This window comes from Phoca vitulina, unplaced genomic scaffold (genome assembly GCF_004348235.1).
Source record: "Phoca vitulina isolate PV1807 unplaced genomic scaffold, GSC_HSeal_1.0 scaffold1, whole genome shotgun sequence".
NCBI lineage: Eukaryota > Metazoa > Chordata > Mammalia > Carnivora > Phocidae > Phoca > Phoca vitulina.
The window spans coordinates 18,310,421-18,575,030 of record NW_022589704.1 but is presented as its reverse complement, the minus strand read 5'-3'; the positions used below and the strand labels follow the sequence as shown (position 1 = coordinate 18,575,030).

At 50.1% G+C, this 264,610-nt stretch overlaps 16 protein-coding genes and 1 pseudogene across 52 annotated transcripts; 6 read left to right on the top strand and 11 right to left on the bottom strand.

Moving 5' to 3' along the window:
* Positions 1-2,949: 2,949 nt before the first annotated feature.
* IHH (Indian hedgehog signaling molecule) lies at positions 2,950-8,411 on the bottom strand. Its single transcript, XM_032411669.1, has 3 exons — positions 8,007-8,411; positions 5,335-5,596; positions 2,950-3,608 (listed from the first exon to the last, which is right to left on the bottom strand). The coding sequence occupies exons 1-3, from the start codon at positions 8,316-8,318 to the stop codon at positions 2,950-2,952; spliced, it is 1,233 nt and encodes a 410-aa protein (XP_032267560.1). The 5' UTR covers positions 8,319-8,411.
* A 13,321-nt stretch (positions 8,412-21,732) lies between these two features.
* Positions 21,733-98,916, bottom strand: NHEJ1 (non-homologous end joining factor 1). Of its 3 annotated transcripts, none has more exons than XM_032401983.1 (8): positions 98,728-98,916; positions 96,155-96,331; positions 95,312-95,524; positions 88,744-88,882; positions 88,119-88,177; positions 23,539-23,599; positions 22,872-22,981; positions 21,733-22,466 (listed from the first exon to the last, which is right to left on the bottom strand). In XM_032401983.1, exons 2-8 carry the CDS (start codon positions 96,329-96,331, stop codon positions 22,392-22,394), a joined length of 834 nt encoding a protein of 277 aa, XP_032257874.1. In that variant the 5' UTR covers positions 98,728-98,916; the 3' UTR covers positions 21,733-22,391. The 3 variants fall into 3 exon arrangements, with proteins under 3 accessions (XP_032257874.1, XP_032257864.1, XP_032257856.1); XM_032401973.1 differs by lacking the exon at positions 98,728-98,916 and adding an exon at positions 98,025-98,075 and having other exon boundaries at positions 23,539-23,656; XM_032401965.1 differs by having other exon boundaries at positions 21,734-22,466; positions 23,539-23,656.
* Positions 98,917-100,098: 1,182 nt separating this feature from the next.
* On the bottom strand, positions 100,099-107,118 carry SLC23A3 (solute carrier family 23 member 3). Its single transcript, XM_032413372.1, has 12 exons — positions 106,939-107,118; positions 106,645-106,802; positions 106,375-106,472; positions 106,090-106,163; positions 105,271-105,452; positions 104,826-104,949; positions 104,556-104,670; positions 103,343-103,596; positions 102,476-102,581; positions 102,002-102,169; positions 100,483-100,578; positions 100,099-100,388 (listed from the first exon to the last, which is right to left on the bottom strand). Exons 1-12 carry the CDS (start codon positions 107,116-107,118, stop codon positions 100,099-100,101), a joined length of 1,845 nt encoding a protein of 614 aa, XP_032269263.1.
* Positions 107,119-108,856: 1,738 nt separating this feature from the next.
* CNPPD1 (cyclin Pas1/PHO80 domain containing 1) lies at positions 108,857-114,504 on the bottom strand. Of its 4 annotated transcripts, none has more exons than XM_032411353.1 (9): positions 114,453-114,504; positions 113,072-113,159; positions 112,506-112,614; positions 111,887-111,968; positions 111,602-111,722; positions 111,389-111,517; positions 110,757-110,818; positions 110,288-110,405; positions 108,857-110,076 (listed from the first exon to the last, which is right to left on the bottom strand). In XM_032411353.1, exons 2-9 carry the CDS (start codon positions 113,138-113,140, stop codon positions 109,531-109,533), a joined length of 1,236 nt encoding a protein of 411 aa, XP_032267244.1. In that variant the 5' UTR covers positions 113,141-113,159; positions 114,453-114,504; the 3' UTR covers positions 108,857-109,530. The 4 variants fall into 4 exon arrangements, with proteins under 4 accessions (XP_032267244.1, XP_032267157.1, XP_032267328.1 ...); XM_032411266.1 differs by having other exon boundaries at positions 114,145-114,481; XM_032411437.1 differs by lacking the exon at positions 114,453-114,504 and adding an exon at positions 114,049-114,138.
* Positions 114,505-114,638: 134 nt separating this feature from the next.
* RETREG2 (reticulophagy regulator family member 2) lies at positions 114,639-120,843 on the top strand. Its single transcript, XM_032401953.1, has 9 exons — positions 114,639-115,001; positions 115,285-115,391; positions 116,641-116,671; positions 117,016-117,151; positions 117,562-117,646; positions 117,964-118,107; positions 118,263-118,357; positions 118,520-118,655; positions 118,916-120,843. Exons 1-9 carry the CDS (start codon positions 114,727-114,729, stop codon positions 119,539-119,541), a joined length of 1,635 nt encoding a protein of 544 aa, XP_032257844.1. The 5' UTR covers positions 114,639-114,726; the 3' UTR covers positions 119,542-120,843.
* An 18,577-nt stretch (positions 120,844-139,420) lies between these two features.
* Positions 139,421-142,406, top strand: ZFAND2B (zinc finger AN1-type containing 2B). Of its 7 annotated transcripts, none has more exons than XM_032401901.1 (10): positions 139,421-139,495; positions 139,619-139,691; positions 139,986-140,080; positions 140,319-140,450; positions 140,582-140,733; positions 140,987-141,082; positions 141,162-141,222; positions 141,331-141,398; positions 141,686-141,798; positions 142,107-142,406. In XM_032401901.1, exons 2-10 carry the CDS (start codon positions 139,637-139,639, stop codon positions 142,310-142,312), a joined length of 978 nt encoding a protein of 325 aa, XP_032257792.1. In that variant the 5' UTR covers positions 139,421-139,495; positions 139,619-139,636; the 3' UTR covers positions 142,313-142,406. The 7 variants fall into 7 exon arrangements, with proteins under 7 accessions (XP_032257792.1, XP_032257823.1, XP_032257798.1 ...); XM_032401932.1 differs by having other exon boundaries at positions 141,726-141,798; positions 142,004-142,366; XM_032401907.1 differs by having other exon boundaries at positions 139,435-139,495; positions 139,616-139,691.
* Positions 142,407-142,484: 78 nt separating this feature from the next.
* On the bottom strand, positions 142,485-149,895 carry ABCB6 (ATP binding cassette subfamily B member 6 (Langereis blood group)). The gene is made up of 19 exons (XM_032401883.1): positions 149,024-149,895; positions 148,570-148,707; positions 148,135-148,321; positions 147,835-147,936; positions 147,481-147,664; positions 146,782-146,903; positions 146,148-146,257; positions 145,746-145,811; positions 145,436-145,561; positions 145,204-145,280; positions 145,051-145,114; positions 144,862-144,947; positions 144,585-144,642; positions 144,266-144,370; positions 143,707-143,881; positions 143,448-143,560; positions 143,112-143,206; positions 142,968-143,036; positions 142,485-142,782 (listed from the first exon to the last, which is right to left on the bottom strand). Exons 1-19 carry the CDS (start codon positions 149,570-149,572, stop codon positions 142,680-142,682), a joined length of 2,529 nt encoding a protein of 842 aa, XP_032257774.1. The 5' UTR covers positions 149,573-149,895; the 3' UTR covers positions 142,485-142,679.
* A 399-nt stretch (positions 149,896-150,294) lies between these two features.
* Positions 150,295-159,650, bottom strand: ATG9A (autophagy related 9A). 9 transcript variants are annotated; one of them, XM_032401837.1, is made up of 17 exons: positions 159,499-159,650; positions 159,163-159,223; positions 158,446-158,503; positions 157,909-158,040; positions 157,741-157,784; positions 157,137-157,201; positions 155,952-156,113; positions 155,618-155,759; positions 154,632-155,380; positions 154,395-154,548; positions 154,105-154,284; positions 153,575-153,823; positions 153,183-153,361; positions 152,961-153,078; positions 151,991-152,213; positions 151,649-151,794; positions 150,295-151,360 (listed from the first exon to the last, which is right to left on the bottom strand). In XM_032401837.1, exons 4-17 carry the CDS (start codon positions 158,009-158,011, stop codon positions 151,355-151,357), a joined length of 2,520 nt encoding a protein of 839 aa, XP_032257728.1. In that variant the 5' UTR covers positions 158,012-158,040; positions 158,446-158,503; positions 159,163-159,223; positions 159,499-159,650; the 3' UTR covers positions 150,295-151,354. The 9 variants fall into 9 exon arrangements, with proteins under 9 accessions (XP_032257728.1, XP_032257739.1, XP_032257710.1 ...); XM_032401848.1 differs by having other exon boundaries at positions 158,446-158,500; XM_032401819.1 differs by lacking the exon at positions 159,163-159,223.
* A 180-nt stretch (positions 159,651-159,830) lies between these two features.
* Positions 159,831-165,884, top strand: ANKZF1 (ankyrin repeat and zinc finger peptidyl tRNA hydrolase 1). The gene is made up of 14 exons (XM_032401771.1): positions 159,831-159,900; positions 160,274-160,451; positions 161,212-161,324; positions 161,550-161,652; positions 161,775-161,968; positions 162,356-162,468; positions 162,564-162,711; positions 163,000-163,228; positions 163,391-163,537; positions 164,233-164,722; positions 164,890-165,001; positions 165,136-165,303; positions 165,438-165,523; positions 165,738-165,884. Exons 2-14 carry the CDS (start codon positions 160,304-160,306, stop codon positions 165,859-165,861), a joined length of 2,175 nt encoding a protein of 724 aa, XP_032257662.1. The 5' UTR covers positions 159,831-159,900; positions 160,274-160,303; the 3' UTR covers positions 165,862-165,884.
* A 167-nt stretch (positions 165,885-166,051) lies between these two features.
* On the bottom strand, positions 166,052-176,486 carry GLB1L (galactosidase beta 1 like). 4 transcript variants are annotated; one of them, XM_032401780.1, is made up of 18 exons: positions 176,298-176,486; positions 175,396-175,453; positions 174,985-175,108; positions 174,634-174,800; positions 174,240-174,390; positions 174,009-174,069; positions 169,683-169,777; positions 169,419-169,593; positions 169,274-169,332; positions 169,052-169,173; positions 168,905-168,945; positions 168,588-168,706; positions 168,181-168,255; positions 167,972-168,061; positions 167,717-167,830; positions 167,283-167,414; positions 166,834-167,049; positions 166,052-166,446 (listed from the first exon to the last, which is right to left on the bottom strand). In XM_032401780.1, the coding sequence occupies exons 3-18, from the start codon at positions 175,048-175,050 to the stop codon at positions 166,177-166,179; spliced, it is 1,953 nt and encodes a 650-aa protein (XP_032257671.1). In that variant the 5' UTR covers positions 175,051-175,108; positions 175,396-175,453; positions 176,298-176,486; the 3' UTR covers positions 166,052-166,176. The 4 variants fall into 4 exon arrangements, with proteins under 4 accessions (XP_032257671.1, XP_032257680.1, XP_032257690.1 ...); XM_032401789.1 differs by having other exon boundaries at positions 174,985-175,453; XM_032401799.1 differs by lacking the exon at positions 175,396-175,453.
* A 46-nt stretch (positions 176,487-176,532) lies between these two features.
* On the top strand, positions 176,533-179,969 carry STK16 (serine/threonine kinase 16). 3 transcript variants are annotated; one of them, XM_032401745.1, is made up of 8 exons: positions 176,533-176,587; positions 176,968-177,157; positions 177,745-177,964; positions 178,218-178,351; positions 178,522-178,642; positions 178,757-178,852; positions 179,236-179,357; positions 179,473-179,969. In XM_032401745.1, exons 2-8 carry the CDS (start codon positions 177,072-177,074, stop codon positions 179,609-179,611), a joined length of 918 nt encoding a protein of 305 aa, XP_032257636.1. In that variant the 5' UTR covers positions 176,533-176,587; positions 176,968-177,071; the 3' UTR covers positions 179,612-179,969. The 3 variants fall into 3 exon arrangements, with proteins under 3 accessions (XP_032257636.1, XP_032257651.1, XP_032257643.1); XM_032401752.1 differs by lacking the exon at positions 176,533-176,587 and adding an exon at positions 176,631-176,771; XM_032401760.1 differs by lacking the exons at positions 177,745-177,964; positions 178,218-178,351.
* Positions 179,970-181,102: 1,133 nt separating this feature from the next.
* LOC116630843 (tubulin alpha-4A chain) lies at positions 181,103-185,290 on the bottom strand. The gene is made up of 4 exons (XM_032401733.1): positions 185,173-185,290; positions 183,170-183,392; positions 182,725-182,873; positions 181,103-182,474 (listed from the first exon to the last, which is right to left on the bottom strand). The coding sequence occupies exons 1-4, from the start codon at positions 185,173-185,175 to the stop codon at positions 181,503-181,505; spliced, it is 1,347 nt and encodes a 448-aa protein (XP_032257624.1). The 5' UTR covers positions 185,176-185,290; the 3' UTR covers positions 181,103-181,502.
* A 12,404-nt stretch (positions 185,291-197,694) lies between these two features.
* Positions 197,695-200,059, top strand: LOC116630837 (annotated as a pseudogene). Its single transcript, XR_004299025.1, has 3 exons — positions 197,695-197,830; positions 198,162-198,310; positions 199,078-200,059. The product of XR_004299025.1 is annotated as a tubulin alpha-1B chain-like (transcript).
* A 6,547-nt stretch (positions 200,060-206,606) lies between these two features.
* Positions 206,607-214,255, top strand: DNAJB2 (DnaJ heat shock protein family (Hsp40) member B2). 7 transcript variants are annotated; one of them, XR_004299022.1, is made up of 11 exons: positions 206,607-206,806; positions 207,088-207,187; positions 207,865-207,974; positions 209,312-209,365; positions 209,540-209,662; positions 210,390-210,482; positions 210,705-210,807; positions 210,999-211,069; positions 211,909-212,115; positions 212,591-213,041; positions 213,251-214,249. XR_004299022.1 is itself a non-coding variant. In XM_032401700.1 (11 exons), the coding sequence occupies exons 2-10, from the start codon at positions 207,123-207,125 to the stop codon at positions 213,033-213,035; spliced, it is 849 nt and encodes a 282-aa protein (XP_032257591.1). In that variant the 5' UTR covers positions 206,607-206,806; positions 207,088-207,122; the 3' UTR covers positions 213,036-213,041; positions 213,251-214,246. The 7 variants fall into 7 exon arrangements, 4 of the variants coding, with proteins under 4 accessions (XP_032257591.1, XP_032257599.1, XP_032257577.1 ...); XM_032401700.1 differs by having other exon boundaries at positions 213,013-213,041; positions 213,251-214,246; XR_004299023.1 differs by lacking the exon at positions 210,390-210,482 and having other exon boundaries at positions 213,251-214,250.
* Positions 214,256-215,854: 1,599 nt separating this feature from the next.
* On the bottom strand, positions 215,855-234,839 carry PTPRN (protein tyrosine phosphatase receptor type N). Of its 3 annotated transcripts, XM_032401658.1 has the most exons (24): positions 234,600-234,839; positions 233,090-233,140; positions 232,736-232,849; positions 229,289-229,385; positions 228,105-228,366; positions 227,972-228,019; positions 227,665-227,836; positions 227,096-227,230; positions 226,474-226,508; positions 225,485-225,759; positions 225,178-225,264; positions 224,761-224,840; positions 224,521-224,585; positions 223,574-223,792; positions 222,942-223,142; positions 222,694-222,841; positions 222,459-222,532; positions 222,143-222,220; positions 221,940-222,059; positions 220,660-220,826; positions 217,654-217,707; positions 216,977-217,041; positions 216,696-216,769; positions 215,855-216,507 (listed from the first exon to the last, which is right to left on the bottom strand). In XM_032401658.1, exons 1-24 carry the CDS (start codon positions 234,712-234,714, stop codon positions 216,436-216,438), a joined length of 2,808 nt encoding a protein of 935 aa, XP_032257549.1. In that variant the 5' UTR covers positions 234,715-234,839; the 3' UTR covers positions 215,855-216,435. The 3 variants fall into 3 exon arrangements, with proteins under 3 accessions (XP_032257549.1, XP_032257532.1, XP_032257542.1); XM_032401641.1 differs by having other exon boundaries at positions 227,665-228,019; XM_032401651.1 differs by having other exon boundaries at positions 227,096-227,227; positions 227,665-228,019.
* A 10,563-nt stretch (positions 234,840-245,402) lies between these two features.
* Positions 245,403-260,122, bottom strand: LOC116630786. The gene is made up of 6 exons (XM_032401600.1): positions 259,465-260,122; positions 247,818-247,944; positions 247,350-247,389; positions 247,139-247,227; positions 246,162-246,258; positions 245,403-245,505 (listed from the first exon to the last, which is right to left on the bottom strand). The coding sequence occupies exons 1-5, from the start codon at positions 259,844-259,846 to the stop codon at positions 246,213-246,215; spliced, it is 684 nt and encodes a 227-aa protein (XP_032257491.1). The 5' UTR covers positions 259,847-260,122; the 3' UTR covers positions 245,403-245,505; positions 246,162-246,212.
* A 4-nt stretch (positions 260,123-260,126) lies between these two features.
* Positions 260,127-264,179, bottom strand: LOC116630791 (receptor-type tyrosine-protein phosphatase-like N). Of its 4 annotated transcripts, XR_004299015.1 has the most exons (6): positions 264,074-264,179; positions 263,115-263,165; positions 262,838-262,942; positions 261,689-261,821; positions 261,409-261,448; positions 260,900-261,297 (listed from the first exon to the last, which is right to left on the bottom strand). XR_004299015.1 is itself a non-coding variant. In XM_032401625.1 (5 exons), the coding sequence occupies exons 1-4, from the start codon at positions 264,141-264,143 to the stop codon at positions 261,721-261,723; spliced, it is 327 nt and encodes a 108-aa protein (XP_032257516.1). In that variant the 5' UTR covers positions 264,144-264,179; the 3' UTR covers positions 260,127-260,209; positions 261,689-261,720. The 4 variants fall into 4 exon arrangements, 2 of the variants coding, with proteins under 2 accessions (XP_032257516.1, XP_032257506.1); XM_032401625.1 differs by lacking the exons at positions 260,900-261,297; positions 261,409-261,448 and adding an exon at positions 260,127-260,209; XM_032401615.1 differs by having other exon boundaries at positions 260,896-261,448.
* Positions 264,180-264,610: the final 431 nt, after the last annotated feature.

The window sequence follows — 264,610 nt, the reverse complement described above, 5'->3', positions numbered from 1 at the left end:
TCCCCATGCTGCTTCCTCCCACCCAGGGGTTCCCCGAGGCAGGGACTACCGCTTTCCTTCATGCACAGGACCTAACACAAGAGTATCCAGTGGATAACGACCAACCAGGTGAATGCAGCTCACAATTGTAGACGCCACAGCCTTGGGGGCTGCACTTGACCCTGAGAGGAGAGGTAGGTATTGGGTCAGTAGCTGCCTGGGCAGCACTTTGACCCTCCTCTGGGCCTTGGCTTTACAGACACTGGGGCGAGGTGGGTTTAGGTGGGAGGGATTGGGGCCACCATCATACTGTAATGGTGGAAGATGGCAGGCTGTCTCCCCGTGTCTCCCCACTCACAGTCTGCTCAGATCTGCTCCCAGGATTCTTGGAAAAACCTCAGGGCCGCACATCCATACCAAGGTTGGTTTTTGAGGGTCTGAATTCAGATAAGTTTTTTTCTGAATCTTTGCAGACTTCTCTGTCTGAAGAATGAATGTGTTTCCTGAGGAAGCCCATCTAGAACAGAAAGGTCTGGGGACACCAAATGGCCCTGTGTCTGCAGGACAGAGTGTGCTCAGGCCCAGTAGGAGAGGCAGCTGGACCCCATGGAGGAAAGCCTCTCTCTTCCTCCCCCTCCCCTTCCCTCCCTCCCTTTCTCTCTCTCTCTCTCTCTCTCTCTCTGTCTCTCCCCCACCATTAAAGAATGTCTATAAGGGAGAGAATGTACAAACAAATGGACAAGAGTATCTTGATCTTGATCTTCTGTTTTTCACTGTAAATGAGTTCATGGACATTCTGGACCCTGGGAGCCTGGTCCATGAGCGTCCGCCATGAGTCCATTCTAGATGTGCTGACAAAGCTGACAATGCTGAGAGTACCTTCCAGAGAGAACCCAAGTTCACCAAGGGAAAAACCTTGTGGTCAAACCATGGCCCAAAGGCCAGATGCATGGGTTCGAATCCTGCTTCTGTCCCTTGCTATGTCATCTCGGGCAAGTTATTTAACCCCCCTGTGCTTCTGTGCTCACCTGGAACATGGTGATATGAAAACATACACCACCTAAGGTTGTTACCAGAATGAATGGCTTCATATAAAGCACTTAGTGGTGAGGGTTAGTCTTCACTGAACAACAGCAGTTGTCATTATGGCCTGTGGGGGTCTATTTCCTCCCAGATGACACAGTATCCAGGGCAATGACGTTTTCTCCAGAGTTTTCCTCCACGGAGGTGGGGAAAGGGTGAGGTAAGAGTCTGAGCAGTCATCTCTGACAGTGATCTTTGTAAGAGGGGAGAACCTGGGCAGTGGTGTGTTTTAGCAACTGGCTCTCCATGGTCGGGGAAACTCTACTTCGGAGCATACACCAGTTTCCATGGTGTGAATACTCCCGCCATGGCCTATTTCAACTATTTCAATTGGCTTGCGGAACGTCTGACAATTTCACAAGTGTGCCGCTGGACCTGGGAATCTCAGCTGACCTGTAGTGAGATCAGCTCAGAAAAACCTGCCTTGAGCTAGAGAGATCAAGAGAAAATGAAGAAGGGGGTCACCTTGTCTGGACAACCAACTGGGCCTTCTCTAGACTAAGCAATGTTTCTCCAGGTGCGGTCCATGGACCATCTGCCATGTTTGGTGTGTTTGTAAAAATAAGTTCCTGCGCCTCACTCAGCGTCTGTTAAAGCAGAATTGTTTGAGTGGAGCCAGGAATCATTTTTAAACACGCTGCCCAGGTGATTCTGAGGTTTGAGGGCTGCTAGATTAGGGACCCCTGAGTTATCCCAGAAATCAGAAGGGGCCACGAGGCAGATGCGAATTCTACAGAATCTTTTCATACCGTGGTCCATTATTCTCACTGAAGGAAGAGAACCCCAGGCCCTGAGAAAGTCTGGAATAAGCAGGAAAAGCGCCTCAACTAGGCACAGTGAGGTGGTTCTAGATGAGTAAAGTGACCCTGGGCTATTTACCTCAGTTCTCTCTCTGGTCCAGTAGTGTTTAGGGCAAACTTGGAGGTCAGCGTGTGAAAGGCCTTGCCTGGCGCAGAGCCCAGCTCTCTGTGGGGACTTTGCTGGGCTGCTGGGTGAGGAGGGCCTGCAGAGATGGTGGGAGCATGGGAGGTTTTGTCCCTGGAGGAAGGTGAGCACAGCCCCGGACGGACCCACCCATGGCTCCAGGCTGTCTGTGTATTGGCCCCACTCAGCATCCTAGACTCTATGGCTCTAACAACTTAAATAATTTTTATTACAAAAGGAAGAAAAGACCAAAACATCCCCCAAATTCTCCCATGGGCTTCCCCCTCCGCGCCAATAAATAAGGTGGGGGAGACTGACCGGAGGGGGTGTGGGGGTCATGGTTCAGCAGAAGAGGGAGCTTAGCCTGGGCAGGGGCGGAAGGACATCCAGCCCCCTCCCCTGGTCCCGGGCACTATGATCACATTGGCTGGAACCCAGAACTCTGGCCACGACAGCAACAGTCTCTGGATGTGTCCCGGGGAGTGTGGCCAGGGACGAAGGTCATGCCTCAGGGTGGCCAGGCTGGCTGCCCTACCCCGCAGCCTTGGCAGTTCTGGGCAGCAGGTGATGAGTCCGGCCAGCTCCCTGCTGGCTCCCAGGGAATCTAGCAGCATCAACTGAGGTGCGAGCCCAACTAAGAGGGGCCTGAGACAAATGGAATGGGCCCTCCCCTGTGGGGAAGGCGGGTGTGAAAAGCCGAAGGGAGGGCTGGCTGGGTTGGCCCCACTGTGCCAGCCTCGAGGTCTCTAGAATAGAAGGCTAGAGCAGCCCCACCCCGCCCCAACCGGCTCGGCAGCGAGGTGGGGTGGTCCACACTGGCACTGCCCAGTCAAGTCGCGATGGTGTGTCTCTGTCGAAGAGGAGATGGTGGGAACCAGCGCCCCCCAACTCAGGCCCCAGCCAGCGCCGGTGCCCTGCCAGCAAGCAGTTAGGCAGTTGCGGGAGGGCAGCGAAGGGGCCTTTTCAGCTCCCTGGGCCGGCCATGCCCAGCGAGTGGAAGCTACCCTCTTCCAACAGGAGCCGTCCCAGACGGTAGAGCACCTGGGGGTACCAGTGCACCCCCTCTCCCGGGCTCCAGCTGCCCCACGCCAAGCTGTGAAACAGTCGCAGGGGCCAGAAGGCCAACTGAGCCAGACGGTGGTCCGCCACGGCCGCGAAGCAGGAAGCCACCACATCCTCCACCACCAGCGTCCCGTGCCGTGTTAGCGGGGCGTAGGCCCCAAGGGCCACGTGTGTGGAGACAGCCGCCACTCGGGCAGGCTGCAGGCCTGGCACCCCGGCCACCAGCACATACTGGCCGGGCTGCACTTGGCTGGCGAACGTGGCCCGGAAGTGGGCGGCTGGCTCCGTGTGATTGTTGGAGGTGAAGAGCAGGTGGGCGGGTGTGAGTGCCAGGCGGCGCGGGGGGTCCTGGGTCTCGATGACCCGGAAGGCCCTCAGCCTGTCTGGCTCGCGATCCAGGAAAATGAGCACGTCGCTGAAGGTGGGGTTCCCATCCTCCCCCATGGCCAGCACCCGGTCTCCAGGCCTCACGGCTGACAGCGCCACGCGTGCCCCACTCTCCAGGCGCACCTGGGCTCCGGCAGGAAAGCAGCCACCTGTCTTGGCCGCAGCCGAGTGCTCTGTGGGAAGAAGGGACATGAAGGTGTTACTGCTGGTCACAGCACCCCTCCCCAGAGCTCTTCTCGCTCTCACTCCCGGAGAGCCCCCCCATCACCATTTCCTGGCTCTGCTCCGCACTCCCTCCCCCAGTCCCATGCAGCCGTGAACCCACCCCAACCCACCATGTGATCTTCCTCCCTCCCACCCCCAGTCGAATCCTTTGCCAGTGAGAGGAGCATATTGCGGCGCCAAGACGGCGAGGGAGGAGGAAAGGGCCCTGCCGAAGCCCAGGTAAAGCCCCCGCCGGCCCTCAAGCCTGACAGTGCCGGGGAGCAGGCGGAGAGGCCAGGGGCCGGCTGAGCTGTGCAGCGGTCCGCTGTGGCTCGACCCTCGGAAAGCTGCAGTCTCATGGAGAAGGCACTTAGCTCCTCTGGGGTCTGGATGTCCCATTATTTCTCACTCCTTGCTCAGACACTCCCCAAAAACTGCCCTCTCAGACGGACTCCCCAAGTTCTGTGCCAGAGCTGGCCCTTGGAGTCCACAGAGAAGTGAGAGGGGGGACCCGCCATGCACAAACACAGACTTCCGGGGGGGCCTCGGAGCGAAGGGTCAGGCCAGGGTCTGGCTCAGTGGCAAGGGTAAAATCACCGTCTTCAGTTCATGTGCTGGGTCCTTGTGCGGGGACAGGACACAGTGGCACTGGTGAGTGGGATGGAGAGCAGTGTTGGGGGTCAGGAATAATGATGCAGGTGGCCGCTTGGGGGGCTGGCCCCAGGCCAGTGGCTCGCAGGTGAAGGGTGGAGGTGACTTGAAGTAGATACAATTGGCGGGCAAGTGCTGGAGGGGAGGGTGGGGGTGGGGGCCCCCACTGTGTGCCCCGGTGGGTTTGGGAATAGGAAGCAGTGGGCGTGGCCTCAGTGTGCCAGGTCTTCAAGCGTGACTACTGCCTGGTGCCCGCGCGGAGGGCTGTGCCTGCAGCCAGGTGGGGCCAGACTGGCAGTCACGCAGGAACCATTTGAAGCATCCATGACTGGGTTCAGTGTAGGTGACAGGGACGCTGACAAGATCTGAGGGAGGGGCGAGGCCCCCATGCCTGCCCATTCGGATCAACAAGGCGGCCAATCTGGGAAAATCCATTTTATTGAGTCCACTCTGTTTATTCTGGCCCTCGTGGCTGCCTTTGCCCCAAAACGTCCAGCTTCAGGGCCCTGGGGGGCGAGAGGTTGGGGACGCCTGCACCCCCTGGAGGAGCATACAAAGTGCCCCAAAGGGCCTGACCTGCAGCAGGGTTGTGGGTTCTGAATCTCTGGGCTCCTGGCTCCTGGTCAGGTGTGCTGGTGTCTGGGCACGCCCTGGCCCCTGGCCCTTGGTCCCACCACCCGCCTCCATTCTGAGTCAGCTGAGTGGGGAGGCCATCTCTGTCACAGCCTGGCTTCCATCTGTCCAGCTTGCTCTGTCTTGCACCTCCTGTGGAAGGCTCTGGACTGTGGACCGCAAGGCCGGCCCCCAGCAGCGCTGGGACGGGGCCCTGTCTCCCTAGGCTCCTGCCATGACACTACCAGGCACGGGATGAGCAGGTGGTCACAAGCAGCAGCGGGGAGCACCGCGGACGTCCTCTTCCCTGGGGTCCCCTCCTCCATCCCCTGGCGGGCCTCTTCACCTTCCGGGCCGCAGTGAGCCCTGTGCCTGCCCACGCCCTGCGGCCCCGGCCCCGGCCCCGGGCCCAGCCCCCAGGCAGCGGCTCACCAGACTTGACGGAGCAATGCACGTGGGCCTTGGACTCGTAATACACCCAGTCGAAGCCGGCCTCCACTGCCAAGCGTGCCAGCAGTCCGTACTTATTGCGGTCACGGTCCGAAGTGGTAATGTCCACCGCGCGGCCCTCATAGTGCAGCGACTCCTCCGAGTGGTGACCGTCCTCGTCCCAGCCTTCGGTCACTCGCAGCTTCACGCCGGGCCACTGGTTCATCACCGAGATGGCCAGCGAGTTCAGGCGGTCCTTGCAGCGCTGCGGGAGGAAAGCGCATGGAGTTAGGGGGAGATGCTGCCCTGCGGGCAGGTGGAGGTGCGCCTCTAGCCTCTCCCAGAGCATCCGCTGGATTTGGGAAACCAGGGAGGGTGCTCTGTCCCTGTCTCTTAGGAACAAAGAGCCCTAACTTGCTGCCTTGCATTCTAGCATCTGGCGGCTCCAGGGACCTGGACCGCACGGTGGCGCCACAAATCTGGAGGGCCCGGAGGGCGGTGCACCCTTGGGCGACCTTCTCTGATAAGTGGCCCCTCCCTCCTGCACTCTCTCTCTCCCCTCAGATCGGGGTACTGATCGCTCCACAGGCGGGGCTACACTTTTCCAGTGCCCAATCCCTCTGTCCCACCAAGGCACCGGAGACCAGAAACCGCCCTCTGCCCGCAGGGTGGGGGTGCCGACTGCCTGCGGCAGGCCCGCTAGGCGTGCAAGGCCGGACATGCCCAGTAGGTGTCACCATAGCCTCAGGGCTGAAGCCCCCCAACTCGGGTCCCCTGGACGCGGCAGGTGCAGAGTGCCCCAGCAGCGTGGGGGTGTGTTGGAGGGGAATCCCAGGCCTCCCAGATCTCTCGGTTGCCACAGAGTATTCCTGCTGGGACTTAAGATCCAAAAGCGTCCAGCAACCAATCCGAGGATGCGGAAGCGGGGGAACCAGAAGCTGGTGGAAATGCTAGCGCCCAGCCTGGCCAGTTGGAGGGCGAGGCAGAGCGACTCCCGCTGCACGGGGAGCCCGCAGGGTTGATAACCCCAGGCAACGTTCTCCCTGAGTCCAGAGCCTTCGGCACCTCTGCGCTGCCCTTATCAGGGAAGGGACCCGAGAAACCGAGCCTCTGATCTCAGCGAGCCGGCTCCACGCTCTGTCTCACATGGGGGTGGGAGTAGAACCGCGCCCTGCGGGAAGGACTGGAGAGCTCACCCGTCTGTGGTGACTCCCCGCGCGCCTGCAGCCCAAAGGGCCCTGCAATCGACTGGGGGGAGGGGCCTGTGGGAAGAGGGGGCCCTTTCACAGTACTTGACTCAGGTGCGAGGGGCCGCCAAGTGTGGGCAGACGGTGTCTCAACCTACCCCCACCTCGCAGAGCCCAGGCCCCACAGACCCTTGGACTCGGGTCTCCCAGGAGCCAACCGCGGCTACAGCCCAAGGCCTGGCCGTCCTCCGGGCGAGCAGCCTAGCTGGGGGCTGCTCACTGCCCAGGGAGGGAGCTCTGCGTGCTCCTTGCCTCCAGGCTTCTAGCCCCCCACCTACGTCGGCCCCGCGGGCCCCTGCTCCCCGCCCCTCTCCCCCTCCCCCGGGTCCAGAGCCGGGGCGCGCGCTGTCAATGATTGCCCAGCCCGTGGCCCGGATCCTTATCTGCATTCCTCGGCGCCCGGCCCGGCCCGGCCACCAGCCAACCTTCGGCCCCGACACCGGCCGGCCAGCCCCGGCGCCAGGGCGCAGGCTGAGGGTTGTGGTGGAGCTGCTCTTCCCAAAGCACCTAGGGAGCAGGCTGCCTGCCTGCGGGGGAAGCCCCGGGAGACCACTGAGGAAGGGCACGTAGGTTTCTGATCCCTTGGGACCCCGGCTGCAGGGAAGAAAGTTTGCTCCCCAGTGCGTGGGCTGAACGGGTCCTCTTCGGAGCTTGCAGAAACTAGCTAGCGGTAGCTCTGCTCCCTGCCTCCCCGGGCATCCTGGTTCTTCTCTTTCAACCCTCCCCGGCCCGCCACCAAGCCCAGGGATCCCCCAAGTTCGGTCCCAGAGCCCCAAGTTCCCGGCACCCCACCCTTAACCGCAGCTGCGCCGCTCCGCTCTGGGGACAGACACGTGGGCTCGCCAGGCAAGTTCCCTTTCCCACCTCCGCCTCCCAGCCCAACTCTTCCCGCCGTCCCTAACCCCAGACGCGGGGGGGGGGGGGAGGGGGACGCTGCTCCAAGAGGGGGCCTCGCAGCGGACCACGAGCGCGCGGAAGAAAGGCCCCCTGCGCCCGCAGCTTCTTCGCCTCAGGGGTGCCGAATGGCTTCGAAAGGAGAGGGGCGCAGCCGTGCGGAAGGTTAGGCCCGGAGGGACTGCGCGGGTCCCGGCGGCGCGGGAGGCGGCCGGGTCCAGGTACCTCCGGGTGCCGCGTCTGGCCTCAGCTGCCTGCACTCCGGGGCAGAGGGGCTGCCGCCACCCGGCTCGGCCGTGGCGCTTGGCAGCGGGGAGCTCTTCTCACGGCCTCCGGCGGGTTCGCGGATGTCCGCGCTGCCACCGGGGACCCCCTGGCCGGCCCATCTCGGGCAGCAGGCGGCCGGGCTTGGCGAGAGGGGCAGGTGCCAGGGGGCGTGCCAGCCAGTCGAGAAAAGGTGCCAGGGGGGCGGGGAGGGCCGGGCAGGTGGCGGTGCTTCGGCGGCGGCGCCCTGCGAGGGCGGGTCGCGCTCACCTGGGTCATGAGGCGGTCGGCGCCCGTGTTCTCCTCGTCCTTGAAGATGATGTCGGGATTGTAGTTGGGGGTGAGCTCTTTGAAGCGCTCCGAGCTGCGCGCGATCTTGCCTTCATAGCGCCCGCTGGCGCCCAGGGTCTTCTCGGGCACGTTGGGGCTGAACTGCTTGTAGGCGAGCGGCACGAGCTTGCGCGGCGGCCGCCGCCGGCTGCCCACCACCCGGCCCGGCCCGCAGCCCCGCGCCGCCGGCACCAGCAGCAGCAGCAGCAGCAGGCAGAACCGCAGTCGGGGCCGGAGCCGGGCGGGAGACATGGCCGGGCAGCCCGGGCGAGCGGCGGGCGAGGGCGCCTGGTGGGCCGGTGGGCGGGCGAGTCGACGGGAGCGCTGCGGGGGCTCAGGCGTCCGGCTGGCTCCGGGGGGCTCCGGGTGGGGGCGCCATGGGCTGCGCGGCGAGGCGCAGGGCCGGCGGGACTCAGGTGCGGGGCGGGGGCCCGGGGCCCTGGCTGGTGGCGGCGCGCTGTCCCCCTCGGCGCCTCGACTCTGAGCTGCCCGGCTCGCCGGCCGCCAATAAATAGGCCGGCCCGTTTGTTTTGGCAACGCGGCGGCGGCGGGGGGCGGCGGGCGGCGGGGCTGCGGGCCGCCGGGCTGGGCTGGGCTGGCCGGGCCGGCGGGCTGGCGGGCCCCGCGGTTAGCACCCCGGCCCGGCGGTCAGGCGGCTCGGGCGGAGCGGGAGCTGCTGCCGTCTGCGGCGCAGCTCGGGGCCGAGTGAGAGGGGAAATGGAAGAGATCCGGGCTCGGGCCCCGCGCAGACCGCACCCTACCCATGTCCCTGCCTCCTGTGCGCTCGACAGCGAACCTGCAGCAAGGGCGGCACAGCCTCCTCCCCCTCGGGCGGGCGGCCCCGGCACCAGCCAGCCCTCGTCCCCGCTCGCTCCTCTGCCGCGTCCGCCCGCCCGCTGCCCTCGGCGCCCCCTGCGCTGCCCGAGTTCGCCCTCCCCGCCCGGACGCGCCCCACCCCGCCACGGGCCTCGCCTCTGGGCTCCCCGCGGCTCCGGGGTGCCCCGCCAGACGCAAACCTCCCGGACAGGAGCTGCCACCCCCACAGAGACCGCAACCCACGGCGCGGCCGGACGCGAGGGGCGGGGGGCAGTGGCCGGACCGCACAGCCGCCTACGGTGTCCCCTGCGGGGAAGTAAAGCCAAAAGGCAGGAGGCCGCTCCTAACCTGGTGCCCCACCCTGGCCCAGGAGCCGCGCCCTCTCAGCTTGGTGGACTGAATTCTGTATCAGCCCGGTGCACATCCCATGGCCGCCGGGTGTGAAGCTGGGAATGGGGCATCCTGCCTCACGAAGAGTCAGATAGGGGTTTTTGAGTTGGAAACACTATTAAAAAGAGCAAACCGAAGTTGCAGAGGGAGGGGCCACGGTGCAGAGAAGAGCAGCTAAATGGCGACATCGACAGAATCCTGGAGGAACTGACCACGGCGGAGAGGGGCAGCGCGGGGCTTGGGGACCCGGGCTTGCTAAGGACCGCGCCAACGATTCAGAGCTGCGGGCATGCCGGACAATTACTCTGTTAATTCTACTTTACAAATTAAAAAGGACAGAATAGGTAGAGGCAGCCAGAGAAGCATGGATTGTGTATGTATTTTAATATGCCATTCAGGACAGCTGAATGAACTCGGATTTATTCTGCTAAAACAAGAAAAGGCAAGTATGTTAAGAACAAATGCCACCATCGCAACAAATTATATGATTTGGTTGCAATATATCCTACAAATTCAGTAGAGATAGAAATAAAAAGGTTTAAAAATGCTCATTCCAAGAATACTAACACAATAAGTACCGTTTTATTGATACGCGTCTGATATATAGAAGCTATTAGATATTATTATACTAAGTATTCTACTTGCATTATCTAATTTAAACTCACAACCCCCAATGAGCTATTATTACTCCCAGTTTACAAATGAAGATTTTGAAGTTCAAAGAAGATGAACAACTAGCTTCTGGCTGAGGAGCAGAGAGGAATTCAAATCCTCTACCCTCTACCCAGGTCTGACCCCAGAGCCCCAGCCCTCACCGGCGCAGGTGCATTGGCCCTCTGTCTTGTGCGTCCAGTACAGCCCGGGTTTTGGACGGTGGTGGCTTTTCACAGATGTACTCACGTTTTCTCTGGATCGACTTTGTGAACAGAAGTTCAGAATTGAAGAGGACACAAGATACTGCTTAATCCAAGCACTTCATTCACAGAAAAGGAAACTGAGGCCCACAGAAGGGAAGTTAGGATGACGCCACCAGGAGTAGCGTGGCATGTCACTTGGATACAGAATGGACTGTTTCTTTTCCTCCCCTTTCCCCATGTTCCCCATACTGGGTTTCTTCCTTCTTTGGTATTTGGATTCTGTCTCCCAGTCTCAGATCACTCTGATGTTGTTTCTTTTCCTTGAAAGCTCTCAAAGAGCTTTAAGGCATGTTTTCCGGGGTTCAAAAACTATCCCTGCAATATTCCCCACCCACCTGCCTCTCTCCCACTGATTTCCAGGGCAGACTACTCAGCCAGGTCAGAACCTCTCTCAGTCCAGACCAACTGGGGTCCTCTTCTTATGGAGCTCTAAAGAAGACCACCCCATAGGTTTCCAGGGTCACCTGTCCCAATGTGTTATGTAATAATCTTCTAGGGAAGTTTTGCCTTAAGTCCAGTCTTTCTTTCTTCCTCCCTCTCTAATGCAAATTCAACTCCTTTCCTTTTTTTCTGGCCTTAGAGATCAGGGCCATTATCCCACTTTGATCTCTGTTAAATTCACTTTCAACCTTCTTTTCTCCAAGTAAAAGACAATTTTAAGATTCTCTTAGAGGCTTGAACTTATAACCATGTATTAACTTTGCCATTCCTCCTCTCACTTCTGTTCTTAAACTGTGATCCTGTTGAATACAAATCTCTGGTAAAGATCTGATCTGTGTCAAATAAGCACTATGGGGTGCTGAGGCAGCTTGGCATCAGGGGTGCTCCTTGGCATCAGGGGTGCCCCTCCAGTAGTGTAACCTCGATGGTTGAGATTGTGCCCCACCAAGTCTAGCCCCACCTTGGCCTGGCTAACTTAGGAGCAGCGATCAGGGTGTGCACTGGGAGAAGCGGATGTGGGGGGGGGGGGCTAATATTTTCCAAGTCTTTTCTCTGTGACACTCACTTTAAGCACTTAGCCAAATCTTCCCAATAACCCTCTGCACATGGCAATTCTTATTCTCATATTACGGATCTAGAGTGGCTCTAAGGCTCTAAGAGTAAAGTAACTTGTCTGGGGTCCCACAGTCAAGATTTGAACCCCGGAGCTTCTTCACTCCGAACTTACACTTTTTTTTCAGGACACAGTGGTGGTTCAAGGTCTGAATCTCAAGTTCAGATCTGCATCAGTCCAGTCGCATTCAGTGGAGGGAGGGGGAGAAGAGGACTGAGAGTGGAAGCATCATCATTTCCATGGCAGTGATCCTGGAGCACTTTTTATCTGAATTGGGGCCCAAGAACCTTGGGGCATTTCTTGGCTGCCTATGTTCTTAGCTGTTGGGTAGATGTACGGTAGTTTTTGAATTGGGCTAATCCATGAGACCTAGCAAATGAAGCCTGGTCGCTGGCAGGTTCCACCTAGAGAACCAAGGTGTGCCATTCCGGGGCCACCCATGGCCTGGAGTAGCAACACAGCCTGAACAGGGCACCTCACATCTGAGTCCTGGGCCTATTGGTAAAAGCACTTTTCTTCTCCCTCCTTTAGACCCTTCTCCCCCTCAATCATCTGGATTTGGGATAGAACAAAGTAAAATCTATTTCTTTGGATACTATGATTCATTTTTTGCTTACTAGAATGAACGTTGGAAAAATAGATTGGAAAGAAAGGCGGCGGCGGGGGGGGGGATGGAAAATACACCATAGAACCTGATAATTTAAATATCTGTTGGGGCGCCTGGCTGGCTCAAGGGGTAGAGCATGGGACTCTTGATCTCGGGATCATGAGTTCCAGCCCCATGCTGGGTGTAGAGATTACTTCAATAAATAAAACTTTAAAAATTTTAATATCTGTTTATTAGACTACTATGTTAGTATATTTACTCAATCTTGAATTTAACACTGTAGTACAAATATCATGTGCTTATCGTCATCTATTCATATAGGTGTGCATATGTATGTGTGTGTATATAGATGTGTGTGTATCTACAGATACACACACACACACATACCGTGCTGGTCCGTACTTCTATAATCAACTAGTCTTTTTCCTTCTAATCCTGCCACTTGACCAGATCAATCCTGCTCTAAATCCATGGGTGCTGAGCCACAACCAGACAAGTTTCAGGAATGCAGTTAGTCAAATATCTTCCAATGACTCAGAGCACAGCAGCCCTGGCTCATAGAAAGAGCACTAGGCCTGGAGTTGGCAGATCTGCACCTGAACATGGTCTCCGATACCTGCTACCTATGTGGCCTTGGGTAAGTCACTTGACTTCTCTAAATTTTCGTTTTCTCGTCTATCAAGTGAAAATCTTATCACTTACCTTGTAGGATTGTTGAGAGGGTTAGAAGTATAAGCTGTAAACTACAAAGCTTATGTGTCATTTTCCTCTGCTGGGTTCGCTAGCAACAGCGGTTCTGAGTCCTATCACCCGTCTGGAGGGAATAATATCCATCAGGCTGCTCATACATGTGTGCCCTGAGACAGTAGTGGGACTAAGAGGATTCTTTCTATTAGGGAGCATCTACCTTGTGCACACTAGCGTGATGGGTGCATAAAGACAGAGAATGCAAACAGAAAGTAAAAGACACAGTTTTTGTCCTCAAGAAATTTACTATTTAACCTAAAAAATAAATCATGAAAATAAAAGACAGTTACGAAGCCATGAATGCCACTCACAAATGAGTACAGAATAATGCATGATAAACTAGATAAGTTAGTAGATAAGGGCCTAGAAGCGTATGGAATTAAGAAGCCATTAGCCTGGGGATCTTTCTTCCCATTGAATTCTTCCCACTAGTTGTCCCAGTTACTTAACTGTTGGAAATGTTTTTCATCATCTTTAGATCATTTTGACATCCGTTTCATAGCTGCTTCAATTCCATCTGATCATAGGGTTAGACCTCTTGAAAGAGATCGGTTTTGAAGGAGGGAAAGGAATACCTGAAAAGAATGAAGAGGATACTCAGTGACAGGCTGTGGCCCAAGCCCAGATGATGGCACCAGTGATAATGAAAACCCAAGCTGGGTGATCTAGTAAAGGGGGAAACCCCAGTGCAATCTGTTGTAACCTTCACAAAAGCCTTATGAAATTGACACCATTATCTTCATTTTACGAATGAGGAACTAAGGTTCAGAGCTTGTGAGGGAGTTGGAGTTGGAATCCAGACCGGTTTGACTCCATAATAATCCCATTTCTTCGTGATTCCTGGGGCAAGCACGCTGGGTTGTTGACCTCTGTTCAAGACACTCATTTTCTCTCTAAATCTAAGGGACTCTATTGTTACTTTCATCTTGGATTTTTAAGACCTCATATTCTTTGACCATTTCCCCAACTGGTTGGGATCACTCTGACTTCTGTTGATTTTTTTTTTTTAAAGTAGGCTCTACACCCAACATGGGGGTCAAACTCAAAACCCCGAGATCCAGGGTCCCATGCTCCTCAGACTGAGCCAGCCAGGCGCCCCTCTACTGTTGATTTTTTAAAGAGGTTAGCAACTCCACTAAATTTGGCCCATATACAGAAATGGAAGCAGGCTTGTCTTTCAAGCCTCAGGTCAGTCCAGAACACATTTTGGAGATCCAATTAGAGCCACTCAAATGTTTTGAAAGCCAACTATTGATTAGAAATGGGAATGTCAAGTTACCTTCACCCTAACAATAAGCTCATTACAAGGCACTTCAGAGGGATTCAAGCATTAAAGACCTTGCTTTGATGACTTTGAAAAGGTAGGAAAAAGTAGCAAGATTAGTTAGGAAGAGAGTTTTCCCCCTCAGATCAGAAACTAAAGATTGTTGGAAACTCTTATAGACTGAAAGACATACATCCAAATATATTTTTGTATGTGGATAATAACATGTTTATTAACTAATAAGCTTTATTTCAACCCCAGCGTCCCTATTTGGGAAAAAATTAGTTGCTTAAAGGGAGTCTTGGAAACTACTAGTTCAGTGAATGTTCGGTACAGGAGAGGGTACTACTCTTTAAGTACTCAAGCGATGCTCTTGACATGCTTTCTGTAACTGGGTTTGGACTGGCTCACCTCCACTCTCCCACCAGTCTCTCTTGGTGCAGACGGCACCCTAAGGATGCTGGGGATGTACAGCCGAAGAAAGCAAGAAGGTATTCTGTCACTTGTTTTTTAGAACTTGTATTCTTAGTTTCTGCAAAATGACAACTCCATTCCGTTGTGGTTCTAGCTAACATGGCATTCAGCCCCCACTCTTGCCTTCTGACTGGTTGCTCCAGACCAAAAAGATTACATTCATTTATGTCTACAAGTTTCTAAAACCCCTTCAAGATACTGCCCATGTGGAGGGCTGTGTTGTGTGTGTGTGATCATCTATCTTCAGATACTCACTCAGCAAGTATTTTTGAGCACCTATGAAGCGCCAACACTGCACGAGTTGCTTGGGATGTGAGAGAACCAGAAAAACAAAAAAAGATTCCTGCTCTTGTGGAGCTGTAGTCTAGTGGGGAAGCATTAGGGATACTGACAATTAAAAATAACGAAGTTGCATAATGTGTTACAAGGGAACCTGAAGGACCATCAGCACAAACCGTAAAAGGGAGGAAAAGGATTGGGTGGGCAGCCCGCTCGTGGGGAGGGTGTGAGGTTGGGAGGCGGGTCACTCTGGTAAGTAGGGTGGTCAGTGGAGGTCTCCCTGAGTGTGGCTTGAGCCAAGACCTGAAAGAGGTGAGGTCTTCAACCAAGCAGATGTCTAGGGAAGAGCATTCTAGCGGAGAGAACTGCATAGAGCAAAGGCCTTACGTGCTTGCATATCAAAGAAATAGCAAGGAGACCAGTGTGATTGAGGTTGAAGCTGGGGGGAAAATGGAGTAAGCTTGGCTTTCTGCTTGCTGATCATGAGTATGATTTTTAAGCTTTTTATAACGCTCATACTGACGATAATTAACCCTTTAAAGAGATTTATGTTTGACATGTCAATATGGGCACAACTTAGTCAAGTAAAAATAAAAGCAGGTAATAAAACAGTATGTGTAGAAATGATTCTTTTAAATTTTTTTAAAAAACAGACATAGGCATGGCTCTCACTTTCTACTTTATACAGTTGAAAAAATCTATCCCTTCACTATCATCTTTTGGATTGCAGGCTTCTTGAAAACAGGAGATACGTCTTTGTGGCCAGACAGCAAGTAGCATAATGCCCCTGGTTGGTGGGGATGCTGGTGAGTAAGCACTCAATATATACAGGATTTGAATTAATATGTTTAATTGTGCCTGTTTCTTGTTGAATATGGGTTTTTCTATTTCATTCCTGACATATTTCCTACAAACCTGTGCCTTTCTTTGAATTCCTTTGTGATGATTTGGAACTGCCGTTAGACTTTCCCATTCACAGACCTAGTCTACGTACGTACAACACAAGGTTTAACCAACCAGCCTGGCTTCTTACATTCCCCTTCCAGGTCAGAAATACGGCACATCCTCTGGAGCTTCCACTGGGGAATCTTTCTTCCCACTGAATTCTTTCCACTAGTTCTCCAACTTACTTAACTGTTGAAATGTTTTCCATCATCTTTAGATCCTCTTGATACCAGTTTCGTACCTGCTTCAATTCCATCTGATGATGGCCATTAGGGTGGTTTCAAGATTCCTATCCAGGAGCATACTTACGTCGTAGATTCTCACTCCCAAGAACTACTTTCCAGATGTCTTTCTGCCAGTTTTAAACCAGTCCCTGCTTTAAAATGGCTTTGGTGAATGACCCACAGGAGCCATGCCGGTCCCTGAATTACCACATAGCTCCCTAGTTGAGAAACATCAAATGCTCCCTCCTGGTGTTCCATTCGCACCCTATATGAACTGATCAAATATAGTTTCATTTGGCACAGTTCTGCTATTTTCATTCTCCAAATCCTAAAAATGCACCTACACTTTGACCGTTCAATAGTCCAAGGTGCTGGCACCGGGCCTCACTGTATTTCAGCTCACCGGCTGGTGACACCTCCAAAAGCAGGGTGGCTGCAACTTGTGCCCAGTGTCTCCTGGATGCGTGACAGCTGAGTACAAACTCAAAATTGGCCACATCTCAAGCCAGGTGCCCTAGTGTCTGCAGGAGGAATGTCCTCTGCCTTTGGCTGAACATATCGCTGTGTTAATTTTCCCTTTAGCACAATCTAGACCCTCCATCTCCTTTTGATTCCAAGTGGCACTGTACGGTCCTTCTAGTCCCTCTGTCCTCCTCTTCTAATCATGTAAATTATCTGCCACATTGAATTGGTATTTACTAAAGAGAGCAACATAATGGACATTACCACCAGCAGAAAACCACTCCAGTTGGGGCATCAGGGTCACCTCCGTGCATCATCAGAGTATGACTCTTTACATTTTTGTCCTATCAGGTTACTAATGAAAGAGAAATCCTTGTTGGCAATTCCTCTCCCCCCAGCCAGGGCCTTCCTGTTCCTCCCATATGTGACATAGGACCCACTGGTACGGCGGTGTGCCCCGGGGGCAGGGCCAGGCAGTGGTCATAAATGAAACTGGAAGGCTTTCCTCCTCATGTGGTAGCAGGTTTTTTTGTCTTGAATAAAGGATCTCTTTACCACCCAGGACCCCCGGAAGTACTGTTCTTGACCCCTGACCACAGACCCAGACCCTACAGGGTTTCCCCCACCTCCCCACCCCCAGCTCCAACTCAGTGCACCACCCTGCTTACCCTTCAAGGCCTAGGGTGGGAGGGGGAAAGCAGGATGGAGTGCTAGTCAAGAGGATTACCCTTCCCCTACTCCATTCTCCCTTCTCCTGTCACCGATTTCTGACCGGCTGTCGATCCTATCAGGGGTCCATAAAGCGAGGAGGACTCTGGCCTGGGAGAGGGGGGTAGGGGTTAGGCAAACAGGCCAGGGAGGCAGTTGGTTGAAGTTTAACCACAATATTCTTGGTCTCTATTGTTTTGAGTGAGGCCCAATATTTCCACAGCAGGATTATAGGATCTGATTAACCGTGTTAGACAACAATGCCGAGCTGGGATGGGCTTCCCCTTCCAGCTGCCAATATGAAAAAGTAAATATAACACCCAGATTTCAGAAGGGACTCCCAGCAGCCCCCAAGCCCTGCTCCCCAATTCTAGCCCTGCTTCTGTTTTGGGCCCCAAAGTGAGGGGAGGAGGAGTGTGGCACCGCATGCTCCTTTAACTCCTGGCCCTTGGCCCAGCAGGACAGGTAATCCTGGCACAATCTTCCCAGGTGAGTCAATGGCTGTGTGCTCCCCACACCCTGGAGTCCTTCCAAGGCCTCTTCCGGGTTCCCCTAAGCTGGCCCAGACTCTCAGGAACCCATGAGAGTTAGGTGTCAAGAGGCTAGCACTCATTCAAAGGGTCCAGGAGTGTAGAGGGCACAGCAGAACCTGCTGGGCTCCAGAAGAGAGAGACCGAGCACAGGTAGGACTTAACAGCTTGGAAGAGCAAAGAAGCCATTGCTGGAATGCTTTGGTGCCACCTAATGACTTCATGCGAGCCAGGGTAAAGAAATAAGACCCCAGAGTTGAGGGACCACCATAAAGCAAAGTCTTGGGAGATGGAAAAGTATTCCTCCAAGGGTCTGGGACGAAAGACAGAGGATAGCCGGGCTTCCAGCTCCAGGAGCAAGGGATCCCCTAGGTCCCTCTGCATCACACACATGCACACACACACAGAAGCTAACTCAGACTCTCCCTGTCTGGATGTTTCCCCTCAGGGTGGGATCTTCTGACACTCTGTCCGACAGAACATGGTGGGGGGGAGGGTAGGAATAGAGCAATAAAGAGCCCACAAGAATAACCAGTAGCTGTTTCCAGAAGGTCATGGCAGTTCGGGAAAAGTCTCCCTCCAAAGTGGGGCTCTCTTCCCTTCCGACATTCTTCTGTGTAACTGAGTGCCCAGCATAACCCATTGCAATTCGGTGAGCCCTCGTATTTACTGATGCCAGGAACAGAGACTAGGAACCCAGAGCTGTAGGCTCCGAGGCCAGAGGTTTCCTGTAGTAGGTCACTACTCCTTTTGAACAGTTTCTTCTTCAGGAAAACTAGAATTAGAAAATACTTCAGGGCAGCGCTTAGGAAAGCATACATCCTGGGGCACTTGGCTAGCTCAGTTGGTAGAACATGCAACTCTTGATCTTGGGGTTGTGAGTTTGAGCCCCATGTTTGGGGTAGAGATTACAAGAAAAGAAGAGAAGAGAAAAGAGAAAAGAACACATCCTGATCTTATAAAAACCCATTTGGTAGTATAATACCACCATGGTGATATTTTCTGAGTTAGGGTTAAAACGGACTCTATTCTCAAAGAGTATTTTACTCCTTGAGAGTATGAAAGGATGAAAACAAAAGGCACACAGGAAATAGGTATACAACACAGGTGACATTAATAGCCCAAATAATGAGGGGGTAGGCAGAACAGATAAAGAGCTGATTACATCATGAGGATGGGTTATTAAAAGGATTTTAGGTTTCCCCTATACTCTTGGGAGCAAGTCTTTCTAGTTTTGTAAATAGGAGAACATGAGGGACAGAATAATTGTCTAGAGAAGGAGATGACCCTGGTGACAACATCCAGAACAAGACTAAGTTGTGGCCTTTTCCATCGCCCCTCCTCCTGCCGTCGCCAGTCAGGGATGACACGTGAGGCTCCTGCTCATCTCCCAGCAGACCAGGGCGAGGAGCGGGGTAAGGGCTGGGGAAAAATGGGAGGTTTCAATGAATAGGAAGGCAAGAAACGGGAGTTCAAATGTACCACCAGATAAAATTAAGAAGCAGTAAGGGCTGAGTATTCAGGAGACTTGACCATCTCTCCTTCTCCCAAGTGCTCCCTGTAGGTGAAGTGCATCAGACCCAGGGAAGGACGTTGGTCTGACACGGACAGATTCTTTCCTGGCCCGGAGCATAGGAGCACTGGTCTCTCTCTTTGTTACCTTACACTCTAGAAATTCCAGGGTGAGCTCCTCCGGGTTCAGTGGGAAGATGGAGACCAGAAGCTCCTTTTTCCCTTCTCAATAACTTTTCTAGCCTTTGGAAACACTCCTTGATCTGGGAGACCGGCTGACCCGTGACAGAGTGGAGAATGACCCTGGTGGGATTTTTTCCAAGGGGGCAGCTGGGGCGCTGCCCTCAAGGCTCCTGGTAAAGCCCTCAGTCAGGCCTGACTGAAGGAGGTGCTGCCCAGCTGGAGTGCTAAGGGATGAAGATTTCTCTTCCAGCCGAGAGCTTGCCTGTCCCAGCTGACTGTGGGGGCAGGGGAGCCCCGCAGCAAGGCCAAGTAGGCCTTGCAGCCTAGGTGGCGCTATTTCCCTATTTTTAAGTCAAGCAGCTGCACGAACTTCCTCGAGGTCCCTAGTCCTGCTCCTGGTTTGCTGGCTTGCTCGTGTAAACCACCTTATATTATTTTTTTTTCTAAAAATACTCCAAAGCAATTGAAAGAGTCCCTTCTCCCACCAGCCAGCCCTGGCCCCAGCCCCGGCCCCGGGGAGCGGGCGGGTAGGCGGGGAGGTGGGCCACTGCTTTATTAAACACAGGGAAAACTAATATTTACGGAATAAAATTTATGGAGCAGCCACGAGAATTCGACCCTTTTATGTGCATGTGGGGTGGGGGTTGGGCCAGGCTGGGGGCCTCGGGGAGGGGCCCAAGCCAGGGGGCAGGGCTGGAATACAGCCTGGCTAGGCCAATTTGTCGAGGCAGGGATTTCCCTGGAGTTGCCCCAGGATTCTCAACCACCACCCGTAGCTCTGAGGGGCAAGAATACCCACCCAAGGCAGAGCCTCCGGGAGCAATGTTTCTCTAAGGATGTGTTTAGGCAAATCCCCACGGAGGTAGTAACCTTTGGGGTAATGGGGGCGGTGGCAGGGAGATCACTAGGCATGTTCTTACTTAACCTAATTTTTAAAAAAGTCACGCATTCTTTTGAGAACACGAAAATGTTATGCTCTTAGAATTTTACTCACAATTTTAGGGGATTCACAAACCCGAGCCCCCTCTGATTAAAAATGCATACTCTTGGGGCACTTGGGTGGCTCGGTCAGTTGAGCATCCGACTCTTGATCTCGGGGTTGTTGAGTACAAGCCCCTCATTGGGCTCCACGCTGGGTGTGGAGCCCACTTAAAAAAAAATTAAAAATTAGGAAAAAAATGCATGCTCTTGAAACCGTGGTTTTAGCACAGAGGGATTATCCAGGGTGAAGAACGCTTATTTCCTCCCTCAGCTGGCTGGGGAAGTCTTCCCATTTTTTATGTGGTCTCATACCTCATCCATGCAGAAATCTGGCTGTCTAAATTATGCCAAAAAGAAACTAGGGAAGAAAGTGAGCCACCTGATAGATTGTTTTTACATAGTCCTCAGTTCACTTCAACGACAGTCCGGACGGTGGGGCTCATCTTGGGGTGCTGCGGTCTGGAGGTAGAGTTATTGGTGGTGACTTGGAATGAGCCCTGGGGGAACTCTCAGACTCTGCTGGTCGGTGAAAGCACGGGGGTCCTGGAGTCCTGAGAGGCTCTGCCGTGAGGAGCCAGTGGGAACCAGAAGATCCTGCTGAAAGGAGGCAGGTGCATAGGAGAAGGATGGTTCCAGCGCAAGACAGGAAAGAAGGCCTAACACCCTTCCCGGAGAATGTTTGTCAGTCATATATATACCAATGCAGTTAAGAACTCAGAAGTCTGGGTTTAAATGCTGGCTGTTACTTATTAGCTGTGTGACCTTTGATAAGTCACTTAATCACTTCAAGACTCTATTTCCAAGCGGGTGAACAGTATTTCCCTCCTCTGATGCTGAGAGGATTCAATGTCAGGCACTTATCAGAGCACCTGGTGTATATTAACTGCTCAGTAACTGTTAGCTGCTTATTATTAGTGCTGTTCTTCTTATAACCATTATTATTTTATTATCGCTTGGGTTGTCCTCTTCCCCATGACCTGACCTAAGGACAGAAACACCTGTTCCAGACAGAGAAGGCGTGGGGATGAGGAGGCATTTGACCATCGTAAGTAAATAAACCAGGAGAGGCCTCCGTGGGTTCTGCCCCGACTCCTTCCTCCACCTGACAGCTCCCAGGAACATCTGAGTTCAACTTTCCTTCCTGTCTCTCCAAAGTAATGTTTCAGATGGTCTTACCTGTCAAGGACAACCTAGCAGGAAAGGCCAAGGGACTTTGCCAATCCTGGTCTGCTAAATCTTGCCTGATCTGCCTGAAGAGTTGACTTTCTAACGAAGATGCCGCCTATCTCATACAAACTTTGTCTTTTTTCCTGCTAAGGCCAATTCTGTTGTCTCAGAGAACTCTGTGGCCGTTCCTGCTCCCTGCTGGCCTGCCTTTTCAAGTTCTTCTAGTTGCCATGTTATTTGAAGTGGCATGAAGGATGGGAGAATAAAATCCCTTTCTCTCCCACTCCAGTGGGAAACTACCTCAGCCCTTGTGCTCGGAGCTCTTTATAATTTCAATCCCAGATTGTGGTTTAGTCTGTTGTCTATGCCTTGGAAACAGACAAAAAAACAAAAAACAAAAAAACACCCTACATGACATTGGGCAGAGGACAGCAGCAGTGATCTGTGCTGTGTTGTGCCCGCCACGGAGAGAGTTCTCGAGACCAACGTTCCCAAATGGAGGCTTAGCACAGGCCACAACGAGAGAAGCATGAGAAGAATCTGAAGGAGCAGATCGAGGGCCTAAACTTCATCTAGAGACAACAATGGGTGGGGCCCAGTAAAGTGAAAGAGGTTGGTTATATGTTCCACAGAATAAGCAATCTCGAAAGCAGGGGAGTGTGAGTGCTTTTTATTCTGGGCTTAAGAGAGAAGTGGGTCTCTGAGGAGCTAGGGACTCTTGAGAAAGGTGGACAAGGCTTCCTGAGCACGTTGTGCCTTTTTTGCTGACTTGTCCTCTGCACCTAAAGTCCATGGTAGGATCCTGGGTCTGGGGAACCTCCGACAAAAGAGAGGAAGGTATGGGATTCTCAGAAGCTGGCTTCCACTCGGTTAGGGAAGGCCAACGCCCAGCGGGTGGGAGCCCAGACTCCCTGGGTTAACAGTACCCACGCCTGTCCGCGGGAATTTGTTACTTCAGCCTTGCTGTGGGGCCTCTGACTGTGTAACCACTACAGGAGCTCCTCTCAAGGTGACATGAGGAAACTATTCTCCAAGCCCATCCTCCGCAGTCGGGACAGGGACAGGTTAACTGAAGAGCCCCCTTAGCTTCTTCCTCTTGACCTTTGACAGCTGAGGTCTGTGCATAGGGCCTGAAGTACCCTAGAATGAAAAGGAACCCGGGTTAATAGAGGTGTTGGAACAGATCCACTTAGGTCAGGAGAGGAACTTCCTTGCTCCCATGGCCCTGGTGGGGATGAGGGGTTGACACAGGTGTTTTGAAGTCTCTGCCAGGCAGTGAATGTGACACAAGACTTCATGCCATGCGTACATCCCTTCTCCCCTAAGGAACAACCTCACAGACCATCACTGGAAGTGGGATAAGGAAGAAAAGGAGTCAAGGTCCTTCACTTAGTACAGGGAAGATGCAAAAGACCATGACTCCCCTATCTAGAAATCCGTCATCCGGTGGCCTGGTCACAAATATCCTCCAATATTAAGGCAGCACCTCCACTAAGTGACAACTCCAAGGACCTCTGGTTCGGGGGCTGCAGGTGTGTGACTCACTGGGGGCTCTTTCTCGGGCACTGGGAGGGATGGTGCTAGTTCTTCCGGCTGGTTCAGAAGTTGGTTTTCGGTCCCTTGTGGGGAGGCACTGCTTGAGGGCTGAGGATCTCCTGAAATCAGAAAGATCAAGGGAAGACAGTGATAAATGCCTTCTTACCAGGGAGGCATTAGCATTTAGCAAGCATTCTGATCAAGGCCAGGGTTTAGTACTAATATATAAACAGACAGAAGTAGCTATAAATCCAACTTCCAGCTGACTCTCGGAAAGCCCCGCTTCTACTCTGAAGATTCCCCACTTTCACCAGGTAGGAGAGGAGTTTCTTTGACTCAAAACAGCCAACTGCTCCTCAACAGACAGGCAGAGAGATGAGTCTTTCTTCTGGTCCTCTCACTAATTCTCCTAAGCACCTAGACCAGTTCCAGTGGAAGTTTCTGCAATGACGGAAATGTTCCGCATCTGCACTGTCCGACTTGGTAGCCGCCGGCCATGTGTGGCTACCGAGCAATTCAAGTGTGGCTACAGCAAATGAGGAGAGGTATTTTCCATTTTGTTTCATTCGTATTTAATTTAAATAGTCACAAGAGGCGAGAGCTACTATATTGGCCGGCACAACCCGACACCGTAACTCTAACCCCAGGGAGACCAAGTACCTTTGGAGCTACTCACCAGTGCCCTGATGGTTCTGTCTCCCTTGGATCTCTTGTCTGGTGACTGCCATATACAGATTCTGTAAATTCATGACAAAGGGCCTTCCATCACCTACACTGCATGCCTCTGGTAGTTTCTATAGGGGAGCGGAGATGTGGTCATTGGTTATACTCTATCACCAGAGAAAAGGAGTTTGATATCCCACTGGCAGAAGTGGGATCAACCCCAAAAGAATTTATATAGAGAAGTTCGATTCAACATAGGACGTCCCTATCCACACCTTGTTGGGAACAGTATAAAGACCTCTCGTGAGGTCTTCTCTAATAGGCAACTCCAAATGTCTATCTTTAATTCCCCCGATACCTATTATGTTTTCCCATGAATACCCCTGGGGTATTCACCCAAGAGTCTCTAGGCTCTTTCTTCCAAAGGGATGACCTCTGAGAGGGCTGTTTTAGGAAATCATCTTTCCTAAATTGTCCCTGAGCTGTACAGATCACTGTTTTACTTACATTCACTCCTAAAGTTCCACACTAGAGAGAGAAAAAGGATGAAATGCAGGAAAGGGGAGAATAGGCAAAATGGGAATGACAGACTGAGAGACAAGGCTAAATTATGGAGCTATGGTGTTCAGTCGGAGGAGGTGGGGGGACTAAAGTGTGCAAAGCTTTGGAGGCTTCCCTGCCATTTTACATTGCTTTACTGCAATCCATGAACCCACAAATGGGGGTGACCATTCCCCCAAGAGGGGAGAAAACTGGTTCTTGAGGGGTGAAAAAAATCTTATTCTTTTAAAGTATGAAACATCTACATATAGTACACAAACAGAATTTTGCTCTATCTGTGGTATTAAAATTTCCTGAGGGGGAGTGATTAGGAAAAAGTGTCTTAGAAAGGCTCCTGAGCAAGGCGATGATGGGGAGAAAGTTGAGAAATACAGCTATCATCACACTCTATGTACCTGTTTCCTTCGCTGTGAATGAACTGTGGATTTATATCCACAGGAAAATGCTCTGCCTAGTTCAAGTTTCAGGCACTTGGCTTAACGGCTGACGGCGGAAGCAAGTGCAGTAAAAACGAGATGAAGGCGTATGATATCCCGGGGTCCCGAACCTGGCTGCACTTCACAATCTTGGAAAGGACCCAGAGTTCCTTCACCTATGCAGGCAAATCGTCATGGTTCCCAGGCAAGCTAACAGGTCTCTGAGGGAAGTCATGCCACCAGCTCACAGGGCACCCACCCAAGGATCCTGGATGGACCCACAGCTCGCATCAAGGGCACTTGCTCTGTGCTCTAGAAGGCATTCATTTCTGAAAACCCACCGCGGGAGAAGGATGGAAGAGAGAACGCAGGAGAGGTTCTGCTCCTTCCAGAGAAGGATGGAAGAGAGAACGCTGAACCACAGTCAGGACTCTCTCTCCCCGAGGATGGTGGGATCTGAAACACGTGTTGATCCCCAGGAAATGCAGCATCCATTCGTACTGCAACCCTACCTCCGTAAGGTCTCTATCAGGCTTGCACTTTCCCGGGAGACCACCGATAAAGTCAGAACTTGGCTTCTGGCTAGCAATCACCGCAGGAGTGAAAGGGCCCTGAGGAGCAAACTGAAAAGGGAAGGCAAACTCTCAGGCCATACACCTTGACCTCCCCTCACTCTCCTTAATTTCAGCTTCCCCAAGCCACGTGCTCCGAAAACACGTCCTCTGCTCTCCAGCCAGACAGCTCTGACAGCAGAGAGGCCAACAGCTGTTCTCCTTCCTCACCTCTCCTGTCTCCGGGGCAGCCCTTCAGATTGCTCACGAAACGTGGCCTCTTTCAGGCTCCGGCACACAGGGCTTCCTAGGCCCTGCGCTGTCTGTACAAACGGGTGGGGCAGAGTCTCAGTGGTCCCAGCTCCCCCCCCCCCCCCCCCCCCCGGCCCCGCCTGCCCCTTCTATGGAACCAGACAGACTCTTACGTTTTTTAGGGCAATCTTTAGCCAACTCCTGTACTGAGTCTCACAGTGAAGGGGCAGAAATGAAAGGCCATAAAGCCAGTGCTGTCCTGAGCCTAAGTCCAAATACAGAACCGGTATCTTGGACCTTCCTCCATCCTTCCCTGTCTCCGAGAGATCTGGTCCTGCAGTTGTTGCCAAAAGTTATCCCACCTGAGTACTCTCAGAAAAGTACCACAAAGAGAATATCGGAGGCTGCCTGAGCGGCTCAGTCGGTTAAGCCTGGTTCAGGTCAGGATCTCAGGATCCTGGGATCGAGCCCCACGTCCTGACTCCCCGTTCATCAGAGAGTCTGCTTCTCCCCCTCTCTCTAGTAAATAAATAAAATTTTTAAAAAACAAAAGAAAGAATATTGGTATATTTGCTGCATATTTCCTATATGCTAGACACGGTTCTAAGAATTTAAATGTATTGATGCATTTTGTCTTATTCCCTGCTGTCTCCCTGGCACTTGGGACTGAAGTAGGGCTCTATAACCACCTGTGAATGAATAAACATGGTCGGCACTAGTATGACCCCATTTTACTGAGGTGGTTCCAACTAGTAAACAGAGCAGGATTAGAATCCAGACAGGCTGACCTCAGGGCCGACGAATATAATGACCACCCTATTTACTTCTCTAAACAGCAGAATTTTAGTCCCAAGGGCCATACACCCTTTCCCAGGATCACAACCATCTGTGCCTCCCATCACAGATCACTTGCCTCAATTCCCATCCAGCTCAAGAACAAACTCCCTCAGGTGACAAGAGAGAAGTGAGCAGAGAATCTGGAGGTTTGACCTGAAAAGCTGGCCCCACCTGGAACCCTCAGGGGCTGAGGCCATCCCTCAATCCTAGTCCAGCCATTCCCATCATCACTGATTCCATGCGCATTATCCTCACAATATGTAAGGAAAAGGAGGTGGAGAGGCCCGGGCTTGGGAAGGAGAAACATTAGCTCCCTGTGCAGGACAATGGCAGGGGCGAGCTGGGGCAGGCCGCCGAGATCAAAGGGAGAACAGCGGGGTCAGGACTAAGAAAAGCAAACAGCAGTGCCCCCTGCCATAAGTACGAAGGAGCCAGGAGCAAGGTGTACCAGCCACAAAGCGGGTCACTGCCCAGAGTGGGGAGGGGAAGAAGAGACAGGTCGGTCTACTGTGGAATGCGTTCATCTGATTAACCCAGAATCAATTCTATGCAGCAAAAAGCTACTGAGATTCTACCATTTGTTAGGTACTAGAGGACTGGGGCGAGGGAAGGAGATGCACCCTTCCCTCCTCAGAACGGGGCTGAGTCAGCCAAAGATAAATAAGTTAGAGTCCCTGCCTCAAGGAGTTGATATTCAGGTGGGAGGAGCAGGCAGATTTCAGGTTTTTTCCAAGTGTTACGCTATCACAGAGTTAGAAACAAAGGGTAATAAGAACTGGAGAAGAAAGGAAGGAATTCTGACCATCCAGCAAAAAGCCTGGGGCAGGATTGGGGGTGGTGAGGGGATGGGGGTGACATAGGCCAGCCTTGCGAATGTGGGGAAGTATTTGAATCACAAAAGTGTGAAAAGACAGGATATGTTGATGTATCTCATGGGAAATAAGACCAGAAGACTAAGTTCATACCCGCCAGATTGCTAAGGGCTTGGTGTTCTAAACTAAGGATATGCCCCTGGAAGTTTCCTTTTGTTTCACAAAGTGGCTTTCTCTACTACACCCGTGCTTGCCAAGGCTTGCTTGGCTCTGAATGACTATTGAATCAAGGGTGAGGGGTCAGAAGCATCCTCTGGGTTTGCCTTCATAGGCTTTCTGCTCCATTTCGTACCTCTTCACTAACTGAACTGCTAGACTGTGACTCTTCAGTAGGCAAAGCAGAGCCACATTTCTCTCCTATCTCCAGTTCACTGGGACTTTGGCCCCTGCCATCTGGCCGTATCAGGAGCTTTAGGAAAACCAAAGCTACAGAAATCCTATAGGGCAGGGACGCCTGGGTGGCTGTGGGTTAAGCGTCTGCCTTCGGCTCAGGTCATGATCCCAGGGTCCTGGGATCGAGTCCCTCAGTGGGGAGCCTGCTTCTCCCTCTCTCTCTGCCTGCCACTCTCCCTGCTTGTGCTCTCTCCCTCTCTCTCTCTCTGACAAATAAATAAATAAAATCTTAAAAAAAAAAAAAAAAGAAATCCTATAGGGCATTTTATTTCCCCTTCTTTTCCTACTGCAGCCCATTTCTGTTCCTAGTGCCCAAACTCCCCCTCTTTAGTGGAGATGTGTCTGTAGCTTCCATCACCACCATGAGGTCTCAAACTCACTCCCAGTGGTCCAGAAATTCCAAGGCTCCCTCCTGCTCACTGACCCCAGCAGGATCTGCTGGAGAGATCCCAATTGTTGCTTTCCATTAGAAATAAGAGGTTGATGGAGCGCATGGGTGGCTCAGTCGGTTAAGCGGCTGCCTTCAGCCCAGGTCATGATCCGAGGGTCCTGGGAATGCATCCTGCATCGGCCTCCCTGCTCATCTGGGAAACTACTTCTCCCTCTGCTTCTGCCCCTGCTTGTGCGCTCTCTCTCTCTCGCTCTCTCACTCTCTCTCAAATAAATAAATAAATAATCTTTAAAAAAAAAAAAAAAAGAAGAGGTCAGATGTCCAGCCCTACTCTCCCACCCCCCCCCCCAATTCCATCCCTCCTTTCCCTGAGGCTGTTTCAGAAGAGAAACCTTTAGAATTCTGAGTAAGGAAAGGCTGGACCCTGACGTACTGCTCGCCCTACTCAATATGAGCCCATGGCCCAGGAGACAGGTGTAGGGGACAAAAGAGAGATAGGAACCATGCAAACCGGAACTCCCCAGCATCAGCCTTGAGCAGGTCTTTGGGGCGGCCCCCAGCTGTCTTGGTAGCACACCCAGCCGGGCAGGGCCCCCAACACACAGCTTCCAGAGGGTAGGAGTTCCTCTCCTCCCTCCTGCAACCTGGTAAACTCTGTGGGTAGCACTCACCAACTCCCTGCCATGGAGAGCTCAAGCCTCCCTTTAGGAAATCATGGACATTTTCATCATTAGCTCCACGTAGGGTTAAGGGCACATTGGAAAATTCTTCTAAGGTCTCACGTTACCAAAGGGTTACCAAAATAAATAGAGAAGAACAAGAAAAATGGTTTAGGATGAGGATTCTAAAGGGAAAGACTCTAACAAACAGAACTCCTCCCCAGTGCTCCTCTCCACCCTCCATCCATTCACCCAACAAATATTTACTGACCCTCTACGGTGTTCAGGATGACTGAGATGCTGGGGATATAACAGATTGAACAAGAGATAAAGAAAAAAAATCCCCTACCCTCTTGAAGTCTACAATCTAGAGAGGAAGACCAACAATAAACACATAGCTGATTAAAACATACACTCTATCAGATGGTGACAGCACCATGGAGAAAAATAAATCAGTGCAGGCATTATGGGAGAGGGGCGGGGATGTGTTACAATTCTGAATAGAGGCCAAAGAAGGCCTTGCTAAGACGGTAATGTTTTTAAAAGACCCAAACCGAAGTGAGAGAATGATCCATGTGGCTAGCTGGGTCAAGGGACCAAAATTCCCAGTTTGCCTGGGTCTAGCCCTGGCTCACGCTTGTTGCTGTTTATTAAAAGACGTCCTTTTCTCTCCTATTAGGTCCCAGTTTGCACGATCAATTAGATGGTCACCCTGTATCAGAGGACGAGCATGGCAGGTTGGTGCAAATTGTCTGTTTATTTGAAATCATGAGTTAATGTAGTATGTTAGCTTCTGTTCTGTAAGATGGGGACCATTAGAGCTTATTGAGGAGTGAAATGATCTGATTTACATTGTAAAAGCATCACTTTGAGTGTTGAAGGACAGGAGAAGTGGGCAGATCTTTTAGAAGGCTGCTAAGATTTTGAGTGTTGAAGGACAGGAGAAGTGGGCAGATCTTCTAGAAGGCTGCTAGGATGATCAGGTGGAAGGTGGTGGGAGCCTGGGCCTGGGGGGCAGCAGGGGAGGTGGCGCGAAGTGACCAGATTCTGGGTGTATCTGAAGGTATGGCCAGCAGGATTTGCTGATAGAGTGGGTGTAGTATTCGAGAGGAGTCAAAGATCACTCCGCTCCAGGGCCGAAGGTAGATGTCACAGGGGGATGACCCAGAAACCTAAAATAAATCCCTAGACCAAAGAAAACCTGAAATGACCCCTACGGCCACAACACAGACCCAGCTTTAGTAGCAAAAGAGTGAGAGTAGAAGGAAAGATGAATCTAATGCCCAGGGGAAGTATCACAGTTTAAAAAGAGAAAGCCGGAAGTGGCTTCTCACTCAAAGAGGAAGCAGCAAGATTATCCAGGGATTAGAAAAAGAATTCTTAGAAGAAAAAAGAGAAGTAGAAATAAGCTTTAAAGTTCTGGCTTGAGAGCCCAAAGACTTGGATTTGTACCTTAGGTCTATTTGCTAGTGGGAACATTTTGGGCAAGTTATTATACTCAATCAAGGTCTGATTCTTGAGAGAGAGAGAGAGAGAGATGGAGGGATGGATAGATGGACAGGGGAGGGGGTGCTGAGACTAATAATCTCTATGTCAGGGTTCATGAAAGGATTAAACGAGAGAGTAGAGTAAGTACCCAAGAAATGTCCGTCCCTTTCCTCTGCGAGGCACACTGACACTTTTCTTACCTGGCCCTGGTCCAGTGCCAAGGAGGCTCAAGAAAAGACTTAATGCTATAGTGCATGCAAAGAAACCAGGTCCGACCCAGTTATTAACCCTTACCCGCTCAAAGCATATGCTCTTCCAACAACTCAGTGACTAATCAAAGTTCAGAGCAGGGCCCCATGGTCATGGAAACCCTGGCTGGTAACCTGTGGGTCCTTCACTGTCCACCATCTCCACACGAGCCCCCTCCTCAGACCCTGGTGAGGACCATGGCTGAGTGGCTTCTGTACCAGCAGGTTCTAGCTTTAAATCCTCACTTTGCCAGTCAGTGGCTATGTTCCTCCCCAGAAAAATGAGGATAGCTATCCATACCTATTTTCAAGAGATTGCTAGAAGGGTCACACGCAATAATACAAAGGTTGTTGTCTGCTCGGTATAGATGATGTCTCCTTATCTCCCCCCAAACTGCTCTGTTGCTTCTCAAAGATCTTCTTTGTTCTCCCAAAGTTCAGGACCTGCCCGCGAGGTCCAGGTCTCACTTCCATCCCTCTCACCCTCTTTCTGGCGGGGTGGGTGCCATAGTGGAGAGCAAAGCTAACCTCTCCAGAGGCACACGGAGCACAAGCACCTTGCTCCCCAAAACACTCCAGCAGAAGTATTCCACCTAGCCCCACCTGTCCGAGGACGCTTCAGCTGGGGGCCCTTTCTCACCGCCCCTTCCTGGCCCCACATGAGCCTCGTGCAAGAGGCTCCGCCAGGCCATTTCCAAACCAATACACATTCAACAAAGGCTATTGGGAAAGCAGAAAAACACGAGCTGCAGATCCATCATCCACACAGTGAACAGACAAATGTATTTTGAAGGGATTAATCTCTGCATTTCTTCAGAATCTGAGAGGAAAAAAAAAAAAACACGTTACCAGGATACAGAAAAGAGACAGGGTGGTGATGTCCAGGTTTTTCAGAGACAACCAGCTCCCTCTCCCTCCTCCCTCCCTTCGATTTCCACAGCAGCTGGCTCGGATGAGCTGTCTCAGAGTTTCAGGCAAGATCCAGCCTCTGTCTGCTCCCTCAGAGAATACCCCTCGGATTCTCTCAGCCCGCTGATTGCAAATCTCGCTGATTTGGGAGAGCACACGGTACCCTAAGTGCACAAGGCACGCTGCCCTTGAAGATGGCATGTGAAGACCAGACAGCTGAGGTTGCTCCCGTGTTTGGTCTGGCTTAGCTTTGTTTGGGTCTGTGTCATGCCAGGCCTACCCTGACCATTCTGGCCGCCGCTGCTGACCTGGCGCTGGTCTCCCTGCAGCCCCTAGCTCCCGAGCCGGGCTCTGCGAAGGAGAAGCCACAGACAGGCCTGACCTTAATCTTGTGTTTGGGAGCCTGCAAATCCATTGCAGTCCACCTTGCCCCTCCCCACGCTAAAACAAGGCGGGGGAACGGCGGCACACATACATGCATACATTCAGGCATGTGGGTCTGCAGTCTAGTCAAACCGCTAAATGACTCTCTTTGCAGCCTGCCCTTCTAATGGGGTAGTTTTGCTGCCTCTCTCTCTCTCTCATGGTGCCGGAAATACAATGGAGATAAGATATGTGCACAGTTCAAAACATTTTGAGATAAAGTCCAGTCCTACTTATATTATTCAGATTTTTCTGGTTCCTCTTGAGGCCCAGCTAGCTCCCTGAGCTGTAGTCAGAAGAGATGAGAGACGGGAGAGAGACTATGAAAGAGATGTCCAAATGGACAGCCTGGGGGCACCTGGGTGGCTCAGTTGGTGAAGTGTCTGCCTTTGGCTCAGGTCATGATTCCAGGGTCCTGGGATCGAGGCCCGCATAGGGCTCCCTGCTCGGTGGGGAGCCTGCTTCTCCCTCTCCCCACTGCTCATGCTCTCTCTCTTTCTCTAATTAAAAAAAAAAATCTTCAAAGAGACAGCCTGAATAATATCAGTAAGATTAACATTTTGGGATGCTTTCAGTGTATTAGGTACTAAGCTAAGCATTTTAATGCATTATCTCAATTAATCTCCACAGTAGCCCTATCAGCCAGGCACTAAGATCATTCTCAACTTATATATGAGAAACAAAGGCTCAGAGAGGTTAAGTAACTGAACCAAGGCCACAGCTAGAGAGTGGCAGAACACTGAAGGAGAAGACCCAGGAGCCCAAACTCCAGAACATACCCTTGATCCGCTGTTACACTACCTCTCAGAGTCACCCAGGGAGACAGGCATTCCTCCCTTCTGCTCCCGCCTCCCACTTCCCCAGAAGAAGGCTGCTGGTCCCCATTCTGAGGCCTAGTACTAGAAGCTAGCCCTCACCTGCTTCTTAAATCCCCAAAGAGCCCAAGAGGCTGAGAGAGGGAAAAGACGTAAGGCCCTCCAGAGAAGGAAAGCCTTACTCAAGCCCTGGAGGGTCCTCCAATGGGACTAGAAAATCAGCAAAAGGAGTCTCTGGTACAGGGAGGCTCTAGACTCAAAATCTCCTTTTAAAATAAGTACAGCCCCTCAAAGTCATAGCAGGAAGGCCCCTCAGCTCTGCCCCAAAAGAAAAATAATGGTAAAGGGAGTGGGAGTGGAGGTGGGGGGAAGGGGCCGCTGCGCTCATAAGAGCCCTTTGTGGTGGCTGCCCCTGAAAGGGGGTTTTGCTAGACAAGGTGGAACTTCTCAAGGTGACAAGCAAATGGTACAGCCTAAGCTGTGACCCTTTGCTCGCTCCATAACCACCCCTCCCCTTTGCAGGGCCGAGCCTACACTGTCCCCGAAGCCCCACCCAGCCCCAGCACAAACCGGGGCTTTCTAGTCTGGAGAGCGCCTAACAAGCAGCAAAGGGGCTGGGGGACCAGAGTGGTTTCCTGGGGGGGAGGAATCCTCGGAGCCCCTCAGAAACTGCGGCAGCGGCTCTCACTCCTGCTCCAAGAACAAGCAGCTCCTGTCAGCTCTGGCTCAGGGAGGGGCTCCGGCCAGCCTGTTTGGGAGACAAGCAGTCTGAACGATGGTCAAGCACCTCTCTGGAGTTCAGCCACCTCACCATCCTCTTCCCAAATGGAGATGAAACCGTGTGGTAGAGATCAGAAAGAAAAAGCGTAAGGTTTAATAACAACAAAAATCACAACTTCAGGGCAGGCACCTGGCTCCGAAAGTTCTGGATCCCTGCCCTGTGCCACGAGCACATTCAGGAGTGCAAATTTCATTTTTTTTTTCCTGTTCGAGGGAAGAGAGGACAGTCAGCTGGGTCTGCAGGGCACAGAGGTGATTTAGAGGATCTGCTAGTATTCTCTGTAGGACCTCCACCACTAAAGGGATTCTCTTTCACTCCAGATTACACGCTTGACAGCTGGGAACACAGCCCATGGTGGCCGTCATTCATGGGCTCCCTGCTCCCCATCCCCCGCCTGCTCCCTACTCCCTGTAGGGTGACACAGTGTCCCGTCTACCCTACGAAATCTTACTCTGTAGGGTGATACACCGCCTCCCCATACACATCCATGTACACACACACACACACACACACACACTCGTGATAAGGGCCTGATCTTCATGACCTTACGTAGGTAAAGACTGAACAGGACACAATCACAGGGGAAAAGCCTGATAAATTGGACTCCACTAGAATTAGGAACCTCTCTGCTCATCAACAGACACCACTAAGAGCAAAACAGCAAGCTACAGAATGGGGAGAAAATGCCTGTAACGCACATAACCAACAAAGGACTCGTTTCCAGAACAGATGGAGAATATATGAAAAATTCTTAAAAATCAGTATGAAAAAGACAAATCACCCAAGAGAAAATGGACAAAAGGCCTGGTCAAATCTAAATGACCTACAATTACATGAAGAAGTACAGAACCTCATTAGTCACTAGGGAAGTTAAAACCACAACAGGGCACTGCTGCATATTTACTATGATGGCCAAAAGGGAAGGGGCAGATGGTGCAAGTGTTGCCAAGGATGTGGTGCAACCAGAACTCTTGGATGATTCTTGGATGAGTCCAAACTGACACAGTCCCTTTGGAAAACTGTTTGGCAGTATCGTATCTACTAAATCTAAACATGTGTATAACTATGAAGCAACCCTTCCAATTCTATGCATATATCCAATGCAAATGGATAAATAAATTGTGCTATGATCTTACAATGAACTATTATCCGGAAATGAAAATTAACAGAGTGCTGGGCACCACAACAAGGATAAACTTCGTGAACATTTTTTTGAGGGAAAGAAGTCACACACAAAGGAGGATGTACCATAGAATTCCATTTATATGAAGCTCAAAACAGGTCAAAATAATCACATGAGAAGTCAGGATAGTGGCTACCCTTTAGAGGTGGTATGTACGGAGTCCTGGAAACTTTCTAGTTCCTGATTGGGTACTGATTATATGGCCATGTGCACTTTGTAATAATTCTTCGAGCTATACGCTTATGATATGGGTACTTTTCTGTATATATCTTACACTTCAAGTTGAGACATTTATTAATAAAAGATAAACCACCATGAAAAGCAATTTGGCAGTTCCTCAAAAAGTTAAGTGTAAAGTTACTATATGACCTAGCAATTACACTGCTAAGTTTACACCAAAGAGAACTGAAAACATATGTTCATACAAACACTTGTGCACACATGATCATAGCAGCATTATTCATAATAACCCCAAAGTGGAAATAACACAAGTGTCCGTCAGCTGATGGATGGATAAACAAAATGCGCTAGACCCATATAATGGCATAGTATTCTGCCGTAAAAAGGAATGAAGGACAGATACTTGCTTCAGAGGACGAGTCTTGAAAACATAATGTTAAGTGAAAGAAGCCAGACACAAAAGACCACATCTTGTATAATTCCATTTGTATATAATATTCAGAATAGGCCAATCCACACAGAGACAAAGTAGATTAGTGAGTTCCAAGAGCTGGGGGGGGGGGGGTTGAGGAAATAAGGAATGACTGCAGATCAGTACAGGGATTCTTTTTTTCAGGGTGATGAAAAGGTTCTGGAATTAAAATAGTAGCTATGGCTGCATAACCTTGTGAATGTTGTAAAACCAGTGAATTGCACACTTCTGGTAAATGTTATGGTAGAAGAATTGGAACTCCACTTTCTAAAAGGATTTTTTTAAAAGATAAAGTCTCTGCTCTCCCCTTATCTGCTTCCCATTCTATACTCAGTTTCCTCTTTGAGGAATAGACTCTCAGGCTCCCAACAGGCCCGGACAACATTTAAAGGATGTTAACACAGTGCGGCAGATCCCTGCCCAGGGACCGAGTGACTGGACTTAGCACAGAACGGGGACAGAGCATGGGATCTAGAGTCACACAGCCTTGGCTCTGAAAATAAGGCCGCCATTTACATATTTGTTTTATTATCTTAGCTAAGTGACTTAATTTTTTTTTTAATTTATTCTTTAAAAAAGATTTTATTTAGGGCGCCTGGGTGGCTCAGTCGGTTAAGCGTCTGCCTTCAGCTCGGGTCATGATCCCGGGGTCCCAGGATCGAGTCCCGCATCAGGCTCCCTGCTCAGCTGGGAGTCTGCTTCTCCCTCTGCCCTTCACCCTGCTAGTGCTCTCTCTCTCACTCACTCTCTCTCTCTCAAATAAATAAATAAAATCTTTTTTATTACAGAGAGAGTGAGCAGGAGAGAGAATCTGAAGCAGATTTACGCTGAGCACAGAGCTCAACTCGGGGCTCAATCCCACGACCAAGAGATTGTGATTTGAGCCGAAACCAAGACTCAGATACTCAACTGACTGAGCCACCCAGGCGCCCCGTGACTTAATCTTTTTGAGCCTCAATTTTCTCTCTCTAAAACAAGTAAAATAACTCCTATCAATGAGGGTTGTTGGGAGAAGTGTTAAATGAGATCATGTGTGTGATGTGTTAATCCCATTCCCTTGAGTGTTCCAAGAATCTCTGCTCCTTGAAGGCAACCAGAAGCCCTTTAATTAGGCTGAATGGTATGGGCTCTGGAGTCAAAATGCTTCTGCTCAAATCCCAAATCCACCACTTTCTCTTGCTAGGCCCTTGTTTCTCCAGTGGCACATTGGCAATGATAACACTACCTGCATTACAGAGTTACCATGAGGATTAGATGGTACATGGGAGGTGCTTGCCATGCTCCCCGGCACACAGAAAGCGCTCAATAAATATTAACTGCTACGATTCACTCAATCAGTCAACAAAATTGTTGACACCGCCATATAGCGTGCCATGTCCTGAGGATAAGATGGGGTTCACTGCCTTCAAGAAGCTCATAGTCTGGTGGAGGAGTCAGACGCATAAACAAATAATTGTTCTCCCTGGCCAGCACACACTGGAGCCTTTGATTCTGGAACAGTCAATAGCACTAGGTCTAAGGTATTACAAAACAAAGCTCGGTATGTGAGGAACGGTGTGTGTGGGGGGCCCGTGGTGAACACACTGACCATGAATCAACAGTAGACCCTCCTTTTTTTCTATAAATAGCCTCCAAGACTCTAGATACATAGGCATGCAGACTTCCTCCTCGGCATGACTTCTAGCCGGCCAGTTTAAGGGCATCTCCTAGATATCTGTCCCCAACCACCCCCCCCCCCCCCCCCCCCCCCTAGATATCCCCCCCCCCCCCCCCCCCCCCCGGCATCTCCTAGATATCTGTGCCCCCCAGGCATCTCCTAGATATCTGTCCCCCACTGGCTTCAAAGCTGGCCCCTTCTCATCTTTCAGATCTCAGTTTAAATGCCACTTCTTCAGCTCCCGCGCCCCGACCGTATCATCTAAAGTGTTTGCCCTTAGAGAGTCTATTCTTTTCCCTCAAAACAATTACAATAATTTCCAACTGTTTATTTGTTTATTCATTTTCTATCTCCTTGACCAGGCTGTGAGTTCCTAGAGTTCAGGTTCATTCTGCAGATATTCACCGAGTGTCTACTATGTGCCAGGCTCTGAGGTATGTGCTGGGCACTCAGTTTGGGGGCACAGACGTGGCCTTGTAGAGCCTACAGTCTATATTCGCTGCAGAGCTTTGGGATGGAAGTTGATCCCAATCCTGGCTGAGGACCTTCTTTTGGCTAGCCCAGTTAGGTATGGGCCCTGGATTGCCAATTTCTCACTGAGTCCAAAAAGCAAGAGGCTGGAACTCTGGGGACTTCTGAGTTCTTCTTCCTTTTACAGTCCTAGATCCCCACAACCCAGTAGAGTTTAAGTTAGGGCACAGAGCACAAACTCAGAGCCATTTCTGGCTCTTTTTGTTTTTTTTTTTATAAAGCTATCCATATCAGCTCATAAGAGCAAAAACTACGGGTACCGGGCAAAGGATGTACTGACTGGGGGAGGGGGTGCGATTGGAGGTGGGGGTAGGGAGATGAGAGTCTCCCTAAGTCCTGCAGAGAAGGAATAAGTAGACTTGGAGATTCTGAGCCCTGAGCACCTTTCAAATTCAATGCCCTGAGATTTTCCGATGGCAGCTTCCCACAGTCGGAGCTTCTCTATCATTGAGCCTGACTTCATCCCAAAGGCCGTTTGCTACTAAACCCAGCCTGAGGTTCTAGGGGATGCTGAATTAGACTCCAGTAAATATATTCTGCTCCAAGTTCTCTGGGAATAGGTAAAGGGAACACTGTTTTCCAGGACTGGGACTGGGAGATAATAAGATTCAAAGGATTATTGAAAAAGCTGCTTTAAATTCTTTATTAAATAAACAAGGGAGTACACACACACACACACACACGGAATAAATCCTTGCTTAATAGCAGGAGATAATTCCCGAAAGCAGGATCAAGGAAAAACATCTCAAGCCACAGAAACAAATATATTTATTCACTTGGCACCTTCTCTGAGCCAGATAATTCTAGGTCCAAAGAAATAAATGGATGATTGTGGGTTCAGCGAAATGTGTTCAGTTCTGGGATACAGGTCTAAGCCCAGTCTGCCCTGAGAGGGAACAGCAGAAAAGCAGGCAGGACTTTTCGTCCTTGTCAGGGATGTCCCAACCCCACTCCCAAACTCTCTGCTCTTAACCTGTGCTGGAGGCAAACCAAAGCAGTACCATGGGGTGGGTCTGGAGGGTGGGGCCGGGGGAAAGACAGGTCCGTTAATTCAGATATTGAGTTGAAAACAGGAGGGAGATCTATAGGAAGCAGCCAACTTACAGCCCCCAGCCGAAATCACTGCTACCAGATCCATCAGAATTAGTGGCGGGAGTGCAGAAAAGCTAGCGAGGAGAAACACTGTCAGGTAGGGAATGAGATTTTGCAGCTAAATCTGTGTGATATTGCCCCAGGAAAAGGAGATTCTCTGGAAATCTCTGCACTCAAATTCCTAACTCAGCCCCAGGTTAGAATGCATGTCCTCAGCATTAACCTCCCTTGCCCCTCTTTGAGCAGATAGTAAGTATCGTGTTGTTTCCCTGGCACAAAGACTGCATATCCTGGAAGAATACGCAGAGCCCATCTATGACAGATTGAACATGGAACCTATAAGTTGGAGAAAATGCATGTGGAAAGAGTGGCTCTCCCAGGATCCATGATCCTGGTGGGGGGAAGAGGAGAATTCTTTTTTTCACTCAGCATTAAAATTTTACTATTATTCCAATTACAAACTGTGGTTCCTTGCCATACTAACATGATGCCACTTAAACCATCAGTAGATCTCTTTCTGGATTCATAATGATCTATCCACATTCTACTGGTTTCTTTGATGATCAACAGCACATTTTTTTAAAGACTTTATTTTTAAGTAATGTCTATACCCGACATGGGCTTGAACTCACAGCCCAGAGATCAAGAGTTGCACGCTCCACCAACTGAGCCAGACAGGTGCCCCCCCAGCACGTATTTCCTAGCTAGATGGTACAATATGACTATGGGAGAAAACTATTCTCTGTATCAGATACAAATGACTTCAAAGTAAATTAAGGTGGCTAGCTTAGTTAAGCTCCCTTCTTTGGAAGTGTGTCTTGTCCACCCACAATGCCCCATAAAAGGGCAAGATGAGAGGGTCAAATCTGAACCACATCCCCTGGACTCAGCTAATTAGACCAAGAGCGGACACCTGACCCAAGAGAACTCAATCCCTAGACCAACCAGGTTCTCGCCATCAGGTATGTGACACAAAAGCCACGCAGCATGGATTCTTAGCCTTTTTTGTGTGCCGTGGAGTGCTACACAGCCAAGTGAAGGCTGAGGACTCTTTTCAAATACATACAATAAAACACAGAAGATTACAAAGAAAACCAATTAATTAAAATGCTGTTATTCCAATATTTTTTTACATGAGTGATATAATAATATATATGCTTCTTCATTAATACATTAAACTACAAGATCTAATAGTGGGTCTGATCACTCATAATTTCAAACAGCGATGAACATAAACTATATTTCATGATATCTGCAGCCACTATAAAATGATCTAAAAATATCTGTGATTTCTATTGGTGACAAAAATCATAGATGCCACTAATGCAGTAGTGGGTTTTGCTTATATTTATAATAGAAGGACAGGCCAAATGTCAGTTACAGGTTACTGAAGATAAGGTTGCAATCCGCTCCCCCCATCCAATTAATGAAACCCTGAATTCTTTTTTTTTTTTTTTAAGATTTAGTTATTTAGTTGAGAGAGAGAACATGAGCAGGGGCAGAGGCAGAGGGAGAGGGAGAGGGAGAACCAGGCTCCCCACTGAGCCATGAGCCCGATGTGGGATTTTATTTATTGGAGAGAGAGAGAGAGCAAGCGCAAGCAGGCAGAGGGGCAGAGGGGCAGAGGGAGAGGAAGAAACGGACTCTGCTGAGCAGGGAGCCCCATGTGGGGCTTGATCCAGGACCCTGAGATCATGACCTGAGCTGAAGGCAGACACCTGACCAACTGAGCCACGCAGGTGCCCTGAAACCCTGAATTCTAAGCGTGGATGCTCAAGGGAACAACGGACCCCAGGGTAAAAAACTGATTTAGAGACTTTACTGGATAACAGGGGATACTTAGAAAGGCCACACAGAGCTAGTCAGAGTGAACAACAAGACAAGCCAAAGCTGGGTGCCAGTCAATAATTTGTAGGAGCAGAAGCCAACTGGCCAGCAGGTCAGCGTGAGGGCCAAAAAGGAGCAATCTTGAGATCCCAGAGAAAGAAGCTGTCTTTCCAGCCCCTGTGAGGCATGGTTAAGTGTCCTAAAATTAGGTATCGAGAGATCTCCCTGTGCTTCCTCAGTAAATTTCCCTTTCACTTAAGCTAATGGAGGAAATTTTTTTCCTTACAATTAATTGCCAAGATAATATTTATTTTATTTTATTTAACTTCAATTAATTAGCATATAGTGTATTATTAGTTTTAGAGGTAGAGTTCAGTGATTCATCAGTTGCATATGCCGAGATAATAGTTAAACAAGGAAGCTTACTGACAGTTTATAATACGCCACATATATTTGTGTATATTAATATTCCACTGGATTATAAATTCCTTAACAGTGGAGACTACGTATAGCCTGAATTCTGTGAAGCCTGTAATGGCTGGCTTCTGTGGGCCTGCTGCAGAAGACACTAATCACGTCCAGTGGCTCCCGGGAAGAGGGAAAGTAGACCGGGGCAGTCCATCTCTAGATATTTAGCCGGCAGGAGCCAGACGAAATGGAGCAGGATGAAAACTCAATGAAGAATCCCTGGTACTACCTGAGTCATTGTGGATCTTTAGGTTTGGGGAGGGCAAGGGCAAGAAGGAGATATAAATGGCCAGAAGAAGAAACCAAAGCTGTCAGAGGTCCTCTTGGGAAATGCATCTTAAATAGACATCCCATTTGATGGGGGGCAGGGAGAGACTGTGTCCTGAACAGCTTTCCTGTTACAAAAGTAACACTCATGGTCAATGCCTCAACTCCACCAGACGGATGTAGGCCTGGGGCCGCTTCTGTGGAGAAGGGAATAGAATGACCCTCGAGACTTCTCCAGCTGCTCTTCCCAACGTTCTTAACCCACTGAGGGTAAACAGGAAAGGACACGCGAGGGCAAAGGAACTGAATATTACCGTTAATTGCTTAAAAACCCAGTGGCTGGTGGGTACACGGTGTTTGTTTTCTTACCCTTTATACCTTAGATACGTCATATATTTTCTCTCATGGGTCCCAAATATTTTATAGTGAAAATATCTTAAAAGACACAGTGAAAACCAGATCAAATCAAACATCCCAGTGAAAACGTGAAAACTATTTCACACAACATCTGCAGTGACTACCAGATTCCAAGAACAGAAGTCCGTTGAGCGACATGCTCTCCAGCTTTGAACGAGTGCCTGGCCCCTCTGGACTCCGAGTTTAAGGAAGGGCAAGGATTCCAAGGAGCCTGAGGTTCTAGGAAAAAAAAAAAAAATTCTGGATACAAAGTCACTTTCCAGAAAGATAAGAAGCCCACAGGTTGCAGGTTAGAAAGCTGAAGTGCTAGGCCCCAGTCACCTGCCCCCAGTTTAACTCAAAATATTCATTCATAACAGGGCATCTGCTAAAACCACGGCTGGGGTGGCCATGGAGGGACATGGCCTCAAAGTGTCCAGTGAGGACTCTAAAATCCAGTGCCTAGGAAAAATTGAGCAGGGCCTAACAAGGCACCAGAGGAAGGTGGAGTACAGGGAGACAAAAGGGGAGGTTGAAAGATATGCTTCAAGTCAGAGCTTGACTCAGAACAGGAGTGTGGTCGCACTACGGGGGAGCGGAGGGTGGGTGGCGGGAGACGGGGTCTGGAGAAGGAGAGAAGCGGGAATCTGCAGAGGAGTCAAGACAGGTCTGATGAGGAGGAATTTGTCCTAAATGGATGTGATCAGGCCTGAGGCTAAAAGCTGCTTCCTGAGACTTCAGTCCTTCAGCCCAGGACTTCTCCCCACTCCTTGTCCTCTCTCCTGGCTACCGTCCATGTACTCTAAGATCATTTCTAGGTATAGTACATCTCATGCTCTTTTGGATCTAGGTTTCACTGAGGAGGACAGGATGCCCTGGTTACCTAATATAGCGCTTCCTACTGATACAATCCCCACTTCCTTGCAGGAAGCCATAACCTTGTGGGTTTAAGATTCCCCCTGAGTTTGCTAAACCCCTATCCTCAGGATCAGTTAGGAGGCGAGGCAGGCAGCTCTGACACCAGGCTGACCCTAGGGAACAGAAGAGCTACTCCAGGGTTCATCTCCAGGTGAGGGGATGAAGGAAGGACCAAACTTAGGCTCTGGTTACAGGGCATCTTGAACACCTGCTGATAATAAAACATTATCTGTCAAGGCTTTGGCCCTCCAACCCACCAAAACAGAGGAAGAGGGTGGGAGAGGAATTTTATTCCCTCTGATTCCCACCCCAGGGAGTAACAGCCCCCACCCCAACTCCACCCCAAAGGCCACTAGCCAGAGCAGAAGGGACCTGAGGGAGACTCTAAAGGAAGGACTGACCAAGGGACAAGGGACTGTATCGGCCCCTTTCTACAAAGCAAAGGCAGGTAGTGGACACGGGAGAAAGGCTAAGGAGACACTTGGCCCAGTCCACTATCCTCCGTTTCCACTTCTATTGTCTCTAACTACCGAGGTGGCTTCTGTAAGATCTATGGGAGAATAAAGCAGAGAAGGGCAAGGAAATAAAAGCCAACCATGATAAAAAGAGACCGGGTAGCACATAGAAGGCTAGCCCAAGAAGCCAGGTCTCCAGGTTTCGAGGAGCGCATCTTTCACCGAGAACCCTGAGAGCTAAAGGAGCTCACTGCAGTTCTTAGCATGTGGGTACAATGCTTTATACCTAATGGTCACTTTATAGCTGGCCCCTGCCCCCCTCATTCCCCACACAATCGAAACCGTAGTTTATGCAGACCCCTTAGCCTCTGCCCGCTTCCTGGGCCTGGGCCTGATATGGTTCAGGAAGAGCCTCAGACCACAGCAGTAAGAGTCAAGAGCGAATAGGGGTAGCACCATCCATAGCAGGAATTAGCTTCTCAATCAAACTGTTAATAACCTGGGACCTAGTTCAGAGAGGAGGGGTATGGGCAACATTATAAATGCAGTCAGAGGAACGCCTGGTGGCGCAGTTAATTAAACACCTGACTCGTGGTTTCCGCTCAGGTTGTGATCTCAGGGTCATGAGATCAAGCCCCGCATCAGGCTCCTTACACAGAGGGGAGTCTGCTTGAGAAATTCTCTCCCTCTCCTTCTTCCCCTCCGCACCCCCCCAAATAAATAAATAATCTTTCGAAAAGATAAAAAAATTAAAAATTAAATGCAATCAGAAAAGTGTGAAAGGAGCTAAGGGGCAGGCTTCAAAGAAGTAAGACAGGAAGTGAGAAATATGTTCACTGAGGTCATAAGGAACACTGAAGGCAGAAAATCAGAGAAATCCTGGGAGAAGCAATAAATGTATCAGTTAGACCACATCTGGGTTGGGCCCAAGAAGAGAAGCTTTGAGAAGCTGACAAAAAGTAAGAGGCTTAGTAAATCAAAATTTAGATTGGAGGAGAGAAGTGGAGACTCACTTACTCAGGGGCTGCTGGGTGCAAAGCATTCTGTCCCATCCAGAAACACTTCCTAAAACAGGATCCCAAAGCCCAGAAATCAAGGAATCAAACTGAGAGAGGGATACTTGGGAAAGAAAACATGGAGCTCTAAGATGTCTTTCTTTCTAAATCATTCAGGGCGGGACGAAAGTGAGAGGACCAATGTCTTGCTATTTTTTTTTTTTAACCTCTTTAAACTCTTTATTGTATAAAGTTGGTAGAATTTTGCAAGACTAGTCCCCTCGGCGGGGGGGGGCACCTGACGAGGTAGAAGAGTTGAGCCGAGAAAGATTCTGTAAATATAAGGTGCTGGAGAGATGAAACTACTGCTCATTGGACCCAACCTGTCAGTCATCTGTGCTCTGTGATCACACCTAAAACTAGATGGGCATTAATTCAACAGATATGCACTGGGGCCCACTGTGTTCCAGGTACTGTTCTTGGCTACAAAAATGAACAAAACATAAAACAATTCCTGCCCTATGGCACTTATATTTTAGTGGTAGAAGATCACTAATATAAAATAGTATGTTAAAGAATGCTGATGCTACAGGGGGGAAAAAGAAGAGCAGGATAAGGAATTGGGAGTGTAGGGATGGAGGAGTGGATTGCCATTCTAAATAGGGGGGCCAGGGGTGGGCTATGACGAGATGACATCTGAGCACAAATTTGAAGGACCTGAGAGATTTAGCTCACGGGTATCTGAGGGACAAGTGTTGGAAACAGAAGGAACAGCTTGTGCAAAGGCTTAAGGCAGGAGTGTGCACAGTGTACTGAAAGAATAATAAGATGGTCAATGTATCTAGAGTGAATTCAAGGAGTAAGAGATTGTAGGAGAGGTCGGAGAAGTTCCAGGGCTCAGATAATACAGGACCTTATCAGCCATTATGAGGACTGCTTTTACTTGAAGTGACATGGGAACCCTTTGCAGGGTTTGGAACAAAGTGGCTGACTTAGAACCTTAAAGGATCCGTCCAGCTTCCAAGTTGAGAACAGACTGTAGGAGAACTGGGGTGGAAGCACAGAGACCAGTTAGGAGTCTAACAGTCATCTGAGCAAAAATGGAAGGTGGCTCAGGTCAAGGTGGAAGAAGCAATAGAAGAGTCTATATCTATTTTGAAAGAAGAACCAACAGGATTTCTCAATGGACTAGATACGAGAAAGATAAGAGTTAATTAAACATGACTCAAAGATTAATTTTTAATTCAAACAAGTGGAAGGACAGAGTTGCCATCAACTGAGAAGGGAAGGTTAAAGGAGGAACATGCTTGGTGTAGGTGTGCTGGGGAGAGAGGGGGAAATCAGGAGTTCGATTTGAATGTGTTGAGTTTGAGCTATCAGACTTTCCATTGGAAATGTTGAACAAGCAGCTGGAGACACAAGTCCAGGGTTTGGGAAGATCTGGGCTGGAGATACAGGCATAAAAATGGTATTTAAAGCCATGAGATTAAATGTAATCACCAACAGAGGGAAGGCAGGTAGAGAACAGACGAGGACCAAGGACGGAGCCTTGGATGTAGTACAGAAAAAAGAAAAACATCAAAGGAGATTATGAAGAAGAAATAGGGAATAGAAATAGAAAAATAAGGCCAGTAAAGTATACATCTCTGGAAGCCAAATGAAGAAAGTATGTCAAGAAGGACTGGCTGGCCAACTGTATGAAAGGCTGGTTGTAGACCAAATAAGACGAGAACCAAGAACTATTGGATTTTGCAATGAGGAAGTCAGCCTTGACCTTTTCAAGAACAACTTCAGTAGAGTGATAAGGAGTCAAAACCCCACTGGAATGGTTTCAAGAGAGAACAGGAAGGGAGGGTTTGAACACAATGAAAATAGACAACTCTTGTAAAGAGTTTTGCATCAAAGCAGGCAAAGAAGCAGGCTAGGAACTGGTGGGCAAAGTCAGGTATCAAGAGGAGGTTTTTTGAGATGGGAAAAATAATAGCACATTTGTGTGCTAATATGATGAGCCTATAGAAAGCAAAAAGTTAGAGAGAGGAGAACTACTGGAGCGATTTCCTTAATAGGAGACATGGAATCTAATGTACAAATGGAAGAAGTGCCTTCAGATGGGCAGATGGCGAATTTTTCTATACAAACAGGTAGAAAGGCAGTGTATGAGGGTATATGTGGTAGCAGTGAGTAGAAGCGCTGCTGTAAATCTGTTAAAGTTCACTTCTGATGACTCTTCTTTTGTTCCCCGGCAAAACAGGAAGCAAGGTCAAGGTGGCTTGAGGAAAGAGAAGAAGGTGTGAAATGATGGGAGGGTGAATGGGTCAGGGAAATACAATATGAATGCCTGGCAGTATTAAGGGTACATTTGAGGTTCATGGTCAAGAATTTATTTATTTATTCTTTTTTTTTTTTTTTCTTTTTTTGAGAGAGACAGAGAGACAGAGAAAGGGGCGGGGGGCAGAGGGAGAGGGAGAGAGAGAGAACCTTAAGCAGGCTCCATGACCAGCATGGAGTCTGATGTGGGGCCGGATCTCACGACCCTGAGATCATGACCTGAGCCAAAATCAAGAGTCAGACGTCAAGAATTTAAATTGAAACTAGTCAGCATGGTTGTTATAGTTTTGTTTTCTTCTGAGCTGACCATGTTTTGCTATATATGCAGGTATGGAAGAGGCCAAAAAGTTGGGTTTGACTATACACAAGAGATGGGCAATAGGGTCAAGAACACATGCAAGGAAGTGATTCTAATGACTGACCACAGGAGCTGAGTAAAGAAGGGAAGCAGGCTATCAAAGGAGCCAGGACAATGAAAAGGAGAGTAAGATCCATGGACTGGAGGTCCCTGTGGGATTAAAGGAAGGTTGAGTTGAGGTAGAGAAAGAGAACTGGAACAGTAAGAGGAAGAAGTGGTTGGAAAGGAAGATGTGCAAAATTGAGATGATGGAGCGGTTGTGATAAGCAGCCATGACAAGGTCAGGAGTAGACTCGAGGCCAGAGTCTCTAAACAGCAGTCACTCTGGGCTGGACAACGCTTCGCCACGGTGGGCGGGGGCAGGGGAGCATCCTGCCTACTACAGGGTGTTGAGCAGTGTCCCCGGACGCTTACCCACTGCCGATAGATGCCAGCAGTGTCTCTCAAGTTACGACAACCAAACATGTCTCCAGACCCTGCCAAATGTTCCCTGTGGGCAAAACCTCCCTTTGTGGAGAAGCATTGCTCTGGAGTAGGACCACAGAAATCAGTGAATGAGATAGAGCAGAAGTCAAGATAATTAGGGAAGACTGGAGAAAGTGGCAGTGAGTCAGGAGCTAAAGTCCTCAAGAAACAAATGCGAATGACTCAGAGTCACTGCACTACAACAATAAAGACTACTGGAGGATATAACCTGACAAGAGAGCCCAAACCGGGCTTTTTAGGGAAGAGGAAGGAGAATGGTCAGAAAGCAGCAATTAGAAGCACAGAGGACACATAGCCCACCACCAAACTCGGTGGTGAGAGGACTCTCCGAGAAGAAATAGCCACCATGTGAGTGGGCTGCAGATCAAGAAGTGTCCTCCACGAAAGTCAGGTTTGTGAGCAAGGAGAACGGAGTGCTCAGAGAAGAGACTAAAGATAAAGGAAATTTTGCTGATGATACACTATTAATTCCAGAAGGCACAGTGGAAAGGTTCAGGAACTGGGGAGGGCTGGGAAAAGAGGACAGAGGGAAGTGCAAGGCGTGTCCCTCAAACTGGAAGGTGGAACCCGGTGGGAGGTCCACTAAGGGGAGTGGTGGCTTAGTGGACACAGATCTTCAAAACAAGAGAAGAAGGAAGCTTCCTATTATTTTAGCAAGAAAGTGGCCAAAAGGTAAGAATCTGCCGGGAATATGGCACATGCCACTAGCAGTCACACTGTAATTACCAACCCCAGGCTACACCTGGTCTAGAACAAGAGGATCATTTTCTAGGCTTCCCTACAGAACAGCACCAGCTTTAATATGAGGAAGTCAACCAAATGGACACACATCTATCAAGAGATGAGAACAGGGTTTTTAAAAACCCAAGAGCTAAGGAAATCTTCAAGAAGGGGGAAGCTTGAGTAAGGTTCGTGTAGACAGGCCTAAAGTCCTAAGTGAGATTCTTTGGGTCAATTAGGCAAGTGCCTTCTTTATTGGAGGATTCGAAATTAGGGTGATCTAAGAGGGGCAGAGGGTCTCTAAAGAAGCAACGGAATATGGCCAAGAATCCAGAGGACCTGATCTAGTGCTTACACTCTGGAAGAGAATCAGATGGACTGAGAATCCACCCCCCCCCCCCAAACCAGTCAGGGTTAAGAAAAGAACCTGGACGAGTAAGCCAGGGAAGCCAAATCAATCAAATTAAGAAATAGCAAAGAGTTCTGTCAGGATAAGGAATTGGTGTTGGGTAAACTCATCTACTACTTTTTCTTCCTTTTAAAAAAAATTACAAAATGACATTCCGACTTAACACTTAGATACACACTTAACACTTCAGTTTAAACACTACGGAAGTATAGAAGTAGAAGTAAAAGACGCCCTTCACTTAGCCTCCAACCCATTCCTCAGAGGTAACCACTGTGAACAATATGGTGTGTATCTCCCCAGACTTTTTTCTATTCTTATACAAATATACATGCACAGAGGTGTTTTTTCCCCCCAAATGGGACCACACTGCATATATTCTTAATGCATTCTGCTTTTTTTCACTTACTAGTATATGATGGCTATCTTTTCAAGGTAGATGTAGGTCAACCTCATTTTTTAAATTAATTTTATTTTATTACGTTATGTTAGTCACCATACATTACATCATTAGTTTCAACCTCATTTTTTTTAATGGCTTCATTGTATTACATTGTATGGATAAACCACAATTTTTTTTTCATATTTACATAACAACGGGCATTTAAACTGTTTCCAATTTTCCCCATTATAAACAACACTGCTTTGAACATACTTGTGTACAAGTGTTCACATGTTAATAATTCTACAGATCACATTCCTACCTGCTGGATTAAGGGATATATTTGATACTTCCAAAAAACCCTGGCCTCCAAAAATAATGTATCAATCTGTATTCCCACTAAAATTGTATGAAGAATGCCCAATTCCCCATAATCTTGCCAAAGATATAACAAATGATTTCAATTTCTGCCGACTGGCAGAAGAGGATCTCATCCTTGTTTTAATGTGAACTCTATTTTGTTCTGTTTGCTCAGTTTGGTGGGGGATGATATGTCAGTTTGAGAACAATGAGAACTGTTTTCAAATTCGTTTATATGCAGACATATTGAGCCCAAAAGATAGCATCTTCGTTAAATATACCGACTGCTAAATGGAAAGAAATATGAGAATAATAATAATTAGACACACAACCAATACTTCGGAATGTTTACTGTGAGCCACACCATGTAAAGTACTCAAGTATGCTATCTTCCTTAGCTCTTACAACTCCGTGGAGGGCACGAATATACCCATTTTCTACCAAAAGAAACTGAAGCCAGATAGCTGAAGTACCTTTCTCAAAGTCACACATCTAGTAACTGAACGTTTTTAACCCAGACCACCTTACTCTGGAGCCTCCATTTAGACAAGTAACGTAACTTGCTCAACCAATGTCCCATAGGCAGTGGATGGTGCAGTCAGGATTCAAAGCCAGGTCTGCCCAACTACAGAGTACCCATGTGTAAGGTGTTTGTTTGTTTAACAGAACTTGCATCACCTATATGAATAATGTAATGATAGTGTGGGGAAGAATTTGTTCCTATCTAAACTTTTTTTTTCTTTTTTTCATTTTCTTTCTTTTCTTTTTTTTTTTTTTGGTTCTGGTTTTGGTATTTTTGGTTCTGTTTTGCCTAAGGTTAAAAAAAAAATCCTGACATTGCCTTGGTTGAACTAAAGGCAGGGCCACTGCATTGCATGACTCAGGGGCATCATACTTTACATGAATGGAGCTCACTGGAGTTGCTCAGTATACAACCTGCAGGGCTGAATGTGGTGGCGCTGGACCAGATACAGACTGACTAAAGGAAATGGCAGATTTCTCCCCACAATTGGGCCAACAGAGCTAAGGGAAAGAGAGTGCCCCCTAGTGGTTGAGGATCGTATTGACAACGGCAGAAGTCTAGAGATCTCCAGAACTGACAGAACGAGGGTGGTTGCTGAAGTGAAATCAGGAGACATGAAAACGAATAGCTGCTCTACCTAGAGTGTGCCCTTACAAAAGAACGCAAGATATCTCCAAATTACTCTTTGGAGAATCAACAGCGCCCCCAGGAAACAAAGGGGACAGAGGATAAGTATCGCCCAGAATTCGGGTCTCAAGAATAAGATGCCTACACAGTCAATGAAGACAGGAAAGGAAAATGATTTTACTAAACTAGAGGAGGTGGCAGAGAAGGTAGGAACATACATAAATAGTCTCAAGACTAGATAATCAGTCCTTGGAAACTTCTGAGTAATCTTCCAAAAGGCACCCCCCCCAAAAAAAACACTAGAAAATTAGGAGAACCTTGAAAATGTTCTCAAGGGGAAAAATGATGCTAAAAGAAACCCAGATGTGGTGAATGTAAAATGAATGGAATTTTGGATTCATTCCTACTGTCAGCCTCTCTTAGAATTGAGGCAAAGGCAATTGCAGACTTGGGAAGAAAGGCTTAACTTGACCAAATTAAAATGGCTTAAAGCCATGAGGAGACCATGGGTAAAACAGAAACACACATCAGCTGGGCAGAAGATGGGCCCTGAGAATCAGCACAGTAACTGCAAGAAATGGGGCAGATGCAGCCAAGGTAAACATGATTACAGTGAGTGCCCATCTCTTGCTTGATGGAGAAGGAGATATTCTGGGTAATCGCATTTTCTAGTTTAATGTTTACCATTTGTTACTCACATAGATTATCAGTTTTCAAAGAATTCACTAGTACGTTGTAAAATAAAAATAACACTAAAACAGAAGATGCCTCATAATCTTCTGGTGACATCGGGTGTTTATCAAAAGTATCAGCTGTCACGACTGCCTAAGGTTTGTACAGAATCTGGTCTCAGTTACTGACCTGGCTAAGAAGAAACAATCTAGAAAGATGTAGATGGCACCAAATAAGGAGATGACAATGCCCAGAGGTAAGAGCCATCATTTTTTTTTTTTTTGGTTCAAAGGACTCAATACAGTTAGAAGTATGGTGAATGATAACAGCAATGGGACAGAAGAAAACAATGCCACATTCATCTTGACAACTCATGAGACTGGGAGTTCCACGAGAGCAAGGATTTTGTTTTGGTCACTGCTCTATCCCTGCATCTAGAACAGTGAGACTAGCACATAGTAGGCACTCAAAAAACTCAAAGGAGGAAAAATGCTGTTCTGTCTAACGCCCTTTTCCCATTCTCCCCCCCCCCCCCCCCCCCCGCAAGAAAACATTTCCAGAAAGAAGAAATGCTGTTCACTCGGTCTAATAACCTTCTTCACCTTCTCTACTTAGGGAAATTCTCATCCTTCAAGGTCCAGCACAAATGTCTTCTCTTTCTTAGTCTTCCCTGAGATCACTTCCTGCTGCCCCCAACCTCACCTCCTTCAAAACGCCAGAATTAAACCTTTTTTCATTCTTGGCTTCCAAAGCCCATCACTCAGATCTATATTTGCTCTCATTTCGTTCTGCATTGTGTTGTAATTCAGTATTCACGTGTCTGACCCTTCCACTGGTTATAAGCTCCTTGAGGCCCAAGTTCTTGAGGGACTTGGTGATTCTGGAAATCCCATCTTTTAACATAATGCCTTATAAACAGTCATTACTTAAATGTCTGCTGAGTTTAATAAAACAGAATGACATTCTTGGGGTCTAATAAAAAGCCAGCATCTAATAGGTGCTTAATAAATGTTTATTATATGAATGAGCTGAAAGCTCATTCCATACCAACAAAACAAAGTTCTTTGCCTCAAATCCCAGGGCTGGAGGGCATGTCTTGAAGATAGAGCAATGGTCTGAGAGACTCGCCTGGTTCACGCGCCCGGTATCAGGCACTCCGGCCCCAGAGTTGCCGAGATAAGTCTGAGGGAGTGCCAGGAAATCGAACAAAACTGGCATGGGGAGGGGGACGGCGGGATGAAAACGGAGCGAGCAATGAGGGGCACGCGAGGCAGATGGCCTAAGTGACGTCTGGGACCACATGCAATAATCTTCTAAAAACGCTGGGAGAGTGTAAACACCCAAGAGGGGAGGAATTGTTTAGCCTGGGCCGAGGAGCTGGAAGTAGGAGAAAGGACGAAACAAGGCATGGAAGGTCAAAGCCCTTGACAGGAAAGCCAACCAGAAGAGACGCTGCTCTCCTTGGACTCAGACAACAACGTCACTGTCACGTATGTTTTCACGGATATCAACAAGTGTGATTATCCTCACCGCCAGGCCGAAAGGAGGTCTACAAACAGACGGATTCTTGCAATGAGAAGAACTAAACCTAAAACAAAGAGCCTACGCCTGCAACACAAAGTCCTTTTACCGTTATGCAAAATGCAGCCCTGTGCTCAGTGTTATTAAAGTGTCCAAAAAAAACCCCATGGATTCGGACTGCACCTGTAAAGAAAAGCATCTTCAAGCGAAAAGGAGAAAAGGGGGAGGAGGGAATCAGTGCAGCCGCAGGCCTGGAACCCTCCCCCCCGCCCCAATTCTATAAAACACATGAAATCTCCCTTCTGGGTCCTCATTCGCTGCTTTCCATTTAACTCTAACAAAGCCACCTCTCAAAGTGGTGTTTGCTGAAAACATATGCATTTCTTCCCATTTCCCATTCCCCTGCACGTCTGCCTGCCCGCTCTCAGGAAGTCTCAGTGGGCACCAACGGTGCCTAGGACATTAATAGTAAGTGCTGAGTGGTAGGGACAGAGAAGATATGGCTGCCCGCTTCAAAGAACTCGTAATCTACTTGAAGAGACAAAATATAAATATGTGCAAATCGCAAGAAAATCATTGCAAAGCAACACGTGATATACACGAGAAAAAAAATAGGCTAAACTATTTATATAACTGCAAATGGTCTGTGAAGTCAGAGCTTGAAGATAAGACAAGACTGATAATTCAGGGAAGGCTTCCCGGCAGAGGCGCATTTTTTTTCCTGAAGAAGAAACACTGAAATGGATAGACTGAAATCAATGTATGGGTTGGTAAAAGCTAGAAGGAACCTTGAGGTATATCCCATCAAAACTGCTCATTGACAGATGAAGTAAACAGAAGCCCAGGGAGCTTAAATAATATGTCCAGGGACACAGAGATAAGCAGAAGAACTAGACCTCAAATCAAAGTATTCTGTCTTCACATCCAGGGCAGATAGCAGGAACAACTGCAGAGAAGCAAGAACTGGCAAATGCCCGTGAGGAAGAAGGTGAGCGGCCAGGCTTGGCTGTGACAGGCGGACTGGTCCATAGGGTCCTGAGAGTTAAGTCCTAGGCTATCCCCAAACCAGCTGCTCCACGTGAGACTGCGCTTCTTTCCCTGTCCAGGAACACCCAGCATACCTTAGTGACAGAGGCCCTGCAGGACTTCTGCATTTCCCACCCCACACGCCCTGCTCTGACAGCTCCTCACAGCCACCATTCCTATATTCCCAGGGCCTTCCCAGTCCGCAGGACCCCAGAAGCTCCAAGACACACACATGGCAAAACTAACCAAGAAGCAACTCCACATATGAACCTCTGGTTCTGCTCACAACCCCACCCTCCTCCTTTGCCCCCACCAACACTGAGGAAACCAGATGTACAAATGGTTAACAGAGAGAAAAAAAAAAAAAAAATCCCACCCAGACCACTTGAAACGCGGCTAGTCTGGCTGGGCTTCGAATCGGCTCAGCGACTGCTCCGTGTCTGCTATTTATAGCCTCTGGGTGCCCAGCCCAGCTTCCAGGTCACTAATTGTGGCCCAGCCCCGAGCCAATCCCCCCATCTCCTCCCCCGCCCTTGCAACACAGGGAAAAAGAAGCAAATCCGGCTTTGTCCGGCCCAGGAAGAACAGCCAGGAGTGAGATCTGAATCCAAGACCCTATATTATAAGTCCTGTAGAAGGTACCAGAACTGTCCAGAGGGTCTGCCCTTGGAGAGCTGTGCTATCCCTTCCTTCTATAGCAGGCATCCTTTCCTGAATTCTTCCAGTTCATCCAAAGTTGAATCCTAATTTCAGGCTCACCCATTCAAATACTAGAGAGGGGAGGCATGGGTTTGGGCCAACCAAGGACACCCGTGAACAGTCCAGTAAAGAGCATATCTCTTTGAGTAGGTGTCTAAGCATCCATAGATTGGTATGCTTGCCCCTTCTTGGGGTCTATTTGCTGGATGACTTAACCATTTATTTGTTTTACCACTCTACAGCAAAGAAAGTACCCAGGGAAGAGGCTTGCTCATCATTACACCTCTAAAAATTCTTTTCTAGCCCCCACCAAATATATTTGAAATCCTCCAGGTTCTTAGTTTCAGACAGAGGCCCTAAATATGATGGGTTTATTAGGGCTCTATAAATAATCCCTTCAGATTCCAAGATGCTATTATCTGCATATTATTCTATAACATTATTTTCCCCTAAGAATGCAGATGACTCTGAGATGAGCGATGACCATTTTCTGACAAATGAGACTTTGTGAAGTTATCCTGAGTGGAGAAAAGTTGGTTTTGTTTTGTTTTGTTTTTAATAAAGGCATGAGGGACCAAAAAAACTTGGCAAAAAGACTCAGTAAGGTTTTCTCTGTCAGTTCCGTGTCTGTGGTATGCTGGGGCAACCCCCAGCGGGCCTCATCCTTGACTCTTAATTCTATATCTGAAGCCTTGTGTCCATCCCAGTGAAACCCATCCACTGTCAACAACGTTCATCTTCCGAGCAAAGGACTGGGACCGGAAGTGAGGGGAGAGTTACAGGTTAGAGTAAGAGTGAGAGGTGCCCTTCCTTTCCCAGAGCCCCAGGGCCCAAGCGAGGCTTACTTCTCATCTCAGACAGCCCAACAGACTCACAGCCCCCTATAACCTTGACCACGACTGCCCAAGACTATGCATCTCGGTGTCAGTCCTCCCCTTCTCGTTTTGGGGTTCATTTGGGCCGCTGGGTAACATGCCAAGGATTCTGGTTATTGGAGCCAGAATCAGAATGCTGCTGTGCTATCTCATCATCACCCACAAATACCAATTCCCAGCCCCAAATGGCCCCAAATCTTTCCTCCCAAGACCACAAGGGGAAAAAAAGTTTCCAAATTAAAAAATCTAAAACTGGCAACAAAGGTGCCCCATGGCAGTAACCTTTAAAACTGGCCATTAAAGTTTATAAGTCAGACGGGCACCAACGTGAACGATCAAGAAGAGAAAAACAGCCCCCTCCCTTGGGGACCTGGAGCCACAGCCTTCCCCCTAAAGCCACAGAGTTGATGTCACAAGAAGCGCTTGCTGCCGTCAAGGGCTCTCTGTGTCCCAACTACAGCCACGCAGCCTCTGTGCACTGGAGGCGGGTGGGTGTCTGGCCGAGACGAAAGGAAAGGGGAGGGGCAGGGAGGGTAGAGGGTGGGGGTATAGAGGGGGTAGGGGAAGGTGGCCAGGAGAGCTGTCCGCGAGTCACAGGCCAGGAGGGGACAGGCCCATTGGGCTGCCGAGGACAGTGGTTCTCAACTTTTTTCTACCCAACACACACGAGGCATCCCACATATTTTCATCAGTAACTACAGGTCGTTATGCAGTGATTCTTAACCATCCTGGGGCAGAGGGAGCACATATCAGAAATTTTTTGGTAAGGGTATGAATAGTCTGAAAAGGCCTCCAAAGCATCCTGACCACCTCCCCTAGGGGTTATGTACCCCCTATGAAGAATCATCAGTTTAGGGAGCCTACTTCTCCTTCCCTCCCTTCCTTCCTTCCATGTATTCAACAAATACATTTCGAGAGCTTACATGTGCCAGACATTGTTCTAGGGGCACTGGGGAGACAGCAATGAACACACAGACAAAATTCTCTGCCCTCATTGAGAATCCATGCCTTCACAGAGGAGAAAAACAACATAATAAAAAAGTAAAATCTGTGGCATGTTGGGTGGTGATAAATGCTAAGGAGAAAAACAGAGCAGGGGGTAGGGGACAGAAAGTGCTTGCTCATGGGGGCAGGGCTGGAGGTGGGGATGAAATTTTAGATAGGGTGGCCAGGAAGTCCTCAGCTTCCTGAAGGAAGAGAAGGGAAGAGCCATTCTTAGCAGAGGGACCAGCAAGTGTGAAGGTCCTAGGGCGAGGCTCACGCCTAGTATGTTCAAGGAAGAGCCGGGAGGTGGCCACCGTGGTGCTCACAGGCCCTCTTTCTCTGATTCAGAGTCGGGCTGATCACCTGCTGGACTAAGCTGTCCAAGCCGGGGACAGGCTCACAAGCAGAAGAAACTGATACAGCTTGATGAAAGGGGACATGGGTGGGTAAGGTGAGCTGAGTCATAAAGTATTTCTCTTTCTTTAAACAGTGCACATATCTTTTTAAATAAAATCTCATCTATTCGCACAAAATCCTTGTAAGGAGCAAAGGCCCTATCCCCTTAACTAAGGACCAGAGGGGACAAATGACTAGCTCAAGAACCAGTTGTTTTTTGTTTTTTGTTTTTTTAAGATTTTATTTATTTGTCAGAGAGAGAGAGAGAGCACAAGCAGGGGGAGCGGCAGAGGGAGAAGCAGATTCCCCGCTGAGCAGGGAGCCCGATGCTCTATCCCAGGACCCTGGGATCATGACCTGAGTCAAAGGCGGACGCTTCACCGACTGAGCCACCCAGGCGTCCCAAAAAACAGTTTTTAAATGATTTTAAAGCTAGAAACTGGAATCAAATTTACTCTCGATATGCAGTCCAATGCTTTATGATTCTTCATAAAGTCACAGGATAGAAAAAGTTGGAAGAGGCATTACGAGATTATCTTGCATATTCCCTTCATCTGACTCAAGAAGCAGCTGCCGACATCAGAGCCCAGGATACGGGTTTCACACTCCTTAGAAAGCAAAGTAGGGGGATAGTGCAGATTTTACAAGAGGGGACCATTTCTCTCAAATCCTACATTCTAGAATTTCTCCTGCAAAGAGATACGGTGATAACCTTAGGATTCCCGAAGACTAAACAGTGTTCTCTGTCCCCAGACCCCTGCAAAAGTCCATCTCCCCATGCTAGGCCCACCGCCCTTTATCTAGCTCCCTTCAGCCCAAATGCCCTCCATGAGACAGAGCCTGGCCAGGCCCGGGGGCTGCAGGTTCTGAAGACCAGAACTGAGCCTCCAGTGAGAATACAGATACACACACACAGACGCATACAGTCAGTGAAGGAGGGGAAGGAGAGCACACGCAACACAACACACCAGGGCAGCTGCAGAAAACAACTGCTTGTTAAGTTAAAATTAAACTCTGCACAAATATTGACCTTTGGAGGGGACAGAAACCGGTCCCATATTTACCAGTTTTATAAATGGGACTGACCACAGCTGCCCCACGCGCTTGGCCAGCATGATGGCAGGATGGGGCGAGGCCGTGCTTTGGGGGTGGGGGATGAATGAGAGGGGCAGGAGACATTTTCAACCCTCTCTGAAACGCAGGGACTACAGGTAGGTCAAAGTTCCCGAAAGCCTGACAAGAGGAATTTCTAAGAAAGCAAATAAGGCAGTCTCTGAAGCGGGGCAGGGGGTGGGGGGGGTGGGGGGATGGGGGGGGCGCATCAGAGAAGTAGGGAGGGAGAGGAAAAAGAAAGTGTCAGAAAGAAAAAGAATTGCTAAACATAGTGAGAAATATGACAGAGATTGAAACAGAATGGAGGGAACACTGAGGAGCTTACCCTTTTGAACCCTGGCCCTTGGTCAAACCAAGAGTCATAAGCTAGAAGACCAGGTGACCAACTTAACCTAATGGAACAATCTAAACTGACCCAGTCTGAGTCTTGGCTCTGCTGCTTACTCGCTACGTGACCTTGGCAAACTCCGGACCCCAGGTTTCTCATCGATAAAATAGGGGCAACGATACAGAAACATTGCTTTGATTCACAAAGACAGAACCCAAAGAACACAACGTAAGTGAAAGCACTTTGCCAACCGTAAACACGACCCAGGTATAAATCATTACTTTTATTAATTCTCTCCCAGCTAACCGTGCACCTTTCCACTCCACACTGGCCAATAAACTGCAGTCTCTCTAAGAAAAAGCCAGGGGTCAGAAGGGGAACTTGAGCTTCCCCTGAACTTGCTAAAAGCCTCCTACAGGCATATGACTAAGTCCTTCCCTGGCTGATAGATAACAGGGAGGCCAGCTTGCTGAAATTGGCCCCAAAAGCCATACCGCCACTTTCAAAGGTCCAGATACAAAGCAGGGGAGAAAGGACTCATCAATACTATTTGCCTAAAAGCAGATCTCCGGCAACCCACGTTGTTTTCTTTTGTTTTGTTTTGTTTTAGGAACAAACATCATAGATGCTGGGTCACTTCGTTTTGTTCCAAACCTCTGATGCCTTCACTCTCTTTTATATTTTCTTTATACTCATGGCTTCCACGATTACTAATAATAAGCACAAAAACTCTGGACCCAGTCTCTATATAGTAGGGCACGAAAACACCCCCCGACCCATCCTTGCATCTGTGCCACCAGGAATCACAATCTATAAGTATTCCAGATAAAAATACTTTGAAAAACGTCTGAAAAGATTTTGCCAAAATCTTATTTATCGCCCGGGTTCCCGAAGAGCTCCTGTACCTTTTATGTGGTGTGCTGCTTACACCCTACACCTTAAAAGCAGAGACAAGCGTCTGTCCCAGAGACAAGCATCTGTCCCTCATGGCTTGAGCAGCAGTGATGACGTGAAAGCCCTTTGCCTCCTCGCTGCTAACCAAACACATGTCGCTCGCATCTTCTGACTCTGTTTCACTTGTTCAATGTTTTACCTTAATATATTACAGTTTATATGGTTAAACGTGCGCCATAAAATATAAGCAATGTACAGCACAGCCATGTCAGCAATTCAAGAAGAATTTCCAACGCTGCAGTCTCTGTGGTCACAAGGCAGGGAGATGTTTTGCATTTGGTGCACCAAATATGTGCTGAAGCACAGACTCCAAACAAATTGGGGAGGGGGAGACAGACAGGAAAGGAAACGGGAAGAAAATGGGGAAATGAGACTCCATGCGGGGAACCAGCTTCGTTGAATTCCAATCCAAGAACTTTTTAAAAAATATAATCACTGAATTTCCATAACTCTCTTCCTATGGCTTTGTTCTCCTGCAGGGACTCCGGGTCCTGCCACTCCGGGTTTCCAAGGCTCTTGTTTTTGGAACGTGAATGAAAATCCTCTCCTCACTCCACCCCCATCTTTCCAGGGAGCAAGTGACTCCCCTCCATAGGTCTTAGCTCCATCTTCTATAAACAACAGAGAAACTGAGCTCGCTGACCTTCCCTGGATGAGCCTAAGATTCCCTGCCAAACCTATTAAGCTATAGCCAGAACGGACAGTATCTTCAAGTATTCCAGACTTCTGGAAAAAGGGAAATGAGAGGTACCATAATTAAGACTGTCACCCATTTAATACTCCAAGAAAGTTCATCCTCTCCCTCCAAGCGCCCGAGCTTAAAGGAGGAGCCCTACAGAACCAGTAGGTGTATGACTCCTCAAGATCCTCCTCCTGCCATGTTCTCAACCAAAGAAAATCAATGCCTCAGACAGGGAGGTTTCTAGGCAAAGAAAATAGTTCAGGAACTGAGCACAAGCACCTTCAAAAGCGAAATATTCTTGGGGCACCCGGCTGGCTCAGTCAGTAGAGTGTGACTCTTGATCTCGGGGTTGTGAGTTCGGGCCCCACATTGGGTGTAGAGATTACTTAAAAATAGAATCTTTTTTAAAAAAAAAGGCAAAATACGGGGCGCCTGGGTGACTCAGTCGGTTAAGTGTCTGCCTTCGGCTCAGGTCATAGTCCCAGGGTCTTGGGATCGAGTCCCGCATCAGGCTCCCTGCTCATCAGGGAGCCTGCTTCTCTCTCTCCCTCTGCCCCTCTCCCCTGCTCATGCTTTCTCTCTCTTTCAAATAAATAAATAAAATTTTTTAAAAAATTAATAAAGGCAAAATATTCTTAAGGAGAAACACACAGGGCTCAGTAGATCTCTGAAAAAAACAAAAAAACAAACAATAAAGCCCACAACGGGACAAGTGATTATCATCCAGCAATTAGAAGTCATGTGTCCAAGGACACTTTACCTATGAGGGTTCTCTTGACCTCCTACCCACAGCTCCATCTGTGAGACCCTGCTGATCCTCTCCCAGACTAAATTCAAGCAGCCTAAATTCAACACAATGCAGCCCCACATAGGATTTCTAGTCAAATACTGTTTGTTCCAGTGAGCTCCTGCTCTCTCCTCGCCTCACTGGTAGACTGGTCTCTCAGAGAAATCCCTAAGCAGATCACGTGCCAGGGCTGATTTCTGCTTAGAATGCCTTGGCTCAAGCCAAGCAGGTGACATGTCATTCCTGGGGCGGGGGGAGGAGGGGGCGTCGAGACAGAAGGGCACCTTAATATTAAGACGACAGCAGCATAAGCGCTCCAAAGGCCTACATAAGCGGTAATGCTTATAAGGCCTGGGAAACAGAGAATGGAAGCCAGGGTCCCCAGAAATGCTCTGATATAACCCAACAAGGACAGCAAGGACACGAAGGGGACTCTTACACAGGGACTCGATAAGGCAGGGAGCAGAGTGCAAGCAGAGACCCAAGGAACTTCTCCACACACAAGTGCACACCTATTTTAGACCCTCGGCCCGGACACTGCAGAAGTTTTTGATGGGGTAGGAACTCGGTCCATAATCCCAAAACAACTACATTTCAAGCACGCTAGGAATCATCCCTCCACCGTGATCTCTGAAGCCCCGAGAGAAGCCAGTAAGGAAACATTGCTACCGGGTCCCAGGGAGTGCTGCCGACTCACCAGCCCTAGGAAATGTCTGAACAGAGTCTTATTCAAGCCAAGGGAAAACGCTGTTAAAACACACAAAACTCCTTTGACTAATGTGAGAGGGGGAAAGAGCCTCTATAATTAACAGAAACTGTCACAGGCATTGGGGGCCTCCAACGTGTTCAACGCAAACCACTTGAAAAGACCCGGTCTTCTGGGGGAAGGCTGGGGTTTGTGAGTGGGGCTCCAACAGGCTGGGGACAGCTTTTCCAAAAGAATCCCACCATATTAAAAAAAGAAGAAGAAGAAGAAGGAGAAGAAGAAAAAGAAAAAAAAGAAAAAAAAATGGGGGGGGGGCAAAGGAAAACCCAAACCTCAGCTGAATGTTTTTCCACCACTGGAACTAAAAAGCAGAACAGAAGAAGAAAAGTCCAAATGCAACCAGTTTTCAATTAGGGCCTAATTAGAAAGGAAAGTGGCAGCGCTATTATTACAGATCTGGGGAGGAAGAAATGCAGTCAATGACTTTAGTTTGGGCTGAGCTATCCACTTGAAAGCTGTGATGATTAGGGGGACAGTTTATGGTGAGAGATGTTGGAGGGCAAGAAAGGAACGAGAGAAGAGGGCCCAGGGCTGGTGCATCGTACCAAAGCAGAGCGTCCCAAACATCCACTGATCACCCACAATCTGCAAAGCATTGCACGAAGGGCTGTAAGGAGAAACAGAGAACATGATAACAGACAGAACTCTGATCTGAAGAAGAGTATAAACCCTGTCCCTGCGCTAAGTACCCACCTTGTAACAACTCAGCCACTAGATATGCATGCATGCATGCATCGTCAGAGAAAATCTAACCTTGGCTTCTTTTTAGACACCAAGTCTAGTCTGACCACTCATGTGGCATCTCCCCCAGCGCCCCGTGCATGTCTATACGTTAACACAGAGAGAAAAAGAAGCCATCGTGAAGTATAATTCCCAAATGAAGCCTCGGCCGTCAAAAGAAGCCCATCCACGTCTGCACCCTGACTCGGGTAGACCGAGACCCTACTTCAAGATGGGGAATCTCAGAATAGCTGGAAGGGCCTTTTCTGCTTTCCTCATCATGCCAGAGGATTCCAGTCCATTTTCTAGGTCAAGGCCATACTCTCTGGGAATAAGCACAAAGGCACTAGGGATGGGCAGGCTTATCCATGGCTATAGGAAGGAAGGGGACAGCTAGATCTATTCCCTATTTGCAATGAAACAAAGCAGTCTGATTGGTAGAAGCATGAAGGACTTTCTTCCCTTGCTCTGGGGTACCTTCTCCCTTGTTGATTTAGTTCAGGCAACTTGGAGGAGGGACAGGAAGGGCTAGGGCAAACATGTCACAGCCTGCAGTGAATAGGGCCAACAGAAAGGAGAGGCAAAGAAGAGAGCTGAGAGGAGAGGAAAAGAGGGGAGGCCTCCCTTCCCATCCCACAACCTGGGCTCCATCCAACACAAAGTTAATTCCTAACCTCGGCTCACCACCCTGCCCACTGCTCGCATGATTTATCCCCCTATCTGCCTGCATCGCCTTTACAAGCCTCCTCGCCCTGCACACCATTATAAAAGCTGTCTGTGCTGCTGGCTCGACCTGGCCTGGCCCGGGCTCCTGCCACAGTAACCCTTCCCCACCCCTGCATTTTACAAGCCTTCCGCCATCATGGAAATCTGAAATCCCACGAAAGAACAGTAAACATCACAGGGAAGAGAAAATACCTAGCCAGGCCACTCTGGACAGCAGAGTCACAAATGGACTGAGGTCTCTGAGCCAGGGATGAAGGCGTCTAGGCTTGCCTTCTCCCCCGAGCTCAGCTGGGTAATAACAAAGAGATGCACGCACAGATGTGCCAATCCTTTATGGGGCACAGCCAAGTATCCTGGTGCCCTGGGAATTCCCAGGCTCAAAGAAGCAGCCAGAATGTCAGGAAAACTCACAAGTAAACACAGGTGTCAGGTTTAGAGACCACGTGGAAACGTGAAAGTTTTAAATAACGGAAAGAGACTAAACATTATTCAGACCACAAATGAAGTCAGAATCAGCTTTGTCACCTTCTTATGGGCTCCTCAGGGAGGCAGTATGGTGTGGTGGAAAGAGCACGGGCTTGGGGTTTAGCTGAATGGCTTTAAAGGCTGGCTGTATCACGTATCGATTAGCTATGGGACTCGGGCCAACTCATTCTCCGAATCTCAGTTTTGCTCTCCATCCCACGGGAAAATAGCAACTCCTAAGAAGGCTGTGAAGAGTAACAACAAGATTTACAGCCAGAGGGCCTGGGCCTGGTACTCAACAGGTATTAAAACATTGCTATTATGATGATTTGGGGTATTAGACATCCTAAAATGGGGGGCGGGGGCTATTGCTTCCCTATGCAAATTTTAGCCCCCTTAACAGGTTTCTCCTCTATTCTACGCAAACCTTCCCTTTCTAGACCGGTTTTCACCTTTTCATCTCCTGGCCGGAGAATGAGCCAAAAGGAGTCCCCTGGGGGAGTACTCTTTCCTACCCACTGTCTTAAGGACCCTTGACCCTTCGCCTCTTTGAACTCATATGACCCAGTTCTGCTCCTGACCCTCCTCATCAGGCCCCGATGGCTCCTCCAGCCTCAGTCTATAAAAGCTCTTCTTTCTCTTCATTTGCCTCAGGAGAACCTGCCAGCACCCACGGGGTTCCATTCTTTTCGAGAAATGCCTGAATGCCCTATCATATACCTTCCCTGACTAACTCAGGGAAGAAACGGACACTAAAGAAATCTCCACGAGTCTCTGGAGTTCCAAAATGCCCTGCCAATGAGACCGAGTGCTCCCCAGAGCTCTGTTATTCACTTGGGGGTAGGTAGTGGGAGATGGAGGGGGGAGGGAAGGGGGAGGGCAGGAAGAGAAGAGAGCCTTGATTCAGGGGCCAGACTGAGTCCGCCACAGGCCAGGCTCCGCTGAGGTTTCTCGGGTGAAACACGCCTCTGTGATGGCTGTGCTTGTGAAGCGGATGGAAATGCCCATAAAGCCGTATCAAACCCTGTGCAGAGAAGGACAGGGATATATATAGAACCAGGAACCAAAGGGGCCACAGGGGATTTGGGCGGACAGCTCCGCCCAGCCCTTAAACCCGCCCCAGGGAAGGGGGGAGGCCCAAGGAACAAGCTCAAGGAATGAAGGTTGGAGACAGCCCGGCGGGTTTACGAAGGGAGTGGGGAAATTGGGGGCGTCAGGGACAATGCGGGGAGAGAGCTAATGGCTCAGCGGTGGGAATCAGTCGGGGTTGGGGGAGCCGTGGCCACTCAAGCCCGGCTGCCACAGAGCCTCTGAGTTCCAGTCCATCCTGACATGACTTTTAACCCTGCTCCCTACCGTCTGGACAATGCTCTGCTTCCATCTCAGGACCGGGGAGCCTCTGCGGGATGGGCTCGCGCTGCCCTCCTCCGCTCTCCCCGTCAGCACCTCCAGTTTAAATCTGTCCAGGGGCCAGTGTTCTCCATTCCCTACCCCCCACCCCCACGTCCAGCAACCCCCCCGCCGAAACTGGGGAGGAGGACAGGTGAGAAAAAGAAATCTATCCATAAGGAGAGTGTCCTGAGGCACAAAAAATGTCCTCAGATGGGCATCTGTCATCACTGAGAAACGAACTGACAGAAAGGCAAAAGGGGCTGACAGGATGAGGCGAGAGCCTCAGAACCCATGCTGTCTGGTAGCAGCAGGCCCCAAAGGAGACACAGGGGTGCCAGGGACAGAAACGGAACGGACTCCTCTTCCATTCTTTGACTGGCCGGGATCCCTCTCTCCCCGCCGATCCTCTTATCAAAGTAGGACGCTGGAGGGACAGATCCCGGGTGATGGGGAACTGGCAGATGCTGAACCCTCAGAGACTCCTTACCTGAGCAATGGCTAAGGTAGCCAGTCTCCCTCTCCCTGTCCCCTGTTCAGAAGAGAATCCTTCTTACTATCCATCTGGAGTCTTTTCCTAAGCCAGGGCAAGTATGACAATGTTTTGGCGCCACCTGCTGTCCCTTCCTGACAGATGAGCAGTATAGATCCTAAAACTGGATGAACCTCAAATTTACCTTGAACTCATCATAAGCCCTAAAGGAATAGAACCCAAGAGAAGAGAAACCGTAACTTCCACCAAAGGGACTAATCTGATGTAGCACAATGGACCATTACAGTGGTCTGCCCCTCCCCTGCTTCCTGGGACTGGTATCTTAGGAATCCAACTGGCCAGACCCCTGTCACTGGTTTGTAGATCCAGTCTTAATAGCCATTAGTCTGCGAAGTTCCTTCTCCCAGCATCTTGCTGACTTGAGAACAGTGAATACTCAACAAGCCTTTTCTCTATTTAATAAATTCCCTATATTTTAAAATTATTTCTCTATCACCCTGTTTGGGTTTTCTGGGTTTTAGGTAGAAGTTCTAATTTTGCACCAAGCTGACATGGTCCCTTGTCATCAAACAGCAGAATGAAAACGCTGTCACCCAGGAGCAATGACTTAGGTAGCTTGCCCAGCTCTCTCATTCCTGTGGCCCTCACTATGGTCTGGGCAAACATGCTCATAAGCAATAAGCTCATTGAGAAGTCGGTTCATCTCACAAATATAAACATTTGTTCATCCATTTAACAAATATTTCTATAGCGCCTACTATGAACCAGGCGCAAATTGGAGGCAGAGGGTGAGTAAGACAAGGTCCCTGTTCTCACAGAGCCTCTACCCACAGCACCATCTGCCTGATTCATGAAGGTCGTCTGGTGATCTCTCACTCATCTTACAGAATACCTGTATGAGCAGCAAAGATCAAGACCAAAAGTATGAGCAGACTTCGTAAAGAAACAAAATGAAGAAACGTAAGTGGACAGAAGAGGACGGATGTAGAGGGGATGAGGGCTGTGTGCAGAAGAACTGTTAATATGCTACACCTGTTGGGAGGGAAAGACACCTGAAGAATTCTAGGAAGGGAGTTTCCAAGCTTCCCCGGTCACATTCCAGGCAGGTAAAAAAGAAGAAAAAAAAAGTCTTCTCTCTACTTCAACTATATCCTTATTGTTATAATCCAAGCTCATTCTTTCTTACAGTCCCTTGAAGGAAATGTGGAAAAGTTCCTTATCATCCTACATGTACCAGTTTTTCATATTTAAAAGAATGAGCTACCAATTGACTCTCTGAATTAAATAATACCATTTTCCTTGGATACTTTTTTTTAAAAATTCTGTTTCCATCCCTTTTACTATTGTCCTGATGTTCCCATGGGCACGAAAACCCCATGCATCTTTCAAACATGCCACCAAAATCCTAAGGGGCCAACTAGTGCTAAATTACAATGGGAGGGCGATCTTGGGCTCTCGTGATCTTCTTTCAATTACATAACCCAGGATTATATTCATCTTTTTGAGTACCCAAACTTGCCGAAGACTATATCATAGTTGGGAGCTTTTACTAGTTAAGTTTTTCAGAAAAAAAAAAAAGAAAGAAAGAAAAGAAAAGAGTCCATCTAGGAAGTAGAAGGATACTCTATAGGAAAGAAGTTCTAGTAAATAAGATATCGGAATAGCTAATGCATCTGACAAAAGGCAAGGCACAGTTGGTAAGCAGGGAGCCCAGCAGGGTCATGCAGAGTGCTTTATGCCTCGTTGAGTGTTATTGAGAGAGTAACAGAAAATTCTCCTTCACTTTCCTTAGGTTCACCCTCCTCTCAAGAGCTCCCCACAGAGAAGGACTTCCTCATGCGTCTGCACCTCCGCACTGGGTGTACAGCCTTATTTAGCATGGTGCCCTCACCCTGAACTACAGGTACGTACACACCTGTGTCCCCTGCGCTTCCATAGGCTGCATGGGGCTGGAATCATGTCCGTTATCACCAAAGACCTCACAGTGCTAGTCTCCTACTCCCCACAGTGCCTTGTACGAGAACCTAAGCCCAGTGGTATTCAATAAACACTGGATAAGGATGATAACATGAACAGCCATCCAGCCCAACTCCACTAAGCTGTCAGACCAGTTTAGGATATTGGCATGAAAACTCTTTTTTCTCTTGGCCCAGACATTTACTCTTAAGGTCTGCCTCCTTCTTAAGAGACTCCAGGAAATAGGGTTAGTTTTAAGTTCTAGAAACTCTAATCATTCCTGTTTTCTCTGAGCTAAGCGCTTAAAGGAAGACTGCAGATACCTCATGAATATTAATGAGCATCTGCGGTCACATGAATATTAACAACACCCTGTGGCTTTCGGGAACAGCAGCCCAGCTAGAAGGCCTAATATTAACCTTGGCTAGGCCCAAAACGTGGGAAGAGCATATGCCCATAGGTCTCCATGGGGAGTAAAGAGTGCACAGCAGAGCCTAGTTTGGGGGTTGGCCCCTAGGCAAACACTGGGCACAGAGGCAGTTAAGAAAGGACTAAACATTGTGCCCCGCGTCCCTGGCACCGAGGGCTCTGTTAGCTGCTACCTGGGCAGAAACCCCCAATCCTCAAGCTTCACAGAAGTAAGGATGCAAAAACGTCCCGTGCAACGCAGGGAGGATCTGGTGGGGACCCACGGGTACAATAGCTACAACAGAGGGGTACAGGCAAGGTTCAAAGTCAGTTCTCATTGGACAAAAACCAGAATCAAATAATAAGGCTCAATTAGACGACAAAATACACCGGTAGCAGATCCCATGGTAACCGTAAGGGAAGAACCACAGACTGTGGTGTTTCCTGCTCCACACCTCCCATGAGACTAGTGGACATAGAGGCTGATGACTCCGGTTTAAGAAGGAAGGTGTTCTAGGGTTGAAGCCGCAAGAGATGGGAGGGATCGGGTTCTTTCAGCACCTCCAGATTCTGAACCCAGGAGACACCAGAGAGAATGATGACCGCTCTTAAAAGTCAATAAATAAAAAGTACCGTGAACCAGAGTCAACTAAAGAAACCCACGCACCCCTGGTCCTGGGTCTCAAGTCAACACCTCCTATGGCACACGACAACGTTATTAAAAGGAAAGGCAGGTTGACTGGCCTCACAACTGACTGGAATAATGCTAGTAATAAGACCCCTGCTGTACTCACACACCAGGACAGACGGCTTAAAACTCGAAAAGCGCCTCTTCACGCCTCTGGCCTGATCTTACTCAAAGGCCTTGACCCCTCAGCTCTGTCTGAAAAGCTGCCCCAGCCCCCTTCGCACACACTCCAGAGGAACAGAGAGGCCTGTGGGCCCAGCCCAAGCCGAGGAGGTGAGAGGCCACACCTAGGAAGCGGGTGGGGGCCGCTCACGGGAGCTGTGTTCTGTCACACAATTACCATATTATGTAGCTCTAATAAAAAGAAATACTTGAAGTTTTACTAGTGCCATATAATAAAGTATTTATAGAATCCGGGGGGGTGGGGGTGGGCAGAGGTAGAGACCGAGAGGGAAAAAGGAGGAATCGGAATTGTTAGCAGGAGCCCTGGCGAGGACAACTCCCAGGATTCAATGCACAGGTCGACTTCAAAGCTGGCAGCCTAGGACGTCAGGCCCGCTCTCGCCAACCGAGACCAAGGTGGCCTGCTGTTCACCCCCTCTCCCTAACAGTCTGTCTCTGCCTTCTCACCGGTTAACAGAGAAAGAGACGAGGAACTGGGGGGAGGAGAAGGAAGGACAGGACAGCAGAAGTGTGCGCTGGGGACCAGAGGAAAGGGGACACAGCTGAAGGAATGAATGGAATGTTCCATCCTGAGGCCACACTCCCAGGTCTCGCCATCCTCCATACCTGACAGTGTTGAAATTTGCCAAAACAGGGGTTTCCATCACTGCACGGGCCCCTGCCGCACACCTCGCATCCCCCTTTCAGCCATGCTCTCCACTCACCACCAGCACGAGGGCCGCGCACTCCACACCTCCCGTGACCACATGGCATGCACCCGCGGCTTCTCCCACACCTCCCCTCTGCACACATGGGCCCTATGGCCACAGTGTCTTTCTCTCTCTCACACACACACACACACACACACACACACACCACGCTCACCACCACACGCTCCTCCCCAAGCGTGCTCACTGGCTGCCCGGACTTCCCCGGCATCTTCCCAACCTGAGACACATCCTAGATAAAAAACATTTTCTGAGTCTATAACCCTCTTTAACATTTCAAAATTTTCTATTACCCAGAAAATCTCCCCAAAGAGGGAGAGCAGTGAGGGCTGTGGCATTATTACAGAGGAGACTATAAACAGAACAAATATAGAGCTGCTTTATTACAAGGCAGTGTGGGGCTGGTGGCTGGCTGATTACAGGGACACTCCCCAGAGCTCTCTGCAGTCCCAGACCTCAACAAAGGCCAGACTAGAGCTGCTTTCAACTGAGGGGCAATTGGATCCAGGGGCCCCCTCGAATCCCTTCAGATTCCAGTCCAGGATATGATACCTGCCTTGGTTAAAGATAAGAAGGAAAGCAAACACAATCTAAGAACAACCACGCTTGGCAAAGAGCCACCCGACTATCTTCTCAAAGGGAAATACAATTAGTAGTATGGTTGGGGTTTCTTGAAATCAGTAAAGACCAAACTTCAGAGTTTAAAAAAAAAAAACAAAACAACTATAGAAATCAAGAACAAATTGACAGATTAAAATCCAGGTACGGGGGCGCCTGGGTGGCTCAGTCATTAAGCGTCTGCCTTCGGCTCAGGTCATGATCCCAGGGTCCCGGGATCGAGCCCCACATCGGGCTCCCTGCTCGGCGGGAAGCCTGCTTCTCCCTCTCCCACTACCCCTGCTTGTGTTCCCTCTCTCGCTGTGTCTCTCTCTGTCAAATAAATAAATAAAATCTTTAAAAAAAAAAATAAATAAAACCCAGGTATGGTTGGGGTTTCTTGAAATCAGTAGAGATCAAACTTCAGAGTTAAAAAAAAAAAAACCCAACTACAGAAATCAAGAACAAATTGACAGATCAAAACCCAGGCACGTCAGGGACAGTGCGGAGCGAGAAAGACTGGGCTAGAAGGCAGACAGGAAAGCAGCATAGCCTGAGCGGCGAAAGCAACTGTATTACGCCTAAAATCATAGAAGAGTGGGAAATCCACAAGTCTTCTCTTCTGGGCTCTGGGCACACGGCGTCCCTTCCTGGGTGACTCACTGTGGGATCACCTTCACCCCCTGCTTCATGTGGTAAGGGCCTCTTTATAAGGAGACACACCGCGAGCCTTCTCCTCCTCCATCCCTACAAGCCAGGGGAGTTGCGTCACTGACCTCCACACACACTCACTCCCTCCTCTTTCCAGCCGGCCACCACACAAGGGATCTTGTCTTGTGGTCCCTGTGATCCTTTCATCTGGGCTCCAAACCCACTGTCACCTTGGCCCTGAATCACTCCCCAGGAGACACTAGGAAAACATTGCTGGACAAAGAGCGTCTGGGTCCCCTTATGGCTAGAATGTACTGATCCCTGCTGGTGAGAGAACCCAGGCCATGCTCTTCCCTGCCCCAAGGCCAGGGCGCAGGAGTAATTTTGAACCTGGCCTTGTGGCCAGCTCTGCCTACAGACTAGGTTTCCGCTGATCTGGGCGATACCCATTCTTTCCAGCTCCCAAGAGCTGAAGAACAGAAAGGGCTGAGAGGCAGCCTTGAAGGTTCTAGCTCATCCACCTTACTTGCTCAGTGGCTGAGAAACTGCTAGAGTTGGAAGAGGGTCAGCAAGTCCTCCAGGTCCCCCAGTTCTGTCCTCACCCCACTTGGCTGTCCTGTTCTCAGGGCAGCCCCCGGGGAAAACATTTTGGCAGCTGAAAATGTCAGTGTTTCTCAGATCCTTCTCCAAGACTGAGGATTCCCCTCCAACTGTGTCTCAGAGACATTTCCATGTCTCACGGTCCTGACACTTTTCCTTGACCTTCTATGTGATGGGTAATCCAGTTTGGTGCTTGGCCATTTTTCTACAATTTCAGACCTGTGTTTCAGTGGGCAGATTTAAGAAGAGTTACAGGAATGCTTTTTTCCTCTCTGAATAGCCTCCCTTCTCAAATATATTTCATTAGAACAGAACCTCTGCGACAGGGGGAGATAGTAGGAAAAAAAGCTCTTTACTAGAAAGTCGAAGGATGAGGTTCTGGTTTCAACTGCAATTACTTGTGGGACACAGTGCTACTTAATTTCTCTGAACTAAGCCATCATACCTCTTCATCCTGAAGCGGCCCTAATGGAGTTAAAAAAAAAAAAAAGTAGATTTATTTCTTCTTTTTATCTGAGTAGGTGATTGATGTATTTGTGTTGAATTTTATTCAATGAAACCTGCTCACTTCACCTGCTAGTTAAAAGAGAATCAAATTAAATAATAAAGGCAAAATGTCTCTGCAGAATATATAACACCACAAAATGTACTGCGTACCTACAATGGATCAGACAAGTTAAATAAAACCGATAATATCCCTGCCCTTGGGGAACCTACCACTGGGGGAGGCGGGGGTGGGCAGGGATCCAGATAAACAGCAATTACAACGCAGTGTGACAGGGCCTATGATACAGCCAATAAAGTGGCACACAAGAAAGGCGACTAAATTGAACTCAGAGGGCCAGGGAAAATTCCCCAGAGGAAGTGACATCCCCGCTGAAATCCAGACAAGGAGCAGGAGTTATCCAGGTGAAAAGGTCTGCTGGTGGTGGCAGGGACTTCCCAGAGGGAACACTGTGTGCCAAGGACTAGAGATAAGACAGAGAATAATGGGCTCTGGGAACAGAGCAGTGCTCTGTGCCTCGAGTGTAGATTCGGGACGGAGGGTAGAAGTGTGGATGGGGAGTGAGTGTGGCCTAGCAGAAGAGTGGGAGATGAAGCGGGGGAGGTAAATAAAGACCAGATCATAAAGGGCCTTAATGGTTTTATTAAAGAGTTTGGACTTTATCCTAAGGTCAAGAGGGAGCCACCAATGAGTTTTAAGCAGGGACACGTGACCAGATTTAATCAGAGCTTCCACCTGGCTTCTTTTCCTGATTGCAGATCCCTGGGGTGAGTGGGGTGTTAAAAAGAGAAAAGGCACAGAGGTGAGTCTGGGCTTACTTCTCTTCCTTCTGTCCTTTAGCAAGGGTGGAACCTAGCAGGTTCCCAGTCCCTCCCTCCCGGAACTCTCCAGTCCTTTAAATTCCTGGCTTACTTTCCAAATAGTCTTCCCTCTCAGTGCCCTATTGCTCTCTCTCTCTGGCAAAGACAAACCTTTCACTGCATGGCCAATCCTCTCCACCCCGCTGTCCTCCGGACCTGGGCTGTGAGCCCCCACTCTCCAACTAGGCCTGCCAATAACCCACAGTTCTAATCCAAGGCCCAGCTCTTATCTCTTACTTGAATTCCACCAACTCTGCCAATATTTACTTTTCTTCTCAATCCTAGATCTCTCAACCTCTGGAAACAATTTGGTGGCCTCTTAACAGAAGACTAAGATAATGCTGACCAAACATATGATCGATCTGTATAAGAAAGACCTCATATCTAGATGAAAATGACAGACTGGTAAATGAACCCTATGAAAAACATCCCCTCCTTTTCTTTCTTTACCTTGGTAAGTCATCTAGAGCCACAGTTGAAGACTTAGAATCACTAACCTGCAGGAAAATCATCAAGGCCATTAATTTCACCTCTTGGCTTTACCATTTGGCATGAGAATCACCGAACCCTGGCACCAGGAAAGAAACCTTTAATCAGCCAGTTCAAACTTCCACCTCAGTACCAGAGCTCTTTGGCACGACTTGGCAATTGAGATCAGATTATTTCTTACTGCCTGAAATTTACTTAAGAATTCCTTTTTCTAGGGGCGCCTGGGTGGCTCCGTTGGTTGGGCGTTTGACTCTCGGTTTCGGCTCAGGTTGTGATCGCACAGTTGTGGGATGGGACCCCCCGCTGCGCTCCGCACGCAGCATGCAGTCTGCTTGAGATTCTCTCTCCCTCTGCCTCTGCCCTTCTTCCTGCTCATGCACATGTGCTCTCTCTCTCTTACTCAAAATAAATAAATAAAATCTTTTTAAAAAAAATTCCTTTTTCTATTCATCCCCCACTAAACAGGTTAAGGGTAGGACCTCTATATCCAATAGGAAATAGCTCAAACTCACTAGGTCTTACAGTTCTAGAACAATGCTATTCAAAGTGTGATCAGCAAACTGGTGCTGGTGCATGAACCCTCTGCAACTAGCCCATGATGACGGAAGTATGGAGATTGAGTATAATAAGCCTGTAAAAACTTTCATAGCAATCTGACATTGCCATAACATCCAAACACTTGGTCAAGAGGTCCTCTCAATGAACAGGGTACAAAATGGTTTGCGTATCACATGGGGCACATGCTGCATATCAGTCATGCACAGTAAGAACATGTACCAGATTACTCTGAAAAGCACTGTTCTAGAAGGTTCCATGGGAAGAGCAGAGGGTAGGTCTGGGGACAGGAGGGCTACCTCTTCCTTTTTCCCCCCCTTTCTGGGTACAATAGGGAGTGAATCTGCTGCCTCGGAGGAGGAACAGGAAGCTGCTCCCACTAAGCCACTGGCCGCATGGGGTGAAGAGGAGGGCAGGAGTTGGTGGCCAGGTTATCAGGCAATAACAAACTCAGCATCCAAGCACGCGACTTCCAGCAATGCAAGGAGTTTCCTTTGTTTTGGGAAAACAAGAACTGCAAGAAGCCTCTCCTTGACACGTTCTTGCCTGGCTTCGGGAGGAGCCCAACCGCCCCTGACACACAAACAGGACAGTCCTGGCCAGCGACAGACAAGCCAGTACCCTGACCACAAGCCCTGTTTGCTTTTCCTTTTCCACCACTTCCTCAGTTGGAGGGCCACTGTGGGGCCATAAGGAACTGCCAGCCTAGGTCACCATTCAAGAACTTCACCCCCAATGACCCAATACCTACTCCATGCAACACTTCTGATGCCCTCTCTACAGCTTACTTTCTCTCCCCTGTATGGTACTTCGGGCCTGAGACCACGGGCTCCTGGCCCCTTCCCCAGTTACAGATAAAGCAAAGAAGCCTCAGAGTACCATTATGACAAAAGCCATGGTATGCTCTAGCGAACCACACTATTTTAACTCTAAAACCGAGAAGATCGGCGTCAAGTGTCCCCAAAGAACAATACTTGAGGTTTCCACAGACTATCCTAAACAAGTATTTTTATGTTACTTGAACAGAGTTGATTATATTAGATCCTCAGCTTCAAGAACCCAGTTATCACCAAGACCAAGATATATAAAACACAATGTTTCTCTTTATGATGCATGATGTTGTCAAAACTGAAATTCTAAGTAGCTAGCAAGGGAGCTTCGGACCAAAGAGGAAAAAAATCCAACAACACTTGGGAGCCTCGCTCTTGGGGTTTTATAAACAGAGTAAGGGTGTCAAGCTCTCAGATTCACATGGAAGGGCCTTCTAAGACCAGCGACTTCAGGATAGTTTCTCCGAGAGCTCTGAGAAGCGGGGCTAGCAAGTTCCACTTATGACTTTAAATCATAATCTAAAATCAAGAGCCTCGGGGACCAGAAACCTTTCTCCCTTTCTGGTTAATCAAGGGACGTTACTCTTTACCCTGATGGCCTGAGAGCCCAAGTTTCTATGAAGACTCATTTGTCCAGGAAGGGGAGGGGTGTGGGGGCGGGACTCCCCCCACTCCAGGCCCCCTTCATGCCAAAGAAGGAGGAAACAGAATAAGCAAAATAAAATTCATAAAGCGAGGCAGTAATTATGGTGTGGTCAACAAGAGGCTGTCCTCAGGCCCATCATTATGTGGCTAAATTTAACGCCCTGAGCGGCCAGGGGAGCCGTGCGCCCCGGGCACCATGTGTCCACACAGACGCCGGTTCTGCCACCTTCACCCGCTCGACAGCCGCCAGGGCTGCCAGAAAGCAGGTCACAATTTTTTTTATAGTCTGTTTACCAAGATGCTGTTTTTACTGCCGAGGTTTCTCTCATTTTATCTCTTTTTCCCTTTTCCCCAAACAGACTGGCCTGTATTTTCTGTCCTGGTTTTTTTTTTTTTTTTTCTTTCTCCCTCTCTCAGTACTATTTTCAGAACTCTAATTTTTTATGGTATGTCCCTTTTTTTTTTTTTTTTTTGGTAAATATTTGCCATGACTAAGCCAGGCACATCCAGTTTAAAAGGCTCCGTCCCACAAAACATCGGGTCTTTAATGATATGCATCTCATTAGCTTGCCCCATGAAAGGGGGTATAGAAAAAAAAAAAACGCGACTTACAGACTCTCTCACTCTTTATATCTAGAGAGACCTATATTTATATACGAGGACACGCTGAAAACTGACATTCTGAGCCCCGATACGAGGCTGGTACAACGGTCGCTTGATTCAGGCTTTGAGGCCTGAGAGAGAAGCAGTTTCAGGAGAGATGGGTTACTGGTCTGAATCTCACCGCTGGTTGATCCAGGTGGGTCTGACCAGGTCAGTGAAGCTAGAACCGATCCTTGGACTGTGAGCAATGAGGGCTCTCTAGACCCGGGAAGCAAAACTCTGGGAAGTCTTCTGACACTAAATTTCCTAAAATGGGTGTGAGAAAACAAAGAGCGTAAAAGAGCCAATCTGTCCCTCCTCTGCTGGTGGATGGAGTCAAAGAATGGGAAACTCTAAATTACAAGAGTGCTGAGAGAGACCCCTTCTAGGTCAGAACTTCCACACCTCCACTCACCACCCAAAGGGCTTCTCCAGCTGGGCAAAGCTCCAACACTGATGGCAAGTTTTCTTAGGATACGTGTTAGGTTCGATGAAAGGGGTTGTAGGGTCGGGCCCACCGAGGGCACTGAACAAAAGCCAGAGCCTCCAGTAAGCACTACCCAAGTACTTACCTGGCTGCTTCAAAACCCAGCTTGATCCTCTAAGGTGGTTGGACGAGCCCCCACTATCCGGTGTTTGCAGGAAGAGATGTCGGGGGCATTATACAGACAGACAGATGCGGATTGAGAGACCCCCAAGTAGCTGTTCAAGCAGCATCTCAGGGGAAGTCTGTACTTTGTAAGGGTCACCAAAGGTCCAGAGTCCCCAGCAGGGTTTCCATTAGTTCATTTAGGGATAATCAGACTCCAGAGAGCTGACAAATGCAAACTAAAATCACCCAGGACACCGCTTTAGAAATTAAAATGCCAGTGTATTAGGTTATAAGGTGGGGGCTCTATCATATCAGTGACCAAACTATCTTCAGCTGATTTTTCCTGAGGAGCCAAATAAACACTGAGTGCTATTTATTAAATGCGGGGAAAAAAAGGCAAGAGAAAGTAGCAAGTGACTTTATGGGAGAGTTCCTATACACTGTGGAAAAACACTAGACATTCATCCCCCTTACTATATCACTGTTTTGGCACTCTGCTAGATACATCGATAAACTGTTACTCTTTAGTTTTTGGGTTTTGGTTTTTAAGTCTATACAACTCTGCCCCTCTGCTAGTACATCTCCTCCTCAGACCTCATGAATTAATTATGTAACAGTTTTTCTCGGATCGCTTCCAAGAGCCTAGAGGTGTGCAAGACCAAGGGTTGGAAGAAAGGGATGTGGAGGAAGAGAGGAGGCCATACGTGGGGCAGAGCTCTCCAGCCACGGACCACTTTGCCATCTCTCACCTAAGTGAGGTCTCCGTAATGCTCACAAACAGGTCTCAGTCTTGCCTGCCGCCCACCTGAAGTTCCAAGTACAGCTGTGTAGCTTGGGCGAGTCAATGGGATATGACGGAGTCATACTGGACCAGAAGTTCAGAGCCCTGGGTCCTGGTGCCAAGATCTACCACTGTTGGTCTACATGAGAGTTCTTTCATCTTTGCCGGCCCTAATTTCCTCAAAAGTCAAACGAAGAGGTTTGAGATATATTCTTAGATTGATAAAGTCCCTTCCAGCTCCCCAAATTCCATGGCTCTAATCTTCTCTATGTATATATATCTGAGACGCCATGATTTCCTTCATTAAGGGCCCACCTAGGCCCTGGTGGAGACTTGTAACCTAGCCTCATAAGCACTATACTTACAAACAGTAGGGTAGGTCACTTCCACAGATAGCTAATCTCATCCCATTTCCTATTGAGTCTTATTTACCTCGATATCAGAGCTTACCCCAAATTGGGAGGGGAGGGGGGAGAACACTCTACTTCAGATGTGCCCCTCCTTTGGTAGCCACTAAATTCGGCAACTTCCCTCTGCTCTTCCCCCAGCTGCTGGGGCTGCAGCAAACTGAATGCTGAGACAATCATCAACTATTCCTTCTTTAGACCAAAGGGTATTGTCATCTTGTCTCAAAGCTCCCCACCTCCCCCATTCCTAGCTTCACTCATACCAAACTAGAAGGGGTTCTGTGGAGTAAAAGATTCTAAGAGGACAATTTACGGCCTCAGAGCTGCTCAGGCTTCCAGCGTAAGAGTAACAGAAGGCAAGGAGCTCTTGAAGGATTCCCTCAAACCACCACACGTAGGGAGGGCCTCTCAGATTGTGTAACTGAATAAAATACCTAGTTCGGCAGCCACTCACCACACAAAATCCCTCCGCACTCTTAGCTCAAGATTCACCTCTTCCAGAAATACCTCGTCCAAACTAGTCTGCTACAAAACCCAGAGCCCATCCAAATCAATCTATTTCTTCTCCCTCTGTGGTAACATATATTTTGTGTATTTAGAATATCCTTTGTATATATGTAAATTTCAGTGGTCTAATCTCCCTCAAAAGTCCATCTTTCCAGGGCAGAAACCATGTTTTCACTTTTCAGCATGATTCCACAATGTTTAGTATTTTCAGTGGTGCTTAAAATGTCCCATCCACATAGAATTTAAACTTCTAAGTATGAAAACAAATAGACTAAGGATCTCCCGTACAGAATGAAAAAAATAAAATGCTTCCTGAGACTTTCTGGCAATTCTTCCCTTGACGATTGCCTTATGGGAGATAGTAAGGATGCCCGTGGGTCCTGACGTCTTGTTCTGCACACCCCGGACAGCTAAGCTGCTAACCTATGGGACTCAGCCTCTCACTTTCCAATGTGGCTCACTAGCCAAAAGAAATATCACCCATAAGTGAAGGCCATAATAAGAGAACACTTCAGGGATAAGGCTAAAGTTATGAAGCCAACACATCAGGAAAACTTAAAGGTAAGTCATTTGATACTTTTGTTTTCCCTCTTTGTTTCTATAACCAGAGACAACGTTTATCGGTGTGAGAGAATCTTCCAAGCCGAGACCTTTAAGCTACAACCACTGGTTACTCTGTGCCTCCTACCTACGGGGCACTGCAGTGATAAGTGACATAGGAAAGACACAAAGGGACATGAGAGCTCAGAAGAGGGGAAGAACACAGCTGATACTTTGACTTCTGTCGGTTTCGCTACTTTGGTCATTAACAGAAGAGTCATGGACAGAACCATCTGATTCTCTGTTTAAGTAAGTAGAATTAAATGCCCTTGGGAAGGACTTTAAAATTCTTAAAGGAAAAGGCTATGTCTTCTGGGGAAAGAGGATGGAAATAGGTGGAAATCAAGTCACCTGCTTCAAAACATAGCCTGTGCCTTCATGCCATCTGCAAATCTCAGAGGAAGGACTAATTCTCCCACTGTGCTCAACTCTGCAGCTCCTTGCTTTCACACGGTCGTCCCCCCTTCACCAGCTTAAGTCTGTCCCTTTCCAGTGGCTTCTCCTTTGCTTTCAAACACAGTGTGTCTTTCCATCTTGAGAAGAGGTTTTGCTTAAGCCACTGCTAGCTCCGCAGCTCGCTCTCACTTCCTTTTCATTGTGAAACTTCTCTGGGCGAGAGTTCTATGCTCATGGTCTTCATTGCCTTATCAATCGATCCTCCTCCAGCGGCCTGCAATCTGTGGATACTGCCCAAGATCACAAATTGCTATGGTCTTTCTTCGGGCCGGCAGGCACCCATCCTCTTTGGTCTCTCTCCCACATGTGGCGCTGTGGATCGCCCTCCGGGGTGACAGGAAGAGCACCGGATTTCAGTAAAGACAAATATGGGCAAATCGGGTGAGCTGACCTGAAACAAACTACTTAGCCTTTGAGCCTCTGCTTCTTTATCTTTCAAATGAGAATAATATCACCAAACTCATAGGTTTGCTGTAAGGATTAGAAGTTATACGTTAGATAAAGCACCTGGTTACTGTGTCTGGCACATGCACAGATGCACTTGACAACTGTCTGTTCCCTTTTCCTGGCTAATTTCTACTCTGTTCAGATTCTTCTATCTGCTCGCACTTCCTTCACTGGCTCCTACTACTCCTTCCAATGATGATTGTTCCCCAAATCTCAACCATTGGATTTTTGTTCTTTTTCCTGTGCTCTTCCCAGAAAAAAAAAAAAAAAAGCATCCATTCTCATGACTTCAAATATCTCTCCTCTGCAGCAGAGTCCCAGATCTCTCTATTTCTACAGATTTTCTCAACCAAAGCTTCAACGCTCCTTCGTCAGTGTTTCCCTGAGCATTCCCACTTGTAGGTCCTACAGTCAATTTAAATCCAACATGTATGGGAAAAAGACTTTCATCTTATATTTTTAAACTAACTCTGATTATATAGAAGCCATCATTTTTTTTTATAGACTAAAGCACTGTTTAATGGTCATAATGTAATGAATGGACTTTTATGAAACCCTTCCTCTACCAGGGGAAGAGGAGAGAGACTCAGCTATGTGAATCACCACAAAATGCTTCAGAGGTACGAGAAGCTTATAGGTTAGGCCTAAGGAGGCTAGATGTTTGCCAGAAATAAGATCTCAATCATCACTGCCTCACAACTCAATTCTGAACTAAGTGGATTTCTCAGACTGGAAATGAGAATGAAACCAAATGAGAGACTAATAGTGGATTCAGTGGAGCTAAGAAAACAAATAAAAAACAGTTTTCAAGGGCGCCTGGGTGGCTCAGTTGTTAAGCGTCTGCCTTCGGCTCAGGTCATGATCCCAGGGTCCTAGGATCGAGCCCCACATAGGGCTCCCTGCTCCGCGGGAAGCCTGCTTTTCCCTCTCCCACTCCCCCTGCTTGTGTTCCCTCTCTCACTGTCTCTCTCTCTCTGTCAAATAAGTAAATAAAATCTTTAAAAAAAAAAAAAACAATTTTCATTTTAGGAGTTGGTAACTTCCTTTCAATGAAGTAAGCTACACAGCCCCCCAGAACAGCAACCGGTAAGCTGTGCTAGCCTATCTGGATCTAGATACGGTGGCATGCATGATCCAGTTTTCCACAGACCCCTACAAATCTCTGTTGTCTTATATCCAGCCTGATACACATATTTATGTTGTATGCCTGTCCCCTGTAGGCATCTGAGTTAATGACACTTGATTTTGAGGCTTTTAGAATATGAGAATTTGGAAACTGATAAAGTCCTTCACTATCAGGACTCCCAGAATCAGAAATCCATCTCTTGGATATGAGTAATTTTATCCCATTTGTATCCTTTTTGTTTGCTCAGATTTTTGATAAATTTTCTTTTCAAAGTATAAGCCCCTATAATGCTTTATAAAAGGAAAATAAGGAAAGAAGCCTTTTAATATTCTGGGGCCAAAAAGAAAAGAGGTGGTGGCCACTGGTAGCGGGACTCAATGGTGACTACAGGAACCACACTGAGAAAACCCCAAAGAGGAGGCAAAATTCCCAAGAAATGTAGCTAAAAAATATATGCAGCCATCCCTTCCTCCCTGGAGATTTTCATTCCAGAGCTCAAATACTGGTGGATTTGTGTTTTAAATAAGGAAAACCATTCCTTTGTAGGCCCAAGATTAGATTTAATTGAGCCCCACCCATGATTTTCCTAGTCTGGCAATAGTACCACTATTCTTCAGCTCACATAGGCATACCACTGACAGCCTAATCTTCCCAAAGATCACTTTCATATGTCAGTTCTCCAGCCAAAACGTTCCACGGCTTCCCACTATCTACAACGGTAATTAATAACTGCGAGAAGGAATTAATAACTCCTTCCTAGGAGATGAGCCTGTTTGAGAATCACAGCATGTAATGACAGATGTTCATAACTGGACTGAAAATGGCAAATAAATGGATTCCCAGCAGGAAAAAAGGCTGAAATACATTTACCTTCAGAATCAAGTACCAATCTTCCAGCCCAGCATTTAAGGCCCCCCAACAACCTAGCCTCGAGTTCTTATCTTGCTAACCTTATTTTCTGCTAATCCTCACCTACTCATTACGACTTTATATCCTTCGCCCATGTGCTTCCCAGCTAAAATGCTTCCACCTAGTTCCCTAGCAAAACCCCAAACAAACACGAAAGTCCAGATTGAGTCCTGCCTTTTGCAGGAAGCTTTTTCCAATCACAGCACGACTGTGGCCCCTATTATCATTCATTAAGCACAGTGAGCTCTCTGATGATCACATTATCATCCCCTGTATGCACATGCACCATGCTGAATCCTGGAAGAATGAATTCACCGCAAGTTTCTCTAGACCAGAGAACGGACACACGTGATGGGAGGACAGTCTCATGCCCCTAGACTTATCCTGCTTTACGATGCCCATGAAGGATACTGAAAAAACATAGTCCTGTGTCTTCCTCTTCATACTGAATACCAGCATATGGTAGCTGGGCAGCCCTTCTAACTGTGGAGGCAGAACCCAGGGAGAGGAAAGACTGAGGAAAGAGGAAACTTATTAACTTGCTTTTGGCTGTATAACTAATGTTCTTTACAGGATTTTGGTAGGCTCTTCTTCTTTTGGTTTTTGGGATATTTCATTTCTTAACTGGGTCTAAAAGAGAGGCTCTGGGGGATCTTGGTAATAAAAGATTCAAGGTTTATAGTTCATCCCGAAGTTGGGACTATCTCCCAGTAAACAGGCAGGTAGGAGAATGGTAATCTGACAGCAATCCTCTCCTTAGGCTACTCGTCTATTTGCAGGAGGGCTATCTGGGTCTCAGGCTACCAATAGGTGATAAATTCATAGCCTATTCGTAAGATAGGGAAAATAAAGAGGAGTGGGAAGATGCTTTCATCCCTCAACAAATATTTATTGAATCCTACTGTGTGTAGGGGCACTGTTCTATGCACTGTGGATAAACCAGTGCACAAAACATTCATCCTTGTCCTTGCTCAGCTCCACATTCTAATAGGGGGAAGATACCATGAACAATGAGCATAGGGAAATAAGGAAATTTTATTGTATGTTGGAAGATGAGTGCTACGGAAAAAATGAAAAGTAGAGCCATGTGCAGAGGGGCAAGGATGTGGCTTACAATTTTAAATAGGATACTCACAGTAAACTCCATTGTGAAGGTGACATTTGAACAAAACCATGTACTGTATTTTTCACACAGCTCCCCTTAAGAGGTGGAGCTTAGTTACCCTCCCCTCGAGTGTGGCCTGGACTTAGCGGTTCACTTCTAACGAAGAGATTACAGCAAGAGAGTGAGGCACTGTCACTCCTGAGATTAGGTTATAAAAAGGCTGCAGCTTCCGTTTCGGTCTTAGGCCATCTCTGGGATCACTTGCTCTGCAGGAAGCCAGGACCGTGTCATGCGAGCAGCCATATGACAGGTCAATGGCACCTCCTGCCAACAGCCACATGAGAGAGCTTGGCAGTGATTTGTCCAGCCCCTCCCAGCCAACATCTTGACTACAACTTCACGAGAGACCCTGAACCAGAATCACCCCGCTAAGCTGCTTCCAAATTCCTGGCCCTCCACAACTATTTGTTGTTTTAAACCATGACATTTTGGAGTAATGTGTTACAAAGCAGTAGAGAACTAATCCAGACATAAAGGATGTGAGGAAGTTGGCCACACAAGTATCTGAAGAAAGAACATTCCAGGCAGAGGAAATAGGCAGCAGAAAGGACTAAAGGCAGGTGGTGCTTAGACAGCTAGAAAACCAGCAAGTGGCCAGTGTGGGTGCAGTGGAGTAAAGGAAGAAGAAAGTGGTAGATGAGAGCAGAAAGGTAATGAGGTCCAGATCATGTAGGGCTTTGTAGGCCACTGTAAGGCCTTTGGGTTTTACTCTAGAAGTATAATGTGAAGCTAATGATGGACTTTGAGCAGGGAGTATCATGATGTGATCTGTGTTTTAGTAAGATCACTCTATCGGGAATGGGCCAGACGGGGGCATAGGTAGCAGCAGGGATACCAGTAAAGAGGCTATTGCAATGATGCAAGAAAGAGACAACTGTGGCTCAGACCAGACTGGCAGCAGCAGAGGTGAAATTATGGGTGTACGTTGAAGGCAGAGCCGACAGGATTTCCTGATGGACTAGATGTGGGATGTGAGAGAAAGACAGAAGTCAAGGATGACTCCAAGGTTTGTGGCCCTAGCAAGTGAAAGGGTGATATTTCCATCAGCTAAAATGGGAGGAGGTTGTTCAAAAAGCAAATCTGGGGGGTAAGTTAGGAGTTCAGTTTTGGACATGTTGAGTTTGAGATTCTGTTGGACTTCCATGTGGAAATGTTGAGCAGGCAGTCCAGAGTTTGGGGGCAAGGTCTAAGAATAGAGATTAAATTCAGGATTCGTCAACAAGGAGGTGGTTAAAGCCATGGGACTCCATGAGATCACTAAGGTGAAAAAAGATAAGATCACCAAGGACTGAATCCTGGGACACTCCAACTTTAAGAGGTAAGGGAGGGGGCACCTGGCTGGCTCAGTCGGAGGAGCATGTGATTCTTGATCTTCGGGTGTTGGGGTTGCGAGTTCAGCCCTGCACTGGGTATAGAGATTACTTAAATTAAAAAAAAAAAAAAGGTAAGGGAGAAGAAGAACCAGCAAGAGATTCTCAGAAGGAACAAACAATGAAGTACGAAGAAAAGCAGGACAGTATCGTAGTATGAAGCCATGTTAAGAAAACATTGAGAAGAAGGAATTAACAAGCTTTATAAAGGAAAAACTTAAATGAGAAAAGGTCAGCCAACTCAATTTTCCCTGCCTCCCTATCCTTCCTTTTCATTTCCATATCCACCCTTATGCCAAACGCTATGGCAGAGGTCTGTACCGGGGGCTGTGGGAATAGCAGGAGAGTGCACCTGTGCCTGAAAGAAGAGGACTGAGGAAAGGAAAAACACTCACGGAAAACTCACGAAAGGGATGATGTCTGTGCACTCGGGAAAGCTGAGTAGGAGTCTGTCGTGAGCACAAGAAGGAAGAGAATACCAGGCAAACTGGTCAAGGGGTGTATGGGCATCAAGACTTCAGTGTGGGAGACTGGCAGAGGATCAGGCTGCAGAGGTCAAGAGGACCAAAGCATGAACGACCTTGTGTGCCATGCCAGGAGTTGGAACCACTAAATGACTTCAAGCAATCGGGTTTCTGTTTCTGTTTCAAAGAGATCACTCTGCCATAATGCAAATTCAACTGGCGGGGAATAAGGACTGACCGGGTGACAAGTTAGGAGCTGCTGGAAGGTCAGACCAGAAAACACGGGGGGTGGGGTGGCAGAATAGAGAAGAGCAGATTCAAAAGACAGTTGACAAGTTAGGCTCTGAAAGTAAGGACAAAGAGAAAAGTGGGTAAGTCCCAAGTTTCTAGCTTCGAAAGCTGAACGGATACACGTATGATTCCCCAAGATAAGGCATACGGAAGAGAATTAGATTTGCGGGGAGTAGGTGGTTTATTTTGGACATGGGTAGAGTGTTGCAATGTGGGACATCCATGTAGAGACGTCAAATATGCAGAAAGAAATGTGGGCCGCATAATGGAAATACAAAATTGGCCCTTGGTGGTATACTGGTGACAGTTCCAATGGGGGTCTGGAGGAGATGACCCAGAGAGAGAAGGGCAAGGGGATAAGGACACAATCTCGAGTAACACTAACATTTACGGCGCAGGTAAAGAACGGGACACCAGCCGAGGAAACCGAGCAGAAGCTGTCCGTGAAGGAACTCAACCGGACGGCAATCTCCAGGTTAAAGGACTCCTCCTCCTCCCCGGGCAGCTCTGATGTAACCTCTAGCTTTCTAAGAGCAGCAGGGAATAGCTTCATAACTTGAAGTCTTTGCTCTAGCATCAGGCTGCAACCGGACAGGGAATGAAGACAGTAACTAAAACTAGACAGGGCACAAAGGCCGTGGCTACATTTAGGATGCTGAGTCAAATCAGTGTCAACTATAGTTCTGTAACTGTAACTATATGATACAAATTGGTGACGGTATTACACTGAACAGATTGAATCGTACAAGGCCTGCAGCATGCAGCAATGGGAATGATCGCTGTGCTGAATACTCTCCTCTGAAGACAGGGAAGGAGAGAATCTCGCTGTTAAGGCCCCCCTCCTTAAGGAAGCCAACTTCACGCAACTGCTCAGGTTTTGGTGTCAAGGGCTGATTCCTGGCCAGGGGTTGCCAGCTGCAGAGGGCGGGGCTCTATTTTGGGCTGCTTGCTGTCCCTGAGCCTGGCCGCGTCTGGTTTGAGCAGCATGCAGCCCCAGTGACTCACACACCCATGCAAACCGCCTGTGGCTCAGTGGCATGGCCTCGGAATGCCAGCCTCAGGCCAGCTCCCTCCTCACCCCATTACACCGGGATAAATAAATAAAGAGCCCGCCAGCAGCCGCACAGCCTGATGGCAACCAGATGGAGAGGGGGAAGGCATGGACGCGGCCAGGGGAAGGAACTCCCTCCAGTGGACCAGAGTGAGAGAGGGCCATGCCAGCCCCATCCTCCTAAACTTCTCTCACACAGTTCCTGGGCCATGCAGTAATAGTCCCCGATTCCCTGACTCATCTCCCACTACGAATGGTGCCTCCCAGCCCTCAGTCCTAGGAGATGCTCTCTATGGGGAATCTTCCCTCTATGAAGATCATGCCAGAAGCCACTCTGCCCAGCCAACTCGAAGAACACTTCCAGGACGCCCCCTCCAGTCAGGCCACCATCAACTGGCCCCCTTGGGCTCCCTGGAAATGCGAAATCCAAGGCTCTAAGAGGGGGGGATGAAAAAACAAAAGAAGTAAATATGAAGACGTAACCCCTGTTCAACCCTTAAATATTTTTCCTGGCCTTAGTATCCTAGAAACCTCCCTGTCCTACTGCCCTCCATGCCCTATCTCTGTGGCCTCTCGCCTAGAACCAGGAAAAACAGACCCCAGCACTGACCGCATGGCCCCTCTGACATCAGCCCTGGCCCCCCTGCACCTTCATCCTGGGCTCTCTGTCCCTGGTTTGTTTATCTTCCTATGTTGCTTATTTTGATGGCACATCCTTTCAGCTGTCTTGGGTGACCCCATGACCCTTCTGTGTCCTGTTTGTAGGACCCCAGACAAGCAGAGTAACTGAAAAGGTGCAGTGGCCAAGAAATTCTGTAGTCCCACAAGGAAGCAGGTTCTAGCAGCTATGCAGGACAGTCCATGATCCCAGAGGACGGTGCAGCAATCCCGGAGATCGCAAGAATTCCACACTACCCTAGCCCTTAACCCTCCTCTAATTGGTGTGTATAACCCGTTAGAGCGGCAGAACAAAACAGGGATGATCCCAGACAAGAAACGGAGGAGGGCCCTAAATGTCCGCCTACAGCAACATGACCTTAGGCAAGTCACTGACCCTGCCTGAAGCCCAATTTCTTAGTCTATGAAATGGAAAACTACAGCTACCTGTCTCTCAGATCCTTTGCAGATATATAAAATTCTGTAAGTCTCTGTGGTTTAGGTGTGATCCGCCCAGACCTCTGAAGACCAGTATTCCTGAAGTAATTGGTTCCAAAGCACCACTACGCCTCCTGGGTTGGCACCAGGATTCTATACGCTTTCTCTTCGATTCTGCGGGGTTGCCCCCTGCCCCAAAAGCATGGAAGAGATGAACCACCAATTTTACAAATGAGAAAACAGAGGCTCTGGGAACACTGATTCATCCAAAGCTGCAAAATAAACCAGAAGAATAACCAAAGACCCCAAATATAGGCGTCACAAGCAGCACCGTATCCACAGGTCACACCGCTCCAACTTTTGTGAAACTTCCCCCAGCACAGGTCTATCAACATCTTCGTCGACAAACTTACAGAGAACCTACTACTCCTAGGCACTGTGCTCGGTGCTGGGGACACAGAAATGCATTTGAGCAGTCCTTGTCCTCAAATCGTTCATAGATCAGTGGAGGAGAAAGGCATAGTCTCGCAGACCTATAAACAGCAATATCTATCACAGAGTTATAAGCGGTAAAACGGAGGTAGGAACCAAGGTACTACAGCAGCAGAGAAGAAGGATTATCTTTACAAGGAGAGTCTGGAAAGGCCTCCCAAAGAAGCCAAAGCTGACACTTAAAAGATTAATAGAAGTTTACGAGGTAGATAGGGCCAGGGCATTGGCGTTATAGATAAAGTGAACAATGTGTGGCAGGACATAAAGGCTAGAGGAAGGCAATTCAAAGTCATTCTCTGTGACTTGGAGCATAAAGTTCATAATGAAAAATGTCAAGAAACCAAGCTAGAGAGGTCTGTGGGCACCAGATCAGGAAGGGACCTCTCTGCTGGGCTAAGAATAAGTCTTGCATTGTTTCACTAAGGGGCTGAGGCAGGGAATCAGCATGTCATCCCCAGCCTACGTTAACCTCCTTAATACCTACACTTACAGGCAGAGGAAGCTAACTGACAGAAAATGGCTGAGGAAATCTCTCTGTGGCGAGTCTAGGTTTAATAGTCTCTCTTTCCCCATAAAGACTTGAAATCTATACTTCAAGACATAACAGTGCACCTTTTCCTTCTTCTCCGGAGTTAGATTGCTTCAGTAGATGGACTGAGCACTCAACTTGCATTTTTTGTTCTTTGTGTTAAGACCCCAAGCATGATGGCGTCTTTGCTCAGCCAATGCACAGAGGCAGAAGAGAAGGTTCCAAGTCAAGAACACCTGTTTTCTGCCGAGCCCTGGGAAAAATATTAATTTCATGTTCAAAAGGAATATGAGTCACAGTCCCTGTCCACAAGGGGTTTACAAAGTAGCCTAGATGACAAGACAGAAATATGAATGATCTATACAGAACATGATATTATAATAGCATTATTTGCTTACATAGTAAAGTACCAACTTGGGTCACATGTATAATTAGAATAAAGGGCACTAATACTAAAGTACTAACTGTACAAGCAACAAGTCCTAAAAGAGTTAGAGAAGAAGAAGATCAATATTGACTGGTATTATCAAAGGTCATTATTATTAATACTCCCCCTGTTTGGCATTTAATAGATGTTTCTTTTGGCCAAGCTCAATCCTTAGAAGGGAAACCTAGGCAGGAGCTTCTGACAGGCCACAATTATCTACTCCCCATTCATTCCTTTGCCAGGCCCCTTGTACAAACACTGTGATTTTCCACAGCCTACTGTGCCCACAAGACAGTTCCCAAATGGTAACCCTGTGCTTTTCACCTTCCTCTGCTGCGGGATGTTGGAGGGGCCCAGACAAGTAATAATGACTAGCCCCCCTGCTCCACAATCCAGACCTGTGATCAGATCTCAACAAGCAAAAATTGATCAACTGGTCAACCAAACTTTCCAAGGTCAGGGAATTCTAAATGAAATTCCTAGGTACATGAACAGAGATGTTTTTACAAATGCTCGCCAGCTCACTTTCGCCTTTTATATTCTTCCCCCTATTTCACCCCATCTCCCCCATGGGCATCTCAAGTTTTATCAGATTTTCTATAGGCAACTTTTTCAGAGAAAGGACTTTCCAACCACACAAGCCAGCTAACACCCAAAACGCAAGTCACTACTCAGGCACCTGGAAAGAGAAAATAAAGCAAAGCTGCACAAGGAGAAAGGAAATCCTTATCGTGATATACTCTACCTCTACCATAAATTGTTCCAAGAAGGAATTTTCTTCAAATGGCTCCGTCTTCAACCGATCTGTAATAAGAAGGGATACAGAAAAGAAATATTAGTCTTAGGATGAGTTTCCTGCCTGTGAGAAGGAAAAGAAACAGAGCCCGAGATTTCTTGGGAGGGAGCATACACATGCAACACCCAGAGTCCAGTGGGAGAAGGGATGAGAGTGTGTGACAAACAGCAGGAGGAGGAGAGGGTGATCAGCAATACAGGACATGTTCTTCCTGCCACAAAAATGAAGGTAGAACTGAATTTTTATTCTGAAGCAGGAACTATGCTTCGGAAGGTCCCAAGTGTGTGTTGTCCTCCCACAGTTTTATACAGCTGTTGGCCCTTTTCCAAAGTCTTTCCTTGCCATTGCCTAGGGCACGGCTGGACTCGGTTATAGCTTCTACTGGTCACTTGGGTGCCAGCCGGGTCCTCAAGGCAGAGAGAAGTGTCACCCGGCATCAAGTCTCCAGTTATGGTCAGTACCCAGCATCTCCTCAGGGAAGCACACCTCTAATGCAGATGACTCTCCCCTTTTCTGAGGCCCTTTGACCATCTGTACCACTCCCCACCCAACACCCCAAAGAATGCCCTCTCACCTCGGCTCAGCACAGCCCCACTCTCCTGGTAGTCCTGGATCTCTAGATCTTTCATACGAAGCACGGTTGCTAGCTCCCTCACTTGGCACTGCAAGGCCAGGCTCATGCCCATGAGAGGACGAATCAAATGCTGGGAGACCTTTCATGGAAGAGATATCAATCAGCCAACAGACATAGAGTACTCCCCACTGTATTAGGAACTAGAAAAATACTGAAAAATAAATGTTTTCACAGGGACTTACGGTTTCATAAGCAAGCAACCCATTTGCATGACTCTAATAATACAATAATCAAATAGGCAGGAGAAATGAGTTCAAGGGTTTTCTCCGTAGCATAGATAAAAGGGTGGGAAGAATAGAGGAGAACACGTGGATAGGCAGCCCGGAGTGGTGATTTAAAGAGAAGGACATGACAGAATTGATAAGAGAAAAGTGTTGCTTCAACTCTCTGCAGAGACTGAGAGACAAAAGCAGAAGATCCAAGTAGCCTTCAGGAAAGTAGCCGTGGCTAAAACAGAGTGTGCTAGCTGGAGCATAACAGAAGACAAAAATCAACAGAGTAGAGAGCCTGGGAATCAGCCTCAAATTAGACCCAGACACTGATTACGAGCCATTTCAGGGCTGATGATAGCCCAGAATCTGCTCCCAGGAAAGCAGCAAAGTTTGAGGTCATTGTGACAGAAGCCAGCCAGTCACCGAGAGGCCAGCCTAGGAAGGAATAAACCGCACCAGCACACCTTGCTCTTAATAAGGTAAGAAGGACGCAAGCATCGCAACGCTGCTGAGCAGCTAGGATGGTGTCCTCATATAATAACGTATAGCTATAGAGGATAATCACTTAATTCACCCGCACAAGGTGTCCAGTAGCCGAAGAAAGCAAAAAGCCTTAGCCAAAGAAAATAACTAGAATCAATAATCTCTTTGTGACTAGTGGATGCTATCGGGGTTCCTTTCCCTTGCCCCAAGCAGATGAGCTCAAGGAGGCACTAAGAAGAAATGCCCTAGATCAGAGGTCAGCAACATTCTGCATGGGGCCAAGGAGTCAATATTTTCAGCTCTGTGGCCCATACAGGCCCTGTCAAAATACTCAACTCTGCTGCTATAGCATGAAAGCGCCCATAGACAACATATAATAAATGAGCGTGGTGGGTTTCCAATAGAACTTTAGAAAAATTGGCAGCAAGCCAGAGTTGGCCCACTGGCCACAGTCTACCCAGCCCCATGCTTCTCTAAGGACAGATCAGAAGAGAAGAGATTGGGGGGGGGGGGGGTTGATGGTAAAGGTTAGAGCCCGCAGCTTCTGTACCACCACCAGGACCCGACACACGCAGGGTTACTGACGCAGAGTAGGCCGAAAATCAAACATAGCTGTAAACACCCATCACTTCTTTCCATCATGAAGCACATCCCAAGCTGGTCCTGGTACCCAGTTCAGGTCCTTAGGATAAACTTAAGCCTCCAGGAAGTACTGCTCAAAATGCGGCCAAAGTTCTGCTTTGGGAAAATTTATCTGCTCCAGACCCAACCCTCTTTCCTAGGAATTGTTTGGTTAGGTTTGGTCCTGTTCGAGAGAGATCAGGAGGGAAAACAGGGAAATCCTCAGATGAAAGCAAGTCAGTGTTTGGAGGGGTGAGCTGAAAGTAATCGCAGTTGGTAACCAAGCAGCATCACCATCCCTCTGATGACAGCCCTCAAATACAGAAATTCCTAGAGGTGACAACCAGCCTCTCTCTGGGAATCCACCTACCAGCGATCTCTTTGAGTGGTGGTAAATCTAACCACATGAAACATAATGAGCAAGTTTTTAATCAATGCCACGTCTAATTAAATATGGTAATGCCACGCCAGGCACCGGCAGTTATCTATCAGACTCCAGTGTCTATATAGCAAAAAAAAAAAAAAAAATTATCTGTAAATATTTCAACTTCTCAAATAATTTCATAGAATTGGGTTACACTACTCTAAATCATTGGGGTATAACTCATTTCAAAGTTAGATGCACACTAACACACTAACTTAGATCAGTTAATTAGGACAAGGCATGTGGATGAAGTAATGAGTTTCAAAGCAAATCCACAAACACTACAAGGAAAAAGCTTGAAGCACTTCAGGAGGTCAGGAAGACCCCCACCCCTTCATTTAAAGACAACGATACACGAAGAGTTGCAGTTTCCCAAGTCAATTCAACAAATACCTACTGTGTACCTAACACATACTGTGACCCTGTGAGGCGTCTGCCCCCAAAGAGCTCACAACAGTTAAGGAGGTCAGGAAGTGTGATGGATATAGAGGCAGGAGTTTCCAATCTTTTCCAGAGGAAATCTATTTATAACATCCCCCAATGTCTGCAGATTTCCCATTGAAATGTTGACAAGTCAGAGGAAGGAGAGCTGAATGGCAGTTACCAATCCCAAGATGAATTCTATCAGGTTTGGATATAGTGATAAGGGCAACCAGCCTGGGAATTAGATCTAGATTCTAGCCCCAGCTATGAGAGCACCCAGATGTGAAAATGGCTTAATCCCAAGCGCTCTTGTGGTCCTTATCTTTCTCAAGGAAAAATTAGGGAGTCGGAGTATTTGCTCTCAAAGGTTCACAATAATGCTGAAGTTAAGTAATACTATGTATGGTCTTGTCTTTAATTCCCAGGATTCCACAGTAAGGTTGGGACTGGTGCCTCCACTTCACAGATGATGACACCAAGCCTCATAAACACTCAATGACTTATCCCAGGTAATACAAATAGTCAAAGTTGGAGAGCTAAGTTACAAATCAGTCCTGCCGGCTCCAAAGCCTGTGGGCTCTTCCTGCCACAAAAAAACCTTTGGCTGTGACTCCTAGAAATTATAAAATGGCCAAATTTGAAAGTCAAAATTTGGAATATCAAGAATTACATTAGGAAAAGAAAGATAACAGCAATAACACCAAAGAATTACATCAGATCCTGGGAAGAACAGTGAGGAGGACGAAGGGATGAGGAAGCTGGCTGGAAGTGGAAATGGGCTAGAAAGCAGAGACCCGAGGCTTTAGCTATCCCATGCTATCCCGCACAGCCTTGAGAACTTAGCGTGAACCCTCCACATGCTGAACTCTCCTACTCTCCTGTATGACTGGTAGGAGTTTAGATGTGCAATCTCTCTGGAAGACAATCTGGCATCATGTGAGCAAGATTAAACATACAAATAGTCCTTTAAAAAAAAAAAAAGGTTTATTTATTTATTTCGGCAATCTCTACACCCAATGTGGGGCTCAAACTCACAACCCTGAGATCAAGAGTCGCATGTTCTTCCGACTGGGCCAGCCAGGCGCCCCCAAATATTCCTTGATTCAGCTATTCTGTTGCTAGGAATTTACTTATACATTTATACTTAGGAAAAATAAATGCAAGGATAGTCACTACATGTACTAACAAAAGAGTGGAAACAACTTAGGTGTCTACTAGTAGTTTGTCAATTAAATACATGTTGATATATGCATCAAATAAGGCTCTAAGTTACCGGTAATGAATATTAAGGCAGATCTTCTAAATATATTGCCATGAATGGTTTCTAAGTTCTATAATTAAGTGAAAAGAGCAAGCTACTGAACAGTGTGGATAGCATGCTGCCATTTGTGAAAAGACATACATACGCCCAGATAGGTACTTGACTGTGTAAGTACATACATACTCACATACATACAAACCTACGTACAGCTTTCTTTAAGAATGCACAAGAAGATGGTATCAGTTGCTTTAAAGAAGGAAAATGAGGGACTAGAGAGAGGAGTAGAAGGACCTATTTTTTCCACTCTAGACCCTTCTTCAATGCTATTTGAAATGTTTGTTTTTTGCATGAATTACTCATTGAAAAAAAATGAAATAAAAACTATCACAAGAATGAGTAACAAACAAAAATTATGACTGTGTGACCTCACAGACGCACACACCAGCCTAAAATAGTATCCGCCTACATCCTTGACAATGTCCGCTGGCTCGAACTTTCTCCCCTGTAAAGCCTCCTCAGGCTCAGGGGCTTCCCTGGGCTGGCTTTCTTCTTTTTTTAATAATAAGTATTTTATTTTACCTTAAAGCCTAATTGTTCACCAGCTGTTCAATGTTCACTTCTCCCCGTGGCCAACCAGGACTCATTCCACTCCAAACACTGATGCTTCTTTTCTTATTGTGGCTGCCCAATTACAGGAATTTGCCTAGAAATGGCTAGTTTTCCCTTTATATATTATTTTCAATTATAACCTCATTATACAAGTGTTCTTTACTTTATCATCTTGGAAAAAACAAAAAAAAACTATTAGAGCCCATCAGCCTCCTAGGAGAACTACCTCCTCAGTCTCACTATTCTGAATTTCTAGGGCTGTATGATGTAAAGGGAGACCAGCTATTGCTAGGACTTCCCTAGGGCGGCCCAAAGGTTTTGGTCCTAGAACAAGCATTATTGAGGGAACAGTGCCCCCTGGTGTTACCTAGAAAAAGTTACAGGGTTTTGAACAAAAGAGGTAGACTAAAGAAGGATGGAAATTTTCACAAAAAAACTCAATTAAAATCAACAGATTTTAAAACTATTATCTGCTAAACACTGTTGATGGACCTTAGAAATTCAGAGATGATGAGAAGTAGTTCTCCAGCTTTACTGGGTTCCAGATCAAAAATCCACCAGAAGGGCACCTCGGTGGGAGGGTTTGTATCTCTGACCCCTGGTTTCAGCTCAGGTTCATGATCTCAGGGTCCTGGCATCAAGCCCCCCGTCGTCGGGCTCTGCGCTCAGCAGGGAGTCTGCTTGAGACTCTCTCTCCCTCTCCCTCTGCCTCTCCCCACCACTCTCTCTCACTCTCTAAAAGAAATAAATAAATCTTAAAAAAAAAAAAATCCACCAGAGAACAGTTTCTCAAAAAACACTTTTCCCATCCACCCTGTTGATTCCAAAACATCACATCACCTCTGGAAAACTAGAGAAGGGATATAGGAAATGATGCCCCCTTGTCTTCAAGCAGCCCTTCTGCTGATAAACCTACACCCTTAGGCCTCCCAAAGAAGACCCCGGCCTCTAACGCTACTGACTGAAACAAGCTCTGTTTGTATAAAAGGGTGGAAGGGACCAGTGGCAGTAATTCCTGCAAACAAGTTCGTACTGTTTATTCTCAAATTAATTTCTTTTTTTTAAGATTTTATTTATTTATTTATTTATTTATTTATTTATTTATTTATTTATCAGAGAGGGAGAGAGCGTGAGCAGGGGGTGGGGGGAAGAGCAGAGGGAGAAGCAGGGAGCTGAGCAGGGAGCCTGATGCAGGGCTCGATCCCAGGACCCTGGGATCATGACCTGAGCCGAAGGCAGATGCGACACCGACTAAGCCACCCAGGCGTCCCTCAAACTAATTTCTAATAAAAGCTGCGGGGGCCTAGAAAGCTACTAGTGAGCAGAAAACGTTATCCTCCTAGTCCCTGAAAATGGGCTCTCAAATCAGACCTATCTGGGAGTAAAATTCCAGCTCATTCATTTATAAGTTGCAGGACTTTGGACAAATTGCCTTCAGTCTCAGCTTCCTACTCTGAAAACAGGGAACAATACTACTTATCTTGCAGGACAGTTGTGAGGATTCAGTGACAAGAAATGTTCAGAAAGGTACGTACCTAATGCTGGTACATGCTCTACCCTGTTGCCAGACTGCGCTTGATAAACTACGAATTAGATCATGCTAAACGCCTGCTTAAAGTTTTTCAGTGAATCCCTGTTGCCTTTAGGATAAAATCCGAACTCATTAGAATCCCTCAAAATCTGGCCACTGCCTACCTCATTTCCCACAAATCCCTGCAGTCATGAAATTCCCCCACTGGCCCCACACCTATATATCTCCCCGCCTCTCAAAATGCACTCTAGCCTAGAATGACCTCTTGATCTTCTCCCAATGAGTTCCTACTCATCTACAGAACTCAGCTCAGAAACTATCTCTTCAATGGGGCGCCTGGGAGGCTCAGTTGGTTAAGCATCCAACTCTCAATTTCAGCTCAGGTTATGATCTCAGGGTTGTGAGATCCAGCCCCACGTTGGGCTCCCTGTTGGGTGTGGAGTCTGCTTAAGATTCTCTCTGTCCCTCTGCCCCTCCCACCACCTCTCTCCCCCTCTCTAAAAAAAAAAACAAAAACAAAAAACCTCTCTCTTCAAAAAGGTTTTTCAGACCTTCAGTCATCCTGAGCTTACCTCAATCAAAGAATTTACCATACTTTATCCTGTTCTCTGTCCGTCTTCTCACTCGATTATGGACTCCAGGAATAGGCTATATTGCTTTAGATCTGGACACCCAACAATTAGCCCACAGTAGATGCTTAATAAATATTAAATAATGAAGAAAAACACCCAAGAAAGCAGGTAAACCAAAACTTCACCTTTGCTCCCTTTGCAAAGAAAGGATGTACCAGCCAAGAATCTGTTCTGCCTTCTGTCCAGTCAAGGAAAGTTTTCCAACTGAAGAAGAGTTTCAAACGGAGTCCACAAAAAAATAAGAGCACCTAAGGATTCATCTCAAAGCAGCCGGCATTCCCCAGCCCCACTCCACATTTGAATTACACTCACCAGGGAAGGGCTGGCTAGGGTGCAGTGGAAATTCCAATAAAAGGGGAGACCAGAGAGCTCACTCCGCACGCGCAGGATCAGTGCCTCGGCCACACGATCACAGACAAAGGTAGCTTTGCTGGGGCAAGCTGTGTCCTTCAACAACGGGCGAAGCAGATCATCCAAATGACAGAGGAAAGCCGCAGGGGGGGCAGTCAAGCGCTTGTTCAGCTCCTAAAAAGACAGCGGGAGTTGTACGGAGTAAGGGTGCGAAAAGGAAACGGACTCCCCAAGTTACAGCAAAGGAGAACTCTGGCTAACATGAAGACAGTGGGCTTGAGAGGAAGGGAAGACAAAAACAGGGGAACAAGAAAGAAGAAAACAAAACGAGAGAGCGACTGGCCTACTTTACAGTCCTACCTTGTACTAAATACAGTGCAAAAACTAACATCAGACAACGATATGGAAAGATCCTGGGGGGCGGGGGGGGGCGCCTGAGTGGCTCAGATGGTTGCGCATCTGCCTTGGGCTCAGGTCATGATCCCAGGGACCTGGGATGGATTCCCTTGTCAGGTTCCCTGCGCAGCGGGGTCTGCTTCTCCCTCTGCCCCTCCCCCCACTAGTTCTCTCTCTCACTCTCTCTCTCTAATAAATAAATAAAATCTTTAAAAAAAAAAAAAAGAGAACGATCCCAGGGCTTTAGGTAGAAGGGCAGGACATTCGTTAGAATTGTCTGCACCTGATTCCACCTCCCTTGGCAACCTACAGGCCAGCAAGCTGGCTGATGTGAATGTACCCCGACCCGCACTAAGACAGAAATTATACCCACTAGCGCCCCGCAGCAGAACTGCTCTTCACGCTTACCTTGGCTCGCTGGCTGACCACACAAGCATCCACCTGTTCATGCCACACCTGTTGAAGATCTGAAACCAGCAAGGCGTACCCCTGCTTGGTGATATACGCCTTGGCCAAGAGAGAGTTCTCAGCAAGTTGTAGCCAGGCCCATGGCTGCATCAACAGGCCTTGCTCCAGCTTCTCCATCTGCAGAAGAGTCTGGATTTAGGCAAGTGCCCCAAGGTACTGTAGGCCTGGGGACAGGGGCACCACACAAACAGTCCCATAGCAAATAAGTCTTACGAAGGACCCCTCCCTAATAAGACAGAAGGCATGGATTTACATTTTACCCCCTCCCCCCCAACACACACAACCCCCCCCCACCCCCTGTCTCCCATATAATCAGCTGGGCACCGACCTTACTACCTCCTGGCCACTAAAAATCTATTTAGAATTTTAATTTATTTTTTCAAATTAGTTCCTAAAGGGCATAAAATAGCTCTCTTCTATAGTGTTTAAGCCTCGGCATATTAGTCTCAGTATTTCTGCTTTCTAACAATATAACTTATTGTGGAAACCTAAACCATTCTTGTTGTATCTTTATCACATTCCTAATAAATATGCCAATGTTACCCTTTCCCAGAACTTCTAGAAGAGAAGGAATAGTTCTTGTCTTATAAAACATCGTAAGTCGTAAGTGTCATGAGCAGGAAATTCAAATTATTTGATCAATATCTAGAAATAAAACTCTAGAAGATCTCAGATTTTCATATATAAATATTTATATGAACATAGATACATACATTCCCAAAGACAGGGATTCTTAATCTAGAGTCTATGCAGGTGAATCCTCTGGAATTATAGACAAAATCTGTGCACACGTGCAGATAGCCATTCGGGAGGAAGAGGTCCACAGCTGTGTCAAACTCTCAAAGGGATCAATGACACACAAATAAAGAGCCAACAAATTCTATGTCCAGAAGCAAACAAAAAAGTCCCAAATCCCATTTCAAGAACCTAGGTGACTAAGACGTCATAAACACAAGGCACAGCATTTCACAGAGATAGAAACAATTAATTAACTTCCGCTTCAGTCATGCCCTATATATCCCTAACCCAAGGTACAACCATCAATGACATCATGCCCTGCTATACCTCCTGGGTCTCCTGGGAACCAACTTCTCTAGTTCAACAACGAAATTTGTAGTCTTAACCTAGTAGATGTTCAGTAACTAAAGCTACTTTACGGGAAGTTTGATCATTTTTCCTGTGGGGGGGAGGGAGTGATACTATTTCCTTCATTATTTCAGTCTATAAATACAAAGTGAGGTGAGGGAAGCGCTTAGAATATAAAGAAGATAATGAAATTCCTTGGATTTCCTTCACATGATTAACATGGTTCTGTTCCTCCAGTCATTTCCATCATGGTCTAAGCCGTCATTCTTCCAACCATAACCTAGCTTTTGAAGTGTGGTCTTGTAACAAAATTGTGCAGTCAATAGTTGGGTAAAACGTAAATATATATTGCGATTTTTATTTGCAGCAGCCTCAAAGCCTTGCGTTTGGGGGACGGGATGTCAGTCGCTTCCCACGAGCTGCTCCCACGGGGAGGAGATCTTGGAATGATTAAGCTAGCCCTCACTCGAGTTCCACATTGCCAAAGGTCACAAATGCAAGGGAACAAGAGAAGTCGCCCGTGTAGGCACTCCGCAGTGCGTCCTGTAAGAGTGCCCTAAATTGGGTTGATTATCTTGGCCCGTCACTTTCGGAAAGCCTGGGAGCTCAAAACCCTCAAACTGTATGGTTGTTTTTTGTCCTGTCTGGGGGGCGGGAGAGGGATTTAAAATGTGCTCAGGATCAACGGGCCCCATAGGAAGATCTGAAACATTCAGCACCAGACCTGGTGTTGGCTGCTCCCACCAAGCGCGTCCTGTTGAGTCCAAGGCCTCTGTATCTCATTCCCCCCCCCCTTCAAGGCCGCCTTTAACCGTCACATTAACTAGATTCACCCGTTTATTATTCTTGAATGAAGCGGGGAAGCGCCGAGGGCCAACAGGAGGTCGCCCGAGAACCCGGGTCAGCACCGAGTCCCGCCCCTCGGCCGAGGCCCTCTCTCGGCGCAGTTCCCCCCGTAGTCCTGCAGAGGGCAGCAAGGCCCCAGCGACCGTCCGGGCTGGGCCACGCCCCGTCCCTCTGGTGGGGACCAACCCTCGCTCGCCTAACCGCAGCCCCACCCCAGGAGCCCCGCCTGGCGTAGTTTCCACCCGCCCTCACTGCGAGGGCCTCCGCCGTCAGCCTTCGACAGCACTGGCAGCACCGAGACGCGGCTCCGGACCCCTCGGGGGTAGCAAAGCCGACCACCTGCCGCTTTGTAGCACCAAGGAGCCCGCCAAGGAGTAGCCTCACAAGGCCCTCCTCGCCGTCGGAAAGCGGGCTGCGCACGCGCGGCGCACGGCCGGCGCACGCGCCCCGCCCACCCCCGGAGGCCTGCCGGAGCTCCGGGGCCGAGCGCCCGTGCCCGCTCGCGCGCAGGGTCCCCGAGGCCCCTCGCCGCCCGGCCCCGGCCCGGGCCCCGGCCCCGATTCGAACCCCACGCCACCTACCGTGAGCGGCCGCCAGAGCTCCCGCCCCTCCCCGCAGCGGGGCGGCCCGCGCAAACCGAAAGGCCTAGAGTAGAGGCCTTTCGGGACAGAGGGGCGGAGCGCAGGCCCGACGTGGGCGGGGCATCTGGGCCCTCAGAGCTGTTGGAAGGAGCATTCAGAGCTGGGGGGCCCCCCGCGCCCAGGGGAGCGGGAAGAGGGCTGGGCGATCCGCTGCTAGGGAGATGGGGTGGTGGTGGCGCCCCTCGGAGTCACGCTGGCGGAGTAGAAAGAATGCCAGAGGAGGTGCGGGAGAGGGGGTCTCTGGATTTGGACTTGTCAGTAAACTTGGATCACTTCCGTCCCCTACCTGCCCAACCGCTTGTTTTGTTTTGTTTTAAATAAAATGAGGGGCGCCTGCCTACTTCGGTCGGCTAAGCGGCTGCCTTCAGCTCACGTCATGATCTCAGGGTCCTGGGATGCAGCCCCGTGGTGGGGCTCCTTGCTCAGCAGGGAGTCTGCTTCTCCCTCTCGCTCTGCCCCTCCTCCCCCAATAAATAGGTAAAATCTTTAAAAATAAATAAATAAAATGAGGAGGTTGAACTTCACTAACTCTCTCTCGTCCTCCCCAGCACTCAAAAATTGTTTCAGAGAGGATCCTTCCATGCATAAATCCCATGGTCTCACCTCATCCTTTCTCCTGTCTCATTTCTCCTTCCATTTAGCCCCATACTTATGGTCCATCACCACGGAGAAACTTGAAATCCCTCAGCTCATTTTCTGCTTTGCACAATTTATGGTTTTGCTCCAGCTGGATACCTGAGCTTGAAATATTCTCCCCATCTGCTTTCCACTTGTCAAGGCCAGCCTTGGTGCTGCTGCTTTCATAAAGCCTTTGTTTGCCACTATCCACAATCAGAATTAATTGTTTCTTCCTTTTTGCTCCCATAGCATTGTTTTAATCTTTATTATAGACTGCCTTTTGTCTTAGATTTTAGTTAGTAATTACATAGGTCTTTTTAAATGGTAGGTGCCTTAAGAGGGTAGGGACCCTGTCTTATCCATAACTGTAGTTCCGGAACCTTGCACATGGGAGGCCTTCAATAAATATTTGTTAAGTAAATGCAAGGGTTTGACCATAGATAGTTCACATGCAGAATCTCATTCATTCAATCATTGCCCACTAAACGATGGCCCCTGCCTGGAACAGTTAGGCCTAATTAAGAGAAGGAAAGGCAACACACCCATCAGGAAATGAGACCGTTAGGTGGGCCCATTTCACACACACACACACACACACCTTCTTCCTAGGAGAAATTAGAACCCGGGAGCTCACCCTCCAGCAAGCTGGGAGATAGGGTAAACTAACCAGGGCAGGAGTAGGAGTACTGGTAATCACTGGGACCCAAGTTCTCTTCTAGACTCAGGACACTGCTCCCCAAAGCCAGGCAACAAGTCGGCTGTCTCTCCTGGCTCAGAGGGCCCTCCTTCCTGATTCCCAGGGTCTTCAGGCAGTGGGCAGAGGCAACGGAGGGGCTGAGGGATGTAGGGACGCAAGTTTTGGATGGGGAAAGGAAGCTCATACTCTTTGGCAGCCTTCTCCCTGAACTTCTGAGGCAGCTGAGCCTCTTGGGCAGCGAAAGGAGATGGCAGCCCTTGACCTAGGCCTCGCTCAAGCCTTGTGCCTGCAAAAGAAAGGTTGGTCAGGTCATTGCCCCACCCGGGGAGTGAGTAGCACCTGGCTACTCCCCACTGTGCTGGGGCCTGGCCTCAACTTACCAGGAATGGTGTTCTCTAAGAGGAAGCCCAAGAGTCCTGCCAGGAAGATGGGCTCTGTGAGCAGCGAGCGCAGTAACACATCTAAGGGGCTCCAGCCTACAGAGAGTTGGGGCCAGGCAGGAGGGGAACTCTGATCCTGTGCAGGGTCAATGAGTCTTATATTTCTATGCCTAAATCTAAGTCTTGGGCTAAGAACAGATCTTTCTGAACTGTTATCCCATCTTCCCCCACCTTTGTCCCCCTACTCTCTATTTCCCCCACCCAGGCCCTTCCCACAAGATCCCAGCCCATCATCCTGTCTTCTGAGTATCCATATGCCCTCCAGATATGTTTTGGTAGTTGCAGGCCCTGTAAAGTTTGGTATTAAAAGCCCCAACCATGGGGTGACTGGGTGGCTCAGTTGGTTAAGCGGCTGACTCTTGGTTTCGGCTCAGGTCATGATCTCAGGGTCCGGGGATCAAGCCCGCGTCAGGCTCCCTGCTCAGTGGGGAGTCTGCTTGAGGAATCCCTCTCTCTCTCTCCCTCTCTCTCTGCCCCTCCCCCCACTAGCACCCTCTCTCTCTAAAATAAAAATAAATTAATCTTTAAAATAAATAAAAGCAAACCCCAACCTTACTTCCCACTTTTTTTTAAAGATTTTATTTATTGGAGAGAGAAAGCGTGCACAAGCACGCAGAGGGGCAGAGGGAGAGGAAGAAACAAACTCTGCTGAGCAGGGAGCCCGATATGGGGCTCAATCCCAAAGGCATGACCTGAGCCAAAGGCAGACACTTAACCGACTGTGTCACGCAGGCGCCCCTTACTTCCCAACCTCTTACCTTCTATGCTCTAGCCTGGTTTTCTCAACCTCAGTACTACTGACATTTTCGACCAGATAATTCTTTGTTTGAGGGGGCCTGACCTGTGCATTGTGGGATATTTAGCAGCATTCCCTCTACCCACTAAATGCCACTAACAATCCCCTCTTCTGTTTGTAACAACCAAAAATGTCTCTGGATATTCCCTGTGGGGCAAAATCCTCCTCAGTTGAGTGCCATTGCTATTAGCTAGGCTGCACTAACAAACTAAGGTCTTTGCTGCTCCCCAGAAATACCCTATGACTTCCTACATCTAGGTCGTGGTTTCTGATGGTTCCCCCACCGGAAATGAGCTTCCTCTCACTAAATATGTTCAAATCTTACCATCCTTCGAATTAGCTCAATGTTACTTTCTCCATAAAACTTAACTTGGATAATCTCAAACAGAAACTCTCTCACCACCAGCACTCCTTATCTGAACCTTTCCTACTATGTTTGTACATATCTTATTTCTTTTACTGGACTGTAACATCTGGAGGCACCTTTGTATCCCAAGGGGCTAGACTGGTGCTCAATAAATATTTGCTAAACAAATAGCTGAACTATTTACACCAAAGCCCAGAAAAGGGTGTGGGACCTGGAGTCTAGAGAGCCCCAAGCCTCCAGTCCTTGTTTTTCCAGGTCTGTCCAATTCCTCCTTCCATCCCTCCTCCTCCTCCCACCTGTGGTCAGCAGGACTGGGGCTTCCCGAAGCCATCTTGGCAACAGCAGAGCCATGAAGATGGAGAAGCCAACAATGAAGACATTCCGCCCAGAGTCAATGTCAGCCAGGTGGAAGCTGGAGAATCCAGTAGACAGAACCACGGCCTGGGTCACCCCAAGCATCCCACCTGTCTCGTAGGGAAGTAATCAAGGGGGTTGGGAAGGGCTGGCGTAGCAGGGAGGATTGCAGGGTGGGGCAGGTTGTGATGAAGACAGACAACCAAAAGGCTCATTCTCCAATTATGACAGAAGCCCAGTCAAGAGGTCAAGATGTTGGGCTGGGGAAAATGAGCGCAGCTGACACACACAGCTCTCCATATGTCAGGGGTCTGTTCAGAAAGAGAGGGTGCCAGCCACAAGCAACCAGTTGGGCCATCCTGGGGGGCAGGGGGGAGTGCTGGTTCAATACCAGCCCTGCTGATACGTCCACTCACCAAGCACAGGCAGCGGGATGGCGGTGAGGAGCTGGGCCAGCCTCGGGGAGAGCCCAAGCCCCATGCAGAGCAGCCCCACCAGGTGCACCACTCTCCGAGAGCCAGCCTGGGTGGAGAAGAGATGCTAGAAAACACAGCCACCTCTTCGACGCTCCAAGGGTTTTGCCTCTCATCATTTGGATCCCAACTCAAATGTGACCCTTCCAAGAAGCACGCTACCTGAAGGGGCCTCCTTTTCTCAACCACTATCCCACTGCTACCCTACTTTGTTTTCTTTTTCTTTTTTAAAGATTTTATTTTTAAATAAATAATTTAATATTTTAAATTTTTACCCGCTTTGTTTTCTCAATAGCACTTATCACTCTGAAATTATCTTACCTTTTTCCTTAAAAAAAAAAAAAAGATGTTATTTATTTATTTGTCAGAGAGAGAGAGAGCACAGGCAGAGAGAGAAGCAGACTCCCTGCTGAGCAGGGAGCCCGATGCTGGACTCGATAACAAGACCCTGGGTCCATGACGTGAGCTGAAGACAGACGCTTAACCAACTGAGCCACCCAGGTGTCCCTATCTTACTTTGTTCCTTAAATTGTCTGCCTCTCCCTCTCTGAAGTGCCCAAGAGAGCAGGGACTTTATATGACGTGATCTCACTGGATCCCCAGCCCAGGTACAGTGCTTGAGTCATAGAAGGAATTTAGTGGTGACTTAGTGTCTTCTTCCCGCTCCTAGCCCCTTACCACTTCTAGGCACCTCCCTAAATGAGATCGTTGATGTGGAGTGCCTGACAGAATGCTGGACACAGACGGCCACCAGTCAGTGTGAGTTTCCTCCCTTCTCCCAGCTCCCCCGCCCCACCCTCATCCACATACCTGGATAAGACTCACTGTGCCCACGTTGGGGAAGCTGGATGCAGTGCCCATAGGGCTCCCCAACAGCCCGGCCAGCATGCTGCCCAGACCCTCCAGGCTCAGCCCTCGACTGCAGGCGTGTGGAGGTGGGGACGGCAATTGCAGCAGCTGTCCACACAGGGCATAGCAGCCCAGGGAGCTGGTGGAGGCTGCCAAAGCCATGGAGATGCCTGCAGCCAGAGCCCTGGGTGTCAGCAAGGGCCAGTCCCACTCAGCTGGGGAGGGAGAAAGAGCCACCTTGGGGCCAGACTCCAGTCTGGAGCATCCCCCTGTCTCCAAAGTTCTGTGCCACAAGAATCCTGGAGAGCCCATTGTCTTTGAAGATAACGTCTTGGGATAAAACCAACAAACTCAGGATAAAGATTCATCCCTTTACCATGGTCTACAAGGCTTCATCTCTCACCACACTCTGCTTCACTCCCTTCACTCCAGATACCCTGGCCTTATTTCAGGCCCTTGTACTTGCTGTGTGGCTGGCTACCACAGGGCCTTTGCATGTGCTGTTCTCCCTACCTAGAATGCTCTTCTCCCTTGCCTTTACCCTGTTAGCTCCTACTCATCTCTCACATCTCAGCTCAAAGATCACTTCCTCAAGAATACTTTTCTGGATCTCTCTGATAAAGTCAGATTCTCCATTTTAAGCTGTCATTACACAATGTACCTCCCCATTGTTACACTTACCACATGCAATTTCACATTTACTTGGGTGACTATTTAATTAGTATCTGCATTCCCCAGCAGATATAGCTTCATGAGTATAGGTACTGTGTCTGTCATATTTATCACCATGTCCCCTATCACGTGCCCAGCACAAAATCTGCACTCAACAGACCTTTATTAAACTGACGAATGAACAACTTTTGTACACAGTGCCTCAAAAGCAATTTTTATACCTAGGTCACCAACTCAAATGCCTGTGGGAGGAGGGGGCACAAATGCGGAAATTGGGTAAGGAGTATCAACGGGGAGTGGTGGGCTTGCAGAGGTCTCTTAACACTCAATAAAACACCTGTGACGAGGGGCCGGCACTGCCCCTCAGACTGGTAACTTCTCTCCCCTGTGTGTTTTGAGAAAACACAGGACTTAACTCAGAAATAAAATTCACTCAATCTTGAATCCAAAGAAATAGACCCTTTATTTGAGTCAGAGAATGGAGGACGAAGAGCAAACCTACCTGGGTGAGGCAGCCAGACCCACGGCGCCTCAGGGGAGGTAGACAGCTCCGGGGGGATGATGCGCAGACCCAGAAGGGCAGAGATGATCCACACACAGGCCACTGGCGTCAGCACCTGAGGGGCAAGACTGAGACAGGAAAGAACCCCTCCCCCAGAACCTTCCAAGCCAGGCTTTGAGGGGGTAGACAGAAGCCAAAAGGTAGCAGGCTGAGCAAGCATTCTATGCCAGGCCTCCTCCCCTCAACTGCCCTGCCCAGACCCCAACATACCGAGAGGAGCCGGAAGACAGGAATGGGAGTGTGAGGAGAAGAGTTTGAAGCTGGCCTCCAGGGGCAGGGAGGTAACTGGCAGGAGCCCAGGTGCTGAGAACAGACCACCATGAGCAAGATAAGCCTAGGAGAGAGAAGGAGCTTTAGGAGCAAGAGGAAGCAGGCATCCTGTGGGGGTTAATGGAGGTAGGAGTGGCAGAATTCCCTAAAAGGGGTCCCAGAGAAGAGAGGAAAGAGGATACCTTGGGGGGGGGGGGGCGGTCAGCGAGAGACAGTGCAAAGCCAGGGAAACCAAATGAATCCAGCAAAAATCCGGGATTCCAAATCCATAAAGGATCGGCCCTGCTCAGATGGCTGCTGAGTTGGGTAGGGCCAGCTGCTCTGCCCTCCCCCAGGCCCCCACAACCCACTGGTCACCACCCCACGCCTCTCAGGACTTACGTACAGCAAGGCCAGGCCCCAGTGAGTAGAGCAGAAGAGGGCCACCTCCCTGTGGGCAGAGAACCCTGCCACCACCAGGCTGGGGGCCAGCACCAGGGGCCCACAGTGGGAGAACAAGTGGCCAGGAACCCCCAACAGCCCCAGGGTGCCCTGCAGCAGCCCGGATACCACCACAGCCCCGGACACCTGGAGGAGCCAAGAAAAGGACAAAGAGGAAGCGTTCTGCTCAATGGAGTTGACCTTAGCCTGGACTTCTTCTTCTTCTTTCTTTTAAATTTAAATTCAATTAGCCAACATATAGTACATCATTAGTTTTTGATATACTGTTCATTGATTCATAGTTGTGAATAACACCCAGTGCTGATCACATCACGTGCCCTCCTTAATGCCCATCACCCAGTTCCTCCATTCCCCCACCCACCACCCCTCCTCCAACCCTCAGTTTGTTTCCCAGAGTCAAGAGTCCCTCACAGTTTGTCTCCCTCTCTGATTTCCTCCCATCGGTTTTCCTTCCCTTCCCCCATGGTCCTCTGCACTATTTCTTATATTCCACATATGAGTGAAATCTTATAATTGTCTTTCTCTACTTGACTTATTTCACTTAGCATAATCCCCTCGAGTTCCATCCCTGTTGATGTAAATGGTAGGTATTCATCCTTTCTGGTGTCAGCCTGGATGTCTTAATGAATTCTGAATTCCAGGGGTGGGTCCCTGCCCCAGCTCCTTCCCCCAGACCATCCCAGTCCCCAGCGACTGGAAACAGGAACCTCCTCCATCCTGGCGCCACCTGCAGCCCTCCTGCTCCCCACCCCCAGGCACTCACCTCTCTGAGAGAAGTGTTCCAGAGCCCCAGGCCCTGGCAGCCAGGCCCCCCACACAGGCGCAGCACAAGGGAGGCTGGGAAAAGTTGGGGGCGTGGAGAGGAGAGAGGTAAGTGGGACAGAACCCCAGTGTTCTACAGTCCTACCTCGTGATCTGCACAGCTCCAAGACCCCAGAGCCTAGCAGTTCCCATCACTGCCCGTTCTCCATCCTGCACCCACCTACGCCTGGAGGCTCAGATTGGCACCCCCCCCCACCCTCACCCCTTGCCCTTGCTCTGTGCTCACAGTTTCCAGGGGTCTGGGTGGCCAGAGGTGGCTTCTGGCTGGTCAGCACCAGAGCAGGGTCAAGGAACTGTAGGGATGGAGCCTGGACAAGAGGGAGCCTGTAGGAACAGCAGCCCTAGCAGGTCTGGAAACGTGTGGCAGCCAAAAGGAGTCCTCAGGCCTCTCCTACACTCACACGAGTACACGCACACCTACACACACACACACACACACACACACACACACACACACACAGGACCCGCCCCCTTCTCTCCAGGGAGTTCCCCTCACCTGCTGCCTATCCAGATTTGCAGGGTGGTAGACACACCACACGAAAAGAGGCTGGAGGCCAAGAGCTGCGCAGGGGAGTACGAAAGCTCTCCCGGGGGGAGACTTTGAAGCAGGAGCAGGTGGGAGGCACAGAGCAGAGAAGCCAGGACCAAGATGTGCTGCAGGGGGAGGAGTGGGAAGGGCGGTCTTCAGAAAAGGGGTGGAAATAGCTATTTCCAGAGGGTTTCTCATGCCACGCCTATTCCCCCCAGCGATCCCTTCAGCCAGCACCAACTCCTGCACCTCTGCTCCTACCTGCAGAGCCAGAAGACAGCTGAGGCTCCAGGGAGGAGGCCCACACTGGGAGGCCCAAGGGTTAGAGGAGGGATTTTGGATAGCAGGCGGCGGTGACAGTGGTGGCGGCGACAGGGGAACCAGGGCATCCTGGGGGCCCATGGATTGGAGTTGGATGGGATGGGGGGATGATCGGCTCATGCTGCCCTGCTTTCTTCTTCGTCTTGGCTGCCCTGGGCCGGAGTTAAGTAGAGAGTGTAAGAGGTCAGAGTTTGGATGAAGTTAGCTGCCTGGAGCGGGGAGGGGGTGGAGGGGTCAGTGAAGCGGAGCAAAGGGATGAGGGATTTGGGGCAGGACAGGCCCTTTCACCTTTGCCCAGCTCTTGTGCAAATTCCATCACCCATTAACTGGGGAGCCACGTTCTGGACCCCTCCCCCCAAGAATCTCCATCTAGATCCCCTGTTCCACGCTCTGCAAAGCAGGGTAAGTGGGCTGGGAAGAAGACTTATAAAATACCCCGGGGAGGTCTTACAGTGTTCCCTCCTCCCCACCAGCATTTGGAAAGATGGCTGTTACCCCAGTTTTCAACCTTTTCAGGATCCAGCCCCCATGGGGGCTGCCTAGGAAGGAAATGCATGGGTAATGTCCGTCCACGGTGCATGGCAACAGTGAGCACAACTCCATACAATTTCCTCACTGTAACAGAAAGGAGAAATGAAGGTGATTGGTGATAACAAGTATTTCACATGTGAAAGCTTGGGCCCAGCTAAACAAGAAGGCGATGTAATCCACGGCCCACCCCCTACATAGAATCACCGTGGATGCGGCAGCTACGATGGCAACTGATACCGCTGCTTTCTTGGCGATTCATGTACCAAGCAGCGCGGCCATTGGTGACCTGATGTTCCAAAATAATGAGCCGCTTCTTGGCAAAGCGCTGAGCAAAGCAAAGTCCGGTTTTAATTTACACGTAGGTACATTCCTGGCAAACGGCATCTTTTTCAAAACGTGCAAAAACGATTTCGTGTTTACGTGTTAAAAAGTTCTAGGTTCAGATAAACAGGCTTTTCATATACGTGATGTCCTGTGGGTCATTCAAAAGTTGTCTTGAGAATTCTTCATCATAAGGGAGGGGCCTGAAGCATTTCAGGTTGCCCAGCTAAATGCCAGTAGCATCCCTTCAAATGTTTGCCTCTAGCAAAAAAATGCCCCATGTTTCCAGAGTGCCCCCTAGGGGGCAGTACTACTGGTCCCAAATACCCTCAGTCCAGGTGCCAGAAAAGTTTTCCTTCTTCCGATGATAACCCGCCTTGGACTTGTCTTAACACCACCAACTATCACCGGGTGTCAGACCAGACTGATAGGATAGAGAGGCATCCTTGGGGCTTGCCAAGGACACTTAACTTGGCCTCTCAGAATCCACAAGGATAGGGCCCCCCCAGAACTTGTGACGGACAGGGCCCACTCAGGCATGGTAGAGTCACCCATCTGTGCCTCACAGCACCCAAGTCAAGCAGCACTAGGGGCCCCCGGATGCTGAGAGCAGGGATGAGTAAGTTTGAAATGGGAGTCTGTAATCATCAAAAACAGGGAAGTTTGTTTTTTTTTTAAGACTTATTTTAGAAAGAGAGAGCGCACACTTGTGTAGGGGAGGGCAGAGGGAGAGGAAAACTCAAGCAGATTCCCCACTGAGTGCGGAGCCCGATGTGGGGCTTGATCTCGTGAGCCTGAGATCATGACCTGAGCCGAAACCAAGAGTCAAACGCCCAACCCACTGAGCCACCCAGGTGCCCCTCAAACAGGGAAGTCCTAAAATGGGGCTCCGGGAGAATGGTTGCAAGATGACGGGCTGAGGAAGTAGAAAGGCTTAGAATCCAGATATGGGGCAGGGGGTGGGGAGATTCTTCCAGGGCTGCTGCAGAAGAAAGAATCCAGGCCATGCAACTTAAACTGTTTATTGAAACCTCAGTTCTACAAAAGCGTGAAAAACCCAGATACAAAGCGGTGGCCAGAGTGGCCTGTGAAGAGAACACCCAGGAGAAAACCGGAAGAGAGGGAAGCCCAGGAGCAAGCTATTAAGAAGAGGTTGGAAGACAAAAGGGAAAGGCTGAAGGTCCCAGCAGTCCCTGGCTCCTTTAGGCTATATCCGGGGGGATGGGTGTGGAGAGGGTTCCCCCCGCCCCCAGCCTTCCCTTGGCAGATCCCACCTTAGCCTTATCCGTCCCTGGCTCTCCTGCTTCAGGGACATCACACAGGCCCCCAGTCAACGTCCCCCCTCTCCCTCACCCCACTTTTACCCTTCCATCCTAGGGAACTCAAATGCAAAAGTCTAGAAGCCAGGAAGGTAGAGAGACAGGGGCTTCTCCTCTGGCCGGCTGGGGTCACCAAGCTTCCCCTGGTACCATCACTGCCCTGGCCAAGCAACCAGCCACTGCGGTCTAGGAGAGTGAGTGACCTTCAGTCTTTCTGCCCCACAACCCCTTAAGCTCCATCACCTAGGAGGACAGGGACCAGCCAAGGACCCAGAGAGGTAGAGAGGATCTAAATCAAGCTTTGCCCCTCCAGGTTCTCAGGGACTCCCAGATCCTCTTACTGTACTCCTTGGAGGCCTGCCTAGCCTGGGAAAATGAAAGACTTGAGACGGGCTAACTCCATGACACTGAAAAGGGAACATTGCTGGGGCTGGGAGAGCAGGGGGGGCGTTGGGCTCCAGGGCCAGGGTGGAGCCAGGCCATGGGAGTGGTACCCAGGTTTGGGGGGCCCAGTGGGGACTGTACGGTTAGAGTGGTGGCAGGCGTGGCAGCTTGGGGAGTCTCTCTGGAGCTTCTGACAAAGGGGACAGTTCTGGAGAAGAGTGGGAGGGGCAGGAGGGTCTGGGGGAGGCAACGGTGGAGGAGTCAGTGAGGCCAGGAGACTGCCCCAGAGTGAACGCAGCCCTGGGTCACCTTCTAGGCCACTGGAGACATTAACAGGACATGGCAGGCACTGTGGCACAGAAGAAGGTATGCAGGGTTCCAAGAGGCACCTGGAGGCCAGTCCAAGGTCTGGGGGGCCTGGTGAGGGGCTGCACGACAGCCCCAAGGACTGGTGAATTACAGCAACCGAGGCCACCGCCAGGGCCATACTGCTCACGTATGCCATAGCTAATAGGCAGGACAGCTGTGGGAGAGAAGATAAGAAAAGTCAGTGCCCAAACACCCTTCCCCCAAGACCCGCTTCTGCCTTTAACACACCCACCCTTGTCTGCTCAAGTTAGAGCTCTCTGTCACCATCTACTCTCAAAGCCCATCTCCTGAGGCCTTCGGCATTTGCTCATCCCGCCCTACACACCAGCCCACTCCCGGCCCCTCTCCTTCCCAACCCTCCTCACCTTTGCCAGGCGCTGGCAGAGGGAGCCCAGGGCCAACTGCCAGGCCGGCTGCTCCAGCAGCACACACAGGTCTGTGTAGGTGTACCAGCCCCGCCGCCGCCCCTGCTGCTCAGCCACACTGTTGGCGGGGGAGAAAGACAGATGGCATCTACACTTCTCCCGCAGCTGGCCCAGCGGCAGCCTCATTCCCCTAGGGACCCCCCAGGACACACTGGGTAACTTGTTACACGCATAGACTCCTAGGCTACCTGTTGATCCAGGAATTGAGGATGAGACTGAGGTCTGTATTTTAAATAAGCTCCTTCCACCCTTCCAAAGGTGATTACAATGGTTTAGGAACCACTGCCTTGGGCGATTCTCTCTCCTGCCTCCTCCCTCCCCCCAGTTACACAGACCCTCCTCTCTGTCGACCTCTTATATGTCTAAGCCCCCAAATCCCTTGAGCTCTCTCTCCAACTCTAGAACCTACCAGCTCTCCAGCCAGCTCAGCACCTCAAAGATCTCCCGAGGGTCAGTGTAGAGACGCCAATCCTATGGGCAGGAAGACAAGGGCACCAAGCAAGCTCAGATATGAGCCACAGTCACTTAATAACCAGGACCACCGCACCACCTACAAGCGCCGCTCCCGCAGACTTCCCTGTGCCAGATACCGTCCCAAGACCTTTTACATATTAACTCATTTAACACCACATTATCTGGTTTCACGGTACACCCTCCGTTAAGGGCAAAGAGAGAAAATAATCCTAAGACTGGTCCATGCCCATAGGGAGCTCAGAGTCATGAGGCAGAGAAAGTCTGGATGCAAATAATCAGAACCCAGAGAGATAAGCTGTGACTCAGAGTGTAACATGTAGGGCCTGAGGGAATGGGGGGGCGCGGCGGGGGGGCTGAGGGAGGCGGCAGCAGCTGCTCCATTTCTGGCCTCACCATGCCAGGAACCTCCAGAAGGTGGGGAAGGAAGCCACTAATAAGGAAAAACACAAGGAGAAGAGGAAAAAGAGAAACAAAGAAACTACAGAACGCTGACAGAGAAGAGCAGAGGATGAAAGGAACACAATGAGAGCTCAGAGGAACTGAGCGAGAGACAGAACAGCTACTCACCATGGCACTCAGGAAGCCCCGCTCCAGGGCGTTGAGAGTGGGCACGGCCACGCCCCCTGCGGCTCCCCATTCATCGTTGAAGACCTCCTCCTCCTCCCCTTCGTCATAGAGGTACTTACTGGCCACCATCTGCAGAGGGGCCAGAAGCAGCGTCAGAAGAGCTGGCACCCAGCTCCTGGCTCACGAGGGAGATGAAGGGGAGGGGCGTCCTACCATGGAGATCAGGAACAAGTCAGAGGATGACACGTGCTGTAGGTAGTCTGGGTTTCGATGCCGGAGCCGCTCGATGTACACGAGAGCAAGCATCATGGCACACGGGGAGATGCACGCCTCCCTGCGTGGTGGAAAGGGTCACTAATTAACCCCAGGGATCTTTCCACTCTTAGAACTCTTATGATGCTCACCCCTGTGTCTTTACATCTTCTCTTTAGAGATAACTATTTCTCTTTCCCTAGGGCCCAAACATTCTCATCCCGTCCCCCTCAATTCCAGGCTCACCGGGACACATGAGCTACGTATTTCTTCTGGAGTCGGCGAATAGGGCTGGGGGCTGCCTTCTGGAGCAGTTCCACAGCAATGTCTGCAGTAGGCAAAAGAAGGCAGAGTAGGCAAACAACTCCTCCCTTACCACCCTGCCCCCACGCACACCTAGTTCCCGCTGCTATCAGCAGAAAACTCAGATCTCCACGATCTGAGGCCTTAGGGACAGGACCACAGTAACAAAATAGATCAAATTCTCCCATGTTGAGACAAAGGCCCATTCCACATTTGAATTTCAGCTCCTTCCAGCAGAAAGGCTTATTTCCAGGTCACCTGAAATTACCTAGATTTGTCTTTCGCCCTGCTCATCTGAGAAAATAAACAGGCCTTGTGAATTCGGGATACCTATATGTGTCTCATTTACAAATCAAGAGTGATACGAATTCATAAGACAGCAATGTGTTCTACTCATCTGGACTGAAAAAAACGTGAAACGGGAAGCGGGTCCTTGTACTAGGTAGCAATAAGTTAGCTATGACCAGACAGTGTAGCTCATGGGGTATGCACCTACTCATTTCGGTGACGGCTGACAACCCCATCTTCATGCTTCTCACTTGTCCAATCACGCAACACTAACCTGCCACGGGGCTGGAGAGTTCCTCCAAGCTGCAGTCAGCTTCCCAGTCCCAGCCATAGTAGAGTCTCCTTCGGATCCGAGCACTCAGTTTCTGGTGTCCGGGGAGGAACTGAAAAACGGCAGGTGGCGGAGGGTGAAGGGCAGAGAAGGCTACGGTGGAGATCCTGGCTCCAGCGTGGAAGTGGGGTGTGGGGCAGCAGGCTCACCTCACTGCTAGTGGAGCCCATGCCCCACCCCACCCCGTTCTCCGGATTATTTGCCAATTGCAGCCTATCTACAGTGGGGGGTCCGGGGGGCGGGAATCCTCCGCCACTGACTGCTCCCCAGGAGAGGTCCTCCGAGAACCTCCCGGGCTGGCTAACCCTACCTCCATTCCTCTACCCCGCGGCTCTCCCTCGGGGCCCAAGGAGCCGGGGCCTCGAGTAAGCAAGGCTTGAGCGGTTGCCGCCTGGCTTCCGGACCGAGCCGTCAGGGGAGCTGACGGCCCCGCTCGGGTGCCCAGGGGAGCGCCCGGGGTCCGGGCTCAAGCACCGGGAGGCCGCGGAGGGGGCGGGCCGCGCTCTCACCGTAAAGTCCTGGAAGCCGGTGAGGGAGAAGGTGCCTTCTTCGTCCAGCAGGAGCCCGGCCAGGTCCATCGCGCCGCCACTCGCCGCCCTGCGAACGTGGAAGGGAACGCGTGGTAAGGGAGCCGCGGAGCCCTCGCCTGCGCGCTGTCCTCCCCAGCGCAGACCGCCGCCTTGGCCAGCGCAGCCCCCTGTCCTCGCGCCGGCGGCGGCAGGCGGGGCCGGGCTGGCGGGCGCCTCTTCCTGTTCCGCCCCGGGCGGGGCTCCGGGCCCCGAGATCCGTCTCCCGGTGCGGGCCTCGGGGGCCCGGGGCGCTCACCTCACCCAGTGGAGAGAAGACCCGGCTGCCAAGCGCGTGCAGCGAGTATGCCCCGCCGCGCGTCTGCCCGGCGTTTACTAGCCGCGGGGGTGTCGCCGGCGAGTCAGCGCCCGGCACTTCCTGCCACCCGCTGGGCCCAGCCGCCAGAACCGACCGCCACGGAGGAGCCGTGCTCGCCTTCCTCCTGGTCTCCCCGAGCCCGGGCGAGTCCCAGATCTAAGCCCCAGCGTGTCCTCGTCTGGGTAATGGGGACAATTCCCAGGGGACCATGCCACACTGAGGATGAACGAGCCCGGCTGACCTTTTCATACCAATGTAGATAATTAATGTAAGCAAAACCAAGATGCAGGACGAGTGGCTGCCAAATGTTTTGAAAAACATAACACAGAGCAATGTACATACAAAACATCGGAAAGAATACGGAAAAAACTTAACAGTGGGTGCACTGTGGTCAAGGTGGCAAGGAAACTTTTTGCTGTATACCTTCCTGCCAGTAGTTTGAATTCTAAATTAAATTACGTTCTTTGTGGGGTTACTGCAGAAATTAAATGATCACAAGGGACCACAAAGCGCCTGGTACGTTGTAAGCCTCAATAAATGGTATTAGCATGCCTCCCCAAAATAAACAAACATCTAATCAGGATTCTATTTTTAAACTCACCCCGCAACCCCAATCTCCTGTTTGAGCAAGGGATCGGAAAGAGTTCCGATATGTGCAGGCAGTAAAGTTTACGGAAGGGGATGAGGAGAAAACAACCTTTCTGACTAGATGAAGCTGTTTTTGAGTCGGTCGAGTCACGCGCTGGTGTTTGTTTATCCGCTGAGGGGAGGGAACTGGAAGGACCAGTAAGTCAAGGGCTGAGTAATGGGACGGCCGCCGCCCTTCCCGAGCAGAAGCATTTGGGACACTGGGCATTTGGAAGCCCACTCCCTGCCCTTTCGGTCCGCATCGCACCGGGAATACCAACTCCCTAGCCGCCCTGCCTACACAGGGAGAAGAAAACGGGCTGGCGTGCAGAAACGCGGAGATACAGTCCTTAGGCCCCGCAGAGCACAACAACGCACCAACCGGGCGGGGAATCACGACTCCAGCAGCCACAACACGAACCTGCGCAGAAGCAGGGTCGCTGGTAGCCGCCTGCGCGCAGGCGCGGGCCGCCCTATCCCGGCGGTTAGTGTGCGTCACGTGACGGGCTCGTTGTTCCGCCGTCACGTGACGGGCCTCGGCGGCCTCGGCTGCGCTCTCCGCGGCGTGCGCCCCCTTCCGCCTGACGCGCCCCCGGCGGCGGCCGCGCAGCCCTGGCTCCTCGCGGGCTCGGGCCGCGGCTGCGACGGGGCTATGGCGAGCGGCGGTGGCGGTGGTAACAACGGCGCAGGTGGGGGCCCGGGGCTGGGCCTGAGCCTCGGCCTGGGCCTGGGTCTGAGCCTAGGCATGGGGGAGGCCACCGGCGAGGAGGAGGCGGCCACGGCCGAGGCGGTGGGACGCCTGGCCACGACGCTGTGGCTGCGGCTTCGCGGCTGGGAGGCGGTGCTGGCGGCAGCGCAGCGGCTGCTAGTGTGGGAGAAACCGCTGCACAGCCTGGTCACGGCGGCCGCGCTCAACGGCCTCTTCTGGTAACGGCCGCGGAGGAGGAGGGGGCGGGGCCGGGCAGCGCGGGCGAGCGGGGGCGGGAGGGGCCGCGAGCACCATTCCCGTTCCCGGGGTTGACACTTGCCCCGGGGGAATGACCCCCTTCCCCCGGCTGTTGTCCGTCGGGGTTGCCCCATTCCTCTATCTCGGGTCTCGAGTTAGGCCTGGAGGTTCCCGTTCCCCCATCAGTGGGCGCTTTTCAGCCTTTCGCCATGGATGCAGGAGCCTCTCACCCACTCACCGCCGAGGTGCCTGTTTCTCCCTAAGGTTGCTGTCTTCGTCGTCCCTCCGGCCCTTCTTCCTACTCAGCGTCTCACTTCTGGCCTATTTTCTGCTGGATCTCTGGCAGCCTCGCTTCTTCCCTGACATCTCAGGTGAGTGTTAACTTCATTCACCAAGCCCCGTTGTGCACTTGCTTTGTGCCTGACCCCGCTGGGTGGGTTGAAAGGGGAGGGAAAATGTGCGGCAGGCAACCAGCTGCCAGGCACCAGCACTTCCCTAGTTGGGAAATGGAGAATTGCCCTCTTCTCAGAATCAGCGTTACGTGAGTGTAGTAGTTAAAAGAGTGTGGACTCTACAGCCACTTTGCCTGGGTTCCGTTGCTTGCTCTGCCATTTGCCGTGCATGTGACCTTGTAAGAGGCGCTCAATTTCTGCTGGCCTCAGTTTTCTTTTTTATGAAACAGGGATGATAAAATTTATTTAGTAAGGACGTGAAGACTGAATGAGTAAATACATGTTAGGTTTATGGTAGAGTTTCACATACCACAGGAATCATAGGAGTGTTAGGTTCTGTTTTGTTGTTGTTATCCGTGTATCTACTAAATAGGTGTTTCGGAGCAATTAGAGGTCAGGCTGTGTGAGTTGCTTGGGATGTAAACATGAATAAGATGTGTTTGAAGGGCACTCAGTAGGTTAAGCATCTGCCTTCGGCTCAGGTCATGATGCCAGGGTCCTGGGATCGAGTCCCGCATCGGGCTCCCTGCTCGGCAGAGAATCTGCTTCTCCCTCTGCCTGCCGCTCCCCCTGCTTGTGCTCTCTCTCTTTGTCAGATAAATCTTAAAAAAAAAAAAAAAAAAAAGATGTGTTTGAAAAGAGTGAAGTTTGGGACGCCTGGGTGGCTCAGGCGTTGGGCGTCTGTCTTCAGCTCAGGTCATGATCCCAGGGTCCTGGGCTGGGGTCCCACATCGGGCTTCTTGCTCAGTGAGGTGCCTGCTTCCCCCTCTGCCTGCCACTCGCCCTGCTTGTGCGCTTGATCTCTCTCTCTCTCTCTCTCTCTCTCGCAAATCAATAAAAAATCTTTGAAAATAGTGAAGTTTGGAGCGCTTGCCTGGCTCAGTTGGTAGAGCGTGTGACTCTTGATCTTGAGGTTGTAAGTTTGGGCCCCATGTTGAGTGTAGAGATTACTTAAAAATAATAAAATCTTTTAAAAAGAGAAGAAAAGAGGGAAGTTTAAAGGAGGAGACAGACATACAAATACAAACAGCAATAACAATGTAATTTTTTCTGCAATTGGCATCTGAAGAAAGTGCTCTGGGAATGCAGAGGAGGGGCAACCATTCCTGCCCCAGGGAGTGTCTCCCAGAGCCCTACCACTCAACTTGTTCCCCTTCTCTCTTTATAGCATCATCTCCAGAGGAGACGCACTCTGACAGGTGAGTACAGGCCACCTCTTGAAGACAAATACCCAAACCCTGTCTTTGGTGCCAATGTCAACACAGTACACAGCAGCTTCTGCACGCACAGACCCCAGCATAGCAAATGGACTGGCAACAAGTTTGGTCCTGGGTTCCTATTTAGGTGTTTGGGTGCCTGCTCCTTTGGGGGCAGAGGTTTGGAAACTCTGGGCTTTGCTTCCCCAAGTTCAGAACAGCCTCCCTTTGGGAGGTGGGGTTGTCCGCTTGCTTAGAGTGAAGATCTCATTGGCATTCTCAGAGGGATTTGAGTGCCTAGGAAGCTGGTGTCTGAGGCCTCCAGGGGTCATGTCATGTCTCCCCAGTGAGGGTGCGGGGTCAGGCGCCCGGCCGCACCTGCTGAGTGTGCCCGAGTTGTGCAGATACCTGGCTGAGAGCTGGCTCACCTTCCAGATTCACCTGCAAGAGCTGCTGCAGTACAAGAGGCAGAATCCAGCTCAGGTAACCTCCACGTCATAAAACGGTTTCCTGCACTGTGGGGAAATAGAGGGGGGTGGGAGGCGGGGAGGAGTAATGTGAAATCCCTGGCTGGCTGGCCACTGAAGAAAGACGGCTGGTGCCTGTTTGAGGCAACATTCGCCGGTAGTAGCTTGGTACAGGAGTAGTCTCGTTTCCGGGGATACGCGTTTGATGTTTTTATACTGCTTCTTGTCAAGGCAGATCAGTTTGAGTTATAGGTGTTTGGTGATGTCTGGTGTAAACTTCTTGAATTGGTGGTCTTGGGCATCCTCTTGACTAGATCGGATCACCACATCCCTAGAAGGCATACCCCTCCTCTGTCAGCTGAGTAGCAGTTTCTTGCCCAGATGAATGGGGCATATACTTTCTAGACCCTCTGCTCTTCTCTGCAGTTCTGTGCTCGAGTTTGTTCTGGCTGTGCTGTGCTGGCCGTGCTGGGACACTATGTTCCGGGGATTATGATTTCCTACATTGTCTGTGAGTAGGCTTTAACCCCTGCCTTTTCTGAAGCCCTTTCCTTCTCTTTTACTGGACTGAATCAAAGGGATTGACTGACTCTAAGGGAGGATGGTGCTCTCTCTCTGTTTGGTTATCCATTTACGGAGGTCTCCAGGGGGTGCTGGAGTATTAGTAATAGTGCAAGAGTCAGCTGGGGAGGAGAGTAGTAGATGTGGAGTGAGGCGGTTGGTATAGCCTCCAGAAAGCCTTCGGCCTTTTCTGTTTAGGGACCGGTTAAATGGGGGCCCTTAGGAAATAGGCATAGGGAGTTCTGAGTGAACTGTCTAACCCCCTAGTGCTCAGTATCCTGTTGTGGCCCCTGGTGGTTTATCATGAGCTGATCCAGAGGATGTATACTCGCCTGGAACCCCTGCTCATGCAGTTGGACTACAGCATGAAGGCAGAAGCTGACGCCTTGCATCACAAACACGACAAGAAGAGTAAGGGGCTCCCATACCCAAGAGGGGTTCTGCGAGAAGGGCATTGGTTTATGGCTCATGAAGTGCCCTGGAACTTACTTTCCAGTTCCTTGGCTGTGTTTGTCCCCCACCACTGTCTCTGCTTGGTCGCTGACCTGCTGTTCTTATTTTTCTAGAGCGGCAGGGGAAGAACGCACCCCCCGGAGGTGATGAGCCACTGGCGGAGACAGAGAGTGAAAGCGAAGCAGAACTGGCCGGCTTCTCCCCGGTGGTGAGGTCCAGGGGAGATGGGATGTCAAGTAGAAGCCTGGAGGAGAATCTGCTTCATAGTAGCTGCCTCTCAGGGGGGTGGGAGTCACTGGGTGGGGGGGTGCTTTTGAAAAAATGGTTCTCTCGTTTTCTCACCTGTTGTGTTTTCCGGGTTGTCCTGCAGGTGGATGTGAAGAAAACAGCATTGGCTTTGGCCATTACAGACTCAGAGCTGTCAGACGAGGAGGCTTCTATCTTGGAGAGTGGTGGCTTCTCTGTATCCCGGGCCACAACTCCACAGCTAACTGATGTCTCGGAGGGTATGAGAAGCCCTTTGCCCTTCCAATCTTCCTGGTCCTTGTTGTGGATGTTGGCTGTGCTCTCTGGCTGTCGCTCCCATAAATGTTTCTTCTGGGACCCGATGCTCTAATTCGACTTCAAGCTCCTGAAAGACCTTACCATCTAAGGCCTGGTCCAGTATTCCGTGTCCTGAGTTCTCATCCTTGAACCGATTGCCTGTTGTGATGGTTTAGAACAGCAGGTCCACCCACCCATGCCTCACCCTTTGTTTCCTGCACAGATTTGGACCAGCAGAGCCTGCCAAGCGAGCCAGAGGAAGCCCTGAGCCGAGAGCTGGGGGAGGGAGAGGAGACAGAGCCGGCCCCTCCTGAAGACCTGCTGGGGCCCCCTCAGGCCCTCTCAAGGCAAGACCTGGACTCGGAGGAGGAGGAGGAAGATGTGGTAGCCAAGGAAACCTTGCTTCGGCTCTCGTCCCCCCTTCACTTTGTGAACACGCACTTCAATGGGGCGGGCTCTCCCGCAGATGGAGCGAAGCTGTCCCCTGGAGGACCAGTGGAGACACTGAGCCTGGAGGCAGGGAGTGGTGATCTCACCACTCCACCGATCACCCTGTCACCCCTACTTTGCCTTGCTGAAAGTGACCCAGTCCCCTCCCCCTCCGTGCTCCCACCTCTTCCCCAGGACTTGCCCCGGCCCCTGCCTGCTCCTGAGGAAGAAGAGGCACTCACCACGGAGGACTTCGAATTGCTGGATCAGGGGGAGCTGGAACAGCTGAATGCTGAGCTGGAGCTGGGGCCAGAGACATTCTCAGAGCCCCCCGATGCTCCGCCCCCTCCCTCCCTAGAGCCCGACACCCTGTCTCTGGTACAGTCAGGCCAAGAGGCTCAGGCTGTGGCAGAGCCATGAGCCGTGGGGGAAGGGGTTGCAGGCACAGTAGGGTTTCCTGGCTAGGGGCGCCTCTCGTTCTTCTTCCCTGCTCTAGGGAGAGCTCATGCGTGGGGACACTGGCTGTCAGACAGCAGCGAGCCCGCCCCCTGCCTGCCTGCCTGCCTGCCTGCCGTCCCAGGCCTGGTACAGTGCCCGTGCCTGGGATTGGTTTTAAGTTTGTAAATAATTCTACACTTGGGTTAGTGGATGTGAACAGGGCCAGGGAAGTCCTTCCCACAGCCTGCACTCGCCTCCCTGCCTCATCTCCCTTGTCGTTCCACTATGCCTCAAGCCCTGGTGGTGTGTCCCTTTCTCTTTTCCTCCTATCCTCAGGGACCTGTGCTGCTTTGTCCTCGTGTCCCACTGGTGGCTTGGTTTGGGCACTTTATCATTCTTCTCTCCTGTCCCATGTCTCCCTCTGCTTTGTTTCTTGGCTGTGTCCTGGCCTTAGCAGCTCAATCCCCACTCTTGGCCAGCAGGCCGTGGCTAAGCTTTCAGGAGGCTCCTGTCTGCGTGGTACAGACTAAACCTGGGGTGGTGGGTCAGGCCAGTGGTGATGCACTTAGGTCACTGAAGGCCACGTGAGCTCCACGGCACCATTGCCCTCGTTCCTCCCAGGCTTTCCTGCTAAGGGAGGAGAGCAGGAGTCCCACAGCGTGTGCTCCAGCACCGTGTCAGTGAGCAGGAGCTCTGTCCTGATGAGATGAAGGGCTTTCTTACTATCCTAGGAAGGAATAAAGAGACTGCTCTCTGGGGGCCTTGGATGGTCCCAGTGTGGTGGGACCCCCTGGTAGGTCAGGAGGTGGACAGTAACATCTGTGCAGGTGTTGACTGGAAAAATAAAGTGTTGATTGCCTAGAACTGCTGCCTTTCTGCCTGCCTCACTGCGAGCTGCCTCCCACACTGCTCTGTCCCTCTTCACCCTCCTGTTCCCCAGTCTCTCTCGCTCCTGGCTCTTTATTTACCTGGGTGCGAAACAAGGCCAGAAGCAAGCGTGACCCTAACAGCCCTAACTTGCCCTTAGTCATCTTCCCTGACAGTGTGATTTGTTTAGTGAGATTTAGCATGTGTGAATAAAGTATATGCAGGAGGAAATTGCTTCGTCTTCCCAATCAGTAGAAATTGAGGACTGAAACAATTGTTTACTATGCTGCCTAGAACCTTAATGTCCTCAGAAGTCCTTGCTCATCCACATGTTACCAATTAGCTCACTCAGCTGTGATTTATCTATCCTGGGGACCCAAACAAGTAGGGCTTAATGCCCATGTCAAAACTGATTTGTGGCCAAGGTACACTAAAAAATAGTGTCTTACACTAATTGAAGGCTAATATGTGCTCAGCACTCTTCTGATTTATGGTTGGTTGGTTGGTTGAAGATTTTATTTAAGAGTGTGCTGGGGTGGGGGAGCAGAGGGAGGGGCGGGGGAAAGAGTCTCAGGCCGACCTGTGCTGAGTGTGGAGCCTGGCTCGGGGCTCCATCTCACAACCCTGAGATCACGACCTGAGTCGAAACCAAGAGTTGGATGCTTAACCGACTGAGCCACCTGGGTGCCCCAGTGATTTATATTAGCTCGTATTTTTTCCTCATAATCCTGAGATACATACTGTTAGTAACTCCGTTTTACAGATGGGTTAACTTTCCTGAAAGCCACAGTCCTAGTAAAAATGGAAGTCAGGATCCAAACCTAAGCAGTTTGGCTCCAGAGATCGTGCCGGAACAGGAAGCCCCTGTCCATCAAAAGGGCACAAATGGGAAGATGTTCAAGGACATGGGAACCACAGAGAACCAATCTAATATCTCAGCTTCATAGAGTGGACTCGTAGCAGTCCTTGCTCTTTGGGGAACAACAGTAGAGAAAGCCCTAACCTTAGCAGAGGGCCTCTTCATGAGTTCACACCCTCTGCCTTCAGCTGGGAGGGACTACCTTGCAATGCTACCTGACTGGGGGTTGACTCATATGCCATGTCTCTCCTAAGTGTGTGGGAATATTTTCCTTCCCATTTACTTCACCTTTGCCTGAGAGACCATCTATGAGAGCTGATTGACACCCTGTCCTCTGCCTCTAAGGAACATGAACTTTTAAGCATCCAGAGGTCTCAGAAGGGAATAGGAAAACAGTTCTAGTCAACAAACAGGAAATGCAAGAAAAATAGAACCAACTAATCAGAAAGACAATGGCTGCCATATGTCTCATCTTTAATCCATTTCCTTCTTAAACTTATAGTCTGGAGCTGAAGACAGAAGCCTCAGTTGGATCAAAACATTCACCATAGATTGGAAGTTCCATGAGGGTCAATTCTTGACATTGACCTTAGTCTGATGGTTGCTACATGTTTGTCTACAGTTCTTTTCATTAACAGGTGTCCTGGCTCTTTTCTGCCCCATGATGAAAGGGACAAGAAAGCTTTTCCTATGAGTGAAAGAAAAATGAGCAGAAATGTGAAACCTACAATTTAAGCCAAACAAAAATCACCTGTAGAGTACAGGCTGGGGCAAGAAGAGTCGGTTACATTTACACTGGAGGGAAGGGCCGTGCGCTCCAGTTACCTAGACATTCCAACAGCTAATAGTGTAAGGTGGCTGGTCATAAACTAAATTTTAGGCTGCATTACTGGAAATACCGTTTCCGAAGCAAGGGAGATAATAACCTGTATGTAGTGTGCCCTGCACAAGTTAGAATACTGCCAGGGGATGGCTTGCTTTGCTCATGGACAAGTTGACAAATTACAGTGCGCCCAGGAAAGGATCACCAGAGATGAAGGCTGAACATGGTCATATGGGGAACTGTGGAGGGAACAGAGAAGGTTCCAAGAAGGGGGAGCTGCGTTGAGTCACATTAGCTGTCTTCAGACTTTGAAGGGTGATCTGTAGGACTTCAGAGGGTAGAAATGAAGTCTTCGAGAAGAATCTGATTAGTAGTAGTGCTGGGCAGAATTTGTTTTTCTGGTCAAGGGATATTGCAAAACAGAGTACACGTAAATGATCTTTAAAAGTACAATGATCAAGGATTAACAGGTCAAGAACTGTTAATTTCATCGTGGAAGGACAATATATCACTAAATGGCTTTGCTTTCAATGGCTGACTTAAGTTTCCTTGGACTTCCTCGACCTGCTCCCTTAAATGTTGGTCGTCACTGAGTGTCACTGGCTCATTTTGCTTCTCGCTGCCTCGGCAATTTCAGGTGTCCACTCCCATGCTGATGACTTCTACATCTTAGCTCAATTCCTTGCCTGAAACTTCCAACTAGGCATCTCCCCTTGAACATCCCATGGGTACTTTCTGCTCAGCATACAGAAAACTCTTTCCACTCTGCCGCCTCCCACCCTAAACAGATAGGCTTCTTCTTTATTTTCCATCTTGCTTGCTGGCACCACTGACCATGAAGGCCTACTTCTCTCCCTCATCCCACACCCAATTACCAGTTGCCGCTAATTGAATGTCCTAATTATTTCTTGATTCTGTCACTTGTACCACAGCCCTGATTCACACCCTCCTCATCGCTTACCTGATGCGCTATGACAGTTTCCCTGTCCACACTCTTGTCCCCCACAGAAATTCATGCCCCCAAATGTGGCTAGATTATTTTAAAATACAAATTTGATGACCTTTCTGCTATTTAATATTGATCAAAGGCTCTCCTTCTACAAACTTTCATTCAAGCTCCCTGATATGGTTAAAAAACCTCTGAGATTTGCCCCTTCCCTGTCTTGCCTTTTTTTTTTTTTTTGGTGGTGGTGGTGGTGGTAAAACAAGAAGGGAATTTATTTCAGAACACCTGGGTGGCTCAGCCAGTTAAGCGTCTGCCTTCAGCTCAGGTCATGATCCCAGAGTCCTGGGATCGAGCCCTTGCTTTTTACACTACAGCATCAAACCCCAAATAGCTCTGCTCGGCTGCACTGCCCTCCCCCACCCCTGCTCTACACACAGACACACACCGTATCCCTCTGTTTGGCAAACGGTTCACTCATCTCTTAACATGTACTTTAGGCCACACTCCATCTACAAAGACTCCCCTGATGTCTCAGGTCACCTGCCCCCCATATCAGACCTGCTCTCCTAGTGTTCCCTCAGTGTAATTCTATTTTTCCATGCATCCCATAGAATCTTCATGTTCTCTATACAAGTGTGGTATAGGGGATATATAGGTATACGTGTATATGTATAACTTCCACTATAATGCTTAGTCTTGAAGGCAGGGACTATATTTTAGTCACCTGAATATTCCCAGAGCCTAGCACAGGGCCTGGCACATAGTAGATACTCAATAAACGTCTGTTAAACTAAACTAAACCAGTGTTTGAACTTTGGAAGCAGCCAAAGTAACTCGATTGTGGTAATTGGTACATACCTATTGCCAGTAGGTATCTTACCTCTGTCTGTTACTGTTCTAGAGTGGATGATAGCTAAGTTAAAGGAACCTGCACATAGACTTGTGAGCTCTTTGTTCCTGGACTAGGCCAAAGGCAATGGAAATGATCTAGATTTGGAGCTAAAGGATTTTCTGACTTTAAAGTAAGATTGCCCAACCCGCTTAATCTTCTGTGATTGTATCAAGGTATCATGTTATTTCAAAAACAATTTTGACCAAACTATTTAGACTCAACTAAATAGTTTGATCAAAAATCCAATTATATGTATTAATGCTTGCTTGAAAAAAATGTGACTCTGCAGAAATGGGATAAAGTTAATAAGAAATCTCAGGGTTTGTTTTTTTTCTTTTTAAGTATGAAAAGTGAGTTGATTCCCCTTCAAAAATGTCCATTTCATAAAAGATAATGAAAAACAGAGGAACTATTCAAGATTAAAAAGGAGACCAAAGAGAAATGACAACAAATGCAAGGGATGATCTTGATTGGAATCCTAGGTGGGAGAAAAAAGTTACTATAAAGTTACTATAAACACTATTGGGACAACTGGTAAAATTTGAATATGGATTGTACATTAGATAAAAGATTGCGTCAAGATGAAACTTCTTGAAATTCACTTTGTTTATATAAGAGAATATCCTTATTTTTAGGTTAGACATTCTAAAGATTTTAGAGGTGAAGGGTTATTTTCTCTGCAAATTATATCAAATGATTTAGAAATGTAAATAAATGAGTATGTGAATGTATGGTGTGTGTGTGTGTGAAGAGAGAGAGAGGGAATGATAAAGCAAATGTGGCACAATGTCAGAAGAAATACATATGATAAATATAACACATAGAAGTTTGTTATTCAGTGGATAAATGTATATTCAGACAACTAGATAGAATGAACAAACTATAACTAGGCACAAAAATATGTATGGATCTCATAAATAAAATATTGAGTAAAAGAAACTAGACACAAAAAGTATATGATATATGGGGCCCCTGGGTGGCACAGTTGGTTGAATGTCTGACCCTTGGTTTTGACTCAGGTCCTGATCTCAGGGTTGTGGGATCAAGCCCCGTGCTGGGGTCCACACTCAGTGAGGAGTCTGCTTGAGATTCTCTCTCCCTCTCCCTCTGCCCCTCCCACTCGTGCTCTCTCTCTCTCTCTCAAATAAATAAATGTCTTGAAAAAAAATATATGATGTATGATTCTATTTATATTGTTAGAAGTCAAGATAGTGGCGGGGCGCCTGGGTGGCTCAGTGGGTTAAGCGTCTGCCTTCGGCTCAGGTCATGATCCCAGGGTCCTGGGATCGAGCCCCACATAGGGATCCCTGCTCAGAGGGGAGTCTGTTTCTCCTTCTGCCTGCTGCTCGCCCTGCTTGTGCTCTCTCTCTCTCTGTCAAATAAATAAATAAAATCTTAAAAAAAAAAAAAGAAGTCAAGATAGTGGCTACCCCTGAGGGTGGGGGAGCAGCAATTGGAGGGGCCTTCTTGAGGGTGGTACTATCTTATTTCCTGATCATGGGAGTGTTGCACTGGTGAAAATTCAATCACCTACTTACATTTCTGTATGTATCTCATAGATCAATAAAAAGTATCAACACCAAGTGTATTGATTTTCTATTTCTGCATAACAAAGTGCTCCAAAACTTAGCAGCCTAAAACAACGTGATCTCACACTATTTCTGAGGATCAGGATCTGGGAGTATCTGGGTGGTTCTGGTTCAAAGTCTCCCACAAGGTTGCAACGAAGATGTGAGCTAGTGCTGGCTGCAGTCATCTGAAGGCTTCACTGGGGTTAGGGGACCTGCTTCCCTTACATGGCTGTTGGCTAGAAACCTCAATTACTCAGTTTCTCATCACACTAACCTCTTCCTATGGCCCTTTGAGTGTCATCACAAGACAGCTACCTTCCCTAGAGCAAGTGATCCAAGAGATAGCAAGAAGGAAGCCACAATGCTTTTTTGTATGACCTAGTGTCAAAAGTCCCACTCTGTCACCTCCGCCATCTTCAATTTGTTAGAAGCAAGTCACTGAGTCCAGCTCCCACTTGTGAACGGAGAAGTAGCAAAGAATTTGTGGATGTATTTTAAAACCACCACAACAAGCTTATCTGGAAATTATATTAAGAGCTTTGGACTGACAATCTACACACTAAAAATAAATAAATAAATAAAGACCATGTATTAATGCATGAGAAATGGACAATTTAGTAATAACTGATTATATACATTTGCTAAATTATATAGTATAGATGTCAGTCATAGATCTAAGTGCTTTACCTGTATCCTTTTATGTGATCTTCATTGCCACATTTTGATGTAGGACTCTGCGCACCCCCCCCGCCCCCGCTTTACAGATGGTGAAATTAAGGCTGAGTGAGGTAGGTACTGGGCTTGCCCAAGGTTACATAGCTAGTTGTGGTCACAGCACTATTTTTCAGTATTCTTGTTTTCCCATACATCCTCATATTTTAAAGTACCAACATAGAATTTTAGTTGAGGTAAAATCATTCTTTCAACATTAGAAAAAGAAATCTGAATTCTGAATCATTTATAAATGAGGTACAGCTGAATGAAAAATTTGAACACAAAGTTTTATTTTATTTATTTTTATTTATTTTTTAGTGGGTATTTTTTTAAGTTTATTTTTTTTAAGATTTTATTTATCTGAGGGAGAGAGAGAGAGAGCACAAGCAGGAGGAGAAGCAGAGGCAGAGGCTGAGGGAGAAGCAGACTCCCCGCCGAGCAGGGAGCCCGATGCAGGGCTCCATCCCAGGACCCTGAGATCATGACTTGAGCCGAAGGCAGACGCTTAACTGGCTGAGCCTCCCAGGCGCCCCAAAAACACACAAAGTTTTATTTGTTTAGAAAGCATTGTTGCACTCCACAGACTTCAGGAGGAGAGACAATGTCAATGGATAAAACAAGCTTCTCTTACAAGAATAATTTTACTAGTTCAGAGACACTTTAAACAAGTAGAATTAGGAACAGGAAAATATTAAAATTAATATCGATTCTCTGCATCAGAATCTCAGTCTGTATTCAATGAAATTAAAGAAGATGGATACAAATCACATTTGAAACAAAAACTAGAGCTTGCCAGAAATCAAAAGAAAAACATCTCATCTACCTCAAGAAACAGAAATATTGGCTCAAAAATATCTCCTTGTTATACTTGTGGTGAGCAGAGCATAACGTATAGACCTGTAGAATCACTATGTTGTCTACCTGCAAGTAATGTAACATTGTGTGTCAACTGCACTTTAAAAAAGTTATCAAACAAGAGATGAAATTATTTGAATAAGGAAGAGTCAGAGAATTGTATTTGAAGTTAGATTTATAACTTCATCTCCTCACGTTCTCTTGAGTAGTGTCATACCAGAAAGTGCTTTTCCAGCAGCTTGAAAATTTGCACACAAAATACACTTAAAACTTACCAGTGACACCTTGCTATATTTTCTTTAAGAGATCACTATTTTTAAAAAAGAACAAATAATTTTATTTTCAATGATTTATGATTACATTTTAATTTGGACTGCTGTTTAGTGTTTACTTTAAAATTTATTAGTTTTATATTCTAATAATTTATATTAAAATAATAATATATATTTAATATGCATACTTTTTAAACTTACATTTTTATATTTAGTTATGTGTGTATGTATAGGTCTTTCTTTTTTTTAAGATTATTTATTTATTTGAGAGAGAGAGAGAGCGTCAGCGGGGGCTGGGGGGAAGAGCAGAGGGAGAAGCAGGGAGCTGAGCAGGGAGCCTGATGCAGGGCTCGATCCCAGGATCCTGGGACCATGACCCAAGCCGAAGGCAGACGCTTAACGACTGAGCCACCCAGGCACCCTGTGTGTATGTCTTTCAAAGGTATTCAGAAACTACTTTTTAAAATGTTGAGCATTTTGCTGTAAAAATAAATGTTTTATGTAAAATAAATACTGAAGGGGTGCCTGGGTGGCTCAGTCGGTTGAGCGTCTGCTTTCAGCTCGGGTCATGATCCCAGGGTCCTGGGATGGAGCCCCGCATCAGGCTCCTTGCTCAGCAGGGAGTCCGCTTCTCCCTCTCCCTCGGCCCCTCCCCTCTGCTTGTGCTCTCTCTGTCAAATAAATAAAGTCTTTAAAAAGAAAGAAAGAAATACTGAAATATCAGTGAAGTCATTTTGCCCTGATCTATTAACCTCTGACAGTGAATAATTATTGACGCTGTGATTTGAACTCACTCAGAATAGTTCCAATTTTACATTTCATCTAAATCAGGGTTTCTCAGCTATTGGCTAAATGTACTATTGATCTTCTGAGCCAGATAATTCTTTGTCGGTGGTGATAGGGACTGCCCTGTTTAACTAGAATGGATAACAGCATCCTTAACCTCTCCGTTAAATGCCAATAGCACCCTCCCCCGGCTCCCGTCCACCCTCACAGACAGTCCCTGGCTGCAAAATTGCCCCCCATTGAGAACTGTTGGTCTAAATGATACTGCCCTTGACTGTATGGAAAGAACACTAAACTTGGAATCAAGGTGTGAGTTTGAAGGTTAGTTTTACCTCTGTCTATAAATGTTTATAAGCACACATTTCAAAAGAATACAAAAGCTACCTGGCTATTCAGTCTCATGTCTCTGCCCGTTTCCCCCTTCTAATTTGATATTCCAACCACAGCACAAGTATTTGTAATCCCTCATTCTCATTAGTCATTCCTTTGCATTTGTGTCTCTCAGTCAGGAATATGGTTCCCTACTTTCCCCCTGACCAACTCTTACTCCTTCTTTAAGACTGAGATTTTCTTATCTTTGCTTTCCTAGTTGTCCATTTCTTTTTCTTTTTTGTTCTACTTTCTAAAATATCTTCTTGATCTTACATTACAACCATCCTTCTGAATTTTTTATTCTGTGATTATATTTTTTATTTCTTTTTTTTAATTTATTTATGAGAGAGAGAGGGGTGGGGGAGAAGCAGACTTCCTGCTGAGCAGAGACCCCGATGTGGGGCTCGATCCCAGAACCCTGAGATCATGACCTGAGCTGAAGGCAGATGCTCAACTGACTGAGCCACCCAGGTGCCCCTATATTTTTTTTTATTTCTAAGCACGTTCTTTGTTTTCCGAATATCTTTTTTTATAGTTTCTTCCTCTTGTGTGGTAGATGAAAAATCTGCTCTCTGAAGATAATCTGCTCTCTGAAAATCTGCTCTCTGAAGATACTACTACATTAATCATTAGTAGTATGTCTTATAACTATACATAATATATAATTACACATAATAAAATATTATTATATATAATAATTAATTATTATAGTTATATTAATTATATTTTTTATGTTCCCTGCATTGTCCCTACTGCCTCCCACCCCCACATTTTTTTCTCTATTTTGGTCTTCGTCTTTCATGGAAGAGATAGCCCCCGAATCCTAGTTTGTTTCTTCCTATTTGAGCAGAGGCAGTTATTTTTTTTTTTAAAGATTTTATTTATTCATTTATTTGAGAGAGAGAGAGAGAGAGAGCACATGAGAGGGGGGAAGGTCAGAGGGAGAAGCAGACTCCCTGCCGAGCAGGGAGCCCGATGCGGAACTCGATCCCAGGACTCCAGGATCATGACCCGAGCCAAAGGCAGTCGCTTAACCAACTGAGCCACCCAGGCGCCCTGAGCAGAGGCACTTAAAGGCCAACTGAATACTCTGCAGACACAGGCAGGACTCAGTGCTTGGCATCTTCCCTATAGGGTGATTTGGCGGGGACAACCATTTTGTTGGGAACCCCCAAATGCCAGTATCTGTGGATCTTTTCTTTTAGGTCGGCCGGTTCCCCTACAGAAGAAGGCTGCAATTTCCAGCCTCGGGAATGTAACTTGGTGGCCTATGCTCTGGCAGCGAGGTATAACCAGGGTGCGGTTTCTCCTCCCGCCTCAGCTGCATCTGATGACCCTAATCCCAGAGTCCCTCTGGTCTATTCTCAGGGGAGTATACCTCCTGCCTTCTGTTGGGGTAAGAGGGCCCATCATCTGGCTGCCCAGGTCAGAGGAGGGAATCAGGGAATCTAATTGCTCTTTATGTAGATCTTCAACTCCTCCTTCTGTTTTCAGCCCCAGCCTTCCATCCTACCTTCAGTTACCTGTTGCTTCCCATCCCAAACCTTTCTAAGGCCCTGCAGCCCAAACTGGCTTGTTCCCCAATCATCCCTCTTTTGTAACCTTTCCATTTTCCAAGGTGTTTGCTTTTTTTTTTTTTTTTTTTTTTTTTAAGTAGGCTCCACGCCCAATGTGTGGCTTGAATTCACCACTCTGAGAGCAAGGGTCGCACACTCTGCTGATTGAGCCAGTCAGGTGCACCCCCGCCACGATTTTTTTTTTTTAAGATTTATCTATTTATTTTTAGAGAGAGAGAGAAAGGTGTGGAGAGGGGCAGAGGGAGAGAGAGTCTTAAGCAGACTCCATGCTGAGCACAGAGCCTGATGTGGGGCTCGATCTAACCACCCTGAGATCACAAACTGAGCCAAAACTAAGAGTTGGACGGTCCAGATGGTTTTTAAAAATCATATCTCCATGTACTGTTTCTTCTGCTCTCTTTATTCCTTTATTGTTATTTCACTGGAGTTTGAGAAGGGAACAAACGTAAAATGTGTGTGCTCAATCTACCATATTTAATAGAAAGTCTTTTTTCCACCTTCCTAGCCTCTTGTGTACTCAGTCTCCTCCCTGCCCTACCTGTGAGGTGTCTGTAACATTTGTGATCCCCTTCCTGTGGCTGGAATACCTTTGGCTTCTTGTCTGCCTGGAGAATTCTCCCTGTCCTTCCCCAACCCTGCTCCTGAGTATTCCTGGCTCCCTTTTCTGTGTTCTATAGCCTATGCACATCTATTAGAGCATGGTTTTCAAACTAGGAGTCATGAATTAGTGGAGCATGAAATCAGTTTAGGGAACCTTAAATAGCATTTATTTTATATTTCTATATATTGGGATGAGGTGTAAAATATATTTCTTGGTGTGGGTCAAGACTGAATAAGTTTGAAAGCCACTGTATTGGGGCACTTTTCACTTTGAATTAGTTGTTTATGTGTCTTTACTACTAGACATTGAACAGCTAGGGGGTAGAGACAATGAGTTAGTTACTCACCTTCTTTATGCCCAGGGTATTATTAAGATCCGACCAATAATGCTGGTCAATATTTAGTGGGTTGAATCAAATATATATGAGATCACTGTGAAACACATAAAGTCACATGAATTTGAACTAGGAGTCTCATTAGCTCGCACAAGAGCTAGGGCACTTGAAGAAGACAAGTGACAGTATTGTCACAAAGATTGTATGTATATCACATACCCGAGGCAGGGAGGCTGACCTCAGCGAAGGTAGAGCCCTCCTGCTCTATGGATCTCCTGGGATCTGAAACCCATTCCAAAGAGCTTCCCCATCCTGGTTATCTCACTTAGATATTTAAATACCTTGCTATGATAAGGTGTTTGATTATTGAGTTATCATGAAGAGATTTGGGATTTCCCACAAACACTCTGAGAAAACCACCGCTTAAGATTCCTCTTTTCAGTTGTTAAGAAGGTTATAGAGTAGATTTCAGGGAGGCAATGTTGTATCATGAGATATCATGGGACTTAAAGCAATACAAAAATCTGGCTCCAGATCCCATCTCCATAAGCAAATAACTCAGCTCAAACTCAGTTTTCTCATCTGCAAAATGGGAACACGTAATACCTACCTCAAAAGGTTTTCATGCGGGATTAAATAAACTAACACATGAGTCAGAGCAGGACAGGATAGTTAAAACAATTTTCCTTTCCCTTTCTGTATGCCCTTGTTCTCTAAGAGTTGATTGAGGTGGAAAACCACTGAACAGACACCATTATGCTAATATCTGAGTTGAATTGGGCCAGAGACATCCTTGCTGACATCCCCACTTTGACCTTGTCTGCTTTAAACCTGCTGACCCCTGGGGCACCTGGGTGGCTCAGTTGGTTAAACGAATGCCTTCGGCTCAGGTCATGATCCCAGGGTCCTGGAATCGAGCCCCGCATCAGGCTCCTTGCTCAGCGGGGAGCCTGCTTCTCCCTCTCCCACTCCCCCTGCTTGTGCTCCCTCTCTCGCTGTGTCTCTCAAAAATAAATAAATAAATAAATAAATAAATAAATAAATAAACCTGCTGACCCTGAAATAAGAGGTGTGTGGCCCTGGCCCCACCTGCAGAGTTTTGGGGAGCTGATTTCTGCTGTTCCAAGGAGGCCGCTGCTCAGTTACTCGCAGCTGAAGCACAAAGCTGCCTATCAGGTCTGTGAAGGCTTTGCTGGGCTACAATGAGGGACTTACGCAGTGCTCAGATTGTTAACTGATACCTTCTGACACAGCTTGGTCAAGGTAGAAATGTTATTGGATTTCCCTCCTTTATTCCTTTATTCAGGAAGCGAGGAGCCTACATCCAAACTCTGCATTGGGGAGTGGTGACTTTGATCTCTGTTCGTCACCCTTTTTAAGTCTTGGAAAGCTCCTGGGCTGTTGATCCGCACGAATAGCTGAATCTAGACTGTAACCCATCAGTTAGGAGAAGTCTTGCCTGAGAAAAGAGAAGATTCAGAGCTTCACTCTCTCTTGTGGTCTCTGTGGTGTCTGAAGTAAGTCTTGTGGCGGTTAAAACATTTTGGCTCATGCCCAAGAAACAGCCCCAAAGATTTTATTTTTAGGGTTCTCTAAGCCTTTGGTTATCTGAGCATCCGTGGAGCGGGAGCGGGGAGAGGCAGTGTTTATCTTTATTTAGTCTGCTCCAAACAGGGTTCCAAAAACTGAAAGCCTACAATTCTAAAGCCACTGATGAATGTAGAGAGAAAAAAAATTTCTTGAAACCAAATGATTATAGTTTAATATGAAGAGGATGATTTAAAATGTGACAATTGTATGTTAAAATAAAAGTACTTATAAAGCCCTGGAAATTATTTATAATTAAAAATAAGTAAACAGAATATTGATGGACAGATTATAATGTCAGTATATCAGGAGTCTTACCAGAGCTGTGAGGAGGGGTTAGGGAGCTCAGAAATCACTCTTCTGCTACCACCAGAACCAACACCATATGTAGACAATATACCGGCAAAAAGTTCCAAGTGAAGGAATCAAAAGTTCATTTTTATTAATATGAGCTTCCATAACAGGTACATCACAAAGGAAGCTTTGGAGTGCAAGACAAGGAAAACTTTGCTAACAAGGACACTTCCTCTCATATGACAAAAGGTCAGATGTGGTGCTCAGGGTGTTAATTTATCAATGACCCTGGGTCTTTTCCATCTCTCTTCCTTGCCATCTTCAACAGGTTGGCTCGTCCTCTCTGCTTGGCTCCACTCAAGGTCACAAAATGCCTGCCTAAGAGCTGCATGTCACCGGTAATGTTTAGAGCAGAAATAATTTCTCATCTGAAGAGATAGTGTAGGGGCGCCTGGGTGGCTCAGTTGGTTGAGCGTCTGCCTTTGGCTCAGGTCACGATCCCAGGGTCCTGGGATGGAGTCTCGCATCAGGCTCCTTGCTCAGCAGGGAGTTTGCTTCTCCTTCTGCCTGCCACTCCCCTGCTTGTGCTCTCTCTCTCTGACCTCCCGGAAAAAAGATAGTATGTGTGGGGCGCTTGGGTGGCTCAGTTGGTTAAACGTCTGCCTTTAGTTCAGGTCATGATCCTGGGTCCTGGAATCCAGCCCTGTGTCTGACTCCCCGCTCAGAAGTCTGCTTCTCCCTCTGCCGCTCCCCCTGCTTGTGCTCTCTCTCTCTATCTGTCAAATAAATAAAATCTTTTTTAAAAATAGGGACAGCTGGGTGGCTCAGTCGCTAAGCGTCTGCCTTCAGCTCAGGTCATGATCCCAGGGTTCTGGGATCAAGCCCCGCATCAGGCTCCTTGCTCAGCGGGAAGCCTGCTTCTCCCTCTCCCACTCCCCCTGCTTATGTTCCCTTTCTCGCTGTCTCTCTCTCTGTCAAATAAATAAATAATATCTTAAAAAATAAATAAATAATTAAAAAAATAATTTGTGCATATAAAGGTTTTTTTTTAAATCATGAATGAGGGAACTGGTAAAGAATACAAAAAGTTGGTGTTTTCAAGGAAGAAATGTGTATATCAATAAATGAACAAAATTACTAGGTTGGTTACAAACTGATTAACATTCCACAGGGCAAAAAAATAATGCCGTTGGGGTTAGTTTCTTCGAGGCTATATATGAAAAACACCTTATCAATTTCCACAGTCAATGCTACAAACTGTAAACTGTGCTTTTATCAGTAGTGGATTGTTAGCCAAATATAACAGTTGTTGTTCCAAGAGCAATAGATGAAGGTCAAGTAGGCTTATTAGAAAAACTCCAGCATTCTATTTTTTAGCATTATATTTTTTAAAGAGAATAATCATCATTTTGTCTTTTTTAAAGTTAAGGATAAATTTTTCTTTCCGATACAAATTGTATTACATGCTTTAACCAAGGGGAATGAAGGCAGCTTAATGGGCTTAGAGCAGCTGGGCTCCCTCCCCCCAACCAAAGTTTGCAAACCATTAACGGGATGGTGGGATGGAAATCAACATAATGAATAGGCAACCAGATTTTTTAAAAATGAAATAGAATAGGATAGCAGAGTGTATCAAACATAATAAGGTCAAGTGTCAGTTTTGGCCCCCGTGAGTGTGTGTTGGGTTATAAAATGTAGTTATAAAATGGGTATTAAGTGGTGGTGGTGGTTAAAAAGTTAGAAAAACACTGACTTAGGCCATTTAAGACTCATCCTGGGGGCTGCAAAGGGACCCATGTAAAACACAACTGTTTGGAAAAGGGTGATTAAAATCATGGTTTTGTCCTCAAGGAGAGAGCTAGGGAGAGGCTGTTGGGTAGACAGCCAACAGAGTGGGCTACGGCAGGAGACTGGCCAAGTGGTGCTCAATCCCGTCCTTCTCATCCTCAAACCACATGAGCTAAGAAGCTTCAACAGTCTTGGCTGCTATGTGACAATAAGTGACCCACCCCCTGCTTTACTACTTCAAGCTCAAGATGGTCCGCATATCATAAAACATATCCTTTATTTCCCCTTGTGACACTCGTCTTCTCCCAAATATCTGTTTTCCTTCACTGACGTAATAATTGAAATTTGATCTGGGCACATGGCCATCCAGCTAAGGACTACATTTCCCAGTTAGGGAATGAGCATGATGGACCTAAGTATGATCATGTGACTAAGTGCTGATCCATCCAAAGTGCACAGAAGTGATGTATGCAAATTCAGGGTCATACCCTTAAATCGCTGGGGGTGCCCTCCTTCTCCTCTCCCTCATTCTGCTGCCTGGAGCAAGGACTCATTTGGGACCACATGGACAAAAGCAACAGCTTAGGGTGGGGTAGCCACAAAATAGGAGGTGTCCAGGTCCTTGACAGGTGCTTTCATACCAGCCCTGGGTTATTACACAAACAAGAAATTAAACTTTTCTTGTTTATGCCACTGGTTTTGAGTCCCTGTTATGGCAGCGTAACTTGTTTCCTATCTAACGTCCTCTTCTTACACATGATTAGTGGAAAATAGAAGTTTGAAGGGCAGAGCTACATAGACATTTGGCACATCTGTTTTTAAGGTGTGTGGACTTAAACCATACTCTCAGACAGTAACTGTTTGCCTTCACGTCTGGGTTCAAAAACCCAGCAGGCTCAGGATTCGATAGAAGGTCAGAGAAAAACAATTCTTGCCCATGATGGATGTTGCTTAGATTATATTAAATCATATCCAAAAAATTTTTTTTCAAGATTTTATTTTATTATTTTTTTTAAAAAGATTTTATTTATTTATTTGACAGAGAGAGAGAGACAGCGAGAGAGGGAACACAAGCAGGGGGAGTGAGAGAGGGAGAAGCAGGCTCCCCGCGGAGCAGGGAGCCCGATGCGGGGCTTGATCCCAGGACCCTGGGATCATGACCTGAGCCGAAGGCAGACACTTAACGACTGAGCCGCCAAGGCGCCCCAAGATTTTATTTTTTTAAGTAATCTCTACACCCAACGTGGGGCTCAAACTCACAGCCCCAAAATCAAGAGTCACGTGCTCCACCAACTGAGCCAGCCAGGCACCCCATATGAAAAATTTTTAAGTAAAAAAAAAAAATAGTCAAATATTAGCCATTTCATAAGTTTAAATCTAACAGAACTGATGCTGGATTTCACAGATATGGAGTTTCGGAATTCACAAATGGCAAGCTCTTCAACATGTTCTTTCTAAAGGGCCTAGGTCAAAAGCTACATCCCCATGGCAGAGGGCCCTTATGTGTAGACCCGTATCAGGAGCCTCCACAATGTCATCAGCCTGACTTCAGGTTGTGATCAGAAATTCTGACAAAGCCTTGAGAAATACCCTGAATTTAATGGGATGACTTATAACTATCTTAAAACAAAGTGAAATCAAGGAGTAATGGCAGTTAGCCATATTTTTGTCAGAGTGTTTGGGAGGAGGCAAAAGAATTAAGTAATGATATGACTTAAGCCCATATATGTGAGCTACAAGATCAACCTCTTTTTAGGAAGCTCATTGTGTCCCACTGCAGAAAACAGAGTATTGCAGATAACAATCTCTTTTCCTGTCCCTCAGCCAGTATGACAGTATGGAAGTACGGCAGATGGCCAAACTATAGGTTATATATTACAGGACCCATGGTTTTATGAACACTGATTCTCTTGGCCTCGATTCCAAATTCTTGGGAAAGAAACCGATTGGCCAAATATTGCCAAATATAGCAGATGTTCCTGGTGCCCTGTGCCACGTCTGCTCGGTCCATCTATGACTTCAGCTGCCCCTACGGACAGTTCGTATAATCCCTAATGGCTTCCCACCTCAAAGCCCAGCTTTGCGGGCGCCTGGGTGGCTCAGTTGGTTAAGCGACTGCCTTCGGCTCAGGTCATGATCCTGGAGTCCCTGGATCGAGTCCCGCATCGGGCTCCCTGCTCAGCAAGGAGCCTGCTTCTCCCTCTGACCCTCCCCCCTCTCATGTGCTCTCTCTCTCTCATTCTCTCTGTCTCAAATAAATAAATAAAAAATCTTTAAAAAAAAAAAAAAAAAGAAAGCCCAGCTTTGCCATTTCTGCTTCAAGGCAAAGCGTCCATAGCTCGGTCAGCTTGCACACATGTGCAGACTGGCTGTGCAAAGTGGGCGTGGAGAGTTATCACCCCCAGCAGCAGCTCCCAACTCATGGCAGACAGGAGTCAGCCCCGCCTTCTGTCCTTCAGAAAGACAATTCTGAGGTGCATTCTACATGGTTTCCCCTACAGTTCCCAGTGGCATTGAGCTCCTATTACCACAGTGGTAACCGCCCAATACAGTCTTTACTGGTTTTCCTTCCTTCCTTGTCTCTCTCTCTTATTTTGTTAGGATTACCTCCCACATGAACTACCTGCACCCAAATCCTTGTCTCAGGCTATCCTTTTGGGAGAACACAAACCTAGACACCCAGTACGTGTCAGATGATTACTCCCAGACAATCATCTTTGGGAGGGCAGAAACATGGCTGTCCTGAGCCACCCGGGGGTGTGAGGGTGGGTTGAGGAAAGCAGCTGTCAGAATTTCCCTGAAAGAATGGCCAAAGGTGCTCCATACACTAACCCAATGTTTGGCTGAACTTTTGCATAGAGGTAAGTCAAAGTGTTTCCTACAGATAAGGTTGGAATTTTTCTCTAAAGAAATTTTTGAGTACTTTATAATTGCTCTGGGAATAGAATCCCCCCCCCCCATTTTATCCCTTCAGTGATATATTGGAAAGTTACTTATTTTAAAATATCGATCTCATATCTAAACTCTCTACTGAGTTCTCACTAATTCTTTTTTTAATATTATTATGTTATGTTAATCACCATACATTACATCATTAGTTTTTGATGTAGTGTTCCATGATTCATTGTTTGCGTATAACACCCAGTGCTCCATGCAGAACGTGCCCTCTTTAATACCCATCACCAGGCTAACCCATCCCCCCACCCTGAGTTCTCACTAATTCTAAGCATTGCCCCCACTCTGGTTCAGACCATTATCTCTTGCCTGGATTACAACAGCCTCCTACCTGGTCTCCCTTTTTCCAATCTCATACTTGCCCTGATCTGTTCTCCACACTGAAGCCAGAGTGACTTTCCCAAAATACAAACCTGATCATGTCACTTCCCTGCTTTAAGCTATCTCTAGTCTCTTGATATATTTATGTTGAAATTCTCAATACTGCTGTGGCCTCCACTATCTGAGCTAATTTGGCCCCTGCTAGCTCTCCAGCTTCACTTCCTGCCAGACTGGGCTTTTTGTACCTAAGATCCAGATGCCCCAAGCTTTCTTTTTGTTTTTATTTAAATTAAATAAATTTGTTTTTATTTAAATTTAAAAACTTAAATTTTATTTAAATTAGCCAACATATAGTACATCGTTAGTTTCAGATGTAGTGTTCAATAATTTATCAGTTGCGTATAGCTAGCTTTCTTAAAGCTCATCTAAAGGACCTCGTTCTCTCTCTTATCTCCAGGTCTTTGTCCCTGCCGATTCCTCCGCCTGGAATACCATCTCCTTCCACTCTGTTCCTTTCTCCCTTGGCCTTCACCTAGCCAACATCCTCTCACCCTTCAGGTTTTGACTGAGAGAATACTTGTCCACCCTAGACTGGGGGTACCCGAGATGTATATATATTGCCCTGTAAGTCATGTCTTTGCATATGTCATCCAGTTGCTTCTTCATATGTTTTTATTAATAAGCCCCGAGCGGCCCCTCAGCAGCTGAGCTACTACTGAATTCTCACCTGTGAGAACAGATGAGATGATGACATCCCGACACAACGTACTTCATTCTTATGTCAAAACAACTTCTAAAAACAATTTTTGAACTCATATCAAACCCACAGTAACAAAACCACACAATTCTAGGCACTGCGCTGGGTGCTAGGGACCCAAACAAGATAGAGGCGGTCCCCGATTTCCCAGGACATTGATGTGCGCGTGTGTGAACAGCCTATTACAATAAGGTGATACGGGCGCTAGCACAGAATCGGGGAGATCACACGGTCGGTGCTCCTAACTCAGACTGGGGAGGGTCAGCGAAGTCTTACAGAAAGGGCATCAGAGGTAAACCCGGAGGAAGGATCCGCAGATCCAGGGGGAAATCTGCACTGGGAGGAAATACGGGAGTCGTCAGCTCGTGGACAGTAAGAGCCCCTGTGGCAGTGAACGAAAGCGCGAGAGCGAAAGTATTGGAGTGAGGAGCGGGCGAGGGACCCAACTGTGAAAGACCCCAAGCCACCCCAGCCCTACTTCCCCAGGATCTCATCCAGCCTCGCCCTCGCCGGCGCTTTGGCCCGTCCGGGAGCTTAGCCCGCTCCCACCCTCCCGGAGCCGCGCGCGGTCACCCTCCCCCCGCCCCCCGCCCCCCGCCTCCCGCCTCACCCAGCAGGGGAGGGCGGGACTCGGCTCTGCAGGGGAGGCTCCTCTCGCCGCCCAGAGACTGCGCGGGACGTGCCCGCCCTGCGCGATGACGTCAGCACGCCCGCGCGCGCCGGGGGAGGAGTGGGAGTCGCTGGCCGGGAAGGGCTGAGGCTCCGGTAACCCCGGCAGGGCGGGGGGAGAGGGAGGGGCGGGGCAGGAGCCCCCTGGAGTGCCGGGTCGTGGTGCGGACCCGGAGCGAGAGCCCTAGACACGCTCAGCACCGCTTCCTCTGCCAGCAGGCCCCGCCCGGCCCGGCGATGGAGTTTCCGGACCTCGGGGCTCACTGTTCCGAGCCGAGCTGTCAGCGCTTGGGTGAGGGGCGGAGCGCGCGGGGGGCGGGGCCGGGCCGAGCGCGGCTTGGAGCTGCAGGTGGCGCGAAGGATGGGCTCCAAGGCTGGGCTCCCGGGCTGGCAATGCCAGAGGAGGGCGGGGATCGAAGTTGGGGGCGGTGGCTAAGGGGGCGTGGCTAAGGAGATAGTGGCGTAGGACCGGGTGCAGTTTGTTGCAAACTGGGCGGCGTTTTCCCTTCCCCTGAGTGGAAGGCTTGAGTGAGTGGGAATGACGTCGAGGTCCCGCTGGACCTGCAGTCCGACCCGCTCCCTGCAGATTTTCTGCCGCTCAAGTGCGACGCCTGCTCCGGCATCTTCTGCGCAGACCATGTGGCGTACGCCCAGCATCACTGTGGATCTGCTTACCAGAAGGTGAGGGGGCGGGCTGACGGCGGGAGGGGGCGGCTGGAGGATGCTTGCAGCATCTCCGGAATCCCTCTGCCTCCCATTTCCTCTCGTTGTTTTTCTGAAGCTCAGTGCTGGAAACATTGTTTCCTTGTGCGTTTATAGGAGGCATATCCAGGTTCTTTCAGGGAGGCTATTTCAGGACCAGAGATTTGGTTGGACTGGGAGCGGCCACAGACTGACCCCTACTCCTTCTTAACTCTAGGATATCCAGGTACCTGTGTGCCCACTCTGTAATGTGCCTGTGCCTGTGGCCAGAGGGGAGCCCCCTGACCGCGCTGTGGGGGAGCACATCGACCGAGACTGTCGCTCAGATCCAGCACAGCAAAAACGTAAGGTAAGCGTTGGAGGGGTTAGCCGTGACCCAGCTGGGACCGTGGATGCTTGCAAACCCGAACAGCTGTTATGATGGGATTGGAGGACGGGGTCAGAGTCTCAGCAGAGACAAACCTTCCCTCTGCACCTCAGATCTTCACCAATAAGTGTGAACGCTCTGGCTGCCGCCAGCGGGAGATGATGAAACTGACCTGTGAGCGCTGTGGCGGGAACTTCTGCATCAAGCACCGTCACCCGCTGGACCATGACTGCTCCGGGGCGAGTCACCCCACCAGCCGGCCAGGGTAATTGCAGCCAGGTCCAGTCCTTGCCTTTGGGATCACCCCGTCCTTTTAGAACTGACTCAGCCTCTGTCGTTACAAGTTGAGGAGCTGCAAACCTGTTGCCTTTAGCTAGAGGAGTCTATTTTAGCTTCCTATTCAAGTGCGTATTTTTCCAGACTGGAGGAACTCCCCTCCTGACTTCCTGGGTAATGCCTGGGAGGACATGCAAGCTGACTGTTCTTGGAGGCATGCCAAGAGTGTCTCTTCCCTACAGACTTGCCGCCATCTCCAGAGCACAAGGTCTGGGTTCTTCTACAAGCACCGTCCCCAGCCCAAGTCGGACGTTGCCTTCATCTACCTCTCCCAGCAGGTAGGCAGGCCTACCTGTTTCTTCTCTCCCTTTTTTCCCTTCACATCTCTGACTTCAGCCTCTTGAATGTCTGCCGTAGAGCAACAACCCAGTCTCCATCCAGGTCAGCCCCTCCAGTGATTGCTCTGCAGAATGGCTTGGTGAGTTGGGCGGAGCTTGGGGGGGGCCGGTGGCAGAAGCAAACCCTCCCCTGCCCCCGCCAGGAGAATAAAGTCCAAGGCAACTGGTTTTCTTTCTCCTCTTTGCAGAGTGAGGATGAGGCTCTGCAAAGAGCCCTGGAACTGTCCCTGGCAGAGACCAAACCCCAGGTCCCAAGGTACCTCCTCTGGTGAAAGAGAGTGGGATGTGGGCAAAGGCTCAGTTTGGAGGGAGGGCGGTGGGACCACTCCAACCCCATGCAGGATAATAATTAAGAACTTGGGCTCAAAATTCAGCTTATTAACTATATGACCTTTGACAAGTTCTTGAACCCATGAGGGTTCTTAATTTTCTCTAAAATGGGACCGTACTACTACGTACCTTGTAGGGTTGTGGAAAGACTGAGAGAATACTCAGAAGCGCTCAGCACAGGGATGCCTAACAGATCAGATGCTCACGTTTTAGGTGTTACTGTCATCCAACTTGCGCTATTCCTCCCTCCCAGTTCTCAGGAGGAAGAAGACTTAGCTTTAGCACAAGCACTGTCAGCCAGCGAGGCAGAATACCGACGGCAGCAGGTATGAGGACTGGGGAGAGCTCAGGTCCTGCACTGGGAGGAAGGTGGGGAGGGGCTTTCTTCAAGTGGCAGAGAGTTTCGGAATGGCGGTTACCCTTTCGTTTTTGGCGTGACTCCAGCCCACACTGGGCTCTGAAGTGAGGACTGGCCCTCATTTCCTTGACGTCGCACCCTGTCTTCCCTTCCTTCCCCTTTCCTTGCTCCAGGCCCAGAGCCGCAGCTTGAAGCCGTCCAACTGCAGCCTGTGCTAGGGCCCTGGGCTTGGGGAGGGAGGCTCAGCTGAGGAGGACTGTGGCCCCACACCTCTAGGGTACACAGGGAGAGGAAGCTGGGAGCAGCCAGGAGTAAAGACAAGGAGGCCATCTCCAGGGAGCATCAGGAGGAGCACCTTGTGGAGCCAAGCCTACAGAAGGCCCTGGAAGAGAGCAGCTAGAACTGTCTGGTGGGTGGGCCCTCGGCGAATGCTGGCCAGGCCCCAGACAGCCCCCTGCATCATGTCATCCCCTTTACACTGAGGCTGCCCCCATCTGTAGGGGGCAAGGAGGGGCCTGGAAGGAATAAAGGATCTTGGCAGTCACTAAGACCTCCAAGTGGTGTGTTTTTTTCTCCTTTCCAACCGAAACCAGAGGAGTCCTGTCAAGAATGTGCCCCTCGCCTAAGGGTAGAGGCCCCCTGCAATGCCCCACACCAAGGTCACAAGGATCCTAGCATAGTCCACACTTTTATTTCCCCAGAAAGTGCTTTTCCGAAAGGTTCTTTTCCCCAACTATAGCTAGCACCATACCCCAACACCGGGATGAAACGTGCCGGGCAAAGGGATACATCTTATTCCCCTCTGAGTTCTCCTTTGGGAGGGACGTGGCCGCAGCTTTGTCACCGGTCTCAGTCTGGGGGTTTGGTGTCCTCAGAGACTTCTTCCTGTCCCCGCTGCTGCAGCTGCCACATGTCCGCGTACATGCTGCCTCGGGACAGCAGAACCTCGTGCCTGGGGCAAGGAGGAGGAGGAAAGTGCAAGTCCCAACCACCCGTTTAACCCCAAGAGTCCTCACCACCAGCCCACAGAGAGGGGAGGGATCAGCCAGGGAGCTCCGAGACACTCGTGGGATTTCACCTTTTCCTCCCCCCACCCCTTCAGAGGCCCCGCCCTGTTCATCCTGCGCTGTTCCTTACCGTCCTCTCTCTACAATGCAGCCATCCTTAAAGACGAGGATCTGGTCAGCGTCGACCACAGTTGAGAGCCTGAGAAATCAGAGCTGCGTTACGCACCATACACCACAAGTGGGCGCCCGCTGCCCGCTGCCCGGGGTCCCGTACCTGTGCGCTACGACGATCGTGGTGCGGTTGGCGCAGACTTTGGCCAGAGAAGCCTGGATGGCCCTCTCGTTAGATGTATCCAGCGCTGATGTTGCCTACAGAGAGGATCTGGGTAAACCTGCCCCTGCCACCCGAGATCCCCGTGGAAGGAGGACACAAGCTGCTAGCTGAGGCCTTGGGAATCAAAAAGAACCTACTCTGCATTCGAGGACTGTAAGGTGTTTTTATGAAGCAGGGATTCATGCTGTCTATCCGCGATGGGCCACTGCCCAGCAGCAAATGGCCTGGGCACACACAAGGGAGGAAGGAGGGGAGCGGACTGCCCAGGGCCCTCACCTCATCCAGCAGAATGATGTCTGGAGCCTTGAGAATGGCGCGAGCAATGGCCACACGCTGCTTCTCCCCACCACTCAGCTTGAGTCCCCGCTCGCCCACCTGCGTCTCGTATCCTGTGAACATTGCCCGCCTACCTCAAGTCACATGGAACACATTTGGTTTCTGCGCCCAGATGAGCAGGACGGGATGGAACAGAGGGTTGGAGGGAACAGCAGGACTGAATCGGGCAGGGCAGGGCCTCTCTCTGCAGGAAGCTCACCTTCAGGGAAAGTCAGGATGGCCTCATGGATGCCCGCAGCCTGGGCGGCAGCTACCACCTCCTCGTCCCTGGCTGTCAGACGGCCATAGCGGATGTTGTTAGCGATGGTGTCATTGAAGAGGACAGTATCCTGGGGCACAACTCCAATGTGAGACCGGAGGGAGATCTGGGTCACCTGGAGCCAAAAGACCATATGGCCAGGCCGTGAGACTGCCCCACGCCCACCCTCTGGGAGGTAAGATGGGATCGGGGGCGGAGGGGGCACATGGGATGGGGTATAGGAACCCTGTCACCACCATCCCAAGTCCTAGCTGTGTGGGCAAATCGTTCAACCTCCCTGAGTCTGCTTCTCCATCTATAAAGAAAAAAGATGCTTTTTATGCCCATGACTACTTTACTGGGGTAGGTCACATGACGCTAGTAAGGCTGAGGTCTCCAGCTGCAGCTTTTTGCAGGGGTGACCTCTCCTTCTCTCCCTGGAGAGTGGCCAGCACTTCATAGAGAGCCATTCTTTCACACACAGGCCCCTAAATCACAGTCTTCTCCCCAGCAACCTTACCTGTGAGATGTCCTGCCCATCTATTCGGATGCAGCCAGAGCTGATGTCATAGAAGCGAAACAGCAAGCGCAACACTGTGCTCTTCCCTGCTCCAGATGGGCCCACCTGGTGCATTGGAAACAGAGGGAAAACATTTTCAGGCCTATTGCTTTTAAGGCTTGCTCTCCAAGAAGCCACCAGTGTCCATCGAGGCTGCTACATTCAATCCTGTGGCCTGTCGTGACAGGATTCTGACCCACAGCCTGGGTCACAAACTTCCATGAGCACCGGAGTAGGGAAACTCAAGGAGTCTGGGCCAAGTGCCTGGGTCTTCTCTCACCAGGGCCAGGGTCTGTCCAGGCATGACGGTGAAGGACACATCCTGCAGCGTTTCTCGCCTGCAAGGAAGGGTGGGCGTGGTCAGCAGGCCTGCTGCACTCCCAGGGACTCCTTCCACCAGGAGAGCTACTCCTGGGCCCTGCCCCTCCCTTGGGCCCTGCCCTAGAAGGCTCCCCTTCTAGGCAGTGGTGGGCTGAGAAGCAGGGATGGGGGGGCGGAGGCCATGTGTAAATGGATGATGGGACAGGAGGCTGGGAGGTGGCAAAAGGGAGACTCACCCACTGGTATAGCTGAAGTGCACATTCTCGAACTCAATCTGGCCCCTCTGGAAGCGCAGGGGCCCTGCTCCAGGGAGGTCCTTCACCTGGGAAAGTGCCACCCATGTGTGCCGCCACTAAGGTCTGCTCTTCCCCAGCCACCGGAACACCACGCAGACTCCCGCTTCCCGCACCCCACGCTTCACTCACTTCCGGCTTCTCTTTCAGCAGGTCGAACATGTTCTCCATGTCGATAAAGTTTGTCTGGATCATCCTGCAAAAACAGCGTTGGCTGGGGCTCCTCTGAGGAGCTGGGGAAATAACCATGCACCCCGGACAGGTGAGGGTCGGAGATCAGGTTACCTGTAGTAGGTGCCAAACCAGTTGAGAGGCATGTACAGCTGGATGATGTAGGTGCCAAAGAGCACGAAGTCCCCGACCTGTGGAGATCCCAGGAGGACGACGGAGTCATGGGAGGCCTACGGGCTGGCACCCCGCCCATCTGCTGTCACCTTGCCCACTTCCCCCCAGGCACCGGGGGGCCCAGACACGGACCCCGGGCCCCTCTTCCCCGTCCCCAGCACAGTTCCCTCACCTGTAGCTTCTGCTCACTGACAAAGTACGCACAAAGCAGGGAGCCAGCAAGGAGCCCGAGTCCAATCACCAGGTTCTGGGTCTGATTTAGTAAAACCAGTGAAGCCGTTGACTTCCACTCCAAATGCTGGGGCAATGATATAGGGGGGTCGGGGGGTGGAATGTCACACATACACTCTCACCAAATCCAAACCTGAGCCCCCAGGCATCTTCAACCTCATTTTTTCAGCCCAAGTTGTACTCCTCTTGGCCCTGGAAATTCCACGAGGCTAGGCCACTGCTCTCAGCCGGCGTCAAACGAGCATCCTCACCTGATATTTGAGGATGGCCTCTCGATAGCGGTCCACTTCGTAACCTTCCGCGTTGTGATACTTCACCTGACGAAGTCAAGCCACCGTATGAGACGAGGCTGCAGCCTGAACACCTGGATCATTTCCTCCAGATTCCCAGTGCCTCCTTCCTCATTTTATCTTTTTTCTTTCTTTCTTTTGTTAAACTCTTATTTAAATAATTTCTACACCCAACATGAGGCTAGAACTCACAACCCTGAGATCGAGAGTCACATGCTCTTCTGACTGAGCCAGCCAGGCCTCCCTCCGTCCTCATTTGAAAAGGCACCCCCCCCCCCCCGCCCCTCGCAGCTCCCTGGCAGCCCCGCGTCGTGGCTGCCTCACATCTCCGTGCCTCACGTTACTGTCCAAGGCCTTCATTACCGTCTCAAAGTTTAGCAAAGAGTCCACAGCTCGGGCCCGGGTAGCATTCTCCTGTGTGTTCATAGCACGTCGAAACTTTGTTCTCCACTCAGTGACCACAATGGTCACAACTGTAGAGTGACAGGAGGGGGAGGAAGGCGAAGAAGAGATCAACACATCACTCCCGATAGCAGAGACCACAGGGGGATGTTCGCTACCTGACACATACACATGAACCCTGAGCTATAGACCAGGGACCCAGATCCCAAAGGGAGAGAGCCCTAAGCTCCCCGGGGGAAGGGGCTATGCCTGAGGCATCTTTGCGGCCTGCACAAAGCCTCGTGTGTGAAAATGCTGTGGGTGACCAAATGAAGGCGAGCTGCAGCTGGTTAGAGAAATGAGGTTTCTCCTTGACTTGAACCCACAGCAGGCCCCTAATGTGACCAGGAGGCCCTTCCCTGTCCCTCTATCCGGCTTGAGCTACAGCCCCCCTGGCAGAAGAGAAGGCCCACCCATCACGTTGGGGAGCAGCAGCTTACTCAAGTCCACTAATCCACAGCCTCTCCTAGCTGGGCCACCTGAGTAGGGCCAGGGCTCATGCCCAAGGAAGTCCCCAGAATACTTCAGGGAGACACTTCCACCAAGCAGCACTCACTGAGGTAAAGACTCATGCAGAGGAACACAATGAGGCCAAACCAGGCGTTGAAGAACATGCTGAAGTAGATGATGCCGATGGTGATGTCCGCGAGCGTGGGGAGCACGTTGAACACCAGGTAGCTAGGAAGGCGAGTCAGGCAACAAAGGAAGGTTTAGGGGCTTGGAGCCAGCAGCTCTGCCCCCAGGAGTTTCAGTGTGGTGTTTTGTTTTTCAGTGGCAGCAGACTAGAATCAAGCTAAATGCCCCTCAACAGGTAGATGGCTAAATAAACGGTAGCAGGCCCCAAGTACAGAACGCGCTGGGTCAGTTATAACGAATGAGGAGGATCTTCATGCAGGGGAAGAAGATGTCTCCATACTGTTTTGTTAATAAGGCAATTCTGAGAATGATATCTGTGTCATGACCCTATGTGTTTTAGGGAAACCCTCCCCAGTACCCCATTAGTGCCGTGAGTCTCTGCATATACGTATGTCAAAGTGTCAAGAGCACAACTCAACATCCTAGACGGGGTGGGAACCTCTGGAGAAGTGAGTAAAATTTATAAGATACTTGTTCCATTTTATTTGTGTTATGGCAGCACGTGTATATTTATCTTAAAGTTAAAAAAAAAAAATTAAAAGGAGGATGGAGAGGCAGCTGAAGCTGGGTGCTTTCTCCAGCCCCACCGTCCCACACTCCATTTCCACGGGCCTGGCACCTGAGCAACCCTGTGACACTGGACGTGCCCCGGTCCACAATCCGTAGCACCTCCCCGGTACGGCGTCCCAGGTGCCAGCGCAGGGAGAGCTCATGCAGGTGGGAGAAGAGGCGCAGCTCCACCTGCCGCGATGTGAACTGCTGTACCCGGATCCACAGGAACGTGCGCAGGTTGCTCACAAAGCCTAGGGGGAGCCGGGGGGAGGCCTCGGTAGAGCTGAGGGGCCAAATGACATCAGCCCACTACCAAGATATGAAAGGTCCGAGAACGCCAAGGGGCCAAGGGAGGGATGCTTCGGGGAGGAAGAGGGAGAGAGGCCAATGACAACCAGGGTGACAGCAGAGTCCCTCATACCTGTACTGCCAGTGCCACCCCCCTGGAGGAACTTGAGGATGACATAGGTGGTGACGGTCCAGGCCAGGGAGCTCCACGGTGCCTTCTCAGTCATTAAGTTCACTATGGAGAAAATAAGTCAGAGCCCACTTCTGGCCCCGAGGGCTCTCTTCGGGAGAAACTGCTCCAGGCACCAGCCACAATCCCCTTTCTGACCCTCCAGCTCCTAACACTGTCCCACCTCCGTAGGTTAGGGCCCCCACCTCTCACATGGCCGAGGAAGGACCAGAGAGCTGAGCGGGCACTTCTTCTTCCCCTCACCTATGTCCCTATAGAAGATGGGGACCAACACATTCAGTCCCCGTTCCAACCCCATGAGCCCCAGGCAGATGAGCACAACAAGCTGCAGAACTGGACTCCCTCGAGGCCACAGGTAGCCACTCAGTAGGCGGAGCTTCCTGCCAAGGTCTTGCCATGTAGATCTTGGTGGTGCCTCTGGTGACGGAACCTAGGATGGTCAAATGTGTAGGGGAGGGGAGCTCAGAAATCAAAAAGAAGTGGCCTAGCCGAACCCCTCTAGGGAAAATGTATGGGATTACAGCTCCCAGTTATCTCAGACCCACAAGTGATCCCCAATGAGGTCAGAAAGGCTCACAGGGCACAAACTGAAATTTGGGAAAGAAGTATTATGGTGGAAAAAATGAGGACAGGCAATGAAATTAAGACAGACCCTAAGGTTCAGAAATTCAGGCATACCTCACTCCTCTCTACGTCTTGATCCTCTTCATTAACCTTCAAGGCATAGGACTGGGGACGAAGTCCAGGGGCCCAGAGTCCCAGGATAAAAAGCCCTCCAGAGACCACATACCGCAGCACCCACAGGCTAAACTGAACCTAGAATAAAACGTGTCCGGAGAGCATCAAAGAAGGCCAAAATGCCATTGTTACCACTTATAACAGAGCTAGGGACTGGGGTAGGGCACATACCCAGGTCAGGGGCCCAGCATCAAGTAGGCTTTAAAAAAAATCTAGAGTGACTCAGCACAGACACACCCCACCAGCTGGCTATCAGCAACCAGGCCATGCAGGCCTCCCCCTTCTTCCCTTTCTTAGAGGCATCCGAAAGTGTGGAACCAGTGTGACCAGACATACCATCCTTCTTCTCAGCCCTTGCCACTCATGATTCTCCTCTCCCCACGAGGTCCCTTACCTGCTGGCCCAAGTCTGCCCGTGCCCACCACCACTGTGGGCTGTTCCAGGACACAAGGGCCAAGTTCTCAGCTGTAAATGCCACAGTCCAGAGGAGCAGGAGACCCGAGCTGTGCCTGAACTCGATCCAGATGCCCATTGCTAGCTTCTGCCAGGCCTGGTTATGTTCCACCACGAGCAGCCCCAGGCCACAGGCGCTGGCCAGAGTCCCCAGTATGGAAGCCAGCAGTAGATAGCCTGGCAGCGGGGCGGCCCCAGCAGTGCCCACCCGGCCAACGAGGCCGGCTAGGGGCAGTGCCACCTGAAGTGTGGCCAAAAACAGCTGCAGCACATAGGGAGCGACGAGAGGGCCGGCGCTCCAGGACGGCTCGTGGGGGCCAGCTGGCCGCTCCCGGCGCTTGCAGGGAAGGGCGAGCACCAAGGCCAGAGCCCCCAGGGCCATCAGTGTCGAGGGCATAAGCGTGAAGAAGAAGCAGGGACTCAGGCCCCCCTTCACCCAGGCCGGCCCCAAGGGCCCCTCGGCCTCGCAGTAGTTGCCCACAATCACCATGGCGATGCGTGGCCGCCGGCCGAGGCTGCGGGGACTTTGGGGCCTGCGGGGACTGCAAGAAGGGCAAACGGAACCGGCTGCTCTGGGCGGGGCGCGGATGGTGGGGTGTTTCGGGTCATGGAGCCGAGGGGCGCCAAGCCGCGGGGGTCTCGGGCAGGGACACACGTGGGCCCAGCCACACTACCCACTCTTCGCGCACGCGCCGCCGCCACGCACTCACGCAGGGCACGTACGCCGTCTTCTCCCGTCCGTCCGGCCCTCGCTCGCTGCCTGGGACCCTACTGCCAAGACCCGGCCCGAAGGAATGCTCGGCGTCTGACCGGAGCAGCTCCCTCGCGCAGCAGCCCCGCCCACGAGGGCGGCCCCAGCCCCTACGTAGGGTCCCTATTGGTCAACCTCTCTGAAGGGGCGGGAGGGGGAGGGTGCACGCGGGAAAGGCAAAATACCAGGGCGGAGTCGGCTTGGTCACGTGCTCAGGGCGCGAAATCTGACCGCACGTCCGGCCGGAGACCTTGACCCCCACGGAACCACAGCTAGGAAATGACCCTTCCGCTAGCAGGCTAGCTCGGTATATCCAAGTGACGGCATAGACCCACTTTCCTACAGGGCCCGGCCGGCTCCCCGGCCATCAGGGAAAATCACACGCACCCCACTCCACTTGTTCCCATAATTCTAGCCGCCGAGAGACAACTAGCGGCGCGAGACAACAAGCCGCGACCTCGTCAAAGTCCCTTTTTTATTAAGGGTTATCAAGCTGTACACAGTTCCTACGCCTTCCGCTGTGAGCTCGGGCAGCACAGTTGACCACACCCGCAGCGGACCAGATCGGGGCGAGGGGTGGGGTGGAGAGTAGGAGCTGGATCCCAGCATGCAATGCGGCAGCTCAAAGCCTAGGGCGAAGGCCTCCTGTCGTCCCTCTGTCCCCCTCTGGAGGACAGCGGGAGGCAGGCCAGAGCTCTCCTGCTGGGTGGTAGACAGCCGAGGGCACAACCAGTCCAGTCCGTCCTATGTGCAGGCGGTAAGGGGTATAATAAGCAGCAATGGGGACCAGAATGGCCTCAGTCTCCCAGGGGCCCATCCTAGAAGTTGGGAGAGGGCAGCAAAGAATGTCCACCCTGCTCCTGCAATTTAGAAACCTTCCTTCTTAGTGTCAAGAGATAGCATGAGAGGAGCTGGGATCTAGGGCCTCCGCACCAATGCAAAGCAAAAGCTGAACAGAATGGGAGCAAGCGAACAGAACCAGAGCGAGCGGCACACATGCCAGTCATGTGCAGGAAGCGGGAGAGAGGTGAGCAGGCTGCAGCACTGGGAGAGAACTGGGGGTGAGGTAAGGGCCACAGCCTGAGCTGCTCATCTGTTCAGGGTGGGGGAGGGAGGCTGCAGAGGCTGAGGGTCTGGGCCCAACCTCCCCACTCCACAGTTGGCACGGGTTCTCCCTGCTTGGCAGCTTCTGTGGTGGGCAGTCCTCTGGAGACTTGCACGGGTGGGTGCAAAGGTGGTAGTACTGGGGCTGGGCTGGGGACCAGTTTCTAGCACCACACTCTGAGCCAAGGGGGTTCCTGGGGATGAGGCTGGAGTCCTGTGTGCCTTGGTTCCTGGGCCCCCCATCTCTCCTGGGGCTGTGGCAAGCCCAGCGCTGGCACCTCCCTTGGCCAGGCAGACACACAGACACCACACACGTGGAGCCAGGCAACACTCAGAGGAGCCCTCCATGGCAGGCGGATGGGATGGCAGGGCGACAGCGGCCTCCATCCTGGGACATAGGGACCCTCTCAGCCTTGTCTATACCTGTGGAGAGAAACGGGTTAGTAGTGGAGATAATCTTCCGCTAACTGCTTACCCAAAAAACAGCTTGGAGATAAAGGAAAAGGAAAGCTTGATTCCTGGGGAGGAACTCATAGGGAAAATCAAGCCCTGGATTTCAGAGAAGGTGAGGCAAGAAAGGGCAGTGTATTTTGGAGGGGGAGGAACGGTATCTCTGCACGAGCGGCCTGCCTTCTCTCACATGAGACTTTGATCGCGGCCTGGAAGTTACTACTTCCTGTAGCAGTCGTTCTCCGGTCCTGAAGCCCTTACCTTGTGCACCTGAGGGGGAAGCTCATCCTCCGAGCCCTCCTCGGGCACCGGCTCTGGGTGCCTGGATGCTGACTGCCCGTCTTCAGCCCACCCTCCAAGGGGCAACCGAGAGAAGTGAGAGGGAGCCCGGGGTACTGTGCCAGGATCTAGAGACACAAGTAAACATACTCTTAGAATGAACACAAACAGAAATGTGGAGAAAGGTTCTGGGGCTGTTCAGGGTCAGGGTGAGGGTTAGTCTCTTTGGGCCTGATCGCTCTGACCTCCTTCCTCCCCAGGAGGCCCCCCGAAGAGCCACCTTTCCCTGAAGGGTCTGTACCCTCCTGGACTCCCACTGGATACCTGTGATACCCCCGTAGCGCCTCTGGAAGCCCCCCTGCAGGGCGGTGGTCTCGGGTGCTCCGGGCCGGGCTGCAGCACAGGGATAGCTAGCCGAGCGAGGGATAGGTTGGGAGGCCCGGGAGCCCTCTGCCCCCTCTTCAGGGGCGCTCTCCCCACTCTCATCGCTCTCCCGGCGGTGCCACACGTGCCGCTCAGGTTCGGCCTGGGCCTGCTGCTTGTGGAGCTGAGAGGTGGAGGCGGGGGGGGGGGGCTCATTAGGCGGGGACAGGGTATCTGAAACAGATGCCCCCCACCATGCTATCCAGTTCCCATTTTTACCATCTCACCTAGAATCAGCGACCCAGAGTAACTACCACGTTAACAGTGTGTACCACACATATGACGTCTTACACGTTAAATTCTCAGCACGTCCCTGGAACCTAGTCATTTGAGTCAAGAACAAATTGGGTGCACATGTAAGTGCCAGGCACTCTTTCAAGGTGCTGGGAAGACAGCAGTGAACAGAACAAACAAAAATCCCAGCCCTTGTATGGCTTCTATGCTGGGCGTGGAGGCGGGCGGTTATAGACAATAAAATAAAAAAGGAAAAAAATGCAGTATGTCAGATAAATGCTATGGAGAAAAATAAAGCAGAAGATTCAGGAGGGTGGCCAAGGGAGGCTCTTTTGGTCAGGCTGGCCAGAGACGGTCTCACTGAAGAGGTAAGAACAGGTGAATAAAGGAGGGAGCCATATGCCTAGCTCAGGGAAGTGGATTCTTGGCAGCGAAAACAACCAGTGTGTAAAGGGCCCTGGGTGACAATAAACTTGGCTGAAAAGGATGGTAAAGGGGTATATGCGGGAATGGAGATCAGAGTAGGGGAATGGCAGAGAAGGGATCCAAACCCACATCTTGCTTTTCCACTCCTAAAACCCTCTATTTGTCAGCGGCCACCTTGATTCCGTGGCTCGGGCCCTTCCTGCCCACTCACCTGGTGCATATAGAGGGCATGCAGGCTCATCTCGGTGGATGCGTATTCCGACAGCACCAGGCTCTGCAGCTGTCCTTCCCACACACTGCTCCCGGAGCTGGCTGTCCTGGCATCCACCCTGTCCCCCCCGGCACAGACAGGAGCCGTCAACATTTCTGAGACCCGCAGAGGTTGCTGGGGGCTACTGCCATGCCCTCCCATCGTGGCCCCCCCTCTACTCACCCAGAGCCTGTCATGGTGCTGGGAGCTCGGCCTGTGGGCACCTGACCGGGGTGCAGAGGGGAGAAGGAGCGCAGGGCAGAGGCGACTTCAGCCCTGTGCCTGGAGCCCTGCAGGTCTCTGGGCAGTGGGGGACCCCGGCAGGATGAGCCGGCTACCACATTTGCGATAAGGCTCAGTGGCTGTGAAAGAAAGGGGTGGGTAGAGTTCCCAGGGCAGGAGGGAGGCCGCAGGGTCCCTCAGTGTTCTGGATGTCAGGACTCCAGGGCACAGACTGAACAGGCAGAAGGAAACCGACCGGATAGGTAGGCCCTTCCACCCCAAGCCCAGTCCTCAACTCCCAGCACCTGGAGTCCACTCTGCCTGCTGTCATCTCCCAGTCCCCAGGAACACACCTCAGACTCGGACTGTAAGGACTGGATGGACGTAAAGAGGGCATTTTCAGGGAGCAGACCCCCTTGGGCGAGGCCGGCAGCTGCTCCGTCCCGCTGAACCTGCTCCTTGAGGAAGCCGAGGAAGGCCGTGCTCTCACGCGGCGGCTGCCAGCCGGGGTTGGTGATGGCAAAGTGCATGAGTGACAGCTCTGTCTTCCCATCCTCGGCTTGCTGGTACACCGAGGCCTCTGTCTGCCCACCGGACAACCACTGCACAAGGGAGGCTACAGTGAGGGGGGCTGCCGTATCTTGCCCCGGGCCACCCCAGGGACGGTCGCACACTGGGCTAGCTGCTTGGTTTGTGCCTTTCTCAAGGGAACTTGGCCAGAGGTGCAAGCTGAAGGCTAAAATCCAGCCCAAGCTCGTATTTACCAAGCAGGGCTGCCTTCTGGCGATGCACTGGCTCAGAGGGGTGTCTTTCTGCAATCGGCCCAGAGACACCGTATGTGTCAGCATCCCCTCTGGCCACCTGCCCTTGTCCTCCCCGGTACCTGGGGATGCCCATGCTGGCGAACGTCCATCTGAGCGAAGGAGCAGGTGTCTCCAACACCTACGACCTCCACGGTGAAATTGCGGAAGAAGTCTATGATCTCCAGGGCCCGTGGGCGCAGGCAGAAGATGAGGATGAGGGGTGTGACAATGGGGCTCAGTAATTCCTCCAAGATGAACACCTAAAAGGTGTGGGGGGGGACCCAGGTCACAGGAGAGCAGGAGGGATCCCAGCCCTCACCACCGAGCTATCAGCCAGTCTCTAAGAGGCCCTAACTCCAACTCCACTCACTGCCTTGTACTGGAAGAGCTGGGCAAACTCGTCCCGGGTCTGCGAGCGGTGGGCATTACCCTGCCAGTGGTCAGGCATGTAGTGGATGTGCGCGAGGATCACGCGGAGCAGCTGCTCGGGGCAGAACACCATGTGCTGGTCCGGGATAAAGGACCTGCGGGAATCGGGGTCACGGTGAGAGGGAAGCCTTTCCCAGGGGCGCTAGTGGGCTTGCCCCCGCCTGCCGCCCTGGCCCACCTGCACACGGTCACGGTGACCCCCAGGAGTGTGACGGTGGTGAGGACGTGTTCCACGGCCAACACGTCTTCGTCGTAGATGGTGAGGGCGATAAGCACGGCCAGGATGGAGCCAGCGAAGAAGGCGCCATTCTTGGCCAGCAACGTCAGCAGAGGGGACAAGAAGCAATTCATGTACTTGGAGGCGGGCTTGTAGCCTCGGTTGAGGCGGGACTGCAGCTCGTGTTCCAGCTCGTTGAAGTGGCGTAGGTAGCAGCGGCCGTAGAGGGACCAGCAACGTGCTCCCAGGGCCCCGGGCTCCCGCTTCAGCACCTCTGCGTAGCTGAAGAAGGCATAGAGGATCTGCCAGATGAGGATGAGGGGGCACAGCAGGAAGTTGGCGATGCCGATCCACAGGATGCGGTTGCTGAGGCGCTGGGCCAGCTCGAGCCGTTGCCCCCCACGTTTGTACTCGGCCTTGAGGCTCCATTCATTGAGAAACAGAGAGCCAGGTCCCCAGAAGAGGATCAGCTCGAAGTTGTACTTGAGGCCACGGGTAAAGAAGACGGCCTCCCCCAGGCCGGGCAGGCGGAAGCGCAGAGGCAGGAGGGATTTGTTAACCAGGGCAACCATGTAGTTCTGGAAACGGAGGATGCGATGGTAGATGTCCAGCTCTGTCAGCTCGCGCTTGTGGATGCAGATCTGGTGCTCCTTCTGGGTCTGCACAATCCGGGCCTGCACTTCCTGCCACGTGCAGTACGGGAGGGCAGACTGTGGGGTGGGAGAGAGACACGGTGGGGAAGGCGGGCTTGTTGCCTGGACTCCTCCTCGCCCCGCATTAGCTGTGAGGCCCTGTGCTTTGCTGGGTGGAGCCTTTAAGCAGAGGCTCCCTGACCTGCCAGTGATGGATGAGGGTGCCCGAGGCCCAGCAGTACGCCCCACCCCTCCCAAGCCGCAGAAGGCACTCTGGGCTGTGGCGCGCTAACTGCCCAACTTCCCCAGTCTCACCATGGGGATACGCAGAGCGTGCAGGTAGAAGGAGTGGATCTCCCAGTAGCAGCAAATGTTATAGATGAACTTGATAAGCCGATGGATCCAGAATACAGCGGCGATGACCAAGATGGTGATAAGGGAGCCATTTTCCTGAATCCTGGTGGGGAAAAGGAAGGGGGGGCGGGAGGGGAGGCCCTTGAGGAGTCTTGGCAGACAGGATGCTATCCTGAAGGATATGGCGAGGCTGAGCCCGAGTCTGTGTTCTGGGGAATGCGCCACCGCCTCACACTCCAGTCCCCACCTGCTAGTGGAACTCTGGCTCCGGTGTCCTCTGAGCTGTGGCCCTTACCTGGCACTACAGACCTGGGCGGGCAAAAAGGCGTCTGGCAGAGTGACCTTGACAGGCTCGGTAGGGTGAAGACTATGGTTCACCATCTTGTTGGCAAATAGGATGTCGTAGTCCACACAGCTGACCAGGAAGGTGGTGAAGGCAACCACAAAGAGGAACTGCCTGGGGAATTGGGAAGAGGGGCCACAGTCCAAGAGTCGGAGAGGCACCAGTGAAATAGTGTGGGAAAAGGGAAGAGTCTGGAAGCAGCAGAACAAGACTGGAGAGCAGCCTCTGGGGACGAGCAGGGGCTGGAGAACTCCCAGTGGGCTCTCTCCACTGCTCAGCCCCCGAGACCTTCTTAGGCCCAAACCAGCTCCTGCTTCTTCCTCTTAGCCTTGGGCGTCACACAATTAGCCTGCTTTCCTCACGGCATAGTAATCTCTGCCACCACTTACTAGACTCAGCTCAAAGATCTTGTGATTGTGGTCTCTGCCACCCAATCCCTGATTTCCTTTTGAGATAGTATTTAGAAGCCCTAAGGGGATTTACAGTCTTTCCTGATTGAGGGAGAGTTTCCCAATCCCATCCTCTTTTTTTTTTTTTTTTTTTTTTAAGATTTTATTTATTTATTTGACAGAGACAGCGAGAGCAGGAACACAAGCAGGGGGAGTGGGAGAGGGAGAAGCAGGCTTCCCGCTGAGCAGGGAGGCCAATGTGGGACTCGATCCCAGGACTCTGGGATCATGACCTGAGCCGAAGGCAGCCGCTTAACGACTGAGCCACCCAGGCGCCCCCAATCCCATCCTCTTTGGCAAGGCCATATGGCTCCTTTTTTAGAAAGCGCTCTGCCCTCCTAGGTGTAACTAAGGCAGAACACACACTTTTCTTAAGTGGCTGGCATCTCTGAGACCTCCTGACCGAACCATGCCCATTCCATCGGAGCGCTGATGAGCTGATGAAATGATCAAGTCTGAGTTCTCTTCATGGAAGAGAAGGGGATTTGGGAAGAATTCCTTGTAAGGGAGATAAAAAAAGTGATTGTTAATTTTGGTGCCACACCCAGTCCCTGAGCTCTAAAATTAGTCTGCAGGATTTTGAGCCGGGAACTGAGCTGCACTGGCTGGTACGGCCAGGGCTGAGCTCAAGAAGAGGAAAGACTGAGAGGCGGTCCTTCCCCACATCACCGTCCCTTCTTAGACTTACATGAGCTCAAAGATCTCCCCGATGAGCATGCAAGTGAAGCCATTCTTCTGGTGTAGATTATAAACGTATAATTGTCAAGAAAAATGTGGTTGACAGAGACAGCACTTAGAAGCACAGACTTTGGGGGTCACATGCCCGAACTTAACTCCTGGCTCTATGACTTTCTAGCTGTGTGACTTTGGCCAAATTTACTTAATATCTCTCAACTTTCGTCTGCAGTGGCACTTTGGAAATAATAGCACCCGTCTCAGAGGATTATTAGGTATGAGATAATGGGCATAAAGTATTTAACACAGAGCTGACACAGAGTAGGTCAAAAGATATTAATTATTATAGTTATTAGCATCCCGTCAAAAAGAAAGATCACCTTTAGAGAGGTTCCTTATGAACTGACACCACAAAGTGAAAGGCACGTAGCTCTTGGGAAATGCAGGCTTATCATTATCTATAATGATCCTTATTTTCCCAGCCTCTTTCAGCCTTAAGAAGAGTTCCATCTCCCTTCCGGGGATTAGAATCAAACCCACCCCAACTTCCCATCCGGGGCCCAGCTTAGATGGGGGCTAAGGGTCCCAGAGCTCCCACGCAGAAACACAAAGGATATTCGAGAGAAGAAGAGATCAAGGTTTTCAATGTGGTGCCAGGGTGCTGTGGGCACAGGAGTAGAGATGTCAGAGCCCTGAAGGAACAGGAGCCCCTTGCTCCCTCTGTCGTGTTCGTCCACCCGCGCCCGCCCCAGGCCCCGGCTCCGCTGTCGGGTCCGAGAACTCACATTTGCTCCCCTCAGGGACGTGCACCAATAGGTCCTCCTCTCCAGGGGGTGAATCACTGTAGGAAGCCTCAAGGCGTTGGTATTCAGTGTCGAACTGCGCCATCACCACCGCCCCCTGTCCACTTTGTCCCCCTGCAGGGAATGACGAAGAGATCCAGGTTCAGACCGTGGTGCTGCTTGTCTCCTGCCCTGCCTAGCAGACCAGAAAAAGTGAGAAAGAATCTCTGGGCTTGGTCTCTACTCCCAGTCTTCTCGGCTCAAAGGCAGAGGAGTAGTTACCACAGGAGAGCAGTAAGCTCAGGGTCTGGGAGGTCAGTCATTCCCAGAGCCTTTACTGAGTGTCTACTGAGGTCTGGCTGGTCTGCCGCTTTGCGAGGGTGGGGGGTGGGGGGGTGGGGGGTGCTGTTTCATCTTCTACTCAGCGGAGATAAGGGGGCTTCCCTCTGCCCTCCTGGAGAAACCCGGGTCTCCCAAGAGATTTCTGGGAGGTTGGAAGCACTTTGTAAACAAAGGTTTGAGATAAGCACATGGCCCTACCAGCTCCATGGGCAGCGTCTGCTCCACTCCAGCCCTTGATGCCCTCGCTCTGCAGCTGCTGGAGGAGAAGATGTCAGGCCCCAGAGAGTGGGCAGTGGGGATAGAAAGAAAGAAACCCAACCCTCCTACCCACCCACCCTCCACTAAGAGGAGGCCAAGCATGGGGCAGGGAGGCTGCAGTGGGGAAGAGGCACTAGGGCTAGATCACTTCCTCTGCTTGTACCATACAGGACCACTCATCCAACTCTAGGATCCCAAGAAGTGGCTTGTTGAGCCTGTAAAGACTGAGTCAGTACAGGCCTGAGGTCAGGCAGCTCCTCTGGACTGTTTTTCCATTGCCCCACCTCAGCCTCAGAAATTAGACAGGCCTCTCGGGGTCCTCAAAGCCCCAAATCCAAAACCCAAGAAAAGAGTCTCTTCTGAAAAGGGCCTTTCTGGTCAACCTCTTCCCCTGGTTCCCTAGCACCAAAGGCCCACCAGGCACGCATAGTTCCTGGATGGGAAATCCTGACTGGGTCCGTGTAGACCCAGATCCTGGGCGAACTGTGGGGTCCCTAGGTCCCTGGAGCCAGGCATGTCTAGGCAGCACTCACCCAGTCGGTGCAGACCCTCGGGCCGTGGAACACGACCCAGCCTGGCCCCAGTGGGACTTCCTGGGTTAGTGAGAGCCCTGGGTCCAAAGGAGCTGACCAAACCTTCGGGGAGTTCACCACTCACCGGGTCAGTGTGGACCCAGGGTCATGGAGCCCCGGCTGGCCGGGCCTGGGCTCAGGGTTTCCTGCGGATGTTGGAAGAATCGAGCTAGTCCGACAGCCGATCACCCAGATGGGCTGGGTTGCCTCCCCACACCCAGCCGCCAAGACCCGAGCCCAGCGCGCCCCAGGGTCGCCGGCGCCAGGCCAAGGGCTCGGCTCCCAACAGCGGACAACCTCGCGCGCGGCCCCGCCGCCCGCGCGCGCCCCCGCCCGCGCGTCCCCGCCATCAAAACATTCCGGCTGCGCGCCTTCGCCCCTCCCGCGGCGCCCCTTCCCCCGTTACTCGCCGTGAGCTCACTTAGGGCTCCGCGGGCACCCTCCGTCAGGCCCGACCCGGGCCTTGGGATTCCAGTAACCGATCTCGCGTTTCACCTCAGGAACCGTGACCCGAGCGATTCCAGGGGCTCGGTCGGCTCCGCTCGTTTCGTCGGGACCCAAAGCTCTGGGCCCGGCGCCTGCCACTCACTGTCACCCGCAGCCAGTCTGGCCAATGAGCATAGGGGGTAGAGACACGACGGCCAATACTCGGCTTCGGGGGCGGGACTAAAGGTTCAAGGTGGGTTTTGGACAGTCAGAGGACCAATAGTGCGCGCTGTGTGGGGCGGGGCTGAGGTGCGGGCGACGCCATTTGTCCCCTTCGCTGCTCCGTAGTGACGAGATTGTTGTGGTGTTGCAGAAATCCGGGCTTGGAATTGTAAACGTGCGTGCCGCTCGGCTCCCCGGGACCTTTGGTGCCGCTCCTGAGGGTGGGGGCGAGTCCACGCGGTTTAGTCATTGCTGGAGCTCATCGCGCGGGTATCGAGGAGCGGTCGCTTAGGGAACCTCAGTGATTTTTAGCTCTACTGGACTCGATTTGGGAGCTGGTTGCTTCCCCCTTTCACTCTCTGTGGTCCGAGACTGTGCGTTTGAGAAAGCGGCCTGGGGTCACGTATTAAGCCCCAGAGCGGACTCCTGGTACCAGAGTGAGGCCCGAGGTGCTTTGCGGCGTGGGGGAGACCCAAGTCAGGCAGGCAGGAGACCGGGCGGTAGGATCGCACTCTGGGGAGCTCTGTTTCTGTCCCTTTCTGCTCCAGGAGCTCCTCCTAAAGAATTTCTGCTCAGCTATGTCGCCGGTTTCAGCAGCAACCCAGGTTCCTACGTTGGTCTCCCTCTTTGACCTCAACGCGGATGCTCCGATCCTTCAGGGCCTCAGCCTGGTGAGCCACCCTTCTGGGGAGGCTCTGGCCCAGGCTCTGCGGACTTCCTGTCCAGGTATCTGGGAAGGTTTGGGGAGGACCCACGAGGAACGTGACAGGCTCTTTAGAGCTTATTGCTCGTCCAGGGAACACATTCTTATTGATACTCCCCGGTTTAAGAGCCCTTGTTGACATCGCTTTCTACTGGATAAAATTTATCTTAAATTCACTCAATCTCCGGGTTGTTTCCAGCACAGGCCCCCGAATTGTCTCCAAACAAGCCTCTTGCCATTGCTTAGGTCTGGTCACATTTACAGCACTGCCCGCAAAAAACTTCAAAATTCCTAGATATAGTCCAAATTTAAGTGGTTTCAAATCAAATCATTCGTTCTTAATGAATGTAAAACAATTTTTTGTTTTTTTTACAACCTTAATTTGCCTCTGGCTGTTCTTGAACTTTTTTTTTTTAAACAAACCACACCGTAATTGGAAATGTAAGCTAAAAAAAAACACAGGCATTTGGGAAGTGGTTTTTGCAGTTAAAAATAATCTTAACGTTACCAAAAATTATTTTCTCCAGGGTTCCTCTAAACAGTCCCTTTAGTTAATGTCAAGTATTTGATGTGTATTTGTCTCACATCTCTTCAGAAGCATACTTGTGTAAAGTGATTACTGTGCTGTTTATCTCGTGATTCCTAGATTGCAAACTCTTTGAAGGAAAGGATGTGCCATCTTTTTCTTTCGTATTCTCCTTTGTATATCAGACACTGAATATAATTCCAGGTACTGCAGGTTTGTACTCCCTTTCCACCTCTTATTACCCTCCCCTTATTTAGGTTCAGGAGAGACAGCAAGCCCAGAAAGAAAACCACTCCAGGGTCCGCTGGATATTTCAGACAAGTTATTTTGTTCCACTTGTGACCAGAACTTTCACAACCACCAGGAACAGGTAAAAGGCCAGGTGCAGAGCTAAATGGCAGAAGCAAAAGTATAGGGTGGGTGAGGAGAGGCAGACATGTGGTTTGTCTTTCATTAATAAAAGTCGGTGTTTTGACTGAGGCCGTTGGTGTTACCTGGTCATACTTTCTGGAGTTCTGTCACTGGTCTTGGGTACCACAAAGGGCCAGGCTAGGGCATATTTCCACACTCAGCCTCTTTCTTTGCCTCCTACCAGAGGGAACATTATAAGCTTGACTGGCATCGGTTTAACCTAAAGCAACGTCTCAAGGACAAGCCTCTCCTGTCTGCCCTGGATTTTGAAAAGCAGAGTTCCACAGGTGATGGTTGGTAGGAGACCTGTGTTGAGTAGGACATGGGGATGGAGGAAGGCCCTAGTTTAGGAGCTTGGGGAAAGGTCAAAGATGGCACACCAAACTTGTGCACTTCATGTTGTTTTCAGGAGATCTTTCCAGCATCTCAGGATCAGAGGACTCAGACTCAGCCAGTGAGGAGGACTTGCAGATACCGGATGAGGAGAGGGCTGAGTTTGAGAAGCCCAGCAGACCCCAAGGCATCCACCCCCATCGGGTTCTTTTCCAAAACGCTCGGGGCCAGTTTCTTTATGCCTATCGCTGTGTGCTGGGCCCTCACCAGGCAAGTGGCGGCCCAGGTTGTGTGGCCAACTGCAACCTTTATACACTCAGCCTAGGTCTCCCCTAAGCCTGGGCCATTTCTTACTTCTTTTCTTCCTGTTGGATATGGGTATCACCACTGACAGCACAGTCTTGGACTGAATTTGCCTGAATCTGGGGTCCAGTATAATGGAATTAAGTTTGGAAACAGACCAGTCTAGGTTTGAATTGCTGTTCTACCATTTGATTTGACTACCTCTACAAGCCTCAAATTTCCTTGTCTGTAAAGTGGAGACAAGCCTCAGGATGGCTGTAAGAAATGAGATCACGCATGTAAGACACTTGGCGCTGGGTTTCTTCCTGTGAGTGCGTGCCACGGGCATGCTTGTGCTGTCCCTCTGTCACCCAGGTGCCCCCAGAAGAACCTGAACTGCTGCTACACAACCTGCAAAACGGAGGTCCCAGACACTGTGTGGTGCTCATGGCTGCATCTGGGCACTTTGCTGGAGCCATTTTCCAAGGGTGAGAGGGTGCTGCCTGGGGTATAAGGATGCAGTGGGTCCGGTTAGCCTGGGTGTACGGGCTGGTTTCCAGCACTGAGTCTGTGTTGTCTACAGAAGAGACGTGGTGACCCACAAAACCTTTCACCGCTACACAGTGCGGGCCAAGCGGGGCACAGCCCAGGGAATTCGGGATGCCCGGGGTGGGGCTTCTCGTTCTGCCGGAGCCAACCTGAGGCGCTATAATGAAGCCACGTTATACAAGGTGAGTTAGGCGTCTCAGATCTGGTGGTCTGCTAATCTACTTTTTTCCCTCTCATCAAATGTTACAGTGGGGAGCTTGATGCCTGTCTCCTCCCAGTCTTCATTATTTCTGGAAAGGCGAAGGTAGACTAGGGATGGATCCCCAAGAGTCTTCATCCTCTCATTCTTTCTTCCTCTATATTATCTTCTGCTTCCCATTCCTTACACGTCATCTGTGGGCTGGTTTTTTGGTTGGAGATTTAAAAATAGCAAGTGAAAATACATGGGTCTGAGTTACTCTCTTCTCTAGGATGTTCGTGACCTGCTGGCAGGGCCAGTCTGGGCTAAAGCGCTGGGGGAGGCTGGGACAGTACTGCTGCGTGCTCCCCGCTCTGGCCGGTCCCTGTTCTTCGGAGGCCATGGGGCACCGCTGCAACGGGGGGATCCCCGACTTTGGGATATCCCCCTCGCCACCCGCAGACCCACCTTCCGAGAGCTACAGCGTGTGCTCCATAAGCTGACCACCTTGCATGTCCATGGTGAGCTTTTGATCCGGATCCCCAGACTTCCTAGATCTTCTTGTACCTTCCAGCCCAAGCCTTGGGTTCTCATTTATACACCCAGACAACATCTTCATTGAGAGAGACCTGGGCTGGCTTCTGCTCAGGTAAACTTGAGAAACATCTTTTGTTTTATGGCAGGAGAAGACCCCCGGGAGACAGTCAGGTTGGACTCACCTCAGACACACTGGAAGACGAGAGGGGGGAAGAAGGCTATCGAGGCAGAAAGAAAGGTCTCCAGTGATGAAAATGAGGCCCTTGGGCAGAATGAGGAATCTCCCAAACAGGGTTTGAGCACCATCTGGCAACTGTCAACTCTCTCTGGGTGTCTATCCTGGAAATGCAGTGTCAAATCTGCTGTTGCTTCTCTCTTTATAATGAGCCCTTACACAACACATACAGCATTACACATACACACACACACCCACACACACACAGATCTGTTAATGATAAGGGGCCCCTGGTAGCAATTACTGAGACGGGTTTAGTGACCTTTCCAAGCTTCCTGTTCTGTTTTGTTCACTGATGTATCCCCAGTACTTAGAAAACACGAAATAGTACGTGAAACAGATGCTTGTGTGGCACGAATCTCACATAATTGCCATCTCACCGGATGCTGCGGTTTGGACCGAGGCCTGCTTTCCCCAGGGCAGACTCCGCTGTTGTGGCTGTCAGTGCTCCCATGCTCTCCCCCGTTGTGTACCATCCTAATGCGGCTCCAGGGGAGAGTCTAAGGACGCTTGTCCCTCCGTACCTCCTGCTGGGTCTTTCCCTCTGAGCTGAGCCTCATTTCTGCATGTGATATTATTGGATTCAGCTCTTGACGTGCTGATCTTGGGTGACAAAATACAAATACTTATTTTCATTTCAAGACAATCTGGATTCTCTTTTTATGTACATTCTCATACATCTGGGGCAGCCCACATCCTTCCATCCTCTGTGTATTTCTTTAGGTGGACCTAACATGTAGCATTTTTCCCTAGGTTCAGAGTCGGAGGGAGAGGACAGCTTCCAGGTAGAGTTGGAGCTAGTAGAGTTGACAGTGGGGACCCTGGATCTTCGTGAGTTTGAGGTACTGCCAAAGCGGAGGAGGAGGAAAAGGAATAAGAAGGAGAGAAGCAGAGACCTGGAGGCCGGGGCACATGGGACTCTTCCCCAGCAACCTCAAGGAGATGATGAGGCCTTCTCACAGTCCGCCCAGGCACACGCAGCCCCTTTGGGGCCTTCCCTGGATGAGGCCAAGACCCCTGATCAGTCAGAGCTCTGGGACATGCTTCTAGCTGCTTGTCGAGCCGGAGATGTTGGGATGTTGAAACTCCAGCTAGCTGCCGGCCCCGTAGGCCCTGGAGTTCTGTCTCTGCTCAGTGCCCCCTTGGGCTCCAGTGGCTTCACCCTCCTGCATGCAGCAGCTGCAGCTGGGAGAGGCTCAGTGGTTCGCCTGCTGCTGGAGGCAGGTGCCGACCCTACCGTGCGGTAAGTAAGAGTCCCCAAGCCAAGTGAGCCCTTTGGGGTATAGAGAGGACCGTCTGGAGGCTAACGTTGGTCCTGGCTACTTGACGGTATTCCCCTTGATCTGTTTGGGTGAGGTTGGGAGATGCAGGAGGCAAGCTGAACCCATATTTGGGGCTTTTCACACCTAGGGACTCCCGGGCCCGGCCACCATATACGGTTGCAGCTGACAAGTCAACGCGTAACGAGTTCCGAAGGTTCATGGAGAAGAATCCAGATGCTTACGATTACAGCAGGGCTCAGGTCAGCTGGAAAAGGAAGCGGCAGCAGAGTAGGAAGGCAGCCTAGATCCTGGCTAAGATCTTTTCTACTTTCTTCTAGTTTTCCTAGGACAGTTTGTATGGGTCTTACCTTACACCTCCCCGGAAATCCTCCAGGTGCCAGGGCCACTGACGCCAGAAATGGAGGCAAGGCAGGCTATGCGGAAAAGGGAGCAGAAGGCTGCCCGGCGGCAGCGGGAGGAACAGCAGCGGAAGCAGTGGGAGCAGGAGGAGAAGGAGCACCAAGAGCAGCAGCGCTTTGCCGCCCTCAGCGACCGAGAGAAGGTGAGGCCGGAGCTTCTCTCTTCCGCAGCCCCAATTTCCTTAGAGGTTTGACCCCTTCCCAGTGTGCAGCTGTCCCTTGGGCACCCTGTCCACCACTGAGGCCTTGTCCTTAACAAGACTTCTCTTTCCCTCAGAGGGCTCTGGCCGCAGAGCGCCGGCTGGCTGCCCAGCTGGGAGCCCCACCCCCGCAGACCCCCGGCTCTGCAGCCCTCAGTGGTCCGTAAGTGCAGGGGCAGGCGTGATGACCAGGCCAGGAGTGGGCAAGTAGAATGAGTGCTGCCGAGTACCTCAGAAAGGCTGTCGGGGGTGGGGGGTGCTGGAGATGTTCTGGGAACCCTCTGGAGCAAAACCGGAAATGGCCCGAGGAGTGGAGAGAGCTTGGATTGGAAAGTTTCTGGGGTACCTGTTCAGCCATCTTTCTTCCTCTTGTCCAGACGCTGCTGGAGCTGTGGGACATCCCTCCAAGGCCTCACTCCCTTTCACTATCTTGACTTCTCTTTCTGCTCCACACGCTGCCTCCGGGATCACCGCTGCCAGGCCGCCAAGCCCCCTTCCTGATCTCTTACGGCTGCTCCTGGAGCCAACTCGGCCTGGAGAGGGTGCATTCACACTAGCCCGAGGTTTCTTCTTTCCCGTGAAACAGGAGTATTTGGAAGATTAGGAAGGACACTCAGGAACCAGGGCAAAGACAGGGCCACAGAGGGGTGCGGAGCTGGGACTGTCTCTGGAACTTTAATCACAATAAAGTTTGGCAAGGAAATTGCACTTGGACTTGCATTTGGGCCTTGTGGCCTTTGGTTCCTTGTGGTCACCATGGCCAGCACCAAGGGATCCTGCCCACTCCATGTCCCAGGTCCAAGGGTTACCTTTCTTTCAGTGCCCACTTAACTCCATTGGTTCAAAGGCACTTTGTGTATCAGCTAAGAGGGAATAGATGTATGTCTTATGCAAGGTGCTGTTGAGGATAGGCCTATCCAGAAACTGGATTTGGGGCTGAGGAGGCACGTTTTCTAGCTCCAGCACTGTGATTTTGTTGAGGGCTCCCCTAGAAAACAGCAGGGGTCTTGGCACATAGAGGGTCTCTTGTGGCCCCCGCTTTGTCCAGTACCGGCCCAAGTTAAACCCGTTGATCCAGACTTGGCCCTGGGGAAGAGAAAAGAGAGCAGAACATAAAAGGGTCAGCTCTCAAGGGGGTAGAATCATCCCCTTTTGGGTTTCTTTCTTTTCTTTTCTTTTTAAAGATTTATTTATTAGAGAGAGAGAGAGAGAGAGAGAGAGTGCAGGGGGGAGGGGCAGCAGGCAAGGGAAAGAGAATCCCAAGCAGACTCCACGTGCTGAGCGTAGAGCTTGACGCGGGGCTCGATCCCACAACCCCGAGATCACAACCTGAGCCGAAATCAAGAGTCAGATGCTCAACCGACTGAGCCACCCAGGAGCCCCTCCCTTTTGGGTTTCTAATCAGGGATAATTTCTGCTCCCCCCTCCTTCATGATTTTCCTCTCATCACTCTGACCCCACGGTCAGCAGTACCTTGGTCCATCCAGGTAGAAAGAGAAAAGTGTCCCCGCCTTCTCCTAAAATTGGAAACGTTGTGGAGTAGAAGGTGGGGCCAGAGGGAACTTGAGGATGTGATCTTTTCATCAACTGGAGGGGAAACCACCACTTTACAAGCTTATCAACTTTCAGAGGGAACATCAGCCACTGGGTGAGGACTGTTTGCCCCAGAACTGGGGGTTCTAACAGGCCCTGTGAAGAAGGCAAATGAAAACTCATCAGTCCTTAAGCTTTTAAGTCCACACTGTCCCTAATCAAGCCCTGGGGTGCAGCTGGTGGCCATGTCTGGACCCCCACAAGCGACTACTTTGCTGCCTGACTCCTAAGCACAGGGCTCTTATTTGTCTTCCATTAGGCCCCTATTTTCCCAAGGGAGTTTGGTCAGTAAGAGTCTGGAAGAGAAGGGGTGGGCAAGGCTAGCTCACCTTGAAGTCACTGCTGTTAGACCCGAAACTGAGCCTCCCCATGTTCTCCAGTAAGATGTCCACTTTGGCCCCTACTTTCCCCATCAAAAATATTTGGTGTTTCATGTTTCGTTCCAGAACACCCTGAAACACCTGTGGATAAGAGGAGCTGTGAGAGGAAGGGCTCGGCATCTAACTCATGGCCACGACAGAGGAAGCTATGGTAGTTAGCACACGTATTTGGAGAGCAAAAAGAATGTAGCCTATCTGTCAGTTACCCATGCATTCTGGAACCTTAGCCTCAGTCAAATTCTTCCTCATCCCAGCTTATCCGTGGCCCCCACTGCAAATGGAGGCAGACAGCGGGAAAAGGCAGATAAGGGGAACTTAAGACTAAAGGGTGCTGGGGAGGAGAAGAGACAGGCTCACAGGGTAACCTAGAATTAGGTCCTTACCCCATCTACCATCACATAGGCACGGTCGTGGACTCCATCGTTAGGGACCCACAACTGTGTTGGCTCAGAAACAGTATAGGTCAGATAGGTCCGGTACAACACGAAGCCACGGTCCTGGGTATGGAAGAGTAAGTACTTAAGATGACCTGAGAGGTCAGAGAGGATACTATGGCGAAGATGCGCAGCTGAGCGAACCATTGGCTACAGCTGTTGAGGAAAGCTGCCGTGCCTACTGGATGTGGGATTATGCCTTACCTGTTTGACAGCCTCAAAGGACATTGGCAAGATTGAACTGATGGGCCCTTGGGGGCACAGGAAGTCTAGGAAAGCCAGCAAATCCCCATCCTATTAGAATAAGGAGAAGGTATTAGAATAAAAGGGAAGTTCCGGAATAGAGGGCAGAATGGCTGGGCAATTTAGAGAACAAAGGGGTAGGATCAGAGAAAAGATGAGGAAGAGCTTACCAGATGCAGGGTCAGAGGTCCAAACATCATCTTGGGGCTGGGGGGAGGTAAAGGTCCCAAGGGAATTTCCTGGAACTGAGCCCAAATTCTCTCAGGAGCCATAGGAAAACCACATAACCCCTATTCCAAGACCCTAGCACACACACAACCCCTATTCCAAGACCCTTGCACAGGGTTCTCAACCTGGGGTCCAGGGAAGGGCTTCAAGGGGTCATGAAGATCTGTAATTTTGCACATGCTTGTGTGTATCTTCCCAGGTAGTCCCATCTGGGTAGCTGGGAAATGGTTCTGTGGGCTCCATGGCCCAGACAACAATCTGATTTATGGGATCCCATTACAAACAATTGAGGTACTCCCTTTCCCCAATTTAATAAGAGCCTTTGGCGCTTAATGAAGTGGTAGGGCACCTCGCTGATGACGTTTCGAAGAGCAAAAAGCTTAGGTGTGGGGTCCCCTGCTTCAGATATCGGTGCATCGTAGTCATAGCTGGTAGTAATTGGAAGAAAGCGTCCCTTCTCATCAGCACCTGGGGTCAAACCAATTTCCTTCACTCAGTGTCTTTCAAACAACAGGCACTAAGCAAAGACATTCATGCAGAAAATGTTGCCATCAGAGGGAGCAGTGGTGGCCACATCCAGCTTCTAGACCTCCTGATCTACCCAGCCCTAGGATTCTAATTCCTTGATGCCTCCCTGCCACCACCCCAGGGACCATCTGGACTCACCATTCCAGAATCCAAAGTTGGTACCTCCGTGGAACATGTACCTGAAGTGGGGGAAGGTGGGGGAAAAGGCAAAAGCTGACCCACTGAATCATTTTTATCCCCAACACCCCGTTACGGCTTCATGTTGACCCCCGTGTCTCCAGTTACATGTTCACACTGGCTCCCAGCTTCAGCATGTTCTCTAGGCCTGTGGTCACAGCCAACACGGACCGCGTGGAGTGATTCTGGCCCCAGTAATCCAGCCAGCCTGTGTAGTACTCGGAGTTCACCTAAAACGTGGAGTGAAAGCCGGGAGCGGGATAGGAACTGAGCTCGACCCATTCCCAACCCTGACTCCAGCTTTGATTGCCCTCCCCTCCAGCTCCTCACCAGTGGCCCACGGGGTTCATACTTCCGCAGCAGGGCAAAGATTTTGGTCATGTTGTCAGCTGCAGAAAGGAGGCGAAGGTGAAAGATAAACATAGAAGAGACGCTCCCCCTTCCCCAGACTCTACTCCACCCTTGCTCAGGAGACCTGGGCCAAAATCCACAGTGGTATAGAGTCCCTGGAGGGAGCCACATTTGAGTCCTTCAGGCCCATCTGTAGTGAAGAGCAAGATCCTGTCTCCTAGCAGCGCACGGAAGAGCCCAGCCAGGTGCCTCATGTAGCTGAAGTCACAGGCTCTGTAGCTACCATATTCATTCTCCACCTGCCAGGGAGAAGGAAAAGTGGAGCTTGGCTATGCAGTGGAGGTTAGGACCCCCGGCGCCTCCTTCCCCTTGCCCGGTCAACTTGTACCTGAATGCTGATGATGTTGCCCCCATTGTGGTAGAGCCATGGATATAACTTGGGCAGCAAGACCTTGAACCAGGAGTCCACTGCGGCAAGAAAGTCTAAAGGAAGGAGCAGTGTTCTGCACATTAGGACACCACCTTCGCAGCCCCCACCCATGAAGGCCAGCAACCTCAGTGCTGCCTGAACCCTGGGCTACAGTTTGCATCCCACCGTCCACAAATGAATCTGAGCATCAGTGACTCTGAACCCTGAGCACTTGTGAATTTGCATGGCCAGGCCATCTAAGCACAGGAAACCTTAAAGCAGTGTTTGTAAATTTAATTTTTATTATTATTTTTTTTAAAGATTTGATTTATTTATTTGAGAGAGAATGAGAGAGAGAGAGCACATGAGAGGGGGGAGGGTGAGAGGAAGAAGCAGACTCCCTGCCGAGCAGGGAGCCCGATGCGGGACTTGATCCAGGAACTCCAGGATCATGACCTGAGCCGAAGGCAGTCGCTTAACCAACTGAGCCACCCAGGCGCCCCTGTAAATTTAATTTTTAAACATAAGAAAAATGTTAGGGACGCCTGGGTGGCTCAGTCAGTTAAGCATCTGCCTTCAGCTCAGGTCATGATCTCAGGGTCCTGGGATCGAGTCCCGCATCGGGCTCCTTGCTCAGCAGGGGGCCTGCTTCTCCCTCTGCCTGCAGCTCCCCCTGCTTGTGTGCTCTCTCTCTCTCTCTCTCTCTGACATATAAATAAATAAAATCTTTAAAAAACAAGAACACTGAATTCCTTTACATTTTGTGTTCTGTATAAAGGGTGTCCAAATGTAACTGCCTCCTTTAATCCAAGCATATGTTAAATCTTATTCAACAAATATTTATGGGTGCTTACTGTGCACCAAGCAATGTTCTAGGTGTTAGGGATACCGAATAGAACAAAATAGATAAAAGTCTCTGCCCTTGTGGAATTTCTTTCCCAATGAGGAAGGCAGACAATAAATAAATTGCTAAAATATATAGTATGTTAGTGCCAAGGAGAAAAAATAAAGCAGGGAAGAAGGATATAAAATGGTGGGGGAGCTTAAATTTTAGAGAGTAGCCCAGGGCAGGCCTCACTGAGAAGGTGATTCTGCAGGAGGATAGCAGGAGCACTGAGTGCAAAGGCCTCAAAGCAGGAATGTGCTTGGTGGGTTTGAAAAACAGCAATGAGGTCAGCGTGAACAATGATGAAAAGAGTAGAGGTCAGGGAGGTGACAGGGCCAATTAGGTAGGATCTAATATGAAGGCCATTTTAAGGAATACATGGTTCATATTCTGAATGAGATGAGAACCTATTGGAGAGGTTTAAGCAGTGAAATGCCATGATCTGAGATATGTATTTAACTTCTATTTTAATAGGATCACCCTGTATTGAGAACAGAGGAGTAGGGGCAAAGAAGGGAAACCAGTAAGTAAGCTATTAAAGTAGTCCAGGTGGGAGAGGTGGTTTGGATTAGTGAGGGTGATGAAAAGTAGCTGAATTCAATATATTTTGAGAGTAAAGCTGCAAGGTTTTCTGATAGGTTGAATGTGAGGTGGGAGAGAAAGGCATGAAGAATTACACTACAGGGCTTAGCCTGATCAGTTAGAAAATGGAGTCACCATTAACTGAGAGGAGATCATAGGAATAGCTGGGGGAGTGGCAGGCAGAGGGAGACTAAACCTAACCCTAACCCTGCTTAGCAAGGAGCCTGACGCAGGACTCGATCCCAGGATCCTGAGATCATGACCTGAGCCGAAGGCAGATGCTTAACCGACTGAGCCACCCAGGCATCCCCTGACTGGAGATTCCTATTTCAGAGTCATTAACTATTAGATGGGATTGAAAGCCAAGAGAATGGATGAGATTGTCTAAGGAGTGAACACAGAAAAGAGAAGCGTCCAAGGACTGAGCCCTGCAACACCCCAGCATTTAGCGGAAAGAGAAAGGGAGAAGAATCAGCATGAGACTAAGAAGGAGGGCTCCTGGGTGGCTCAGTGGGTTAAGCGTCTGCCTTCGGTTCAGGTCATGGTCCCAGGGTCCTGGGACGGAGTCCTGCATCAGGCTTCCTGCTCAGCGGGGAGCCTGCTTCTCCCCCTGTAATCCCCCCCTCCCCGCCCCCGCTCGTGATCTCTCTCTCTCAGGCTCTGCCTCCCTGACTCTCTCTCAAATGAATAAATAAAATCTTTAAAACAAACAAAAGAGACTAATAAGGAGTGGTCAGCAAGGCTGGGGCACAGGGCAGGAACAGGGACCAGAGAAAGGTGGTATCTTGGAAGCCAAGAGGAGAGCGTATGTCAAAAGATGGAGGGAACAGCTGGGCTGGGTGCTCCTGACTGGCCAAGGAGGAGAGAGGCCTGGAAAAGGGACTGTGGACTCAGGAGTGAAGAGGTCGCTGGCTTTCTTTTCTTTTTTTTTTTTTTTAGGATTTTATTTATTTATTTGACAGAGAGAGACACAGCGAGAGAGGGAACACAAGCAGGGGGAGTGGGAGAGGGAGAAGCAGGCTTCCCGCTGAGCAGGGAGCCCCATGAGGGGCTCGATCCCAGGACCCTGGGATCATGACCTGAGCTGAAGGCAGACGCTTAACGACTGAGCCACCCAGGCGCCCTGGCTTTCTTGAGAAAAGCAGACACCGCATGCTGGTGTTCCAGCATGACTTTACCATTTCAAATGTATTTCATAGCCAGCTGAGTTGGAGTTGCTCTGAGGGGCATAAAGCTCTTCAGCGCCCTCAGAAGTGGAAGAGTCCCCGCAGGGTCCCCAGCAGATACAAAGCATTTTTACCAGAGTGATCTTTTTAAAAGATATAAATCAGATAAAATCACTCCCTTGCTCTGATGACTTCCTATTTACACCTGAAGTAAAATCCAAACTCCTTGAAAGTATTGGGCATTTCAGAGCTTAGTCTTGAATTCTCATCTTTTCTCCCCCTATGCTCCTTCCTCAGGCAATGTCTCAATAGCCATGGATCTAAATGCCAACTTTAGACTGACGAGTCCCAAATTTATCTCTAGCTCAGACCTCCCCATGAGCGCCACACTCACACAGCCTATGGCTTACTTAACATCCTCACTTGAGTGTGATAGGACAGAAATTTAACATGACCACACGAACTGTTTTTCCCCAAAAAAGGTGGTCCTTTGCCGCCCCTAGTCTACTCCATCTTTCCTATATCAGTAAATGGTGGCACCATCTTGACTGGCCAGACAGGGGACCGCTTTTTTTCCAGACCATACCCATGCTGTTCCCACCCCACCTCTCCTTCCCGTCAGAATCTATCAACAAGTCCTGGGGATTTTGATCTCCAACCTACATCTCCAATTCTGCCCTCTTCTCATCTCCACCTCCGTCACCTTAGTCCGGCAGCCATCACTCCCTCCTCAACTACAGTCAGAGTCTCCCAATTAGTTTCTCCACCTCCACCCTTGCCCCCCTCCCTCCATTCTCCGCATCCAGGCTAAAGTAATCTGAAAACAAATCAAACCCGTCTGGTTAGGCTCTTCCAATGGCTTTCTACTGTGCTTAGAATAAGATGCAAACCCTTACAGTGGCCTACCAGGTCCCGCATGAACAGTCCCTATCTCCAATTTCTTTTTTTTTTTTAAAGATTTTATTTATTTATTTGACAGAGAGACGCAGCGAGAGAGGGAACACAAGCAGGGGGAGTGGAAGAGGGAGAAGCAGGCTTCCCGCAGAGCAGGAAGGCCGATGTGGGGCTCGATCCCAGGACCCCGGGACCATGACCTGAGCCGAAGGCAGACGCTTAACGACTGAGCCACCCAGGTGCCCCTATCTATCTCCAATTTCATGTCACATTCCTCTCTCCTTTACCGGCTATGCTCCAGCCAAGCTGGCCTCAACCAGGCCATGTTCTTTCCCACCTTTGGGTTTTAGAATATACTGTTCCCTCTACCTGGTCGTTGTCACCTCACTCTTCATATGACCAGCACTTTCCCTTCCCTAGAGTCAAGTGAAATGTCATCATCTCAGAAAAGCCTTTTCTGGCCTCCCTACCCCAAACAGGCCTTCCCTGTTACTCACGATCTCAACTCGTCTATTTTCAGGTGGTATTTTTACAGCTTACGCTAATCTTACAGGTTTTGGTTTTTTAAAAAGCTGTTTCACCATAAGCTCCACGGCACAGGGGCTGGGTCTATCTGGTCCCTCAGTTTGTAGCATCTTGCTAGGCCTGATGGAAACAAATATCTGCATGAATGATCTCCAGTGTGGGGATGGTCTCTTCGGTTTTGGGGACCCAAACGACCCATTTTGTTACTGTTGGTTGCGTTTTTTCTGTATTAAAAATGTTGTCTCAACTCACCTGGGTCTGAGGTTCTCAGATGTATATCAGGTTTTTGAAGCAACCAGGCTGGGAGACCCCCCTGAGACAAACATAAAGACAGCAGGTTTTGTTGTTTGGGAGTCAGGGAGGGGAGGTAAGAAGGGAGGATGTTGAGTCTAGCACTGGAAGTGGCCCTACAGTGCAGGCAGATGGGAGGAGTGGAGGAACTGCACAGGAGTCGCTCTGGTTCTGTCCCTTCTCCTAACTCACCATGTCCCATTCTGCACAGATGTAAGGTCCTGGTCTCAGTATGACCAACAGGTTCGCTAGAGATGCCTCATTCAGAAATGCAAAGAGGTCCCGGCTGCCATTAAAGTTATAGACCCCAGGCTCTGGCTCATGGTAGTTCCAGGGCACATAACTGAGAAAGAAAAAGGTTAACAGGGCCCCAGGCAGGCAGGTGCTGAGAGGCCTAAGGGCTCAGGCCTTGCAGGGAATCTCCAGGAAGCTGTTAGAAGGAGGTCCTGGTCCACCCTTTCCCACCCTTGGCCTGAAAGCCCTGGAGCTCTCATACCCAGCTAGGCTTCCTGTCCCAATCCCCTTCTTACGCGCGTGGTAGGAAGGGTAAATCCCACCCTCCATCGCTCTCCTGAGCACTTCTTACAACTGTACAGTGTTGAGGCCACTCATTCGCATCTTGAAAAGCCGGTCTGCCCAAAGCACCCGTGGTACCCGAAAGTAGTGCAGGCTGCCAGACACGTAGCGGAACGGGGCCCCATCTAGGAGGAATCTGTCATTTTCCCGATCCACTACGAACGACCGAGTGTCTGCCTGCAAAGAGAGAGACCAGGCTCAGCAGAGGTCTGGAGTCGGGAGGGTGGGGGCGGTCAGTGTCCAGAGAGGAGATGGAACTAGCCTGCCCATTGTTCTGTGATTTTCACTTTCCTTCTCTCCCGGGCTAGATCTCATCCCGCCTCACCACACCCAGCCTGCTGTTTCAATCCTGTCATTTTACCTGGGGCAGCAGCGTCAGAAGTGGTAACAGCAGGACAGGAAGGCGGAGCGGCTTCTTGGGAGCCATGGCGCTAAAGGGGCTCCTCTAGTCTGAGAGGGCGGTCCGACTGTCACGTGGCGGATTCCTGGGAGGGAACCTCAGCGAGCAAGGGGGCGGGGACCACCTCAAGTTGCCAGGCCAGTAGCCTGGACTTGTCTACCCACTACTCTACGTTTGTAAAAATCCTCTACATCTTGAATCCACTTCATCAGCGTCACCTGGGAGCTTGTTAGAAATGCAGAGTCTCAGGTCCTACCTCAGACCTATAGGATCAGAATTTGCATTTTAACAAGATTCCCAGGCGATCCTAAAGACATTCAAGATTGAGAAGCACTGTCCTACCAAACTGAGCTCCCTGAGGGTGAAGAGTACCTTGTCCATCTTGAATCCTCAGCTTCTAGCACAGGGCCCGGCACATAGCAGGTTAAATCTGGATGAATAAATGTCAGAACCAGGGGGCTAAAACAGGTTCAGAACCAAGAGAAACCAGATCTTCCCAGTGGTATGAAAGTGGGGGACCAAGTTATAAGAGGGATCTTTCTCCTGGTGGCCCTGTTACAGCAAAAGAGACCGCCTCAGCCATTCCTTCTTCTTTGGATGTGCACTGCTCTTCTGTCTATCCCTGCCTGCCTGTGTGAGAGATGTCAAGAACTACTTGGTGCCAAGGCTTGGGAATTTGTGAATTTCCATGAGTCCTGCCTTCACAGTCCCAAGCCTGGGATGTAAGGACCAGAATAAGAAAAATAAAATAGTAATAAAAATAATAGTAATTTGTTTATTGACACTAACTGAGGGCTACGTCAGATATTGTGCTAAGCACTTTACATCTCACTTAATCTTCAAAAAACTCCGTGCAGTTGATAATTATCATTCCCATTCTACAGATGAGGAAATTGAGAGACAAATTTTAAATAACCTGTTCAAGGTCCCACAACTAGTTTAGCAGAGCTGGGATTTGAACTAGGCAGTCTGGCCTCACAGTACGTGCACTTAATCTTAGGTACTATTATACCTTGTTTACAATTAGGGAAACTGAGGCTCAGAGAGGTTAAATGGTCCAAGGCCACAATGCTAGTAACTAAGCTACTAAGACAGGATTTAGAACCTAATCTGGTTCAAAAGCCTAAGCTCTTAACCACTCTAACTAGGGTAGTGGGATACAAGCCAGAGCCCCCAAGGTTGTATTGATCAGAGCTGTAGGGGGTAGGGGTCCAGGCCGCCAGCACGCGCCCCAGCACCCGCCCCTCGGGGCTGGACTGTAGTCAGCTTCCTACCTCCGGCATTGGGAGATGGAGGTCCTGGGGGCCTCGGGCCGAGCCCGGCTTTGCTCCCCTTTGGCGTGGGTGCCTGCGTCTTGACCACTGAAGGCCAGGTGTGGAACCCTCACCCGGGTCCTGGGACCCGTCCTCCCCAGGCTTAGCCCGCCCCCGGCCTCTCAGCTCCGTGCCCCCACATTATCCCGACGCCCAGCGGTTACTAGGATACCGCGGGCCGTTACGCCGGCGCGGCCTGATGACGTATGCACTTCTTCCGGTCCCCGGCGCTTCTCTCCAGCCCGAGCCAGGTCAGTGGGGTGTCCGGGTTGGCTCCCCCACTCCCCCGCCCCGGGCTCTGCGCGCCGAGGCTGGGGGTGGGCTCTTCCCGGGGGTGGGCTCTGCCAGGGGTGGGCCCGGACCTCGCACCCCGCCGAACTACCCTCTGCCCTGCCGTGGCGCCCCGACGGCCGTGGGAGCGGGGGCCGCTCAAAGGTGGGCTGGGTTGGAGGAAGCGGCCTTGCAGTCGCTGCGTGGCCGGAGGCTTTAAGGCACCTGACCCCACCCTTCTTGGAGGCCAGAGCGCGTTTTCTCTACGTTCCGAGACCCGGGCGCCCGCTCTCCACATTGGTACTGCAGGGGTCGTCTGGATCGTGCCTGACCCACGACCCTGCTGTTCTTTTCCTTCCAGCATGATCCGCTGGGCCCCCAGCGCATCGCCTGGAAGAGCCCACTTAACTTGGACGAAGCTGTCGGCCGCCTCAGACCGCCCTTGAGGAGGATGACTGAGACACTATGGGCCACGCGCTGTGTGTCTGCTCTCGGGGAACTGTCATCATTGACAATAAGCGCTACCTCTTCATCCAGAAACTGGGGGAGGGGTGAGTGTTTGGAAATCACTTAGCTAGTCCCCAGGTTCTGGTAATTGAAGGACAGCAGTCTGCACATGATAGGGGCACAAAAGTTTTATTCTCGTAACCTATCCTTTAGCTCACCTGACAGAGCCTAGTGACATGGTAGTCAAGAAAGTGGATTCTGGAGCCAGGCCTCCTGGATCCACCTTGTGTGACCTTGAAAAGCCATGGTTTCTTCATCTGCTTAACGGAGATAATTGTCTTTTGTCGCTGATGGAGTTGTGAGGATTAAATATGATAATGCATATAAAACATCCCACCCAGTGCCTGGTTCCCAGCACTTGGTAAATGTTGACTGTTACTCATGTAGTATTTATGGAGCATTTGTCATGTGCAGAGCAGTGCATTGTGACCAAAGTACCTCCAGGGATTACTGTGTTCCTACTCTTGAGTTCAAAGTGTAAAATCTTCAGACTTCTCTTGAAGCCACATCTTGGGAGGGTTTCTGCTAACTGGGAAAGATACCCCCCCTCCCCTTCTCCCCAGGGAGTTCCTCTGGGTCCAAGCCGTATGGGAGGTGACCGTGGTCCTTCACTGACCCCTTTGGCCCACAGTGGGTTCAGCTATGTGGACCTAGTGGAGGGGTTACATGATGGACACTTCTACGCCCTGAAGCGGATCCTGTGTCACGAGCAGCAGGATCGGGAGGAGGCCCAACGAGAAGCAGACATGCATCGCCTCTTCCATCACCCCAACATCCTTCGCCTTGTGGCTTCTTGTCTGAGGGAGCGGGGCACTAAACATGAGGCCTGGTTGCTGCTGCCCTTCTTCAAGGTCAGAAAGTCTCCTGGCAATGGAGGGGCTTGCAACAGAGTCATCTACCGAGGGCTGTGTGAGTAGCCAAGTATGTTAGGAAGCAGAGACCGTGTCCTGGGGTTGACCGCTTCAGATTTGGGGTCTAGTGGGACTGTGAGGTGTGTAGTGTGTGTGGTGACAGAGTTGCTAGGCTCTGATACAGGGAAGGGATCAGGCTGAGGGAGCAGAGGCTCAGAAAACATGTCCAACTATGGGGACACTTGTGTTGCAGAGGGGTACGCTGTGGAACGAGATAGAAAGGTTGAAGGACAAAGGCAACTTCTTGACTGAAGATCAAATCCTTCAGCTGCTGCTGGGTATCTGCAGAGGCCTTGAGGCCATTCATGCCAGAGGTTTCGCCCACAGGTCAGTGGGAGGGCCCTGTGTGCTTATGGGGCAGAAAGGAAGAGCCTCACCGAAAGGAATGAGAAGTCTCTGCTCTCCTCCCAAGGAACAGTCCCCATGATTCTTTTGCCCCCAGGGATTCTAACCTCCCTATCCAGGGATGCTCATGGGCCATTTCCACTTCCCTACAGGGACCTGAAGCCCACTAATATCTTGCTTGGAGATGAGGGGCAGCCGGTTTTAATGGACTTGGGTTCCATGAATCAAGCTTGCATCCATGTGGAGGGCTCCCGCCAGGCTCTGGCCCTGCAGGTAAGAGTGTCCAGGTTCCTTTGCCCTCCTGTTCCCCACCCTCAACCTTTTCTCTTGCATCCCCCAATTTGGTCACATGACTGTGACCTGTGCCCCTTGTTTGAGCTGTTCCAGGACTGGGCAGCCCAGCGATGCACCATCTCCTACCGGGCCCCGGAGCTCTTCTCCGTGCAGAGCCACTGTGTCATCGACGAGCGGACTGACGTCTGGGTGAGGAGCGTGAGGCTGGGCGCATGGGTGGGGAGGAGTGCTACTCTGTACCTGCTGTGTGGCAGAGGGGCAGGGCTTTGGGTTCGAGTGCATGGGGCCCCAGGAACCGTGTATGTCCCCACCCCCCTCGACTTCCTTCCTGGGAACTGTCACTGACACTGTATTCAGCTGCTCAGGAAGTGGTATGATCCTGCCCTTTGAACAGAGCGAGTACAGCGAAGTGTCAGGGCTGAAGGCAGTGGCTAGGCAAGGGGTGCAGAGGCCTCCAGCTAACGGGCGCTTTCTCTGGACCCTGGTGGTGTCGTGTGGCTGAGGTCAGCGTATTCTTTTTAGCTTATCACCTCCATTGGTCCCCTGTCAAGGAATAACCAAGTTATGCTCAGTCCCTAGGCTGCGTGCTATATGCCATGATGTTTGGGGAAGGCCCATATGACATGGTGTTCCAGAAGGGTGACAGTGTGGCCCTTGCTGTGCAGAACCAACTCAGCATCCCGCAGAGCCCCAGGTGAGCAACAGAGGGGGCACTGACCGTTTCAGACTCCGCCCTGACGTTAGCGGAGTTGGAACCTTAGCACAGAGAATAGGAACCCTCTGATCACCCTGCCTGCCTCCTTCCACAGGCATTCTTCGGCCTTGCGGCAGCTGCTCACCTCCATGATGACTGTAGACCCCCAGCAGCGCCCTCCCATTCCTGTCCTCCTCAGTCGGTTGGAGGCACTGCAGCCCCCAGCTTCGGGCCAGCACAGCACCCAGATCTGAACGAGCCAGTGGCCACGCTGAGAAGGTGGTCTCTGTGCCTTGGAAGGAGGCTCCCGTCCCTCATTAGAATCTCCGTCCAGTCTCTCCAGGACTGCTGTCTTGTCATTGGGGGCAGGTGGATGGAGACAGTCAACTCAGTCTTATTTCTCTGCTTCTGCTCTCTTATCTCCAAGAGCAACAACTGGACAGAGGGACTGACTGAGTTGGGGTGGACGAGGGTGGGAGATGGGGAAAGGGAAACTGATAGAACCTAGAAAGGCTCTGAGCAGGACTGCTGAGCTTACATCATGGTCTGCCTTCACATCTGGGAGCAGGAGAATGTATAAATAGAAGAATAAAGTGAAAGCAGCTTGGTGTACATCTTAGTCTCATTGTTCCTGGAGTGAGAGAGAAGAGGTGCCAGGGGCCCGAGGTCTGGTTGCCATTTCCAAGGGAACAGACAGGGAAGAAGGACTGGCGTAGTGAGGAATGGCATGACTTTGTCATTCCGCCTAAGGAGACAGGTGTCCTTATCTTAGATCTGGCTAGCTGGGAGGAGGCAATTCTTCTAGCTTGCCTTCGTCAAAAACTTAAAGCTGTTCTGGATCAAGCTGGCTTCTCTGCTAAGAACTGGCACCAGGGCTCCCCAGAAGCATGTTCAATTTGTTCTTTCCTTCATTCCCAGGAGTGGGTAGCTGAGTCACAGCAGCCCAGCCGGTTTGCCAGGCAAGGGCTTCTGGGTGGAGACACCTAAGGAAGCTTCTGGACAGCAACTTAACAGGTCTCTCCCAGCCTCAGCCCTGGGGCAAGGGGAGTGGAGGTGGCAGCCATTTGGCCCACATTTCTCCCAGAGGGTTCCAGCTCACACATGGTTAATGATTAATGAGGCCAGTGTGGTGTGGCAGTATCCAGCTGCCACTTCCTGCCCTACTCTGCTGAGTAAACAGGGGCCCTGCCTTTGCTGGGCTTGAGACCTGTTCCCTAGGGAAGGGCACTGCGTCCCTGAATCACCAGGGAGGGGGAGGGCAGGGCAGGGCTGACGTCTTCTGCTCCGGAGATCGAAGCTTCATCCCCTGCCCCCCTTCCCCAGCCAGGCTCACCCCCATGTGCTGACGTCGATGTGGGTCCTGGGGTGCCTATTAGCAACGCTGGAATTTTCCCCAGGGCCCTGGTGGGGGGCTCCCCCGGCTAGCTTAGAGGCTGAGGCCAGAAAAAAAGAACAAACAGAGGGGAGACGACCTGACTTTTAATGGCACGGCCCTAGGCCCCAGCAATGCAGCAAGAGAGACAGCTGTGCGAAGCTGCTCGGAGGTGCGGTGGCACAGACAACCCTGGGAGCTCGCCCTTGTCCCCTCCCATCCCCCAAGCTCATGACTAGGCTCCATGCCCAGGAACTGAGGGCCAGCCCGGCCCCGCTCCCAGGCCCTCATCACGCACAGAGGTGCCCGGGCCAAGCTTCCAGAGTCGGTGAATGCAGAAGCAGCAGGAAAAATAGGGTAACAGTCTAACTCAAATACAGAAACTGCTAGACTTAAACTCCTACTTTGGAAAGGAAGTGAAAACTTGCATCTTTCAACAGCTTGTGGCTGGACAGACAGGTCCGGGAGTCAGTCCTCATTTCCTCTCTACCATCCTGGGCACCCCCGGGGTCTTACATCAAGGTCCCTGGGGTCACATTTCCTCGGGCCTGGCAAAGACCCCTTGGCAGGTCTCACCTTCAGCCACAGAAGGAAAAAGGGTTATAGGCAGCAAAGAATGAGGGCGGCAGCAGAAGCAGCGGGCGGCCACAGCACAGACGGGAAGGCAGCAGAAGCTCAAGCACTCACAGAGGGGACAAGAAACCGTGCAAGGAGACTGTTTATTTCGAAAGGATTTTGCAATAAACATTGTGAGTGGGCTCCAGGCAGCTGTTCTATTCTTCTCCCTCATCCTCGTCCTCATAGGAGTCGATGCCCACCTCCTCGTAATCCTTCTCCAGGGCTGCCATATCCTCCCGGGCCTCCGAGAACTCCCCCTCCTCCATGCCCTCGCCCACGTACCAGTGCACAAAGGCCCTCTTGGCATACATCAGGTCGAACTTGTGGTCCAGGCGGGCCCAGGCCTCGGCGATGGCGGTCGTGTTGCTCAGCATGCACACGGCGCGCTGCACCTTGGCCAGGTCGCCCCCGGGCACCACGGTGGGGGGCTGGTAGTTGATCCCAACCTTGAAGCCCGTGGGGCACCAGTCCACAAACTGAATACTGCGCTTGGTCTTGATGGCGGCGATGGCGGCGTTGACGTCCTTGGGCACCACGTCGCCCCGGTACAGCAGGCAGCAGGCCATGTACTTGCCGTGACGGGGGTCACACTTCACCATCTGGTTGGCAGGCTCGAAGCAGGCGTTGGTGATCTCGGCCACCGACAGCTGCTCGTGGTAGGCCTTCTCCGCAGAGATGACTGGCGCGTAGGTGGCCAGGGGGAAGTGGATGCGAGGGTAGGGCACCAGGTTGGTCTGGAACTCCGTCAAGTCCACGTTGAGGGCCCCGTCGAAGCGCAGGGAGGCCGTGATGGAGGACACGATCTGGCTGATGAGCCGGTTGAGGTTGGTGTAGGTGGGGCGCTCGATGTCCAGGTTGCGGCGGCAGATGTCATAGATGGCCTCGTTGTCCACCATGAAGGCACAGTCCGAGTGCTCCAGGGTGGTGTGGGTGGTCAGGATGGAGTTGTAGGGCTCCACCACGGCTGTGGACACCTGGGGGGCGGGGTAGATGGAGAACTCCAGCTTGGATTTCTTGCCGTAGTCAACGGAGAGCCGCTCCATCAGGAGTGAGGTGAAGCCAGAGCCGGTGCCCCCTCCGAAGCTGTGGAACACCAGGAAGCCCTGGAGTCCCGTGCACTGGTCAGACTGAAAGGCAGGAAAGAGAAAGAGCAGTGTAGGTAGGCCAGGGGCCTGAAGAACTCTACCTTCTGGCTCCACAAAAGCCTAAACTCTTTCGGGACTCAGGGCAGAGACTAGAAAGTATCTCATAGTGGCAGCATGCTCTGGAACACATAAAATTAGAGATGACTCTCCCCAAAATGGATCCTGACAAAACTGTGTTCCTGACCATTAGCATCATCTCAAAAGCCCCCTCCCTTCCAACCCAAATTCTCACCAGCTTGCGGATCCGGTCCAGTACTGGGTCGATGATCTCCTTGCCAATGGTATAGTGACCACGGGCATAGTTGTTAGCAGCGTCCTCCTTCCCGGTGATGAGCTGCTCTGGGTGGAAGAGCTGCCGGTATGGGCCATTTCGGATCTCATCTGGAAGGGCGCAAACACATCGTCAGGGCACAAACCACAAGGCTGTGCTCAGCAGGGATCTCCCTCCCCCAGTGTGGCAGCTGCGGTCAGATGTATGGAAAAGCTCATCCTTCTGCCAGCCTGTGATACCAGTGTGTGAGAAACCCGGAGCCCGCCACCCAGGCTGGCCTGCGATCAGCTGCAAACAGGGCAAAGAGTGTGTAGGACCAGGAAAGCCAGGTCTAGACACCAGCTCTCCAGAGAGAAGCTTAGAGTCACTGTCTGCTCCCCTCAATTCCACCCCATCTTCATCTCACCAATCACAGTGGGCTCCAGATCCACAAACACAGCCCGGGGCACATGCTTCCCAGCACCGGTTTCACAGAAGAAGGTGGTGAAGGAGTCATCCCCTCCACCGATGGTCTTGTCGCTGGGCATCTGCCCATCAGGCTGGATCCCATGTTCCAGACAGTAGAGCTCCCAACAGGCATTGCCCATCTGGACACCTGCCTGCCCCACATGGACTGAGATGCATTCACGCTGAGGGATAAAGAGAGAGGACACAGCATAAGCCCCACATCTGCAGTCCTCACCTCATGAGCCTCTCTTCCACCCTGTCACCTACTGGCGAGGATGGCTCAGTTGGCGAAAGTGGAGGCCTGGGGCTGGGCAGAGGTCGGAAGAGGCTGGTAACCTGCCCAGGCTCCCCCGCATAGGACTTAACAACTGGAAACACCCACCCAGTAGGGCAAATCCCTTAGCCCACTTCTCTGTGGGAAACTTGTCAAGTAAGAGCTGTGGCTCCACATGACCCTGCCACACTGACAAGACACTCAGGGAGGACAGAGAGGGCAAGTGCATATGAAAGACAGGCAGACACTGCAGTAAAAGACAAGGACACACTACTTCTCAGCTGTTTCCAGCTTTCTACTCCCAAAGCCACCTTCTCCAGCCTGAGAAGGGACAGGTTTTCCAGAGGCATGAGTTTATAGCCAGAAGCCCTCAAGGGGAACAACTAGAATTTCTTAGAACCCTCTCCCCCTTTCTTTCCTGTGGGCTGCAGAGATGTCTCAGCCTTCTGGTCTGGCATCAATTGACCACACACCCTGGCCATCAGGATGCCCTCTCCCCCACCTTTAAATCCCATCTGTCTCTGGGGATCAATCCCAGCTGGCTCCTCTCCCCACCTCCACCCCCGCACTCTGGGTGTCTTCACCACCTTCATCCACCGTGTAGCCCTCACGGAAATAGCAGAGTGCAGATGGCAGGCACAGGCAATAAGGGCTGTGGGCACTGGGGCACTCGCCGCCTTAGGCTCATCCCTGCCAGTTTGAAATTAACCCCTAAAGAGCCAAAGTGGTGCGGCGCAGTGGTGCGGCGCAGGGCCCCGCGCAGCCTCCCTTCCCAACACCGAAATGGCGGGGTGACGGTTTCCAAATACCCAGAAAAGGAAGCGGAACCTGCGGTGAGGCCCCAGAGGTAACCCGCCTTGCCCTGCAGAGGGTGAGCGCCATCCTGCACCGGGGCCCTGCATTCGCCCCCCTTCTAGATTCTTTCCAGTTACATCCCAGCCGAAAGTGAAGATTGGATTTCGGCCCCCGTTCTTGGGCTATAAATACCACCCCCCTACACACACCTCTTTCCCCTCCCCCCAACCTGGCCTGGGCCCGCGCTCTCGCTCAGCGCCAGCTGTCTCTGCCCGTCCGTTCACTCGGCTCCGGCTGGAGAGGGGCCGGCTCGCCTCACAACGCCGAACCCCATTCCCGCCACCCCTCCCGGCTCAGAAGCGGGGTGCTGAGTCACGGGGGGGGGGCCTGTGGGTAGGAGGGATGCACACACAGTCGGAGGAAAAGGGGATGCTGGACCAAGTAATCTGACCCCCTACCACCTTCTTGGGCTAAGCACGTGTTCGGTCAGATCCAGCGAGCGGGGGTCCGGGTCGGGGGGGGAGGCTAGGGGCGGACGGCAGCCCAGCGGGTCTCCCTCATCCGCGGAAAGGACTGGGCGCGGGATCACGACTCCCCTTCAGGAGGGTGAGGGCACAAATGCTTGGTGGAGCAGGAGGCGATTTCCAGAAGGACTCCTCTCAGCTAGCGAAGAATCCCACCCCACTCCATTCCCCTTCCCCAGCCTCCAAAAGTGGACAGCACGGCTCGGCCAAAGTCACCAGAAGAGAGTGGGGGTGGGGGAATGCACAAACCCTCGCACCTCCTCGAGACCCGGAACGTCGGATAGGGGCTCCGGAGCATCCCGGGATGGAGGGTCCCGAAGGAGAAGGGCAATAAGGGGAGGGGCGCGATCCCCGCGGGGCCGCACTCACCATGGTGAGTCCGGGCGGTGGGTCTCACGTAGAGTCCGGGTGACGGGTCTCAGTGAGAACTGCGCTAGCTGCAGTGCCGCACCGCTCTTATAGGCGGGGGGCGGGGCCCGCGCGCTGCGCTCGCCCACTAGGGGCTGAGCGGCCCGGAGGCCACGCCCCCGAATGGTAGGCGGCCCCCGAGGGGTGGGGTCAGGGCGGGTCCCCTCCCCCTGCCCTGTCCTGGCCTCTCACCTGTCGGACTTGGGTTAGGTGTAGCGATCCGGGCCTTAGCCCTTCGCTCCAGGTTTTGAGCCGACACCCTGGGCTCCCGATCTCCACTGCAGGGGCGCAGGGCGCGGTGCCAGGGCGCATCTCGCCTGCACCTGAGTCATGGGGGCGCCCATCGCCCAGGTGTTCTGACTTAGGCCGAGTGCTGTAGAGGCTGTCCTTGCGAAGTGGCTGCCGCGGGCCTTCCCCCGTGCCCCCCTCCCCGCCCTGCCTCCCTGGAGGCTCTGGCCAGTTCCGGGAGAACCCCTTAGAGCGGCACACGGCCTGCTGGTCCTCGGCCGGGACGGCTGGCCTTCGCCAATGCCTGTGGGCGGCCGAGGACCAGGAGCTGCACAGTCTGAGCCCCAGGGTGCCAATCCCTCAGAGTACCCCACGGAGCCGAGCCCTGCAGCCTGTCTGCGAGGGCCGACCCCAGGAATCTGGCGCGGCTCGCTGGCTGCCGGCGGGTCAGTGGCCCCGTCATCAACGCCGTCACTATTAGTGAGCCCTCGCCACCGCCACCTGCCCGCTTCCCTGCTGCCAGAACCGCCAGAGCTCTGGGCGGAAGCCCTCAGGACCTGGATTCGCATCCGGACTGCCCTATGTGACCTTGGGCAGGTGACCTAACCTCACTGTGTCCTTGGCATATTCATCGGTGAAAAGGAGACAGTGATTCCACACTGTCTGCATTGTTGTGAGGTATCAGAATGTGTGTTGACTCTGATGAGGAAAAAAAGTGGAGATTCTGGTATCATAGCTGAGTTTTGACTTTCTCATCTTCTGCTGTTCCCCGCAGGGATCTGTGACCGGCATCTTAACGCCCTTGGCGCTCAGGCGGAGGCCTCAACAGCAGTTATTCCTTCTTTCCACATTTCATTTCCATTTGTTGCAAGAATGGCCTTTTCCATCTACTTTTTTTTTTTAAGATTTTATTTATTTATTTGAGAGAGAGAGCGCGGGAGAGGGAGAGAGAGCACAGAGGGAGAAGCAGACTCCCCGCTGAGCAGGGAGCCGCTCGATCCCAAGACCCTGAGATCATGATCCCAGCGGAAGGCAGCTGCTTAATCGACTGAGCCGTCCAGGCACCCCTTATCCATCTACTTCTGCTTTCCCTTACATACCTTACATTTTCTAGCTATCTCCCTTCACTGGGGAAATCATCAGGAAGTGCCCCATGTACCCATCGGCATGCCCTGAAGAAACCTGTCTCCCAGGCTAATCCCTTGTTTCCTAGGACCAGAGCGGTCTGACAGCACAGTAGGCTAAAATAACTAGCAATGGCAACTTCCTACCAACAGAATAGCTAATTGACACCTTATTTGGGCAAGGCATGGAAAGGAACACAGTGAAGCATGACAAGGTCTCTCTTCCCTATGCACTTGCCACATGGTTGGGAGAACAAGACTCATTCATAAAAATGGAAAGTGGCAAGGGCATATAGTGAGGCTGCTTTGGGAAGTGGGGTCATGGTCTCTACAGAGCAAGGACCCTTGGTGATTACAGAACATATGGTCTCTTGCAGACCTTCCCCAGGCCCTCCTTTTTCCCTTGTGCACCCCCAATCCCAGCAGAATGAGTATGGTAAAAGACCTGAGCTCTCTCAGGCAAAACCTTAAATTCCTTTGACCTTCAGGTTCAGGTTCTTCCTTTGTGAAACAGGGATAACTTCAGATTGTGAGGACCAGATGAATGTAGGGATGTGTACATAGCAAAGCACCATGTAAGCAGCTGCATGGATTCTTAGAGCATCTTATTTGTTTTCTTTAGCGTGCTAGCACACCAGGCTGCAGTTATTTGTGTACAGGTCCGTCTTAGAAATTGCAAACTCATTCCAGGTAAGGATTGGATATTATTCATCTTTGCGTCCCTAGGTCCTAGCATAGTGCTCAGCACTCGGTAAGCATTTGCTAAATGTGTGTCAGAATTGTTTCCCTTCAGAGATGGGAATAAAATTAGGGTAGAACTCTAAGAAGCCAGAAGCTGCAAATTGGCAGCCTGGAGACCAAGTTCCCTCTCAGAATTCTTTGTTTGACCTTCACAGTGTTCATCCCCACAGCGTTTAGAATATGAAAAAAAGCAGGAACTACCTTTGTGCTGGAGCATCCCAAGACCACCCCCATGTCAGGAGATTTACTAGAAGGACTCAGCATAAAGTTAATAAATAACCCCCTAGCTAAGGTTTATTACAGTGATGTAGGAAGGCTGCATAGCTGGATCATAAAGGGAAAAGACACAAGCAGAATCTATGTCCTCTCCCTCCCAGGAGGGCTCACACAGCATTCTCTTCCTCCAAAATGAAAATGGAGCAACATTTCCCTGCAGTGGTTCTGCCCAAGGAAGCCTGTTAGAGACTCAGCACCTAAGGTTTATGGTGAGGGCTGGTCACAGAGACACCTCTGCCTTGCACATACCCAAATTCCAGACTCCTAGAAGAAAAGCAGCTGTTCAGCATAAACCATATTCTTAAAAAAAAAAAAAAAAATTTATTTATTTATTTGAGGGGGGGAGGGGCAGAGAGAAAGGGAGAGAGAGAATCGTAAGCAGGCTCCACGCTAATGCTAATGCTAATGCGGGGCTCAATCTCACAACCCTGAGAACATGACCTGAGCTGAAATCAAGAGTCAGACACTTAACCAAATGAGCCACCCAGGTGCCCCTACAGCATAAACCACATTCTTTACACACACAGTCTAGGCACAACAAACCATCCTGATCCTTTAACCATTGACTTGAAAACACTCTAAGAGCCAAGTTCTCAGATGCCAGCCAAGGGCTGATCTTACAAGCAGACCTTTCTAAGGAGCAGTCTCAACCTGCTGTGTTAACTCTTTCTGCACAGTCATATAAAAATCCAGATTTCTAGCTTATCTTGAAAAGAATTGGAAGATCTGGCTATATCAGGCCTGCATTCTCATTTAGCAACTGTGATGGGCAGAGTTAATAGTCCCCCAAAGATGTCCACATTTTAATCCCTGGACCCTCTGACTATGTTACCTTACATGGCAGAAGACTGCAGATGTGACTAAGGTAAAGATCTTGAGGTGAGGTTCTTCTACATTTTCTGGGTGGGCCGATATAATCACAAAGGTCTTCATAAGTGGAAGAGGGAGACAGTCAAGGAAGGAGAGGTCAGAAGCAGAGCTCAAAGTGATGTCATTATTGGCTTTCAAGATGGAAGGAAGCCATGAGTCAAGAAATATGAGCAGTCTCTAGAAGAAGGAAAAAGCAAGGAACAGATTCTCCTCTAGAATCTCTAGAGGGAAGGTAACCCTGCCAACGCCTTGAGTTTATTTATACCTAAATAGGTTCTGGTATTAATTCCAGTGGGGGGTGTACTTCCATACATAGGCATGGTTGTGGAATCATTGACCCTTGGTGTTTGCATTCACTCTCCAGCCCCTCTCCCCTCTCTGGAGGTGAAGAACGGACTGAAAGTTCCAACCCTCTAACACTTGGTTGGTTCTACTGGCAACCAGCCCCCAACCTTAGGTGCTTTCCAAAACTTAGGTGCTTGTGTCATTTGCATAACAAAAGATATCTTTATCACTCTCAACACTTACGAAATTCCAAGGGTTTTAGCAGCTGTGAGCCAGGAATCCTAGACAAAGACCGAATATATATGAGGAATATATTTTGGTCATCTGAATAACCACATAAATATTTTTCTTATAAATCAGAGTATTGTAATCCCCATAAGACCTCTTTTGGACTTCTGATCTCCAGAACTATACGATAATAAATTTGTGTTGTTTTAAGCTACTAAGTCTGTAGCAATTTGTTACAACAGCAGTAGGAAACCAGTAGGGCAACAAATGGAGCTGGGTGGTGACTACTTCTTAGGATGGACAGCAAGCTGCTCCAAATCACCCAGTCCACCATTTACCATGATATGCTCAACTGTAACATATTTATGTTACCCTGGCCCTTAGCAAGGAGTTTATAGCCCCTGAGCAGGTCTTCTGGCAGGCAAGATGGAGAAGACAAGGGTGCAAGGAGAAATGTCCAAGGCATGTTAATGGAATACAGATTCGCTTCTGCCTCTGTGTGTGTGTGTGTGTGTGTGTACACTCGTGCATGTGTGCACGTGACTGTGAGTGTGTATGTGTCTCCTGAATTAGGGCCATAATGTCTGGATGGGTATACAGGTAGCAATCCATATTACCAGATTGAAAACTTGAACATTTTTTTAAAGATTTTATTTATTTATTTGAGAGAGAGAGAGCGCACGCACAAGTGAGAGAGCACAGCAGTGGGGGCGGGGCAGAGGGAGAAGCAGACTCCCCGCTGAGCAGGGAGCCTGATGTGGGACTCGATCCCAGGACCCTGGGGTCACGACCTGAGCTGAAAGCAGATGTTTAACCAACTGAGCCACCCAGGCGCCCCGAGAACTTGGACATCCCACATACATGTACAGAATCTAGAAGGTGATGCCGGGCACTTCATTTTCCCAAATGAATCACTGCTTAGTCTGTCTACCCTACAAGGGTGTCCAGCAGACCACTCTCTCTCTTTGGCTCTCTTTCCCTCTTCCCCTTGCCCTTTGTTATCTCCATCTTTTCTAACCCCTTCCCAGAGTCTCACCTCTGTCTTGGAGCAGTGCAGCAAGGTCCTCAAAATTTAAAATGTCTCCACTGATTCCATCTGGGAAAGGTGGAACTGAGCATTAGTGCACATCCTTCCATTTTTTTAGACTGGAGCATCTACCAGCTGTCCTCCTTCTCACAGCACAATCTTTCCAAAGGGATATCTTCACATCTTCTCTCCTCTTCACTGTCCACGCAGGCTTGGTTCACATGCTCTGCTGAGATGTTCTTGCCAAAATCCCTAGTGACTTCCAACTGACCAAAGCCAAAGATCACGTTTTTACATCTTTTTCAGCGTCTCACCAATATTTGAGATAGTTGATCCTTCCTTCCTCCTTGAAACACTTTCTTCTTGGCTTCAATGACACACCCCTCTCTTGGTCCTAGCCATTCCTTTTCGGTCGTCTTTGATGGCTTACCCCTAATAGATGTTTCCCATAGCTCAGTCCCAGGCTCTCTCTTTTCCTCCCTGAAGGGGCAATTGTTGAAGGTAAGTGACGAGTATATGGGGTTTTATTATATTATCTCTACTTTGGGGTGTATTTTTAAATGTCCTTAAAAAAAGTTACTGTAACATTTTAGGGTTATTAAAAAAGAATGTATACATTCACAAACCAAAGAGAAAGAATAGAATAGAAAGAAATATCACCTTTGTGCTGATAAGTCTCAAATTTATATGTCCTTTAGGACTTCTCTGAATATCAGACTCACATGCTTATTTGCTTTTTTTGACATTACCACTTGAAAGCCTGTTAGACATCTCAAATATCACACATTCAAAGTAAAACTCCCAATGTCCCACTCTCACCCTGCTCCCTGCCAAAAATGTTTCTGTCCTAAAGCTTCCAAGGCTTCTACCCACGTGCTTACGTTAAAAACCTAGAATCATCCTACATTTCTCTTTCCCTTTCTCCTTCCTCTCTTTTTTGGTTAGACTCTTCTTGGCTGCAAATAACGGAAAGCCTAACTAACAGAGGCTTAAACAATGAGGATATTTATTATCCTGCAAGAAATCTGAGTGTAGGGCAGTCCCAGGGTTGATTTGGTGATGTTACCAACAGCTCCAGTATTTCAAGCTATCTGCTCTGGCATCCTCAATGGGCTGGTGGCATCTTCCCTTATGATCACAAAATGGCTGCAGCAGCTCCAAGTGTCATGTCCTCATTTGCTAAGGCTGGGAAGGTGAAAGTCCTCCCATAGTCTCTTTTTATCAGGGAGGAAAACCTTGCCTTCAAGCATCCTTGTAGATTTCCCTTATATCTCACTAGCCCCTTGCCTAAACCAGTCATTGGAAGGAGGGACTGGAATTACCATTAATGGTTTAGACTAATTTATACTCACACCTAGGTCTGGGAAAGGCCATCTTCCTTGAGCAAGTGGAAGCTTGCTTGGAATAATTATACAAATTCAGGACCCTGCCAGCAAAGACAAAATAGAGGCAGGGGGCAGGTAAGGCTGTTGGGTATATCTGCACACCCCACATTAGTGTGTCCTATAACTTTATTTCGAACCCAGCTACTTCCCACAATCCCTGCCCCAGTCCACGCCACCATCCCTCATGCCTGGATGCCAGAAGTAGCCTCCTAATGGGCTTCCTGCTTTTCCTTTGGAACTCCTGGTCTTGCTTACCCTTATAATACTTCCTCTACATAGCAGCGGCAATAATCTCTCTAAAACACAAAGTAGGCAATGATGCTTGCTTAAACCCTCCCATTGCCCCAGTCATGGAAGGCATTCTTTCAAGACTCCTTTACCTCTGTGTTTTCAGCTTGCAGAGCTCCCTCCCTCCCTCCCTCCTTCTCCTTGAACACACCAGGTTGGCTCCTTTGGCCTCACCATTCTCTTGACCTGGAGCACTATGATCCAGATCTTGTTATGGCTGACTCCTTGGCATTCGGTCTCAGTTCAAACATCAGCTTCTTTCTCTTCCTTCCTTCCTTCCTTCTTTCTTTCTTTCTTTCTTTCTTTCTTTCTTTCTTTCTTTCTTTCTTTCTTCTTTCTTTCTTTCTTTCTTTCTTTCTTTCTTTCTTTCTTTCTTTCTTTCTTTCTTTCACATCAGCTTCTTAGAGAGCTGTTCCCTGTCAATAGTAGGCTCCCCATCTCTTTCTGTGCCATTATCCTGGTTTATTTTCTTCATGTGTTTATTTCTATCTGAAATTTCCTTGTTTTTTTTTTATTTATTATCTGTCTTCTCCATGAAAATGTAAGCTCTTTAAGAGCACAGACTCTTTGTCCACCACTGTATCCTTGGCACCTGGAATAGTGCTTGGCACATAACAGACACTCAATAAATATTTGTTGAAGAAATTAAGATATGGATTTCCTCTCATTTCATAACTGAGATACATTAATATGCTTTAAAATCTCAGTCTCTTTACTCTGTTGTACATAAGACCTTCCCCCCTGCCTACCTTTAGGATAGTTTTCTTTCCAGAGTTGGTGATGTCTACATTGACTCTTGAGATGCCCAACTTTGAAGGCCAGTTGGGAAGTTGAAGTGCTGGACAAGAAGGTTTTGGGCCCAGTGGGCCCTCTGGGAACCCAAATGCCTCCATCTGGATAATAATTCCTGAGGTCTATGGCTTCATGGATCAACCCACTGTAGGCTGGGCTTGCTTACCTTTGAAGTGTTGGTTGGCTGTGTCTTCTCTCTGGGGATTTTGGCCTCTTAATTCCAATTGGGAGAGTGATGACTGCAGTCCACAGTCAAAACCGGAGTTAACCCTCTTGATATTCTGGGTCATTCCCTGGCATACTGTGTTGAGAAGGGCTCTGAAAAAAGCCCCCAACCTCAAAATAACTCCCCCACCATTTGGCACCTTGACTGAAGTTTCATATTAGCAACTGCTTCGTGGATAAGGTTGTTAGATAAAATTCCTTTATTTGCTAAAGCTGGCATTCCTATTCCTGGTCATGGTTGCTGACTGGAAGAATGACTGGATGGAGAGGCGCAGTGTGGTTTCCAGGCAGCATTAGAGGCCATTTGAGGTTAGTGGTCATACATTTGAAGTCAGGTCAGTCAGCCCAGTTCTGGATTTTTCTATAGCCACTGTTTAGCTGGGTCAGGACAGGCGCAGAGTTGGTGAAGAACCAGGGTTGTGATTTAGTCAAACGAGGATGCTGAAGCTGGAGGGAGGCAAGGGAGTGATCATGGCCACCGTGGAATTTAAGATGGAAAGGAAGGAGATAAAGACACAGGAGGGGGATGAGGCACAGTGAAAGCTCTGTCTTGTGGAAAGGGGAGAAGCACTGAGCCTGAGTCCCAGGTGAATTTCAATTCCACCACTAATGAGCCCCCACGTGACCTTGGGCAAAACGGGCAAGAGGCTTCCATTTCCTTTTCTTTCTCAAGGAAATGGAGGCCCCGCCTTGCCTACCTCACAAAGCTGTTGAGGGACTCAAGGGAGATAAGGGGTGTAGCCGCCTCAAGAGCCACAAAATGGGATACAAATGTGAAAGATTAACATTTGTATTTCATAAGTTTGCCTAAGGCCATAGGGAGACTCCTGTGGGGAAATAAGGCCAAGTGAGGCCCGCAGCCACTTGCTTAGAATGGGGAGAGACCATGACAAGTAGCCCTGAGCCCCTGCTCCTCATCGTGCTTTCCCTGTGGAGAATAACAGCAATTCTAGACTAAGCACTCTTAGTTTATATGGTTTCATCCTCACCATACTACCTCTCCCCATTCTACAGACACGCAAACTGAGGTGGGAAAAGAACTTAAATGCCAGAGCTGGCCCTAAGACTGAGCTCTAGTTCCTATGTTCCTATAATAGTCTGAGTTTCCACCCCGAAGGCCCTGAGGCTTGATCTCTTGCCCTAGGACTTGTAATTTCCAGTTTAGAGCACTCTCCTTAGTGCCACTCACATTCCACTTCCAGTCCTCACCCACCCTAGGGGTGGCCTTGCAGCTGGAGCTCAGGGGCTTTGATTTCTGAATCCTCTCCCACCTGTGAGAGACCGCTGAGCCACCAGGAAATGGGATTGTGTGCCTGAGTGCAGACACTGTGTACCTGTGTGGGGTGACCAGCCGAACCCCTCCTCTAACCACCGCACCTTGCTGCCCTGTTTGAGCCCAGGCCCAGCGCTTGGTAACCAAGTCAACAGGCCTGTCCTCCTGGGGCCGTTTCTAACTGCATTTTCCCCGCTGAGAGATGATCGGAGAGTATAAGGAGGCCAGTGGCTGCGGGTCTCTCACAGACCCATATCTGTCTCTCATCGAGCAGCAGACAGACAGACAGACAACCCAAGCCAGCCCCCAGCCAAGCAGCATGGTGAGCAGGGGTGGGGGGCTGGACATGCTAGTGAGGGTCCTAGTGTACCTAGGGTGGGTGGTGTGAGGGATCCTTGGGAGTCCAAGTATTCCAGGGGCTAGTGTGTGGGCATGTGAGGTGGGGAGAGGGAAAGAGACTTCCAGATGTGAGTGTGGCCCCCGAGTTTTGCCGGTACATGAGAGCATGTGCAAGGGTGGAGGACAGGGTGATGGTAACCAGGATGTGGCTGCTGAGGGGTTCTGGATTTAGGGGTAAGGAGTATGGAGTAAGCAGGACTGGAGCAGGAAATACAAGCATTTTACAAACCCTGGGCCCCACAGCAGATTCACCCTTGGCCTCTGGTCTTACCTCCCAGCTGTGGGCAAGCATCCTCACAGCCCTGCCCAGCTGATGCATCTGATCTGACCTCTTATTTCAATAGAGACAGTGAAGAAGAGGAGGGGAAGGGAGGGTGTGCCCTCTTATCGAGACCTGGCTGTGCGTGGGGCTCATTTGATATCATTTGCCAGGCTCCCCACCAGGAGGGATAGAAGAGCAGTGAAGAGCATGGTTGGAGCCAAGCTCCCACTCTGAATATTACTGGTTTTGCTCATGACCTTCAGCTAGTTGCTTAACCTCTCTGTGGGTCAGTTTCCTCATGTGCAAAACGGCGTCATGAAACTACCTACCTATGGGGTTGTCATGAAGATGAAATGTATAATAATGTATGTGGAGCGCTTAGCACAGTGCCTGGCCCCTAATTAATGCTTAGCACAGGGGAACTAAATGATATAATGACAAAGCCCACCACATACGAGATCATACTATTTTTACATTCAAGGAAAGGGCACTAGAGCAGCTAAAGAGAAGTAACTTGTCTGAGGTCATAGAGGGATGGGGGTTTGATGCTAAATCTATGTGATTCCAGGGGTTGAGTTCTTTGCCTCAAACCTGTTGCCCCACAGCATCATTTCTAGCATCTCAAGTATACCCAAGAGGTCAGAGATGCCTTGCGTGGCTAGCAGTCATGGGCGCCAAGATGGTGTCTGGCTTTGTAGACAGAGCCTGGGCAGGCTTGAAGTTACAACAGCCAGTGCTGGCCTTGCCAGTGGACTGGTAAGCCCTGTCAGTCCTCCCTGTGGGACACAGGGATTTCTGGAGTCCTTGTGTCCCTGAACACCCCCCAGTTTAATTCATTACCTTCTCTTACTATGACAGCAGGGTTGGGGGATGGGAGTTGGTAAGGGGACCCAACATGTATGGTACCCCCAATATGTGTCATGCAGTGAGCCAGGTAACTTATATGCCTTCTTTCATTTAATCCCCGTCTTAATTCTAGGAGGGGGCTCTTATTTGCCCCAGTTCATGGGATGGAGGGAGGCCCACAGAGGTTAATACTCTTGCTCAAGTCAAGTAGAGAAGTAATGACGATGTATGATTTAATCCCAGTCATCTCAAAATCATAAGTCGAGGCCCTTGCATCATATTTAAAAAGTCAGGCAACTGTTAAATTTATGGAGAAAGCATCCTCATTAAAAATTATGAAATATTCCAGGCAGGAAAGTGTAAAGAATAATATAATAAACACCTGCTACCCAGCTTAAGAAATAGAATCTCTCTCCAACTGCATGCACCTCCGTCTTCTACCAGAGAGAACCTTTGTTCCAAATTAGTGTTAATATTTTCACTTGCTTTCCTTATTTTTGTAATACACATGCACTACAGAATATATAGCAAAACATAAATATATCTGTAAATGACGCACAGCATTGTTTTACGAGCTAAAGATTTTTATAAATGGTATCATTTTGTATGATTCTTCCCTAATTTGCTTTTCTTTTTCCCAGTAAAAATTTTTTGGTAAGATTATTTCTTTTTTGTTGTTGTTGGGTTTTTTTCTTTTCTTTCTTTTTTTTTTTTTGTTGGGTTTTTTTCTTTTTTTAAAGTTTTATTTAGTTGACAGACAGAGACAGCAAGAGAGGGAACACAAGCAGGGGGAGTGGGAGAGGGAGAAGCAGGCCTCCCACTGAGCATGGAGCCCGATGTGGGGCTTGATCCCAGGATGCTGGGATCATGACCTGAGCTGAAGGCAGACGCTTAACGACTGAGCCACCCCGGCACCCTGGTAAGATCCTTTCTTGTAGTTCATCCATTTCTACTTCTGAATCATTCTTCATCCATTTTCTCCTGTTGAAGGACATTTAATTGGCTTCCGTTGCTATGGTGCTGTGAGTCTTCTTGCACCTGTTCTTGTTTACCTGTGTGAGAACTTCTCTAGAGCAAGAGTGTCATCAGCTCTCCTAGATCTTGCCCAATTTTTCTCCGAAAGAGATGCATCAATTTAGGCTTCTACCAACTGTCTAAGGAGTCCCATTTCTCCACATCCTCCACATGGTTAAGCCTTAAAGCTTGGGGAAACCTGATGGATGTGTTCATTTTGTTTTCAAGGTCTGGGGTAATTCTCAAGCAGAGCAAGAAGGCCTACTCTGGTATCCCACTTACCATGCTGTCCCACCCCTGTTAACGTATGAAAGTCTCCCTTCCCTGCCCAGTGGGCTACTGGAGGGCAGGGACTGTGCTTTGGGTGCTATGTATCTCCAGTGTCAGCACAACATCAGGCACAGAGCAGAGGCTCAGAGTGTTGGATGAAGCAAGAGGGTCCAACCTTCTTGATTCTCATGGGGCTCCCCAGGAAGGGCGTTGACCTTTCTGATTTCCAGGACCAGGTAGTTTATCTCAGTACTGCTTTAGGGGCCAAACGTTCTTTGACCACCAGCCTTGAATCATGTAGGGAAGACCTTTTTCCCAGCCCCACTCCACTCCACTCCAGAATTATGCACACCCAAGAGAGGAAAGAACAGCATACCCCCTACCATTCCAGGCCCACTCTTCCCTTCCTTGCTGGCATTTCTAGCCAGTGAATCTAGAGTTATTCCTGCTTTCAAAACCTCTCCCTTGTCTCAGATCCCTGAAACCTCACTTGGATCTTACTTCTCTCACCCATGGCCCTTCATTTCTTTCTGAACACGGGTGGGTTGACTATCATGTTTTGCCAGACTCATCTGATCCCCTCAACACTTCTTAAGACGCTTAGTCACTGAGACTAAGACTCTATAATCTTAAAACTGCCCACATCTGCTTCCTCTGAGGGTTTTGGCCCAGCCCCCGGAGCCACTGCCTGTGGATCCTCAAGGCCACAAGTAATTCCTTAGACACAGGAGGTGGGGCAAGGAGGGCAGGAACCTTTGCTCTCAGCCAGAGAACCACTCAAGAAAGGATTGCAGGCAGGAACCGTGTCCAGGCACGACAGGCTTCTCTTTGCTAAGAGTGTTCTCTGCACTTTGCCTACTCAGCATGAGTGCTTCTCAGTGCATGTGGGGCAGGCCAATGTGCAAACTGGCAATGCCCGCTGGGAGCTCTGCTGCTTGGAACATGGGGTCCAACCAGATGGACAGATGCCTAGTGATAAGACCATTGGTGAAGGGGACGACTCCTTCAACACCTTCTTTAGTGAAACTGGGGCTGGGAAGCATGTGCCCCAGGCCGTGTTTGTGGACCTGGAGTCCACTGTGATTGGTGAGTGATGATCAGTCTCTGTCACATATGTCACCTTGTCTTGGGCACCACAGCCAGTCCTTCCCCATACCCGGGGCACTAGAATTTGTAGTTGCCAGGAGTAGTAGCCAATTAAACCACAGATCTGCTGCCACTAAGCTCCAGAGTCTCCGGGTAGCTCTATATCCCTTTCCTTTTTATTGAAGAATACTAAAAGTCAAGGGCCATAACACCAGCATGAATGGGGCTCCTCTAGGGTAGGACTAGGGGCCTCGTGGCCCCGCCCCTTCTGGTTAACTTGGGGAGCCAGGCTGCAAGGGGAGGGGGGTGCGTAAAACTCTGCCCATTGCAGATGAAATTCGGACGGGCATGTACCAGCAGCTCTTCTATTCAGAGCAGTTCATCGCTGGCAAGAAAGACGCTGCCAATAACTATGCCCAGGGTCACTACACCATTGGAAAGGAGCTCATCGACCTGGTACTGGACTGAATTCAGAAGCTGGTGAGTGGTGGTGGCTGAGGGCTGGGGAAGGGGGAATCTGGATTCCTTCAGCTAAGAAATCTGGACACCAGACAGGAATAGAGCCTCCTGGATGAGTTTTATTTTACTTTATTTTATTTGTGGATGAGTTTTAAAGATGCAGGGTCAGGACCAGTGAGGAGGGGCCCTGCATACTGATCGAGGGAGGCAGAGTGTGCACTCTGGCCTGGAGTTGGGTGTCCTCTTTACCTCCTATAGCAACTGGTCCAAGGCTGGGCAGAGTGGTCACCAGGGCAAACATGACCATGGGCTGTCTGGCCAAGCTGTGGAGGTCCATAGGGATTCCCAGAATATCACCTTGTGTTGCAGGGATGTGGGCAGAAGGCCCTGTGAAAAACAGGGATCCAAATAGTCCTGACCCAAGGCTCTATGATCAAATTTGGCCTCTACCAAGGATGGGGATCAGGTTCCTGGATTGTTGACCTCAGTAGGGAACATGAAACATGTGAAGTTAAGTCAGGGGTAAGCAGGTATGGAGCTGGGTGGGTTATGATGTTACGAGGACAAAAATGACTATGTCATGAGATTTTAGAGAGCTGTGTGTTAGAGACTTCAGGAGGGTTTAGAGAGGAGGAGAACAAGAGGAGAGAGAATGGTCCTGCTTTGTGCTCTTGGAAAAGTCTTCCAAGGATTTAATGAAAGTTTTGGGGAATTTGAAACAGCTGGTTTTTTCCTTTTCCTCAGCTGTGCTTCATATCCCACATTTCCCTTCACCTTCCACTTTCTAGGCCGACCAGTGCATGGGACTCCAGGGCTTCCTGGTGTTCCACAGCTTCGGAGGGGGCACCGGCTCTGGCTTCACCTCACTCCTGATGGAGCGGCTCTCCGTTGACTACGGCAAGAAATCCAAGCTGGAGTTCTCCATCTACCCCGCCCCCCCAGGTGTCCACAGCCGTGGTGGAGCCCTACAACTCCATCCTGACCACCCACACCACCCTGGAGCACTCGGACTGTGCCTTCATGGTGGACAACGAGGCCATCTATGACATCTGCCGCCGCAACCTGGACATCGAGCGCCCCACCTACACCAACCTCAACCGGCTCATCAGCCAGATCGTGTCCTCCATCACGGCCTCCCTGCGCTTCGACGGGGCCCTCAACATGGACCTGACGGAGTTCCAGACCAACCTGGTGCCCTACCCTCGCATCCACTTCCCCCTGGCCACCTACGCGCCAGTCATCTCTGCGGAGAAGGCCTACCACGAGCAGCTGTCGGTGGCCGAGATCACCAACGCCTGCTTCGAGCCTGCCAACCAGATGGTGAAGTGTGACCCCCGTCACGGCAAGTACATGGCCTGCTGCCTGCTGTACCGGGGCGACGTGGTGCCCAAGGACGTCAACGCCGCCATCGCCGCCATCAAGACCAAGCGCAGTATTCAGTTTGTGGACTGGTGCCCCACGGGCTTCAAGGTTGGGATCAACTACCAGCCCCCCACCGTGGTGCCCGGGGGCGACCTGGCCAAGGTGCAGCACGCCGTGTGCATGCTGAGCAACACGACCGCCATCGCCGAGGCCTGGGCCCGCCTGGACCACAAGTTCGACCTGATGTATGCCAAGAGGGCCTTTGTGCACTGGTACGTGGGCGAGGGCATGGAGGAGGGGGAGTTCTCGGAGGCCCGGGAGGATATGGCAGCCCTGGAGAAGGATTACGAGGAGGTGGGCATGGATAGTGTGGAGGGGGAGGGAGAAGAGGAGGGGGATGAATACTAGGGGAATCCTGTGTGTCTATCCTAAATAAAGTGCTGTAGCCTTACCATCTCGCAAGTGTCTTTTTCTCTGGGGAAAATTTGCGGAGCAGGGGTTTCTCCTTCAAGAGAGATAGGAAGGCTGGGATCTTAGTCTAGGTGCCCCAGAAACTAGATCTGGTTCCAGATTTTATTAAAGCGTGCGATTCCAGGAAGCTGAATGGGGAGCTGAGAGAGTACCTCAGAGAAGGAGGCAGAATTCACCCCAGAGAAGATGCAGCCGCATAAATGGCATCTCTGAATCAGCCCTTGGGTGAGGGGCAGGAGAGGAGGTGAGGGGGGGGGAAATGTATCCCCTGGCTCCGTTCCTCCACTGCTTAAGCCTTCACCCCATGACGCAGGAACTCCCCTGCCCGTCCGGGTGGCACCCACGTAGGCTGCAGCGTCAACAGGGAAACCCCGGGGCAGGAGGGGAGTGAAGTCGGTCCCAGCCACACAGGGCTGCAACAGGAGCCTGGCTCTCACTCAGGAGGGTCACAAGTGCGCCTCCGAGTAAGTAGTCTGCCAGAGCCGGCGCTCATTACCCCCACCCTACAGATCGGAGCTCTGTCTTTTCCAGGCAGGAGGTTTGGGTAGAGGGCCCAGAAGCTGGCATCTAAGGCACAGTGGCAACAACAATGGGGGAAATGGCTGACCTCCCAGAAATCTCCCCCAAAACGCACCACTTTTTGATGACGACAATTGACCCTCATTTCAATCCCATGCCTTGGGCTATGCAAGCACAACTTCCAACGAGATGGCTGGCCCTAAAATCGTTATATATGGATTTTCTGTAGCCTCTGCTGGGCTGGAGGGATGAGATGACTTAACCATTGGAGGGATTGAAACTAGGACAATCCCCCCCCATCCCCCCGCCCCCAAGAGATTTAATGCTCAGCGTTGCCCTCAGCTCTGTCCTTCCTGCGGCTTCCCTTTCCCAGGATTGGAGGCTGGGAAGGCAACCAAAAGGTCAGCAACACCAGGAAGCTGCTAGCAACCCAAAGGGCTGGAGGAGCCAAGGGATGAGATGGTGATGCCAGACCCTTGGAGCTGGGACGCCAGGTGGGAGCTGGAACCACAGCAGAGCTGCCCAGAGGTGGCGGGAGGAGCCAAGGAGGGAGGGATATTCAGCAGGATCCAGAGCCACTGCCTGAGGTGGCCCCTGATTTAGAGAGAGGGAGAGGAAAACCCTGACTTCTCCTTCCTCCCACCCTCAATCTCCGGCTAGCGGCTCCCACTGTCTGAACCTAGACAGGAGCTAGGTGGCGAGGGGGCCTGGGGACAAGGGGGTGCAGCAAGTGAGATATCCAGAGCAGGGCCAGGAAGGTGGGGGAATGGATCTCAGAGCAAACACATACCCACACCAGGTCTAGCTAGCATTCAGGGCCTGTGGTGGGTCAAACCGGAAAAGGAGTGACTCCTAGTCCCCATCACCTGTCCCTGTCTTGCCCTGATTATTGCTCTGTAGTAAGCAGAGGATGGAGTGAAAGTAGCAGGATGGTGGGGGTGGGGGGTTAGGGAAGAAAATGGGCATGCCCAGCACAGTAGTTTGCTCCTTCCATTTTGTAATTATGTGCCCAGGGACAGCAAGTATTCTCAACCTCTCTTTGAGGATTGAAGCTTACAGGGGCAGCTCTGTCCTGGGAAGAGAGAGGCCTGCAGTTTTGTGTCCATGTACGTGTGATGGCGGTGGTGAGAGTAATTTAATTCAGTGGGAGTATGTAGAAACCCGTTTCGGCTGAGGAGTTCAGCTATGCCCTCAAATCCACTTCCTCACCCCACTAAAAGGGCTGACTTTCAAATCTCTATCTGACTCCTGTGTCTTTCTCTCTCTCAGCTGGTTTTAAACTTGGGAAGAGACGAGGGGTCATTTTGGGAGCCCTTCAAATCCCAAGAAAGATCGTCATTTATTGAGTACCTACTATGTACTAGGCCCTGTGCCCATATTACCTTGTTAAATCCTGAGGTAAATACAGTTAGACCCACTGGACTGGAAGCTTCATGGGAACAAGTCTTGTCTATTCTCCGCACCTAGAATGTCGCTGGCTGAACATATTAGGCAACATGTGTGTTGAATATTTGTTGAATAGACTTGCTAAATGAATGCCTATTTTACAGATGTGGAGACTGAGGCTCAGAGAAGTTATGGCACTTGCCCAAAGTTACTCAGTTATAAATGGAGGAATTGGGATTCCAACCCAGGTCAGCCTGGACAGAAGCTTCTGCTGCTGTCCTTCCCTCCCTCAGATGCCCTTCCCACGCCTGCCACAGCGGTTCCAGGCATCCCTCCAGACACCACATCTCTGAACCTGCCAGGTCTCTAATGCCCAGACAGTGACTCAGCTACCTCAAAGGCAAGGAGGGAGTGACGCTTGACACTCCCTTGCCCAGGCGCTGTGGTGGAGGGCACGTGGGGGGCGTGGGGGCGCAGATACACAGCTTCTGGGACTGAATGAGGGCAGAAGCATCTTTGAGGCCAGGTTTGGGGGCTATCAGTGCCCTCTGGAAAGGGCTCCTAGTCCGAACATCTCATAGGAGGTGAGGTAAGGGCTTGGGAGAGGCCAGAAGGATGTGAGGTCTTCACCTGTCAGGATGCCTGGGCATCCAGAGAGGGGGCCAGGAGCCCCTCCTGTCTGTGGCACCAGCGCGCCCGCCCGCCCTGGCCAGCTGTGTGGCCATCTCCTCTCAAACCCTGCAAGGCCTTCCCAGCTAGTAACTCTGCTGACAGGCACTGGCAGGCCTCGGTTGAGCTAAGTGTGGGTGTGGGGAGGTGGCAACCCAGCCCTCCATGGGGCAGCCAGGAGCGCCACCCATTCTGCCTCCGGGGGACTCCCTCAATGCAGGGAATGCTTTCATCCCCGATGCTTCTAAAGCCAGAGTACAATTACCTCCTGCAGGCAGACACAAGAGACAGATTCCCAACTTGGATTCCACCCAACACGTTTATTCCTTCATCTCTGGTGTGTCAGGAACATGCCTGCCTCCAAAACTGTGTTCGTACCATTCCCTCCTTCTGGAACGCCACCTCCCCCTGCTTGTCTCAGTGTTGCCATTCCTTCCAGCTTAGGTCACAGTCACCCAGAACCATCCAGCCCTGGGAAGTTCCCCGCTCGAGATTCTCCCAGCACCTCCTGTCTGTCTCTATCACTCATTCGGCACTTGGCATGGACTGCCTTGTATGGTGGCACTCAGGTTCTTGCCAATATCTTATTTCTCCAACTAGATTTTAAAAAATTCTGTATATAGTCGAACAGTTATTTTGTGAACATGCTTCCAAATTGAAAAGGTACAAAAGAGATTTCCAAACAGCAAAAATAAGTCTATAAGTGAAAAGAAGTCCCCTTCTTTTGTTCCGCTCTTGACTGCCTCCACTATTAACATTTTTGTTCTTGTTTCTTTCCAGAGACATCTACATATATATTAATGTGTATACAGTAGTCCCCCTTGATCCACGGGCGATATGTTCAAGGCCCCCATGGATGCCTGAAACCATGGATAGTACTAGACTCCGTATATACTATGTCTTTTGCTATACACGCATCCCTATGATAAATTTACTTTGTAAATTAGGCACAATAAGAAACTAACAATAACAATAAAATAAAACGAGTCTAATAATATACTGTAAAAAAAGTTATGCGAAAGTGGTCTCTCTCAAAATATCTCATGCTGTACTCCCCTCCTTCTTGTGATGATGTGAGATGCTAAAATACCTACATGATGAGATAAAGTGAGGTGAATGACGTAGGCATTGCAATGTAGTGGTTGGTTACTTCTGACTTTCTGATGATACATCAGAAGGAGGATTATCTGCTTCCAAACTGTGGTTGACCACAGATAACTGAAACCGTGGATAAGGGGGACGACTGTACACACACTTCGATACACTTTGTTTTACCCTTGTTTTTTCATTTAACAAAAAATCCGGAAGATGGTCCTTATCAGTACATAAAGATATGCCTCATTCTTTTTGGTAACAATGTACTATTCCATTGGATAGTGTACCCTAGCTTATTTCACCAGTCTGCTGTTAGTGAGTATTTAGGTTGTTTCTAATTCTTTGCTTTGGAAACAAATTCTGGAACCCTTGTACATACTTCTTTGCCCATGTGTACAACCAAAAACTCTTAGAATCAGAATTGCTGGGTCAAAGGCTACGCACCTTTAACTTTGATATGCACCATATTGCTCTCCCACGGCCAGTGTACTAGCATGCCTGTGCCCACAGCCTTGCCCACACAATGTATAAAATTTTTTGATCTTTGTCAATCATCTGATAAGTGAAACAAAGTATTTTATTGCAGCTTTCCTTTATAATTCTCTTGTTGTGAATAAGATCGAGCATCTTTTCATATGTTTAAAAATCAGCATTTTCTCTTCTGTAAACTGTCTTGTCTGTGCCTTTTGCCCATTTAAAAAACTGCATTGTTGGTCCTTTCTTGTGAACAAAGGAAATTAACACTTTGTTTGCCACATGTGTTCAATATAATTTCCCTCAGCTGTCATTTGTCAATGTCCCAACTAGATTTTTATCACCTTGAGTACAAGGACTGGAACTTAAACCCCTTTGTATTCTCAATTCTTAATATAATATCACATACACAGTAGGTGCCAGACAAATGTCTGTTGAGATAAGAGAAGTAAGAAGAAAGAGATTTGGAAGATTTTGGAGTGACCTAACCTATTTCCTCCTCTTATCCTAAGGCCAGTCAGGATTCTCACTGTAAACAGCAGAAGTTAGCTCTGGCAAGTTAAAACAAAGAAAAAAGACACCCCCCTCTTCCCGCATACACACACACATTGGAGAGACACTGGGTAGCACACAGAATTAATATGAGGGCTGCCAGATGAGACTCTGCAAACAGGTAGGCATCAAGGGAAGCTGAGCATCCAGCACCCTAGTCAAGGTCAGGGCACAGGACAGCCTGCCTAAAAGACCCCGGTTCCCTACAGAACAGGGGGCTGCAATGAGGCTTCTTCCCACCCAGGCATCGAGACCGACATTTCTTCCTCCAGACACTAGAGGCTGCTGCTGACTCCGCTGTCACAATCACCGCAGAAATGAATTCTCAACGGCCCTTGCTTCCCTGTGACTTGCTCCACATTCAAAGTCCCAGCTGGAGGTTTCAATTGGCAGAGCTAATGGCTATGTACCCCTAGAGCCGAGAAGTCTGGGAGAGCACAGGTCAGGGCTTTGCGACAGGGGGTGGCCTGCCTCCCATCAAGGCCTACACATTGGGAATTCCCCAAAGGTATTCAGAAGGTTGAGACTGTGGGCAGCCAGGGAAAGTGGACAAATGCACACCACCTTCTTCCCTCATGTCTGGCTCAAGCCCTTCTCTTTGGTGAAGGATTGCTGGGTCACCCAGCCGAAAACACTCTTCCGGACTCACGTAAGCATGACTGCTTGGGCCAATCATGATGCCAGAGAGGTATGTACTGAGACCCAGATGTACTTTGTACCACACCTCATTTGACTTTCAAACAGCTCTAGGTGTTACCTGTATTTAGGTAGGAAAAACTGAGTCCTCAAAGGTTTTGCCAAGTCACACAATAGTGCCAGGTTGCAAACCCAGGTCTGTCTGTTTATAAAACCTTGGGATTTCCCAGTGGGCTATATTGTTGGGCTGGTATCTTACCAAATTGGAGCTCTGTGAAGTCAGGGACTGGGTCATAGTCTTCATTTTACATCCTGGCTGCATCTACTATATAGATGTTCAATTAATAGTTGTGGATTAGCCTGGACGATATCAAGCAGGAGCCAATTCTGGAAAGTTCTCTAACTCTCCCATGAGGCCTGAACCCAGGAATCATTTTGAGGTGGACAAGGTCTATTTGGGATCACTCTGGGAGGGGGGTGGATCCCAGAAAACCAAAAAGCCAAAAAACCTTGAATCTGGAGAATTTCCTTTTCCTTTTTTTTTTTGTTTTCCTTTTACCCTTTAACCCCACCTTCCGCAAATGTGTCAAAACTGTCAACAAGAAGTTCCAATCTGTTCATTATTTAATCATCCAAAGGCTATTTTTGAACCCCACAACTGCCTTAAATACTCTAGGGCAAGAAAAAGACACAATCTCTGTCCAGTGGAATTTACATTCTAATGGGGGAGGTGAAGGTCCATCAAAGAATCAAACAAGCAAGGGCTGATTTGTAGCTCAGACGAGTGTGATGGTGTCAGGAGACACTGACCGGCAGGCCTGACCTACTCAGGGAAGTTGGGGCAGCCTCTTTTCGGGACCTGGGGCGGAAGCAGAGATCTGAAGGGGGAGGATTTAGGCCCAGAGGGGGGAGTCTGAGTCTTTGAGATGGGGGATTTCTTCCGGAGTGAGTAGCCATCGCTCATCGAGCCCGTTTTTAGGAAAGGACAGAAGGACCAGGGCCGGGCGGCTCGCTGGCCCGCGAGTGCGTCACGCCGGAATGGCACCGGCCGCGGTCTCCCCGGTCCCGTCTGGGGATGACGTCGCCCGGGTGCAAGCCCAAAATAGCCGGCTCCGCCCCCATCTCCCGGCAGCCCCTGCAGCAGTCCCCCAACCCCCGCCCCCTGGGTGACAGGCCGAGCCGCCCTCCTCTGAGTCTCTAGTAGTTTCAGTGCCGCTGACGCATGCTTGCGCGCACAGCTGGGCCGGGCGCGTCCTACGCAGCAGCCGCGAGCCGGGGCGGCCGGTGCCAGACGGTTCCGGCGGGGGGCAGGGGCGGGGCGCTGCAGGAGGCCAGGGACTCCCGACCGAGGAGGTGCGGGCGGGGGGCCCCGGTCAGGCTGGGAGGCCCTGGGCCGGGCTGCTGGAGTCACGGGGCTGCGATAGGGCTCCCCGGGCCTGGGCGCCGAGATAGCCCCCGGCACCGGCCTGCGGGGGGCCGATAAGGCTGCCGGAGGGAGCCTCGTCACCGGCCCCAAGCAGAACCCAGTGGGCGCCGCTTACCCCCTGGGAGCAGCTCCGGCTCCCCCGGGGGGTCTCCAGGCCCAGGGAGGGACCCTGGGTTCTTCCGGCCTGACTCCTCCTCCTCTCCTGCAGCCCCCCGAGGCCCATCTGACTCCCGACGAGTTGCCATGGCATCCTACTACGACATCCTAGACGTGCCGCGAAGTGCGTCTGCTGATGACATCAAGAAGGCGTAAGTGCCTCCGCTGCGCATCAGAAAGCCTCTCACCCCCCCTTACCCCTCCCCCACACCACCATAGGGTCCTTCAGAGGCCTTGCCGAGGGAACTAGGTCCTTAGAAAGGATTGGGGGGCTCCCTCTATAGGAAGGAAGAAGATCCCTGGAAGAGTAGGAGAAAGTCCTTAGCGTGAAGAAGTTCTGCTGGGAGGTGCACTGTGCGTCCTTCTCCAGTGGATCCCCCCCACCTCCCCCTTCACTCCTGCCTCAAGCCTCAGCCCCTAGGTGTGGGCTTTCTCAGGATGCCTGCAAAAATGTCCAGGCCCTGTGACCAGGAGGGGCCAGTGCCCTGTACACCCCATGGCCACACATATTTCCAACTTTTGCAGCCCCAGTGAGCTCCAGGGAGGGCTTAGGGCTGGGGCTTTCTCCTGCTTACATGATCATCTGCTGCTGCAAGTAGTCCTAGCACTGGCCGCAGAGGGGAGAGATAGGGACTCCATTAAAACATGGCAGCAGAGGCAGCCCTAGCAGCTGGGGTGGAGCAGAGGCAGCCCTAGCAGCTGGGGTGGACGGGGATCTGAGTGGAGAAAGGACAGTGGCAGGCTAATGGGCAAGTGGGTCGTTCTGTTTCATGGTGAGAGGTGCTTGCTTTTGTCCTCTGACCCGACCCACTGGACCCACTTCCTGCAGGTATCGGCGGAAGGCTCTTCAGTGGCACCCAGACAAGAACCCGGATAATAAAGAATTTGCTGAGAGGAAGTTCAAGGAGGTGGCGGAGGCATATGAAGTGCTGTCAGACAGTAAGGGCCAGGAGGGGGCAGGGCAGGGCAGCACCTATCGCCTCCATTTCATGCCCCGTCGTACTGCTTCCCAAAGCCATGCTGCCACCTCCCATATCCTCCGTGCCTGTTTCCAATCTGGCATTTAAGTGCCGCCCCCCCCCCCAACAGGGGACTCTGCGACCTTTTTTTTTTTTTTTGCTTCAATTCAAGTGAGCACCTACTATGTGCAAAGCACCCTTTTATTCTTTCCCGAATCCCCTGTGCTCAGTGTCTGCTCCCTGGGATCTGGGATGGTAGTTGCAGCATGGGTCTTGACAAGGGGTTGGAAGCAGGGCAAGTAACCTACGTGTGCCGAGCCTTCTTTGTGCCAAGCATTGGTGGGGGTAATCCCCAAGAGTCCTCACAGCCATCCTGTGAGGCAGGATTTATCATCCCCACTTTATAGGCAAGGAAACAGGCTGAGAGAGGTGAAGTAAGTTGCTCAAGGTCACACACAGCCGGAATACGAATCCAGGTCTGTTGTGTTTTTTTTTTTTTTTTAAGATTTTATTTATTTATTTATTTTAGAGGGAAAGAGAGAGTGCGAGCAGGGAGAGGAGCAGAGGGGGAGGGAGAAGGAGGGGGAAGAATCTCAAGCAGACTCCGCACTGAGCATGGAGCCCTATGCTGGGCTCAATCTCACGACCCTGAGATCATGACCCCAGCCGAAATCAAGAGTCGGATGCTTAACCGACTGAGCCACCAGGCGCCCCTCCAGGTCTGTCATTTATTTATTCATTCATTCAGAAAATATTCATTGAGTGTTTATGGTGCTGGGCCGTTGCTGGGAACAACGGAGGACAAGCAGACACTGTCCTGGTCATCATGGGTTTATTACATTTGGCCCAGGAAGCCGGACATTAACCAAGGAAATAGACAAGAGTATTCTGCAGGGAAGTAGCTGGGTGATGTTGATAGGGAATAACGGGCACCCTTTTTGTTACAGTGGTCACAGCAGGCCTCTCTGAGGAGGCGACATTGAGGCTAAGCCCTGATAAATAGCATAGTAATAATTAGCTGATATTTGTTGAACACTTACTATGTTATCAGGCACTGTGCCAAGCAGTTTATGGGGATTGTCTTATTTAACCCTTGCAATGACCCTATGAGGTTGGTGCTGTTATTGTGCCCATTCTACAGGTGAGAGGGAGCCACACTGCGAAGAGCTGGCACTGCTGAAACCTATAGCCCGTGTCTCCCGTGCACCCTGCTGTCCCCCTAGCCTCAGTCACTGGGTGATCCTCTGAGGGTCCTAGCCTGGAAGGGGAGGCCATCATCCCAGAGGGAGGGAGAAATGATCGGGTCTCTTTTTCCAGAGCATAAGCGGGAGATCTACGACCGTTATGGCCGGGAAGGGCTGACTGGGGCAGGTAGGTGGAGCGGCGGGGCACAGGGATGGAAGTGGGTCACTGAGGAGAGGGGGAGGGCAGATTTTTAGTGCAGCGGATGCTCTCTTGAGGCTCCTGGCCATGCCTTCAGTGGGTGGCCTGGCTCAGAGCAAGACGCATGCCCTAAGGCCCCTACTCATCCTGCCTCTCCTCCAGGAACTGGCCCATCCCGGGCGGAACCTGGTGGCAGTGGGCCTGGCTTCACCTTCACCTTCCGCAGCCCCGAGGAGGTCTTCCGGGAGTTCTTCGGGAGTGGAGACCCTTTTGCGGAGCTCTTTGGTGAGTGGGCTCAGGAGGCCTCTGATTGGCTCGACTCCCATTCCAGGCCTGCCCTCCATCAGCCGGGAGCCCCTGAGGCGGGAGGCTGAGCGGGCAGCAGAATTCCACAGATGGAAGATTTTGGGGGGGTGGGTCCAGGGACAGCGGGGACAGAACCTGACACAGGCCTGAGCCCACAGAGACTCGCCTTATGAAACGAGGGCAACAATGGTGCACTGTCAGGCCTGCACAATAGCAGCCGTCAAAGCAGCACTCAGAGCGCCGTGTGACAATCACAGTGACATCACACACAACAGATAACATGTTCGCAGTGAGGACTATGAACCCTGTGAGGTGGATAATTTTCTCCCCCCTTACAGATGAGAACACAAGGATACTTCCAGATAACTAGCTGAGAGTCATGCAGCAAACGGGAGAGTCGGGCCTCCTGGCCGGGTGGGCCTGACTTTACACCATGCTTACCTGCCCGTGCCGAAGGAGCTAGCCGTCCCCGCTTCCTCTTTCCCTTCCCTCCTTCATTGTCTACTGTGGACAGAATTTACCAGGGATCTTTTTCATATCTAATATTAAAAAGAAATTTAATTCGTAAGCAAGTCCACAATCAAAAAAGAAAAAAATACCAGAAATGCTTAGCAGGTTATATTTCTAGGCTGAAAGGCAGGGTTCACACATTTTTGGGGGGCAGCTCTCTTTGCCAGATGATTGTTAATCTGCTTGCTTGTTGCAGATGACCTGGGCCCCTTCTCAGAGCTTCAGAGTCGGGGCTCCCGACACTCAGGCCCCTTCTTCACCTTCTCTTCCTCCTTCCCTGGGCACTCTGGTATGTGCTGTCCCTTCGCGTTTTTGCAAGCTCTGGGTCCTGGATCCCCTCGTCCCGGCTCATTCCTTTTCCAAGCCTTCTCTCCTGAGTATGTGGAGCCCTGCCTTCGGGCGTCTCTGCAGGGAGACCCCACAGGGGTTCCTGGCCCCGTCTTGACTGCAGCATGCCGGCTCCGTCCTCCCTCTGACAACCTCTCTGCCTCCTCCCTTGTGTCCATGCCAGATTTCTCCTCCTCATCTTTCTCCTTCAGTCCTGGGGCTGGTGCTTTTCGCTCTGTTTCTACGTCCACCACCTTTGTCCAAGGACACCGCATCACGACACGCAGGTGAGGGCTCCTTTGGGATCATCCCAGGTGCAGGGGTGTGGGGGTGAGGGGTAGAGGGGGAGCAGCATACAACTAGAAGGTCAGCTCCTTGTGGGCAGAGTCTGTCCTGTTTGCTGCGGCATCCCAGAGCATGGACAGGCACCTGCAGGATTCGTGCGTGCTCGCTGAGTGAACCGTGCCGTCCCCCACAGAATCATGGAGAACGGGCAGGAACGGGTAGAAGTGGAAGAAGACGGACAGCTGAAGTCAGTCACAATCAATGGTGAGGAATGGCTCTGCCACCCAGTCCCTGGCAGGAAGCCCCAGGCCCAGGCCCCAAGGCCCCCTCCAAACTGCTCCTCTCGGAACTCCTTTGGGGCAGGGAAGGAATGGCGGCCACAGGCCCCACTGGCAGAATCAGAGATGGGGATCCCCGGGCAAGGGCAGGGAACTGAGGAGTCTCAGAGGGCCAGCCGATCACCATCATCCTTAGTGGGTGCCCAGGGTTTGCAGAGCATGGACTATTTTGAAAGCACTTGTGCGCGTAACACGAGCTCTGTATTGAAGCAGGCAAGGGGAAGGCAGGGCTTTGATATTGGCCCTATTTTTCATGTGAGGAGACTGAACCTCAGCATGGTTAAATGGCCCTAACTCCCAAGTAGCCCCAGGCCCACGGCCTTGTCCTACTTAGTAAGGGGTAAAGCCATGAGTGACCCGCAGGATGCAGGATTCCTGGGGCGGAACCCTTCCCACAGTGTCACGCCGGATGGGATGGTCAGCACCGCGCCCCTTCCCTGCTTGCCGCCTCTGAGTGCGCTTCCTGGGCTGTCTTATTTAGTCATTGGAACAATCTGACAACGTAGGCACTCTCACCGTTTCCATTTTATAGATGAGGAAAGGGGGGCTTAGGGAGGTTGAGTAACTTGCCCAAGGAGACAGCTCGTATCTGCTGGTGCCGGGTACCTGCCCACGCACATGACCACCACGCTAGGTGCCAGAGTGCATGCGTGCCGGTTCCAAAGGAGGGGCTGTAAGCGGTCAGAGTTGCCACTGCATGAGGCAGCCTGGCCTGGTTCCCCTGGCCTGGGTCAGAGGGCTTCATGGTGGCCATGACTCCTACAGGTGTCCCAGATGACCTAGCGCTGGGCTTGGAGCTGAGCCGTCGCGAGCAGCAACAGTCTGTCACCTCCAGGCCAGGGGGCACACAGGTCCGGCAGACTCCTGCCTCCCGCACCTCTGACAGCGATCTCTCCGAGGATGATGAGGACCTGCAGCTCGCCATGGCCTACAGCCTGTCAGAGATGGAGGCAGCTGGGAAGAAACCAGCAGGTGGGCGGGGGGCGCAGCGTCGTCGGCAGGGGCTGCCCAAGGCCCAGGACCAAGATCCCGGCATGGGGGGGACCCCTGAGGCTGCAAGGGGGGATGCGGCCAAACCCAGCCCATCCCCAGAGGAGAAGGCCTCTCGCTGCCTCATCCTCTGATCACCAGGCCCAAACCACCCTGATTCAGGGCGACCGGGGGGTCCTGCTCACTGTCGGGAGCAGAGGGGCAGGGCCTGAGTTGCAGGAGCCCTTCTCCAACTCAGTGCTCCCCCAATAGGTTTCCCTCCCATGTCCACTTGCACTCCAGTGTGGACTCGGGATTTGCTCTGCTCAGCCCACAGCTGATAGGTCCCTGGCGAAGCCCAGGGTGGGGAGCCTCCGGGCAGTGGGAGGGCCTCCCAGGAGCCAGGATGCACTTAATCCTACTAGATAGGGAGTTTCTAAGGGGCATTAGTGGTTTGGGTCGGGCCTTTTGTGCCCAGGTCTTCTGCCACCTGTGTTGCTGATGACATCAAGGAAGGAGGACTTGGCCTGGGGTTCTCTGAGCCGGAGTCGGCAGCTACACCAGGGAGTCTCCCGTGCTCCTTGTCCAGCTGCAGACATCCCACCCTGGTTTCGGTGCAGCGTTGAGCTCTGACGTCTCTGTTGCTTCCCTTCTGGTGCTGCCGCTCCTCCCTCGCTCTCTTCTCTCTGCACTTCCCCGCGGGCCGCATCGCTTGCTTTCACTGCCATCTGGCTAGGACTCCCTTCTTCCTTCCCCAAGAAAGCCTCAGTGTGACCAGGAAGATGCTGTGGCCGGTAGGGCCATAAGGTCTTCTGGGGAGGCTAGCTGGGTGGGGCGGGAGCCTCTCATCCAGATTCGGAACCGGAGCCCACTCCTCCTCCCTTCCTCTTGCTGCCTCAGCCTGCCCCAGGCCTCGGGACTAGGCAGAGGTGAGGCTGGCTATCCCTGGAGAGGTGGGATAAGGCCAGGGTGCCCCAGGAGGGAGGCCTAGGAGGGGACTGTACCCCGTCCTATTTCACCATGCATCAGGGCTCAGGGAGAGGCCACAGGGCTAGCCCAGGTCTGCATGCTCAGCTCCATCCTCCACGGCTGGCTGCTGACCCTGTCTCCTGTCACCCCGCCCCCGATCTCTCCTCAGATGTGTTCTGAGCTGGATGTCCGGGATCCAGAGCCGCTGCACAGTTCCAACAGGACAGCGCCCTCCCCTGTGCGCTGGGAGGGTACCCTCCATTCCTCTCCCTCACCCATGCTGAGCGTAGAGCTGGGCCTGGGTGGTGGGTGGGGGCCGGGTGGGAGGCATCCGTAGTCTTAGCCTGTGAACTCTTCCCTGGGTGTTTGGTGCTGTCTCTTGGGGACTACAGGTCCCAGAATGCAACACACCCTGCCTCATTTCTGATAGATCATGCTAGGGGAAGCGGTGTGTGGTTGTGGAGCTGTGCATCTTGGGACATGTAGTTCTAGCCCAGGTCAGCTTGTCACTCGCTGTGAGAAGGGGAGATCTTGTCATCTGATTTGACTCGCAGGGGTGGCAAGAATGTGGATGAAGGGGTAGTGGGCCAAGCTTCGGTTCCCCTGACACCTCTTGCTAGTGCCGGGCTTAGAGTGTACAAATCAAAGCCCTGCGGCATCTGGGAGAGGCTCTTCTGTGGGCAGTCGGAACAGGCCCCGATGGGATGGCCAAGCAGGGCGGGGCCCCAGAAGGCTGACTGATGGGCGTAGGCTGGCAGAGAGCTTGGAAGGGGAGGCCACCGGTGTGGGAGTGTTTGTGTTTGTGTGTGAGAGAGAGAGAGAGAGAGAGAGAGAGAGAGAGCGAGCACGCATGCGCGTGGCCGGGATTGGTGTGTAATGGGTGCTCCGGGCATGTTGCTGCTTGTATGGCTTCTTTGGCCTCTGACCCTGCTGCCCATTCTTCTTCTCCAACACCACAAATGAGCTGCCTCTCCTCCTCCCTGCCTGGGGAGCCCCGTGGCCAGGGAGGGGAGCGGTGGGGCCAGGGTGTTGCCAGCCCTGTGACACTGCATCTCAGAGACCTATCAAAGCCAGCTAGGCTGAGCTCAGACCGAGAGAGAAACACTGGAAGTCAACAAATAAAGCTGTTTTGAGCGCTCGGTGGTGTGCTGTGTTCCCATGTTCTTCCTTTCCAGGGTGGCCCCAAAGGGGACCCTACAGGACCAGTGGGTGACGTAGCCCCCTCTATTGCCCAAACACCCAGAGGTCACAAGGCTTCCCAAATGACAGCAGAAGTCCCCCCCCTTTGACCAGGCTGCCCTCCCGAGTACATTGTTGAGTCCCAAGAAACGCTCACGTTCTTCTGCCCTCACCTTCCCCAGGCAGCCGCTGCTCCCCTCCCTGGAGGGGATCCACCATCCACTACTCTGCCCCACAGCTAGGACCAGACTAAGTTACGACTCGACTGCAAGTATGGGAATGACTGAAAGTAGGGAATACGTGGTGAAAACTTGTAAAAACTACTCCTGAGGCCCACAAACTGAGCCCCTCCCCGGGTTCCCTTACCTCAAGGCCGGTGGCCAGTCTCAGAGGCCTGCCTTTCCCATATGGAGTGGTCCAAGTCCACCCCACACAGGGTCCAGGCCCCAAACTCCTCAGGACCTAGGGAGGAAAGGGCCAGGGACCTCCTCCTTCCTTCTCTCTAGACACCTTCGGAGAAGCCTTTTCAGCCACGGGACAAACAACTCTCCATCGTCAAGCAGAGCGCCGTGGCTCCCCGGCGACTCTCTCTTCCATTCCAGGATAAGTGCCTAGCTTCGTCTTCAACAGCCGAAGGGCCTGTATTGTACTTTTCTCAAAGCAAGGAAGCAGCCTGCGCTGAAAGAGGCACTTCAAGCCTCTATCTTGAAAGAGAGAAGTTGCTGGAAGTTTCTAACATGGCTGTTTTGCCCACTTCTAGTCTTTGAGATGTCAAACACTGGAGCGGAGCCTCAGTGGAGCACAGGTGAGGTGTAGGGAGGCCTGTGGTCTGCTCGCTGGTCCCTTTGCTCCCTGTGCCGGGCAGATGGGACCACCCCCCACCCCCGTTTTTCATGTGAGGGGACAGCTTTGCCAAGGTTAAGTGTTCCTAATTCCCAAGTAGCTCCAGGCCCAAGGCTCTTTTGGCCTCATTTCTGTGCCCACCGGGACACATTTCTGTGTCCAAGGAAGCCTCCTGACACGCAGGTGAGGGCTCCCCTGGGGCCCTACAGGGAGGAGGGTTGGGGGAGGGGGAGAAAGTGCCCCCTGCCCCCAGCTGGATGGATGCCTGTTGTGACGTCTCACAGGCCTGGTCTACAAGCTGCTATCGGAGTCTAGCTAGTTTTGCTTGTGGTGGGCCAGGCACTTGGCCTGCCCGAGGTACATTCTCCTGAGGCTGAAGGGCACGAAGTAGCTGCTCACGAACTAAGAGGAGAGGCAGTAAAGAGGTTAAGCATGCCTGGCTTTGAATCCAAACTCCACTGTATGCAATTGGGGTTACCTCGGGAGAATGTTATGGGCTACCGATGGGGTAGCATCATGGTGAAGCTGTGCGTGGGAGCACCTGGGAGACTGCCAGCCCCAGGGGAGGCGCTGCGGAGCGACAACCGCCTCATTCCTGGCTACCATTCAAGCCTCGGAGAGCCAGACTCCGCAGCCCGGCTCACCCCCACTACCTGCGTCTCCCGAGCAGCGCAGCGGGCCCGGCTCCTCACGGGGCCTGGAGATGGAGGCTGGCAGCAGAGACGACGACAAGTGTAGGAGTCCGGGTGGCTGCACGCACGACACACTAACTTTATTCACATTGATACAAAAGTAGATTTCTCTAGAAATGTTCTCTTGTGCCAGAGGGCGAGAGTGGAGTGGCACGTGGCAGGAGGGCAGGGGAGGAGGCCTGAGGAAGGCAGGGAGGGCAGGGGCCAGAGTGTGGGCCACAGAGGCAGGGCGGCAGGCAGCGGGGGCTGGACAAGCAAGAAGGGCGGGGGTTGGGGGGTGGCAGGCCCTCCACCCGGTTCCGCCCACACGGACATCCTGGGAGCTCTCGGAAGAATGGGAGCTGGGAGCCAAGGAACTCAGGCAGGAGAAGGCTCTGGGTGGAGGACTTTCCTCTGCTCCTGGCTGGCTGCCAGCCCCCCACGCCCTCGTGGGACTTCCCGGGGGCTCCGACAGGTGAGAGGCTGGGTAGGTCCGACCCTTCCCACATCCTCTTCTTCACACTTCTCTCGGACGACTGGCCATGCCCCAGAGGGACCGAGGCGGTGGGGGCGGGGGGTGAGGAGGGGGTACACAGATAGATGCTCACACAGGCAAAGAGGGAACAGAGGCTGGTCTGCCCACTGAGGGGCCCCAGGGGTCTCACTGGGGCAGGGCCTTGAGGATGGCGTTCACCTCCTCCGCCACGGCTGTCAGAGCAAATTCAAACTGGTCCTGGGGAAGGGCAGGGGGAGGATGGTCATGGAGAGGGGGTGCGGGCTTTTGGAAGGGGGAGCCAGGGAGGTCACTTGGGTGAGGGGGAGTCCTCCTGGGGAAGGTGAGGGCAGGTGGGGTTGGCAGGCTGTTGCTGGTTTCCCTGGGGGAGGCTGGCAGCTCGGGTCAGCACAGGGAGGAACAGTCACCTTAGAGCGGACGAGGCCAGGCCGTTGGTCACGGACGTGCTCCAGGGTGGCAGCGATGTCGATCTCCTTTACTCCTGGAGATTGGAGAGGGCACAGGGCTGCTCAGGGGTTGTCCAGAGGAGGAGAGGACCCAGAAAGCCTGGAGCGTCCTGGGCTGGGAGGCTTAGAGGACTGGGCAAAGCCCGGGGGTGTGATAACCGGTCCCTCCAGGAGCTCCTGTGAGCCTGGGTGCTGGGACGGCTCATCGGGGCGGGGCTGCGGGCCGTGGGGAAGGCCCTCACCTTTTGCCATGCGGTTCAGTACCATGTCAATGAGGATGTAAGTGCCAGTCCTCCCTGCACCGTCGCTGAAACGAGAGATAATGACAGGCTCAGCTTGGGACCAGCAGAAAGGGGGAGGGGCAGAGGAGACAGGGAGGCTTGGGGTGGGGAAGATACTGGTGGGGCCATTTAGGCTGGGCTCAGGGAGGGCATGAGTGAGCTGAGGAGGCAGCGATCATAGCCCCTGGGCCCTGGGAATTGGGCCTTGAGTGGGGAACCTGTGCCCCACGGGGTGTCACTAGGGTAGTCGGCCAGCCTAAAAGCAGAGCCCTGGCTCAGTCCTAAGATGGAAACAGCCAGAGGGGATGGGAATGGCCCTTTCCAGCCTCTGGCCAGGCTTTGGTTCAGGAAACTTTTTTCTTTTTTTTTTTTCTTCTTCTTCAACCATTTAAAAATGCGAACACCAGTCTTAGCTCATGGGCCATTGAAAAAAAACCAGATGGTATGTTAAACTTGGCCCCTGGGCTGTCGTTGGCCAGCATCAGGGGCTAGGCAGGCAGCATGCATGGGAGATGTGCCCAGGGCGGAGGACCAGCGAGAGGGGCGGGAATCAGGAATGCCCCACCTCGGGGCCCTCTGGCCTGGGCTGCCCTGTCCCCTGTGATCCCCACCCCTGCCCCCAGCTCGTCCGCACGCACCTGCAGTGCACAATGATGGGGCAGGAGCGGCCCCGGTAGCACTTGTTCACTTTCCTGCAACAAGAAGTGGGTGTGAGGGCAGGGAGGCACCAGCACACCCCTGGGGGCCTCTCTTTCTTCTTCTTCTCCCCACGTGCCCAGGGCAGAGGAGGGAAAAGGGCTGGAGGAATGAGTCAGGGCAGGAGGCAAAGAACCAGAGATGGTGTGGGTGGCCCTGGGCTTGCCTTGTCACTTAATGAGCTAGGTGCCAAGCGATGCACCTGGGAACGGCTGACTTGGCCTCTTCGAGCCTCAGTTTTCTTGTCTGTAAAGTGAGGGTGATAATAGTAAACCTCTTCTTAGGGTTCTCACCATGATTGCATGAGATAATCGATGTAAAGAATTAAGCATAAGGCATACAGTGGGTGCTCAATAAATGGTAGTACTATTAATGATACTACATCATATCAATAGCCACCTCTGCTGAAGTCCAGGGAGAATAGGCTTTCTGGTGACTTCAAGGGTGTCAGTCTTGTCACCTTCCTGCTCTGCCCCTCTGCCCTCCTTTACAACTGCCCAGGCTGTTCCCCTCCCCACTCAGGCCCTTGTAGTCCTCACTAGCAATGAGGTCAGGTAGCCATAGGCACAAAGTTCTTTTGACCAGGGGAGGACAACCTCTCAGCTCTGAATGTTATGCGGCTGTCTGTCTTCCGGAATCAGCCTCATCTCAGCACAGGTGCTCTGTGTTTGGGTCATATTTAGACTTGGGGTCCACTTGGACCTCAGACTCTTTTCTGTTACCCTGACTGCTGCCCTCTCAGCAGGGAGCAGGGGATTTCTCCCTTCCTCAGTGGCCTAGTCTAACCTGCCCTTGTCCCTTATGACTTTCCTGCTTGGAGAGTTACCTGCAGAATCCTGATACCCTCAGTGGGCCAGGACCAGGGAGGACTACCTGAGGAGTTATTAGATTGTTTCAGGGGAAGCTTGGAACTTAATGGTCTACCAGTGTGATTCCCCCAGACCTGCAAGGGCTAGGTGACTCTGAATGATTTTACAGGAGTCCACATGGTTTTCTAGCAAGTTGTCTCATGTGTTAGAGAGCTGGGGTTGAACAGAAGTCTCTGCAGTAGCTCCCAATTGTTTAATAATAATGACAATGAATCGTATCTAGAATTCATCGAGCCTTTGCTGTGTGCCAGGCACTTAAACGAGATTTTACAGACTTTATTTCATTGACTCTTGTAACAACCCCCTAAAGTATGGGTCATCATCCTCATTTCACAGGTAAGAAAACAGAGATCAAGAAACTTGTTCGGGGTCACTTTTTAGCACTTAAAAAAAAAATTAGTTTGCCTTCCCTCTGGTAGACCTTTAGCAAACCATATTTATTAGGCAGCAGTTAATTTGCTCTGGGTGTCCAATGGCAACTGAGTTTACATACTTCTGGCCTAAAGCAATGTAATCTTTTAGCTTACCTGTGCAGTCTTAAAAACGGTCCATGCACTAATTCTATAAAGATTTTTTTTTAAATGTGGAAAACAGAAAATAGCTCTATGACCCCTGGCATTGCTTTTGAGAAGCCTGTGTCTCGGGCTCCAGGGGGCCCAGTTAGAAACCATTATCCTGAGGCTCAGAAACTATCCCCAGCTGGGGCGCCTAGCTGGCTCAGTGGGAAGAGCATGCGATCTTGGGGTCCTGAGTTCGAGCCCCACATTGGGTGTAGAGATTACTTAAATAAACTTAAAAAAAAAAAAAGAAAGAAACTATCCCCAGCTTCCCAGCCCAGCTCTGCTCCTCCGCTCTCTGCCCAGCACCTGGAGACCTCAGGCCAGCCTGGCAAGAGGCAGAGAAGCAGGTGAAGGCTGCAGTGTGGGCGAGGGGGGAGATTGGGGGTGCTGGAGGACTGGCCTCGTCGGGGGGCTGTTGTCAGAACAGGCAAAGTCCTCTAGTTAGCTTCCTGTCCCGGCCCCCACCGGCTCCCCTGAGTCCCCAGCAATCCCAAGATCCTCCGCACTGCCTTTGATAGCGTTTGTCTGCTCCGAGTCCCTCGCCGCCCCCACCCCCAGCCCCCAGCTCTCCCAGCAGCCTTCATGGGGCCCCTGGGCCCACAGTCCTGATTGGATTGTCCTGTCCATGCAGCGGCCACGCCTGCCAATGATCACTTTTGTGACTATGCAACTGGAGAGAGAACACTAGCTGCAGATCACAAAAATGACACTGGCAGCCGTGAGAGGGAGAGAGACAGAGGAGGAGGGTGGAAGAAGGACAGAAGGACAGAGTGGGGAGACAGAGGGAGGGAAAGACGGAGAGAGGCAGAGCGGGCAGGGAGGTGGAGAAAGCAGGGAGAGAGGGGATGGAACAGGGGAGAGCTGCAGGGCAGGAGAGATGGAGATAGAAAGTGGGACAGACTCAGAGACAGTGGGAGAGACAAAGAGATGAGGGGAGAGGCAGGGGGAGGGGTGAGAGAGGGAAAGGAAGGAAAGACAGACGGGGGAGAAATAACAGGCCAAGAAACAGCGAGGGATAAAGGACAGATGGGCAGGAGGGAGTGAGAGACGAGGGCACAGCAGACCCAGAATATGCTGGAGATCCCAAACAGCAGCACAGGAGGCGACGAACAGGTGAGACAGGAGCCGGGACCCAGGAGAGGGAGGGAAGGCGAGAGGGAGGGAGCTTGAACTCAGGTGAGCCCTTCTTGGCGGCGGGGGTGATGGAGGAGCCAGACGCGGGGAAGCAGGGAGAGAAAAGGGGCGAGGGGGACACAGCAGGCAGAAGAGCAGAGGGCGGGAGCACGCGGGTGGAGGGATGCGCACAGCCAGCCAGAGCATCAGTCCGGGCTTGCGGGGTCTGGAAGGGGGCGGCTGGAGGTCGGAGGCCGAGGCTCCAGGTCGGGCTGGAGGGCCCGCCTCACAAGACCAGGGCCCCCAGGAGGAGCTGGTGGTCGGGGAGGGGGGGGCGGCGGTGGGGACGCCCAGTTCCGCGGCCCCCGGCTCGCGTGCGGCTCTCTCCCCGCCCTGCCCCCCTCACCTGCGGAAGTCCAGCAGCGGCCGGGTGGACGCCGGAGTGCCCTCTGCCGGCCAGCTGAGGAAGTGGAACTGCGTGAGCGTGCGCGTCTCCTGGGTCTGCACGTTCTTCAGGTAGAAGCTGCGCACCAGGAAGTCCTCGCACCAGATGTGCTCGGACACCAGGTTCACCTGCCGAGGAGTGGGCCCGGGCCTGAGCACGGCAGCGCCTCTCCAGATCGTCCCAGCCTCCCAGGCCGGCTCAAACTCTACATCCTCCCGGAAGCTTACCCAACCGCCCGCTCCTACTGCCCCAGCTGTCCCCAAGACCCCTAGTTGTCTGTGTCACTTATGGGCTGCTCAGGACAACGGGTGGCTTTTCCGCCCAGACACAGCTACTGTGGGCTTCTTGAGGTCAGACTTCCTCCTTCCTCACAGAGTCTAGCAAAGCGTCTGTGCTACACACACCAAAAACTTTGATGAGATTCTATAATATTTTTATTCGTCTCTTTTCCTTTAAGCATGAGCAACACCAATAAAAAAAAAAAGCTTTTAAAAAAAGACTGCTGAAACAAAAAAAAAAATAAAAGAAAAAAGAAAAAACAAAAAAACAAAAAATTAAAAAAGAAAGAAAAAATATAAAAAATAAATTAAAAAACAGAAAAAATAAAAAAGAAAATAAATAAATAAATAAAATTTTAAAAAGACGGGAAAAGGAAAAAAAAAAAAAAAAAAGACTGCTGAGTGCTCATCGGATGATGAAAAACTACTATCTGGTGCTCCCCCAGTAATAAGAAGCTTCCATTTTCTCTTAGTGTCTCCTGCTTTACAGGGGGTCACCTTCCACGTGTCAGGACTCTGTTCCTCTTTTCTCGGCTTTGCCTCTCCCCAGTCCCCTGCCCCCCCCCACCTATCTTCTCTCCTAATGAAAAAGTTTGTTTCTATTCTATACGTGACTGATGGTTATTTCTTTCTTGGCTTTGGAAACTCAAGAGGTAAGTGAGGCTAGATTAACGTAGGTCTTAATGTTGGTCTTTGGTTTTACTTCTCTTCCCTGTCTCATATACTCTCGGCTTCCAGCTTCTGACCTCAGTTTTGGTGGTTTTATAGTTTTATTTCTGTACCTTTCATCATAGGTCCCTACAAATGCTTTCTGGCCCTGGCTGGACACACACGTGTAAATGTATAGTACATGTATGTGTGTGTGCATGTGTGTGTATGTGCATATGCATTCATACATGTATGAATGGTTCACCGTCCACTGTCTCCATTCCCATCGTCCCCCGGCCATGGGGTCTTGCTGACCTCATATACGTGGTAGAGGGAGGACCCCTCATCTGGCCAGTAGCGGTCACACTGCTTGACACCATCCTCCACCAGCGGGGTCAGCATGACGATGACGGTGCAGCCACTCTCCCACACCATCTAGGGACAGACGCCATTCTAACCTCTCCGGCTGCCCTCAAAGACCACTGGTCCCTGGAGAAGCCCTCCTTCCAAGAACTCACCTGCCAGAAGTCTGCAATGGTATGGGACAGCGGGCCCTGTGTGGCTATGTAGGCTGGCATCCGAGGGTCGTGCTCGATCTGGGGCAGGGAAGACACATCATGAGTCAGAGTGGGAAATGCTACAATGGAGAGGCTTGGTCGGAGGGAGCGGGCCAGGATCTGGGAGAGCTTGAGAAACCCCCATTTCCACGCCAGGATATCAAGCCTCATAATTCCAGGGCGTCAGATGGAGCGGATGGTGACCAGAAGGAAATGGAGTTTATGCAGGCAGGATAAAAACGGGGCAGAGGAGGGGGCTGGAGCCAGGGCCACTTACAATGGGGCTGGCATTGATGTAATCACTCCGAGAAGGGCTGCTCTCCACCTTCAGCTTGATGCGAGCGTGATCATCTGCACAGACCCCACATCCCACCTCAGATGCCCCTCCAGTTATTGGGGTCCTGGTACCTCTGCCACTTGGCCTGAGCCAGGAGCCCAGCCCTTCCCCCCAAGCCCTCCAGGGCTCCCAGCAGAGAGAGGGCTGGGCCAGTTGACCAGCAGGACTCACTCACAGGGCAGGAAGTCGGGGTGGCGGTTCTTTTTGACGTTGCCCTCCTCCCGGGCCGCGGCACAGGTGTTGGGCTCTGCCTGGTAGGCACACAGGGCCTGCCACTCCTTGGCCAGGCGGTCCCGGTTCCGCAGGTGGTCCTCCATGTACGCCTGCAGGGATACCACAGCCTGGCTCTGGCCCACACCACCGGCCCTGCCTCTCCTAGCAGCCCGTCCCTTCAGCCCCTCTGGGCCCCGGCCCTGTCCTGACCAGGATCATGTGTCCCGTGGAGATGTCCATGTTGGCCTGGGCGGGCTCCTCGCACCAGGACGGTGTGCTGCTGTGGGAGCTGGGGCTGGCCTGGGCCGCGTCACTGAACTGGGAGGACACGCTGCTCACGCGAGAAGGCTCCGGCGGACCCTCCGCCCGGTTGAACAGGGACTTTGTGGCCATGTGCTGGCGGCACAGGTCCTGCAGGAGAAAGGTCAGGCAGGGCCCCAGGGCCCCTGAAGCCCCTTCAGCATCGTCCTGGGCTCCATCCTAGGCTCATCCCTGACCGATTCTGTATGAAACCCATCTCCTCTGGGGGAGGCTCCGCTGCCCTGGTCCTCATTCTTTTCAAGGCTATTCTGTCTGGGTGGTGCCTCTGACCACCTCAGAGATGAGAGTGGAGTCCCAGAAGTGTGGCCCTGGAATGAACCTTAGGAAGCATCTGCTCCCGATTCCCGTCCACTCAAAATGTCCCCGCAACACCCCTGCTTGGGTTTCTGTAGCCCCAGCCCGGGTATTCCCAGGCATGGGTGCTCACTCCCCATCCAACACCCCACCCTCACCCCATGTGAGACCCAGACTCCCAAGCCCCTTCCATTCCCTCTCATCTACAAGCTTTTGGGGCCACACACCTGGTACTCAAAGGTAGTGTCACCATGGGCCCCCTCAGGCCCTAGGGCTGCCAGGCGCTCCTTGTCCCGCTGCCGTGCATGCTGCCGCACACACAAAGCCACGGCCAGAGCCACCAGCAGCCCGGCCACGCCCGCCAGGGCCACCAGAGTGAGCAGCACTGAGCGCATGGGAGAGGTGCTGCGGGCTGGTCGGGGAAGGACTGCAGCTGCCTCCTCCCTCTGTGGGAACAAGGCTAGAATCAAGGGGGGCAGTGGCAGGGGAGATTTAGGAGCTGTTCCTCAACCCCTGACCCCCCATGCCACGCTCCCTGCTAGGGTATCTCCGAGGGCAAAGCTGGGAGGGCAAGGGCATGGTGGCACAGGCAGAAGGGCTCAGATAGACCCAAGATCCTCCTTCTCGATCCCCATCGGACCAACTCAACCACACCGCACTGCCGGAAACTTAGTGGATGACCCCCACTAGGAGTTTTTGCATTTAAAAAATGAATGTAGAGGAGTTTGGAGAGTCGCAAAGAATCGAATAGTAGAATGTGAGGCATCAGTATTGGATGCAGAACAGAAATCTATTTTGAGTTTAATGTCCTTACTGCATAGGGTTTTCCCTTGGAATTTAGAAACTTTGCTCCATAAGGCTATGGACACCTCAGGTGGTTCTTCCAAGCAGGAGGCCTTCCTACGGGAAGACTGGTCCTGCCCTTGAGGAGGAGGAGGAGGAGGGAGAGGGAGGGAGGGAGGGAGGGAGGGAGGGAGGGAGGCAGGAGGGGCAGCCACTGGGGCCATCTGCTGGCCAGAAAGTGAACTGCATGGGGAGGGCTGCTTTGGCAAAGCCTGTGGGCCAGCCAGGTACATGAAGTTTCAGCTCCGGTTTTCCTGCCAAGTTTGCCCCCATCTCTTGTGGGCAATGTCAGCCCTCTGGGGTTTCAGCTGATTCTTCGGTTAGCTCATACCTGTCCCACTCCTGTCTGCAAGATCTGGAGCCCTGTCTGTGCTTCCAGTTCCGACTTCACCAGCCCTGCGGGGAAGCTGTGGGTCAGACTCTCTCCAGCTCCATGTGGTCTCCACCCCATGTCATGCTATGCTAGGTGGCAGGCAGGGCCCGTGTGTGTTGGGAATATTTCAAGGGGGGCGTCAGCCACAGGCCTGGGTATGTCCTACTAAGGCTGGGGCTGGGACCAGGCAGTATTTACCAGCTTGCTGGGTCACATCAGCCAAAGACAGGTTCTGTTCATTGTGTCGGATGCGGAAGGTGAGGGCCGGTCCCACCACACTGCCAAACAGGAGCTACATTACTGCCTCACCCACCACAGACCCCAGACTGTAACAGAGAGGCCAGCTCTGGCCCTCTCCCACGAGAGGATGAAGCTGGGGCTGATCAGACATGCCTTACAGGGATGTTTGAGAGAAATGCTGGATGAGGCCAGCATCCAGTGCCTGTGTGTGTGTGTTCTGGGGGGCACCTTCAATGCAGCTAGGAGCATCTCTGACCCCACCTTGGCCACTTACCCAAGACTTTGTCTTCCCTTCCTTCCCTGAGCCCCTCCAGCCACCTCTCCCCTCAAGCTACCTTCTAGATCCTGGCTGCCCCAGCTAGATACCAGCCCCACCTGATGTTGATGAAGCTGCCCGAGGACACGTGCACATGCTCAGCTAGGATCTCCAGCAGCTTGACTCCTGCAGCCAGACTCAGAGGCCTGAAGGTGGAGAGCAGGGAGAGGAAGGAAAGTGGGGATCCTCTTGGCCACTTTCTTGAAACAAACTACCTCCTGGGGTACAGAGGAGCCCACCTCTGTCCACTTCACATCTGGATTTCTGCTCTCTGCTTCTCGCCAGGCAGGCCAGCCCACGCAACACCCCCTCCCCAGGGGGGCCGGTGGGGGGGACTGGAAGGCTTGCCCCGGCTGAAGCCCTTACTTCTGGTCAGTGACAATGTAGCCATACTCCTCTGCTGATGGCTGAGCTGCTGGCCGCCTCACCACCGGGGGCTGGCTCTGGCCCAGTGGACTTTTCTTCTCCAGCAGGACAGGTGTGGCAAGGTGGCTAGCAGCTCTGGGGGACTCGGAGGATCCAGAGCTCAGTACCCGCTGGGCTTTACTGGAAGTGGGGCTGGCAGTGGGGTATCCAGGCAGGGAGGGTGTGGGGGGTGGAGGCTCCGCCGTGCTTCCACGCTGCACCTGCTCCTCCGTTGTCTGTTTGGAAGAGAGGATAGAGGTGTGGTCTCTGGATGATAGAGAGACCATAGAGAGATGATAGATGGGGGGGTTGGGGGTCCACATCTTAGGGTCTCTGAGGTCCCTAAAGAGGACCTTGGGACTTGTTTCTTTCTACCCTCCCCCAGGGCCCAGGGCAGCACTGGGCACAGAGAGGTCACCCAGAAAAGTGAGTCAGGTGGATGAATGAATGAATGAATGAATGAATAAAAGATTGAATGAATGCAACATGATCAGTAATGGTCCACAAGATGGAACTGGAGTGGAGAGAACCTCTGGAGTGAGGGAAGGTGGTGTTAGGAGAAATGAACAGGCAGGTAATGGTTTTTAGACTTCTGTTTAGCCACAAAATCTCAGAAGTCGAACATGTGAAAAAGATAGAGCTCTTCAGGCTACAGGGGGGTCAGGAGCCTGCATGCAATTCCCCTCTTCACCTAGGGATCCTCAGAGCAGGGTCTGAAATGACTGTAGTGAAAAAAGCAGCAAATTGAGAACTCCAGCTTCTAGACCCAGCTCTGCCATCAAGTTGAGGTGAGATCTTAAGGCAAGGACTTGCAGGCTCTGGGCCCTGGTTCCCCCACAAATGAGGAGTGTTGGAAGATACGGATCTGGATCCCAATGCTGAGGTTTAGATTTTGACAAGGGGGTTTGCTGCTAGGGGCACTATGGGTCAGGGAGGTGCTGCAAACTCACTTTCTTGATGTCAGCTCCAACATTTACAACCCCTCCTGTAGAGACAGGAAAAACAAGACTCTGGGCAAAGGGCCAAGGTGAAGGTCCATACAACACAGGTAGGAAAAGGGGCCAGCGACCCTGAGCCTGTTGCATCTGCTGTGGCCTCTTTTTCCTCAGTCAGTGACCCAGCCCTGCCTTTGGTCTCATCCTAAGCATGGTCTCATGCCTGTTTGCTTCTACCTTATAATTGTTTTATCAGCTCCTTCCAGAGTTATTGGCCACACGTCTCAAAACTATTTGTCCAGTCCTCCCCCTACCCTCAATTACTGGCTTCACTTGGCATTGGCCACTTCCTTCCTTAGAGGCTGTTCCTTGGTGCCTCATGATCCCTGCTCATACCCCGTTGGCTTATTCTTCCATTACTCCCCCCCTCCAGTTCTTTCCCGCTCTAACTCAGCTCACCACCCCATTCCCTTGCTTCCTGCCCCTGGCAGGCAATGACCCTGTGCTCGTGTCTCAAAAGAGCTCCCTTCTCTGCCCCCTGACCTTCCCCTCTAGGCTACTGCATGTGGGCTTGAGAGGTGGGGCAAGGGGCCATCATGTAGCTGGTGGTTGCTGGTCTCTCTGTCTGGACACTCACCCAGATCTCGTCCTGCGCCCTTGGGCAGCAGCTGCAGCAGGGTTGAGAGGGTGGAGAGCTGCTCAGGGGTCAGCTGACGCAGCTCCACCCCATAGCCCGCCAGCACAGCTGCCAGTCTCTGGAGAGTCGCGTCTGCTGGGAGCCAGACACAGAGCTTATGGCGAGATAGTGGCGGTGAGGTGGTGGTGGCGAGATGAACTTGTGGGAGGCATTTGGGGGCGGGAGGGTACTAGCACACTTAAAAGCTTCTTCTCCAAGCCCAGGACACTGATGTCCTCCACCTTCCAGCCCTTGCCCACACTTTGGGGGAATGGCCTTCTTAGGGCCAAGACCAAACTTCAGGCCCACCATGGACATCTTGACTCTCCAGCTGCAGAAGTTATGTTATCTCCACCCCGCACGGTATCCCCACTGCCTACCTAGTGCCTGGCATAGACTGGGTTGTCAGTAGACATTAGTTAAATATATGAATGACTTTAAGGACAAATTAACAAATGCATGGGTCGTTAGGAAGGAGCCCCTGAATGCAGCTCCCACAGGAAGGGAACGGATGCTGAGAACTCTGTTACCTGGCAGCTCTGCTGGAGAAGGAGGTTTCTCCCTGCGACCTTCTAGCCCTTCCTCCTCATAGCCCTCTGAGGAGTCCTGTGCCCGGCTGCTGTCCCCTTGCTCCGGAAGCCTTGGTGCCCTGGCCCTGCTGGGCACTGGCAGCTCCTGGGCCAGGTAGAGAAGCCCTGACTCCTGGAAAAGTTGACCAGGTGAAGGCCCTGGAGGGTCCCCATAAGAGTGGTCAGAGGGAGCCCCAAACATGCCCTTGGAGGCAGTTCTGCTGAAGAGGGTAGAAAGTTCAGTCTTGGGCAGGGGGCCGACACTGACCATCCCTGGCGAGCCCTCTGAGCCCCGGGAGCCATCGCGGGAGCCAAACTGTGGGGAAACCAGAGATCCGGGTAAGAGCAGGTATCAGCGCTCAGGGATAGGTGTTGGGGTGGGGCCCGTGTTTAAGGCTCACCTGATGGAACAGGTAGGGCTGCAGCAGGGCAGGTTCATAACTCAGAGCAGGGTGGGGGGCCTGCGGGGGTAGCAGCAGGTGCTCCAAGAGAGGAGGCAGCAGCTCAGCCTGCAGAGGGGAGAGTGGAGAGCCCACCCCAGCTCCACCCCCACCCACTGGAGGTTGAGGAAGCCGGTGCTGGGCTGCAGGGGTAGAGCCAGTAGGGATGCCCTGTAAGAGCAGCTCCCCAGCGGGACCAGGTCTCCTGGGCACCAAGCCAGACCTGGGGAAGAAAGCAAAGCATACGTGTGTGTGTGTTGGTTGTGTGGGGCGAGGGCGTACAAAACCTACAGGAGGCAGAGATGGTGGGACCAGACAGGCTCAGCAGTTTAGAGTAAACAGGACCTCTTAAGAAATGAGATAGGCTCAGGGGAAGAGAGTAGCATGGGGAAGGGCCAGAGGGCCAAGCCTGCGCACAGGTCCTTGCCTCCCTGGGAAGCATGCCTAGGTCCCTGAAACACAGCAGGGGAGGTTAGGGATGTGTGAGACGAGGAATGGAGGAGAGAATGGGTGCAGGAGAAGGCAGCCAGGTACCTCTATAGATAAACTGTGGCTGCAGTCTGCCCCGTTCCTCCTGTATTCATATCCCCACACCTGGCTCTCCAAGTGTGTGGTCAAGCATTCAGTTCAAAGATTCAGTACTTCCCTTCCCCTCCCCCGCCAACTCTGCCCTTCTACCCCACTCTGCCTTTTTCATCCTGCTATCATTATTGGGGCCCCATGGCCCTCGTTGACTTTCCTCTGCTTGCAGGGTCTGAACAATGCCTTCAGAGGCCCTAACCACAGAAAGATGATGGTCTCTCCACATACACTTCCACATAGTAATGAAATGGAACATTAAACATTTTCCGTATGACAAAATTCTCATTTGTCCCATGCTGACTCCTTTGATGCTTCTTTTAAATTATGAAATGTCCAAGTTTTTCAAAACTTCTTTTTCCCGCTGTTTTGCTGGATCCCTGGGGTGAGCTCAGCTCATACTGAGCATGTGAACATGTCAGATGACCACTCCTGAACCTCTTTTACCCGTGCCTGAGGCTGCTGACCTTGGTGCCCATTTCCCTCCCCCTTCCCTCTGTCCATCAGGACAGGACCACAGACCCACCAGCCTTGCCATGTTAGAGCTATTGAGAAAGGATGCCTACCTGTCCCTTGGACGGGGCTCTGGGGGGTGAAGCCTGGGGATGCGTTCCATCTCCTGGGAGATCACATACTGGGTGAGGTCATCGTGCCAGGACAATCCTGCCAGGGGACAGGATAGGGTGAGTTGGCTTGGGAGAGTCTGAGGGCCCAGTAACAGGGACCACTGGAAATCAAAACCGCACTCCCTACCCTGCAGTGTATTGAGTTTGGCAGAGCAGAGGGGCAGTGGAGGTGGTCCAGAGACCTGGTGGGTAATCTGAGCTGTCCTCTTCCCACACTCAGGTACAGATTTTGGAGTCAGACTGCCATCAGTGAGACTAAGTTTGAATCCTCTGCCATTTCTCATTGTGCAACTTTGGGCAAATTGCTGAACCTGTCTGAGCCTCAATTCTCTCATCTGTAAAATGGGGGTTTATACCTCCTAAGATTGTGACAATTAAAATAACCCAATATAACATGGTAAGAATAGTACCTGTCACATAGTGAACTTTAAACAGCTGCTTTATCATCATCATCACCATCATCATTATTATTTCTATCCTTTTTGTTGATACTGAAACTTACTTTTCTTTGTAAAGTGGGAATAATACATACTTCGTGGGACTATTGTGAAGACCAAGTGCAATCAGAGAAATGAAAGTGCTAACAAAGTTCTAAAGCACTATACACATTTTAAACCTTCACTGCCACCACCACCACCACCACCACCATCAGTCATCTTATGCTGGGGCAGATCTCCTGTCTGACTCTTTCCTTTCATGAAACTGCTCTCATGAAAGGTCAGTTACCTATTCTAAAGGCATAATCTCCCACTCTCCACCCCCATTTCTTCTTTCCTGCTTCTGAGTTAATAGTCTGTACTGCTCCTAACTCATATTCTAAGATTGACTAGCATCCATACCTGCCTTCTTGCTTCTGAACATTAGGTAACTCATCCTATCAGAGGCCAATTCCTCCACTTGAGCACTGGATTTCACCTCTTACTACCTACTCAAGAACATCTTCTCCGCAATTTCCCATATTTCCTACGTGATCGTTTTCCTCTGTTCTCTACTGAATTATTCCCTTTAGCATACAAACATGATGGAATTCCTTTCATCTTAAAAAGTTACTGCATGACCCCACATTCCTCTCCAGTGATCACTCCATTTCTCCTTTTCTTTGCAGCAAGACTCTTCGAAAGTGTTATCTCTCCTGGCTGTATCCAGTTCTTTTCTCTCCTTCCCTCTTAATCCACTCTATTTAGGATTTTATTCCCACCTATTCTACCAAAATATTTTCATCCAAATCACCAGTGACTTCTGCTTATCTAAAGCCAGTGGCCAATTCTCTGATCTCATCTTACTTCACATAGCATCATTATTTGACACTGTTGATCACTCCTTCCTCTGCAATACACTTCCATTTGATTTCTAGGACACTGAACATTCTTGTTTTTCCTCCTACCTCCTTGGCTCCCCCTTCTCAGTCTCCCTTGTTGGTTCCTCTCCTTGTCCTGGTCCTCTTAATATTATAATTCTCTAGGCTTCTTCTTCATATACACTAAATCGTTTGGTTATCTCATCTACCTCATGGGTTTAATTGTCATTAATATGCCAAAGAATTCCAAATTCCTATCTCCACTCCAGAATCCTCCATCTCTCTTTCAAAATCCAATCTCATACTCTCAATTTCCCACTCTACGTGAATGAATATCTTAAATTCAGTATATTCAAAACTGAACACCCCTCCCCAGGTTGATCCTTTTGCATAGTTAATGACATCTCCATTTACCCAATTATTCAGGCAGTAAAACCTGGTGTCATCCTCAACACTTCCCTTTCTTTCACAGCATTGTCCAATATTTCATGAAATCATGCTTACTGCCTTTAAAATATATGCAGAATTCCGTCATTCCTTTCTACCTCCCTGCAACCACCTGATCCATGCCACATTCATCTCTTACATGAGTTATTGTGGTAGCTTTTCACGATCTCCCTGCTTCTACCCTTGACTCCCTTCCGTCTATTCTCAACAAGAACAAGCACGATCCTTTTAAAGTAGAGGTGAGGGGCGCCTGGGTGGCTCAGTCAGTTAAGCAACTGCCTTCGGCTCAGGTCATGATCCCAGGATCCTGGGATCGAGCCCTGCATCGGGCTCCCTGCTCGGTGGGAGGCCTGCTTCTCCCTCTCCCACTCCCCATGCTTGTGTTCCCTCTCTCGATGTCTCTCTCTCTGACAAATAAATAAATAAATAAAATCTTTACTTTTTTTTTAAGATTTTATTTATTTATTTGTCAGAGAGAGAGAGAGAGCAAGTGAGCACAAGCATGGGGAGAAGCAGGCAGTGGGAGAAGCAGGCTTCCTGCTGAGCAAGGAGCCCGGTATGGGACTTGATCCCAGGACCCTGGGATCATAACCTGAGCTGAAGGCAGACGCTTAATTGACTGAGCCACCCAGGTGTCCCTAAATAAAATCTTTAAAAAATAAAATAAAGTAGAGGTGAGTTTATGCACCCCTATGCTCAAAACCTTGTCATGGGTTCCTCTTTTACTCAGAGTAAAGATAACATCCATCCATACATTCTCTTATAAGTCCCTATGATGATCTGCATCCCTTCCCCCAACACCTTCCACTTTCCCTCTCTATCACTCCTCTACAGCCAGACCATGGAGGTGCTCTCCATGGTATTCCTCAAACTCATGATCCTGCTTTAGTAAAGGCTTTTCTAGCTCTTTGATCAGGTTGAAACATTGCCCCCAGATAACCTTCTGGAAAACACCTCCACTTCCTTGATGTCTTTGTTCACATTTCATAGTCTCAATAAGGTCTACCTTGACCACTCAATTTGATACTGAAGCTTCCCACCCCACCATTTCTGACCCTTTTATCATGCTGTAAGATTTGTTTTTTTTCTATGGCACTTATCACCTTATAATATACCATATATTTTCTAATTTATATATTGTATTCCCCTTACCCCCCAAAATGTAAGCCCCAGTAGACAGAGATCTTTGTCTGTTTTATTCCCTGATACATCCCAAGCACCTAAAACTAAGCTTGCTACATAGTAAGTATTCAATAAAAGTTGTTGAATGAGTGAATTTGATGGGTGGGGTGTTCTCCTGGCTGAGGACTCCAGAATTCATGGTTCTGGAGCACTCAGACAGTTTCAGGGAGTGGGCTGGTCCTAAGGAGATGGACACTGGCCTCTTGCAGTGGCTCCTTCTGTGAAGGCCTCCTCTAGACTCCTCCAAAGAGTCCAAGTGTGAATAGCCCATCTCTATGGTGAACAGCCCAAGACTCCTGTCTTGCCCCCTTCTCCAGCAAGGTCTGGAAAGGTGAGGCTCTAGAAGTAGGCATGATAAGAATGTTTCATGAAGAGAAATTCTTGAGTCAGGTGGTCCCTCACTTCCCCACCCTTATCTAACAAAGCCCCAGTGTCTTTCCTTCAGTACAGATAGACCTCACCTTGGGACATGAGCTGTCGGAGCACACTTTGTAAGCGTTGAAGAACTGGAGAGGTGACTTGCAAAAGGGGCCGGGCCTGCCCCACTCCCACTTGGCACTGTCCAAACAAGCCATCTAAGAGCACAAAAGTGGTGTCAGCAGGGTGCTTGGACAAGAGGCTTTCCAAAGTCCAGGTTGCAAATGGGCATCACTCTCTCCATCTCCTCTCTTGGCTTCAGAGAACTCTGCTCCTTCAGGCCATTCTCTCTTCTCCCCAAGACTGGACTGGTATCCCTTCCCCCTTCCAGGCCTCCCGCACACTTCTTTCTTGTTGTGTCCCCTGTCTTGTAAATCCTATGCCTGGGCCTCACTCACCCTGAATACAGACTTCAAGGTGAGAGCAGAGTCTGCGGTCAAACAGACAGCCTGTAGAGGGAAAAGCGAGCAGAGGCTCAGACACCCACACACATAGAATGGTCAGAGGATGGACAGGCTGGGAAAGGGGGAAACAGATGGGGTCCATTCTTTCATCCTAAGAAAGGCTTTAAGCTGGGAGGAGAGTAGGGAAGAGGCTTAGAATTCTTAAGAAAAGGAAGCACAGGATCTGGCTTTGGATTTTAAGAATCTGAGAGTCTGGATCCTTTCCCTAAAAGCCTCAGTTTGCTTAACTGAGTGATGGGGATAAGGCTTCCAGGTGCAGGGGGTAGCGGAGGATCATATACTTCTACTCTCATAGAATTACTATGGGGGGAATTTTTGGCCAAATTCTGAGGAAAATGAGACTTTCCTCCCCAAATCTCCAAAAGCATTCTAACTACGATGGGCTGGGACTCAAAAGAGATGGAAACCCTAGCACACCTTCCCTCCGTGTGGGAAAGGGGTATGGGTGGGGTGTCTCTAAAGCAATGCTCCCCACACCATCCCTGCAGTCAGTGGCCCCGGAGCCGCTAGCGCTGTCCGCGGTGCTGAAGCTCTGAGTTGGGCCCCGCCGAGGGCCACCTAGCCTGGAAGCAGTTATGGGGGAGGGAAGGGTGCTAGGGTCAGGAGTCTCCACAAGACCTGACCCCTCCGCCGTTCCAGACTTCATTTGCCACTCTACCAACCCACAGGGCCACAGGAAGTACCTTGCATTGGCCTCCAAGCCAGGTGGGGAAGGAGGGTGTCAGACGATGAGGCTGCGCCCCTTCCCCCACGCGCCCCACCACCCCACCCTCCCCCGGCCCATGAGTCAGCGCTGACTGTCTCTGTCCGCTCAGATGTGAGTCAGCACCGGCTTGCTGTGGGGAGGGGGACAGGAAAAGACCCTTCTCTCTTCACCCTCTTTTGCCGCCTCCCTTAGCCGTCCTCCTCTTATTGGAGATCAGATCGCAGCAATCTGCCTCTCTAAGCTTAAAGAGAAACCCTGGACCCTCCTTCGGCCTGATCCTCTCCTGGGAGCTGGGACCCCCATGCTCGTGGCCCCAACTCCTACTGCCTGGACGTCAGGACTCCCTCTTCCTATCCCTACTTCCTACCCCCAATCCCTTAGCGCGTCACCACTTCTTTGGCTCCTCAGGGCGACTTCTCCCGTGGTCTTGTAGCCAGTCTCTAAATCCTTCTGTCCATATGCACCCCCATTCTTCCTCCCAAACCCGCAATCTTGCCCTGAGCCTGCTTCTCTTAGGTCCCGCCCCCGTAATCCCAGCCCCACCTCCAGGCCTACGCCCCTTTCCTCTCAGACGCCCTCTCATCTTCCTCACCTCCCAGTGCTTCCCCCTACCCTACTCCAGACACATATTCTACCTGAGCTTCCTACCTTCGTGACACCCCTCCCCCACCCCCCACCGAGTTTTGCTCCCGGCACCACCCTCCACCCCCCGCCCCACCCCCCGCATTTCCTCCTGACCGTGGGCACTAATGGCGCTGCAGCCTCCCGGGTGGCTGCTCAGCAGCAAGAGGCAGAGGAGCACCCGGAAACCCCCGGGTCCCCCGGGACCCCCAGGCCGCCGCGGGCGCCTCATCCTTTTGGGCTCGGCGCGCTCGCTCCCCTGCCACAACCGCAGCGACGCCGGCCGGAGCCAGCCACAGGGGCCGAGGCGGGGCCTGCCACTCCCCACCCACCTACGAGGCGGGGTCTATACGCCCCTCTCGCGGCAACTTGGCCAACCCTGGGCGGGTGGTGACGGCATCTCCACCCCCGGCTCTTACGCTTATTTGCGTCATACGTGGCGTAAGAGCTCTGTCTTACGGAGGTGCGTACCCGCAGCTCGTCTCCTACACCAAATAGTAGGCGCTTCACTAGATTTCCCACTTGGCCCCACCCCCTTTTGACGTAATGTTTCACCGCAAGGACTACCACCTCTATCACTCAATCCCAAGGTTGGAGAAAAGGGCTACAGTTGGGTGGGGGCCACGAAATATACGTGAGTCTAAGTATAAGCCCTAAAATGAGCATAAAAGTGAGTAGAATAGGTACTGTTACGCCTCTCAATTGATGGTACTGGTATCATCCTTAACACCAGGGATGGTTATGCATGTGTGCCTGGATTCCAGTTTTAGCAATGCCACCTACTAGGAGTATAACTTTGGGCAAGTTGCTTAACCTCTCTGAGCCCAAATTCCTAATCTGTAAAAGAGATGTGCTAATAATTCCTACCTCACAAGGTGGTTGTGGGGATTACTCGAGTTAAACTCATGTGGATCACTTAGAACAATGACTGTACTGGTAGATACTAAACACATGATACATACTCGCTTTTGTTATTAGCCTTGACTCTCTTTTCTTTTAACCCCTCCTGCCTCAAGCCTATCAACAATTTATGGTTTCTACCAGCAAAATGTATCTCCCATCTATTTCTTCTTTCCTCCATATTCACTACTTTATCTAAACCACTGTGCTCTTTCATCACGAATATTACTGTAATCATCTAACTAGTCTTTTGCTTTCACTCTTCTCACCCAATAAGCTAGGGAGTGAGCTTTCTAAAATTCAGGTTTGATCACTTTATTCTCTTGCTTCTCGTTAAAAATTTTCCAAAATACGGGAAAAGATAGGGTGCATAGTAAATACGCATATACTCATCATCTAGACTTAACAGTTATTGCTATTTTTCCAAATTTGCTTCTTTTAAAAAGTCAATTATAGACATTCTGTGTCCCTTATAGATGTTTCAATATGCATCTCCAAGAAATAAGGATATTTTCCCACATAATCCAAATGCCCATCTAACAAAATTTACAGTAACTCTCTAATATCATTTAATGCTCAGTTCATATTCAAATTCTCAAATTGTTTCCCAAAATGCCTTTTTCCATCTGTTTTGTTCAAAATAGGAGTAAAAAAAAATAGGAGTCAAAGACCACGATTGCATGTGGTTATGTTTCTTAATTCTCTTTAAATAATATAGACACCCCCCCCCCATTTTTGACATTGTCTTGTTGAATAGACCAGGTTAGTTTTTCTTTACAGCTCCCCACCTTCTGAATTTGTCCAATAATTTCCTCATGATAGATTTCCCTGTATTTCCCCTGTGTCTATCCTGTATGTTCCCTGCATTTTCTGTAAACTAGGAGTTATATCTAAAGTCTTGATTGGATCAGGTTAAACATTTTTTAAGCAAAATGCTTTATAGGTGATGCTTATGCGTCCAATTGTGTCATTTCAGGAAATGGGTAATGTCTGCCTGTCCTACTATTAGTGATGCCAAAATTGATCACTGGTTTAAGGTAAAGACAGATCACTGTATGTAAACTTACGTTTCCCTCTTGTGACTAATATGTAATCCGTGGGGTGATATTTTGGCACTGTGAAAATATTTAGTTCCCATCAACTTTTCACCTAATGGATTTGTTCTTCCTTGATCGTCCTCGACTAAATTATTTCATTAGAGGCCGCAAAATGGTGACTTTTCTAATTCTATCATCCCTTTAACATTTATTAGCTGATATTATTTTATAAAGAAGAGCTTTCTTCCTCAGCTGGGGTTATTTACCCTGAAATACAGCTCCAACTGGAAAGGTAGCATACATTCTTATTTTTTTGGTTTACCAATTTGCAGCGTAATGAATTTAGGTATAGTAGTTCCCTCCAACTGTGACAAATAAATTTTTTAAAAATATTTTAATGACGTTTCTTGTTTGATCATTACTATGGAAGTATGGATTTTCATATATTCAATGTGCATCAATCAATTGCAGTAATTTTTTTTATATTCAAATTGCCTCAGAATAAGTCAGTGAAATCTCCTTTAAACTGTCTCTGAGATCCTTTTGAAACATCCCATTAGAGGCGCCTGGGTGGCTCAGTCGTCTGCCTTCGGCTCAGGTCATGATCCCAGCTCCTGGGATCAAGCCTCACGTTGGGCTCAGCAGGGAGCCTGCTTCTCCCTCTCCCACTCCCCCTGCTTGTGTTCCCTCTCTCACTGTGTCTCTCTCTCTGTCAAACAAATGAGTAAAAATCTTTAAAAAAAAAAAAAAAAGAAACATCCTACTAATCACTGACAGTTCTCTTGCTTTCTATCACTCCAAGATGTACCAGGTTCATCTTTTTTATTCCCTGCCCTAGACATGGAAGCAGCCATTCTTCCAAGAGACTTGGTAGCTTTTAGTAAGGACTGACTTTAAAGATCACAGTCTGGGATTTAAGGGTGATAATAGAAACTGAGATGACGTTGCTTATAGGCTCTTTCAGTGCACAGAGCTAGAATATTAAGATACACACACACATTCACACACACTCATATTTCCAACTAAAATTTAACTGTGATTTTTACTGAACTCTTTTGATTTTGTACTCGTATCTCTTTATTCTTTTTTTAAAAACTTTTTTAAAAGATTTTATTTATTCATTTGAGACACAGAGATACAGAGAGAGAGAGCATGAGCAGGGGGAGAGGCAGAGGGAGAGGGAGAAGCAGGCTCCCCGCTGAGCCAGGAGCCCAATGTGGGGCTCCATCCCAGGACCCCAGGATCATGATTGGAGCTGAAGGCAGACGCCCAACCATCTGAGCCACCCAGGCACCCCCATATCTCTTTATTCTTACACTGAAAATTTTGATTTCTTATGTCATTAATATAATTGCTTATATGTGTAATCGTACAATATAAATACAATAATTTACAAATAATAATGCAAATATTACCCTACTAATAAAACAATAAAGACATTTAAGATGTGTGGTAGTTCATTTTGTCCTTGGAATATAATCCCTTAGGGTATACCATCAAAATACTGCATTCTAAAGTCATTTGAAATAGTTCTTTTGTGTAGGCATTTTTACCAACTTGATATATAATTTGGTTTGTTTGTTTCAGTTTGTTCTCAATTTTAAGTTTTTTTTACTTTATAATTTTATTTTTTGAATATGTAAAATATTTACATTTTTCAGAAATCAAAACTATATAATAAAATATACTCAGGGAATTCTCTGCACCTTCCACAATTTCTCCTGCCATCTTTTTTTTTTAAGATTTATTTATTTATTTATTTTCTCCTATTTATTTGAGAGAGAGACAGCGAGCACAAGCGGGGGTGGGGAGAAGCAGAGGGAGAGGGAGGGAATCCTCAAGCAGACTCCCCACCGAGCATGAGCCCAATGAGGGGCTTGATCCCAGGGCGCTGAGATCATGACCTGAGCCAAAACCAAGAGTTGGACACTCAGCAGACTGAGCCACCCAGGCACCCTCCTCCTGCCATCTTTATCACTTCACTCATTTATTTCCTTTTTTAAAACTTTGTAAATTGTGAAATAAAACAAACAGAAAAATGCATAAAACAAAAATGAACAACTCAATAAATTATCACAAAGTGAACACCCATGTAATCCAGGTCAAGAAATAGAACATTTCTAGCACCTTGGAAACCCTATCATGTCCCCGAGTCATTATCTCTTCCCAAGGGTAACCATTTTGTTTTTAAAGATTTTATTTATTTATTTGACAGAGAGAGAGAGAGCACAAGCAGGAGGAGCGGCAGGCAGAAGCAGGCTCCCCGCTGTGCAGAGAGCCTGACGCAGGCTCTATCCCAGGATCCTGGGATCAGGACCTGAGCCAAAGGCAGATGCTTAACTGACTGAGTCACCCAGGCACCCCCCAAAGGTGGCCATTATTCATTCTTTTTTTGACCCTATTTCTTTGCTTTTCTTTACAGTTTTATAACCTAAGGATGCATGGTTAGGTTATGAAACTGTAAAGAAAAGTAAAGATATATAGATTTTGGATTATCCCCGGTATTGGTTTATCATGAGTAGTGTGAGTGTGTATACCGTTGTACATGTTTCCTGTTGCACATGTGTGCCGGGGGAGCAGGCAGCCTGTGACAACCTTAAAGGGAGGAAGATGGGGGGAAAAAAAGACACCCTGTTCTCATTCTCCTCATTCCCTCCCTCTGATCTCTCCTAGGTATTCCCATTGTCCTAACCTAAAAGGATCCAGAGGAAGAGGGAGCTTATTGAAGTAGTCCATAGAGGTTAGCTTGTTGGGAGAGGAAATAGGGTGAGGACAAGTAGAGAGCAGATCCTAGTGGTAAACTTGAGGTATCTGGGTATCTGCTTTTGATCCCCCTTTCCCCCCTCTGTCTTTCTCTCTCTCTCTTTTTGAGAAATTATCTGTCAGTATAATTGTTACTCTTTTGTAGGTAACCTATCTTTGTCAACATTTTACTAGGCTGTCATTAGAGAGACATTTCTTTTCATTTATTCTCCTTGAGATTCAAAGAGCTTCTTGAATACATGGCTTGATGTCTTTCAGCAATTTTGAGGCATTCTCAGACATTATCTCCTTAAATATTGATTCTACCCCCATTTTCTCGTTCCCTTCTTTCTGGAACTCCAAGTAAATGTATATTAGACTGTCATGTGATATCTTTTATGGTTCTACCTTATCTTTTGTATTTTCCATTCTTTTGTCTCTCTGTACTTCATTTTGGAGATTTTCTTTTGAACTACAGTCCAGTTTACTAATTTTCTCTTCACATGTGTACAGTCTGATGCCTTGAACTCAGCCAGAAACCATGGTACACTCAAAGTAAATCCAAAGAGTTTAATTATAGATCTGTTTATAAATGTATGGGCAGGTAAAGAAATATAGACCTTTGTCAACTCACAGCCAGTCAGGGAGGGAGCCAGAGGAATGCATACCCTGAATTTTCTCCCTCTTTGGACCCTGATAACTTGTCAATACCTTCTATTGGCCAAATCCAACTATAAGCCAGTGAGCAAGGACGTACAGTTGATATAGTTCATAGACATTAACCTGGGGCCATAGATCAGGGTGAAGAAAGATGGAGCCTGAATATGATGGGAAAATGGGGAATATCTAGCTTAATCCTAGCTTCTACTCTTGTCCTTTATTTGAATGAAAACCCTGTACTTTTTAAAAATTAATTAATTTATTTATTTTTTAAAAAGATTTTATTTATTTATTTGACACAGAGAGACACAGCAAGAGAGGAACACAAGCAGGGGGAGTGGGAGAGGGAGAAGCAGGCTTCCCACGGAGCAGGGAGCCCGATGCGGGGCTCGATCCCAGGACCCTGGGATCATGACCTGAGCTGAAGGCAGACGCTTAACGACTGAGCCACCCAGGTGCCCCGAAAACCCTTACTTTTATGACAAGTGACACACACATCCCTTAATTCAGGTACACTCTCTTATGAAACCTAGAACATAGTGCAGTGCCATTGTTCCTGATACAAAGTAGCACGGAAGAGAAATGGGAGAAAAAAAGAAACTTCTGTGCCAAGTTATTATAAACACAGCTGCTACAATCCCTTCCCTGTAGGGGATCCTGAGGCTTAAACTGACAGTTACAACTTCCTTATGCTCCCGCTCATTTCGTGGCTTTCTTACTGTGGTCAGCACCTTGACTGGATCGGATTTTTGAACTGGTGGTTTGAGCCCCATCTTTATTTTTGCAGGATCTGAATCTTTGATGTTCCTGGCTTTGTTTGGTTTCTACAGTTTTTTATTGAACCAGTACTACTGGGAAAAAGAATACAAAGAGCCCAGGTTAATTCCTCTGGCTCCAGTAATAACCTTTTTTTTTTTTTTTTTGGTCCTCATTTTGTAGCAGCAACTCAACTTCTCCCTGATAATTGGAGTCAATCACTGTGGCTAATATAGTGATACCCACATCTGTCTATAGGTTCAGTGGCATCAGGAACCCATGTGGTGGTCTCAGCTTCCAATTCAACTCTATCACTGTGGTGTAAGCATTCCTCTCCTGGGCACTAGCACCTGCAAACTCATCATTCAGGAGGTGGGAAGCAAAGATTTCTTCAGAGATTTTGAGGTATAAGAGTGAGGGGGCCACTCTGACCTTTACTCTTTGGTTCCAAAACTCTTGGAGATGAATAAAACAACCACTCTGTAAGTTCACTAATGGTGAGTGAGTATTGTCAGAAGTATTGTGGACAGAAAGGGCAAATCCATATCCAGGATATAATTCGCTGCCTTTTTTCATGGTGAAAGGGGTTCAAAATAAAAATCGGTCACCAGGTGTGCCATATTGGAAGCTCAATATTATCCTCTGCTGCTGGCAAATTGGTATTCAGGGGTGGCTGTAACCATACCATTCATGAGGAGGAAAATTCGTGTTGGTAAGCCCATGCATGGCTTCATTTCCTGCCACCACATCCATCGCTATGTGGGTCCATTAAGAAAGCACCAGGCTGGCTGGAGAAAGAGGATGACTGAAATCCACAGAATTGGTCATTTCATAACCTGATTACTGACAAGCTTTCCCATAGTCTATGTCTTCTCGTGGTTATTTACATAGGAAGCTGTGACTATCTTCACACTCAGTGTTCATCCCAAGTGATCCCTGTCAGACTTTCTTGCCACAGATTTTCTTGTTCTATTCAAACCCCAGATCAGCCAACCAACCTGTTAGTCATGAATATTGTTATCAGTATAGACACATACCTCAATTCTTTTCCTCTTCAATTCCAAGTGGACCACCAGATCTACCAACAAAACTTCCCACAGAGGGGATTGCTCTTCATCGATGTAATCCACAGACACTTCTGAATGTGCTGTAATGTAGCGTCCTTCCACTTCCAGCTGATGCCTGCATTTTGTGCAAATGTCTATAAATTCGCTCTGTGCTTTTCCCCCAGTCTGTTTGCTGGTCATAGAGAATTCCCCATAAGGCCATAATAAGGTTGTGGGAAAGGCAGTGAAGCAAGGAAGCTACTTTCTCATGCAACTTGTTCCATCCAGATCTTCTTGGGCCCAGTCTCGTATACACCATTTCCATTTAACCTCCAGTGTTATGGTTTAGTGGATTGGATAATACCCAATGCAAACCAATGCATGGTTGTCCCATGGTCAGGTGTTCAGTATACCAGGGCCTGGTAGGAAATTAAGCTGCTCTTCAAATGGAGAATAGATGATGGCCTAAAAGGGCACTGTCTTCCTTTAAAATCTTAGGGATCTACACTATAATAATCTTACTGGGGCTTGCCAGAGGATTCATATGACATTACAGTCTGCGGCAGACACTTCCAGTGCTACTGAGACCACTGGTCATAATTATCAAGTGAAAGGACAGCTTGCATTACAATCTGGAATTCCTGCAGAATGTTTCCTTGCTTCAGGCCATACTAAAAGCCTGATGGGTTACTGGTGAATGGGTCAGAGTAGCACATTTAAATGTGTTTTATGTTGCCTCAAATGCCGAAGAGGCTCATTCTTCCATAAAGAGTATTGTCTCTTTTTTATTGTGGTAGATGTTCAAGGTCAATTAATTTGTCTCACTTTAGAGAGGGAATCTCGACATGCAACAGATAATTGGACCTTAGAAACGTCATTAATGTGGCAGGACTTTGAACTTTCTTGACATTCTTCTTCCATGCATGTGTCTTATGACATCTAGGGTGCATGCTATTCTGCCCACCATATCCAGTTGCCACAATATCAAAATAATGGACCAGTGTGATTTCCTGTTTCCTCTGTTGTCTCAGGTTGAGATCTGAAATGATGAGGATCTTTGGCTTGTTTGGAGGGCTCCTTATGCTTTTTGTGTTGATTTATGGTTTTGAGGATGTGTTTGTAAGCTGTAATGAGCACTGGATTTAGGTCAGAATTAAACAAAATCCTTATTTGCATTACCAGCAACCCCAGCATTATGAAATATACCTGGGAACCGGCTGTCCTACAACCCGATGGCTGTTGGATTTCTTTGAGTTCCTTTACCCTCTCTCTTCTTGTGGAATCAAAGCTGAAGGGCGCCCATGGGGTATTCTCATTGAAAGTTCAATCTCTTATGACCCAGCAAATTTAAGTATCACTGGTTACCTCCCAAGATCATACTATAATCAAAGAAAGTTTTTATTCATCTTTGTGCAAAAAGAGATAAAGAATAATAGTCATACACATGGGGAAACATCCTAAAGGCCAGTGGGACAGGAAAAGTCAATATCACCTCAAATGGAAAATGTGGGGACTCATCCACGAGTCTTTTAGGTATAGTTTTCCCCCTTTGGACCACATACATTTTATCCTTTCCCATTAAGGGTGGGACTTAACCTATAAATTCTAGATGGTGAGGCAACCTTGCTGACCTTGGCATGGTAGCTGTCTGAAGATTGCACTGTGTATCAGAAGCTGCATGGTGTCCATGGATATCATCTTCTACCAATTCATAAATGTTACCTTTCAATGAAGAACTTGCTCCAATGTCTATATGTATGAACTCTTTGGGGAGAGGAAAAAGGTGCTTCCCTAGATTTTAAATTTGTAATAAAGGCCTATTTAAAAAGAAAAATGACAACAACAACAACAACAACAACAGATAATGGACCAGTGTGATTTTCTGTGGGACATCAAAGTAAAAAACATCTTTCCAAGCCACACTTTTACAGAGAACAGGAGACTTGGTAGAGCCTTGTTCTTTTTTACTTTTTTAAAAATGTGACTACTAGAAATTTTTATTTTTTTATTTTTATTTTTTTTAAGATTTTATTTATTCATTTGACAGAGAGAGAGAGAGCGAGAGCAGGAACACAAGCGGGGGAGTGGGAGAGAGAGAAGCAGGCTCCCCGCAGAGCAGGGAGCCTGATGCAGGGCTCGATCCCAGGACCCTGGGATCATGACCTGAGCCAAAGGCAGACGCGTAATGACTGAGCCACCCAGGCGCCCCTAGAAATTTTTATTTTTTTTGAAACTTTTAAATTACATATATAATTATAAATTATAGTTCTGCTGAACAACACTGACTTAGAAAATTCTTTATTTCCCATTCTTATCAGGGAAGATAGCTGGAAGAATTTTGCATTCACATGGCAGAGATAATAGTATATCCTAAAACTTTTACTTCAGTTGTGTTTGTACATATTCTTTTTAAAAAAGATTTATTTATTTATTTTAGAGAGAGAGTGTGTGCACAAGTGTGGGGAAGGGCAGAGGGAGAGAGAGAATCCCAAGCAGACTCCCTGCCAAACATGGAGCCCAATGTGGGGCTCAATCTCATGACCCTGAGATCATGAGCCGAAATCAAGAGTCAGAGGCTTAACCAATTTAGCCACCCAGGCGCCCCTAGAGTTTATAGATATTCTTAATTTAATGTACTAAATGTACTATCTTTTCCTTTATTTTTTGCACTTTCATTTCCTCTTTAAGAAATCTTTTCTAACCATTAGGACATGAAGTTATTCTTATACTATCTTATATTTTTTTGAAGATTTTATTTATTTATTTGAGAGAGAGACAGAGAGAGAGCACGAGTGGGGTGGAGGGCAGAGGGAGAGGGAGAAGCGGATTCCCCGCTGAGCAAGGGTCCCGATGCGGGGCTCAATCCCAGGACCCCGGGATCATGACCTGAGGCGAGACAGATGCCCAACTGACCGAGCCTTCCAGGTGCCCCAATACCACACTTTCTTAATTACTACAGCTTCATACTGAGTATTGATAGCAGGTAAAGCAAATCATCCCATCTTCTTCTTTTCAGAAACATCTTTTCTCCTATTCCCTTTTTACATTTTTTACTTTGAGAAGTTCATAGTTATTATTATTTATTATTGAAGTATAACTTACAGCCAGGGAAGTCTATAAACTTAGGTTTATAGCTATATGATCATTAGCATAGGTATACAACTCCATAACTCCTTAGAGAAATCAAATCCTGATACCTGCCCATTTGCTTACACTGAGTATCCAATGAGTGTGAGAGTACTTGAGAAGTATAAAGCTCTGCAAACAGGATATTCTGGTGTTCAGCTGGGCTGAGCATAGGTGGTCAGATTACCCACTCCCTTTAAGATTTTCAGCTACCAGGAGCAAATTGGAAAGAGCCATCAAAATATTTAATGTGTGTACACTTTGGTTAGAACACTTCTCTCTTGATTCTTGGCTGGCAGGGGGAGAGAGACCCTCATAAAATAGCAGGGTCCAAATGTGTCTGACATGGAAGGGCATGCAACTAGACCACACAGTGCAGGTAGGTGTGAGTGGGGAAGCCTGCTTTCCAGCTTTGGTCCTTCTCTCACTTTCCCCACTTCAGGGAAGACAAGACAAAAACCAGCCTTCTCCCAGTACCGAAGAGCTGTGCTTTTTTTTCACTGCACCCCTGTTCTGGTCCACCCCTATTCTTTTACTTCGGGGGCTCTGGCTATTTCCAAACCCCACCCATCCTGCCTCAAGACAAATCACAGAAAGAGTTTTCATGAAAGTCCACTTTAATGATCCAGATTAGGGTCATCCTAGAACTGTCCCTCTGGAGGGCAAATGGGAGAGCATTGGGGCAGAGGGGCTCCACCTGAGGTCTCAGTCAGCAACAAGGCTTTGGCCCACAGTGGGGGGTGGCTCAAAGAAGTCCTAAAACAAGAAGAAACAAAGGACTGGAATCAGTATATGGGGAGGTGGCCCCTTCCTTACCTACTCTCCTTCACAAAATCCTTCAATAAGAGCCTGATTTATGTAAGCTACAGTGACTCAGCCCACCCATTGTCTGTCCCCTTGGCTCCCACAAATAGATCACCCTCCCTTCTGTGCTTTTCCCTTGGGCTCTGGGCTGGAGAAAAATGGCAGCACCTTGTTTGCATTCACAGAAGCACCATGGCAACCATCCCTCACAAGTGGGTCTGTCACTTAGCTCTAAATGCCTCGACCCAGCAACCACTCCAGGCTTAGGAAGACCAGCTGTCACTTGATGGAGTGAGAACTGGTTTCCTAGGAGAGCCTGAGCGTCCGGAAGCCCCCTGAGGTGTGAGTTCCTTGCAGGCTCTCAGTTTTCACGCTTGCTTTTCTCACAGAGACTATACCCCATTATCATGAGAGGGGCCTTTTGAAATTGTGTATCACATTATGTCACTCCTTCCTTGAAACTTCCCAGTGAAGTTGTCACTACACTTAAAATCCAAACTTTTCACTATGATCCATGAGCCCCTGTATGGTCATTCCGGGGCCTACTTCTCCAACCTAATCTTCTGCCACTGACTTTTCCACCTGTTCCTCTAAAGTGAATGGTATACCTGCCTCGGGGCATTTGTCACTGCAGTGCTCTCTGCTTGGGATGCCCCTCCCTATACCTTCCTCTGGCTGCCACCTTCTTGCAATTCAGGTCTTAGTCTAAAAAAAAAAAAAAAAACGAAAAAAGACTTTCATCAGTGTGGAGGAGTCTGACGTTTGGAACAGCCCTATTCTCACTGCAGTCCCTGAGAGGACAGGCAGGGGCTGTGCAAGGGAAATGTCTACGATTCAGGAGACCTGGGTCCAGTCTTGGCTCTGCCATGAACCTGACCCTTGACCAGCCCCAATGTCTCATCTATAAAGACAGATGGGAGTGCTAGATGCGTGTTGTTTTTTTTTTAAGATTGATTTTATTTATTTATTTATTTATTTATTTAGAGTGTGAGCAGGGGGAGGGGGAGAGGGAGAGAGAGAGTCCCAAGCAGACTTCACGCTGAGCAAGGAGCCCAACACAGAGCTCGATCCCACAACCCTAAGATCATGACCTGAGCTGAAATCAAGAGTCAGATGCTTAACTGACTGAGCCACCCAGGCGCCCCTAGATGTGTGTTTCAAATCTAGGTTCTGAAGAGTTCAAGCATCTCAAGGAGATAACCCAGAGCCTTGCCCTGGTCACTTTGCCCAGACCATGGAGTAGAAAAAAAGGAATTTAATTTAATTTGCTTTAATTTGGCAACTTTCAATGCCTATGTGAGACTCTGTCTATGCACAATCTTTTAGATCATCTCATCCTTAGAGGCTCCCAGCATCTGCCCTCCTAACCTCTCATACTGATACCCTCCCAACCTCTCATACAGATGCCCACAGGTGTTTCTGTGAGAGAAGGAGGATGGGGATAACCTTTGATTGGGAAAGGAAAGAACTTTTCTTCAGCTTATCTGTTCACACCTCAATATCTATTCCCTTCTTCATAGGGGCCTCCCTCTTTTAAACAGGTTCTTGGTGATTCCAACCTCCAGAGAAAAAGTAAACCCCTTACCTTGACAGGGTCAGTCCCCTCTCGTTGAGGGTCTTCAAATCCACTTTGGAGGTAAAGCACTGCTCCCTGTTCACTTTGGCCATTGGGCTCTGGGAGAGGGGAAGCCAGGAGTCAAGAAGAAGGCAGAAAAGGATGACAGGGTTCCAGAAGGGAAAGGGATAGGATCCAAAGTCAGGGATTGAAAACTCTTGAGAAGACACGTAAGTCTTACCTTGGGGAATAGGAGTCGAAGTTTCTCCTCTTGCTTGCCCCTAAAGAGACAGGGATGACAGATGGAAGCTAAACTTGCTAACACCCATCTCCTCTCCTTCTGCAGAGGCTGGTGGTTGTTTTTCATGGATCCCAGACAGAACCTCTCATAGATGACTCTCATAGTCCTGCCAGCAGCTCTTCCTGTAGTTTTTTTTTTTTTTTAAGATTTTATTTATTTGACAGAGAAAGACACAGTGAGAGAGGGAACACAAGCAGGGGGAGTGGGAGAAGGAGAAGCAGGTTTCCCACGGAGCAGGGACCCCGATGCAGGGCTTGATCCCAGGACCCCGGGATCATGACTTGAGCCGAAGGCAGACACTTAACGGCTCAGCCACCCAGGTGCCCCTCTTCCCTACAGTTTTAACATCTATTCCCTCCCTGCTGTCTGTCTGCTAGACAGCATGGGCCAGCCATTGACCTCACGCACCTTATCCCAGTGGTTTTGGTGGGAAAGGCTGCCTGCCCATGCCTCAGACATGGATCTTGGGGGTGGAATCTGCTGATGTGCTTCTGGGCCCTCACATCCTGGGTAATGTCATCCTTCCAGAACAAACCTGCAGGGTAAAAGGATGTGGTGAACTGACACCTGAGACACACTGACTGGTCCACTCCAGGAATTGGAGTGAGACCAGCAATCCCCCTCTCCCTCAAGTAGATAAAGAATCACAACTTGTGCAGAGAACTAAATGAGCTGGTGTATAAACATTACTTAGCATAGTGCCTGGTGTATAGTAAACCTTCCACTAGGATTGTATTCTGTTTGCTGATTCATTTGAGGCTATTGTGAGGACTAAATGAGATTAGGGGTGTAAAGAGTGCTTAGAAAACTTGGGCTGTGATTCCTAAACTTTAGTGTGCATCAGAATTTCCAAATTCTGGAATTCCCAATTCCAACAAATTAGGGGCACCTGGATGGCTCAGTTGGTTAAGTGTCTGCCTTCAGCTCTGGTCATGATCTCAGGGTCCTGGGATGGAGCCCTGAGCCAGGCTACCTGCTCAGCGGGCAGTCTGCTTCTTCCTCACCCTCCCCCCTGCCCACTCATGCTCTCTTTCTCTCTCTCAAATAAATAAATAAAATCTTTAAAACAAAAAAACCCACTCAAATTACTCTTCCCCACACCCAGAGTTTTTGATTCAGTAGGTCTGGGGTGAAGCTCAAGAATGAGCATTTCTAACAAGTTCTCTGGTGATGCTGATGCTGCTGGTCCTGATGCACTTTGAGAACCATTGCTCTAAGGTATCACACACATATTAGACATCAGTAGTAGTAACAGCAGTAATATGAACTCAGGGTAGATTTCCTTTCTGACCCTTCCCCCATCCATGAAATTCTACTCTAAGGAAGGGTCAGCCTTCTGTCTCCAAGGGAATTTTCACTCCTTTTCATGCCTCCTATCTATTCATCATCCTATTTATTCTGCTTCTTACTCAGAGGCTGAGTGGTGTGTAGGTGTGTTCTCCTGGCTGAGAACCTAAGGATTGCTGGCTATGGAAAAACTCAGATAGCACTAGGGGTTGGGACTCATCAGAAGGAACTGGATGCCGGCCTCTTCCAGAGTGTTCAAGGGCAAAGAGCCCACCCATCCAACTCCACCCCCATTCCAGTCATACCCCCTTCTCCATGAGGTGAGCATGACAGGAAAGTTTCAAGTAGAGACATCTGGGGAAGAAAGCCCATCCTCAGGTCAAACAGCCCCTCACTCTCTCCAACTTTTCTGATCAGGTCCCAGCCACTCTTCTCCAGCCCTTACTCACCTTGGGGCACAATCTGCTGGAATACAACTTGTCTAAGTGCTGGAAAACTGGACTGGCAAATCCTTGGAGGGGCCAGAGCCGCCCCATTCCCACTTGGCCCTGACCATCTAAGAGGCAGAATGGTGGCATCAACAAGGAGCTTGGCCAGAAGCCTTTCAAATCCCAGCTGAAGAACAGCATCTTTCTTCCACTATTACCCCTGGGTTCCCCGGTCTCTCTCCCCCTCACCAGACCCTTTCCTCCTCTCAAGTCCTCCTTCTTTTCATTTTCCCTTCCCCCATCACCACCTGCCCTGTTCTTTGGAACCTCATTTGCCTTTGGTGCCAACTTCCAGATAAGAACCAAGCTTACAAGCAAAGAGCAGCCTGTGGAGGATGAAGTAAGCAGAGACTCAGAAAGCTATACACATGGAATGGATAATCAGATGAACAAATGGGGCATGGGAAGCAGGTGAACTGCATCTCAAAGGCTTGGAAGCCCGGAGGAGATTGGAAAGGAGGCCTAGAATCCTTTGAGGAAGCAAGTATTGGTATGCATAGGGTTTGTGTGTCCGGATCTTTGTCCTGAAAGCCACAGTTTATCTAACTGTGCATAGGGGAACGACGGAGTGTGGGAGAGGATAATCCCTAATGCTACAACGCCTTCATTATTCCAAGTAGATGGGGTAGAGTTGATAGAGAGTCCATTTTTTATATAGTGGAATTACCATGAGTCATTATGGACAGGCGTTAAGAAAAGGGAATGGTCCTCCGAAATCAAATGGATTCCCACACCAGTTTCCTGGCTTTCGGAAGGAGCAGAACCTCCAGCACCCTCATGAGAAAGAAAAGAGCTTCTTCTGGAAGGGAGATTGTTGTCTGAGGCATCCTTCCAGGACAGAAAGGAGAAGTGGTGACCTGGACGCCCTCTGCCAGACCCACGGGGCTCCTGGCGCTGTCCTTGGTGCTGAGGGAGTGACCGACGCGTGGCTTGGAAGAGGCGTCTGGGCGGCAGAGGCATCCCTACAAGAACGTTCCCCTCCCCCGCCACACACACATCTCTCCTGTCATCCGCCACCAGGCCTTCTCCCACAGTTCTTCGCGAGCCCTCTGCATTGGCCTCTAAACTCAAGAATCGGGCGGGGAAAGTTGGCGTCAGACTAGGAGTTTGCGCGCTCTTCCCCAGGCGCCTGGCACTGGAATCTTCGAGTCTGCGCAGTCGGTCTCTGGCCGCTCAGACGTTGTCAGCGCTGGTCTACCCCGGAGGCTCAGAGTGGAGGGAGAGGAAGAAGGATGGACTCTTTCCCCCTCCATTCTCTTTTACCCCAGCCTAACATTCCCCTTCTGATCTGAAATCAGAGCGCAGATACCAGGCTCAGAGGGCTTGTGATGAAATCCTAGCTCGTTTCTCCGCCCAGCTTTCTCTCTGGAGCCAGGACCCCGTACCCGTGCGTCTCTGCTCCTATTGTCCAGAAATCCGGGTCCCCTGCCTATCCCTCAGCCCTGGGCTTCTCTTCCGTGGCCCCTCGGTGTGTCTTACTTCTCCTATGGCGGCATAGGCGGGGCTTACTTCCCTCTGCCCACTCGTCTTTCCGTCGCTTTTCTTAAGTCCAGATCCCATATGCGGAGCCCCACCTCAAGCCTGCGTCTCTTTCTACAAGACGCTCTCTACATTGATCTCTTTTCACGTCCCTCAACACATCCTTTTCCTCCTGAGTTCCTAATCTTGAGGCCCCCTCCTCCACTTCTCTCAGGAGCGCTCTCTGGTCTGCCCGCACCCCCCTCCCCTGCCCCACCCAGGTTTCCTCCTGACCGTGGCCACTAATGTCGCTGCAGCCCCCTGGGCGGCTGTTCAGCAGCAGGAAGCAGAGGAGCAGCCAGAACCCCCCGGAGCCCCTAGGCCACAGCAGGTGCTGCATCCTCCTCAGCTCTGCGCGCTCACCCCCCTCCTAAGTCGCAGAGAAAGTAGAGACAGCAGCTGGAGGGGCTGAGCTGGACTGTAGCTTCCCACCCGCAGTGTGCGCTGGATCTGCACAACCCTCCCTTGGGCAGCTTGGCCAATCGCGGTTCGTCCCTGCCCCCGCGGACGCGTAGCCAACTCCTTCCCTTTACCGCAGGCAGAGCCATCCCAACTCACCCCCAGACACCCGCTTTTTTACGTAAACCAGGTCCCAAGGACTACTGCTTCTACTCCCAGCCCCAAAGTTGTACAAACGAATTGCACGTAAGATGCGGGTGCGAATGGTACCTACCTCATAAGCTTGTTATGAGGATTAAATATGAATAGCAACTGGACAGTAGACACTCGATGTAATTAGTCTATTTTTATTATCCTTGATGCTTACTTTACCCTCACCTCTTAAAAATCTTCAACATGCATGAGTTCAACCTGCAAAATATATGGCACATCCATCCACTTCTCTCCACTACCATCGCCTTGGTTCAAACCACTAACAAGCTAACTGATCTCTTGCGTCCATTCTTGTTTAGTCATAGGCTAGTGTGTGAGCTTTCTAAACCATAGACTGGCATTTCAACATTTTTCTTTACATTTAAAAAAATTTTAAGTCATCTCTACCCCCGACGTGGGGCTCAAACTCATGACTTCAAAATCAAGAGTCACATGCTCTATCTACTGAGCCAGCCAGGCACCCCTCAGTATTTTTTTCATTAAGCTTAACAAATTTATTATGAAAATCCTCAAATATTAAAAAAGAGAAGAATCTAATGAACACATATATGTATCAGCTAGACTTAACAATTTTAAGATTTTGTCAGAATTGCTTCTTTCTCTTGAAGTATTTAAAAGTAACTTACAGACATCATGACATTTCACTCCTAAATAATTCAATATGCCTCTCTTAGAATTAACAATAGTTTCCTACATAACCACAATACCAGGCATCTGTGGCAGGCTGAATAATGGCCCCTAAAGATGTCCATGTCAGAGTCTCTTGAACCTGTGAATATGTTACTTTATATGGTAAAAGGGACTTTACAGTGTGATTAATCTTAGAAGGTGATTAACCTCAGATGAGATTAGCCTGGATTTTCCAGGTGTGTGCCGTACAATCACAAGGGTCTTTATAAGAGAGAAGCAGGAGGGTCAGAGTTAGTAGTAGGAGATGTGACATTGGAAGAGGTTGGAGAGATGCCAGGAAGAGGTCACAAGCCAAAGAATGCAAACAGTGTCTAGAAGCTGAAAAAGGCAAGAAAATGATTCTTCATTTAAGCCTTCAGAAGGTGGCTCAGTGGGTTAGGCTTCTGCCTTCGGCTGAGGTCATGATCCCGGGGTCCTGGGATTGAGCCCCAGATTGGGCTCCCTGCTCAGTGGGGAGTCTGCTTCTCCCTCCCCTCTGCCACTCCTCCTGCTTCTCTCATTCTCTCTCTCTCAAATAAACAAATAAAATCTTTAAAAATAAATAAATAAAAGGTAACTAAGTATTTGAGGGAAATTTGTATGTGGATTTTGGGTTCACTTCACTCATTTCCCAGATTTCTTCTTCAATTTCCAGTTGCTCTGGCATTTCTGTGCTGCAACCTGTGTTCCTGAGGCTGGTCAGACTGCCACTTTCTGCCTGAGCTCTATTTCCCCATGTGCTGCAGGAAACCGTGAAGTGTCCTTAGGAGGAAAGCCTGTTAAATGTAGGACTCATCTGTGGACTTTCCTTTTTTCAAGGATTATATTCCCTCTAGCTTTTCTTGCTTTTGGGTGGTCTCCATGCTTTCAAACAGTTATTTTTATATTTTGTCTAGGGCATATATATTCAATGTTAGAAGGAGACTAACACAAGCCATTTTGTCACACCAGGAACTAGAGGTTTATCTGGTTATCACCAACTTGTGCTATACATATTTGAAAATTGTTTACAGAAATAATTTGAGGCCTAAGAGCAAATGATTCTGAATCTGCTTTGAGATCTATAATGCTATAGGAAAAAGGCACATACTGGTGCTTGGGTAGTTGAGCAGAGGTGGCAGTGCTTCTCTCTCCTTTCTGAGATTTCAAACTGCCAGGGCGCCTGGGTGGCTCAGTTGGTTAAGTGACTGCCTTTGGCTCAGGTCATGATCCTGGAGTCCCTGGATCGAGTCCTGCATCAGGCTCCCTGCTCGGCAGGGAGTCTACTTCTCCCTCTGACCCTAACCCCTCTCATGTGCTCTCTCTCATTCTCTCTCTCTCAAATAAATAAATAAAATCTTAAAAAAAAAAAAAAGATTTAAAACTGCCAGGGAAATAGCTAGCAAAATAATAACTTATGTAGGCATTGCTACTGCACTTCTTTTTGCTATTCTTGCAAGGCACCTTAAAGCTGGGAGTAATAACCTCAGAAGACCAAGCAGGTTCTCAGGCCTATTAGGCCTGGAGTTCAAGGGGAGGAAGTTCCTTTCCCAAGAGGAAAAAGATCACCAGAAATTGTGGTGGGGGGAGAGGGGTGAGGAAGGATTGCAATTCAGCTGTGGCCCTACCCTGCCTTGCATTCACCTGATGAATGACGTCTGGAAGGAGAAAGGGATCTGAAACCAGGCTACCCTCTGCACCATCACCACCCCAAATCTCTTCTCTGTTCTGGCCCTACATATTTTACTCCAGAGGCTCTGGTTGGAGCCCACCTGTCCTGCCACCAGACAAGCCCACAGAAGGAGTTTTGATAAAAAACCCACTTTAAAAATCCAGAAGCAGGTTGTCCTAGAACTTCCCCTCTAGCTGGTAATGCAGGGATGCCTCAATCAGCTACAAAGTTCTGCTCAAGAAGGAAACAGTTTAAAAAGCTCTGAAGTGTAAGGAAACATGGGATTTGGAATTTGTGTGTATATGTGCTGGAGGACTTCCCATCTGCAACATAAACCCCCTCTCCCCCAATAAATAATAGGCTCTAATAGCAGTCCTGATTTGGGCAAGTCCTGAGGCATAGTGACTTAGCAACTGCTTGACAGCCGGCATCCCCTTGGGTCCCATATCTGATCTTCTCTTCCCTCCCCTGATGTCCCCATAGCTTTAGAGCTAGTCAAGGACCTTGACTTGGAGAAAAGTGGCAGATTCTTTTATGCAGACTTTAGCACCATGGCAACCAGTCCTCATTGTGGGGATCAGTCATAGTGCTGCTGATGTCACCACAGCGACCAATCCAGGCGATGAAGCACAGTTGCCATGGTGACAGGAGGCAGAAGATGTTTCCTTGGAGAGCATGAGGGTCTGGATGCCCGCCTCCCCGCCCCCCCCCCTCCAAGGTTCAGGCTGTCTCCGGGTAGAGCGCATGGCCAGCTGGAAGTACTCAGCTCTAGGCAATTGCCCAGTCCAAGCTATCACAGTGTCCCCTAGATCAAAACAATACTTCCTAACAGGCCTGTCGGTTCCACTCTGGCCCTCTATCAATACATTATCCAGCAGTGCTAGGGTGGTCTTTTATTTTTTATTTTTTAAAGATTTTATTTATTTATTTATTTATTTATTTATTTATTTATTTGACAGAGAGAGAGAGAGTGTGTACAAGAAGGGGGAGCGGCAGGCGGAGGGAAAGGGGGAAGCAGACTTCCTGCTGAACAGAGGGCTGGATGTGGGGCTCAATCCCAGGACCCTGGGATCATGACCCAAGCCAAAGGCAGACACTTAACCGACTGAGCTACCCAGGGCGTGCCTAGGGCGGTCTTTTAAAATTGTACATCACATAATTCTGTTCATTTCCTTAAAATCCCTAGTGATTTTCTTCTGCTCTTTGTATAAAATCTAGACTCTTTGCTACTAACTGCAAGGCCCCAAATAGCCAGTTCTGGGCCTACTTCTCCAACTGCATTTCCTACCACTGGCTGCGCTGTTTGTTCCTCTAATGTGCTATTTTATTTATTTATTTATTTATTTATTTACTATTGTGCTATTTTAGAACCAAAAATACAATAACCAAAGTTAAAAACTTAATGCTCAATAACAGAATAAGAATACAGAAAAAAATATCAATTAACTTGAAGATGGAATAATAAAAGTGATCCAATCAGAACAACAGAGAGAAAAACATTGGGGGAAAAAACCAAGAGCCTCAGGGACCTGTGGGACAATGCTAAAAGTCTAACGAGCATGTCACTGGAGTCCCAGAAGTAGAGGAGAAAAGGGGTAGTTCATTAAAAATATTTGAAGAAATAATGGCTGAAAACTTCCCAGATTTGTCAAAAGCCAGAAACCTACAGATCCAATAAGTTCAGTGAACTCCAAATGAAACCAGCAACCAAAGGATTAACGGGGCAGATAAGCACAGGTGCAACTTTTTCTGAGAATGGGTCTGCCACCCTGTTTCTATAAGGTAACATCCTTGCCTGACACCCTGATAACCATGTGTTGACTTAGTTTTGCAGAGACCCAAGTTTTCAGTAAGAAGCTGGCCAGAACCAGTCAGGACCAACGGCCACCTCTTTGACATGAAAGAGCAAAATGAAATGAACGTCTCCTACTTAGTAACTGCCTTTATTTTTTTTTCTTTTCCAAGTTTTTATTTAAATTCATTGGTTAATATACAGTGTAATATTAGTTTCAGGTGTAGAATTTAGTGATTTAGCACTTACATACAACACCCAGTGCTCATCACAAGTGCCCTCCTTAATACCCATTACCCATTTAGCCCATCCCCCCACGCACTGCCCCTCCAGACACCCTCAGTTTGTTCTCGAGTAAAGAGTCTGTTTTCTGGTTTCCTTCTCTCTTTTTTCCCGCTCTATGTTTATCTGTTTTGTTTCTTAAATCCCACATATGAGTGAAATCATACGGTATTTGTCTTTCTTTGACTGACTTATTTTGCCTCACATAATACTCTCTAACTTCCTTTATTTTGGGGTCATGAAGCTTCTTTCTCCTTTACTGAGACCCTTTTCTGCTTGCCTTTAAAAATCCCTGACTCTCCCCCTTTGGGGAGGGAAATTTGAGGCTTGCCCTTTCATCTCCTCACTTGGCTGCCTCTTGAATAAACCCTCTCCTTGCTGCATACTCAATGTCTCAGTGATTGATTGGCCTTTGCCTTGTGTCAGGCAGATGAACTTGGGTTTGGTTACACAAACAGGAGAAACTTGAAGAAATCCATGCCCTGACACATCATAATCAAACTTCTAAAAACTAAAAACAAAGACAAAATCTTGAAAACAGCCAGAGAAAAACAACATATCACTTACAGGAGAACAATAGTCCAAATGACTGTGGATTTTTCATGATGAACCACGGGGGCAAGAAAGGAATGGAATAACATTTTTAAAGTGGTAAAAGAAAAGCTGTCAATGCAGCATTCTATACCCAGCAAAATATACTTCAGGAATGAAGGTGAAACAAAGATGGAGAAAAACTAATTTGTAGCCAGCAGACCTGTTCTAAATGAATTGCTAACAGAAGCTCTTCAGATAAAAGGGAAATGATATCAGAAGGAAACCCAGAACATCAAGAAAGGAGAAAGTAATAGAAATGGGAACTATCTGTGTAAACATTATAGGCTATTCTTCCCCTTTTGAATTACTCACAAAGCATTTGATGGTTCAAAGCAAAAGTTCTAACATTGATAGAGTTTCCAATGTATGTAGATGTAATTGATTCTAGTCGACAGCTATGACATAAATGGGGAAGAGGGAAGGAACGTACACTGGTAAGACCTCTGCATTCCACTTAAAATGGTAAAACAGTGATTATTTTTTTTAAGATGTTATTTTTAAGTAATCTCTACACCCAACATGGGGCTCAAATTCACAACCCCAAGATCAAGAGTCACACGCTCTACTGACTGAGCCGGCCAGGTGCCCTGTAAAACAGCAATTATAAGCAGACCTTGGAAAGTTAAATGTGTATACTCAGATGCCTAGAGCAACCACTTAAAAAGTATAGGAAGATAATAAAAAACACAATTGATGCATTAAAATCAAATACTGAAAAGTGTTTCAATAACCCCAAATGAGGAAGTAAAGGATGCACACGATGATGGAGGCTGAGAAATCCCATGGTTTGCCTCTGCAAGCAGAAAACCAGGAATGCTGCATCTCTGGACCTGAGAACCAGGAGAGCTGATGATATAAGTTCCAATCTGAGTCCAAAGGCCCCAAAACCAGAAGCACTGATGTCCAGGGGCGGGAGAGGATGGATGTCCCAGCTCAAGCAGAGAGCAGATTCACCCTCCCTCCACCTCTTTGTTTTGTTTGGGTCCTTGGTGGATTGGATGATGCCCACCCGCATTAGTGAAGGCATCTTCTCTACTCAGTCTACTAATTCAAATACTGATCTCTTCCAGAGACATTTGCACAGACATACTGATATAATGTTTTACCATCTATCTGGGCATCCCTTTACCCACTCACACTGACACATAAAATTCACCATCATCATGGGCAACTGGGAACGAACCCTACTGGGGACCTCTGAGGATCTGTGTAGAACTTGTCTCAGATTTTCCCCACCAGGGACGAATCTGCTGGGGTATTTATCCACTAAACTCCGTCCTTAACTATTGAGAGCTACCTCTGGGGGTGTTAAATCCCAGACACCTCAGAGCTGTCTTGAGCACAGGTAGGCAAGATCCCCTGGCATTCCAGAAATCCCACAGGACAAGAAGCAGAGTCCCAGCTTGAGATGGGAAGCTGCTGGCGTGTACAGACATAGCCTACCTGCAGCTACAGGCAAACTCAGACATGGGCCAGGGGATATGAAGCAGGGCATCTACTGGTCTGCTACACAGTTGTTCAATAAATAGCTATCGCATGGATATGTTATATGTATAACTTACTTCCCTGACTAAGCTTCAGTTGCTTAGAGGCAGGAACCATGTGTTGTGGTGGCCAAACACACTGAATGCATGCTAGGGAAAAGTAGGGTAGGTGGTAGGGGCCAACCTAACTAATAAAAACCAGACATAGATAAATGTGATGAGTTCAGCATTAGGTTTAGCTATGTCCTTAGATGCACAGATGCAGGGGTTAGGACATGCTTTGGCAGCATGGTTAAGCCTGTATTATCAGAGGAGTGGCTCTTAATTTCCCTGGGTTGTATAAGTAGGTAGGTGTGATGATCTGAATATTTGTGTCCCCCCAAAATTCACATGTTGAAATCCTAACCCTCAAAATGATAACATAGTATTTGCAAGTGGGGCCTTTGTGAGGTGATTAGGTCCTAAAGGTGGACCCCTCATGAAAGGGAGTAGTGCCCTTATAAAAAAGATCCCAGAGAGATCTGTTGCCTCTTCGTCCATGTGAGGGCAGTGAAAAGACATTGTCTATGAACCAGAAAGCAGGTCCTCACCAGACACCAATTCTGCCAGAGCCTCCTAGTGGCTTCCCAGCCTCTAGAACTGTGAGAAATAAATTTCTGTTGTGTATAGCTGCCCAGTTTATAATATTTTGTCACATCAGCCTGAACAGACAGTAGGTCTGGTACTTTCCCATGTGCTCCTATTTGTGAGGATCAATGAGCTAAGTGCTTTGAGAAATATAAAGCTTGAGGCATGGGATGTCTGGAGTTTGGTTGGATTGAGCAATGGTGGCTGGTCCCCTTCTCCCAGGGGCAAAGTGACCACAGGTATCAGAATGTTAAATGTGCAAAGCCTATAGTCACAGAATTCTCTGTGTGGGTTCTTGGGTTTTGAGCTGGCATGACTGCTCTGTAGGGGACCCTAATGCTCAGAAGGTACTGTGAACCTCACAGGCAGAGTGAGGTCCCAGGCCTGCCAGACCCGAGGTCTGGAGGGAAGACTTTCTTTCCACAGATAGAAGAGATGTGGGTGGGGATGGCTGCCCCTCCAGCTGTGATTCCATCTTGCCTTTCATCTGCCTTAGAAATGATCTGTGAGGGGAGAAGGAAGGGATCGGAACCCAGGCATTGGGGGCAACAAGGGCTCTGCTCTCTGAATCCCACAACCCAACCTTCCCTGGGTTCTGATCCCACCTGTCTCACCTCAGAGGCTCCGGTCAGGTCCAAACCCTACCCATCCTGCCTCCAAACAAGTCTGTAGAAAGAGTTTGCTTGAAAATCGGCTTTCATTTGGATTTGGATCCAAATTTGGATCAGCCTGAAATTGTCCTTCTTGAGAGCACCAGGAAGGTGTGGGGGATGGGAAGCTTCCCCTAAGACCTCAATCAGCTGTGAGGTTGTGACTCGTGACTCATGACTCAGACTAGGGAATGGCTCAAAAACAGCCTAAAATGGAAAGAAACAAGGAATTTTCAATGAATGCTCTGAGGCAGGGGTTGCAACTCCTTCCCCCAGCCCTCCCCACCAAATGCAGAGCAAGCAAGTCTCCATAGCAGTCTTGATGTGAATAAGGCCTGAGACAAGGGACTCAGGTGCTGTCAGACTACAGGCCTTTCCCTGGTCCCCATCTCTAATCTTACCTCCTTCCAGGGATTTTCCATTAGACACAGGGCTGGTTGGTCCCCTGGGCCTGAAGGAGAATGTTAGCTCCTTGTTTGCACACTTGATAGAACCATGGCAACCGGCCCCCATTGTGGGGTCAGTCGCAGGACCAACGATGTGGTCCAGCAACCAATCCAAGCTAAGGAGGCCTGGCTGCCATGGTGACAGACAGGAGGACCAGTTTCTTTGAAAGGGGTAAAAGGCTGGAGCACCTCTGAGGTGCAGGCTGCCTCTGGATTGAGTCCAGCTCGGAGCTTCCCAGCAATGCTGCCTCAACCTTAGTCCAGGGTACCACCAGATCCCACCTGGACAACTCAGTAGCCCCAAACAGTTCGAATTGGTTCTACCCGTCCATTTCATAATCCATCTTCCAGCAGCATCACTGTATCTTTATAAAATATTTATCACATTGCCCTTCCCTCGCTGATGATTTCCATTGCACTTAGAATAAAATCCAAATCCTGTCTTATAGACTATGAATGCTGAGTAGTCCTGGGCACTCTCCTGCCACACGCCTTGCTGTCTGTTCTCCTCTGAAGGACCCTGCAATCTCACCTAAGGGCAATTGTGTTTGTCATTCTCTCTCCCTTGGGGATTCTTCCTCCAGATCTTCCCAGGCTGCTTCCTAGTGTCATTTAGGTCAAAGTTCAAATGCCACCTCCTCAGGCTATCATTAGTGTGGAGAAGTCTGATGTGCAGAGCAGCTCAACCTCTCCTGGGGCCCTGGAGAGAAAGGAGGCAGGGTTGGGGTGGGGAAAAGTTGGGTCAGGAGACCAGGTCTGGCTCTGCTCCAGGCCTGCCCACTCAGTTTCTCAGCTCTAAAGATGAATGCTAACTAAGAGGTGAGTAGTTTTTTACCTGGGCTCCCAAGAGCTCAAGGGACCAAGGGGATGCCTGAGACCTTTTTCCCCAGGTGACTTCCTCCACACCACAGAGAAGAGCAAGGGGGAAGCTGAATGGGAGGGGCTCTGGGTACTCTTGTCCCATTGAAGGATCGTAGCTTTAGATTTATATTTAGAGATATATGTGTATATATGTATGTATGTGTGTGTATAGAGAAAGAAATTTACATAGATATATAGATATGGATGGATGGATGGGCAAGGTAAGGATTAGGGTCATGTCATACTCAAGATTTTCTTAGAAAAACAGAGAGTCAATATTTCTTTTAAGTTGTAAGACCTCCCAAGTCGATTTCTGCAGGCCCTTCAAGCTCTGTGCCTGTGCTTGATCTTACAAGAGGCCACTGGAGGCCCCCAGACCCTGCATCCTGCAGTTGCTGAAATCCGTGATAAATTCTGTGAGAGAGAAAGTAGGGGCGCCCTCCAGTGGGGAAAGGGAGAATTTTCCCTCAATCCCATAACCACTGGCATTTTTCATATATTGTCTTTAATCCACACAGCAACACCAGAAGGGTCGCCTTTATTAGCATTGCGATTTTACAGATGTAGAAGAAGGGACTTGAAGAGCCTAGGGAATGTGTCCAAGATCACAGCTGGGCAGCGCAGAGCCTGGATTGGGCGGACTCTGTATTGGAAGCTCTGTTCTTTTCCATCCTCCAGGCCCTCTCTTCCAGAAGGTTCTCCATCAGCCTCAGTGAAGACTTTTCATTCCTTATCAACCAATGTCTATTCCCTCCTTCACCCTGCCTCCCTCTATAAACAGGCCCTGGGTGGGCTCAGCCTTCCTGGACAAGGACAAGCCCTCCCCTGCAGGGGGGCCTTGCCATGGTTGGTCATCTCTTGGTTCAGGACCTCTGAAACCATTTCAGAGTCCAAGCATTGTTCCTTGTTCACCTTGGTCACTGGGCTCTGAGGGGAAGGAAGGCAGGAGTCAAAGGTGAAGAGGAAATGGTGAAAAGGCCCAGAGGAAAAGAGATGGGATCCAAATGAAGAATTTCAAAATCCCTGAGGGCCCCTCACCTTAGGGAACAGCAATCAGAGTTTCTCTTTGCACTTGCCCCTAGAAAACAAAGATTAAGCCAGGGATACCAAGTAGTAGCCATGGGTCCCAATCCCCTCCTTTTGCAGACAGGACCAATGTATCATGGGATTGCTTCGGGCTGAAATCAGACAGGTGCTCTCTTCATTCTATCCACTGGACTTCTGACGGATCTTACCTACAGCCCTAACACTCCTTTCCTTCCCAACTGTTCTGTCTACCGGTCATGCACAGTGTGGACAGACCACAGGCCTCACCCACCTCGGCGTGGTGGTTTTGATGGAAAAGGCTGCCTATGCATCCCTCATGCAGGTCTCTGAGGCATGGAGCCTGGGCATGTCCTCCATCTTCTGGGTCTTCACATCTTGAGGGTCATCATCCTTCCAGAACAGTCCTGCAGGGAGAAAGGGAGGAGTGTGAGGTGACACTTGGGATGGCTGGATTGGCCCACCCCAGAAACCAGAGTGTGATTAGAATTTCTGCTTTCCCCCAAGTGCGTAAGGACCACAGGGCATTGGAGGGATCCAGAGACTGGCTGGGGGGCAGGAGTTTGCCTTCTGCCTCCCTCAGCATTGGAATCCCTGTTCTTACTACTTCTGTGGCCCTGGGCAACTTAATTAAATTGGCCGAGCTTCAGTTTTCTCATCCATGAAATGATGAACCATTGTTGAGAGAATTACAGGAGATAATCCATGTAAGTTTCTTAGCACAGTGCTTGGTGCGCCGTAAGTGGTCGAATGTGAATTTAACAACAGTGCTGTTAGGAGAACTGAATGAAGCTGAGGATGTACACAATGTTTTTAAAGCTCTAAGGCATTACTGGCACATTAGACACCATGATCATCAATAGCAGTCATTTGAACTCCAAGCAGATCTCCCTTCTGAACCCCTTACAACCATGAAACCCTGCTTTCAAGAAGGGTCAGACGCCTCCCAAGGAATCCCCTCCCACTCTCCAGCTCCACCTGTCATGCTTCTATTTGCCATAAACTGAGCTGCCTACTCAACCCAGTTCAGAATCTGGACTATGTGTGTATGGCGGCGGGGGGAGAGGGAGGGTCTGACTGGAGACCCCATGATCCCTGGCTCTGAGCACTTGAATAGCACAGTGGGGAGGGGTACGGGGCTAGTCCCAAGGAGATGGATGCCAACCTCTTCCAGGGACTTCTAATCGCCTCTACCATGCTCCTCTAAAGAAGGTGAGCGAGAACAGCTTCCCCACGAAGCCTGGGAGACCACCAACCCTGTCTAGCTCAGGATCTGGGCAGGTGAGGCTCCAAAGGTGAGTATGATGAGAAAGTTCCAGGCAGAGAAATTTGTGGAAGGTGCTTTTCATGTCAAGCCGGGGATCCCTCCCCCACCTTTACACCTGACAGCCTGGTCTCTCTCTTTCAGCTCTTCTGCTCTCACCTTGAGGCACCAGCCGCTGGAGCACACCTTGCCAGTATCGGAAGGCCAGGCTGATGACTTCTTGCCGGGACCTGGCCGGCTGCATTCTCACCTGGCCCTGTCCCTCTAAGGGCACAGAATGGCATTAGCAGGGACATTGGCCAAAAGCCTTCAGGAGGTCGGGGTTGCAGAGAAGCAGCACCCTCTCCACCATCACTCTCAGATCCCTCCCCCTTCCCGGTTATCAGCTCTCCCTTCATCTCTGCCCTTTGCTCTTTATCCTCTGGGTCTCACTCACCCTTGGCACAGACTTCCAGGTAAGAGCAGAGTCTTCGGGACAAGAGACAGCCTGTAGATGGACAGGTGAGCAGAGCCTCAGAGGGCTACAAAAATTGAAATGGACAGACAGGCGGACAGGCTGGGGATGGGGGAAGAAGTTCAGCTGCTTCCTGGGTGAAGAGCTGAAAAGAGTTCTGGAATCTTTGGAAGAATAAACCTGGAACCTGGGTTCAGACTATTAGGGCTGGCAGCCCAGGATCTCATCCTGGAAGCCACGGTATACCCAGCTGCACGATGTGGGGAATAACCTTCTACCATACAGACCCTCCTCAGTCCAGGTAGACGGGGCGGGGTGGGGGAGAATCCAGAAGGCCAAGGGGTTCACGCATCCGCACAGGGCCTGCCACCCCTTCGCCGCCCACCCAGCCCTCCGCAGAGCGCGGGCCCCGCACGGAGTCCTCCGCACTGGTCTCCAAGTTCAAGGACCCGTGGAGGACAAGTGGAGGGTGAGGGACACGAGTGCGGGGAAAGCCAGGCGTCCTCCCACAGCTGCCCAGACCTGCGTCCCCAGGCTGGAGGGTAAGTAAGCCCAGGCGCCTGGCTGGGCCCAGTCATCTCCTCGAGGTCGTCGGGACTGGATGCCCGAGCGCCCCGCTCCTTCTGCCTACCCCTCACCTCCAGACACCTCAACCCAGGCCCTCAGCGCGTGCTTGTTTCTCCCGTGGCCTCGTGGCCCGGATCTGTGTCCCCTGGCCCACTCGGGGGTCCTCTCCATTCCTCCTGCTGAACCCTCAGTCTCCCCTGGGGCTCGCTTCTCCTCCGTCCTACCTCCACCTTCCGATTTTTAACGCCCCCCGCCACCCCCCGCCTGCAAGATGCCTTCCGACTTTCCCCACCCAACACAGTGCCCCGAGCTTCGCGCACCCGCCACTCCCGCAGCCCCCGTTTCCCGGCCCTTCCCCCAGCTTTCCTCCTGACCGTGGGGACTAACGGCGTCCCAGCCCCCCGGGCAGCTACTCAACAGCACGAAGCAAAGAATCAGACGCATCCCCACAGGTCCCCCGGCCCCCTGCGCCCGCCGCGCCCGCTGCTGCATGGTCGCGTCGGAGCGTCTGCTCCAGCCGGCGGCCTAGGCCAGACCCCAGCAGCGGCTGCGAGCGCCCCCCTCCGGCAGCTGGGCCAACCGCGGCGGCTGGTTACAAGGCCCCCAACCCGGGCTCTTCCGGGTCTTGGCGTCAGAGTCCTGCTTCTAAAAGTGGGCTGCTCCTGACTATAGTTGAGCCTCGCTCTAGAACCCCCTCCGGACACCCCCATCACACAGGAGGGTGTCCGGAGGAGGGTGTCAGGAGCATTGCCTCCATCTCCTTACCTCCAAGGATTAAAGATGGGGCGGGGGGCGGCGGGGGAGGTGGCTATCATGTGTAATTGAAAATCTGTAAACAGCGCCTGGGCATAGTTCTTGAGAAGTAGGATCCCCTATTTGGGTACTCCTTCAGACAGGGTGCTGGGTAAGAT

What these genes read in the sequence shown, in the direction of transcription:
- PTPRN (XM_032401641.1), bottom strand. Translation starts at nt 234,714, where the DNA reads ATGAGGCGCCCGCGGCGGCCTGGGGGTCCCGGGGGACCCGGGGGTTTC. An exon ending in ACACTACCTTTGAGTACCAG is followed by an intron (nt 223,143 to 223,573) that starts GTGTGTGGCCCC and finishes TTTCTCCTGCAG; the next exon opens with GACCTGTGCCGCCAGCACAT. An exon ending in CTGGCCTCGTCCGCTCTAAG is followed by an intron (nt 216,508 to 216,695) that starts GTGACTGTTCCT and finishes GCCCTTCCCCAG; the next exon opens with GACCAGTTTGAATTTGCTCT.
- ABCB6 (XM_032401883.1), bottom strand. Translation starts at nt 149,572, where the DNA reads ATGGTGATTGTGGGCAACTACTGCGAGGCCGAGGGGCCCTTGGGGCCG. An exon ending in AGTGTCACAGGGTTGCTCAG is followed by an intron (nt 146,904 to 147,480) that starts GTGCCAGGCCCG and finishes TCGCCTTCCTAG; the next exon opens with CTACCTGGTGTTCAACGTGC. An exon ending in CTGGACAGACCCTGGCCCTG is followed by an intron (nt 144,371 to 144,584) that starts GTGAGAGAAGAC and finishes CCAATGCACCAG; the next exon opens with GTGGGCCCATCTGGAGCAGG.
- STK16 (XM_032401745.1), top strand. Translation starts at nt 177,072, where the DNA reads ATGGGCCACGCGCTGTGTGTCTGCTCTCGGGGAACTGTCATCATTGAC. An exon ending in GCCAGAGGTTTCGCCCACAG is followed by an intron (nt 178,352 to 178,521) that starts GTCAGTGGGAGG and finishes ACTTCCCTACAG; the next exon opens with GGACCTGAAGCCCACTAATA. An exon ending in AGCATCCCGCAGAGCCCCAG is followed by an intron (nt 179,358 to 179,472) that starts GTGAGCAACAGA and finishes CTCCTTCCACAG; the next exon opens with GCATTCTTCGGCCTTGCGGC.
- LOC116630843 (XM_032401733.1), bottom strand. An exon ending in TCTGGAGCCCACTGTGATTG is followed by an intron (nt 182,874 to 183,169) that starts GTGAGATGAAGA and finishes GCGCCCTTCCAG; the next exon opens with ATGAGATCCGAAATGGCCCA. An exon ending in TGGACCGGATCCGCAAGCTG is followed by an intron (nt 182,475 to 182,724) that starts GTGAGAATTTGG and finishes CCTGCCTTTCAG; the next exon opens with TCTGACCAGTGCACGGGACT.
- RETREG2 (XM_032401953.1), top strand. Translation starts at nt 114,727, where the DNA reads ATGGCGAGCGGCGGTGGCGGTGGTAACAACGGCGCAGGTGGGGGCCCG. An exon ending in CTTCTTCCCTGACATCTCAG is followed by an intron (nt 115,392 to 116,640) that starts GTGAGTGTTAAC and finishes CTCTCTTTATAG; the next exon opens with CATCATCTCCAGAGGAGACG. An exon ending in TGGCCGGCTTCTCCCCGGTG is followed by an intron (nt 118,358 to 118,519) that starts GTGAGGTCCAGG and finishes GTTGTCCTGCAG; the next exon opens with GTGGATGTGAAGAAAACAGC.
- DNAJB2 (XM_032401673.1), top strand. Translation starts at nt 207,123, where the DNA reads ATGGCATCCTACTACGACATCCTAGACGTGCCGCGAAGTGCGTCTGCT. An exon ending in CCCTTTTGCGGAGCTCTTTG is followed by an intron (nt 209,663 to 210,389) that starts GTGAGTGGGCTC and finishes TGCTTGTTGCAG; the next exon opens with ATGACCTGGGCCCCTTCTCA. An exon ending in GAAGTCAGTCACAATCAATG is followed by an intron (nt 211,070 to 211,908) that starts GTGAGGAATGGC and finishes TGACTCCTACAG; the next exon opens with GTGTCCCAGATGACCTAGCG.
- ANKZF1 (XM_032401771.1), top strand. Translation starts at nt 160,304, where the DNA reads ATGTCGCCGGTTTCAGCAGCAACCCAGGTTCCTACGTTGGTCTCCCTC. An exon ending in TCTGCGGACTTCCTGTCCAG is followed by an intron (nt 160,452 to 161,211) that starts GTATCTGGGAAG and finishes CCCCTTATTTAG; the next exon opens with GTTCAGGAGAGACAGCAAGC. An exon ending in ATGAAGCCACGTTATACAAG is followed by an intron (nt 162,712 to 162,999) that starts GTGAGTTAGGCG and finishes TCTCTTCTCTAG; the next exon opens with GATGTTCGTGACCTGCTGGC.
- IHH (XM_032411669.1), bottom strand. Translation starts at nt 8,318, where the DNA reads ATGTCTCCCGCCCGGCTCCGGCCCCGACTGCGGTTCTGCCTGCTGCTG. An exon ending in CCGACCGCCTCATGACCCAG is followed by an intron (nt 5,597 to 8,006) that starts GTGAGCGCGACC and finishes TTCCTCCCGCAG; the next exon opens with CGCTGCAAGGACCGCCTGAA. An exon ending in GCATTGCTCCGTCAAGTCTG is followed by an intron (nt 3,609 to 5,334) that starts GTGAGCCGCTGC and finishes TTCTTCCCACAG; the next exon opens with AGCACTCGGCTGCGGCCAAG.
- LOC116630791 (XM_032401625.1), bottom strand. Translation starts at nt 264,143, where the DNA reads ATGCGTCTGATTCTTTGCTTCGTGCTGTTGAGTAGCTGCCCGGGGGGC. An exon ending in GGACGCCGTTAGTCCCCACG is followed by an intron (nt 263,166 to 264,073) that starts GTCAGGAGGAAA and finishes GTCCATCTACAG; the next exon opens with GCTGTCTCTTGTCCCGAAGA. An exon ending in CCAGCGGCTGGTGCCTCAAG is followed by an intron (nt 261,822 to 262,837) that starts GTGAGAGCAGAA and finishes TTCTCCCTGCAG; the next exon opens with GACTGTTCTGGAAGGATGAT.
- ZFAND2B (XM_032401901.1), top strand. Translation starts at nt 139,637, where the DNA reads ATGGAGTTTCCGGACCTCGGGGCTCACTGTTCCGAGCCGAGCTGTCAG. An exon ending in GTGGATCTGCTTACCAGAAG is followed by an intron (nt 140,081 to 140,318) that starts GTGAGGGGGCGG and finishes TCTTAACTCTAG; the next exon opens with GATATCCAGGTACCTGTGTG. An exon ending in TTGCTCTGCAGAATGGCTTG is followed by an intron (nt 141,223 to 141,330) that starts GTGAGTTGGGCG and finishes TCCTCTTTGCAG; the next exon opens with AGTGAGGATGAGGCTCTGCA.
- ATG9A (XM_032401863.1), bottom strand. Translation starts at nt 158,011, where the DNA reads ATGGCGCAGTTCGACACTGAATACCAACGCCTTGAGGCTTCCTACAGT. An exon ending in GTCACCGTGACCGTGTGCAG is followed by an intron (nt 154,549 to 154,631) that starts GTGGGCCAGGGC and finishes CGATTCCCGCAG; the next exon opens with GTCCTTTATCCCGGACCAGC. An exon ending in GCCAGCATGGGCATCCCCAG is followed by an intron (nt 153,824 to 154,104) that starts GTACCGGGGAGG and finishes TCCCTTGTGCAG; the next exon opens with TGGTTGTCCGGTGGGCAGAC.
- CNPPD1 (XM_032411353.1), bottom strand. Translation starts at nt 113,140, where the DNA reads ATGGACCTGGCCGGGCTCCTGCTGGACGAAGAAGGCACCTTCTCCCTC. An exon ending in CCGGCTTCCAGGACTTTACG is followed by an intron (nt 112,615 to 113,071) that starts GTGAGAGCGCGG and finishes GCCGTTTTTCAG; the next exon opens with TTCCTCCCCGGACACCAGAA. An exon ending in ACTTGTTCCTGATCTCCATG is followed by an intron (nt 111,518 to 111,601) that starts GTAGGACGCCCC and finishes GCCCCTCTGCAG; the next exon opens with ATGGTGGCCAGTAAGTACCT.
- GLB1L (XM_032401789.1), bottom strand. Translation starts at nt 175,050, where the DNA reads ATGGCTCCCAAGAAGCCGCTCCGCCTTCCTGTCCTGCTGTTACCACTT. An exon ending in GACCTCTGACCCTGCATCTG is followed by an intron (nt 168,062 to 168,180) that starts GTAAGCTCTTCC and finishes TTATTCTAATAG; the next exon opens with GATGGGGATTTGCTGGCTTT. An exon ending in CCTATGTGATGGTAGATGGG is followed by an intron (nt 167,415 to 167,716) that starts GTAAGGACCTAA and finishes TCTTATCCACAG; the next exon opens with GTGTTTCAGGGTGTTCTGGA.
- LOC116630786 (XM_032401600.1), bottom strand. Translation starts at nt 259,846, where the DNA reads ATGAAATGGACGGGTAGAACCAATTCGAACTGTTTGGGGCTACTGAGT. An exon ending in ACCAAAACCACTGGGATAAG is followed by an intron (nt 247,390 to 247,817) that starts GTGCGTGAGGTC and finishes CTGTCTCTTTAG; the next exon opens with GGGCAAGCAAGAGGAGAAAC. An exon ending in AGGGGACTGACCCTGTCAAG is followed by an intron (nt 246,259 to 247,138) that starts GTAAGGGGTTTA and finishes TTTTTTTTTTAG; the next exon opens with ACTAAGACCTGAATTGCAAG.
- SLC23A3 (XM_032413372.1), bottom strand. Translation starts at nt 107,118, where the DNA reads ATGAGCCGATCATCCCCCCATCCCATCCAACTCCAATCCATGGGCCCC. An exon ending in GCTGTCTTCTGGCTCTGCAG is followed by an intron (nt 106,803 to 106,938) that starts GTAGGAGCAGAG and finishes CTCCCCCTGCAG; the next exon opens with CACATCTTGGTCCTGGCTTC. An exon ending in GGAACACTTCTCTCAGAGAG is followed by an intron (nt 105,453 to 106,089) that starts GTGAGTGCCTGG and finishes TGGCTCCTCCAG; the next exon opens with GTGTCCGGGGCTGTGGTGGT.
- NHEJ1 (XM_032401965.1), bottom strand. Translation starts at nt 96,331, where the DNA reads ATGGAGAAGCTGGAGCAAGGCCTGTTGATGCAGCCATGGGCCTGGCTA. An exon ending in CCCTAGCCAGCCCTTCCCTG is followed by an intron (nt 88,883 to 95,311) that starts GTGAGTGTAATT and finishes CTTCCATGAAAG; the next exon opens with GTCTCCCAGCATTTGATTCG. An exon ending in TGGAACAATTTATGGTAGAG is followed by an intron (nt 23,657 to 88,118) that starts GTAGAGTATATC and finishes GCTCCCCTATAG; the next exon opens with AAACTACCAGAGGCATGCAG.